The 257716-nt window shown below is 42.2% G+C and overlaps 15 protein-coding genes across 40 annotated transcripts; 8 read left to right on the forward strand and 7 right to left on the reverse strand.

The window, feature by feature from the left end:
• Window positions 1-22862: 22862 nt before the first annotated feature.
• On the forward strand, window positions 22863-36918 carry mtch2 (mitochondrial carrier homolog 2). The gene is made up of 13 exons (XM_029721968.1): window positions 22863-23017; window positions 24005-24089; window positions 31262-31368; window positions 31695-31721; window positions 31853-31909; window positions 32272-32329; window positions 32459-32510; window positions 32603-32662; window positions 32919-33012; window positions 33531-33578; window positions 34030-34097; window positions 35998-36073; window positions 36201-36918. Exons 1-13 carry the CDS (start codon window positions 22931-22933, stop codon window positions 36285-36287), a joined length of 906 nt encoding a protein of 301 aa, XP_029577828.1. The 5' UTR covers window positions 22863-22930; the 3' UTR covers window positions 36288-36918.
• Window positions 36919-37013: 95 nt separating this feature from the next.
• Window positions 37014-44409, reverse strand: psmc3 (proteasome 26S subunit, ATPase 3). 2 transcript variants are annotated; one of them, XM_029721965.1, is made up of 12 exons: window positions 44279-44409; window positions 43691-43771; window positions 43374-43499; window positions 43070-43174; window positions 41678-41740; window positions 41412-41549; window positions 41171-41314; window positions 40881-41029; window positions 40650-40746; window positions 37669-37814; window positions 37449-37530; window positions 37014-37302 (listed from the first exon to the last, which is right to left on the reverse strand). In XM_029721965.1, the coding sequence occupies exons 1-12, from the start codon at window positions 44318-44320 to the stop codon at window positions 37192-37194; spliced, it is 1284 nt and encodes a 427-aa protein (XP_029577825.1). In that variant the 5' UTR covers window positions 44321-44409; the 3' UTR covers window positions 37014-37191. The 2 variants fall into 2 exon arrangements, with proteins under 2 accessions (XP_029577825.1, XP_029577827.1); XM_029721967.1 differs by having other exon boundaries at window positions 44285-44381.
• Window positions 44410-47498: 3089 nt separating this feature from the next.
• Window positions 47499-49243, reverse strand: aplnr2 (apelin receptor 2). The gene is made up of 2 exons (XM_029722362.1): window positions 49158-49243; window positions 47499-48975 (listed from the first exon to the last, which is right to left on the reverse strand). The coding sequence occupies exon 2, from the start codon at window positions 48813-48815 to the stop codon at window positions 47499-47501; it is 1317 nt and encodes a 438-aa protein (XP_029578222.1). The 5' UTR covers window positions 48816-48975; window positions 49158-49243.
• Window positions 49244-51503: 2260 nt separating this feature from the next.
• On the reverse strand, window positions 51504-54937 carry cd59a (CD59 molecule (CD59 blood group) a). Its single transcript, XM_029721969.1, has 4 exons — window positions 54810-54937; window positions 53202-53283; window positions 52579-52680; window positions 51504-52490 (listed from the first exon to the last, which is right to left on the reverse strand). The coding sequence occupies exons 2-4, from the start codon at window positions 53254-53256 to the stop codon at window positions 52291-52293; spliced, it is 357 nt and encodes a 118-aa protein (XP_029577829.1). The 5' UTR covers window positions 53257-53283; window positions 54810-54937; the 3' UTR covers window positions 51504-52290.
• Window positions 54938-59848: 4911 nt separating this feature from the next.
• Window positions 59849-70807, reverse strand: fbxo3 (F-box protein 3). 3 transcript variants are annotated; one of them, XM_029721971.1, is made up of 11 exons: window positions 70675-70807; window positions 66441-66530; window positions 65962-66125; window positions 65423-65537; window positions 65075-65279; window positions 64045-64090; window positions 63448-63532; window positions 61448-61570; window positions 61211-61326; window positions 60803-60993; window positions 59849-60587 (listed from the first exon to the last, which is right to left on the reverse strand). In XM_029721971.1, exons 1-11 carry the CDS (start codon window positions 70764-70766, stop codon window positions 60456-60458), a joined length of 1359 nt encoding a protein of 452 aa, XP_029577831.1. In that variant the 5' UTR covers window positions 70767-70807; the 3' UTR covers window positions 59849-60455. The 3 variants fall into 3 exon arrangements, with proteins under 3 accessions (XP_029577831.1, XP_029577830.1, XP_029577832.1); XM_029721970.1 differs by having other exon boundaries at window positions 59849-60590; window positions 70675-70804; XM_029721972.1 differs by lacking the exon at window positions 70675-70807 and adding an exon at window positions 69488-70018 and having other exon boundaries at window positions 59849-60590.
• A 2264-nt stretch (window positions 70808-73071) lies between these two features.
• syt13 (synaptotagmin XIII) lies at window positions 73072-94667 on the forward strand. 2 transcript variants are annotated; one of them, XM_029721974.1, is made up of 6 exons: window positions 73072-73627; window positions 75953-76175; window positions 78499-78636; window positions 82714-83015; window positions 92009-92129; window positions 92313-94667. In XM_029721974.1, exons 1-6 carry the CDS (start codon window positions 73454-73456, stop codon window positions 92615-92617), a joined length of 1263 nt encoding a protein of 420 aa, XP_029577834.1. In that variant the 5' UTR covers window positions 73072-73453; the 3' UTR covers window positions 92618-94667. The 2 variants fall into 2 exon arrangements, with proteins under 2 accessions (XP_029577834.1, XP_029577833.1); XM_029721973.1 differs by having other exon boundaries at window positions 73075-73627; window positions 92006-92129.
• Window positions 94668-98561: 3894 nt separating this feature from the next.
• On the reverse strand, window positions 98562-104428 carry LOC115167516 (uncharacterized). 3 transcript variants are annotated; one of them, XM_029721980.1, is made up of 7 exons: window positions 104156-104428; window positions 103194-103295; window positions 101626-101732; window positions 101046-101305; window positions 100667-100922; window positions 99524-100198; window positions 98562-99396 (listed from the first exon to the last, which is right to left on the reverse strand). In XM_029721980.1, the coding sequence occupies exons 2-7, from the start codon at window positions 103247-103249 to the stop codon at window positions 98636-98638; spliced, it is 2115 nt and encodes a 704-aa protein (XP_029577840.1). In that variant the 5' UTR covers window positions 103250-103295; window positions 104156-104428; the 3' UTR covers window positions 98562-98635. The 3 variants fall into 3 exon arrangements, with proteins under 3 accessions (XP_029577840.1, XP_029577838.1, XP_029577837.1); XM_029721978.1 differs by having other exon boundaries at window positions 104152-104428; XM_029721977.1 differs by having other exon boundaries at window positions 103613-104428.
• A 312-nt stretch (window positions 104429-104740) lies between these two features.
• On the forward strand, window positions 104741-107773 carry znf408 (zinc finger protein 408). 2 transcript variants are annotated; one of them, XM_029721975.1, is made up of 4 exons: window positions 104741-105057; window positions 105155-105222; window positions 105361-105593; window positions 105746-107773. In XM_029721975.1, exons 1-4 carry the CDS (start codon window positions 104983-104985, stop codon window positions 107692-107694), a joined length of 2325 nt encoding a protein of 774 aa, XP_029577835.1. In that variant the 5' UTR covers window positions 104741-104982; the 3' UTR covers window positions 107695-107773. The 2 variants fall into 2 exon arrangements, with proteins under 2 accessions (XP_029577835.1, XP_029577836.1); XM_029721976.1 differs by lacking the exon at window positions 104741-105057 and having other exon boundaries at window positions 105181-105236.
• Window positions 107774-110407: 2634 nt separating this feature from the next.
• Window positions 110408-115272, forward strand: f2 (coagulation factor II (thrombin)). Its single transcript, XM_029721981.1, is given in 15 exon segments — window positions 110408-110572; window positions 110750-110910; window positions 111096-111120; window positions 111417-111488; window positions 111680-111785; window positions 111879-112012; window positions 112192-112500; window positions 112638-112748; window positions 112847-112973; window positions 113915-114082; window positions 114252-114425; window positions 114532-114643; window positions 114645-114711; window positions 114871-114941; window positions 115043-115272. Coding segments are annotated over 15 exon segments (1869 nt in total). The 5' UTR covers window positions 110408-110496; the 3' UTR covers window positions 115199-115272.
• A 281-nt stretch (window positions 115273-115553) lies between these two features.
• On the forward strand, window positions 115554-122970 carry arhgap1 (Rho GTPase activating protein 1). 3 transcript variants are annotated; one of them, XM_029721991.1, is made up of 14 exons: window positions 115554-115695; window positions 117052-117249; window positions 117563-117628; window positions 118321-118416; window positions 118517-118604; window positions 118779-118910; window positions 119169-119255; window positions 119339-119437; window positions 119583-119690; window positions 119814-119890; window positions 120122-120199; window positions 120360-120488; window positions 120680-120783; window positions 121012-122970. In XM_029721991.1, exons 2-14 carry the CDS (start codon window positions 117111-117113, stop codon window positions 121180-121182), a joined length of 1374 nt encoding a protein of 457 aa, XP_029577851.1. In that variant the 5' UTR covers window positions 115554-115695; window positions 117052-117110; the 3' UTR covers window positions 121183-122970. The 3 variants fall into 3 exon arrangements, with proteins under 3 accessions (XP_029577851.1, XP_029577853.1, XP_029577852.1); XM_029721992.1 differs by lacking the exon at window positions 115554-115695 and adding an exon at window positions 115999-116485; XM_029721993.1 differs by lacking the exon at window positions 117563-117628 and having other exon boundaries at window positions 115555-115695.
• Window positions 122971-123080: 110 nt separating this feature from the next.
• Window positions 123081-133064, reverse strand: atg13 (ATG13 autophagy related 13 homolog (S. cerevisiae)). Of its 9 annotated transcripts, none has more exons than XM_029721985.1 (18): window positions 132836-133064; window positions 132278-132358; window positions 132078-132158; window positions 131850-131969; window positions 131668-131714; window positions 131423-131563; window positions 131265-131305; window positions 129552-129648; window positions 129268-129366; window positions 129033-129123; window positions 128456-128554; window positions 127110-127178; window positions 126288-126421; window positions 126038-126158; window positions 125814-125891; window positions 125585-125698; window positions 124322-124450; window positions 123081-124056 (listed from the first exon to the last, which is right to left on the reverse strand). In XM_029721985.1, exons 2-18 carry the CDS (start codon window positions 132347-132349, stop codon window positions 123979-123981), a joined length of 1611 nt encoding a protein of 536 aa, XP_029577845.1. In that variant the 5' UTR covers window positions 132350-132358; window positions 132836-133064; the 3' UTR covers window positions 123081-123978. The 9 variants fall into 9 exon arrangements, with proteins under 9 accessions (XP_029577845.1, XP_029577844.1, XP_029577843.1 ...); XM_029721984.1 differs by having other exon boundaries at window positions 127098-127178; XM_029721983.1 differs by having other exon boundaries at window positions 127110-127205.
• A 196-nt stretch (window positions 133065-133260) lies between these two features.
• harbi1 (harbinger transposase derived 1) lies at window positions 133261-135367 on the forward strand. 2 transcript variants are annotated; one of them, XM_029721995.1, is made up of 3 exons: window positions 133261-133318; window positions 133610-134296; window positions 134425-135367. In XM_029721995.1, exons 2-3 carry the CDS (start codon window positions 133627-133629, stop codon window positions 134799-134801), a joined length of 1047 nt encoding a protein of 348 aa, XP_029577855.1. In that variant the 5' UTR covers window positions 133261-133318; window positions 133610-133626; the 3' UTR covers window positions 134802-135367. The 2 variants fall into 2 exon arrangements, with proteins under 2 accessions (XP_029577855.1, XP_029577856.1); XM_029721996.1 differs by lacking the exon at window positions 133261-133318 and having other exon boundaries at window positions 133512-134296.
• A 608-nt stretch (window positions 135368-135975) lies between these two features.
• On the forward strand, window positions 135976-141053 carry LOC115167523 (ras-related and estrogen-regulated growth inhibitor). Of its 2 annotated transcripts, none has more exons than XM_029722004.1 (7): window positions 135976-136563; window positions 136963-137084; window positions 137371-137427; window positions 137525-137598; window positions 138254-138401; window positions 139245-139338; window positions 139612-141053. In XM_029722004.1, the coding sequence occupies exons 2-7, from the start codon at window positions 137006-137008 to the stop codon at window positions 139799-139801; spliced, it is 642 nt and encodes a 213-aa protein (XP_029577864.1). In that variant the 5' UTR covers window positions 135976-136563; window positions 136963-137005; the 3' UTR covers window positions 139802-141053. The 2 variants fall into 2 exon arrangements, with proteins under 2 accessions (XP_029577864.1, XP_029577865.1); XM_029722005.1 differs by having other exon boundaries at window positions 137004-137084.
• Window positions 140349-187596, reverse strand: LOC115167522 (PHD finger protein 21A). 6 transcript variants are annotated; one of them, XM_029721998.1, is made up of 18 exons: window positions 187309-187596; window positions 181457-181512; window positions 178186-178284; window positions 176930-176962; window positions 176108-176173; window positions 152561-152734; window positions 152203-152457; window positions 151754-151837; window positions 150780-151100; window positions 150115-150237; window positions 149935-149986; window positions 149698-149777; window positions 149368-149428; window positions 147983-148149; window positions 147276-147431; window positions 145348-145423; window positions 145136-145239; window positions 140349-145016 (listed from the first exon to the last, which is right to left on the reverse strand). In XM_029721998.1, the coding sequence occupies exons 2-18, from the start codon at window positions 181496-181498 to the stop codon at window positions 144618-144620; spliced, it is 2292 nt and encodes a 763-aa protein (XP_029577858.1). In that variant the 5' UTR covers window positions 181499-181512; window positions 187309-187596; the 3' UTR covers window positions 140349-144617. The 6 variants fall into 6 exon arrangements, with proteins under 6 accessions (XP_029577858.1, XP_029577857.1, XP_029577860.1 ...); XM_029721997.1 differs by having other exon boundaries at window positions 187292-187596; XM_029722000.1 differs by lacking the exon at window positions 181457-181512 and having other exon boundaries at window positions 187292-187596.
• A 37913-nt stretch (window positions 187597-225509) lies between these two features.
• Window positions 225510-250910, forward strand: LOC115167525 (cyclic AMP-responsive element-binding protein 3-like protein 1). 2 transcript variants are annotated; one of them, XM_029722007.1, is made up of 12 exons: window positions 225510-225900; window positions 239159-239363; window positions 241721-241887; window positions 242701-242785; window positions 244707-244864; window positions 245489-245638; window positions 246053-246111; window positions 246670-246738; window positions 248789-248888; window positions 249260-249389; window positions 250195-250444; window positions 250663-250910. In XM_029722007.1, the coding sequence occupies exons 1-12, from the start codon at window positions 225799-225801 to the stop codon at window positions 250697-250699; spliced, it is 1512 nt and encodes a 503-aa protein (XP_029577867.1). In that variant the 5' UTR covers window positions 225510-225798; the 3' UTR covers window positions 250700-250910. The 2 variants fall into 2 exon arrangements, with proteins under 2 accessions (XP_029577867.1, XP_029577869.1); XM_029722009.1 differs by having other exon boundaries at window positions 250195-250463; window positions 250663-250750.
• Window positions 250911-257716: the final 6806 nt, after the last annotated feature.

Genomic DNA, 257716 nt, shown 5'->3' on the forward strand with positions numbered 1-257716 from the left:
GGTGTAGCACGGGAACCGTCGGTGACGGCAGCCACCTTCCCTCCCTTTAGTTTGGGGGGTTTATTTTGTGTGAAGTGCATCCGGGGTCTGCACCTTTGGGGGAGGGGGGGGGGGGGTACTGTCACGTCCTGACCAGTATAAGGGGTTATTGGTTATTGTAGTTTGGTCAGGACGTGGCAGGGGGTATTGGTTTTATGTGGTTCGGGGTTTAATGGGATATGTATTTATGTAAGAGGGGTGTTTGATTTGTGTTCCAGGGTTTTTGAATAATGTTCTTGTTTTGTATTTCTATGGTTTTCTATGTTGTGTATTTCTTTGTGTTGGCCTGGTATGGCTCTCAATCAGGAACAGCTGTACATCATTGTTGCTGATTGAGAGTCATACTTAGGTAGCCCTGTTTCCACCTGTCCCTTTGTGGGAAGTTGTATTCGTGCACTGCTATGTTTAGCCTGCAGAACTGTTGGCTGTCAATCGTGTTTTCGTTTAGTTGTTTTTGTGTGGTGTTCGTAATAAAGTAAATATGAGCATTCACGTACCCGCTGCATTTTGGTCCACTTCCTACGACGGCCGTTACACTAATCAAATCACAGGGCTTTTATTCATTGTTTTCAATCAATCATCCACTGGAAGTAAATAGTTGTACATTTGACCCCTTCACAAAATCCCGCCCCAACTCCAACCTACATTCCCAAACACACACAAAAAAAAACATTTAATTGTGATCAGTTCGTTTCGAGTGTCTGAGCAAAACAAATTGAAACGTGTTACCTTCCTGCTTGTTGATGTCTAACTAACAGTCCATGTGTCTTCTCCATTGTCTTGTGTTTCTGAGACATTTATTAATGTTTTATTTATAACCACAAGCCCATCAAAGCCACAATTAGAATGCCCTTCTTATTAATTTTTTATTTGATTAATTAGCATCCCCATTAGCCGACGCCAATGGCAACAGCTAGTCTTACTGGGGTCCGACATGTAACAAAAATACATTACAGACAAAAGACTTTACAATTTACATACATTTAAACACATGAACATGCAGTGTGTGGGCATCTATCAGTTACACATTCATGTCAGTAAATACACACAAGTAGGTCACATGGGGGAGAGGCGTTGTGCCGTGAGGTGTTGATTTATATATATATTTTTTAAAACAAGTTTGCGGTTCACCTGCGCTATATAAGAAGGAAGGGAGTTCCATGCACTCATGACTCTGTATAGTATTATACGTTTCCTTTCATTTGTTCTGGACCTGGGGGCTGTGAAAAGACCCCTGGTGGCATGTATGGTGTACGTGTCAGTGCTTTGTGTCAGTGCTGTGTGTAAGTTGACTATGCAAACAATTTGGAATTTCCAACACATTCATGTTTCTTATAAAAAAAACAAGAAGTGACCCGGTCAGTCTTTCCTCAACTCTTAGTCAAGAGAGACTGGCATGAATAGTATAAATATTAGCCCTCTGACTACAATCAGATGTGCCGCTCTGTTCTGGGCAGGCTGTATCTTAACTAGGTCTTTCTTTGCAGCACTTGACCTTAATGAGTGGACAATAATCAAGATAAGATAAAACTAGAGCCGACAGAACTTGCATTGTGTGGTGTCAAAAAAATAGAGCATCTCTTTATCACGGACAGACTTCTCCCTATCTTTACAACCATTGAATCAATGTTTTCACCGTGACAGTCTACAATCTAAGGTAACACCAAGTAATTCAGTCTCCTTTACTTTTTCTGTTAATGAAGTGTTTACGGTGCTTGCTGAGACTACTGTCCGGATTGGATTATGGGACATATGATGTGTGGAGTCATTGTAGCCTACAAATTAAATGTAGCCTACAGTGTAGAAGCAGAACATCTAGAATAGAGCACAGTATAATAATAACTATTGAGGATTAAGAAAAAATCCCCATAGAGAAAATCCTGTCTCCCAACTGGGGATCCCACCTGTAGACTAATGAGCAACCATTGTCATCTGTTAGGTCCAACACTACCACCTACTGGACCAATTGAGAACAGAGTTGTGTTCAGTATTGACGAAAGTTTGAAACTGTGTGAAACGGGGGGATACTGAATTTGTCCAAATAACTATTGCTTTTGTACTTACTTTTGTACTCTGCAGAGATGGCCCTCAAATAACATTAGCCCAGTGTTTCCCACACTAATCTCAGACATCACAAATGTACATTTTCTTCCGCATTCGGCCCCATAGCTGGTAACCATATGAGGCACTATACTGTATGAAAGTGGCGCTTCGATTTTCAGGAAGTAGCCTTTAAAAAAAAGTAGGGGCGTGGATCAGAAAACCAGTCAGTATCTGGTGTAACCAACATTTGCCTCATGCAGAGCGACACATCTCCTTTGCATAGAGTTGACTGTTGTTGATTGTGGCCTGTTGATTGTGGCCTGTGGAATATTGTCCCACTCATCTTCAATGGCTGTGTGAAGTTGCTGGATAGGTTTTAACCGGTTGCATCTAGGCGTTCCGCCAGCGGAAGCCCTAGCCAATATCCAATGGAACAGCGTGGCGCAAAATACAAAAACCTCAAAAATGCAATAATTTCCATTTTTCAAACATATGACTATTTTACACCATTTTAAAGATAAGACTCTTGTTAATCTAAGCACAATGTCCGATTTCAAAAAGGCTTTACAGTGAAAGCAAAACATTAGATTATGTTAGGAGAGTACATAGACCAAAATAATCACACAGCCATTTTCCAAGCAAGCATATATGTCACAAAAACCCAAACACAGCTAAATGAAGCACTAACATTTGATGATCTTCATCAGATGACACTCCTAGGACATTATGTTATACAATACATGTATGTTTTGTTCAATCAAGTTCATATTTATATCCAAAAACAGCTTTTTACATTGGCGTGTGATGTTCAGAACATGTATTCCCACCAAAAACTTCCGGTGAATTTACAAAATTACTCATCATAAACGTTGACAAAATACACAACAATTATTTTATGAATTATAGATACAGAACTCCTTTATGCAATCGCTACGTCAGATTTTAAAATAGCTTTTCGGCGAAAGCACATTTTTCAACATTCTGAGTACATAGCTCAGCCATCACGGCTAGCTATTTTGACACCCGCCAAGTTCGGGGCAAACTAAACTCAGAATTAGTATTAGAAATATTGTATTATCTTTGCTGATCTTCGTCAGAATGCACTCCCAGGACTGCTACTTCCACAAGAAATGTTGTTTTTGTTCCAAATAATCCATAGTTATGTCCAAATACCTCAGTTTTCTTTGTGCATTATGGTCACTATCCAAAGGGTAACGCGCGAGCACATTTCGAGACAAAAAATTCAAAATGTTCCATTACCGTACTTAGAAGCATGTCAAACGCTGTTTAAAATCAATTTTTATGGTATTTTTCTCGTAAAATAGCGATAATATTCCAACCGGACTGTAGTGTATTCATTCAAGGAGGAAAAGAAAAAAACAGTATGCTCGCGGGAATGCGCATATCCAATCTCTTTGTCCCCAGGCAGACCACTGAGAAACTGAGCTACTATACTCTGCCCAGAGACAGGAGACGGCTCAATCCGCTTTCTGAAGGCTTTAGACAGCCAATGGAAGCCTTAGAAAGTGCAACGTAACCCCACAGATACTGTAGTTTCGATAGAGAATCAAAAGAAGAACTACAATTCTCAGACAGTCCACTTCCTGCTTGGAATTGTCTCAGGTTTTTGCCTGCCACGTGAGTTCTGTTATACTCACAGACACCATTCAAACAGTTTTAGAAACTTTCGATTGTTTTCTATCCAAATCTACTAATAATATGCATATTCTCGTTTCTGGGCAAGAGTACTAACCAGTTTAAATCGGGTACGTTTTTTCATCCGGCCGTGAAAATACTGCCCCCTATCCTAAACAGGTTTTAATGTCACATGTACAAGTACAGTAAAATGATTTCCTTGCAAACTGAAAACCCAACAACGCAGTCAATAACACTGTATTATTAGAAAAAAAACACACAAGGAAATATGAAATACACAATAAAGTAAGTAAGCAAATATACAATATACAGGAAATATTTAAGTCAGTTCCAATACCAAATTTACATGTGCAGGGATACTGGAGTGATGGAGGTAGATACAGTATGTATGGGGGTTAGAGGACGAGGCAACGAGATTTAAGATAAACAGAGTAGAAGCAGCTTGCCTGTGAATGGGTGTGCGGGTCTGTAGAGTCAGTATAAATTGTATGTGCATATTATGTGTGAGTGAGCAAGTGATGGAGTGGGTGTTTGTATGTGTTGGAGTGACAGTGTGTGTGAGTATGTACTGTAGAGCCCTGTGAGTTTGCATAAAGACTGCAAATATTTAAATATAATATCAATAAAGCTGCAAGTCCGTGTAGCAATTTTGTTATCTATTTATTAGTCGTATTGCTTGGGGATAGAAGCCGTTCAAGAGCCTGTTGGTGTAGAAATTGATGCACCTGTACCTGTTGCCGTTCTGTAGCAGAGAAAACAGTCTATGGCTTGGGTGGTTGGGGTGTTTGACGATTATCTGGGCCTTCTTTTCCACCGTTTGATATAGAGGGCCTGCTCTCCTCCCTGTAGGCTGACTCATTTCCGCCGGTAATCAGGCCTACCACCGTTGCATCGTCAGCGAACTTGATAATGGTGTTGGAGATGTGCGTGGCCACACAGTTGTGGTTGAATAGGGAGTACAGGAGGGGACTAAGCACACACCCCTGTGGAGCCCCTGTGTTACGGGTCAGCGGTGTGGACGTGATGTTCCCTACCCTCACCACCTGGGGTTGGCCTGTCAAGAAACTAGGATTCAGTTGCAGAGGGAGGTGTTCAGACCCAGTGTCCTAAGTTTGGTGACGAGCTTGGAGGGGATAAAGTTGTTGAACACTGAGCTGTAGTCAATGAACAGCGTACTCACATAGATATTCCTCTTATCTAGGTGGGTGAGAGCAGTGTGGAGAGCAATTGAGATCGTGTCGTCTAGGGATCTGTTGAAGGAGCATGCAAATGGGAGAGGGTATAGTGCGGCTGGGATTGTCGCGTTAAGGCCTGCACACTTTTAAAGCTCGCAATTCACCATTTTAATGAAAACATTTAGATCAGAAACTGATCTGCGTCAGGTCAAACAAACAAACTGAGTGCTCACATCCCAAAATATTACAGATTGGGACAAGGAGAGATTGAAAATTACCGTGAATATGCCTGCAAGGTGTTTCCCCACAAGCTCTGAGAACGTGCCCTGGAGTACTGTCAGGGAACTGCGGCCTTCTGCAGGAACAGAAATGGTTGGTTTTCAGACCAATGGTCAACTCCCATGATGTGCCTTGCTCCACGTTTGAAACTCTGATGTTGCATTGGTACACTTATTTATTCCAGGAATGAAGACTTCATCTGAAGATTTCAAGCCATATTATTGGTATTTGCGGATTTCCCCTGAATCTGTGTGATCTGCCCATCTGTGAAACAAACTTGAAAAAAAGACGGCCTGGAACGTGCCGAGTATTTTCTTGACACTGACATGAAGTGACAGTGTGTCGTAAAAGGATGGACAGAAGTGTGTAAAGGTCAGACAGAAGAGATTGTGCAAAAGAAACTACCTAGCTAGCTAGGAATCGTTAGCTAGCTAGCTAGCATTAGGTGAAAACCTAAAAAGTTGTTGCTAGACGATTTAGCATGAGATAATCTTTTGCATTATATAGTTATCTAGCTAAGAATATCATGTTTGCTGGTTAGGTAGCTTTGCTAGATAACATCAACATGCTAGAATTTCCATGCAATTCGTTTCGCTAGCTTCTTGGATTAGCACTCTTGCTAACTAGTTATCTAACCTTTGAACGTAGGGTTAATTTTTTTTTTTACTTTAAATGTACTATGCATTAAATCAAATCAAATGTTATTGGTCACATACACATGGTTAGCAGATGTTAATGCGAGTGTAGTGAAATGCTTGTGCCTGGACAAGAGGAATACCTATGTAAGAATGGCGTTCATTGACTATAGCTCAAACTTCAACACCATAGTACCTCCAAGCTCATCAACAAGCTTGGGGCCCTGGGTCTGAACCCCGCCCTGTGCAACTGGGTCCTAGACTTCCTGACAGGCTGCCCCCAGGTGTTGAATGGAGGTAACAACACCTCCACTTCACTGATCCTCAACACAAGGCCCCCACAAGGGTGCACACTCAGCCCCCTCCTGTACTCCCTATTCAGCTATGACTGCGTGGCCACACACGCCTCCAACTCAATCAAGTTTGTAGACCACACAACCATTACCAACAATGACGAGAGACTACAGGGAGGAGGTGAGGGCCCTGGTGGAGTGGTGCCAGGAAATAACCTCTCCCCCAACGTCACAAAAATGAAGGAGCTGATGGTGGACTTCAGGAAAAAGCAGAGGGAGCAAACCCCTATCCACATTGACGGGACCGCAGTGGAGAAGGTGGAAAACTTCAAGTTCCTCTGCGTACACATTACTGACAATCTGAAATGGTCCACCCACACAGACAGTGTGGTGAAGAAGACCCTCACAAACGTTTATAGATGCACAATTCAGAGCATCCTGTCGGGCTGAATGACCGCCTGGTATGGCAACTGCACCGCCCGCAACCGAAGGGCTCTCCAGAGGGTGGTGCGGTCTGCCCAACGCATCACAGGGGGCACACTGCCTGCCCTCCAGGACATCTACAGCCCCGATGTCACAGGAAGGCCAAACAGATAATCAAGGACATCAACCACCCGAGCCACGGCCTGTTCACCCCGATATCGTCCAGAAGGCAAGGTCAATGTCAGTCAATGTGTTTGTAGAACTTCGGTAGCGTTTTCCTCAAATTTGCTTTGTTAAAATCCCCAGCTACAATAAATGCGGCCTCAGGATATGTGGCTTCCAGTTTGCATGAAATCCAGTGTAGTTCTTTGAGGGCCGTCGTGGTATCGGCCCTCAACGCAACCTCTGGAATAAGTTAAATTGCCCTGGGGGATACGAACAAAAGATCCAATTCGGGAAATTCGTATTCCTGGTTGAAATGCTGGTTATTTACCGCCACTCTGATATCTAAAAGTTTTTTCCGGCTGTATGTAATCACACAAAAAAGGTTCTGGGATAATAATATAAGAAACAAAATACTGCAAAGTTGCTTAGGAGCTAGAAGCGGAGCTGCCACATCTGTTGGCACCATCTTATTTGTGTGTATTGTTGTGAATTGTTAGATAGTAATGCACTCTTGGAGCTAGGAACACAAGCATTTTGCTACAACCACAATAACATCTGTTAAATATGTGTATGTGACCAATACAATTTTATTTGATTTATCACTTATTAAAACATAATTTATTCACATTTGTTTTATTTGATGACTTTATTAAATTCTAAGTCATCTCTACACAACTAGTGCCTATGCTTTCTGACAAAATCACAATTTGAGTAGTTCTTCAAAGCAAGTAAGCATACTTATATGACTGCGGAATACCAACTTTCAATCACACGGATCAGGCATTTTCAGGCTCAGGAAGCAACTGCTTTCTAAGCCTCTCCATCTATTGTTCTTTCTTCTCTCAGTCTCCGAGTCTGCTCCTCAAAGACCAAACAAGTTTAAGCGGGCACGCAATGGATTTTGGTCATTGTAGTTAATTACCACATTTTATGTGCTAAAATATGTCGAATTTTGGCCTGTTGGAAACTACAACTCCCTACTACATCGCACAGTTCAGGCTTCATCTGATTTATCTCTAAAGAAACTGCACATCAAGCTCACAGAAAACAATGTCACCTACAGTTGAAGTCGGAAGTTTACATACACCTTAGCCAAATACATTTAAACTCAGGTTTTCACAATTCCTGACATTTAGCCCTAGTAAAAATTCCCTGTCTTAGGTCAGTTAGGATTTCCACTTTATTTTAAGAATGTGAAATGTCAGAATAACAGAAGAGAGAATGATTTATTTCAGCTTTATTTCTTTCATCACATTCCCAGTGGATCAGAAGTTACACTCAATTAGTATTTGGTAGCATTGCCTTTAAATTGTTTAACTTGGGTCAAACGTTTCAGGTAGCCTTCCACAAGCTTCCCACAATAAGTTGGGTTTTGGCCCATTCCTCCTGACAGCTGGTGTAACTGATTCAGTTTTGTAGGCCTCCTTGCTCACACACACATTTTTTCAGTTCTGCCCACAAATTTTCTATGGGATTGAGGTCAGGGCTTTGTGATGGCCACTCCAATAGCTTGACTTTGTTGGCCTTTAGCCATTTTGCACCAGTGCACCAGTCCCTCCTGTAGCAAAGCACCCCCACAACATGATGCTGCACCCCAATGCTTCACGGTTGGGGGTGTGTTCTTCGGCATGCAAGCCTCCAACTTTTCCCTCCAAACATAACGATGGTCATTATGGCCAAACAGTTCTATTTTTGTTTCATCAGACCAGAGGACATTTCTCCAAAAAGTACAATCTTTGTCCCCATGTGCAGATGCAAATCGTATTCTGGCTTTTTAATGGCGGTTTTGGAGCAGTGGCTTCTTCCTTGTTGAGCGGCCTTTCAGGTTATGTCAATATAGGACTTGTTTAACTGTGGATATAGATACTTTTGTACCTGTTTCCTCCAGCATCTTTACAAGGTCCTTTGCTGTTGTTCTGGGATTGATTTGCACTTTTCACACCAAAGTACGTTCAACTCTAGGAGACAGAACACTTCTCCTTCCTGAGCGGTATGACGGCTGCGTGGTCCCATGGTGTTTATACTTGCGTACTATTGTTTGTACAGATGAACGTGGTACCTTCAGGCGTTTGGAAATTGCTCCCAATGATGAATCAGACTTGTGGAGGTCTACAATTCTTTTTCTGAGGTCTTGGCTGATTTCCCCATGATGTCAAGCAAAGAGGCACTGAGTTTGAAGGTAGGTCTTGAAATACATTCACAGGTACACCTCCAATTGACTCAAATGATGTCACTTAGCCTATCAGAAGCTTCTAAAGCCATGACATCATTTTTGGGAATTTTCCAAGCTGTTTAAAGGCACAGTCAACTTAATGTAGAGAAACTTCTGACCCACTGGAATTGTGATACGGTATAAGTGAAATAATCTGTCTGTAAACAATTGTTGGAAAAATGACTTGTGTCATACACAAAGTAGATGTCCTAACCAACTTGCCAAAACTATAGTTTGTTAACAAGAAATTTGTGGAGTGGTTGAAAAACGAGTTTTAATGACTCCAACCTAAGTGTATGTAAACTTCTGACTTCAACTGTATGCTTTCTGGAGAACAGGTCCAAATCCCCATCATTCGCGTGAAGAAAAGGCAGAGATATCGAGGGAGAAGGTTGGGATGCCTTGTTATGATTCGTAGGCGAGTGAGTAAATCACCATTACCATCGGTTTTATTGGCCAACATGCAATCACTGGAAAACAAACTCGATGATCTACACTCCAGACTATCCTACCAACGGGACATTAAAAACTGTAATATCTTATGTTCACCAAGTCGTAGCTGAACGATGACACAGATAATGTAGAGCTGGCTGTTTTTTCTGAGTATCGCCAGGACAGAGTAGCTACATCTGGTAAGACGAGGGGTGGGGGTGTGTGTCTATTTGTCATTAACTGCTGGTGCGCGATATCTAATATTAAAGAAGTCTGGTTATCATCTATGCCTAGTCAATCGCACTCCATACTGCCTTTTCCCACCAGGACAAAAGGAACACCTACGTGAGAATTCTGTTTATTGACTACAGCACAGCGTTCAACACCATAGTGCCCACAAAGCTCATCACTAAGATAAGGACCCTGGGACTAAACACCTCCCTCTGCAACTGGATCCTGTACTTCCTGACGGGCCGCCCTCAGGTGGTAAGGGTAGGCAACAACACATCTGCCACGCTGATCCTCAACACCGGTTCCCCTCAGGGGAGCATGCTTAGTCCTCTCCTGAATTCCCTGTTCACCTACAACTGCGTGGCCAAGCATGACTCCAACACCATCATTAAGTTTGTTGATGACACAACAGTGGTAGGCCTGATCACCGGCAACGATGAGACAGCCTGTAGGGAGGAGGTCAAAGACCTGTCAGTGTGGTGCCAGGCCAACAACCTCTCCCTCAATGTGAGCAAGACAAAGGAGATGATCGTGGACTACAGGGAAAGGAGGGCTGAACAGGCCCCCATTTAAATCGACGGGGCTGAAGTGGAGCAGGTCGAGAGTTTCAAGTTCCTCGGTATCCACATCACCAGCAAACTATCATGTTCCAAACACACCAAGACAGTCGTACAGAGGGCACGACAACACCTTTTCCCCCTCAGGAGACTGAGAAGATTTGGCATGGGTCCCCAGATCATCAAAAGGTTCAACAGCTGCACCATCGAGAGCATCCTGACTGATTGCATCACCGCCTGGCATGGCAACTGCTCGGTATCTGACCGTAAGGCGCTACCGAGGGTAGTGCGTACGCCCCAATACATCACTGGGACCAAGCTTCCTGCCATCCTAGATCTCTATACCAGGTGGTGTCAGAGGAAGGCCCAAAAAATTGTCAAAGACTCCAGTCATCCAAGTCATAGACAGTTCTCTCTGCTACAGCACGGCAAGTGGTACAGAGTGCCAAGTCAAGGTGAAAAAGGCTCCTTAACAGTTTCTACTCCCAAGCTATAAGACCGCTGAACAATTAATCAAATGGTCACCCAGGCTATTTACATTGACCCCCCCCTTTGTTTTTACACTGCTGCTATTCACTGTTTATCATCTATGCATAGTCACTTTACCCCTAACTTCATGTACAAATTACCTCGACTAACCTGTACCCCCGCACATTTACTCGGTACCGGGCCCCCTGTATATACCCTAGTTATTGTTATGTTATTTGTCATGACGTTGGCCTGTTGGTGAGGTTTATGACTCCCATAAATACCTTTCCCCCTTTCCTCTCTCTCTCTCTCTAATCTACAGAGTGACTCTTGGAAAGCCCTTTGTTAACATAGACAGTCTGAAAACATCAAAAGGGTGGGGACCAGAACCATATTTAGGTAATCCAACTAGTTGAAAATATGAGTTTGTACTTAAAGAATATGATATCAGATCAGTTGTCATCTGAGACATTATTACTGATGATAGGATGACATAAACTGTATCTTGGAAAGTCTACACATTCTAGTTATCAGATTCACATGGAATTGTTGTGCAATTTAAATGTTTAAATATGAAACTATTTGTGAAAAGATGAAATTTAATTTTAGCTTCTAAATGAGAGAATTTGTTTTCATAAGTGAACTAGGCTCAACTCAGTGCCCCCGCCCATGTGAACAGACATTGGTTGTAAACTATGAAACACGTCCTTCTCTCCACCACTATATACAGTGAGGGGAAAAAAGTATTTGATCCCCTGCTGATTTTGTACGTTTGCCCACTGACAAAGAAATGATCAGTCTATAATTTTAATGGTAGGTTTATTTGAACAGTGAGAGACAGAATCCAGAATCCAGAACAACGCATGTCAAAAATGTTATAAATTGATTTGCATTTTAAAGAGGGAATTAAGTATTTGACCCCCTCTCAATCAGAAAGATTTCTGGCTCCCAGGTGTCTTTTATACAGGTAACGAGCTGAGATTAGGAGCACACTCTTAAAGGGAGTGCTCCTAATCTCAGTTTGTTACCTGTATAAAAGACACCTGTCCACAGAAGCAATCAATCAGATTCCAAACTCTCCACCATGGCCAAGACCAAACAGCTCTCCAAGGATGTCAGGGACAAGATTGTAGACCTACACAAGGCTGGAATGGGCTACAAGACCATCGCCAATCAGGATGGTGAGAAGGTGACAACAGTTGGTGCGATTATTCGCAAATGGAAGAAACACAAAAGAACTGTTAATCTCCCTCGGCCTGGGGCTCCATGCAAGATCTCACCTCGTGGAGTTGCAATGATCATGAGAACGGTGAGGAATCAGCCCAGAACTACACGGGAGGATCTTGTCAATGATCTCGAGGCAGCTGGGACCATAGTCACCAAGAAAACAATTGGTAACACACTACGCTGTGAAGGATTTAAATCCTGCAGCGCCCGCAAGGTCCCCCTGCTCAAGAAAGCACATACACATGCCCGTCTGAAGTTTGCCAATGAACATCTGAATGATTCAGAGGACAACTGGGTGAAAGTGTTGTGCTCAGATGAGACCAAAATGGAGCTCTTTGGCATCAACTCAACTCGCCGTGTTTGGAGGAGGAGGAATGCTGCCTATGACCCCAAGAACACCATCCCCACCGTCAAACATGGAGGTGGAAACATTATGCTTTGGGGGTGTTTTCTGCTAAGGGGACAGGACAACTTCACCACATCAAAGGGACGATGGACGGGGCCATGTACCGTCAAATCTTGGGTGAAAACCTCCTTCCCTCAGCCAGGGCATTGAAAATGGGTCGTGGATAGGTATTCCAGCATGACAATGACCCAAAACACACGGCCAAGGCAACAAAGGAGTGGCTCAAGAGGAAGCACATTAAGGTCCTGGAGTGGCCTAGCCAGTCTCCAGACCTTAATCCCATAGAAAATCTGTGGAGTTGCCAAACGTCAGCCTGGAAACCTTAATGACTTGGAGAAGATCTGCAAAGAGGAGTGGGACAAAATCCCTCCTGAGATTTGTGCAAACCTGGTGGCCAACTACAAGAAACGTCTGACCTCTGTGATTGCCAACAAGGGTTTTGTCACCAAGTACTAAGTCATGTTTTGCAGAGGGGGTCAAATACTTATTTCCCTCATTAAAATGCTAATCAATTTATAGCATTTGCTGACATGCGTTTTTCTGGATTTTTTTGTTGTTATTCTGTCTCTCACTGTTCAAATAAACCTACCATTAAAATTATAGACTGATAATTTCTGTGTTAGTGGGCAAATGTACAAAATCAGCAGGGGATCAAATACTTTTTTCCCTCACTGTAAGCCTTTTACGAAAATGTAACATTTCTGTTCCCGAGGACGTGAGGACAACGTTCCATACGTTAAAAGGGCTAATATCAAACTACAGAACTAAGCCAACTTCAGCGTGAGCTTAAAGTATGGCAACTTGGTATGAACTTTGAACTCTTATTCACTAAAGAAGTGATACCTCCTAGCCGTTGAGTGAGCAGCAGCAGCTGTAAACGTGGGCTAGGGAAGGACGGACAAAGTGTCTCTTCTACCAAACACACGACGGTACTACAACACATCCGTTCTACCAGACATTCTTCAGAGGACAGGAAGATCTCTGTTGGGCAACACGGCCTTCCATCTACGACCAACCTATTGAAGCTCTGCTCAGAGTAAATATTCCTTGCATTTTCCTTTTCCAAATGGGCGGTTATTTAAAATGCATAAGATTCTGTATTTTCGATAGCATAGCTTTACAAGGTCCAATCAGAGCACTTATTCCTTTGTTCCTCGGTCTTCCCGCGCTTTCATTCAAAACCCAACCCCCTTTCTTAGTGTAACCAATTGTCATATTTGTTCCGTCCGCTAGGGATATTTTATTTTATGACATAATTAGTAATCAATGTATGACCCATCCTGGGTATGTGTAATTCTGTGTGATTGTTTAGGTATTTAGTAAATAAAGAATTAAACCAAATTTTGTATTGCTGATTCAACTTGTTATCCAGGGTCCGTGAAGATAACCAAGAATTATACGACTTGAGATGAGACTGAATAAGGTGACGATTAAGAATTGACTGCTATTGATATAAAAGATTACCAGGTCTTCAAGAGTTTTTTCGGAACATAACAGCTCTATAAAGATTATTTCGTGGTGCCCCGACTTTCTAGTTAATTACATTTACATGATTAGTTTAATCAGGTAATATTAATTACAGAGAAATTATTTTATAGAATAGCATGTCATATCACTTAATACGGCATAGCAAAGACACGACATATTCTACTGTGTCACATTTTATTTGAACTTTATTTAGTAAATATTTTCTTAACTCTATTTCTTGAACTGCACTCTTGGTTACGGGCTTGTAAGTAAGCATTTCACGGTAAGGTCTACACCTGTTGTATTCGGCGCATGTGACAAATACAATTTGATTTGATGATTACAGAAGTGAGTGCTACAGGGCGGTAATCATTATGGCATGAAGCCTTAGAGTTCTTAAGAACAGGGATGATTGTGGTCATCTTAAAACACGTAGGGATTACAGACTGGGACAAGGAGAGGTAGAAAATTACAGTGAATATGCCTGCCAGCTGTTCTGTGTACACTCTGAGAACGCGCCCTGGAATACCGTCAGGGGCCACAGAATTGCAGGTGTTGACCTGATTAAAGACCCTTCTCACATCGGCCTAGAAGAGCGAGAACACCCAGTCCTCTGGGTTGGCGACGGACTTCACACCCAGCTCGATGTTGTTGTTGTCAAAGCGATATAGGCAGGAACTGGAACATGGTGTTGCACATGTCGATTCAGAGCCTCGCAAACATGCGCAATGGGTGACATGTCTGGTGAGTATGCAGGTCATGGAAGAACTGGGACATTTTCAGCTTCCAGGATTTGTGCACAGATCCTTGCGACATGGGGCTGTGCATTATCATGCTGAAACATGAGGTGATGGTGGTGAATGAATGGCACAACAATGAGCTTTAGGATCTTGTCACGGTATCTCTGTGCATTCAAATTGCCATCGATAAAATGCAATTGTGTTTGATGTCCGTAGCTTATGCCTGCCCATACCATAACCCCATCAGCAAACCGCTCGCCCACACGAAGCCATCTGCCGGTACAGTTGAAACCGGGATTCATCTGTAAAGAGCACACTTCTCCAGCGTTTCAGTGGCCATCAAAGGTGAGTATTTGCCCACTGAAGTGGGTTACGACTAGGGTTGCAAAGGGTTGGAAAATTTCTGGTATATTTCCATGGGAAGTTAAGCCCAGGAATTTGGTGAATTTTGCTTACATTCATCAAAAAAGTTAGCTTATAACAGTGAACTTTTTTTGTGGGATACACATAAGGCAATTCTAGATCTTGTGGCATATTTTGGTTAAACTATCCCCAATTCAATGGAATTGCAACCCTTTGCATGCACAGTGCACTCTTCCATCACACTAATGATATGCTATTGAGCCCACACTACTACACTATCTGAGCCAAGGACTACATGCTTTCTAGTAAGTTTTGATTAAAATACTGGGTGGGGTGAATATATTTTATATGACCTACATGATTTTTTGTTAACTCGTAAATAGTAACCTACAGCAAAGTGTGTTTAAATCATTTCTAACTTGTTAGCAATTTCTGCTAGTTAGTTTTTGCTACCTTGCGGGTTTTAGCTTGCTTGAGCCTGCTAACTGAGGAGTGTTAATTCACCTGTTTCCATACATGTTTCATTTTAAAACATTTTAAATGAAACATGATTAAACAAATGAGTTGTTTAATCAAACTGCTTAACAATTTATCTGTACATGGAATTATATTTGAGTTTTTTTACTCATTTTTTTCTAATGTTTACAGGAAAATTCCACGCGCTCTATCTTATGTGTTGAGACATTTCACTGCAGCTAACGTGGAAGGAAAAGCTGTGTACATTTGCAAATACTGTTCCAAATCATACGTGTAGAATGCAACAAAGATGCAGAATCATCTGGCCAAGTGCATAAAGTTCCCTCAGTGCTCACAAAAAGCCACCTCTGACAAAAGTCCCTCTTCTTCTATTCGAGGTGAAAATGATGAATCAGACACCTTATCGATAGCAACAGCTCATGGTCCTCCTGGAACCAGAAGTTTTTACAATGGAGGAATGTAGTCAGAGAAATGCTGATGAATATCTTGCTCGAGCTGGGTATGCAACTGGTTCACCTCTGATGCTCACAGGCAATGTGTATTGGAAGAGATTTCTGAATGTTCTTCGCCCAGCATATACCCCTCCAACCAGACATGTTTTATCTACTAATTTGCTGGGTACAGAGTTCAACAGAGTTTAAGTGAAGGTCAAGCAAATCATAGAGAAAGCAGACTGTATTGCAATCATCTCTGATGGGTGGTCGAATGTTTGTGTGCAAGGAATAATTAACTACATCATCTCCACCCCTCAACCAGTATTCTACAAGAGCACCGACATAAGGGACAACAGACACACCAGTCTCTACATTGCAGATGAACTGAAGGCAGTCATCAATGACCTTGGACCACAGAAGGTATTTGCACTGGTGACAGACAATGCTGCGAACATGAAGGCTGCTTGCTCTAAAGTGGAGGAGTCCTACCCTCACATCACACCCATTGGCTGTGCTGCTCATCCATTGAATCTGCTCCTCAAGGACATCATGGCACTGAAAACAATGGATACACTCCACATGGTTAGGTATGTGAAGGGTCATCAAGTTATAGCAGCAATCTACCTCACCAAGCAAAGTGAGAAGAATAAGAGCACCACATTGAAGCTGCCCAGCAACAACCTTTGGGGTGGTGTTGTCATTATGTTTGACAGTGTTCTGGAGGGGAAGGTGTCTCCAAGAAATGGCCATATCACAGTCTGCCGATATGGACAGTCCCATCAAGAGAATCCTCCTGATTATGTATTTTGGGAGAGAGTGGTAAGCAGTCTGAAACTCCTGAAACCTATAGCAGTAGCCATTGCACGGATTGAGGGAGACAATGCCATCCTGTCTGATGTTCAGACTCTGCTTGCAGATGTAAGAGAAGAAATCCGTACTGCCCTGCCCACTTCACTGTTGCTCCAAGCAGAGGAAACTGCAGTTCTGAAATACATCAAAAAGCGTGAAGACTTCTCCCTGAAGCCCATACATGCTGCAGCATACATGTTGGACCCCAAGTTTGCTGGTAAGATCATCCTGTCTGGTGCAGAGATCAACAAGGCCTATGGTGTCATCACTGCCATGTCTTGCCACCTTGGCCTGGATGAGGGCAAGGTTCTTGGCAGTCTGGTGAAGTACACTTCCAAGCAAGGGCTTTGGGATGTAGATGCAATATGGCAGTCGTGCCAACATACAGTGCCTTGCGAAAGTATTCGGCCCCCTTGAACTTTTCGACCTTTTGCCACATTTCAGGCTTCAAACATAAAGATATAAAACTGTATTTTTTTGTGAAGAATCAACAACAAGTGGGACACAATCATGAAGTGGAACAAAATTTATTGGATATTTCAAACTTTTCTAACAAATAAAAAACGGAAAAATAGGAGTGCAAAATTATTCAGCCCCCTTAAGTTAATACTTTGTAGCGCCACCTTTTGCTGCGATTACAGCTGTAAGTCGCCTGGGGTATGTCTCTATCAGTTTTGCACATCGAGAGACTGAAATTTTTGCCCATTCCTCCTTGCAAAACAGCTCGAGCTCAGTGAGGTTGGATGGAGAGCGTTTGTGAACAGCAGTTTTCAGTTCTTTCCACAGATTCTCGATTGGATTCAGGTCTGGACTTTGACTTGGCCATTCTAACACCTGGATATGTTTATTTGTGAACCATTCCATTGTAGATTTTGCTTTATGTTTTGGATCATTGTCTTGTTGGAAGACAAATCTCCGTCCCAGTCTCAGGTCTTTTGCAGACTCCATCAGGTTTTCTTCCACAATGGTCCTGTATTTGGCTCCATCCATCTTCCCATCAATTTTAACCATCTTCCCTGCCCCTGCTGAAGAAAAGCAGGTCCAAACAATGATGCTGCCACCATCATGTTTGACAGTGGCGATGGTGTGTTCAGGGTGATGAGCTGTGTTGCTTATACGCCAAACATAACGTTTTGCATTGTTGCCAAAAAGTTCGGTTTTGGTTTCATCTGACCAGAGCACCTTCTTCCACATGTTTGGTGTGTCTCCCAGGTGGCTAGTGGCAAACTTTAAACGACACTTTTTATGGATATCTTTAAGAAATGGCTTTCTTCTTGCCACTCTTCCATAAAGGCCAGATTTGTGCAGTATACGACTGATTGTTGTCTAATGGACAGAGTCTCCCACCTCAGCTGTAGATCTCTGCAGTTCATCCAGAGTGATCATGGGCCTCTTGGCTGCATCTCTGATCAGTCTTCTCCTTGTATGAGCTGAAAGTTTAGAGGGACGGCCGGGTCTTCCTAGATTTGCAGTGGTCTGATACTCCTTCCATTTCAATATTATCGCTTGCACAGTGCTCCTTGGGATGTTTAAAGCTTGGGAAATCTTTTTGTATCCAAATCCGGCTTTAAACTTCTCCACAACAGTATCTCGGACCTGCCTGGTGTGTTCCTTGTTCTTCATGATGCTCTCTGCGCTTTAAACGGACCTCTGAGACTATCACAGAGCAGGTGCATTTATACGGAGAATTGATTACACACAGGTGGATTCTATTTATCATCATTAGTCATTTAGGTCAACATTGGATCATTCAGAGATCCTCACTGAACTTCTGGAGAGAGTTTGCTGCACTGAAAATAAAGGGGCTGAATAATTTTGCACGGCCAATTTTTCAGGTTTTTATTTGTTAAAAAAGTTTGAAATATCCAATAAATTTCGTCCCACTTCATAATTGTGTCCCACTTGTTGTTGATTCTTCACAAAAAAATACGGTTTTATATCTTTATGTTTGAAGCCTGAAATGTGGCAAAAGGTCGAAAAGTTCAAGGGGGCCGAATACTTTCGCAAGGCACTGTATCTCACCAGCCACCTGGTGGAAGGGACTTTGTGGATCTGAGGCTCTTTCCCCTGTTGCCTTCATCATCCTCCAAATCTCACCAACATCAGCCTCCTCAGAGCGCAACTGGTCCTTGTTTGGGAGCACACACACCAAAGCACGCAACAGGCTGACCAATACAAGCGTCGAAAACTTGATGGCCATCCGGGCAAATTTTTGGCTTTTTGAGCCTGACAACGAGCCATCCTCAACAAGGTTGGAAAGTGACAGTGAAGATGAGACCTCAGAGTCGGATGTTCAAGAGGTGGACATTGAGGAGGTCCAGGGAGAAGACATGGAAGCCTGAGAGGAAGACAACCAAAGCTTTAGTTTCTAGACCATCATTTTACAGATGTATGTTTAAAACGTTTTTGGGAGATGCGATGGATCATTCAATATTCCCTTTCTTTTGTTGTTCAGTGAAATCATCCCATGTGAAGAGTCAACTCATTTGATTAAGTTCAATTCATACCTAAATAGTTTTTTTATTTCTATTGGAAGGATTTAATCATTTGCAATTATGTCTACTTATGATAAGGTAAAAGGTTTATGTCTCCACCTAATATGGAAAATATATCCAATAGAAAAAACATCTACATTTAAATGGTATTAATATTAATTTGCATATACTTCCGTTAATTCCCATATATTCCCGTTAATTCCCACGGAAAATTTCCACCTCTGAATATTCCCCAAAATGTGCAACCCAAGTTACGACGCCGAACTGCAGTCAGGTCAAGACCCTGGTGAAGACAACGTGCACGCATCTGAGGTTCCCCGAGAAGGTTTCTGACAGTTTTTCAGAAATTCTTCGGTTGTGCAAACCCTCAGTTTCATCAGCTGTCCGGGTGGTTGGTCTCAGACGATCCCGCAGGTTAAGAAGCCAGATGTCGAGGTCCTGGGTTGAGGCCAGTTGGACGTACTGCCAAATTCTCTATAACGACGTTGGAGGTGACTTACGGTAGAGAAATTAACATTAATTTATCTGGCTCCCTCAAAACTTGAGACATCTGTGGCATTGTGTTGTGTGACTAAACTGCACATTTTAGAGTGGACTTTTGGTGTCCCCAGCACAAGGTGCCCCTGTGTAATGATCATGCTATTTAGTCAGATGGATGGATGGATGGATTATCTTGGCAAAGGGGAAAAACTCATTAAGAGGGATGTAAACAAATTTGTGCACCAAATTTGAGAGAAATAAGCCTTTTGTGCATATGAAAAATTGCTGCAATCTTTTATTTCAGCTCATGAAACATGGGACCAACACTAGACATGTTGTGTTTATATTTTTGTTCAGTGTAATTGTATATATATCTTAATGAGAACCAATTTATCGAGTAAATTGCGACCTTTCCTATACACAATAAGTGGTGGATTCTCCCACTTTTCGCAAGTTCAAAGTATATGTGGGTTTAGCTCTAGTGGGTATTTTTTGTAGTAGTTCATCTCGTGTTTTCCCCAGTGCCAAATTAAGAGCTTCATCCAGCTTCATCCACATATCCACCTATTGCGCATCGATGCGTGGAACGGGTGTGGGTGGAGCAAGGTCTACAAAAGGGTGCTAATTGAAAAAACTCACAAAAGCTCTGACGAAGGCCGTGAGGCCGATACGTAAAGCTTATTAAAGAGCAGTGATACTATCAAGAACAGTGTGTGGGTTCCGTCTTTTTTCTCATTTTATTCAACTGTTACCATGCACCTGCAAAAAAGATAGCTCAGATGTGCGAGTGCCTTTTGAATACACACACACACACACACAGTTGAAGTCATAAGTTTACATACACTTAGGTTGGAGTCATTAAAACTTGTTTTTCAACCACTCTACAAATTTCTTGTTAACTATAGTTTTGGCAAGTCGGTTAGGACATCTACTTTGTGCATGACAAGTAATTTCTCCAACAATTGTTGACAGACAGATTATTTCATTTATAATGCACTGTATCACAATTCCAGTGTGTCAGAAGTTTACATATACAAAGTTGACTGTGCCTTTAAACAGCTTGGAAAATTCCAGAAAATGATGTCATGGCTTTAGAAGCTTCTGACAGGCTAATTGACACCATTTGAGTCAATTGCAGGTGTACCTGTGGATGTATTTCAAGGGCTACCTTCAAACGCAGTGCCCCTTTGCTTGACATCAGGGGAAAATCAAAAGAAATCAGCCAAGATCTCAGAAAAAAAATTGGAGACCTCCACATGTCTGGTTCATCATTGGAAGCAATTTCCAAACGCCTGAAGGTACCACGCTCATCTGTACAAACAGTAGTACACAAGTATAAACACCATGGGACCACGCAGCCATCATACCGCTCCTAGAGATGAACGTACTTTGGTGAGAAAAGTGCAAATCAATCCCAGAACAACAGCAAAGGACCTTGTGAAAATGCTGGAGGAAACATGTACAAAAGTATCTATATCCACAGTAAAACGAGTCCTATATCGACATAACCTGAAAGGCCGCTCAGCAAGGAAGAAGCCACTGCTCCAAAACTGCCATAAAAAAGCCAGACTACGGTTTGCAACTGCACATGGGGACAAATATCGTACTTTTTGGAGAAATGTCCTCTGGTCTGATGAAACAAAAATAGAACTGTTTGGCCATAATGACCATCGTTATGTATGGAAGAAAAAGGGGGAGGCTTGCAAGCCGAAGAACACCATCCCAACCGTGAAGAACAGGGATGGCAGCATCATGTTGTGGGGGTGTCTTGCTGCAGGAGGGACTGGTGCACTTCACAAAATAGATGGCGTCAAGACAATTATGTGGATATATTGAAACAACATCTCAAGACATCAGACAGGTAGTTAAAGCTTGGTCGCAAATGGGTCTTCAAAATGGACAATGGCCCCAAGCATACTTCCAAAGTTGTGGCAAAATGGCTTAAGGACAACAAAGTCAAGGTACTGGAGTGGCCATCACAAAGCCCTGACCTCAATCCTATAGAAAATTTGTGGGCAGAACTGAAAAAGCGTGTGCGAGCAAGGAGGCCTACAAACCTGGTCAGTTACACCAGCTTTGTCAGGAGGAATGGGCCAGAATTCACCCAATTTATTGTGGGAAGCTTGTGGAAGGCGACCTGAAACATTTGACCCAAGTTAAACAATTTAAAGGCAATGCTATCAAATATTGAGTGTATGTAAACTTCTGACCCACTGGGAATGTGATGAAAGAAATACAAGCTGAAATAAATCATTCTCTCTACTATTATTCTGATATTTCACATTCTTAAAATAAAGTGGTGATCCTAACTGACCTAAAACAGGGAATTTTTACTCGGATTAAATGTCAGGAATTGTGAAAATCTGAGTTTAAATGTATTTGGCAAAGGTGTATGTAAACTTCCAACTTCAACTGTATATATCTTAATAAATTACAGTGTTTTCAAAAATATTATGATATAATCATCAAGCCTATTCAAAATATTAAGGGACAGGACCCGGAAGTATGACGTAGGATGACGTCACTTGCACATCGTATTGAAGCCAAATTCACCCATCTATGCTGGCAAAGATTGCTCGCTACTTCAATGAAGAAGACAAATCAATGGAGGCTTCTTTATCACTGTGAGAAGGTCAATGCTGGTCAGCACTGGTCTGGTCAACAGGTGGTTAATGCTGGTCTGGTCCAGGCTGGTCTGGTCAGGTGGTTCAGCTCTGGTCTTGTCGGGTGGCGCAGCGCTAGTTTGGTCAACGGTCAGCAGGTCAACGCTGGTCTGGTTGGGTGGCTTTGCGCTGGTCTTGTCAGGTGTCTCAGCGCTGGTCTGGTCGACAGGTCAACCGCTGGTCTGGTCGCCTGGTCAACGCTGGATATCATAAGGTGAATGCACCAATTTGTAAGTCGCTCTGGATAAGAGCCTGTGCTAAATGACGTAAATGTAAATGGTCTGGTCGACGGTCAGCTGGTCAGTCAATTGGTCTGGTCGATGGTCGGCTGGTCAACACTGGTCTGGTTGGGTGGCTCAGTGCTGGTCTGGTCAATGGTCGAAGGTCGGCTGGTCTGGTCGAAGGTGGGTGGGCTTACTTTTATCTTCATGGTCTTCTTTTCACCTCAAGATGCTAAGAGCATAACACTATTCCTGCAAGTGTCTAGGCCTACTTAAACACTAATCTTTCAGAGAGGATGAAAACAAATTATTTCAAACGTCTATACTCTAGCACAGTAGGGTCCTATGAAGTCTTGGCCAAAGGCATCTGAAGAACCTGCGGCCTGTCCGGTACGGGCGGTCCCTCCTGTGTCATGTGAGTAGAGTGGCTAACCTACTGAAGCTTCCTTCTTCTCTTTCCGGCTGGTGGGAGGAGAAGAATCCTGTCAGTTTGCTCCATAATGGCGGACACGTGTGGCCAAGTACTTCTGGGGTCTGGATTAACGGTCCTTTCCCACCCCCTCATGTACATCAAAGTTCTAGTTCAGGTAAGATATATATTGAGATTAAACAAACATAACTGACCAGAATGTTTTGATCCAGCTATCTTTACTCCGAGGCCGGTTCTGTAACCGACAGGCTACTGTAGCTAGCTGCCACAACAGCCGTAACGACTAGCTAGCTAAATAGAACTCACGTTACATTCCGGTGTTGAACTTTCCATACTCCACACAGCCGATAAATTCAAGCTGATCTCATTAAAATATTACCTAAACAGCAGTTCACTTATCGTTTCAATCAGTATGTTTCTATAACTAGTTAAAATGAGTAGCTAGGGGGTAGACATCACGAAAAGGTCAAAGAGCTAAGCTAGCTTGTTAGCTGACTAAGGAAGTGGGTTTCGACATTTTGCCGCAGATAAACAATTACCTTGTTATACAATTATTTCTATCTAGCGGTTATGTCTGAAAGGGATACAGCTTTTGTCAAAATGTACTTAAAGTATCAGGTTATGAGAATCAAAGTAACAGGTTGGGAGAATTAGGTTAGGGTTAGCTAAAATGCAACACAAAAAATCTACCTTTTACCTACATTTGACAAACTGTTCCAAATTAGACATGCCCCTATTTAGCCAGCTATCATGTTCATTTGTGCGACATTATAAATACCATGAGAATAACGACTGGCTAACGTAACTAGCTACGTCTCGTTCAGGACACAATGGGCGCCCTTTGGCCCACTCACCCGTGTAACGCTAACTAAGGTTATAAAACGAAAGGGTATTTCGCTGGATCGTAATGCATTACTGTGTGCGCTGTTATCATAAGCTGGATGATAATTGTACTGTGTCAATTGTCTGCAAAGAAAGTAAAACAAATTTTGCATATTGTTAATCTAGCTGGCTAGCGTGGGAAATGGTACTAGCCCTAACTATAACTGACTAGCACTTGGCCTTATCTGGCGTTCACTTCAATGTATTATGTGATTACCCAGATAGCCTAATAAGTGGCAATTGCTCATGTACTCCTTTTCAGGTTGGCCATGAACCTCTCCCTCCCTCCCTTGGAAGAAACCTGTTTGGTAGACAAGTGTACCAGCTGCCTGGATTGTTTGCCTATGGTGAGACCTAAATTGCAGTCTACCCACTTGCAAAATGGTTAGCTAGTTTTCAATTAGCATCGGGCTGGTTGCACCAGTTAGTTGTAAGTGGGTCGTAACTTCGGGCTACCCCACCTGGGCGTAAGCCCTTCTATGAGCTACGCCTGGGCGTAGTTTCTATGCCTAGTAGGGTGTTATATTGCGACTATATTTCATGATATGCACAGAAAATAATATACTTTTTTTTTCAATAGGATGTGAGTGTTAATATTTCACAAGGTGCCTATGCGCGATTCAATAGCAAAATAATACCAAAGACAGTACAGTATTAAGATTATGCTGGGCCATATGGCCAAAATATCATATAATGGTATTTAAATGTTTGTGAATAATAAAAGTTCAACATTTGCTTTGAGTAGTGTGTGACCGACCCTACGGTGGCAACACATACATTCTAATTGATTTCAATGGGTCAAACGACATACCGAAATCTAACTGCCTGAAGCCCAGGACCTGAAGCAAGGATATGCATATTCTTGATACTATTTGAAAGGAAACAATTTGAAGTTTGTGGAAATGTGAAATTAATGTAGGTGAATATAACACATTAGATCTGGTAAAAGATAATACAAAGAAAAAAACATGCGTCTTTGAAATGCAAGAGAAAGGACAAAATGTAATATTCCAGGTTAGGCGCAATTTAGATTTTGTCCATTAGATGGCAGCAATGTATGTGCTAAGTATTAGGCTGATTCAATGAACCATTGCATTTCTGTTCAAAATGTTATATCAAGATTGCCCAAATGTGCCTAATTGGTTTATTAATACATTTTCAAGTTCATAACTGTGCACTCTCCTCAAACAATAGCATGGTATTTCACTGTAATAGCTACCGTAAATTGGACAGTGCAGTTAGATTAACAAGAATTTAAGCTTTCTGCCCATATCAGATACGTCTCTGTCCTGGGAAATGTTCTTGTTACTTACAACCTCTTGCTAATCGCATTAGCCTACGTTAGCTCAACTACGTTAGCTCAACCGTCCCGGTGGAGGGACACCGATCACGTAGAGGTTCTGCATTTCCTGCACTCATTTGAGATCATTTCCACAGTGCCACGTAGGGCTGCACTATATGTGCAAACAATTTAGGCCTTATTTTTAACCAAATGTTGCAATTTGACTTGTGATTTAGAGTAAAACAGTTCAGTGAACTGTTGGAATCATGGAAATGTTATGATTATTAAAATTCTATACTTAGAATATAATAGTGGGCACTTTGAATACAGTGTTTGATATGACAACAAATTACAATGCCATGGAGGTGTTATTGTGACAGGGTACAAACACTCAAACCGGACAGTTTTATCTCAATCTCTTCATTCAAAGACTCAATCATGGACACTTACTGACAGTTGTGGCTGCTTTGTGTGATGTATTGTTGTCTCTACCTTCTTGCCCTTTGTGCTGTTGTCTGTTCCCAATAATGTTTGTACCATGTTGTGTTGCTACCATGCTGTGTTGTCATGTGTTGCTGCCTTGCTATGTTGTTGTCTTAGGTCTCTCTTTATGTAGTGTTGTCTCTTGTCGCTGTGTGTTTTGTCCTATATTTCTTTTTTTATTTTTAATCCTAGCCCCTGTCCCCGCAGGAGGCCGTTTGCCTTTTGGTAGGCCGTCACAGTAAATAAGAATTTGTTCTTAACTGACTTACCTAGTTAAATGAAGGTAAAAAAGGAACCGAAGTGTTGACAAGTGTTTCCTAGGGGACACTATAATCTTTGGCTACATTGAATGTTTTCTCTTAACTACTTAATTTTGCTAACATATTGTTGCTTTGCATATTCCTCTTTGATTTAGAAGCTACTGCTTCACAAAAAACATGCAGATGTACAGTACCAGTCAAAAGTTTGGACACACCTACTCATTCAAGGGTTTTTCTTTGTTTTTACTATTTTCTACATTGTAGAATAATTGTGAAGAAATAGCACATATGGAAATATAAAATATATTTTGAAATATAAAATATATTTTGATTTGTTTAATTTTACTACATGATTCCATATGTGTTATTACATAGTTTTGATGTCTTCACTATTTTTCTACAATGTAGAAAATGGTAAAAATAAAAACCCTTAAATGAGTAGGTGTCCAAACTTTTGACTGGTACTGTAGGTCTACACCATCACTGGTATTATTAGGCTGTATAGCTAGTTACGGTTGCCCTGACTCAGTACATTTTATTAGCTAGCTAGCGATTAGCATTAGCGGCTAATGAGATTTAGGCCCAATATACTAAGAAAATACAAACTAGCTGTTTGCAGATGTAAGAAACACAAACTAATAGTGTAATTAGATAACGCTAGTGGATTTATATTAAGAACAACATTGTTTCATGTGCTGCATTGACCATGCAGAGACTGAACACAAGTGTCATGGTAGAGGAACACCAAATGTGCTCCTTGATTGACATCGGTCGGGGCTAGGTCTGTGTGGAAAGAAGGCATAGAAAGAGGGTAGAGGGTAGCGAAGTAAACTGTAAAAATGGACGTTACACACAGCGTATCACATTTTAACAAACCAAACATTCAAATACCCTTAGAAGGTAAAGTAAAACCCAAGCCATGCATCAATACCGGTATATCGTAAAACATGGTATACCGCCCAGCCCTAGGCTAAAACTGCTTCTCCAATAGAAATCCTTGACCACACTTGTAGGCGATGTTGGCTAGCTAAGCTTATGCATAGAAACACGTAATCAGGTCTAAAGGTCGTCTCGATCCGAAATGCGCATGTGTAAGCCGTCAAATCAAAGGCACTCCTTCTATATGAAGTTGTTTTTGACGAAAATGATAACGTGTCAGTTTGTCACTTTCACAAGGTTGAAGTAATAACATGTTCAACTACCTAAGACATTTTCTCGAATCTAGGTTGTCTTTTAGATTTTGAGAAAATTAACTACTAAGGAAGAATTTTTCACTTCTCTCTGACCTCTTAAACCCGGAACACTGGCCTGGTCTGTTCCGCAAACGTTCCCAGAAGTCTCGCAATGATGAGCCTCTGCGTTTAGAAACTCTGTGATGATACACTTGATTTATGCCACATTATAGCATGCTAAATGTTTCTGAGCAGATATTAGCAAACTAATAGATGAGCTGCTACCTCCCACTTATTTGCCCAGCCAGAGATCAAATAACAAAATATACAGACTGAGATTCAGTTACATGATAATCAATGTGATTCTGTCCAGGGCTTTTAGTTGGGATATAGCCTCGGCTACTACTTGAGTGAAGAGGAAATTACTGGCATTAGCCTACTTTATTCCAGTGTTTTCATCATTCAGTGATATTCATTTCCGAGGTAATTATTGATTGATCCTTCCAGTTGTGGTTAAGAAAACCTGCATGCATACTGGTGGGCTTTGCGAAGTGATGGGACATGCCATGAGGATGATAACAAAGTAAATAGAATATAGCAAGTAAAACACCGGAATGGTAGATTTGTAGTAGAAGAAAGTGCAAAGTAGAAATAAATAATGGGGTGCAAAGGAGCAAAATAAATACAGTATGGGAAGAGGTAGTTGTTTGGGCTAAATTATAGATGGGCTATGTACAGGTGCAGTGATCTGTGAGCTGCTCTGACAGCTGGTGCTTAAAGCTAGTGAGGGAGATAAGTGTTTCCAGTTTCAGCGATTTTTGTAGTTCGTTCCAGTCATTGGCAGCGGAGAACTCGAAGGAGAGATGGCCAAAGGAGGAATTGGCTTTGGGGGTGACCAGAGAGATATACCTGCTGGAGCGTGTGCTACAGGTGGGTGCTGCTATGGTGACCAGTGAGCGGAGATAAGGGGGGGACTTTACCTAGCAGGGTCTTGTTGATGACCTGGAGCCAGTGGGTTTGGCGACGATTATGAAGTGAAGGCCAGCCAACGAGAGCGTACAGGTCGCAGTGGTGGGTAGTATATGGGGCTTTGGTGACAAAACGGATGGCACTGTGATAGACTGCATCCAGTTTGTTGAGTAGGGTATTGGAGGCTATTTTGTAAATTACATCGCCGAAATCGAGGATTGGTAGGATGGTCAGTTTTACGAGGGTATGTTTGGCAGCATGAGTGAAGGATGCTTTGTCGCGAAATAGGAAGCCAATTCTAGATTTAACTTTGGATTAAAGATGTTTGATGTGAGTCTGGAAGGAGAGTTTAGTCTAACCAGACACCTAGGTATTTGTAGTTGTCCACATATTCTAAGTCAGAACCGTCCGTTGCTGACAGGTGTATAAAATCGAGCACACAGCCATGCAATCTCCATAGACAAACATTGGCAGTAGAATGGCCTTACTCAGTGACTCTCAACGTGGTACCGTCATAGGATGCCACCTTTCCAACAATTCAGTTAATCAAATTTCTGCCCTACTAGAGCTGCCCCGGTCAACTGTAAGTGCTGTTATAGTGAAGTGGAAACTTCTAGGTTGCAACATCGGCTCAGCTGCGAAGTGGTAGGCCACACAAGCTCACAGAACGGGACCACCCTAGTGCTGAAGAGCGTAAAAATCGTCTTTCCTTGGTTGCAACACCCACTACCGAGTTTCAAACCGCGTCTGGAAGCGATGTCAGAACAATAACTATTTGTTCGGAGCTTCATGAAATGGGTTGCCATGGCCGAGCAACCGCTCATAAGCTTAAGATCACCATGCGTCTGCTGGAGTGGTGTAAATCTCGCCGCCATTGGAGTCTGGAGCAGTGGAAACGCGTTCTCTGGAGTGATGATTCACACTTCACCATTTGGCAGTCTGACGGACAAATCTGGGTTTGGCGGATGCCAGGACAAGGCTACCTGCCCCAATGCATAGTGCCAACTGTAAAGTTTGTTAGAGGAATGATGGTGTGGGCCTGTGTTTCATTGTTTGGGCTAGGCCCCTTAGTTCCTTCCAGTGAAGGGATATCTTAACGCTACAGCATACAATGACATTTTAGATGAAGCCGTGCTTCCAACTTTGTGGCAACAGTTTGGAGGTTGCCCTTTTCTTTTTCAGCGTGACAATGCCCCCATGCACAAAGTGAGGTCCATACAGAAATGGTTTGTCGAGATTGTTGTGAAGGAGCTTGTCTGGAGTGCACAGAGCCCTGACCTCAACCCCATCGAACACCTTTGGGATGATTTGGAACGCCGACTACGAGCCAGTTCTAATCGCCCCACATCAATACTCGACTTCACTAATGCGCTTGTGGCTGAATGAATGCAAGTCCCCGCTGCAATGTTCTAATATCTAGTGAAAAGCCTTCCCGGAAGAGTGGAGGCTGTTATAGCAGAAAAGGGGGGACTAACTCCATATTAATGCCCATAATTTTGCGGTGAGATGTTGGCCGAGCAGGTGTCTACATACTTTTGGTCATGTAGTGTACTTGCACTTCATGGAGCAGCGCAGAGCTGTTGTCAAGGAAGTGAGTTTCTGTTTATACAGGACCTCCCACCCCCCCACCTACCGTCAACCAATCATGTCAATCCAGAGCTATACAGAGCCCTCCGCGTTTTTACAACATTTGGTACGGATCTCAATTTCGCCTCTGCATGCCTCCGGAGGCTCCGCAATTGCGTCACACCCTACATACGGAACCCCTGAACACACTTTCGGATCAAGCATAATATATAAAATGCGCTGTAGACTACAGTCAGGCGGCAAACAATTTTTTGACATGGGGTGCAGGATTTATTTTGCCTGATTTTTAAGATGTTGATGCTTATAATTAAGATGCATGCAGCTTATCTTCTGTCATTTATATTGTCCTAGAAGACTACATAAGCCCTAATCGATCGAATGAATGCAGTCTTGTTGACATCTACATTTTTCTGTCATCCCTGCTTCTTTTGTGGAGCAGACATTTAAGGACTGGGAAGAAAATGCAATAAATTCCAAACAAAAAGGAAAGATTTAGCCAAATGTCCAAATTACATTTGTTTGACCGGTTGTAAAGAAATAGAAAGATCTGAAAATGACCCTACATGTTTCTAATAAGATTTCGTATATTTTTTTTTTTTACCTTTATTTAACTAGGCAAGTCAGTTAAGAACAAATTCTTATTTACAATGACGGTCTAGGAACAGTGGGTTAACTGCCTTGTTCAGGGGCAGAACAACAGATTTTTACCTTGTCAGCTCGGGGATTTGATCTAGCAACCTTTCGGTTACTGGACCAACGCTCTAACCGCTAGGCTACCTGCTGCCCCAATGGATGCATATTTTATGTGGTTGAAATAGTATCAGCTTTTATGACGCTGATAACGATAGCATCTCTACAGACGGCATCTAAATGCACTTTCGCATGCTCTCAAAATGCTGAAAGAAATAAATCATATTTCTCCACTCCTATTTCAGAGTCAAAATGTGTCCTACGTTTGGTGTGTTTTACTGCAAGAAATGCTTAATTCTGCAGGAGTTAATATTAAGGCTATGTGAGAGGTTATAGACCTATAGTCATGTCCAGATTTCAGTTTTCATTTAACCCATCAGAACAGTAGGCTACAGTTCCCTTGACGTGACATAGGTCTATGTGAAGTCCCTGTCTTGACTGTCCAATTTGTATAACGCCTCACAATCATATCACACAACATATCATCCTCTTTTACCACTTCACCAAATCTTTCCCGAACATTTACTTTTCTGGCCTTCGATTCTCTTTTATTTTCAACTCTCCATTTCGCATCTTTTCTCTTATTGAATTAAACTCCGACATTGTCCTTTTTGCCTCCGTGGATCGACGTTAACTCTTTCTGCCCGTTCGCAAAAGCATTTGACAATTGGCGTGTAGGCCCTAAAGCTTATAGGCTTACAAGCTAATGCCAGATAGCCTAAAATAATGAAAGAAAACAAATATTTTTTTGCCTATAGATATTATTGCTCAAGCATTATACTTTTTATATATTTTTTTAAGTATTGTTTAGTCTTTATTCAACCTGGACTTCATCCAGACTATTTAATTACCCTAAACCAGCCCGCCCCGCAAATATAACTGCTGGGACTGCGGGTATTAAGTCAACCTGCGCGTCACTAATAGTGATGGATTTAAACTTGACTTATCTTGATGTTAAACTCCAACTAGTAGGCAACTGGAAATAAGACTTGTCAGACTGTATGGTACGGACAGGCCAACAAGCGTGTTGATTTTCTATGCGTCTGTTCTTTGATCCTGTAATTTCTGTGTTTTAGCAAAGCACATCATCAAGATTGATGGCAAGGCAGGTCTCTTTAATGGCCTAGCCCCCAGGCTCTGTGCAGGGACCATCGGCACCCTTGTACACAGCAGAGTCTTGCAGGTGGGTCTAACTAACACGCTGGCTTAATGTAGCTTCCTGAATAAATGTTACCTGATGTTTTCAGCAGTAGTCTAGCCTCAATCCCTAAATGTGATCACATTCTGAATGGAAAGTCGTGCTAGTCAGAGAATAAGCTATATACTGGCTTGGGAATTGACTCTGTGTGACTTGAACCGGATTGGCCTTTCACTGTTTTTTAGGATGGTGAGTTTGACAAATGCTATTTGTTTCTAAATTCATGAACTGACAAACGCTCTGGATGGCAAAGTGTCGACACCATTATGAGAATGGATCTCTGTTGAACTAATCACTGCTGTCTTTTACAGAGATGCCAGGATGCAGGCAAATATGAGGTAAATATTTTTGGCCTGGTTATGAATTAATTGTATAATTGACTCTTATTTATTTTATTAAATTTAAAGTTAACTTTATCTTTTTAAATGCAGGCTGTGGATATTTATGGTCGGTTTTCAATCCTTTTTAGGTCTCTGGACCCAGTCAGAAAGCTGAAGAGGGATCCTTACAGCATGTTGTGAATGAGGTATGTATTAATTTATCCAGTAAAGCAGATGGCTTGACAGATGTTTGTTTTTTAGCATGTTATTGCCGTTCCAATCAAAATATTCCGATTTGTTTCACAGTTCTGTTAGACGTGGTTTGAACAGACCGTAATCTATAAATTGAGTTGTGGCTTATTGCCGTGGACATCATCTGAGCATGTCTAATCGCTTGGCTGTGTTTGTTTTTTTTGTTTTTTTCACCGTACGCAAGTAAGTTAATATCTGGGGCGCAGATGGTTCTTGGTGTAAGGGGAATTATCCCCAGCTAAATCTGTCTAAACTGGATTTTTGTTTCCTCCCAAATTCTGCATCACCATTCTTTCTGTTTTTTCTTTTACCACAGACAACCAAAGAGATGATAGCCCGCTCCTGTGCCACGATCGTCACGCACCCCTTCCATGGTAATTGTACTGTTTGTGTCGAGCAACTTTTTGTCTTGTCGCCCTTTGCCCTGAATGCGTGTTCTCATAGGATAACGACTACTGCATGGATGCTGGGCTCTTAATGGTTATTTTCTGTTTGTACCAAAGTGATCACCTTGAGATGCATGGTCCAGTTTATCGGGAGAGAAACCAAGTACAGGTGAGTTTCTCTTAACCTAAATTCATTGTGTGTTTATACGATTTATAGCCATCTAATACTGAATATTACAAGTGTTTCTTGTTGTCTTGCAGTGGAGTGTTTGATTCCATCGTCACTGTCTACAAGAATGAAGGAGTTCTGGGATTCTTTGCGTAAGTATGATCTGCCTTTGGCTACATGACCAATGTCTCAAGGGCATCCTTTACTCTTGACTTGCTAAATTACTAGAATACATTTGACCTCAGTAAATTCAGTCAATCCTTTTGAAGTTATTTTTAATAGGTTTATGCTTGCTCCTGAATCTTGCAAATGTTTTGTTGTTTTTTGAATGACGTTTCCTCTGGATGTCTGTACCATGAACTCTCTTTCCTTGTCGTCTTAACCTCTAATAGCTGTGCTCTCATGCAGGGGCCTTATTCCTCGTCTGCTGGGTGACGTGCTCTCTCTGTGGATCTGCAACATGCTTGCCCACCTCATCAACACATACGCCATTGATGACTCAGTAAGTCAGATGGATTTGGGATTTTGCCACTTGTTTAAAGGTCCAATGCAGCCGTCTTTATCGCCATCTCAAATCACTTCTGGGTAACAATTAAGTACCTAAGCTTCTTAGCAAAGAGCATTTTCTCAAGCAACAGTTTTGCTAGGACTGTCTGGGAGTGGTCTGAGTGGGAAACTGAAAACTATCCGTTATTGGCAGAAAGGTTTGGAACTCGTTTATTGGTCTAACTAATGTACCACCTGGTGACATCACCAGGCAGGCCAAAACACCATCCCACCAAAAGAGCATTCAGGTGGCCTTTTCAAATTGCTCTTACACTAAAATAAACGGGCATCATAATGTTCACAGTATTATTCCAACCTCATAGTGTGGTATTCTATGTATATTTTTTAGCGTAGGAAAATCAAGTTTTTGACTGCGCTGGGCCTTTAAAGTAAAAAAATACCCTGTACGTCAGTGTAGAATGCATGGGTAAGTGAATTATGACGTTTGCATTTTTTTCCATCCTTTCTTCACAGATGAGTCACACAGGAGAAATAAAGAACTGCTCTCAGGCTGTGACTGGGGTAAGTGTAAAACATGTGTTTTTAAATAATGAACAGTTGATGGGATTTTTATTGGGTTCCAGTGTGGCTGTTGGTGGAGAATGGCGATTGCAACGCCAGGGTTGTGAGTTCAATTCCCACGGGGGACCAGTGTTAAGTATCCCTATATTTCTGTTATTACGGGGCTATCACTCAGTCAAGAGTGCGCCGGCGCGGGAAGCCTTGTGGTTGATGGACCTAGCCTTGAGTGGAATGGCTACCTTGTAGTGTGTTCATACGGTATAGTAAACTTTGTTAAACTGGAACCTTGTCGTTGTCATTTCGAGTTAACAACCAGTACATAATAAAATAAATGTATGCACTCGCTACTGTAAGTTGTTATTTATAAGAGCGTCTGCTAAATGACAAATGTTAATGTATTGCTTTGGTTGCTCATGTTCTGTCAATTTAGTATCTCCCTCTTGTGTTCCAGTTTTTTGCCAGTATGCTCACATACCCCTTTGTTTTGGTGTCAAACCTCATGGCTGTCAATGACTGCGGGTAAGTAGCTATGTTTGGATGTCTTTTTTTAATCTTTCTGTTTATTTACAAAATGAAGAAAGCTTTGAAAGATGTCAAGTTGCAATGCGTGCATTGGCATTACCGGTTTTCATGACATTTGAGGAAGCCTTTATTTCCTAATTGTTTTTCCTGGAATAACTAGTTCTGTGCAGGTACACATTTGGATCTTAACCTGCCTTAAACAAAACATTTCTGGTTTAAAGGCCCAGTGTTTGATATATATTTCCACATTGAGGTTGGAATAATACTGTGAAACATTATGCCATTGTAGTGTAAGGGCTGTTTGAAAAGAACACCTGACATTTCGGCCTACCTGGCGAAATCACCAGGTGGTGTAAGTTAATAGACCAATAACACAAAGCATCTGGGCGATTTCTATATTGAATTTGTTTGTCCGATTTGTTCTCGTTTTGGTCTCGTCTCCTTCGATACTTCTGTGCTTTGTACACCTTCCCATTTACACCATATATATATATATATATATATATATATATATATATATATATATATATATATATATATATATATATATATATATATAAATAATGACGATGTTCATGCCAAAGGCAGGTGACAAGCTAAACCCATGGGTTTATTTTATTTTGGACAGATTTTGCAAGTAAAACCTCATGCTTTGCATTCCTCTCTGTTTACATACACACCAAGCCACTCACAACAAAGATGAGATCACTTCCTCTCTGACAAGCGGATTCAACTCGCTATTTGCATTTGAGGTTTGGTCCAACATAATTAGTCGTATGGACACCGAAACATTATTTTACTGTAATAGAGAAGTTAACCTTCTCTAACAATACCCTTTGTCTCCACTACTCAAATTGCGGGCAGAGCAGACTACTAAAATGGGAATATCAATGAACATCGATTCTGGAAAATTAAGGATCAGTTTACCGCCAGCAGCATTTTAGCAAAAGACTGTTATACTATCTGCCTAGTAGTCTGTTCTGTAAATGTGCAATAAGTGTAAGGTAGGTCACTTGATTTCAACATCTGAACAAAGTGTACAGGCTAGCATTCTGTTCAAACAGTTGAAGGACAGAAGTGTGTTCATAACAATTTGACTGTTCTGCCTTGTTAGCTAGAAAATAAATCCAAAATGGCTAAACTGGAAATACTGAATGAAGATTAGCTGGCTACTCATAGTACGTGGGCTTGAGATATTGAGATCTGTGTTAATTGTCTAGCAAGCCGTTAAGACGTTAGTCATTATTAGTGAATGTGCATTATGTGTGGTTCTGGTTAAATTAACAAAAAGGGCATTTTAATACGCAGTTGAACACCAGATCAGTAATTATTTATAAAAAGGTTGAACTATATTATGAGTGGGTCTATGGTTGTGGAAGGCTTATTTAGCCTAGGTGTAATTTCACAAGCCCTGAATTCATGTAATTGCTGACTGTTTGAAATGCAGTGTATGACATTTAATTGTACATCAAAGCTTATTTAGAAAATCGTGAAACAGGCATAAGTAAAAATAAAGACTTTTAGGTCATATTTTCAACCCTCTCTGCCAATGACAGTTAGTGTTCAGGTTACATATCCCTCACATTTTTTATTTATTTTACCTTTTATTTAACATGGCTAATCAGTTAACAAATTCTTATTTTCAATGACGGCCTAGGAACAGTGGGTTCAGGGGCAGAACGACAGATTCTTTTACCTTGTCAGCTTGGGGATTTGATCTTGCAACCTTTCGGTTACAAGTCCAACGCTCTAACCACTAGTCTACCCCAAATAAGTCCTCATTCAGACCATCCTAACAAAATTCTTGCTGGAGACCGTTAACCTTTTTTAAAGGTTCCCTGTATTGAGTGGTTTGTCTTAGGCTGGCTTTCCACATAAGCACTCCTGTCTTTTACAGGCTGGCTGGCGGCCTCCCTCCCTATGCTTCAATATATCCAACCTGGGTGGACTGCTGGAGGCACCTGAGCCTAGAGGTAGGTTGATGCTTTCAAAATGTTAATGCTACACAAAAACAAGATCCTTGGTTAAGTATTATGGATAATAAATTCGTGCCATTTAAGATGTTCCTATTTTGTCTTTGTATTCCCTCTCTATTTATAGGGAAACATGAGCAGAGGCAACAGTTTATTTTTCCGGAAGCTGCCTGTGGGGAAGACATATGCAATCGACCAGAAGAGATTTTTTTAAGTCTTGAACTACCTGCATAGAATCTAATTGTAATTATATAAATTGACATTGCCTGAATGGGGGTGGATCGCTGGCATCTAATCCTTTGTATGCACTTGTTTACTATACTTTTTTTTTTTAACAACCTATCATCAAGTAAAGATAAAACTGCTTTGATTGGAAATGTGAAGAACTTCCTTCTAAGACATTTGTAAAACTGTACTGCAGGTTAATTAAATGGAGTCGTTTCACCTAAATCCAGGAACAAACAAGATCGCAATAGTGCCCAGTTCACCTCTTTCTGTGATGGGAGACTGAATCTTGTCACCTATTACCAATATATACAAACTTTCAGAATACCCTGTATGTGTGGAATGGAGGCTCTCCCCGTAATCCCCTTGTTGACGAGTTTAAGATGGAAGTTTTATTGAAAATTTGCATGTAATGTTTAATTCAAAGGGAATTGGGACCTTGTTATTGATGTGATCATGCTACAACTTCAAAGGGTCCATGTGAAATGGATGTGGGGTGTTAAGGTAACTTTGGGCCACACTGATCTATGGAGAGTTGACATGTCTATCGCCTTGTCGAAGCAGTCAGGTGCTTGTATTAACTCATTGACTGATCCAAATAAAGATGCTTTTTTGACTTAGAAAACCCAATAAGCTTTTGATTTCCCCAAATGGGAACATCTGAAATACAATGCAGAGATATCTTTGCCAGAACTTCTTTCCATCCAGCCAAAGGGCAAATGTAAAACGCCTTTATTCTTTCATGGACCATAAACAAGCCAAAACATGTCTCACACCAAAGAGAGAAAAGTGACAATTAGTGTTAATGTTGCACACTAACAGTAGAGATTGGTTCATGTTTTGGACACAACTGGAGAGTATCACATGCACCCTTCCCCTGAAGCTCCAGGGCCTTAGGCATAGTACTGCAGGTTGGCCTTCTTCTTGGCCTGTACTTCTAAGATGCCTTCCATGTAGTCCTCATGATTGAGCTCAGTTGCCCCCCTGCGAAGGGCGATCATACCCTGGAAGAGGAAAAAGTTAAATCCATGTTTGTCACTGGCTTTTAAAAGAAGAAAATGGGCAAATTAAGTCAGTGAACACCGTAACTAATTTCATTATTGGGCTGGTATGTTCTTTCACAAATTTGTGCATGTTTAGTATAACTCACCGCCTCCACACACACTGCTTTGCACTGGGCGCCATTGAAATCATCAGTGCACCTGGCCAGCTCCTCGTAGTTGACATCAGGGCTGTGGGAACACCAATCAGATTCTGAATAATACATGACAAACACTTCTGAGGAACCAGTGTAGAGCTTGAGCATATTTAATTATAAATCATAACATCAATTTGGCTAATGTAGGATGAAGCAGTGGATTGGTCCGAACCTGACGTTCATCTTGCGTGAGTGAATCTGCATGATGCGGGCTCGTGCTTCCTCATTGGGCATTGGGAACTCAATCTTACGGTCCAGACGTCCAGAACGCAGCAGTGCGGGATCTAGGATATCCACCCTGTTAGTGGCAGCGATAACCTGGCAGAAGAGGATCAGAAAGTCAAGGTGTCAGCGTACAATATAGTCTGGCTAACACCTAACTCGAAGTCCTCCTGACCTCAGTCTGGAAAGACTTGATGTTGTCGGCGCGATACGTCGATAATGAAGGGGGCTGTGCTTTTTTTAACCAATCATGCCTTTCTCACTCAAACACAGCCCCTGATCGCCACCCCCTTCCATTACAACTGTTGGATTTTCAAATCCAAACAATGAGAAGTCTCAACCCCTGAGGAAAAATAAAACATTTGAGGGTGTTTAAAATAACCAATCTCAGTCCTCTTTAACATGAACTCTGTGGTAAAATAAACTTTGTATTCACACTGCCCTTGCCTTTGAATGAGGACTCAACTCTTTTGCCAGTTCACTTCACCTACTTTGTGGTCCCACTCAATGCACTCTAGGTTTTTACAAAGTGCAGGACCAGCCATTCCATCAGAACTTTATCGTACATCTAGATATACCTACTCACATTTTGGAAGCTAGAAGAGAATTATAAATCATAATATTGACATGTTAATATAATATTATTGGTAACAGAATAAAAACTGCAGATTAAATATCGCTGTAATTCAAAATTGTACACCCAATGTAGGCTACTGCCCCTTTATTAACTAGCATTGACTTTGTACCATATGTTAGGACCAAATGTGGTTGTCTTCTCACTATTCAAACCCCACAATCGAATAAACAGCTTATGAAACTCAGTCTAAAGTAGGTCTTCACGGGTACAAAAAACTGAACCCGTTCCGAAATGGATCTGTGGCTTTCCCACCTGACCCGATATGCATTAAAAATGTATTTTTAAACGGAGACCTGTTCCGAATGGACCCAAGGACAGTCTGACCCGTTCCGAAAAGGACCATGGCAAACAGACCAGTGCTGGTTTGGATCTGAGAGACCGTTCAGATCCGAGAGTATAAAGAGAAAGAAACCTCCAACTGGTCGCTGCCAGCGCCATCAACAAACAAGTGGTATTGGCCAAATGATCCAGTTAGGTGTCCTTTTAAACCTCCGATAACAAATGACTATGAAAACTATTGATTGTGTTTCGATGTTACGCATATTAAAAACTGTATTTTTTCCTAAAACAATAATTGTCTACCTCACGGTTTAGCTGTTGGATATTTGAGTGCCAAATGCATCAGGGCATTGCATGCATATAGGCATAGGCGTCCATTGTATGATAATTATATATATTAATTAATTAATTAATTAAGGGAGCCAAGCTTAGGCCTAGCCCTAGAGAAAGATGGGAACATGGCACCGGCATAGTTCTGACACCGACTTCTTTACACTAGTCAGATAGGCTACTACTGCTAAATAGATATGGTGTACAGGAGGAGGCTAATTCATTACGTTTCGATCTGAATATTCTAAATGAAGATAAGCATTATATTGTTAGTAACTCTCTGGTAGGCATAAAACATTCTCACCTCAACTGTTGGGAGTGCCAGCGCGCACTGCCTTCAGAGGCCTGCAGTAGCTAAGCCAAATAATAACCATACCTTCACAAGAAGTTGCTTAGGTTTATTAGGGTAATAAAAAGTCAAGTCATTGTTTATAGGGAAAACACGAACAGGTTCTTATATTGCAGCATTAAATTACATTTTGCCCTTTTTGGTTTATCCTTTTCATGGTTTTAGTGCGAAACGCATATTAGGCCTACCGGTAATTATATTATGGCAAACATAGCTGGAATTTAATTTGGCTAATGAAAATGGCTCAACAGAAGAAAAAAAAGAAAGAAAAGTTTGACAGGCTCGGCCTATATTGCAACTATTATCAACAAAGGCAATACCTAATGTCGGCCTACCAAACGACAGCAATAGGCTAATGCTATTTATTTTACAACAAGCTTATAATAATTATTGATGACTAAACAATTTATAATAAATTCAGAAATACATAAATGACAGGTATAAAATTGTATCAAACTTGAATAGTGAGTCGCACACAGTCCATTTGGCCCCGCCAACTTTCTTCTCATCTTTGTCCACTACAACATTAAAACTTGTCAGCTTCTTTTCACTGTACTCTTTTTTCCTCCAACTTCCATTTTACTTCAATGAAAAAGAACTCCCATCTTCACAATCAACAGTAGCCTAGTCCAAGGCTCCTTTTACGCTCTCTCCTCAGCAGCAGGAGCCTGTGAGGTGAGCAGCTGGAACCAGTTTCAGCTGGACATAAGCTATACAGTTATTGAGTTGCAATTGGTTGACTGATCCGAGACAAAAGTCTGAATTTAGGACCCAGACCCTCTCTGGGTTTCGGGTCTGTTGGACCTGTGAAGACCTCTAGTCTAACGAGAACATATTGCAAACAAACAATCTGAACATATTTTGTCATGTCTATGCATCCATAACAATCGCTAATCAATATCCAAAAACAGCTAACTTTTTTCCCACAAACCTGCACATCATCTTTTGTGGTTATGGCACAGGAAATGGTGCTTTGTGTTCACATTGCCCTAAAAAAAAGGAACCCGGACTGCGGAATTCAAGCAAACTGAACTCAGACCACCTCTCGAGATGAGTTCGGTTCGCTTCGGGGGCTCTTGAGGGGTCTGAGTTCCTTTGGAGTGTTCGCGCTGCACAAATTCAGCGAAGAGAACCAATCGATAATGCATTTACAACGGTCTCCTATCCAGACCAGTACGTCACAGCTCTCCCTGCGCTCTGAGTCACGTCAGCCAGGCTAACAATATAGGGCCTCCTCATAGCATAGTGAAACAGCCAGTTCTCCTTAGGTACCAGGTCTCTTGGGTACCTCAAGTACAGCTGATTAAGAAAAAAAATGTAAAGAGCTGAGTAATACCTTAACTTGCATGTTGGGCTGGAACCCATCCAGCTGGTTGAGGAGCTCAAGCATAGTTCTCTGAACCTCCCTGTCACCTGCTTTCTCACTGTCAAACCTGGAGAAATCAAAAGGGATCAGAGGCTTGTGTCGACGCTATTAAAACAGCTATGGAAAGCAACTGTGAAACTTCTCGTGTCGGTAGCTGGTTTACAGTGTGTAGGACTCATACAGTTTAACTGCACCACTCACCGTTTGGTTCCAATGGCGTCCAGCTCATCTATGAAGATGATAGAGGGGGCCTTCTCCTTGGCCAGGGCAAAGGCATCTCGGACCAGCTTGGCACCATCACCAATGAACATCTGGACTAGCTGTGGGCCAGCCAGCTTGAGAAATGTGGCCTGTAGTAGGATGAAAGATAAATAAATCAAACTCTGCCTGTCTACACAATTTTACCTAAAGCAGAAAAGGAGTTTGCACTCCTGCACAAACAAATAACCCCTTGCTAAAATGCAAGCCATAAGGTCGAGGCTTTGTTTTACCTTGGTCTGGGCAGCACAGGCCCTAGCCAGTAGGGTTTTCCCTGTGCCTGGGGGGCCATACATCAATACCCCCTTAGGTGGCTGAATACCCAGGTTCTCAAACTTCTCCTTGTGGTTCATGGGCAGAACGATTGCTTCCACCAGCTGAAAGTCAAAAGAATAGCATCACATGTTGTTAAAACTGCAATTACATTCACATATGAGTGTCTAAAGAGATTAGATACAAATGATAATATCGGACCTCCTGGATCTGTTTGTCTAATCCACCAATGTCACTGTACTGTTCAGTGGGGCGCTCGTCCACCTCCATGGCTTTGACTCTGGAGTCATACTCCGTGGGCAGGGTTTCCAGGATCAAGTATGAGTCCTTGTTTACCCCCTGGTCATCACCACAGGGAAAGAGAAAAAGCGACACTCAAGCACAAACAAAAAATAAATCCATAGCTTGTTGAGCAGAGGGAGCTGCTATTCAAGGACACTCAAGTGAACATATAAAAAGGGGCTTACCACGAGATCTCCCGGCTTCAGTTTCTCTGCATCCACCAAGCCAATGACCGGGAGGAAGTATGTCTGCAAGAGCACAAAAGGGGCAACAGCTGTCAACTACAACTGCTGAATAACTCCTATTAAAAACTGTTTTAATTTACTAAGAATGAATTCAGGAAAAGTACTGATCAAAATGCAGTTGAACTTGGGAGGAGATCAGACCGGTGTTTCCTCTGGGAAAATTGTTAGCAGTGTGGGGAAAATGTCACAGAGGGGCTGATTTATTTTATTTTGTTCTGGTGACTTAAAAAAAAAATACATTTTAGTCTAAAAGGAATGAAAAGAAAATTATGCTGATACCATCTAAAATATAATTTAAACCTCCAGAAAAGACAAAAATAACATATTGGTAAAATTACAATTATTTTTACATATTGCTAATAGCATATTATCACCTGTAGCGCAACTGATGCAGCTTAGTGGCTATAAATAAATAGGCTGAAGAACGGGGTTTCCTATCTGCATTTACCCTATTGGGCTAATCATTAGTAGAGTCAAGCATCAGGTCGGATACCCACATTCTTTCAACCCCGTGGGTCGTCTCACAGTTCAGAACAATTACATGATGGTCGGAAACATTTTAAATCAAGATAATACACATTTTAAAAACCCAGGGGTTTGTTGTGTTGCGAATTCCATTCTGTGAGCGGCGAGCCAGACATTGAGAGTGTGGAGCCGGGAACTGTCCCTTATTTGTGTGGTGCTATAACATTCCCTCTCTCCACGTGATAATACACAACTTTGCCAAGTGAACAGGCTACGATAAGTGAACAGGCTACAAAAATAGTGGAAACGGTGCTGCACGAGTGAAATCCCCAGTTTGGAAGGACAACACAGTAGATGGATACACAGCCCGTAAGCAGGTAGGCCTATTGGTTTTAGATAATTCAGTTCATTATTACATTAATTCAGGCATTAGTTCATTATACCATACGCAGGCCATATAATGTATAAACTGGTGTGGCTGGTAAAAGTTTTATTAGCCTACTAAATAAATAGCCTATTTTCACAGCCTATATTCAATTTTGGGAATTCCCTCCCTATGGCACTCGTAATTTGAAAGCACATCAAAATGATTATTAATCTCGCATAGAACACAAAACAAGCCAACTAGGTAAATGGATAAACTATTCCATTATGGGGTTGTCAGACATTTCTATTCATTACTTGTTTTGTTTGCAGAGGAAAAGTAAATGTGAACTGTTCCAGCATCTTCAAAGTGCTCCTTGAAATATTTTTTAATGTTCCATATTTTGTTGGTGTGGCGGCAATGATTTTGTCGGTGCGCAGCGCCACAGCTAAACGACTGCTGCAGAAAACACTGGATCGGACATATTTCTAGTTGTTACTTACCTGTCTTGTAGATGTTTTGATGACGGCACATTTGCCCTTCCTCTGGGAATCTAGATCAATGTTTGCTCCATCCTCCTCCTGGTCATTTGGGTCCACATCCAGAAGCTGCAAGACAGTTTTAAGACATCTCAAACCTAACCTGTGATGATCCAGACACTGTTGTATGGTCATAAACAGACAATTAGCTCAACACCCATCACAAAAGTGAGTTTCACGAGAATTGCGCTTTTGATACTAAACTGTTCAATACAATAAAACAATGTGGCATTGAGACGAAAGTGTACATATTTCTTCATGCTCCTACCTCGATAACATTGGAGACCAGGTATGGCAGGGTCTTGTTCACTTTGATCTTCTCTGTGTTCTCTTTTATTTTGTCCTTCATGGCCTGCAGCTCATGGGTTACCCTTAATACCTCACTCTTCATGATCTACAACATAAGAGTCCAACTGAATGTATAGACCTAGGCACAACTTATTCATCATTTTCATATCATCATTTAAAAAAATGGAAGGGTAAAGTATATGGTGGAGACAACAGATAAGAAGCTGAAAAAAAATAAGAATAGTGAGGGCCATCTGATACACCAATTGCAGCTAAAATGACTAGCTAGCTATCTACCTTTATTTCACTGTCCAGAAGACGTGTCCGCTGAACGATCTCTTCAGTGGACATTTTGAGGACTTCTTCGCCGATCCCATCCTATTGTTGATAAACAAAATTGTAATGTTATGATACAACGTAGCTATTTAGCTACTACCGCTAACGGTATACAGTAATCATGACTCCTAGCTATACGCTAACTAGCTAGCGGCTAATAACACAAGCAAAATAGCCAGGCTAACGTTAGCTAACAACTTGCAGATAGATTTACGAATCTCAGTGTGTGTAACGTTAGTTACTAGCTAACAACGTTAAGTGACCAGACAGTTGATAACAGTTCGTTAACAGGCTAAATACCAAGATAAACATTTGTTTTATGTGACCAAGCTAACGTTAAGAAAACGTGCAAATTTCCTGTGTCACTCTCCCATCAATTTAACAGGCTAGCTAACGTTAGCTTGTAGCTATGCTAGCTGACGTCAGGATAAGCCCTTTCGTTTATTGGATACGTGTTAACTTCATAATTACGATCATATTCAAATAATAGATGTTGTAATCAAATTAAAATGATGAACACATTAAAATCTGTTAATTCAAGGAACAAACCTCCACCTCATCCCAAACTGATCTGTCATTCAGCGACGCCATCTTTTCTCGTGTCTTCTTGGTAGGCGCTTCTACTTCTTCTTTGAGGTTAAATGCGCAGACTACAACCGATGAGGTGTATTGCCGCCACCTACTGTACGGGGAGTGACTGAGATAAATGTTTTCCATTGCAGGAAAGGGGAAAAAACCCATCAGATACAATACAACAATGAAATACATGTAAAACAGCATCCCACTCCTATAGTCATAGTTCAAATCACAGCCTTAAGGCTTAAGGGCCTGAGAGGACGAAACATTAGTCGACAGGATTCAGGTTAACATTTGCAAGGCTGCAGGGCCAGACTCAGAGTCCCCGTGTCCAAGAACGCCAAGTTAACCTGCCTAAATGACTATTACCCCAGAGCACTTACATCTATAGCCATGAAAACCTTTGAAAGCCTGGTCATGGCTCACATCAACACCATCATCCTGTCTGGGATGATGGTGTTGATGTGAGCCCTGGATCCACTACAATTCGCATACCGCCCCAATAAATCCACAGATGACGCAATCTCTATTGCACTGTACACTTCCCTCACCCACCTGGACAAAAGGAATAACTATGTAAGTATGCTGTTCATTGGCTACAACTCAACATTCAACACCCCCATCCACATCGATGGGTCGAGAGCTTCAAGTTCCTCTGTGTCCACTTCACTAAGGAATTAACATGGTCCTCACACACCCACACAGTTGTGAAGTAGGCATGACAGTGCCTCTTCCCCCTCAAGAGGCTGAAAAGATTTGACATGGGCCCTCAGATCCTTAAAAAAATTCTACAGCTTCACCATTGAAAGCATCTTGACTGGTTGCATCACCGTTTGGTATGGCAACTACAAGGCACCCGACCGCAAGGCGCCACAGAGGGTGGTGAGTAAGGCCAGTACATCACCGCATTGTCCCTTTTTTGCACTAACTCTCTCGCACTGACTCCATGAAAACACTGGACTCTACTTGCACACTCATACATACTTACACTGAAACCCAACTCACACATACACTTTTTTTTGCACCAACTCTCCTGCACTGACTCTATGTGCACACTAGACTCTACCCACACACTCCACATACCTGTACTTAGACTGGCACCCCAACACACACACACACACTGCAGATACTTTCACACACACATAACACACGCACACATGCATACTGACACTACACACACACACACACACACACACACACACACACACACACACACACACACACACACACACACACACACACACACACACACACACACACACACACACACACACACACACACACACACAGTATGCTGCTGCTACTGTCTATTATCTATCCTGTTGCCTAGTCACTTTACCCATGCCATATGTACATCGCTACCTCAATTACCTCGTACTACTGCACATCAACTCTGTACCGGTTCTCCCTGTGTATAGACATGTTATTTTTATGCCTACTCGTTATTGTTATTTATTCCTCCTATTTTTAACTCTGCATTGTTGGAAAAGGATCCGTAAGTAAGCATTTCACTGTTAATCTACACCTGTTGTTTACAAAGCCTGTGACAAATAACATTTTATTTTAATTTATTTGATGGTAATGCCTCTGCTGTAAAATCCCTGAGTCCCCAAAAATGTTCAGCCAGAATCACTATGATGCCTATTTTCTCAGATTTCCTCTTTGTTTGTGCTGTGCAGTTTATAACCAATAAAATAAACGATACAAAGTGCAACTTTTTAACATACAACATGTCAGGATCCTGGGTGAGGAACATTTAATGGTGTCTCTAATCCACCTACCATGGTTTATTCAAAATTGTTCCCTTCTTCCAGTCTTCTCACCACCTCTGGCAGCCTGGTCTCATAGACTAGATATGATATGTTATGTTTTGCATGGTTACACCAGACAGGTTACTTCTGTCTGGTGGTGGTTGGATGGGTGGATGTATAACGCGTGTTCAAATCTCATCACGGGCAACTTTAGCCTTTTAGCTAATTAGCAACTTTTCAACTACTTACTTCTTTTTAACTACTTAGTATGTTAGCTAACCCTTCAACCTTACCCTAACCTTAACCCTTTTAGCTAACCCTTCCCGTAACCCTAACCTTAACCCTTTAACCTAACTCCTAACCCTAACCCCTAACCCCTAGCCTAGCTAACGTTAGCCAGCTAGCTAACGTTAGCATCAATCACCTAGCCACCTAGCTAACATCAGCCACAACAAATTGGAATTCGTAACATATCATTAGTTTTGCAAATTCATAACATATTATACGAATTGTAATTCGTAAAATATCAAAATGTATACATAACATATGAAATGTAACGCATACTAAATGGAGTGTTTTGGTTTACATACAGAATAATACGAAATGCTCTGAAACCAGGCGGCCTCCAATGCCACATCTAGTCAAGCTTCCTCAATGAAAGTTTGGCCCTAAAGATTCTGCATTAATACAGTCTTATGAGTCACAAAGGAACACATCATTCACATCCTTATAAACTGAAAAGCTCCTTCTGGCTCTGTGTGTGTGTGTGTGTGTGTGTGTGTGTGTGTGCGTGTGTGTGCGTGTGTGTGTGTGTGTGTGTGTGTGTGTGTGTGTGTGTGTGTGTGTGCCCGTGTCAGGGAGAGTGCCATGTGTCTCCGTGAGAAACTATGAGCTGTACCAATTCCATGGCTAAAGGATTTCATTTGGTAACAACATTTCTGCCGCCTCCACCTCAGCGGGACACATGATTCTCATGGACTGGAGAAAGCTTGTGTGAACATCACTGTCCTTAACAGAGAAGCATTCATTTTATTGCACTACACTTAGAAAAAATGGGATACTACATTCACAATTCTTAGTATTCAAATGTAATGTGTATTTCATAATTATTGTTATGCAGCTATAGTACCAGTCACATTCGTCCAAACTTTTGACTGGTACTGTATATCAAAAAATATATACAGAAAACCCATCTGTTGGCTTGATAGCACATAATATACATTTTCTTTATTGCCAGTGTCTTTCTAGAAGGTTTCCTTTCTATCTCCTTGGAAGAAATGACAGTTTTTCAATCAAACACATTCCCAGTGGAATTTATTGAGTTTATGTATCTCCTGAGGGGTTACGTGAATACAGTAAGGGTTGCACATTTCCCAGGATATCCGTCTCTGTTTATTGGTATCCTCTTCCAACTGAGGTTCCACAGCACTCCTACCCTCCTCTCAGTCTCTGCCATGCCTCACGTCATCCTTCCCCTCAATTCCTGTTTCCTTGCGTGTTCCAGAAGGAATTGCAGAACTCCGGCTGGCCTGTTCCCTATTGTCATCATCATCTACTGTCATTGGACTCCCACACCTACCCCTGCACCACAACCATTGCAGTAAGGCCCGGCAGCGCTTCTGAAAGGCCACATCACAACAAGCATATAGAAGGGGGTTGAGGCAACTATTGACATACCCTAGACAGGTAGCATAGGGGTGAGCTGCAACCAGAGTCCGGTCAAATGGGCAGGAGTAGGGCAGCAGCTCTAAATCCATGAGCATGGAAAGTGTTTTGTTGGCATGAAAGGGAAGCCAGCAGAGGAAGAAGGCTAGCACTAAGGTGACAATAACTCGCAAAAGACGGCGTTGGCGTCGGCGGTCGGGGCGAGGACCCTGTCCAAAATGGCGGCTGAGGAGGCGGCCTAGGGAGCAGTAACATATCAATAAGATGATCAGAGGCAACAGAAAGCCAACCAAGGTGGATTTAAGTCCTAGAGCCGCCGTCCACAGTAGCTCTGCCTGCTCCCTGTCATCTTCCTCCAGCTCTGCTGAGATCAGACCAGAGTAGTCCATCATACAGGAAGATATGAACATGGGCATGTGATCATGATCTGAGTGTTCCTCTTCCTCAGCTTTCTGCCAGTCTTCTTCATACTCAACCCCTACATCCACCTCCCTTACAGTCCTCAGTAGCAGCGCAGGAAGAGCAAGGATACCTGCCACCACCCAAACGCTCCCCACTACCCAAGCAGCTCGGCAGACTCCACTCCCCTGGGCCCTACTAGACCGCCGTCGGCCAGCAATAACCCAGTAACGCTCCATGCTCAGGACCGTGAGGGAGAACACACTGGCATACATGTTGAGGGCCACTAAATAGCTGCTGACTTGGCAAAGAGACTTGCCAAAGGGCCAGTGGTAGTCTAGCGCTGTGTGTGCTGCCCATAAGGGCAGGGTTACCACAAAAGCCAGGTCTGCTGCTGCCAGGCTGGCAATGAGTGAGTCAGTAAGGGAACGAGAGGAGTCAGACAACTTGGGGGTAGAACTCCTTCCAGATTGCTGAAGACGCCGCTTGGTGCAGGTCCCCACGCCGGCTGGTTTACCCTCTGGTCGATCCAGGTATGACCAGAGGACAAGCCCATTTCCCAGGCAGCCCAAAACAAATACCAGGAGATAGACTGAGGGTATGATTACCCATGTGGGTCTCCATTCTCTGTAGTCGCACTGGTGAAATGGGGGCGGAGAGGGGGATGCCGAGGGCAGCAGCTCAGAGTCCGACATAAATGGAATGGGCAGAGTGGATAAATGTGAGAGTCTATGAACAGCCACTGTCTCCTGTTGCAGGGTTAAGAAAATTATATTCTTTCTCTTGTTTTCAATGTTTCCAGGTCAATGTCTCTGCTTTTATGACAACTTCTGTATTGAGTCTTGTACACAGCATCTGAAGAACAAAATAGATTTTTTTAAAGTATATATATATATATATATGCGCCATATAACAGAAACCTAGAACTCCGAGGGTTGACAGAATTGCCATTAGTCAAGCAAATAAGAATCTAGTGTTTGACAAGAAGACTATGTACATCAAATAACAATATGTACGTAAATGTTTACAAGGCTTACCTCAACACCTGAAGATCAGGGTTTTCTTCTTCTGAACTTGTTGAAAATGGACTTTAGTGATGATAGCCTGTTCCCATATTCCACTGAAACCCCTCTTCTCTTGTCTCAGGTCCTTTTTGTCCAGGCTTGGAGGTGTGTCTCGCTAGTGCTCTGTGAATCCCCCTGCTCCAGATATAGTAGATCTCCCTGTCCCTCAGCCCCTCCCACTCCCCTGCTCTCCCCTTCTCGGACCACCCCAGAGAAGCTTTGTGAGACCTGCAAACAGACCTCATTATCCCTGTCCCACAGTACACACTAACTGTGCACAAATATAACAAAATATACACAATGTATACCTACCAAGACTCTCCTTTGCACAATGTCTGAACAATGCCAGTCACATTGAAGCCTAAAAGACAATAAGAGTTGCAAACATTAAACCGTCTGTTAATAGATGCTCAGACAACAGTCTGTGCTGTTGTCTTGATGATACTCAGGGGAGTACTAACATTTGAATTTCTGAGAATGGATGGCTGTGTATCCGGTTTTAGACTAGTGACTTACTATGCCAGCAAACTTTTGGGGCATTTTAATAAAGAAATAGATCCAATAAGTGCTTCAGCAGAAAACAAAGAAATGTTAATAACAGGTTAATAACACTAGGTTAACACATAAATCCTACTATTGTTACTACTGGCAATATGGACATACACATAATTGTGTCATACTGTACAGCCTTCAGTTGTTCCTATGTCCTGGAAACTGACTAACAGTTCATTCCTGTAATAATGTGTCTCTACAGGCTTGGTCAGCATCATGATTTGACCCGAAGGGTTACAATTTTATTTGCTAGTTGTGATGGCACACATCTGTTGCCAGAGCATCCCACATTCTTTTCATTTAACAGTAAATAGCACAAACATTGAGGCATCTTACACAACACTGGGCCCTATTTCTGTGGTCTGGAGAGTGAAAAGACCACGTCAACAGAGGATGAGTACCTTTGAGTTAAGACTGTGGCATGTCGTTAGCATAACCAATGGGCCAATGGTTTATAGGATGTCACTGTGACACTGTGTAAATATTGAAACACCACTTTCTCCTCTCAAATGTGTGAAAGAACAACATGGGGCCACATCTTGTCCCCAGAATGGTTTATCTCAGCAACTTTTTCTGAAACACTGATTTAGGCTTATTCTGGCAAATTAGGTTGCTCAGATTGATACACAGCATTTATATGAAGGAATATTTCAAATCTCACATCCAAGTTTTGAAAATCGCATTTGACAAATTCTACTTGACACAGGCCCATGGCCATAATGCATTTTGTTGCTGTGCTCTGTATCATGGGTTACTTTATTAATAGCTGTTGATCATGCTATATAGAAAAGTATCAAGTATCAGGCGTCAAGCCACCAAGTAAAAGCTGTTTGATAGTGCCCACTCAAGCCATACTAACTTGTAACCTCTTAACAATGCACCAAAACCAAGTTCCTACCACTGTGTGTCCTTTTTACTCTATTTGCTATTGCTCTCTGCTTTCTCACTTACTTCCTTTCTTGTTCTCTGCTATTTGGCTCATCCAGCTGTCCAAACAGGATGACGTTTATGAAGGGCATGGGGGTCGAACAGTAGGGTATGGGGGAATATGGCCTCTGGCATCTCTCTACTAGGTAAATGATAAGCCATGGATGTTGTCATAGTTAAGGACCTTGGATTTGGCTGTAGTACTGATAAGTAAAGCCAACTCTGTGACAAACTCCCGCACAACAGAACATATCAGTAGGAGTGTAAAAGGAAATGGGGAAATAAAACTGAATGGATTACATGCACTAATTTCAAAGTCAGACTTCTCTGACTGCCATCCAGGTAGGCATTTCGGGAGATCAAATTCACCGGATAACATTAAACCACTCCGCAAATGTTCTGTATGATGCATTTCTCAATGCTTGCTCAGTTTAACTCTTAATTAACATACTGAAAGTAATGGAGTATTCAACACATTTTGAGATCCTGCCTTGTTCATAAAAGTTTATAATCAACAATTTGAGATATTAGCATACATTATGAAACAAACTTCAGAAACATATATCGAATCACATTCAAGAACATGCCATTTTCACTTATAAGATACCCCATTAGTTCACCACTACAGGGACTCCTTGGGTTATGCTGTAGATTAGGAAAATGAATAATTATGCCAGTCTGCACCACTCTTCTAGCTCCTTTCTAACCGAAGATGCTGAGAACATTACAAAACAAACTCCATTCGTCAATACTAAGATTGTTGTAGTCCACTGTCAAACGATGCTCTACATTCCTCTGAATCAAAACATGAGGGTAAACAGAATAAACATGAAGGCAGCCTTCTGACAAATAAATATGGTTTATTTGGCACTCTTTTTTTTTTTTATTGGCCAGAGATTAAAATAAAAAGAGAACACCATCCACGTGAAATATTTAATCCAAAAAGGTCTTTACTGTGCCCTTTAAAGGAGACAGGTTGGTTTAATAGATTCCTATTAAACAGGAAAAGCAATGTTATGTAACAGGGTATGCCGCTAGGCAGTAAAAAAGCAGTGAAGGCATTGCGTGTGAACAAACGTCTCTCCCAAATGGATCAACCTTCAGTTCTAAATTCCACATCATGAATTCTACAGTATTTGCATTTTCAATTATATAATACTTTGTCCACTCAATCACAGACATACAAAAACTCAACAATTTTCTCAAATTATTTCTTACATTTAAGCACATTACAGTAACTTTGGTCGGCAAACTATAAACAACCTATAGATGGAAATTGTTAAGTGCCAAAGCCTATTTTACTAGCCTCAAAAGAGGATTGTTTGAATGATATACCTTCTTCAAACTCATGAGCTGTGAGCACATTTCATATTTTCAGCCTTTGGGCTGAAGCACAAAGCATTGGTAATCAACAAATGGGTTATCATAGAAAGCATTACAAATCCTATTAGTGCAAAGAGTCAAATTCAATATTAGAAATGTGCAGCAGTAAACCAGGCAAATACTAATACGGCAGAATTTCAGCATGAGCCATTAACCCATATCTTCCTGCTTGCCGTTCCATCAGTGGCTTCTGTTCAGTCGAATGGCAGCATTAGAGCTTCTAAGGTGGAAGTGTGAGGAGCGGTTAGTGCATACACCACCACATCACTGCCAATGAGGCAAGAAGGCCCAGCAAGGGCTTGCCAGTGCCAATGGACGTGGCTCCGTTGCATAGATCACCGGTGCAACAGTTGAAGTAGAAGTTTGGTACAGCTGGGAACATCTGGGCCAGTCGATTGTAGTCGCAGTCAGAGTACTTGATGCACTGCCGAAACGTCTGTCCCCCTGTGCCAAAGAACATAGGAGTTACAGGGTAACGCAGAGACATGGGAGGATTTTCATCATTCGTTTCAGATTACACATTTTACTGCACCTCTCTCAGTCAGTGTCAGGCAGGCATCATCATAACTGCAGTCCTGTGTTTTTGTGCAGCTCCCTGTGTAATCCTTGCATTTGACACAGCGGATGGCAGATCCTGAGAAAACAAGGGGAGACACTTAGCCCTTCTCATGACTCGGAGCATTTCACATTTGACCAAATCCCAGCAGCTAATCAAAAGGGAAGCGGAGTGATTCATCTAGAAAAACATGCATCCTTGATTGCGATACAGTTTTGGAAAACTTAAACACTCAACTTGATCATCATCCAAAAATAACTTCAAATACAAAACAGAAACTTACTGTTTTAACACATTTCCACAGATGTGTTTGTATTGCACTTCCTGGGCTAGTCAAAAAACTTCTGTGTGAATCTTAAAACGGCACACAGTAAATGCATCTTTTGTATTTGTAAAATGATTTTCGGGTGCTATAAAAGTACAGTTTGAGGTTTCCAAAACCATATTGCATGCAGTGATTATTAACGGTTGGACAGGGCATTGTAAATGCTAACCCTATGGCTATACGGCCTTCAGTTCGAGAACTAGGCGAGACGCAACAGTATCAAAAGAACCAACTTCAATGGCAGAGTGTGAAGACAACAAAAATGATTGCTTACCCAATCCAAATATTGCAAAACAGAACACTAAGCATATCCCAGAATAATTGTTCATGATTTTGATTTCTGCTGACTGTCACACCTGGAGAAAAAAAAAAGAGACAAGAATCATTTAAAGCTGGAATCCTTAGTTGCTACATCATTTTTTGGATTTATAAATTAATGATATACCAATTAATTATTGAAGAATAACATAAATGCCTCATAAGCTTAGTTCAACTGCTGTACACCATCAGAGCCCAAAAGATAAAATTGTTTTAATCTGTTTGTAAACAATGTAAATTGGTTCCATTTCTCCAGGCCCCACCCCTCATCGTGTTACCAAAACTGGGGTGTGGTGACTGCTTCGTCATAGTCTCGATTAAGGACTGGCTTAACTAGTGATGGGAGTAAAAATCTATTAAGTTACATATCGGGATATTATGTTTGACGATATATCATAAAATTTTGACAATGTCGCAATATACATTTTGCGCTAGTTTTCTGTACCTTCACCAAAACCTCAGTATGTGTCACAGGGGTCGTAAAATGGAGACCGAGACGCAGCATGGATAGTGCTCATTCTTAATCTTTTAATGAAAACACTACAACAAGAAAACGACCAACAGTCACGTACTAAGACTAAACGGAAAACAACTACCCACAACCCCAAAGGAAAAACAGGCTGCCTAAGTATGGTTTCTAATCAGTGACAACGAAAGACACCTGCCTCTGATTGGAAACCATACCCGGCCGAACATGAAAACCAACACATAGAAAATGATAACTAGAACAAACCCACATAGAAACAGAAAACCCCAAATATCTACAAAACAAACCCACCTGCCACGCCCTGACCACTCTACTATGGCAAATGACCTCTTTCACTGGTCAGGACGTGACAGTATGTTTCCTTCATAGTTTGTTCACCATCTTTTTAAATAGGCAGCTAATTTGTTTTCAACACTTTAATTTCCCTGACTGATCAAAAATAGTTATCATGGCTTTCTCTTGTCCCTCGGCAGCAGCCATATGGCAGTAGACATATGGTGAGATAAATTTGGAACATCGACTCGCATGTTCGTAAATTCAATCTGGAGTGCCAGTGTGCGCTCATATTGTCCGTTCGTAAATTCAGAGCCCACATTCCTGGAAGATCTCGCCGAGGAGTAGGTGTGCCACTCCAGATCGAATTTACGAACACACATAATATCGTACCATGAAGTCACTGGCAATTCCTATGTCTAGCTAAATTGCGATTACGAATTACACACAAATGTATTGCCTAATGGAATTGCCTATGGCCCATGCCTTGTTAAAACACTGCAGAGATGAGACAGCTTTATATTTCTATATGCATATGATATGGTTTACAGTAACCTGACCAACAGAGTAGCCAGTGATGGCCAAACAACTTGATCAACTGACCGTACTAAAGTTAAACTAACTACAGTAGCAAACATTAGTTGTGTAATGTTAGCTCAAATCTATGCATGCTAGATAGCCAGCCACATCACATTAACTCTCAAATAGCTACGTTAGTCCATACATTGTTCATATTTTTGGTTCAAATACACCAAGTAATTATTATGAAGCTGGACATTTTTAACGAAAGAGGTATTTACTTACCCTGCTTCATCGAACAACGAAAGCAAAATGACAAGCAAGCGCTTCGGAACCCAAAATAACTATGGCCCCTCCCCTTTATAAAATAAACTGACCGCTACTGGGGAGCGTGGTTCGGCGGTGACCTTATTTTATCCTGATTGGTGGTGACACACCAACCTATTAAATTAATTCAGTATTATTCAAGGTGTGATGTTATATTCAGGGTACAACAATTTCCATTTCCTAATACTGTATGAGGAAGCATTAGTAATTGAATGACTGATTCATGATTTATTCATCTACATATGACATGAACCATACCAAGCTGGAGGTTGAAATGCATTTCAAAATGGCCAACTATTTGGGCCGAAACTCCTATCTTCAGGTAGACTAACTGATTACCCCACAACTGTCAACACGGGTCTGTTTCAGAAAATGAATATCAGGGCAAAATGAACAGCTGGGTTGTACAATGCATCCTTGGAATGTGCTATATTCATTGGAATAGAAGACAAAATAAACTGAAACATATCAGACTGAATGCTAGTCATAAGACCAACTTATTGCACCCTACTTTACATTAGTTATCATGGCACGAATGGGTGAAATGAGGCTATTGGTTTACACCAGTAGGCCAACCAAACAGCTGAACAAAGGAACATTGGTCGGGCCACAACAGAGACCACTTGAAGAATATCTGGCACCATCAAGACACATTCCAAAACAAACAATAGACAATTGTGAGCTTGTCTCTGTATGCCATTTGTGTGGGATCACCCTTGTTATTTTAATGAAACAATTTGATGAATTTCTTTGTGAATTGTGCTTTCAACCTGACACAATCTCTGCAGAAGTGAAAGTTTAATTATTATCGGCCTATTAAGAAACGTTTTGTACAATGTTCTTCAATAGGCATCTTGGTTCAACGTTTACTTCTGTAGAGATTGTATAATGTACTGTATGCACAATTGTTCTCTATCAAAGATAGTCTTAAAAACACTGATCGCATCCAATTTCTAACTGATTCTTATGAATCTATTTCTCAGTAGCCGCAGGTAATAGAATATAAAAACACCAATGATATCGATGAAATGAATCCATCACAACAATTTATGAACAAAAATCAATGTGCTTACAAATTCAGCATTTAGTGTTTATTTACCCCAAACATAGAAAAACAAAAGCACACTTTTATGAAGTAAAAAACAGTGATACTGAACAAATACCTAAATGCAAATCAAATGAGGTTTGAAATTATCATAGAGAATAGCCAGACACTATTGCACAGCTTAGCTAAGTACAAGAGGAAAACAGGATTAAAATAATCAGTTATTACCCACAAAATATGTTTTGCCATTCATAGACAAAAAGAACAGAAGGCAAACGCCTTAATTCCATATTTAGTGGAAATTATTTTCAAATAATACATAACAGCACACATCTTCCTGGCAACAATGTCAAAGCTAAAACATCTCCTTGGAAAAACTGAATTTGCTCAGCTGAGCCAGGGTATTTTCATGTCCAGTTAAGTACGTGCTGAGATGAGTGATACACGTGTGCTCAAAGCTGAGATAATGTCCCTCTAATGACCTGAAATTGCACCAGAAAGCAATATAAACCAGACAATATACACTTTCTGATGTATTTTACTTGGACAGTCAAGCAAAATGTTTTAAATGTGGCTCGGTACTCCAGCATTTCATTATTTAAGATCAAACGTTTCATATGAGGCGACAGCACATAATGTCTCCTTTTATTTGAGGGTATTTTCAAACATACCTGTTTTACCGTTTAGAAATGAAAGAACTTTAGGTATATTATATTGTATTAAAGTAGTCAATAGTTTAGTATTTGGCCCCATATTCCTAGCATGCAATGAATACATCAAGCTTGTGACTACATACTTGTTGGATGTATTTGCAGTTTGTTTTGGTTGTGTTTCAGATTATGTTTCACCCAATAGGAACTGAATAGTGAATAATGTAGTGTCATTTTAGAGTCACTTTTATTGTAAATAAGAATAGATGTTTCAGAATACTTCTACATTAATGCTTATGGATCATCATGAATGAATAGTGAATAATAAAGACTGCGAAAGTTACAGAAGAACAAAGATCATACCCCCGCAAAAAATGCGAACCGCCTCTGTTAATGGTAATTGTGAGAGGGGAGCATTTTGCGGGGGTATGATCTTTGTTCCTCTGTAACTTACGCAGTCTTTATTATTCACTATTCATTCATGATGATCCATAAGCATTCTTGTTCTTCTGTAAATTCTTTGAATTTGTCCAAAGACTTGAGGGGAAAAAACAAATGAGACTAGATACAACGCATTCAGAAAGTATTCATACCCCTTGACTTATTCCACATTTTGTTGTGTTACAGCCTGAATTCAAAATGGATTAAATAAATATATTTGTATCACCCATCTACACACAATAACCCATAATGAGAAAGTGAAAAGATGTTTTTAGACATTTTTGCAAATGTATTGAAAAAGAAAAACATTTACATAAGTATTCACACGCCTGAGTCAATACATGTTAAAATCACCTTTGGGAGTGATTACAGCTGTGAGTCTTTCTGGGTAAGTCTCTAAGCTTTGCACACCTGGATTGTACAATATTTGCACATTATTTTTGCACGGTCAAATTGGTTGTTGATCATTGCTAGACAGCCATTTCCAAGTCTTGCCATAGATTTTCAAGGCTAAAGCAGTAACTAGGCCACTCAGGAACATTCAATGTCATCTTGGTAACCAACTCCAGTGTAGATTTGGCCTTGTGTTTTAGGTTATTGTCCTGTTGAAAGGTGAATTTGTCTCTCAGTGTCTGTTGGAAAGCAGACTGTACCAGATTTTCCTCTAGGATTTTGCCTGTGCTTAGCTCTATGCCGTTTCTTTTTATCCTAAAAAAAACTCCCTAGTCCTTGCCGATGACAAGCACACCCAAAACATGATGCAGCCACCACCTACTTGAAAATATGAAAGTGGTACTCAGTGATGTGTTTGCCCCAAACATAACTCTTTGTATTCAGGACATAAAGTTCATTTCTTTGACACATTTTTTGCAGTTTTACTTTAGTGCCTTATTGCAAACAGGATGCATGTTTTGGAATATTTGTTATTCTGTACAAGCTTCCTTCTTTTCACTCTGTCAATTAGGTTAGTATTGTGGAGTAACTATACTGAACAAAAATATAAAAGCAGCATGTAAAGAGTTGGTCCCATGTTTCATGAGCTGAAATAAAATATCCCAGAAATGTTCCATACGCACAAAAAGCTTCTCTCTTGAAATGTGTGCACATATTTGTTTACCTCCCTTTTAGTGAGCATTTCTCCTTTACCAAGATAATCCATCCAACTGACAGGTGTAGCATGTCAAGAAGCTGATCAAACAGCATGATCATTACACAGGGGCACCTTGTGATAGGGACAATAAAAGGCCACTCTAAAATGTGCAGTTTTGTCACACAACACAGAAGTTGAGGGAGCGTGCTATTGTCATGCTGACTGCAAGAATGTCCACTAGAGCTGATGCCAGATAAATGAACATTCAATTATCTACCATCATTTTAGAGAATTTGGCAGTACGTCCAACCGGGCCTCACAACCGCAGATCTGTCTGTAATAAAGCCCTTTTGTGGGGAAAAACTAATACTTATTGGCTGGGTCTGGCTCCCTAGTGGGTGGACTTATGCCCTCCCAGGCCCACCCATTGCTGCGCCCCTGCCCAGTCAAGTGAAACCCATAGATTAGGGCCTAATGAGATTTCCTTATAAGAACTATAACGCAGTACAATTGCTTAAATTGTTGCATGTTGGGTTAATATTTTTGTTCAGTATACTATCTTGTTGATTCATCCTTAGTGTTCTCCTATCACAGCCATTAAACTCTAACTGTTTTAAAGTCACCATTGGCCTCATGGTGTAATCCCTGAGCGGTTTCCTTCCTCTCCGGCAACTGAGTAAGGAAGGACACCTGTATATTTGTAGTGACTGGTTGAATTGATACACCATCCAAAGTGTAATTAATAACTTGACCATGCTCAAAGGGATATTAAATGTCTACTTTTTTATTTTTACCCATCTACCAACAGGTGCCCTTCTTTGCGAGGCATTGGAAAACCTCCCTGGTCTTTGTGGTTGAATAGGTGTGGCTTTCACTGCTCAACCGAGGGACCTTACAAATAATTGTATGTGTGGGGTACAGAGATGAGGTAGTTATTCAAAAATCATGTTAAACACTATTATTGCACAGAGTGATTCCATGCAACTTATGTGACTTGTTAAGCAAATCACTTACAAATTTACACCTGAACCTATTTAGTCTTGCCATAACAAAAGGGGTTGAATACTTATTGACTCAAGACATTTCAGCTTTTCATTTTTAATTAACTTGTAAACATTTCTAAAAACATAATTCAACTTTGACATTGTGGTATTATGTGTAGGCCAAGGACACAAAATCTCAAATTAATCAATTTTAAAATTCAGGCTGTAACACAAAATGTGGAAAAAGTAAATGGGTGGGAATACTTTCTGAAGGCACTGTACATAAAGTGCATTCATTTGTAAACGGCAAAACAGATACGTATAGAAATACTCTCAAATAAAAGGTGACATTCTGTACTGTCGCCTCATATAAAACACTTGATCTCAAATTGAAAATGCTGGAGTATAGAGCCAAATTTGACTAACTTTAGCTTCACTGTTCAAATAAATACAGAGGGGTGTGATGCTGTAGCTCATTGTTCAAACATTCAGATTTCTATGAGAAACTGCACACTGATTGGCTGCTTTACTAAACAGTTGTTTGTTTCTGCAGACTTTCAAAGGATCATAGTCATAATCACATTGCAATTAATAAGATATGATATGCATTAATGCATGACAGAGTTAATGCATGACAGAGTCAAGCCCACATTAACATGTTGCTGAATATCTATTAGATATACAGACAGCATCCAATGTAGCTCAACAGCTTTGATGTGGGCTTCTCTTTGTCATTAGCATATGCAAACATCCCAGCTTTTATGAGTTGTGTGTTTCCATATAATTCCTTTTTTTGGGGGGGTTTGAAAACCACTGGCAGTGACCATCTCTGATTAAGATCGTCATAGTTAAACATGTTTAACACTGCTGCAAAAACAGCTGCAATGTAAAATAAATGTCATTTTTGATGATGCATCGCCAATACACCTACAGTGGACCTGTAGAGATGCTGTGGCTTTTTATATAAGGAATATGACTACACACACACACACACTACATATGCCAAGGAAAAAAGGGAATACTCAGGATTTAAATAGAGCACCAATCTGCACTTTAGCTCTATGCACTAGGCAGCCAGCTAGAGAATGAACAATGCTACTATTGAAAAAGAGGTGACAACCCTGCTCTCAATAGACAATGTCCAGTTCCAGATCGCTCCATTGTTGAAAAAAAAGAAAACAAACAATGGAGCGATCTTGGATTTACATGGGAGGGCATATTGCAGAGGCTGTGGTTGTATCTCATCGAGCTGGGGTGGAAAAGTTCACACAGGGCAATGACTATCAGCCAATGGTAAATACAGCTTTACAAACAAAAACAAACTTTACTCTTATGTAATTGTGAAAGTCCTTCCTAGCCCCTTTCCTAATTGAGTCCTGTGGTGAGAAAAGTGTGTCAGATGTGGCGTGGGCATCTTCCCCCTGGGGCTGCCATGTTAATGCCTCGAAGCTCACCCTCATTATGATCATCGGTGTCTGACGAGTTGTCTTCGTTAAAAGATGCACTTGAAACATCCCTTGCCGATCCCTGCTGATGGGGGGGAAGCAAATATTAAACCAAGTTCTTGTTTCAAAACTTTACCATTTATTGTATTACCAAAAATGGACAAATAAAAAGACCAACAAAACATTTTAATATAATAACCCTGACCGAAAAGGTGGCCCTGATCATTGATTTACCAAGTTCCTTAAAACTGAATCCAATTGTTACTCATCGCCATCTCATAAACCATAAACACTTACCGACCGTACAATTGACTCACGAAACGGAGGGCAAACCATGTGAAAGCGGGGGATGCAGACGTCGAAGATCTCCTCTTTGTTCTTGAGGCGGTGGAAGGTGTAGTGGCCTTCCATGTACTCTGAGGTAGTAGAGAAGGTCGTGCAGCTTGCGTACTCATGTACTTTACCCGGAGTCATCACCGGGAACTCTCCTGCAGACAATGTCATGTGGTTAAGTATATCTCATACATAAGTTACTCATGAAATGTTAACTTATTTAATTAGTATATAACATGACAATTACATTAGTAATCTGTTAGCTGTAAATCATTCTTAGATCGTAACAGGTTTTTCCACACTGTTCCCAAATGGAGACAATTAAGAATGAAACATTATGGTAAGTCCACAGAATCCTCTCTAGTCACCTACCAACAACGCCTGGCCCACGGACCTCCTCCACGTTGCCATTAGCATTGGTGATCTTCCAATAACGACTATCCAGTTGGCAAGCATTCTCAGGGAGGGCATCCTTTGCCATTTCAATCCTGAGGGTAGAATTTAATGCATAAGGTTAGGAAAGTTACGACAGCTGTATTATGATCCATTTACACATTTATATTTTTAATCATTATCAGGAAGTGAAATCAGTAGGGGAAATAGTGGTACCTGATCCGATAGGTGAAGAAGAAATGTGGAGGATGCACTGAGCTAAGCTCCGGTAAGAATGAGGTAGACACTGAAACAGTAATATCCCCCGTGGTGGCAACACACTGCTTATCATGGACGTACCTGTGAATAGTGACAAAGCTTATTAAACCTTCAAAATCCGTTGGAAGCCTTGCTTTAAATGTTTGTTAACTACATATTAGGGTTGTCCCGACCCAACAAAAACCTTGGTCGACCAAGTGTTGTCTGTTCATTCGACCAATCGATTGGTCAACATTTTTTAAACGTGTATTTTTCCATATATAGACACATCCTATGTGTTTTAATCGAATCAACTACAGTGCATTCGGGGCTCCCGAGTGGCGCAGCGGTCTAAGGCACTGCATCTCAGTGCTAGAGGCGTCACTACAGACCTGTTTCGATTCCAGGCTGTATCACAACCGGCCAGGATTGGGAGTCCCATAGGGCGGCACACAATTGGCCCAGCGTCGGCCGTCATTGTAAATAAGAATTTGTTCTTAACTGACTTGCCTAGTTAAATAAAAGGTTAAAGAAATAAAAATTTCAGACCCCTTGACTTTTTCCACATTTTGTTACATTGCAGACTTATTCTAAAATGGATTACATACATTTTCCCCTCACCAATCTACACACAATACCCCATAATGACAAAGCAATAACAGGTTTGACATTTCTGAAAATGTATTCAAAAATAAAACAGAAACCCGGAAGTTTACATACACCTTAGTCAAATACATTTAAACTCCGTTTTTCAAGAACAGCTCAAATAAGCAAAGAGAAACGACAGTCCATCATTACTTTAAAGAAAATGTCAAGAACTTTGAACGTTTCTTCAAGTGCAGCTGCAAAAACCATCAAGCGCTATGATGAATCTGGCTCTCATGAGGACCGCCACAGGAATGGAAGACCCAGAGTTACCTCTGCTGCAGAGGATAAGTTCAGTAGAGTTACAAGCCTCAGAAATTAGAGCCCAAATAAAAGCCAGAGTTCAAGTAACAGACATCTCAACATCAACTGTTCAGAGGAGACTGTGTGAATCAGGCGTTCATGGTCAAATTGTGGCAAAGAAAACACTACTAAAGAACACCAATAAGAAGAAGGGACTTGCTTGGGCCAAGAAACACAAGCAATTGACATTAGACCAGTGGAAATCTGTCCTTTGGTCTGAAGAGTGCAAATGTTTTGATTTTTGGTTCCAACCGCTGTGTCTGTGAGATGCAGAGTAGGTGAACGGATGATGTTCGCATGTGTGGTTCCCACCATGAAGCATTCTTTTTCATTTCAACAGGACAATGACCCAAAACACACCTCCAGCCTGTGTAAGGGCTATTTGACCAAGAAGGAGAGTGATGGAGTGCTGCATCAGATGACCTGGCCTCCACAATCACCCGACCATAACCCAATTGAGATGTTTGAGATGAGTTGGACCGCAGAGTGAAGGAAAAGCAGCCAACAAGTGCTCAGCATATGTGGGAACTCCTTCAAGACTGTTGGAAAAGCATTCCAGGTGAAGCTGTTGCGAGAATGCCAAGAGTCTGCAAAGCTGTCATCAAGGCAAAGGGTGGTTAGTTTGAAGATTCTCAAATATAAAATATATTTATTTGTTAAACACTTTTTTGGTCACTACATGATTCCATGTGTTATTTCATAGTTTGTCTTCACTATTATTCTACAATGTAGAAAATAGTAAAAATAAAGAAAAACCCTTGAATGAGTAGGTGTGTCCAAACCTTTGACTGGTACTGTATATATTTTTTTGCTACTGCTCGACTAAAGAAATCTTGGTGGACCAACAGCCTATCGACCAAAAATAAAAATAAAAAAAAATAAAAAAAAAAATAAAAAAAAAATCGACCAGTCGACTACATGGGGTCAGCCTTACTACATATTGTTGAGTATTGCCATAATGACACAGAAACTACGACCTTCCTGCATGTGCCTGTTAGGTATTCCAGAAAGGGAAACTTAATTGAGGTTACCTGAAGATCTGATCCCGGATGATGGGGTATTCTCCTGTTACCACGTTATGGACATATGAGGTAAACCACTCAGTAAAGCTGGACCCTAAGGTGAGAAATTAGAGTGAGAGGAAGCAAAATAATGACAAAGTGTGAGACACTGCATTAGAAGTTCAAACCCATATGTTGAGGAACTAACACATTGAATATCAAGAAATATTAAATTTAGCAAATAATCCAGAGTTCCATTTTTTTATTCATTGTAAATAAGAATTTGTTCTTAACTGACTTGCCTAGTTAACCTTTATTTAATTAAATTAATCCATTCATGGAGTGCTATGTTGCAATACAACAGTTTATTTATTTATTTATTTATTTATATTTGAAGAATGGGAGCAGTGCCTTCCTGTTTAAGTCTGATTGGGGAGAGATTAACCGGGCACTGCATCCTCTGTACCTTGATCAATTCCAAGAAGTGCATAATAACCTAGTTGTTAAGCATCCATATAAAAGTTTACAATTGCTCAACTTGCAGTGAGATGTTGCAATAAAACATTTTTACACAACCTAACTGAAATATTTGTATAATATATGTAACAAAATAATAGCTCATCATACCTGTGATGAACATGTCAATTGCAGATGGATCTTGTGCCATTTGATCCTATAATAGAAAAATGTAGAACAATCCTATTAGTCATCCATTAGTCAGTGATGTAAAGTACTTAAGTAAAAATTCTTTCAAGTACTACTTAAGTCGTTTTGGGCTAATCTGTACTTAAATATAAATAGTGTTGACAACTTTTACTCCACTACGTTCCTTAAGAAAATAATGAACTTTTTACTCCATACATTTTTCCTGACACCCAAAAGTACTCGTGACATTTCAAATGCTTAGCAGGACAGGAAAATTGTCAAATTCACACACTTATCAAGAGAACATCCCTGGTCATCCCTACTGCCTCTGATCTGGCGGACTCACTAAACACAAATGCTTTGTTTGTAAATTATGTCTGAGTGTTGGAGTGTGTCCCAGGCTATCCTTAAATTTAAAAATAAAAATTGTGCTGTCTGGTTTGCTTAATATATGGAATGTGAAATGATTTATACTTTTATTTTTGATACTTAAGTATATTTTAAGCCAAAGACTTTTATACTTTTACTCAAGTATTATTTTACCGGGTGACTTTTACTCGAGTCATTTTCTATTAAGATATCTTTACTTTTACTCAAGTATGACAATTGGGTACTTTTTCCACCACTGCCATTAGTTAATTTCCATTATTCAACATTATCTCCTGCCTGTGGTGAGATACCATAGCTAGAAAAGGGCTACCCCCAGTGGCAAAGAGTTGTCCTTGCCCCAGACAAGTTATGAAACGTAAACACTGGAAGCTGTTTGCAACTGACGTGGTGAGATAGCTAGAAAATGGCTCCCCCCAGTTGCAATGAGTTATATCTGTCCTAAATAACTTAGGAAACATAAATACTAAAAGTTATATAAAGCTCAAATTAAGGAGTGGTTTATTATTACTAAGCGATGCTACCCACTTCCTTATTCTTTTCATCCTTAACCTGTGTGTGAGAATGAAAGGCTGTCTCCCAGTTGTAATTGGGGAGGGGGCCGGGGTCTCATATGAAAACTGACCGGGCAGTGGTAGAAGATCTCGCTGCGGCTGCGGCCCTCAGTGCCCTCAAGGGCCATGTATTGGCTGAGGCCTGTGTGGAAGCAGAAGGTGAGGGGCAAACACTGCCTCATGCCCTTGCGCTGCTGAAAGCCACCTGCTGCCGTTTCAATATCTAGCAGGTCCTCTGAGCGGTAGTGGTTAGACAGGGCCATGCTTCCCATTAACCTGGAAGAAAATAGGGGTAAATCATTTTTACCATAAGTATACTTGTATGTCAATTTGTTCATGTAAATTCATCTTATTCAGCTCAGCAGCACAAAAAATATATATATAGACAAACAATTATTTGAATTGATGAATTCTCATACCCAGGAACGACCAGCTTCTGCCCATTGTGTATCCGGTATGAGCACCGGTAGTCATCTGAAAGCTTGCAACAAATCTGGGCCTCAATGCCATCCAGCTCTTCTTCCTTTGCTCCCTCTGCTCAGGGGAAATCATCAAATGACTTAGGCAAACAAACTACAATAAATAAATCATTTTAAAAAAGGTAAGGATTTTCTATCCAATACATTTGGAAATCCATCAGCATATTGGTTGAAGGTTTTAAGATAAAGGTTAAATAAAAAAAGGAAAAAATTATTTAACTAGGCAAGTCAGTTAAGAACAAAATCGTATTTACAATGAAGGCCTAGGAACAGTGGGTTAACTGCCTTGTTCAGAGGCCGAACAACAGATTTTTACCTTGACAGCTCGGGGATTCGATCTAGCAACCTTTCAGTTAGTGGCCCAACTCTCTAACCACTAGGCTACCTGCCGCCCCAATAAGGCCTAATGGTTCCATTGAACCATCCCACAGCGATCAAATCCCCTAAAGTGGTGATGTGTATTCCTTGTGGAGGTTTACCTTTGAGAGAGGCGATCATCCTGGGGCACTGCTGGTCAAGGTATCTCTTCAGGTCATCCCAGGCTTTCTTCAGGGTGCCATAGTGATCAATGTAACGACCCAAGTCAGTATAGAACTCTCGGAAGAGTTCCTTCCAGGTTTGAACCTTCTGAATTTTGTCTGACCTGCTCAACAACAACAAAATATTTAGCTAAGTAAAACATATCAGTACTATTCCGTTTGCAAAATAAACACATTCAGTACAAACATTCCTGATTATTACAGCAAATAAGAGATCAAAAGAATGTTGGTATAAGCCATTTTGAATCCTTTTCAATTTGAAACGTTTTTATGTGAATGTTTTGCTGTTACTCTTCACCACAAATCAGAGGAAGTTAACTCCAACTCTACTCTTTGCTACAGACAAGATTCTCATACACAGGCTTTACACTGTCCATAGGCTGATGAAATCCATGTTTTTTGCTGTTGATCAGACTTACTCAGTTAAGAGCCAATGTTTCAAACAGAGGCCTTTCCATAATGGGTTGTGGCCGGAAAGCTCGTTGAGTCGTCTACTCACAAAACTGCAACTATGGATAGAAAATAAAAAAGTTATTGCTAGTTAGCAGGTTCTTTGCATGAATTTCAGTATATCAGGATGTGATGGTGCGATACCTGTAGAAATTCAATTATCTGGCAGCTAGCTAGCTCAAATGAGCTGTTACAGTTGAAGTCGGAAGTTTGCATACACCTTAGACAAATATATTTAAAAACTCAGTATTTCACAATACCTGACATTTAATCCTTGTAAAAATGTCCTGTCTTAGGTCAGTTAGGATCACTATTTTATTTTAAGAATGTAAAATGTCAGAATAATAGCAGAGAGAATGATTTATTTCAGCTTTTATTTCTTTCATCACATTCCCAGTGGGTCAGAAGTTTACATACTCATTTAGTACTTGGTAGTATTGCCTTTAAATTGTTTAACTTGGGTCAAACGTTTCAGGTAGCCTTCCACAAGCTTCCCACAATAAGTCGGGTGAATTTTGGCCCATTCCTCCTGACAGAGCTGGTGTAACTGAGTCAGGTTTGTAGGCCTCCTTGCTCGCACACACTTTTTCAGTTCTGCCCACAAATTTTCTATGGGATTGAGGTCAGGGCTTTGTGATGGCCACTCCAATACCTTGACTTTGTTGTCCTTAAGCCATTTTGCCACAACTTTGGAAGTATGCTTGGGGTCATTGTCCATTTGGAAGACCCATTTGCGACCAAGCTTTAAGTTCCTGACTGATGTCTTGAGATGTTGTTTCAATATATCCACATAATTGTCCTTCCTCATGATGCCATTTATTTTGTGAAGTGCACCAATCCCTCCTGCAGCAAAGCACCCCCACAACATGATGCTGCCACCCCCGTGCTTCACAGTTGGGATGGTGTTCTTCGGCTTGCCACCTTCCCCCTTTTTCCTCCAAACATAACGATGGTTATGGCCAAACAGCTCTATTTTTGTTTCATCACACCAGAGGACATTTCTCCAAAAAGCACGATCTTTGTCCCCGTGTGCAGTTGCAAACTGTAGTCTGACTTTTTTATGGTGGTTTTGGAGCAGTGGCTTCTTCCTTGCTGAGCGACCTTTCAGGTTATGTTGATATAGGACTCATTTTACTGTGGATATAGATACTTTTGTACCTTTTTCCTTCAGCATCTTCACAAGGTCCTTTGCTGTTGTTCTGGGATTGATTTACACTTTTCGCACCAAAGTACGTTAATCTCTAGGAGACAGAACATTTCTCCTTCCTGAGCGGTATGACGGCTGCGTGGTCCCATGGTGTTTATACTTGCGTACTATTGTTTGTACAGATAAACATGGTACCTTCAGGCGTTTGGAAATTGCTCCCAAGGATGAACCAGACTTGTGGAGGTCTACCATTTGTTTTCTGAGGTCTTAGCTGATTTCTTTTGATTTTCCCATGATGTCAAGCAAAGAGGCACTGAGTTTGAAGGTAGGCCTTGAAATACATCCACAGGTACACCTCCAACTGACTCAAATGATGTCAATTAGCCAATCAGAAGCTTCTAAAGCCATGACATCATTTTCTGGAATTTTCCAAGCTGTTTAAAGGCACAGTCAACTAAGTGTATGTAAACTTCTGACCCACTGGAATTGTGATACAGTGAATTATAAATGAAATAATCTGTCTGTAAACAATTGTTGGAAAAATGACTTGTGTCATGCACAAAGTAGATGTCCTAACCGACTTGCCAAAACTATAGTTTGTTCACAAGAAATGTGTGGAGTGGTTGAAAAGAGTTTTAATGACTCCAACCTAAGTGTATGTAAACTTCCGACTTCAACTGTATAAGACGGCAAAGCTAGCTTGCTATTTATACTTGCTAGCCAATTTCTCTTGAAATCACACTTCATACAGGGGAGAATCATTTGAGGCTTATAAAATCAACAGACCCAGGTTAGCATTAGCTAGCTCGGACGCTAATAGTCTGGCAAATAAGTAGCTCTCAAGAACCCAAGGTGTATACCAAAGATTATCGATATACTGTAAAGATACATCTCTTCGCCCTAACCTTCTTGCCCTTTGTGCTGTTGTCTGTGCCCAATAATGTTTGTACCATGTTGTGCTGCTGCCATGTTGTGTTGGTACCATGTGTTGCTGCCTTGCTATGTTGTTGTCTTAGGTCTCTCTTTATGTAGTGTTGCGTTGTCTCTTGTCGTGATGTGTGTTTTGTCCTGATAAATAAATAAATATATTTTTTTAACACAACCCCCGTCCCCGCAGGAGGTCTTTTGGTAGGCCGTCATTGTAAATAAGAATGTGTTCTTAACTGACTTGCCTAGTTAAATAAAAATAAAAAACAATGTCCACAAAGCGGCACTGTGGGCTGTCAAGTTCGAGCCTATCGTTTCCGCCTGTTTTCAATGGAGAGAGATGCTGTTCTACTAGCCTCATGTCATGAATATGCATTGCCATTCCGATATAAAGTGTTCTCAAAGTTGCCAGGATGTAAATGTCTTACTTATATCAATACACTCCGTAACATAAGCATTGCCAAACTTCTATTCGATCAAATAAATCTCGCAGAACAAATAAACCATACATTTTTTTGACGACCAAATTTGACACTCTCTCATTGACCTCCATACAAAAACTTCTTGCTTGGTGGGCGAAACAACACCACCCGCTGGAGGGACAAAGATTTTCAGCCGAGTTGGGCCTCTCTTCGTCTTTGGGCATACCCAGCTTTCCCCCCTTGGGTTCTCAGCTCATGGTACTGATCACAGTTGACTCCCTCATGAACTATAATTCCTGCTCTCCATTTAATACCGACGCTCTGTCTAAAAGCAAATACACCTCACCAGCGATAAGGTTTTGTAAACTTCTGGAACTTAACTTTCATACTAGGGAGAAAGAATCTTTCAAATATAAAATATACATTTAAGGTCTGCAGTTTTTCATGTAAATTCATCTTATTCAGCAGCACAAAAAACAAATATAGACAAATAATTATTTAGATTCAAGTATTCTCATACCCAGGAACGACCAGCTTCTGCCCATTGTGGCTGTTATCTGTCATGCTGTCTTTAAAGCAAGTACAAGAAGCGATAGATATGTTCTGTGTGCTATTTCTATGATTCCTCTTCCTAAATTTCGTTTTTAGTCTTTTACTTTCGGTTTTGTACACAAGGTTCAAACAGCTGAAAAAACAATATTGTTCGGTTATTGAAAATATATTTCACAGCGGTTTAAACAAAACAATTTGCAACCAGGAAATGGCGGAGCGATTTCTGCATATTGCACCTTTAAGTTCCAAATGTTTCGAAAATTGTATCTCGTGCTGGGCTCTTTTTGTCTATACAGAGCATTTTTGTACACCGTCGGAGCGTCTACAGGCGGCAGACAGCTTTGTGAATAGACGCGGTATAATGTCTAATAACATTTACCGTCTAATTTGAATGGGATAGCGGAGAAGTAACATTAGCTAGCTACAACAACAAGGCATCTGAAACCAAAACAAACCATTATGCTGCTTTAATATCAAAGTGGGAAGAAGGTAATTATCAGCTGTGAAGTCGTAAATACAAGTTGGCTGCGTTCAAGTGCTTTGAACTCGTTGAGAAACACTGATTGGCTGATGGCCAACAAGCTCAATCAACTTAAAGTAGAGCTATCATGCTTGTAAACAAATTAGTGTTAAAAAAACATAGCTATTTATTTTTTTATAAATAATGTGTTACTGCCGAAAATGCTGTTATCTAGGTCATTTCTTAGTAGATGACGTCAGGGGTCAGCACATGGATGATAGACACATTCCCCACTAGTGGTTGGAGGGGCGTTAAAGTGGATTCTTTATGTAACTACTAAATACCACCTTCCCACTTGGTTAGAAACGCAGCATTAGCCTAGCTACTAGCCAACCCTAGCTAGCGACGGCAAATTAGCTCACGGCTAATTGAAAGTTACATTTTTATGCAATAAATTTACCTGCAACTGTCATATTGAATAAGACTAGTGACCAAACAATCAGGAAAGACAACACACTGGCATGCAATAGCAAGCTAGCTAGTAAACAAAAGTGAATTATTTGCTTAGCTAACAACATCTTGAGAACGTTAACTATATCCAGCTTTTGTAGCTAAGCATAGCTCTATTACACAACATAAACTCGTATGGTATTTTGTGCACAGGCCTTTATCCCTCTGAAGCGTGTTATACATACCTTATCAAATCTCTAAAGTCAAGAAAGGATAACATTAAGAGCAAAGGATCGGAGGGTAAATTGTTCAAGCTTAGCTCCATGGACGCTGCCATTTTGGAACCTGGAGTTTCGCTTCAAGTCCCGCCCCATCTATTGTGACAGCGTTTCCGCATGCTTTCTTGTTATCAAATAGTTCGCACATGGGGAGTGGGGCTAGGGAGAAGTTGATATGAAAAATGTGATCAGGTTGTTCTCATCTATCTCAGCTTCCTGTGTAAACATTTACACATATTAGTAATGGATTACTTCAAACTAGTAGGATGCTTACGTAGGTGGTTGATATGAATCATCATAAAATACTTTCACCAACTGTATGCCCTATTCAGGGAAATTCCTATTATAGGCATTGTGTGCACCTACGGTTATGGTGTACACTCTGGATTGTACTAACATACTGTGTAGTAGCTTCCCTGTATTTGAGACCGGTCTTCTGGCCAAGCTTGGTTGATAGATCTGTGTGGCACATAAAATGATCTGGACGTTATATCCTTGTGTATAGTACCAAAGATTATTATAGCTGGTAGTGCAGTGTTCCTGCTATGTATGATTGCTTGTTCAAGCCACCTGTTAAAGCAGGAATCAGCCGTTGCATCCATAGACTGAGCTATGGATGCAAGGACTGCCAATCCATGATATCAATTATCATTTTTACCATGAGGCTATATAGTGTTTTTTTAATATATATATATTGTATTTATTTAACCTGTATTTAACTAGGCAAGTCAGTTAAGAACAAAATCTTATTTACAATGACGGCCTACCCCGGCCAAACCCTAACCCGGACGACGCTGAGCCAATTGTGCACCGCCCTATGGGACTCCCAATCACAGCCGGTTGTAATACAGCCGGGAATCAAACCAGGGTCTGTAATGACACCACTAGCACTGAGATGCAGAGCCTTAGACCGCTGCGGCACTCGGGAGCCTCCGATGTTTACATTTACTTTCTTTACGAACATTGGAGTAAAACAATCTTATATTTTGGGTTCTGATGGGGTATTACAGTTGAACTAAGCTCATGCTGTGTTAATAAATTGCATTCTTCAAGAATCAATGGCTACATATCATTAAGTTATATGTTCAAAAATGAATGAAGCAACTGCAGATTTTACTTTCTCTTACATCCTCAAGATGGCATCAAAGATTAGGCCTATTTTCTACATTGGGTAATCCTTCAATTCACATATTGTGCTCTGCATATTCATTTCAAATCCATGAATGAGTATTGTCTAAAAGGGACTTCCCTCACTGTCTGAAATGATAATATTGTATTTATTTATTTTATTTATTTAACCTTTATTTAACTAGGTCAGTTAAGAACAAATTCTTATACAATGACGGCCTCCTGCGGGTGTAACACTGGACGTAGATTGCTGGATACATGTAAACCTATAGAATGCTATCTTTTTGTTTAAAATGTATAGATAAGCTGTGTTAAAAACGAGAGTTATGAACCAGTATTGCCTTCTGAATGAAAGCGGTCAGGAAAACCAAACTGAGGCATCATACGTCATACCTCATCACACAGTTTGGAGAGATGGCCAGTGCCCTGGGGGGAATTTCAGGATGTGATTAATCTAGACAAGGGGATAGAATGTAAAAGAAGACAGAAGTGTTATTAAGTTATCCAGACAGCCATGATGATGGCTTTCATTATGCAGCATGTTTCCAGAAGAGCTTGCAAAGTGAAACTACTTGCAGTCAGCTACTGTTGTTATGAATGAGCCTTTGAGCCTTTTAATTTGTCATGTTCAAGTACTATACTTTTGGTTACGGCAGTGCTAAAAACAGTGCTTTGCCCCAAGATGTTCACAGATTTTGAGGGTCTGTTTGTAGTGTGGGTTATGTTGTTTCCATGGAAACTGCATATTAATGCAAAAGTTGGGGGACCAAATATAGAATTTGACGGGAGATTTTCCCCCTCAGCGAGAATAGATTTGTTTTTGACTGTTCATGTGGCTAAATGAAATGTCTTCTTACTCTAGCAATTTTAGATTCAGAGAGATGTTTTATTCAGAGAGGTATCCTTTGCTTAGCCATGAGGAATAAACAGCAATATTGTGGTGGTGCGCATTCTCCTGGCTGAACAGCATAATGGGGATAGTGCGTTGAGAGAAGGGGAATGAGATCAGCCTATTTTTTTTAACTTTCTGTTGGTGTGTAAAAAAAAAAGGTTATTCTGGGGAGTAGGATTTTTACCTCTGACGTCATTCAGATGCCAGACATGGATGTGTCTGAGGGCAACAGGAAAGTGGTAGTGGGGAAGAGAAGGAAGGAAGAGAAAGAAACGTAGAGCTAAAGAGCAAAAGAGACAGAGAAGGGAAGCATCAATGAAACATACATATTCTGTCCTAACCAGCTAGCAGCCAGCCAGCCTCTACCCTCCCACTCCTTTCTCTCCCTTTGTCTTTTCTCATCCCTCCTCTCACTGAATATATGCAAGTAGACAAGGCGGGCTTCCTCTCTCACGCTGTTCTCTTCTGCAGACAGGAACATTATCCCTCTGTCTCTGGATGAGGGAACTGCATACTGAAAGTGCTTGCATCCAACTGCTGGTACCCGAATGAAGTGCAGCCTGTCTCCTGAAAAATCGCCCTATTTTTGTGGGACATTTGCTGCAGACTAACCAATCAGCATCTCCACATCTTTATTTGTAATGCTGCCTGAAGAGTAACTTGGACATTTTTAGCTTCCTTTCTTCTTCCTCTTTATTTTTTCTTGTGTTGCCCTTGTTGACCAGCATGATTTTCACCACAGCTGCTGTCCTTGGTGCCACGCTGGGCACTGCGTCAGGCATCCTCACTCTCTGTGGGCTCTCACTGATCTGCAGGTCCTGTAAGAAAGGCAAGCTGGAAAGTGGTGAAGATGCAGACCCAGAGAAGGCTAAACCTAGTGTTCTGCACTCCTCAGAGCAGGTGAGCTGCCCTTCTACAGTACTTGCACATGGACTCAGATATTGGAGAACTTACTTTCCTGGGAGGGTAATTACCAGCACCGCATGTGACTTGGTGAATCTGTGTGACTAGGTTTATGTGACGTGGGACTGGAGTGAATGCCATGGTTATTGAGTGATAACATTGACTAAATGTCATATCACGTGTAGAGCTATCTCATAGGTGATCTATAATTGTAGTGCAGAAAGCTTTGTCCTGTATGTTTGATTTGAGTAACTACAGTTACTCTGAGTGGCATGACATCCTGGTAAATAACATAGCTAACTACAGTTGGTTAATACACTGACATAACAACTAGTCTGTAGATTTTTGAACAGGGAAGTTGGTGAGCTAAGACGATTCGCCATATCTGCTTATGACAACCTTTGATGTCGCCCTTAACTGATATATAGATTGTAACACAGGAAATGCAGCAGTAAAACATCAGATAGGGGTTACATTACAATAATGGACTGCGGTAAGATAGAGCCCTCCAATTGGCTCCTCTGATGATAATTTGTTGTAGTCTTTTTTTTACTGTTATGGGCACTGGAGTACAGTTAGTAGAGCACTGTATTCATGTTCCAATGGGCTGCAGGAGTCTTAACCTGTGACTCGACTTGTGGCATTGTATCAAAGTTCTGCTCACCAACCGTGTCCTTTCTGTGGGAAAGGTTGACTGTCTGTTGCAGTCCACTTTAGAGTGAACCCACCCATCCTCTCTCTGAGCCAAGCAAAAGGTGTCGCACGTATGTCCACATTTGACCTTGACTGATTAGTCATGGAGTGAGATTCCACAGCTTTGAAGCAGACTTAACACCACCAGACTTAACCACTTTGAAGAACTACAGTGTGTTTAATTGAAATTCCTATTTCCTTATGGGCTGTGTAGTGTTCCTGCATATGGGTCTCATTTGAAGATGGCTAAATAATGGTGTTAGAAGCAGATACCCATCCGATGAGTTTGTGACGAGATGATGAGTGATTCAGAATCTTTCAGAGCGGAAAAAAACTGCTAGAACTAGCCTAATAATGAATGCATAGGTTCCCTGCACATCTGTGTCAGTGTAATTTGGGGAGGAGGGAGGAGCAGGGTACCCGTGCAGCTCACGCTACAACCTGGACTCAGGGGTAGACCTTATATAGTAAATGTAAATCCGGGACACTCCAATTAGTATGATATGTTAAGTTTTGTTTGGTATTTATTCATTTGTGGATGTCCATCATCCATTTTGTATGATATGTTATGAATTACAATTCTTATGAAATGTTATGATTTGCAATTTGTACAATATTTGACCAATTTGTAATGCTATGTTATGAATTCTAATTTGTTGTGGCTAACGTTAGCGAGGTGGCTAATGCTAATATTAGCTAGGCGGCTAACAATAGCTAGGCTAGGGGTTAGGGTTAGGGTTAGGAGTTAAGTTAAAGGATTGTTTGCGTTAAGGTTAGGGTTAGGAGTTAGGTTAAAGGGTTAAGGTTAAGCTAACATGCTAAGTAGTTGCTAATTAGCTAAAATGTTAAAGTTGTCCGTGCAGTTTGCGTTAACCCTTTAACCTAACTCCTAACCTTCTGTCTTATGTAACCATACCAAATGTAATATATCATACCAGATGTACATTTACTATGTTAAGTCTAGTCTATGAGACCAGGCTGCACACAGTCTTCCTTTCCTCAGCTTACACAAGCCATCACACATGATGCATGCTCCAGGTAGACACCATGTTCCAGTCAGCTTGCTTTTTGCAGTACTTTAAATGTGCTGCTAAGGAGGTGAAAGAACACTTGCTGGTTGGAGAGATAACAACCTTACTCTTTAGTCCTCCTCTGAAATGTTTATATCCCATTATGGAATGTAACATAACAATGTGCAATTTATTCCACAAGCATGAATAAAGTTCTATACTTTAACATAATGGCTACCAGTTACCAGTTTTAGAGTTTGATTTGGGAGAGTAATGATGCAAGCCCAGGAGAATGGATGGAAATTCTTATCAGTATAACCATAACTCACTCATATGAATGGACCACACTTAGCTGACTGTCAGAGAGGTGCATTCACTGTAAATTGATGTTCCATGTTTTCGTGTGAATTGCCAGACTGCAGTGATAATGGACTGTTATGGCCGCAATGAACCCCTCTGGGATTGGTTGCATACAGCAGGCTTGCTGTCTTTGAACTGCACGACCAACACTAAATGTTCATGAAAGCAGTCTACAAACTAGCTGTGATTTATCACCACACCTTGTTTCATAGTACAGTTTTATGAGCCTTTCTTTAACCAACTCTTCATCCTCCTCTAGTTCAGTGTGGAAAAATCCACAGAGCCCATCCAACCAAGGACATTGTTGAAATTTCCCAAAATATACAAGCCCAAACCGTCTGTGACCTCATCTGAGGTCATCAGCTACCCTGATCATGCTTCAGAGAAGGGGGGCGAACCCTCTCCCGAGGGACCCTCGACTGAGCCTGATGCTGGTAACCAAGCAACGGACAGCTCTGACACGTTCACGATCCTCAGACAAGGTAAACCCCAACCAATAACAAACACCCTGAATTAAACAAAATAAATCCTTTTATAATTTCCTGTTCTTTTCATAGCTACTTTGCCTTCATCATGTTATACAATGTGTAATACTATTCAGTTATTTAGATTCAACATTTTTCAGGTGAAATTTTACATTTAAATGGATTTTTTGATTGCATCCACTTTTTCTCTGTAAATCGGAAAAACAATTCTTGGCAGAAACACATTTTGTTGGTAATTACTGTAATGAATCACTTCCTACTACTGTATTAGAGTTACCACTCACTCAGTCTAGATAATTGTATGTGTTACTTAACGCACCTCTCCTTCTGCCAGAGCATTGTGATCAAAGGCTTTGCCCCGCTCTCCCTCCTTCCCTCCCTAGTCCCTACACTCATCCACTCAGTGTTATTGATGTGTCCAGTCAATGGAACCTAATGCATGATGGATAGGACTGGTCCCAGAGGGGTAAGAGCTCATACTGCTATTCTTGGTGCTTTCTTACACCTGAATGCAGTTGCCTTACAGTAACAGACAGTTTGGCTATACTTGGCTATACATGGATACTTGGATTTATTATTTGAAAAAATATATATATTAGCACACACCCTTGACTATTGTGTGTTAATTATTTATCAAATAATTGTTTCTAAAAAAAATTTTTTTTAGAAAGTAAGATACACTGATTTTCATGGTTTAGTTGATGCACACATTTACCATTCAATGTCCCTAGGAAGAAAAACAGCCGGACATTTCCATATAAAAGGACCCATGGGCACCAACATATTAGGTTCATATGAGCATATCACATTGGGTGTCAAATGAAAGCTAAGAGTCTATATTTTTGAGAAAGTAAGGCATATATAAATTTTTCAAACATTTTCCTTCCTAACAATTTGGAATAAGCAAAGGCTTTGATTTCTGGTCAAACAGATGGAAAAGGGGTCTTAGAAAACATCTAACAGAAAAAGTCTAAAAATGTATCAGAAATACATCAAAACACAATAATGTTGAAGTATAGACCCCTACCAACTAATACCAACAGTTATATTTCGTTTTGGAGAAATCTTTCTTCCTTCTGTAAGTTTAAGAAAAATTGCCTTGTGCCTTGAAATTACGTTACCAAAAACCCACATATCTTTAAGATATTTTCTAATTTCTCTCCTTCATGAGGGAGGATAATGAAAGTTCACAGAAGTAACAAGTAAAGGTAGACCTATCAATTAGTTATAGTATTTTTACTGATACCAATTTTGTTTATGAATTATTAAGTGATTAAAACTCGAAATTCCATTACCAAATCGGTAATGGAATTTCAAAAACATTGGTAACGGAATTTCTGCAATTGAATTGGCTACAATGGGAAATCATAGTAGTCACAAACCACAGTTGGGTTCACAAGTTTGGACAGCACAGTACATTACAGTAGAGTACAGTACAGCAAGGAAAAGTAGAGTATAGTTCAGTACAGTACAGTACTGGGGTAGAGTTCAGGACAGTACACAGTAGAGCACACTAGAGTTGAGTACACTAATGTACTATACTGAACTCTACTGTACTGTACTGTACTGAACTCTACTGTACTGAACTCTACTCTACTGTGTTGTGCTGTGCTGTACTGAACTCTACTGCACTCTACTGTGCTGTACTTCGATGTCAAAACTTGTGAAACATAGTCGTCTACGATTGGTTCAGATTTGGTCTGGTCTGGACCAACCAAATTTGGTCTTGTTTGGGGGCAGAGCTCATTAAAATAATAGCCAGTGTATAGAATAATACCCAAATATGCAAAGGAGTATATTGCGTATTTCTACCTTTGTATACCTATTTAGGATACGTCACCATGAAGAGAATGACATTCATATCCAGAATTATGCATTCCTGTGTAGTACAGATCACGGACCCATGAATAAATTCCGTTACCGGGTGTAAATCCACTTCACTTACAGTTCAATAACCAAAATGTATTTTTTCAAAGTCAATGTGTCATGTCATAGCTTTCATTATATCTGCAGACACCGTTAAATCTTAATTCAGAGCACATATTTAAGAGTTTTTAACGTGGACACATAAAAAAACTGGATATTTTCCCGAAATTCTGTTTCCAAACTTTGCATCTGCATATTTCTTCCAATAAATGTGTTTTTGTAAAATGTTCAGTGTTAATTGTTAAAATTAGTCCTCGTGGATGGAGTTGTATGGTTTGTAAAACTTTGAAATCAATGTTTTTTATTTGGCATACATTTTTTTTTTTAAATCTGAGACTCAACGCAAATCTGTAACCGTAGAATTTCCCTGCCCTAACGCCGCCTCTTTTCCCAGACTCAAAGGACGAAACCCCCTGTGCCAGGGATCTTACCAATGGGATGACAACAAGCAGCTCCATCCTCCACCCGAAGCTGCATTTCTCTCTCACCTATTATACCGACCAGAACGAGCTACACATCACCGTGATAGAAGGTAAGGCAACGATCTCAACAGTATCATCTGCCAGTATGTCCACTTCATGTAAATTATGAAGGGTAGGTATCACTAAACATGACGTTGACCCTAGTTCACCTATTAAACATAAACTCAGCAAAAAAAGAAACGTCCTCTCACTGTCAACTGCATTGATTTTCATCAAACTTAACATGTGTAAATATTTGTATGAACATAACAAGATTCAACAACTGAGACATAAACTGAACAAGTTCCACAGACATGTAACTAACAGAAATGGAATAATGTGTCCCTGAACAAAGGAGGGGTCAAAATCCAAAGTAACAGTCAGTATCTGGTGTGGCTACCAGCTGCATTAAGTACTGCAGTGCATCTCTTCCTCTTGGACTGCACCAGATTTGCCAGTTATTGCTGTGAGATGTTACCCCACTCTTTCACCAAGGCACCTGCAAGTTCTCAGATATTTCTGTGGAGAATGGCCCTAGCCCTCACCCTAGCCCTCACCCTCCGATCCAACATGTCCCAGACGTGCTCAATGGAATTGAGATCCGGGCTCTTCGCTGGCCATGGCAGAACACTGACATTCCTGTCTTGCAGGAAATCACGCACAGAACGAGCAGTATGGCTGGTGGCATTGTCATGCTGGAGGATCATGTCAGGATGAGCCTGCAGGAAGGGTACCACATGAGGGAGGAGGATGTCTTCCCTGTAACACACAGCATTGAGATTTCCTGCAATGACAACAAGCTCAGTCTGATGATGCTGTGACACAGCGCCCCAGACCATGACAGACCCTCCACCTCCAAATCGATCTTGCTTCAGAGTACAGGCCTCGGTGTAACGCTCATTCCTTCAACGATAAACGCGAATCCGACCATCACCCCTGGTGAGACAAAACCGCGACTCATCAGTGAAGAGCACCTTTTACCAGTCCTGTTTGGTCCAGCGATGGTGGGTTTGTGCCCATAGGTGACGTTGTTGTCAGTGATGTCTGGTGAGGACCTGCCTTGCAACAAGCTTACAAGCCCTCAGTCCAGCCTCTCTCAGCCTATTGTGGACAGTCTGAGCACTGATGGAGGGATTGCGCGTTCCTGGTGTAACTCGGGCAGTTGTTGTTACCATCCTGTACCTGTCCCGCAGGTGTGATGTTCAGATGTACCGATCCTGTGCAGGTGTTGTTGCACTTGGTCTGCCACTGCGAGGATGATCAGCTGTCCGTCCTGTAGCGCTGTCTTAGGCGTCTCACAGTACGGACATTGCAATTTATTGCCCTGGCCACATCTGCAGTCCTCATGCCTCCTTGCAGCATGCCTAAGGCACATTCACACAGATGAGCAGGGACCATGGGCATCTTTCTTTTGGTGTTTTTCAGAGTCAGTAGAAATGCCTCTTTAGTCTACTAAGTTTTCATAACTGTGACCTTAATTGCCTACCGTAAGCTGTTAGTGTCTTAACGACCGTTCCACAGGTGCATGTTCATTAATTGTTTATGGTTCATTGAACAAGCATGGGAAACAGTGTTTAAACCCTTCACAATGAAGATCTGTGAAGTTATTTGGATATTTACTAATTATCTTTGAAAGACAGGGTCCAGAAAGAGGGACATTTATTTTTTTGCTGAGTTTATTTAAGTACTTCCATGACAGTGCATTTCTTTGTCAAACCTAATTTATTAACATTATCAAAAGAGGTAAACAAGCAGATGTCTTCTGCAAATGAAAACAAAGTTACAAGAAAAAACAAATTGGCAGTTGTCTGCAAATATAATAAATGAATGTGAGGCAACAGTCAATCAAGAGTAACAAATAGATGGAAATTGTCAAGGCTCAGGAGAAGACCCGGATGCAGATGTTTCGAAGTAACAAAAGTTTATTACAGAAACAGGGGCAGGCAAACGATAGGTCAAGAGCAGGCAGAGGTCAGTAATCTGGAGTCCAAAAGGTAGAGAAGGGCAGGCAGGCTCAGGGCAGGCAGAGGTCAGTAATCCAGGGTGGTGTGACAAGGTACAGAACGGCAGGCAGGGTCAGGGCAGGCAGAATGGTCGGAAACGGGAACTAGAGCAAGCTAGGCGCACGGGAAAACCGCTGGTAGGCTTGACGAAACAAAACGAGCTGGCAACAGACAGAGTACACCGGTATAAATGCACTGGGGATAATGGGGAAGATAGGCGACACCTGGAGGGGGGTGGAGACAAGCACAAAGACAGGTGAAACAGATCAAGGTGTGACAGGAAATTGTAAATGGAGACCTCACAACCCAATCCCATCAGTGCATCGTGTCTTGTGGAGCAATATTCCGAAGCCAATAAAGTGGCAAAGTGATGACGCACAAAAACTGCCATACTGGCTTCATCTATTTCAATATTCTGCCTTGCTTCTTTTATATCCTCCATCTACAAAATAATTGATTTCATTTGTGGTGAGACAAAGCAATCCTCCGGTCTCCCCTCTTCATAAGAGTGTTGGTAATTTTGATAAGGGTTTGAGTAACTCGGACGCCTTTGCGTTGGCACTCTGTTGGCTGGTCCCCGTATGTGGATGCTTATCGACTGTAGATGCTGATGCGTCGCCCAATGAAAAGGTCAGCAATGCATCTACTTTGCCTTGCGGGTGGGTGGGTGTTAGTTGGTGTGGGGGTAGGCTTGCAAGCTGTCACTCTGTTCACACCAGCATCATACGTTTGTTGACATATGCTAACGGAGGGCACAGGTTCAAATCAAATCAAATGTTATAAGTCATATGCGCCGAATACAACAGGTGTACAGTCGTGGCGAAAAAGTTTTGAGAATGACACAAATATTAATTTTCACAAAGTCTGCTGCCTCAGTGTCTTTAGATATTTTTGTTTGTCCACCCGTCTCTTGAGGATTGACCACAAGTTCTCAATGGGATTAAGGTCTGGGGAGTTAGGGCCTTCCTCTGACAACGCCTGGTATAGAGGTCCTGGGTGGCAGGAAGCTTGGCCCGGTGATGTACTGAGCCGTTCACACTACCCACTGTAGTGCCTTGCGGTCGGAGGCCGAGCAGTTGCCATACCAGGCAGTGATGCAACCAGTCAGGATGCTCTCGATGGTGCAGCTGTAGAACCTTTGAGGATCTGAGGACCCATGCCAAATCTTTTCAGTCTCCTGAGGGGGGAATAGGTTTTGTCGTGCCCTCTTCTCTGCAGGCCAGCTGTCTGTGAGTCCTGCCTCTTTGGTTTGTTTATCACCTGCCGTGTGCTCAATTATATCTCATTATAACAAAGCCCTTAGCTTCACTAATTACTATTTTTATTTGCTGTTAGAGAAACTGTTGGAGAGACCTATGCCGGGTCTGCATAGTGCTTCTGCATTGTTTGTCATAAACACATCTACTAGGCATACGCATACTCTCCTTATTAATACATAGCCTATACAGTTCTAGCATCAGTGTATTTTACATAATAAGGTATTTGGCAGACCTTGTCATATATGCTTATTTCAGAAATAGGGAATTGGGAACAGCTAATGAGATTCTCTCTTCCACTAGCTTCGAGTCGAAGCTCGCATCCACTACAAGACCATGGTACTTGCCTACAGAGCAGCAAGACGAACTGCCCCTATCTACCTTCAAGCTATGCTCAAACCCTACACCCCAACCCAAATACTTCGTTGTGCCACCTCTGGTCTCTTAGCCCTCCCACCCCTAAAGCTCTTCTTTGTCCTGGCATCCCAATGGTGGAAGAAGCTAGGACAGTGGAGTCCCTGCCCATCTTCCGAAAACATTTGAAACCCTACCTCTTCAAAGAGTATCTTAAATAATCCCCCCCTTAAAGAATGCCTTTTGTGAAAAAAACCACTCACACTTTACTCCTCCCCTTACTAGCTCTGACTTTGCTAATAGCTACTTTACTGAGGAAAAAATGTACTTACTATGACTGTGATATGTGGTTGTCCTACCTAGCTACTGTATCTTAAGATGAATGCACTAACTGTAAGTCTCTCTGGATAAGATCATCTGCTAAATTACTAAAATGTAAAATGTAAAAATGTAATTAAAACTACATCAATAGACTGCTATTCTCAGGGTTTGCTCCCCTCTCTCTGTTGCCTCCCATCTCTGTCTTTCTCTGTAGCGGAGCATTTGTGTGTGGGGTCGGGCTGTGAGGGTTATGTGGCCGGAGTCCTGACCTTTGCAGCAGGACAGAGGGAGGCCCAGACCTCGTCGCGACGCCTGACCAGCCACACCCGCTGGGAGGAAGGATTGGTGTTCTCCCTGCCAGGAGGGTATGAGGTGGAGGGCGAAGTGGCTCTCTCCCTGCACAGTTGTGACCGCTTCTCCCAGAACACCAACCTCGGCGTTATGAGGTTCAAGCTGGTTGATGTGGGCATGATGTCCAACGCAGACTGCTGGGTCGACCTTCAACCACCAAAACAGGTAGGCTACCCTGTTCTTACCGTTGATATATAGTAGATGGCATTGGCTGCAAAGTTAAAGAGTGACTGCCACTACAAAACAACGAATCCTTCTGAAAATGGCCTATGTGGCATCGATATCAAATCAAATCAAATGTATTTATAAAGCCCTTCCTACATCAGCTGATATCTCAAAGTGCTGTACAGAAACCCAGCCTAAAACCCAAAACAGCAAGCAATGCAGGTGTAGAAGCACGGTGGCTAGGAAAAACTCCCTAGAAAGGCCAGAACTTTGGAAGAAGCCTAGAGAGGAACCAGGCTATGAGGGGTGGCCAGTCCTCTTCTGGCTGTGCCGGGTGGAGATTATAACAGAACATGGCCAAGATGTTCAAATGTTCATAGATGACCAGCAGGGTCAAATAATAATAATCACAGTGGTTGTCGAGGGTGCAACAGGTGAGCACCTCAGGAGTAAATGTCAGTTGGCTTTTCATTGCCGATCATTTAGAGTATCTCTACCGCTCCTTCTGTCTCTAGAGTTGAAAACAGCAGGTCTGGGACAGGTAGCACGTCCGGTGAACAGGTCAGGGTTCCATAGCCGCAGGCACAACTGTTGAAACTGGAGCAGCAGCACGGCCAGGTGGACTGGGGACAGCAAGGAGTCATCAGGCCAGGTAGTCCTGAGGCATGGTCCTCGGGACTATGAGTCAGAAACATTTATTCTAGTATCAAAATTGACTACAAAGTGTAAATAGGGTCATTTTGGTCATGAAGTCAGTCTCGTCTAAAATAGAGTTTGGAACCTCAGTGAATCACAACGAGTAAATGAAGGTCGGGTTTGGATTACAAATATATCAACAAATCATGCCCCCTTTTGCCAAGCTCCACGCGCAAATCGCCACTCTGCCCACTTCACTTACCTTCATTGAATGGGGCTCTGTTGTTACATCGCCCCCAACCAACATGTTCAAAGGATCACGGCCGTTTGAGACTGAAAAGACTTATACGGATTAACCACGCAATGCATGCTTCCAGCAAGATGCACAGCCAGCAACTATGGTTTGCATGCCCTGCCGAAGGACTCTATCTTGCAGAATAGGTGGTTGGAGTTTGTTGGTCCCCAGTGGTGGTGAGAATACTGATAGCTAGACCATATGGTTATGTATCTGGTTATGTATATTGATATTCAATATCACCATCATCGCTAGCATAGCTGATGTTATTTGACGACATCATACTATGGCAAAGGTTTTTCCTACAAATTATTTGGCTAGCGATGTAATCTTATTTCCATGCCTAAGTTATGTCTAGGGCACAATATAAATATTGTTATTCGAGAGATGTCCTATTTGCAACCAAACATGCAGTATAGAGACCAGCAAGGGGGCCCTCGATGTGAACATTCCAATTGCAAGTATCCGGCCAGCAATCTTCACCTGTCTGCGGCAACAGCTTTCACAGGCTCATCATTTGTAAAAATACAGAAGGTAACCCACTTCATTACTTTGATACATTTGATAACCCAATTGTGAAACATAATTGATGTAAACTGACATTACTTGTTGCTTATTTTCTACTTTTTAGATGCATATAATGTCCAGGGCATCACCTAACTTGGTGGAACAAGCTTGATCTGAAGTGATAATAGAAAGATGAATGCAGCGATCAGGTTGGTTTCACTAGGCTAATCATAATCAGTGCTCTGTGTGTGTGTGTGTGTGTGTGCGTGCGTGCGTGCGTGCGTGCGACCGACCGACCGACCAGTATCTTTGATGAGGGGCCAGTAGCTGATCTACGCTGCTATGCCCATCAAAGGGGCTCTGGCAAATACCTCACTTCCAGCCTCACCTCTTACCTGCTCACCAACGGTCATTGATGGGGAGAACAGCATTAGATAGGTTTAGTCTGACTTGTTAAAACGTCAACATAGTACCTGTTTGTGCATCAGATATTACCTATCCTAACTGCCATTGGTAATAGAACAGTGACTATGTGCATATGTGTTCACAGAAACATGTATGGAGCCAGTACATGGAGACTTGCAAGATGATGTGATGAAGTCCAGACTAACAGATGGGCTTGATACTAATGTATCTGAATGGAGAGAGATCTTTCACTCTGCATAAACATTTTACTAGAAACAACTTTTACTTGTATTGTCTTTTTTTATGTATTTATTTATTTAAAAAAATAATAATTTGTGAATTGAATGGTATCAGTCAACATGGGGAGGGAGAAACCATGTGTATTCTGCATCTGATCAGGGAACTCCTTTTGTATACGGGATACCACACAGGAATTGTATGACCACTCTGACATGTTTGCCAAGGTAGCCCCTTTACCACCAGACAAAAATGTTGATAGTCACAGTGTCTGTATCGGCTGGGAATGACAATGAAAGGTGTTCATTGTTATGTTAGCAGAACACTGCTTCTATGGTATTATGTAAAGGGTTGTTTATTCTACATGGACCTGCTACTACATTTAAAGGTTATCAAAACACTTAGTTTAAAATGTCTACAAGAATGCAATATCAATTGCATTCTTCTCATATTACTCTGTAGGCTACTGACCTATTCAAAGTTTCCTCCGGCATCTCATCATACATCTGTAGTTGTTGAACTCACCCTCTAGGAGGTTTGTTGCGATTGAGTGGGGGGGGAACACAGCTGCTGGCAAGGTTCTGACAGATGGGTGTGTCTTGGTGGTGGCAAGGACACACCTAAGATACACCCACGTCAAACCACACCCCCAAGCCAACTTGAATTTGTTTTTTGTCATAGCCGCCGGCATTTCTTGAGGAGTGTCACGTATACGCCGGGACTCAGGAAGCAGGTGCAGAAGGTGAGTTTAATAATGATGAATGCAGATAAGTAAAACACGAGAAGCGTACAGAACATGAATCAAAACAAACAAATACTGCCTGATGACTGAGGCTACTGAGGACTAAATAAAGGGAAGGTAATCAAGGTGATGATGACGTTCAGGTGTGCGTAATGATGGGAAGCAAGTGTGCGTAATGATGGGGAGCAGGTGTACTTAATGATGGTTGTAGGGCCGGTGGTTAGTAGACCAGCGACGTCGAGCACTGGAGAGGGGCAGCAACAACCATAACAGTGGTGAAACCATCAGAAAGGGGGGAGATCAGTAACAAAGTCTATGGACAGATGGGACCAAGGCTGCTGAGGCACGGGAAGGGGAAGTAGTTTCCCTGCTGGAGTGTGCCAGGGAGATTTGGTTTGTGCACATACAGAGCAGGAGTTGACATAGCGGGCGAAGTCCTGCGCCAAGGTGGGCCACCAGTATTTATCGGAGAGGGATTGGATGGTGCAGGTGATACCTGGGTGTCCAGGTCAACAGCCGATCTCTTACCCCCGTGGGGATGGAGATGCGCTCTGGAGGTGTTTGGTATGCGCAACTGGCTGTAACGGAGTCAGGCGCAGGAGAGCAGAAGTTGGGTAGCCAAAGGAGCCTTTTATTTTGGCGAACAAAACACACTGCACTAAGAACACTAAACACAATATGGGTTGACATAACCCAGCACAAACCAGTTTAGCGTGTACATACCCAAATCAACAAACAATTCCACACACAGACATGGGGCGGAACAGAGGGTTATATACACATCTAATACTGAGGGAATTGAAACCAGGTGTGTCAGAAAACAAGACAAGACAAATGGAAAAATGAAAGGTGGATCGGTGATGGCTAGAAAACCGGTGACGTCGACCGCCGAACGCCGCCCGAAGAAGGAGAGGAACCGACTTCGGCGGAAGTTGTGACAGAAGGACAGGTAGCCGGAGCGGATTCCCTTTACAGAGCCTGGCGGATGTCCATATCTACATCCCAAAACAAGGGGCCAACAATACAGGAGGACAGATTGATGGGCTGAAGATCATTCACAGAACTCTCAACCAACGTAGAACCACAGGGTATGGGATAGCAGGTCCTCCTGCATCCTGTTCCCCAGGCGGTGATATTCATCCTCAACCAGGAGATGGTGGGGTTATGACGTTGAAGCCACGGGAGGCCGAGGATGACTTTGTGTACAGGAGCGGTGATGATGAGGAAGGGAAGGCCTTCCTGGTGCATGGGTGCCACGGTGAGGGTGAGTGGTGCTGTGATGTGCGTGATAGTGCCAGATCCCAATGGTCGATTATCCAGGGCTTGGACCGGAAAAGGAGAGGAGAACAGGTACAAGGTTAGGTTCAGGGAGGAGGCGAGGGCCTGGTCGATTAAATTCCCTGCAGCACTGGAGTCCACTAGTGCTGTAGAGACAACCCCTGAGGGACAGCCAGCCAGTGAAATGGAAACCAGAAAGGGTTTGGTTGGAAACGGTGATGATTGGATACTCAAAGCCTACCTTGGGAGGCGGAAGATCACAGGGTTGCCCTTCTGCCATAGTGGACCCCAGGTTAGGACACACCGGACACCACTGAAGCTGGTGCCCCTCCAGGCCGCAATAGGGACAGAGCCCCAGCTGTCTCCGGCGACGCCGCTCTGCCGTGGAGAAGTGTGTGGCCCCTACCTCCATGGATTCAGGCTCTGCCTCACAACAGCCAAAGGAGGAGGGCGAGGAGAGAGGTAGGTGCCCGGCGCTCCCAAACAAGGTTATCCAGACGGATGGCCATCGCGATGAGTGCGTCGAAGGATAAGTTGCCATCCCAACACACCAACTCCGCTTGGACCTCTTTGCGCAGTCCTCACCGGCTCATTCCATCTGCTGGAGGCTGCCACAGTCTGAAATCTGAGGGCGTACTTCGCAGCGGTCTGGGCACCCTATTGGAGTTGGAGAAGTCGCTCCCCTCCCTCTCTGCCCTCTGAAGGATGGTCGAAGACCGCCTTGAACAGACCCATGAACCTCTCATAGGATCCCAGCTCCTCCTCTCCTCTCTCCCAGACGGACGTGGCAAGCCAAAAAACGAGGCCAAATCACCGGGTGCAGTTCCCCTTTAATATTATTATATTTTTTGTCAATTGAATTGTGTAGGACTGTGTTCCTCTTCAAGACCATCATATATATCATTTTTAGTAATGAGGAGTACTATAACTTTATTTTCTTTTGAAGACTGGGTGGAATCATGAGTGATTCTGAATTGGGGTGAGATGCGTCACTATGTATTTAGTGTGTTTCCACGAACTATCTCGAACCTGTGCTAATTGTGTGTCCTCTGCTTCTCTGAGCTGTCAGAAGGTGTTCATTATAAAAAGTAGGCGTTGCCATGGCATCCTTCGAGAGACCCTACCCCTCTGTGATCTGATAGTGACTTGAGCCATCCCAGCTCTCAAACAAGACAACTGTTCTGTAGATCTGGTGAAACTGAATACTAGGCACTGTGATCAAAATATTGTTTTGTTCAAGGCCAAACTAATTTAGCTCAATGGCTAGGTTTGGTCTGCCTGTCTGTATGGCTACCCTGTAACAAGCACTGTTAAGCCTGCTCAAGATACAGTTATAACCATCCGCCTTTATGTTAACCTAAAGATGATTTAGTAAAAAGGACAGCAACTCAAGCTGCTATAGAAAAATGCAATCCATTTCACGCCTCAGTCTCAGTGACACAGGGACGATTTGTATATAGAGTTGAAAGGGACATTGTTGTTGGTCGTTTTGATTGAAATCTCTGAAAGGATTGATTACATACAGGGAGAGAAAATGTATACTGCAAGTCCTTTTCAGTTTATTCAGCTTCTGATCCATTTGCAAGGCTGGGAAGCCTTAAAAAAAAGGGGTTTGTAAGAAACCCAATTTGATCTTGTTTCTCTTTTCTGTCAGAACAGCTCATTCTGTCCACCCACAAGCTGTTCTTCAATTAAAACTTCAGCTACAGGGACACCTGTGTGAAAATAAAGATTTAATAAAAAACAGCCAGCTCTCCAGTCTTTCATGGCTGCTGCATCGTGAGCCTCCAAGCTAGGCAGCAGATCAGAATCTACGTCATCACAAACCCTGGGGATTTTTTTTGTTTGTTCAGGGATGCGCAAGAGAGCATGAAGTCCTGCCAGGAATCACAAATAGGGATGATGGAGGGCTGGAGAGGGAGTGGGAGATGACGGAGAGAGATACGAGGATGACATGAGATAAATAAGTCATGCCAAAGATAAAAAGGAAGAGCAGATAGAGGAGACAGAGGACAGGAGGAGGCTGAGAGATGTAGGGAGGGGAAGGCGGGAGTTTGTATGATGTAGGTTGTGACGCAAGTGATACACCCCTGCGGAAAAAAAACTATGAATTATTTCCTAATTGAACACAGTGAGAAGTTTCTCAGCTCTTTATTTAATGGTCATAGCTGCATAGAGAGAACACAGGAGCAGATGGGGCTGACAGAAGCCAGGGATGACACACACAGCAGTAGACTGCGCTATAGCTCCTCAGGAAATCACACACTATGATACTACACTGAAGAAAGATAGGAGATATTTGATTTATTAGATATCCACTGAAAGAGATTAAAACATTTTCATGAAACCGTTGATTTGGTTGTAAACTCAGCAAAAAAAGAAACGCCCTCTGACTGTCAACTGCGTTTATTTTCTGCAAAATTCACATGTGTAAATATTTGTATGAACATAACAAGATTCAACAACTGAGACATAAACTGAACAAGTTCCACAGACATGCGACTCACAGAAATGGAAAAATGTGTCCCTGAACAAAGGTGGGTCAAAATCAAAAGTAACAGTCAGTATCTGGTGTGGCCACCAGCTGCATTAAGTACTGCAGTGCATCTCCTCCTCATGGACTGCACCAGATTTTTGCCAGGTCTTGCTGTGAGATGTTACCCCACTCTTCCACCAAGGCACCTGCAAGTTCCCAAACATTTCTGTGGAGAATGGCCCTAGACCTCACCCTCCGATCCAACATGTCCCAGACATGCTCAATAGGATTGAGATCCGGGCTCTTCACTGGCCATGGCAGAACACTGACATTCCTGTCTTGCAGGAAATCACGCACAGACGAGCAGTATGGGTGGTGGCATTGTCATGCTGGAGGGTCATGTCAGGATGAGCCTGCAGGAAGGGTACCACATGAGAGAGGAGGATGTCTTCCCTGTAACGCACAGCGTTGAGATTTCCTGCAATGACAACAAGCTCAGTCCGATGATGCTGTGACACACCGCCCCAGACCATGACAGACCATCTACCTCCAAATCAATCCCGCTTCAGAGTCCAGGCCTCGGTGTAACGCTCATTCCATCGACAATAAACGCGAATCCGACCATCACCCCTGCTGAGACAAAACCGCGACTCATCAGTGAAGAGCACTTTTTGCCAGTCCTGTCTGGTCCAACGACGGTGGGTTTGTGCCCATAGACGACGTTGTTGTCAGTGGTGTCTGGTGAGGACCTGCCTTACAACAGGCCTACAAGCCCTCAGTACAGCCTCTCTCAGCCTATTTTGGACAGTCTGAGCACTGATGGAGAGATTGTGCGTTCCTGGTGTAACTCGGGCAGTTGTTGTTGCCATTCTGTACCTGTCCCGCAGGTGTGATGTTCGGATGTACCGATCCTGTGCAGGTGTTGTTATACGTGGTTTGCCACTGCGAGGACAATCAGCTGTCCGTCCTGTCTCCCTGTAGCGTTGTCTTAGGCATCTCAGTACGGACATTGCAATTTATTGCCCTGGCCACATCTGCAGTCCTTATGCCTCCTTGCAGCATGCCTAAGGCACATTCACGCAGATGAGCAGGAACCCTGGGCATCTTTCTTTTTGTGTTTTTCAGAGTCAGTAGAAATGCCTCTTTAGTGTCCTAAGTTTTCACAACTGTGACCTTAATTGCCTACCGTCTGTAAGCTGTTAGTGTCTTAACGACCGTTCCACAAGTGCATGTTCATTCATTGTTTATGGTTCATTGAACAAGCATGAGAAACAGTGTTTAAACCCTTCACAATGAAGATCTGTGAAGTTATTTGGATTTTCACAAATTATCTTTGAAAGACAGGGTCCTGAAAAGGGAACGGTTATTTTTTTGCTGAGTTTAGTTGTATAGGGTTATGACTCAGAGAAGAACACTATTCAAAGAACAAGACTACCCCATTCCCTTTGCATCGATTACTTAACACTTCTTTGATATATTGCTCACAGCAAATCCAAGAGTGAAGTCAGGCTGCTACTTTAGTGTTTACTTTCCATGGATCGCAGATTATAAAGGGACACTCAAGCGGTAAAATTGTACTGTGCTCTTTGGTGCTGTTAAAATGATGTAGTTAAGATGTCATTTTCAAGCACCCCCTAAAAAAGCAAATTATGCCTTGTCTATGCTGCATATTGACTAATGCATAATCCTTGACTTTTTGTCCATTAGTGGGCTCCCTATTTTTTGTGTGGCCTGTTTGGACATAATACGAACCACTTCCTCTTATGTGCACTACCGGAAGACCAAAGATCCTAGATATCAATCACTTTCACTAATCAACCCTCCGCAAAGTTGGCTATGCATGATAACAGTTTGACAAAAGGTGGAGTGTTGACTGTAAAGCCTCTCCGTCACACACGTTATGTTCAAATGATATTACTTTTACAACAGACTCTTTCCTGGTTGTAAGAGTCTCTGATATTCCACTTAGTAAAGTGACATATTGGTGCATATTGCAGTATGGGCGTGGGCACGAAGACCATTTACGAAAGTGGCACGATTTCAGATCAATATGAGATTCACCAGTAGCATCAGAAGAATAATAGCAGTGATTATAATGATTTTGTGCCTAATGAATCCTAATCTTCCTGAGGCACAGAGGTGACTCACACAGCCATTCATCCAGTCCATTTGATTACTAGTGAATCGCACCTTTGTGTCCGTTAATGATGGCGTCAAGGTAACAGGCACGTGTACACACCTTATTGTCATAAATGGACATTGCTTGTTTTGATATTTGTTCTAACCTATGTATACCAAAGTCTGTTTGTGTGTTGAAGTTTTCTGCGCGGTGTTTTTTGATATTATTTGCAGAGTAAAGGTTTTCGTGTGACCTGTTCTAATCACAGTGAATTGGTGTGATTGACTATAATCAGCAGGATGTCCAGTCAGCTGGAGAGCTCCTGCTGTCCATAAGTTATCTGCCTGCAGCCAACCGGCTGGGAGTAGTGGTGATGAAGGCTAGAGGACTACAGTCAGACAAGCTGAAGGACTCCATAGGTACACCCTGTTTATTAATATAACCCATTGCAGCTCATATTGTATGATGCCTACAACTGCTCATCAAATCATACAACCATGAACGGATAATTCATCCACAGGTTGACGACAGAGTATACTAAGATAGAAAAAATATTTGTTGGTGGATTTCACTGTAGCGAAAGCCTTGTTCCTTGTTCCTAGACCTGTCTGTGAAACTGGCCCTGAAGCACCAGACCACCAAGCTGAAGAAGAAGCAGACGCGACGGGTCAAGCACAAGATGAACCCAGTGTGGAATGAGATGATGATGCTGGAGGTTCCCCGGGAGCTGCTGTCTAAATCCAGTCTGGACTTGGAGGTGTTGAACCAGGCAGGTCCTGGTGAGCAGGAGTCCCTGGGCCGCTGTCAGTTGGGTTTACAGGCCTCTAATACCGGCCTCCAACACTGGCAGCAGATGCTAGACAACCCCCGTAAGCAGATCGCCATGTGGCACCCACTGTATGACTAAGATAACCACCTGTCCACTTTGCCATTCCAAATACCCAAATAGTATACCACACATAAAAATTTAACCGTACAAGGCTGGACTGAGTAATTCCGGATTGGGGGGGGGGCAAGTCAACTGCCTTCCTGGATCAGGATTTAAGAGCCTAAATCTATGTATCCACTTATATGGAAATTATCCCATTGCCTGCAATTATTTATCCCACAGCATCCTATAACATATCAACAATAGCATACACCGAACTGACATAACACTGGATATCACAGAATTTCCCAAGATTTCCAAATATGAACACATTTTATATATTCAATGAAACTCATCAATGCAATGTAATACTTGTAGTACCTATATTTAACCACCTCTTTGATCTGTTTTTTATAGCTGAACAGAATGAATATGATAAGTAATGTCTGTGTTTCTGTGGTATACTGGATTATGTATATGGTATGTAATGGTATGATAAATATAAGTGAATTATTCTACAGTAGAGCTGTCATTTTATTTGTAAAGTGATGTATTCACACACTTGGAAAGCAATCGAGAAAATGCACCTAGCGGAAAGTAAAAGGCCTGCCAATATTGAACGGATAGGAGATTCAAAAGCCCTGTGATGGAATTACAGTGGACTAAATGTTTAAAGTTGATCTCATTACCCAGGGTCTAAAAACGGCAGCTAAAGTTATACAAATGATGTATGAAAAAAAAAAAATCATGCAGTGTTTAATCAGGTAATATACGGTATTTGTCATATTTATGAATATGTGCAGCTGTATTTTATCTTTGGAGAATACGAGAGTTGTTACACATGTTCCATTTAAAGTAGTTCAATACAACTATCAACTTATCACATTTCACACCTGGTTCCATTCAACCTGCTTTGCTTCAGTTATTATATACAAAAAGGTATTTTTCTCCAATGTAGTTTTACTTTTACATAGCTTTTGTCAAGTGAACTGCTATAGACTGCGCCAGTGAGAAACATACTGTGTAATTTGAAACTTTACATACTGACACACAAAATGTGTGATATTAAAAACCTACCGCCATGATCTTCAAAATCTGTAATGCCAAAATCTGTTTCTAGTCGAATTAAACTGAGGATGTGCAAATACCCAGGCATCCAGAGAGCATTATGTACAGTATCAGCCCATAACACCACATCCGGGCAGACATTGATGTAATATATATATATTTATTGATACTTCCTATACTCAGAGCTCCTTATGCGTAACTGATATAACCTTGGACCTGGCCTGCTATACAGTAGCTAGCTTTTCATAGCTAGCTGAATGAGCACTGCCATTATCATGTTGAGATGAAGTTACACATTAATATCACCCATCCAAGCCATTTCACAAAAAAAACAAGATTTACTGTAACAGACCGGAATATAATCAACCTATTAAATGATAACTATGTCTAGTTCACATGCACGTATTGTATTTACAAGAACACTGGTAATACTTTATGCTGAGTTTTTTGTTGTTGTTGTAAATCATGTCACTCTTAAAAGTGCAACAAGGGATTAATCTCTGTCAATACACCTACGTAAATCCTACTCAATGTGCGTAGCCTACTCCTTGACTCACAATCGCAGGCTTATATTTTCTGCTGAAAAAAAAGTGTTGCAGTTTCCATTTTAAAACAAATGTCTATTTTTTTCGATGAAATTATTTCAACAAATGTCTTATTTTGAGTGCTTATTGTACTTAGGCCTTAGGTCATCATTTGTAGATATTGAAAGTTAGTCATTTTTTTAAGACCTATCTTCATGAGACTCTGATTGATCATTTGCCAGATTGTTTTAGGATGCCATGGCCATTATATTCCTGCCTATTTGTTAAGATATGAGCAATCTACTGTGTAAGTAATGCAACCATAAGTAAGTAAGTAGTGCAACCATTATGCATGCGATGGTGTGCAAAGCGCATACACTTACTAGCCCTAAAGAACAGCACTTCCAACTAATGATGTAGCTACATTGTTATGTAAAATAACTGGTGCAGATGCAGTGGTTGGATAAAAAGCAACAATAAATCATCCAGCATTTCCAGGCAGTTGTCTTCTGTGGACTATCCATTACAATCTCCCTGCAGCTGCAGACATGGCCAGAATGAATAATGAATGTTGTTTCCAATGTGCCGATTATATAACATAACCGATATTACAGTTCACAGTTCATCAACCTCAATATCCATCATGGCCCCTAAACGAAAAGAGAGAAAAACGACGGGACATTTTTTATCCATCGCCTGACAAGGACAACATGAACCTGGAAGAATAATTGCAATAATGAGAACCAAGAAATAAACCCACTGATTCATTAATAAGTGAACCGTACTGACTAGATCAGCCTGTCCCATGGGTCTGATACTTCTCTTTTCAGTTTAAAATGGAAAAAAGTGCCTGTTGCTGCCTAGTTCTGTTTCAGCCATTGTCTTGGCCAGAGACAAATCTGATGTAGGACAATGTGATGAGGCTTAACAGTTGTGACATCATTGTGTAATGAATAAATAAAATTACCAAAATCAAGTATTGTCTAGCTCGAACCAAGAGGTTTATTTTGACTAATAAGCCACAGTTTCAAATGTTCTAGCTCAATACAGACTGGGTTAGACTTAAAGCACCTATAAATAATCAGTTGGCATTAAAAAATAATGGCACTTGCAGGAAGTGAGAGAGTATATTTTCCAAATGAAATGTAGAAAAGTGGTCTGTGGATGCCAAAGACACAACCCTTATTATATAAACATTTATGTGACTTTCTATAGTCTTCAACAATACATAAGACTTTAACAATACATAATACAAATAACAGGGCAGATAGCAAATGCAAATAATAGAAAGAAGATATATATATATACATACATACACACAGTACCAGTCAAAAGTTTGGATACACCTAATCATTCATGAGCTTTTTTTTTATATATACTATTTTCTACATTGTAGAATAATAGTGAAGACATCACAACTATTAAATAACACATATGGAATCATGTAGTAACCAAAAAAGTATTAAACAAATAAAAAATAGATTTGAAATTTTAGAATTTACAAATAGCCACCCTTTGCCTTGACAGTTTTGCACACTCTTGGCAGTCTGTCAACCAGCTTCACCTGGAATGCTTTTCCAACAGTTTTGAAGGAGTTCACACATATGCTGAGCACTTGTTGGCTGCTTTTCATTCACTCTGCCGTCCGACTCATCCCAAACATCTCAATTAGGTTGAGGTCGTGGGATTGTGGAGGCCAGGTCATCTGATGCAGCATTCCATCACTCTCCTTCTTGGTCAAATAGCCCTTACACAGCCTGGAGGTGTGTTGGGTCATTGTCCTATTGAAAAACAAATGATAGTCCAACTAAGCGCAGAATGCTGTGGTAGCCATGCTGGTTAAGTGTGCCTTGAATTCTAAATAAATCACAGACAGTGTCACCAGCAAAGCACCACACCATAACACCTCCTCCTCCATGCTTTCCAGTGGGAAATACACATGCGGAGATCATCCGTTCACCCACACCGCCTCTCACAAAGACACGGTGGTTGGAACCAAAAATGTCCAATTTGGACTCCAGACCAAAGGACACATTTCCACCGGTCTAATGTCCATTGCTCGTGTTTCTTGGCACAAGCAAGTCTCTTCTTCTTATTGGTGTCCTTTAGTAGTGGTTTCTTTGCAAAAATTCGACCATGAAAGCCTGATTCACACAGTCTCCTCTGAACAGTTGATGTTGAGAAGTCTCTGTAACTTGAAATCTGTGAAGCATTTATTTGGGCTGCAATTTCTGAGGCTGGTAACTAATGAACTTATCCTCTACAGCAGAGGTAACTCTGGGTCTTCCATTCCTGTGGCGGTTCTCATGAGAGCCAGATTCATCATAGCGCTTGATGGTTTTTGTGACTGCACTTGAAGAAACTTTCTTGAAAGTTCTTGAAATTTTCCATTTTGACTGACCTTCATGTCTTAAAGTGATGAAGGATTGTTTCTCTTTGCTTATTTGAGCTGTTCTTGCCATAATATGGACTTGGTATTTCACCAAATAGGGCTATCTTCTGTATACCCCCCTACCTTGTCACAACACAACTGATTGGCTCAAACGCATTAAGGAACGACATTCCACAAATTAACTTTTAAGAAGGCACACCTGTAAATTGAAATGTATTCCAGGTGACTACCTCATGAAACTGGTTGAGAGAATGCCAAGAGTTTCCAAGGCTGTCATCAAGGCAAAGGGTGGCAATTTGAAGAATCTCAAATATAAAATGTATTTTGATTTGTTTAACACTTTTTTGGTTACTACATAATTCCATGTGTTATTTCATAATTTTGATGTCTTCACTATTATTCTCAATGTAGAAAATTGTGAAAATAAAGAAAAACCCTTGAATGAGTAGGTATTCTAAAACTTTTGACCGGTAGTGTTTATACAGTTGAAGTCAAAAGTTTACATACACTCGTTTTTCAACCACTCCACAAATGTCTTGTTAACAAACTATAGTTTTGGCTAGTTGGTTAGGACATCTACTTTGTGCATGACACAAGTAATTTTTCCAACAATTGTTTACAGACAGATTATTTCACTTATAATTCACTGTATCACAATTCCAGTGTCAGAAGTTTACATACACTAAGTTGACTGTGCCTTTAAACAGCTTGGAAAATTCCAGAAAATTATGTCATGGCTTTAGAAGCTTCTGATAGGCTAATTGACATAATTTGAGTCAATTGGAGGTGTACCTGTGGATGTATTTCAAGGCCTACCTTCAAACTCAGTGCCTCTTTGCTTGACATCATGGGAAAATCAAAAGAAATCAGCCAAAACCTCAGAAAAATTGTAGACCTCCACAAGTCTGGTTCATCCTTGGGAGCAATTTCCAAACGCCTGAAGGTACAACGTTCATCTGTACAAACAATAGTACGCAAGTATTAACACTGTGGGACCACGCAGCCGTCATACCGCTCAGGAAGGAGACGCGTTCTGTCTCCTATAGATGAACGTACTTTGGTGAGAAAAGTGCAAATCAATCCCAGAACAACAGCAAAAGGCCTTGTGAAGATGCTGGAGGAAACGGACACAAAAGTATCTATATCCACTGTAAAACGAGTCCTATATCGACATAACCTGAAAGGCCGCTCAGCAAGGATGAAACTGCTCCAAAACCGCCATAAAAAAGCCAGACTACGGTTTGCAACTGCACATGGGGACAAATATCTTACTTTTTGGAGAAATGTCCTCTGGTCTGATGAAAGAAAAATAGAACTGTTTGAACATAATGACCATGGTTATGTTTTGAGGAAAAAGGGGGAGGCTTGCAACCCGAAGAACACCATCCCAACCATGAAGCATGGGGGTGGCAGCATCATGTTGTGGGGGTGCTTTGCTGCAGGAGGGACTGGTGCACTTCACAAAATAGATGGCATCATGAGGAAGGACATCAGTCAAGAAGTTAAAGCTTGGTCGCAAATGGGTCTTCCAAATGGACATTGACCCCAAGCATACTTCCAAAGTTGTGGAAAAATGGCTTAAGGACAACAAAGTCAAGGTATTGGAGTGGCCATCACAAAGCTCTGACCTCAATCCTATAGAAAATGTGTGGGCAGAACTGAAAAAGCGTGTGCGAGCAAGGAGGCCTACAAACATGACTCAGTTACACCAGTTCTGTCAGGAGGAATGGGCCAAAATTCACCAAACTTATTGTGGGAAGCTTGTGGAAGGCTACCTGAAACGTTTGACCCAAGTTAAACAACTTAAAGGCAATGCTACCAAATACTAATTGAGTGTATGCAAACTTCTGACCCACTGGGAATGTGATGAAAGAAATAAAAGCTGAAATAAATCATTCCTTCTACTATTATTCTGACATTTCACATTCTTAAAATAAAAGTGGTGATCCTAACTGACCTAAGACAGGGAATTTCTACTAGGATTAAATGTCAGGAAATGTGAAAAACTGAGTTTAAATGTATTTGGCTAAGGTGTATGTAAACTTCCGACTTCAACTGTATTCACAGTATATCTCATTGTTTTTTCATCTTCATGGAATTGATCAGTTCTCTCATCACTGCCATAGTCTCTGTGTGCTGTTGCTGCAGAAGGCTTCGCAGCTGATTAAAGCGCTCCTCTGCCCTCCTTTCCCTCTCCTCTTGCAATCGTTTGTCCTCCTCCCTGTAACCCTGAAAGACATCCAATATGTGTGCCATCCTCCTTCTCTTCCGCCCACTGGGTCCAACATGGAGGGGGTTTCCTGTATGTGAAGAGGAGAAGGAGGCAGAAGTGGAGGGGGGACTGACAATGTCAATGGGGCTCGCCGGCACCTCCACAATGTGTAACAGATTCTGGCTTATGTCCTCAACCCCTGCATCTGCCTCAGCATCACCCATGCTGCCATCAGGCTCGGGGGAGTCTTCAGATAGTTGAAGGCTGAGCCGGTGGCCTATGAGGTTCTGGAGCCTGTTGAAGTAGGCCGGAAGCTTCCGCTTTGCCATGTCAGCCTTCTCTGGGTGGAGGATGTACTCCTTGTACGCCCTCGATAGGTTCCGCCATTTCTGGAAGCATCGCTCCCCCGCCTGCTCAGGCACATCACTGATGGGGAAGCCTTGCTCCTTTAGCCTGCTAGCTATGATCTCAAAGATCCTCTTGGTTCGGGTCTTGTTCTCCCTGATTAGTCCCTGGATCTCTGGAGAGCTGTACAGCTCTACTAAAGCCTCTGTTGCCTCAATGTCCTGACTGATCATTTTCCGCTCCGACCACACAGGCAGGGACCCACCGTTCTCAGCAGCTGGAGACATGGATAGGAAGACAAAAATAAAGACTTGTTACGTAAATACTGTCAATGATTTTGAAAATGGCAGCGTCCTTTTCAGTTATAGGCCAACTGCTAAGATTCAACATCATAACAAATTTACCTCTGTCATCCCCAAGCCATGACCTCCTCCTCCCCTTTTGGAGTTGATTCTCTGCCCTCTCCTCCTCTGCATTTGACTGGAGTATCTTGGGATATGGGACCCATTCGCTCCTGGACTTCCTGGCTAGCGGTTCAGGCTCAGTGGTGCCTGCATGGACTCCAATCTCTGCCTTTGAGCTGCAGGTGGAGGGTATACCGAGGTTGACTGGATGGCCTGATGGGACTACAATAGCGTAGAGGGGCAAGCTTGGAGTTGGTGCTACAGCTTTAGGCTTTAGCTTGGCCAACGCCCTGGCTGGGGTGTCAGCAGCAGCCAGCTTGGAGCTCAGCCTCTGGCCCATGAGTGCATGGAACTGGTCATAGAACTCGGGCTGTTTCCTGCGTCCCGCGTCAGTCCTCTTGGACGCCAGCACATAGTCTTTGTACGTGCGCTCCATGTTGCGCCACTTTTGGAAGCATCGCTTGCCAGCCTGCCAGGAGTTCTCACTGATCAGGAAGCCCTGTGCCTCCATCCGACTGCCGATGATCTCAAAGATCTGCTTGGTTCTGGTTGTCCGGTCGTTCAGTAGGCTCTGGATTTCTAGGGACCCGTAGTGCTCGATGAGGGTCTGGGTGGCCTCCCGGTCCCGGGCTGTAACATTCCAGGGGCTTGACCACACTCGTGAGTCCTTTTCAACTGTTGTGGAGGGAGACAAGATGATCATTCAAAACCCCAAGTTCAACTTGATCAGCCTCTGACGGGTAAGCACCTTAAAACTGCTTCTAACAATATAAACAAACGTTCTTACATAATAAAATGACAACATCCTCTTCATTAACTATATTTGTGCATAAAACGACATGTTGATATATGAAGTATTCATTTCAAAAAGGTGACAACGGGTTTGATATTGCAATTCATTGTTTTGAGCTTCTCCATGTATTATGCAACATGGCTCCCCCTGGTGGTCAACATTTATTTCAACGATCTTCATCTTTCCTTCAAAGTCACTCATACTAATGAATTTCTTAGAATAACTATTTAGGAGATCTTAGATCAGTGATATGGGTAGAACAGTACACACATTGTAGCACTCTGGAAAGCAATAAAATACGTTTGGTAGTTAACTAGAGGGCTGGCAAAGGGATGAGGTAGGAGTGTTACCTGTGGTCAAGTTGCTGTCGATGGTGTCCTGGGACATGCGGTGTAATCGGTCCATGTAGTCATCACTGTACCATACCCGCAGCCTCTCTCCCACTGACAGGTCACGGCACACCTGGAAGTAGATGTGCTCGCCATGCTGGAAGGCTGTCAGGTTTCGCTCAATGTACTCTGAAGAATTTCGGACATACCTCATCCAGTTGGCTTTGGTTTCATCGCTAACATCAATGGATTTGTATGAGTTGTTTTTGTCCACCAACTAGGGGTAAAAATCGTTGGCATAAATACATAGATGCGAGAGCCTTAAATGTTACACATGGTGAATGAAGTTAGGAAGACAATTTCATTGGAGAACATAGTAAGGTTTGTGGATTCAACTCACCATCCCGGGGAAGAAAGCAGAGGACTTGTCCTGTGACACCACTTCACCCTGGTAAGGACCGAATAGTGCCCCCCTGGGAATGTCTTTGTCTACGCAGCACACGTCCACCTCGCTGCCTTCCTGAATGACCTCAATGCCATTAGGGGTAGTAAGGGCGGCACGGTTTGGGACGCCCACTGGCACAGGGGTGTCAGGCACAAAAACTGGAGGGCCATGTGTGGGGCATTCATCAATAAAATATTCTTTGCACTCTTCACAAACTGTAAGGCATGACAAGGGTACATTTTAGGCAATATAATTTTAAGGTAAAATGTTAAATAAATAAAACAATTACAGCAATGTTGCATGAATGAGAAAATAATACCACAGCAACAATAGAAGTTGTAGAGTACATTTCATTAGCAATAAAAAAAATCTATATTCACATAAAAAATGATAGGCCTAGTGGCACTGGGAAATGTATCAAAGTATCAGAACAAATTAAACAGTTAAACACAGTTTCGCTGCTCTTAGTCATAGTCTAAGGCTCTTAGTACAAGTCTGTGTGTAAAGGCACTGGAAAGAAATAGCTAATACTCACACCAGAAGTAACATTTTTGGTGTCTCTCGATGGTGAAAAGCAAGTGGTCGACTTTCAACCTCTGGTTGGCTCCTTCAGTCTCAAAGGACTCAATGTCTTTTACTTCACTATAAGATATAGCATATCAAAATACAATCTCTGAGTGTCAAATGTTTTATTTTATTTGTATAACTGCACCTGATTAGCATCCATTTAATTCAACTAATCTGCCAAGATGGGCTATCAATGCAGCAGATATTAAAACAGACTCGGCTACATGAAAACCAGTGGAGGCTGCAGAGGGGAGGATGACTCATAATAATGGCAAGAATGGAATGGTATCAAACACCTGGTTTTCATGTGTATAATTACTTTTACTCCATTCCAGCCATTATTATGAGCCGTCCTTCCCTCAGCAGCCTCCACTGGTCAAAACAGCAGATCATTGATTAGTAGAGGATAGAACACATAGCTACAACTAGGCTATCCAGCAGATCCAACCCGCTTGCTTACAGCTGCACTAGGGTCAGACAGGCTTTCTGTGTAGATTAAGACACATCAGAGCCGGTGTGAGATATGGCTCGCAAAACGTACCTCAATCCAGGGATGAGAAATGCTTTGTACTCCGAATTGTCCCATTATCCCAACTGTTACACCGAGAAGATTGAACAACTGCTATTTCAAATAACAGCGGAGCTGGCGCAAGATATGGCTCGCAAAACGCAGTGGTGGAAAAAGTACCCAATTGTCATACTTGAGTAAAAGTAGATACCTTAAAAGAAAATTACTCAAGTAAAAGTCACCCACTAAAATACTACTTGAGTAAAAGTATTTGATTTTAAATATGCTTAAGTATCAGAAGTAAATGTAATTGGTAAAATATACTTAAGTGTTAAAAGTAATTTCAAATTCCCTATATTAAGCAAACCAGACAGCACAATTTTCTTGTTCTTTATTTAAGGATAGTCAGGGGCACACTCCAGCACGCAGACAAAATTTACAAACGAAGCATTTGTGTTTAGTGAGTCCGCCAGATCAGAGGCAATAGTGATGACCAGGTATGTTCTCTTGATAAGTGCATGAATTTGACAATTTTCCTGTCCTGCTAAGCATTCAAAATGTAATGAGTACCTTTATGTGTTCAGGAGAAATATATGGAGTAAAAAGTACATTATTTTCTTTAGGAATGTAGTAAAAGTAAAAAGTTGTCAAAAATAGTAAAGTACAGATACCCCCAAAAACGACTTAAGAAATACTTTAAAGCAATTTTACTTAAGTACTTTACCCCACTGGCAAAACATACCTCAATACAGGGATGAGAAATGCGTTGTACTCCGAATTGTCCTATTATCATAACTGTTACACAGAGAATATTGAACGACTGATCTAGGAGCAGTCGTTCAATCTTCTCTGTGTAACAGTTGGGATAATGGGACAATTCGGAGTACAACGCATTTGTCATCCCTGGATTGAGGTACTTTTTCCATATTCATTTACACAGGAAGCCTGACCGACCCTAGCCTGTCTGCAGCTGTAAGCAAGCGGGTCGGATCTGCTGGCTACTAGGCCAAATTGATTCATATTACTACTTGGTGCATAGTTCTGCTTCTGTTGAATGGTCCTGGATGGCAAGTGACTCTGCCATAGTGCATAGGTCCCCAGACTCCCCACCTCAGCATACCATGGCAAGTCTGTTGGTAGAAAAAAACATAATATAATGGCAGTCAATGAATACAGGTGGCTCAGGTAATAAAATTAGGCCTAGTATTTAAAATAAACGCGACATTCAATTTCAGTCTGGCAGTGGCAAAACCATAAACGGGACTACGTTACTTGCTCTATGAGATAGCTGCAAGAGGAACTCATGTATGTTGACAAATTAACTGTTGTAAATTAGCTAGTTGGGAAATAACAAAAACAGCAAAGTACGGTAGCTAATGATCCATGCCTATATCATGTAATCATGTGACTTTCTAACCATTCGAATTAGGATAAATATAGCATTTACGATGTACGAGAAAGGACACGTTTCCTGTCGGAATATTTAGAAAGACAGGAACTTGAGGACTTCCGGATTCTGTCCTTGGCTGGAGAACGATGATTTTCCCGGAGTTTTCAAATGGAAAAAAAATATGCTACAAGTTGGCCGAGACCCTGTGGAAATCCTGAGTTAATTGAAATAATATTTGCGAGTTATTGCCGCGAATCGAACGTCTACTTGAAAGATGTTTGATATCCTAACCGGCGTAGTCGTCGTCGACTGGTTAGCCAGACAAAAATGTTGCATGCATGGAGGCAAAGACAGTATCTTGAGTTTGTTAGCATCATCAGTGCCACGATTATAAATAAAAAGGCGTTGATAACGTTCATTAATAGCTAACTACCAAGTTAAATAACTACTGTTACTAGATTTCTAACATATACTCAAGCCTGTCCCAGCGATCTACTGAAATCATAGCTAGTTCGCTTGCTAACTCGCCAGTTAATAGTTGACTTGTGCTTCATAATAATTTACTGCCTGTGTTACGAAGTCATTGACAAACTTACTCACGGTCCCTTGTCGACGTGTACTATTTCCAGTTAAGCAGGCCAACTTTTATTAGTGAGCAAACTCGTTTTCATTAGCTAATTGTTTTGTCAGGGGCTTACATTAGCGCTGAAATGTGTCGCCTTGTCCGCGCATGCTCATGCATACATACATTGTCACGACGAAGCTTGCCACCCGCCGGGGGACTTTGTTTGGCAGCTCCAAGCAATCACCTATTCATGTCACACACAATTATTGATAAAGGATGGACATAAATCTCAGCTAGCTATATTCCTATGGTATATACGTTGTGTATGTGGCTGCCGTTGCTTATACAGTACTGTATTATATTGACAATGACAGCTTGAAACACAAGTCAAGGAGATTCCTATGTAGCTAGTCATTGTAAATGACATCCAAAACGTGCATTTTTGTGTCATTGTAAATGACATTCAAAGCATTTGCATTTTTGTGAGTCTACATTTTGTGAGAGAGTTTAACATTTTATTTAACATTTTATTTAACCTTTAACTAGACAAGTCAGTTAAGAACAAATTCTTATTTACAATGACAGCCTAGGAACAGTGGGTTAACTGCCTTGTTCAGGGGCAGAACGACAGATTTTTACCTTGTCAGTTTGGGGATTCAATCTAGCAATCTTTCAGTTACTGGCCCAATGCTCTAACCACTAGGCTACCTGCCACCTGATAGGATGGACTCTGGGCATGAGGGGCCCATCCCTAAACCAGGACTCACTACACAGTGTGCTGGATGCTGTTCCTCGTGGACTGACAGTGGGCCCGGCCCCTCTCTAGCAAATGATGGCCAGTTGGGGCTCTGGTGTGTAGGACATGCTCTGCAGAAAGGGATGCTTCTGGGCGTGGAAGACCAAAGCAACACCTTTGACCAAAGTGAAGACTACAGAGGTATGTATCAGAGTGGTTGTGATGGCGGAGGCACACACTTGCTCAAGTTTCTATAACATTGCAAATGTATTGAATGTAACACATTTGTTGTCGTCAGAGCTTGATGGAAGAAGTGTATCAGATGATAATCAAGGGGCATCTTTGGGACAGGTCCTATTGGATTAGGTAGGTGTCTCTAGGTAAAGAAGAATAACCCAATGGTTATTTATTTGTAGTGCTCAGCTGTATCAAACACATTAACATTACTGTCACAATTCATTTGGTAATTGGTAGTGAGAAACCCGCTTTCTTTGTTTTATGCAGATTTGCCTGTAATGCAAGGAGGAAAGATGAACAGAATGTTACTGTTCATGAGGTGGATGGAAGTCTCTGTCTAAGGGCCTGCAAAGACATCAACCCAGGGACAGAACTTCTGCTTTGGAGTTCCCTAGCTGATCCTATGGAACACGATGGAAGCAAAGGAGGGTCACTAACAAGACTAGGAAAAACTCGCAAACAAGTTGCACCTCGCAAGTCCAGAGAGCTCAAGCTTATAGGTAGCCTGACACCCACATTCAGTAGCATTCTTAATACACACTAACTAATAAATATTGTACAAATAAGGATTTTATGTTATGAAATGATGACATTTTATATTTGGATAGTTGTTTCTGAAATGTTACGTGGAAGATATTTGTATGTCTTACAGAGCCCGAGGAGCACACTGAAGATTCAGACATGTCAACTTCTCCACTGGGGTCTACAGAGTCTATGGTGGTGGAGGAGGAGAAAAGCCAGACTGGAATCATAAGGAGAAAACCTCTTATCAACAAAATGAGAAAGAGATGTGTGAGAGACTCTCATTCCAGTGGTGAGAAAACAATGGAACAGAATAGAGAAGTTCACTCTTGCAAAATAATAAAAACAGAAAGTTTCATTCCAGAAATAACCAATGTGCCATGCTCTGAGGACAAACTTGTGAGTCCTGCAGACGAGCCTCCAAAGAGTAGTGAAGAACCAGATAATGTGCTAAGAAAACCCCAGGAGGTGCAGGGGCCACAGGTTATCAGGGCCAGTTGCAGACTGGCTGCTAAACCCAGGAAGGTGCATTCATTAGTCAGCTGCATCCACAAGCGTCTTCAAGGGTGCAAAAATGGGTATCTGGATTGTCAAGTGACATTGGAGATTACGTCCAGAGTTGGTGATGAAAATGGACAAGCTTGCCAAGAAACAGATATAAAAGACAGAGAAAATATAAGCTCAGATGAAATCCCAAAGGATCGTGACAAAGGGGGGAAGCAAGACACAGGGGAGCTTATGACAGCTCCAGACCTCTTTAACACCAGGGAAAGGAGATATACATGTGACCAGTGTGACAAGAGTTTCTTTCAGCTATGTCACCTGAAGAAGCACAAATTCACCCACACGGACCTAAAGCCTTACTTATGCACAGAGTGTGGTAAGAATTACAGCTCCCAAGAGAACTTCAGGGCCCACCTTCTGATGCATAAGGGAGAGAGGCCATTCAAGTGCCAGCAGTGTGACAAGAACTATGGCCTGAAACGGGACCTGAAGAAGCATGAAGTTCTCCATACAGGAGAGAGGCCTTTTGTCTGCGATATCTGTGGGAAGGCTTTTGCCCGCCGGCCTTCATTACGTATTCATAGGGAGGCCCACCGCGCTAAGGAAGAAAATGACCATGCTCCTAAGCTCAAGTGCCCTGTCTGCGGTAAAGAACTGGCCAATTCAGGCTCCCTTAGGAATCACATGCGCATGCACACAGGAGAACAACCTTATGCCTGTCCCCACTGCAATAAGACATTCCGACAGTGGGGGAACCTTTTGGGGCGTCTACGCATCCACACAGGGGAAAAGCCTTACAAGTGCAACCATTGCAATCAGTACTTCTCACAGGTGCCTGAACTCCGCAGACACCTCATATCACACACAGGGGAAGTCTACCTCTGCCCTATATGTGGCAAAGCCTTGCGGGACCCCCACACTTTGCAGGCCCACGAACGTTTACACACAGGGGAGAGACCTCACAACTGTGAGCTGTGTGGGAAGGCCTACACCATGGCCACCAAGCTATGCCGCCACATGAAGTCCCACCTTGAGGAGAAGTCCTACAAATGTCAGACATGTGGTGCTGGCTACACGCTAATGCAGAGCCTGGTTCGCCACCAGTTCTCCCATCAAAAGAGAGAAGATAGGACATCTGGGGAGCTAGCTAACGCTCTAGCAGCTCTGGAGTCTAGCCACTCTGCCCCTGCTAGAGGCAGACCTAGAAAGACCCCTCGCAAGACAGAGGTCAAGCCATGGTTCGATGTCCCTGAAGAGAACATGGAGAGTCAGACAGTAGTGCATGTTCAGGCCATCGAAGACTTAGCCATGCCTAATTCAGGGGAGGTTATTGTCAGCACCTGTGACTCATATCATGATAGTGACATATCTTCTGTGGTAATAGAGGAAGGGTTGGAACAGGATGTGGGCCAGTTCCAGCTAAATGAGAATATCATTGAGATAATTGTCTCAGACTGTAATGATAAGTGCATTGTGGTAAGGGAGCACAAAACACACAGCAACCTGGTGATTCTACAGGGAAAGGATGGACTGAGCTTTGTGGCAGAGACAATAGAGATCAAAACGGGAGTTTAAAACTGCAATTCACACCATTTTGCTTTCTATTGCTGTTTTTTTAAATCTTCAAATAAACCAAGAATGTGAATAAAAACTATTTTTGCCTGCTAGATGTACTTTACCTAAAAGAAGACAATAAGCAGTACTTACAGTGAGGGAAAAAAAGTATTTGATCCCCTGCTGATTTTGTACGTTTGCCCACTGACAAAGAAATGATCCGTCTATAATTTTAATGGTAGGTTTATTTGAACAGTGAGAAACAGAATAACAACCAAAAAATCCAGAAAAACGCATGTCAAAAATGTTATAAATTGATTTGCATTTTAATGAGGGAAATAAGTATTTGACCCCCTCTCAATCAGAAAGATTTCTGGTTCCCAGGTGTCTTTTATACAGGTAACGAGCTGAGATTAGGAGCACACTCTTAAAGGGAGTGCTCCTAATCTCAGCTTGTTACCTGTATAAAAGACACCTGTCCACAGAAGCAATCAATCAATCAGATTCCAAACTCTCCACAATGGCCAAGACCAAAGAGCTCTCCAAGGATGTCAGGGACAAGATTGTAGACCTACACAAGGCTGGAATGGGCTACAAGACCATCACCAAGCAGCTTGGTGAGAAGGTGACAACAGTTGGTGCGATTATTTGCAAATGGAAGAAACACAAGAACTGTCAATCTCCCTCGGCCTGGGGCTCCATGCAAGATCTCACCTCGTGGAGTTGCAATGATAATGAGAACGGTGAGGAATCAGCCCAGAACTACACAGGATGATCTTGTCAATGATCTCAAGGCAACTGGGACCATAGTCACCAAGAAAACAATTGGTAACACACTACGCCGTGAAGGACTGAAATCCTGCAGCACCCGCAAGGTCCCCCTGCTCAAGAAAGCACATATACATGCCCGTCTGAAGTTTGCCAATGAACATTGAATGATTCAGAGGACAACTGGGTGAAAGTGTTGTGGTCAGATGAGACCAAAATGGAGCTCTTTGGCATCAACTCAACTCGCCGTGTTTGGAGGAGGAGGAATGCTGCCTATGAACCCAAGAACGCCATACCCACCGTCAAACATGGAGGTGGAAACATTATGCTTTGGGGGTGTTTTTCTGCTAAGGGGACAGGACAACTTCACTGCATCAAAGGGACGATGGACAGGGCCATGTACCGTCAAATCTTGGGTGAGAACCTCCTTCCCTCAGCCAGGGCATTTAAAAGGGGTCGTGGATGGATATTCCAGCATGACAATGACTCAAAACCACGGCCAAGGCAACAAAGGAGTGGCTCAAGAAGAAGCACATTAAGGTCCTGGAGTGGCCTAGCCAGTCTCCAGACCTTAATCCCATAGAAAATCTGTGGAGGGAGCTGAAGGTTCGAGTTGCCAAACGTCAGCCTCGAAACCTTAATGACTTGGAGAAGATCTGCAAAGAGGAGTGGGACAAAATCCCTCCTGAGATGTGTGCAAACCTGGTGGCCAACTACAAGAAATGTCTGACCTCTGTGATTGCCAACAAGGGTTTTTCCACCAAGTACTAAGTCATGTTTTGCAGAGGGGTCAAATACTTATTTCCCTCATGCAAATCAATTTATAACATTTTTGACATGCGTTTTTCTGGATTTTTTGGTTGTTATTCTGTCTCTCACTGTTCAAATAAACCTTCCATTAAAATTATAGACTGATCATTTCTTTGTCAGTGGGCAAGCGTACAAAATCAGCAGGGGATCAAATACTTTTTTCCCTCACTGTATTTGGAAAATACCTTTACCATGAATATAAAATATGTTATGATATCATCAGGATACTCCATTTAGATTACTGGAGAAGGGAGACCGCTGTGAGCGAGTTAAAGATATAAGCAAATATTGACTCACATCTGTGGTGGACCTTATCTAGCCACTATCTGCAGCAAATGTTATTTTCAAGGACTGTAATAAAATAACCTGCCCCTGTATTTTAGGAAATGTCTTAATGGTTACAAAGAGAAATTCTCATGAATAGTTTTCTGACTAAAAATATATTTGATCTCTGGAGAATGTTTATGAAGGCTTTTTAAATAGCTTTACTGTATTTTAGCACACTTTTGTAAATATTGGCCATCAACAATATTATCATTATTGTTGAAAGACTCCAATTAAAAGAGAGAAAATAAGTACCTCTGTGGTGGCTTTAATACTTGTATGTGTTTTTGAACACAACTTTCACTTTTCACTCTTTCTGCAATGCATCATTCAATATTTGGGTGCAAATATTTCAATGGTTGGGACAGCCCGAGACTGAATCAGCAAACATTCTGGTTCGGAGCAACTTTAGTGTGTGTTTGCTATGCCTGTCTATGCAGCTTAGCGGCACACACTATCATAGTCTAAATGAGCAGATAGCGATGTTTTAAAAGGTTGATTTATTGTGTATTTGTTTTTGACATTGCCTTTAAGTCTTTATCATTTGATATCCTGCTTGTAATTACTGAATATCATTTCTTATATATATATATATATATATATATATATATATATATTGGCCCTGACAGAAAATAAACAATGGAGAAAGCAATTCTTGACACATTGTGTGGAAAGCTTATCCATGGTCATATGTAGTAGTTTAAACTTTAATGGAAATATTGAATGCAACATTGCATGTGACATGGCCCAGATGGGAGGCGCAGCCCAGAGTCAGTCTTAGTATAGTGGTTCAATATTAACCAGGTGGATTCAGTGAAACAGAAAGTGGGGGGTTTCAATGAGTACTGGATTTTGAGGGGGTGAGAGGGTTTGGTGATGTCCTAGGTTTTACAAGGAGTTCTGTCTTAACTATCCATAAGAATGGATCGAATACCCGCAACTCTCATTTTCACTCTACTATTTTCTTCTACTCTTCAGATCACCCTTTGTGAAAATGGTAAGATACCAGCTTATATTTACCAACCCTGAAAGCTCAAAAGCAAGAAAGTTTAAAAAATATCGATATTCTGAAAATGTATACCCCTTAAACTGTTACTCCTTGATGTGAATTAGGCTATTTGTCAGTTCTAATATCACTAAACGATGGGTTGCGTTATCAAATATTTGTTTATAGTATTTCTTAATAGCAAGGAGGCCTCACAGGTTTTTATCCGTGCTAAACGGGCAAATTCCTTCCTTGAGGAGTTGAAACCTGGGAACTTGGAACGGGAGTGCATGGAGGAGATCTGTGACCATGAAGAAGCCCGTGAAGTCTTTGAAAAGCCTGACAAGACGGTGAGAATGTCTGTCTTGTTAGATTGAAGTATCATGCAAAGCAAATTCATATTCACCTTGGTATACTAGTAACTAAAACATGAGCTTCCTGTTTACCTGGGTAACACTATGTTAATTTGCATAATAAAGTATGATTATAGTATTTCTCCCCAAATAACTGTCTAAATTGATCTTTCTCAATTTAGAAGGCCTTTTGGGGCAACTATTTGGGTAAGTATTTGTGTTTTCTATCAAAACCTTATCCATGGAATATGTGCCGTCATCAGTCACAACACCAATGTAAATATATGGCATTGAACCAGAACAAAGTGCAACTGAGATGTGAGTCGACTTGGTTGAGGAATAGGCTTTAGCCCCAGTGTTGGTGACCCAACATGTTTTGTTCTTCCCACACATGCTGTGCTCTTTATACTTAAAAAACAAACATTAATATCGACTTTGGCAGTGATAAGCAACTAGACAAGTATTTCCTCATGTTTTCTAATTCTTGTTTGTCTCCTTCACAGCTTGCAAAGGCACTTCACTGCTGAGAACCAAGGACAATATAAATACATTGAGGGGGTGTATTCATCTCGATGGTAATACTTATGGCCTGATTACACTGTACATTTCAAATATGTCAATGATTTCTTGACAAAAATCTTAATGTTTGTGTTGAAACCAGCTAAAAAGTATGAGGAATCTACCAGGAAAATTGTATAATGTAAAGATAATTTTTTGGAGCTTAACATCCTGTTTCTCAAGTATTATGTGGGCCTGCATCTTACAGGATGGTGCTCAGTGGGCATTGGTGAGAACTACAACGGTACCATCTTCACTACTTCCTCAGGAAAAACATGCCAGTACTGGTCCAGTAACTTCCCACACAGAATTACGTATGTATTATTGACCCCATAACCTGAGGGATGTCATTTCAAAGTTGTCCCATTCTTGCTGTGTTGTTGCTAAGGGGTAATATCTCTTCTTAGGGAGTTCAATACTTTGCTGGATGAGACCCTGTATGAGAACTATTGCAGGAACCCAGACAAAACTCCTGAAGGACCTTGGTGCTTCACCAGGGATCCCACAGTCAGGAGAGAGCAATGTATCGTTCCAAAATGTGGTATGATTTCACTACTGCATAATAATCAACATTTGGCTGCATGTTGTTGCTTAGCTGGGTGTACTTTTACACTGACAATACGGTAGTTTATATGCCTCCTTGCTCAACAACAAAGTGCAGAGCATGTTGCTTGTTGCAATATGTCTTAGCAGTCCTCTATTGTGATTGTTCTCTTACAGGTGAGCCTTGGGTACCCCCAAAAGTACCCGCTGCAGTGGATGGGAAAGCCACGTACACCAAGAAGGACTGCATGGCCAACAATGGCTTGGATTATACTGGGGATCTCTCAGTTACCATGAACGGCCAAAAGTGTCTGCCTTGGGCCTCCAGAAAGGCATTGGCACTCAGCAAAGGAAAGGATTTCATCCCAGAGGTCAAACTTGTGTGGAACCACTGTAGAAACCCTGACGGAGATATGGAGGGACCTTGGTGCTATGTGGACCAGCATGGAAATACCACTGTGGACTACTGTGACCTTGAGATGTGTGGTGAGCTGTTTCACTGAGCTGAACACTTTTTCCTGTTGTAAACGATTCACTTAAAATATTAGGACTCTGAAGAAAAATATCTGACAGGTATCATAAATGCTCTTTACTGTGAGTGCTGGACTGTTGTTCTCGTTCAGATGACCCAATAGATAACTATGAGGAGGCGGCCGGCGGAAGGGAAAGGACAACACTCTCTGGGCCCAGAAAAACCTTCTTCAGCCCTCGGAGCTTTGGCAGTGGAGAGATGGGTAAGTACTATAATTTTGGACATAAAGTGTAAGGTACGGCAGACAGAGGAGGAAAGAGTCTATTTTCATGACTTTGAATTCAACTCTGCTTTATTTAGTGTGCGGAGAGCGACCCATGTTTGAGAAGATAAGCAAGAAGGACGGTAGAGAGCAAGAACTGATTGACTCCTACCAAGGAGGCCGTATTGTTAAAGGGATTGATGCAGAAGTGGCCAGTGCACCATGGTAATGAAATGAATAGATATTCAAAGCACCACATTTATTCTATTGCATTACGTAGGACTACTACTTAGGATCATGGTGGGAGCGGGAAAGGAAGTTATCTGTGTGTCTATCATTTAGAGGATGTGTTTTGGGGTTGTCAATACATTGCCCAATTAAAATAATGGAGTGGCTGCCGATCTGACTTTTCTACACCTTCTTCCAGACAGCTAAAGGCCCGAAGCTTTTGCACATGAGAGATTCTCTGCTTTATACACAGTCTCTGTTCTACTCATAGAGAACAGGGCTACTCTGGCGAATGGTGCCCGTCTAATAATGTTAGATCAATGCTGAATCAATGTCTGCAAGAACACATAATGATATGAGCCTATTCTACATAACATACCCAAATATAATAGCAATAACAATAATATAATATAATAGCAATAACGTTACTGTAAGACAAAAAAAGACCACCTAACTCCTTATGAGATTTTAGGATGATTGCGATCAAAGGGTCATTTTTTTTCTCATGTGTCCAAAACTCAAAAGTACGCCAGTAGGCAAAATATGTGCTTCGATTGAAACTAAACACAGGTAGGCTACGCTACAGTTTGTTAACACAATCTGCTCTAAAATACACTCACTCACAATACATTCATTCAAAACAAAACTGTAGGCTACTTTAAACGGTAGCCTATAACTCAAGAAGACCTAAATGCATATCCCCATGGAACTCAATGAGATCAAATGGTTGGTATGCAGATGCTGCATAGATGTTTCACCTGTAAAACAGGAATAATTATAATTTTATGAATAACAGTGAGAAATGCACAAAGCCGGAAAAGTCAGATCCGCAGCCTCGATAAATACATTGAGGGGGTGTAGATCCCCTTAAAAGACACAGATGTAATTTGGCAGAAGAAAATGATGATGCCTGTTACTCACGGATGCTTTGATGTCAGGCAGGTGATGCTGTACAAGAAAAGCCCCCAGGAGCTGCTGTGTGGGGCCAGTCTAATCAGTGACGAGTGGATCCTCACTGCAGCCCACTGCATCCTCTACCCGCCATGGAACAAAAACTTCACCATCAATGACATCCTGGTCCGCCTTGGCAAACATAACAGAGCTAAGTGAGTGGTTATCTCCTATTTTCCCATTTCATCTGTATTAAACAAACGATACACATTGACTTTTGCACAGTGCAACAGTGAACCATGACATGCCATAAGACTTGACGAAACAATAATATAGACATACCAAAACGTTCTTGGCTCATACCCTATTTCAACCTAATCCCAGGTTTGAGAAGGGCACAGAGAAGATTGTGGCCATTGATGAGATAATTGTCCACCCCAAGTACAACTGGAAGGAGAACCTGAACCGGGACATCGCTCTGCTGCACATGAGGAGGCCCGTTACTTTCACTGATGAGATTCATCCTGTCTGTCTACCAACCAAGCAGGTTGCTAAGACGTAAGAGAGTGTAATGTAGCTAGCAGTAATGATTAAACATGAACTAACATTTCTGAGCTTTTTCCCATACTAGCAATGGTAGCATCCTTTTTTCTATTTCTCCTAGACTGATGTTTGCTGGCTATAAAGGCCGTGTGACAGGCTGGGGGAACCTTTATGAGACATGGAGTTCCTCCCCCAAGTCTCTACCCACAGTTCTCCAGCAGATCCATCTACAACATCGTTGAACAGGATATCTGCAGAGCCTCTACCTCTATCCGCATCACTGACAACATGTTCTGTGCTGGTGAGTGGCAGTTCTCATCTCAGAATGGTAATTGTTGTATACTGCAGCTCAAGCCCATCCAATATGTTAACCAAAAGTGAATTGGTGCAGTGTGGCTTGGTGAACCACAAGTGTTACAATTAGTGTGACGCTTCCTCATAATGCCCATGTACTTTTCAGGCTTCAAACCAGAGGAACAGAAAACTGGCGACGCTTGTGAAGGGGACAGCGGTGGTCCCTTTGTCATGAAGGTATACAACTAGAGAAACACGAACTTCACTCATTAGACATCTAGCAAATCCCCCTTTATATTTGATATACTCATGAGAATGACTTATATCCTCATTCACAGAGCCCAGATGACAACCGTTGGTACCAGATCGGCATTGTGTCCTGGGGAGAAGGATGTGACAGGGATGGGAAATATGGATTCTACACCCATCTTTTCCGTATGAGAAGGTGGATGAAGAAAGTTATTGACAAAACGGGCGGTGATGATGATGATTGATTGTTATTTCTTCTCATTTTCTCTACTTGCAAACGGATGTAATATTGGAAATAAACCTGTGTTCCTGATCATGATCTGCTTGTTGTTACTCAGCAATATTACTTTTTACAGAAATGAATAAAAACTCAATTCAGATCTGAGACTGCCACTATAATTCTGCATGTTGTTTTTGTGCACAAGGTTGATGAAGAAAAAAAATGTTGATACAGATCTAATGATGAAGTAAAAGCAAGCAGGTTTGAAACTATTTCTATCATAATCAAAGATAGGCCTAGATCACACAGCTGCACGTCTCCACCTATGCCTCTGTCTCGTTTTCAGTCAGAAGTATAGTAGTGTGTTTGCCAAGAAAGAGATCTCTCCACCCGCCCGAACGACAACCGGATGTTTGTGACTAGTGAAGCAAGCAGCTGTCACTGACATAGCTAACGTTAGTAGCCTAGCCAGCTAACAACTTAGAAAGCCTTTCAGCGGGGATCAATTTCACAGACTGTACGGTAAATCCGCCAATTTAATTTGTTTGAATCAATCAATGTATTTTGCGGGTTCTTGCAGCTAGCTAGGACAAACGTTAGACGAGCTAATTTGGATTATCCCCATATAACCAGAAGGTTAGCCTTAACAGCCGAGGAAAATAATGGTAACAACATACTGTGCCTTGTTAGCTAGCTACTCAACAATAATTTAGCTAACTATAGTCTACACTATAGGTTAGCTAGTTAACGTTTATTTTAATCTATCGACATGTGTAAAACATTGTAGAGTCGTTAGGTGAACTACTGCTGTACTGTCAGTAGCTGACGTTGGCTAACGCAACGTTTTTTTGTTGTTAATCTATCGACATCGCAGCGTAATGGTGCATACGTGAAATAGCTAACGTTAGTTCGCTAGAAGAGTCGGGACAAATTGCAGGCTTGTTTTGCGTAACGATAGATAGCTGTTTCTCTAAGACGCGAATCACCTTATTTTGGTTGCTGACGTTATATGGCAGTTGCAGTGTTTCGTAACATACCGTATGGCTAATTTAGCTAGATGTGTAAAATTATTGCACTTTGCCTGAATGCATTTCTCCTCCCGTGGACTGCGCATACAGGAATGTGTTTCTGACTTCAGTCGTGATATTTAAAGAACCAACATATCAGAACGGATTGCATCTCATAGATGGGGAGGACTGTATTTGAGCCTTGCAGCCAAATGAAGAACGTCGGGTAGCACAACAACGCTGCTTCTTCCATCACAACCCCTGTGGTGTTGTAAAATAGATTGGGTCATTCCATGCGAAAATCGGTGTGTGTGTGTGTGAAATGTTGTGTAGGCCTTCCACAAACAAACCATCCATGCAATTGTTGCTGCATTTGACAGACAAGTATTCAAATTATACAAAATGCTAACCTGGTTGAAGATGTGAAATAGGCCTAGTCTAAAGGACAATGGCTTATTGACCTATTTGTTTACTCCGTCCATGTTTCATGCATTGTCCTTTCTGGCCCCATTGGAGTGGCTCTTCTGCAGTTATGACGTATCAGTACAGCTTTAAAAAAAAATGGTAGCTTAGTTGCATGGATTTCGCACAGGGTCCATTACAGCAGTGATAAATTACCACAAAGCACAAGAGAAAATGCATCTTTAAAAAATGTGCCTGTTAACAAATGTTTAGCAGTTTTATTTGTCTAAATTAGGAGGGAATCGACACAGAAGAATGCTTTTCTTTTAGTCAAAAGAATGCTTTTCTTTTGAGGAAGACTCTAAAAAAACAAGATCTTGAAAGTGATCCCACTGCTGAGATAAGGTGCTATCTCATTGCATTTGATAATCAACATCCATCCAGAACTTAACACTTGTTTCTGTGACAGGAGGCTGGCTGAGCACCTGACCAGACTTTATTCCGTGTGGAGTCCCATAGTACACCACCATGTCTTCAGACCTTCTGGTTGACCTCAATGATGACCTTGGAGTAGATGATCCCCCCAGCAATGCCCTGGACCAGCTCAAATTGTCTCCAATGGGGGACAAGCTGTGGCCCCCAGATGACTCCAGTATGAGCAAGTCCGGTAAGAACCTAAAGGCAGTTAAAAGGAACGCTGGACCTCTCTGTGCTGTCAGAAATCAAATAAAATAACTTCCTGAAATGTAAAAATTGCTTAAAGAATTTCTAGTGTTCTGAAAGCCAACTAATCCCTTGAGTAAAACAAAATCATGAGATCACTGTTTTAAAAAGCCACATTCCTGGCAAAATAATGTTTGCCCTTGTAATATGATACCAATCAGCCTGTTGTAAGATCAGCTGAGTTTTTAGAAATGAAACGTTGTTGTAGGACCATTACTATTGCTGTTATTTCCCTAAACATCTTTACCGTCTTATAGTTTTACGTCAATCTGTCTTTAGTCCAAGGGAAGAGTCAAAAAGAGCCTTCTTCACAGCCCAATGCGGTGAGCCATTTGTTATTCATGTGTCATATTATCGCAACTTCATTGCATATTGCCCTCTGATGCAGTGTGCACTCATTAGTTATGCATTCTATTTGTAGGCACAGTCAAATTTCTGTTTCACAGCAGATCTCCAGCCCCTGTCTGATTGGAGTTAGAGGGGTGGGGAGGTTGAAGACGATGCCATTATTTGTGGCTAATAGATGCATCTACAGCACCGTGATTTAGAGTTTGAGTTATTCTCAGAATCATTACTAATTATTCAGGAACAGATGATGAAAGAGAAGGGAACAAGGGTTCATCTTATGAGATACCAAATGAAGCGCACACTGTCTCACCCCGCCTCGGGCAACTGCATGTTAATGACTAACTCTGTGAGAAGGGCATTGGTTTAGTCAGTGTGGCCTGCAGATTGCTGCTGACAGAAGTACACAATGCAGATGTCGAGGTCGTGTGTGTGGGTTAGCCCGTGAAATGCAATGTCTCACCCATCTACTTGTTTCAGTATGCATCGAGAAGAGGCTCAAAGGGTGTTTGCAAACTCATTCTAAGAGTGCCTGAGCAGTGAGCACATACTGTCCGTGACGGGGCAGATCCAAAACGTTGAGTTGTGACATTTTTTTTGAGCGATCTGCCCCCAAAGATATGAGCTAGCGTGAGATGGTTGAATGTGTCCCTTTCCTGTCTCTCAACAGAGACGGACATATCCAAGCAATTGGGGGAGGGGTCACACCTGACCTGGGACCACCCATACTATGATATTGCCAGGCATCAGATTGTAGAAGTAGCAGGTAAGCTACACATGTAGAGACAAAGTTCTTATCTGTGCCGAATATCATGTTCAGTCTTGAATCCAGTTGACGTTGTTTCCTCTCTCACTCTGCTGTCAAGGTGACGATAACTTTGGCAGGAAGGTGATTGTCTTCAACGCCTGTCGAATGCCCCCTCACCACGAACTGGACCACCACAAGCTACTGATGTGGGTGTTATTGTTTGAGATTATTGAGACATTTTCATCCTGCCAAATTTGTAATAGATTGCCTCTTGTTTGTGCTTTGATTCCCCCCCACTGCTAGTCAAGTTAGTAGTCGTTGTGTTTTGTGTTTTCATAAGTGATGAGAATTGACTTCTCAACTATCATACTATTATCCAGGTATCTGAAGGCCACCCTAGACCAGTATGTTGAGAGCGACTACACCCTCATCTACTTCCATAATGGCCTCACCAGTGAGAACAAGCCATCTCTCAGCTGGCTGAGAGACGCCTACAGAGAATTTGACCGGAAGTGAGTCCCAGCCTACCTCCAGCCAGACACTGGGGACCATAGTCGCAAAGCACATTTGATAGTTTTTCACCTATGAATGATGAGATGCACTCCATTTCACCAGAGATCTTAATCGGAAAACTAAAGCCAAAGAGGAAGTGGACTTTGCCCTCACCCATATTTAAGTCTATAAAAAAAGGAGGGTGCTTTATTTGCACTTATGGCTTGACTTCTCTAACAACAAAAGTTTACGTTTGCTGACTGCTCTGTTTTCTTCAGGTACAAGAAGAACATCAAGGCACTGTACATTGTCCACCCCACCATGTTCATCAAGACTCTTCTCATCCTCTTCAAGCCTCTCATCAGGTTAGCATTCCAGCACCAGAGATGCTGTTTATTCCTTTAACTGTAACGTGTTTGCCTTGTGTGATGAATCTTTTCTTTTTTAGCTTCAAGTTTGGACGAAAGATCAACTACATCAACTACCTGAGTGAACTGGAGGACATTGTTAAGTGTGAGCAGCTAGTGATACCCACCCGGGTGCGAGAGTAAGAACATTTCTCACACGTTACGTGTAACTACTGTGTCTCAACATTGGCAATGAATTATTCCCTCTTGCGTAATGGATGTCTATTTGTGATGTCTGACTATATTAAGTGCGTTACTCTGCTTTCTCACACCCAAAATCGTTAGCTATGATGAAAAAATCAGAGCCTCACTGAAAGCGTCAGTTCAGGCCCAGATGTCCCCCCCTCGCAGTCCACCACTGCCCAATCAACAGTTTGGAGTCCCCTTGCCAACGTAGGTAGCTGGATGAGGCCTGTTGTATTTCACTCCCTCAATATCCGACCTTAACGTTACGTATGTAAGATATTCTCCTGTGTACGTTTCAACGGTTTTTAAGGGTTTTGTTGATTTGTCAAGGCTAAGAGCGAGAAGTTCTGACAACGAAGCAGTCCCATTAGTGATGCGAGACACAGTGGCCTTCTTAATGGAACAAGGTAAGCACCATTTTTGCATGTTTTACCAGTGGTAATTTTGCTTGATGATGATGGGTTCAACTTTTGAGTCTTTGTTCTGATGATCATCTTTTGGACAATTCCGTTCTAATTTCATGGATACTGTACCTAGATTAGTATTTGACTTGCAAAACAAGGCTAATTCTACTATTTGATTCTGTTTTACAAAAGGTTTTGTTTCGATGGTTTCCCCCATTTTCTGTCCTGTCTTAGGTCTTGAAATTGAGGGGATATTCCGGCGGTCAGCCAACGTGACCCTCGTTAAGGATGTTCAGCACAGATATAACTCGGGTGAATGATTTTCACTCATTGTTACTCTTAAATGAATATCTAAAAATAATATCTGTTCTTGAAATCCCTGGGTAGACCTATTTTTCTCTTTGGCTGTAGCTGTGGGATTTGTACGACTGTGATTGTATGTGTCTGTAATTGTGTCTGTCTGTGGCTCCAGGTGAGGAGGTGAGTTTTTCCCAGATGGAGGACGTTCACCTGGCAGCAGTCATCCTCAAGACATTCCTCAGAGAACTACCAGAACCCCTCCTCACCTACCAGCTCTACAACGACATTGTCAACTTCCACAGTAAGTCTGGGGAAGACTCTCTTATCCTCCGCACAGTAGATGATGGGGATATATTTTTACGTTTGTTACTATAGCTATTCAAAATATCACTATAGCTGTCAATTTGTTTTGTAGGTCGTAATCCTTAGAGGATAGTTCTAAGTCATAGCAGTATAACCATAAAGGGTCTGTTTGTTATGCTCATTCCTCAGATGTTGACAGCAGTTCCCAAGTGACTGCGATCCGGAACATGCTGGTAATGCTCCCTGAGGAGAACTATGCCTCCCTGAAGTTCCTCATTGAGTTCCTGGTACAGGTATGTTTTCTGTCATATCATATCCCCAGCTGAATACTTCTCAGAAGCTCTGCGAACACTCCATTTTGTCTTTGGAGGCCTGTTATTCTACGGTTCTGTCTAAATAGTCTACGATCTTGGCATTTAGTACTGCCTGGTGACACTGGCCCTCACCAGTTTGTGTAAATAAACCAGTGAGTAGTTTTGTTCTTATTGATATTCTACAAACATGCACGCTTGCCCATGTAGGTGTCTGCACAGAGTGAGATCAACAAGATGAACAACGCCAACCTGGCAGTGGTGTTCGGACCCAACCTGCTATGGGGACAAGACGCTGCCATGACACTCAGTGCCATCGGCCCCATCAATAACTTCACCAGAACTCTGTTGGACCAACACTACAAGGTCTTTTCCCCTTAAGACGTCTCCTGTACAGCTATCTCTAACCACGACCCATTCATTCGGTGTTTAAATCCCCATCTCTGACCCTGTCTCTGTATTGGTCTAGTACAGTGTAACTGTGTCTCTCCCAGTGCCCCTAGTAGTGTTGCCAAATGCATGAGTGTATTGTGACTGAGGACACAGAGAGAAAAAAAGACAGGGGAGACGAACCATTGAAGATGCCAAAATAGGCCAAAAGTCAGGTTAGAAGTCAGGTATGAAGAAGGCTTTAATGTCTCCGCCAGATATCTATCACTCAGGAAAAGTTCAACACAGTGTACACGATTTGGTACTTTAAAACAATTGGAATAACCGAAACCAGTTCACATCTGTTCTGGTTTGAATCATATCAAGTATTTATTTTGATGGTACAGATTTCCGAGAACATTTTATGCAATGTTTTGTATCTGGGGAGCAAGATATATTTCATATTAATTTACTTGGCATGCCTAGTCCTATTTGCGTTGGAACAAATCATTTTAGAATTTCATAAATGATCGGTCGCTATAGTCAATGTGCCAGTGTACTCCAATATTCAATGTAGTCTAAATTCTATCTGGAGTTTATATTTTGGCACACCTTATTTAAGTATCATGGCTATGTGTAAAGCTACAGTCTATAGCTAAATAAAACCATAAGTGTGTATTTACGTTTTTTTATTTTTTTGTTTGTCACATATCGCCTTACTTTTTAAATGTTTACTCATCTGAAAAAACATACTGGTATACCCTTTTAAATATTTCCAGCGAGCCTTCGTTTGTTTCTTTCTGCTGCATTACAGTTGCCAAGTCTTCATTTTTGATCATTTGTACAGGTCAACTATAAAAACTCTATTAGTCTTAATCATGTAACTTCTACATTTCATGTTATGCCTGATTAGCTTTCTCAATGCAGGACAGTGTTCATGATACATATTCTACTTTTGTGTGCATTATTACTCTACCTATGGCAGTTAGCAGTTTATTCCTTGAAAATCACTATCCAGATGTAAAGGCTTTGATGGCGAAAGATCTTTATGAAGCCTTAAAGTCAATAGGGGGAATAGAAGGGCTCCTAATCATGGATAGACTGAAATGCTGTGAAATACTTACAGACCCATTGGGCTCTCAGGCCATACTGTATTTCAGTTTTTTCCTGTATGTTAACTGTTAGATGAGTTGTTTCTGAGCCTTATTTTGTCAATTTTGACATCCGTTGCTTTTCAATTCCAAATTCAACTCAACCAAAGAATTATGGTTGCGTTGGAGAACACTAACCTTAAAACATACATTTTTTTCCTATTTGCAGTGGCCAAACTTTTGGGGGTACAACTCCTGTGTTTGTTATCCTGAATGACTTTGTAATGAACATATCCTGAACAAGAACAGTGCTAATGTTAAGACTGAATAAGTAAGAGTTCTGTTGTGCTTCTATGTTTTGTTTATGAAAACTTCCTAATCATGTCAATGAAACAATTGCATTGACATACGGATCAGTGGCTTAGTAGAACCTTTGACCCCATTTGCGTCTGTGTGCCTTAAGGAAACAGGCGAGTAACTACCACTTGTCATATCTCGTGAACATTGTGCCCGTTTGTCTACCTTTATTGTACTGTTTATCTACCTTTATTGTACTGTTTATCTGTATTGTCAAATAAGTATTTCCTGGTTGCTACAGTGAAAATGAAATTTCTCTTTAAGAGTATTTTCCTCAGTTCTAGGTATCTTACTTTCAAGATCTTTTTTTATGTTGTGAATATAAAGTATAAATAAAAGGTGATGGTTAAAAGTGCCTTCGTTGGATTTATTCAGTTGTGTGGAGGGGCGTACTCATTTGACAAGAGTATTGATGCTCTATTGTATTTAAGCTTCAAGAGGGACGACAAATACAATCACTCGTGCTGGTATAAATCACAAACGACCACAATCAGAAATGTATAGGGCCTCTGGCTTATTCCTTTCTGATAATACAAAATAGGCCATTTGAAATAACTTTTATTACGAATGACCATGCTACTGTATATTAACAAAGCGTTGGGAAAATCAAGAGGACTTAAGATTGATACATTGAACGTGCAAATAATGTTTAGCCTTTTTACAGATAGGGGAAAAAGTAAACTTCCTTTATATGGTGATTCAGAGGAGGTGAGCAGTGACAGTGATTCTTGTTCTAAAGTTGGTAAGAGGACATTTCTTCCAATTTACAAAAAAAATTAACTACAGGAACTTCTTTCAATTTACAGATTCAGCTACAGAGTATGTTTGTTGGGTATAGATTGACTACTACTGATCATTTTCCATAAATAGCTTGGCTTCTTCACATCTACTAAAACATAGCCATGTCTGACTCCATAGGCGCTATGAACGTTCTCCGTGTCACACGGGACAATACAATGCCTCCTGACATTATTTAGACAAAATCGCTTTCATGAACTGAACGTCTTTGTTATTGTGTGTTAAGTTCTATAACAGCAAGGTGAGAGGGGATTTGGTATTTACACTATGACAGTCTGCTCAACACTAGAGCAAATGCTGCAGTTATTCACATCAGAGAAAAAAAACGGTCACTTTTTTTTTTTAAGATGTCTTCTGTTGGGTACAGGCTCTCTTACTCTACATCAACCAGTGAGGTTTGAAGAGAAATGTTCTGATTACAAATCAATGTGGAATTTCAATTAAGAGAAGAAAGAAGAGGCATACACAGACTGAATGCAAACAAGCTCGAAAGACAACAGGACCTTGCAGATGGACTAAATGGGATAATTTGTCATTGCAGCCAGTGGATCTATTTCTATCCCTACTGCAATGTGTCCACAAATGCATCAAATTCATCAATGTTCTTCTCGTATACTGCCAGTTTTTCGGGAAGAGAGTCCTGTAGGGAAAATGAACAACATCATTACAAACACAGGATGACTAAGATATTGATTTATTAGACTAAAAAGCACCACAGAAAAGATACATTCAAACACAAAGTAAATTGTATAAATGGTAACTATGTTCCCCTCTCACTACTATCTGTCAGTCATTTAAATTCCAACAGGACCACTTCATACACAAGGAGACTCCAACCCCCCCCCCACCTGGCAACAAAACAGAAACCATCTCTCTTTGGAAGTCAGAAGTGTGTCTCATCTCACCAGGTCTTCTGCCATGGACTGAGAACTGACATCAATAGTGAGGCTGGCGAGCTGTGGGGGGTTCTGGAACTCTCTGTAGAATGTGCCAAGGTCCATGGGAAGGAGGTCATCCTTAGAGAAGGCAGGCTTCTGAATAACAGAGCACACAGAACACAATCAGATGTGCAGGGCAACAACTGTAACAGGCCCTTCCTTAATAATAGACATCCTACGATTTTGTTGTCAGCAGCACATATTATTCCCAAAGAGGTTCCGTTTTTAGCATTTTCCTGCCAGCAACAGTCCTAATTAATTCTCAACTGTTAACCACGAGAGAACAGGTCCGAGGTCCGAGATTTTAAATTACAAACCCTCATTCCCATAAGCTTCATTTTCTCTTCATCAGAAGCATTTATCTTAAATATTCAAAGCTGACATCTCTCCCTCTGTTGCTTTAAAAGCCTGTTCCTTTCATAGACTTTCATTAGGTCTTGCTATGTGCTTTGTCGCATTCGCCTTTGACTGTTTTGGATTTCCTTTCTCATGGTCACTCTCTACAGCCCAGAGACAAGTCAGAAAGAAATACTGTCTAAAGGCGTCTGCACGCTTTCCATCCGAAACAGTTTTTTCGTCTGTTCATGCACACTATTTTTTTCCTGAGGCAAGCAGAAGTTCGGTAGCCGAAGTCTACACCCCTTTGTAGGTGACTGGTCAACAGTAGGGATTCTTCAATGAAGTGTTTGATGTCATTCAACGAGAGATGACTCGTTGTCATGCAAATTGTTTCAGTTGAGAAATACTGTACCAAACATCTTAGTTAGTTGTAAAATTGCGTGACTAAGACCTCCTCCGCAAAAACTTCGGAATTTATTACAGATTTCTTGAGTTATCTTAGTGTATACTGCTACGGCATCTAAAGAAGGACAAACAGTACTATTGCTGCTTTTTTCTCATTTTTCAAGCGAAGGTCTTTGAAGGGAGTATTAAGAGGCACAGACATTCACTTCGTCTAGCCGAGTTATGCTAGGAGCAAATCGAACCTAGTATGCAGGTGCCTTAAAATGACCACTGCTAAGTGACGTAAGTAATGCTCATTTCTATATGAAGAAAATTCATGTTTTCTTCCTCTGCAGATAACATCCACAATTGAGACATAAACAGACATTTGTTCGTAGCGGCATTTGATACGACATAGAAATTAGGTATAGATTGATCGAATTACTATTATCCTTGACTAAAATGTAGTCTGTGTTTTCCTCTTGTTACCGAAGGCAGGGTACTTACAAAGTCCACCATAACAAAGTCGTCCTGTGCCGGGCCACCACTCTCACCAGAGCCCTGGGAGTGTAAACTGCCCTGCAGGGGAGAGGACGTGGCTGGGGACTCCGGCGGCTGAACCTTGGATAAAGGAGAAGTAATATCATTACCATGTCTGCACTAAAATGACTCCTAATCATAACCCAGAAAATAGTTATTTAAGGGTGACAATTATTTCTGTGAATAATTGATTTACCATAGGGTCATTTTCCTCGAGGTCATAGGCTCTGGGAGCAAACGCTGCAAATGGTAAGTCCAGGCTTGCTGTGGTTACCTGCAATGGACAAAGAGTAATACTGCAGTAATTACAAGGGTATAATACTCATTGGTATTTTGTACTTTACTCGTAAAAATGGGTACTTCCAGAAAAAAATATCAAAGGTGTGTACTTAAACAAGGACATAATAAGGCTGTCCCTACCTGTGTGCCTGGCTTGTTGACAAAGGCACCCACTTTCCTGGTGAAGGTGGTCTCCAGTACATCACAGGGAGAGACACTCTTCACCTCAATGCTCCTCGACGAGGTCTCTGCATCCTCACCACTTTGAAAGATAACATGGCAAAGTTGTAACCGACAGGTTTCTCCCAAGCAAGTATAATCTCAGGTGATCCTCAGTCCCAGAGGGTGCTTCGTTCTTGTTACATGGGGGTCATGGCAGACTGGGGCTTACCTGCTGGAGGGCGTGGCGAGAACATGATCAGCAGGGGGGCATGAGGACACTCGTCCATGCTCTGCCTGGGCACCATGATAAGGCTGCACAGGCACCTGCTGGGGTACGCCCCCCTCCTTCCCTGGAATTCCCATCTACACAGGATGTGTGAAAGGCCATAGTTAGCACTGGTTGAGTCATGTTGAAACACCTATGCAAAGCTTGGTTTCCCAGTCAAGATGCATATAGAGCATCTTGACTGGCTGCGTCGCCGCTTGGTATGGCAACTGCTTGGCATCCAACCGCCAAGGCGTCATCCATGACCTCTATACCAGGCGGTGTCGGAGGAAGGCCCTAAAAATGATCAAGACTCCAGCCACCTAAGTCATAGACTGTACCGATGCACCAAGTCTGGAACCAACAGGACCCTGAACCGCTTCTACCCCAAGCCATGAGACTGCTAAATAGTTTGTTAAATAGGTACCTGGACTATCTGCATGGACCCTTTTTGCACTAACTTTGACTCATCACATACGGTGCTGCTACTTATTTGTTATTGATCCTGTTGCCTAGTCACTTTATTCCTAGTTATACAGTAGGTACATATTTACCTCGTAGCCCTGCACATCGACTCTGTACTGGTACCCCGTGTATATAGCCAAGTTATTGTTACTCATTGTGTATTTATTATTAGTTTTCTATTATTTCTCTATTTTTTTTTCTCCCTCTGCATTGTTGGGAAGGGCCCGTAAGTAAGCGTTTCACTGTTAGTCTACACCTGCTGTTTACAAAGCATGTGACAAATAAAATGTGATTTGACTAGCTCAATACCTGGGTGGTTACCTGGTGTAGGTTGGCAGCATTTAAGGTGGAGGGGTGGCAGAAGTCAGCAGCTCCAACAAGAACAGGAGGCTGATAAGAAAGACGAGAGCAGTAGAGCTGAGAGAGAGTGAGAGAGCAAGAGAGCAAAAGTAAGAAAGAGAGAGCAAGCTAAAACATGAATTAATCCACAGAGGAGAAACGGGGTGATGGGAGCAGGCAGCAGGAGGTAGAAAGTATAGCATTAGAGAGGACAGGGTAAAGATTTTAAGCATAGCTCTTCTAGGCAGATTTGACTTACCCTGACAATGAACGTGATAATATCTGCATATATTTAAGTGATGACTAACTATTTGTTAAGGAATCATTATCAGCAAACCAATGTGGAAAGGATTTAGGTTAGGAATTCTAGGGCAGTCAGTAGATAATGACATAGGTACTTCCTTATGTTATAAAATACCCTTTACCAAGACAAAAATGGATTATTAATGATCTAGACTCTCTCTAACATATCATTAACATTACATACAAAAAGTCGGATTTCGTAACGTAATACATCCGATAATAAGCACCGAGCTCTGTTGGCCTAGCGGTGCACGTTTCTCGTGACAACTTTTGAGCATTTTACATTTTGTGGTCATCGTCTTCAAAGTTGTTTCCGCGGGTCGCAAAAAGCGCAATTAGCATGACACGAGCTGAATGAAATAATGTAAAAAAGGCTTTGAAAATAAAAAGCTTGGTAAAACGCTTGGTGCGCCGTTGACATTTAACAGAGACACGCCTGTTTTTGTGAGAAATCTTCTAAAAAGAACAGGAATTTCAGGTGAATATGAAAAGCGTATACTAAAATATGAAAATAATACATGTCACGTCTCGAAACAGATATCCATCTTACATCTATTGTTTTATGTCCTGCCGATTTGAAAAGAAAGATGACGAGTTCAATAGGAAAGTGAGCCTGTCAGGTAGTAAGTAACCTTATTTCTTGCACAATTTTCCTCCATTTTTAGCACTTTTTATCTCTCTGGACTCCATTGATTTAGTCACCCTAATTCTGTAAGGGTTAACAACTCCAATAACTTTTCAACTGATTATTATAGAGATACGAGGTTAGGACCATTGGTTTTCTTAGAGGAATATCTACACAGAAAAACATTATTTTACCCATTGGTCAAAAGATGCGTTTTTGATTGGACACCCTAATGTAAGGGATACAGAACTGTCCCATTTCATTGCTTCCATTGATTAGCTTTTAAGCGCACTATACTTCTATTACTTTTAAACAGGTAATAGAAGACAGGCCAAAAAGTCCTGGAACACCTCAGGCATTGTGAGTGAGTGAGATACATGCCCACACACGCAAGACTCACTTGCTGTGAGAAGGCCAGGCCCATCATGGGGACTTTCAGAGTGTCCATCACTGCAGGTTTAGGGGTCTTTAAATGTGCCTTACTTACAGTGAACACACACTACACAGACAGCACAGAAAGAGAGAGAGAAAAAGGGGCTAAGAGATGAAAGCACTTATACAGAAAACGGAAAGGAGAAAATATGGTATGGGGGCTTGGTAATGTCTCCAACACAAAACATCTACTTTTCCCACTGCCAGGCTTGTGAAATGAGCTTTGGGTATGAGAATACCAAACCACCAGATACACAAACAAGCCACCAGATCCACAAATGCACACAACAGTTGGATGCATGATCATCAATATGGGTCAAATGTTTGAATATGTATATCTATTTGAATCCGGTGCAAGACAAAATCATTTAGGAAAACACCTGACCCATTTGGAAGTGAATTATGACATGAGAGGGAATCTTTACATATGGGTGTGTCTAAGTCACTCTAAGTCACATTCACAAATCTCAAACCTCACCATGGACACCACCTCTGAAGTTGCACATGTTGCAAAGATCGACTTTGCTAAGGAGTGACATACGTACTTGTGAGGGTGGAGAAGTGGAGAAGGACGTGGTGCACACTTCCTGAGAATCCTCCACCCCATTGTATGCTCCTTCATCTTCCCCGGGTGCTCTGGAGTATAGGGAAGGCAAACAAACATGACCAGATTATTATGCAATCCTTTATTTTATAACGTCACTCACAATGATAATAAATAATAGGCATGCACAAGTCTGTATTGGGTCAGTATAGGTGTTTAGGCTAGGGCTAACCCACCTGTAGTTACATGGACGCATGTGTCCTATGTTGCCAAAGGGGCGCTCAACGAAGTGGTCAATAATTATGCCCATAATCGGAGCCGTCCTCTCAAACTGCCTGTGAGATTATGGATATAGAATTAGGAATACGGGAAGTGTATAGCTAAAACCAGTGGAGAACAAGGAGAGGACATGGAAGAAAAGGGGAAAACATAGTGGCAGGTTTTACAGGCAGTGCATTTTTGACCACTGAGGAGTGAGCCCATGCAGTGCTGTGAACAAGAACAGCTTCTGTTCATGTACCTGGTGGACATGAAGGCCAGGTTTGTCCTGTAAGCACAAGACAAGGTGATTGTTCCAATGGGAGTTCCCACAACTCCTACACGCACTGTCTGGAACCCTGAAAAACAGCATTCAGAAAAAACGAACGTCAGAATCTTCACAGCCCTATACAACACTTCCAAAGACCCAGAAAACCAACAAAATGTATACAGTGCATTCGGAAAGTATTCAGACCCCTTGACTTTTTCCACATTTTGTTACGTTACAGCCTTATTCCAAAATGGATACAATTATTTTTTTCCTCATCAATCTACACACATTACCCAATAATGGCAAAACGAAAACAGGTTTTTAGACATTTTACATAAGTATTCAGACCCTTTGCTATGCGACTCGAAATTGAGCTCAGGTGCATCCTGTTTCCATTGATCATCCTTGAGATGTTTTATACAACTTGGAGTGCACCGGTGGTAAATTCAATTGATTGGACATGATTTGGAAAGGCACACACCTGTCTATATAAGGTCCCACAGTTGACAGTGCATGTCAGAACAAAAACCATGTCATGAGGTCGAAGGAATTGTCCGTAGAGCTCCAAGACAGGATTGTGTCGAGGCACAGATCTGTGGAAGGGTAGCAAAAAAATGTCTGCAGCATTGAAGGTCCCCAATAATACAATGGCCTCCATCATTCTTAAATGAAAGAAGTTTAGAAGCACCAAGACTCTTCCTTTAGCTGGCCGCCCGGCCAAACTGAGCAATCGGGGGAGAAGGGCTTTCGTCAGGGAGGTGATCAAGAAGCCGATGGTCACACTGACAGAGCTCCAGAGTTCCTCTGTAGAGATGGGAGAACTTTCCAAAAGGCCAACCATCTCTGCAGCACTCCATAAATCAGGCCTTTATGGTATAGAGTGGCCAGATGGAAGTCACTCCTCAGTAAATAGCATCTGGTCTGATTAAACTAAGATTGAACTCTTTGGCCTTCATGGACAAGTGTCACATCTGGAGGAAACCTGGCACCATCCCTATGGTGAAGCATGGTGGTGGCAGCATCATGTTGTGGGGATGTTTTTCAGCGGCAGGGACTGGGAGACTAGTCAGGATCAAGGGAAAGATGAATGGAGCAAAGTACAAACAGATCCTTGATGAAAACCTCCTCCAGAGCGTTCAGGATCTCAGACTGGGCTGAAGGTTCACCTTCTAATAGGACAACAACCCTAAGCACACAGCCAAGAAAATGCAGGAGTGGCTTCGGGACAAGTCTCTGAATGTCCTTGAGTGGCCCAGCCAAAACCCAATCTAACATCTCTGGAGAGACCTGAAAATAGCTTTGCAGCAACGGTCCCCATCCAACCTGACAGAGCTTGAGAGGATCTGCAGAGAAGAATGGGAGAAACTCCCCAAATATAGGTGTGCCAAGCTTGTAGCGTCATTCCCAAGAAGACTCGAGGCTGTAATCGTTGCCAAAGGTGCTTCAACAAAGTGCTGAGTAAATGGTCAGAATACTTATGAACATGTAATAGTTTATTTTTTATTTTTAATACATTTGCAAAATAAAAAAAATAAAAACAGTTTTTACTTTGACATTATTGGGTAATGTGTGTAGATTGATGAGGGGGAAAAAAACTATTTAATCCATTTTAGAATAAGGCTGTAACGTAACAAAATGTGAAAGAGTCAAGGGGTCTGAATACTTTCCGAATGCACTGTAAATAATATAAACGGGCATGGTTACCTTCTCCCAATCCTGTGAGTTGAACCTCTCCAAAATATATCCTGCAAAATAATGTATCTATTAGTCAGATTGTTTACTAACATGATAAAACTCCATTATTAGCAATACCAGTCAAAAATAATGGTAACACGTATCTGTATACCAGAAAACAAACAAACCTGTACAGGATGACATAGTCATGGCCTTGCTTTCGTGAGAGTTTGTAGGCTGGGGTTACCCTTGTAATGGCCAGCAGTGACTTGAGCAGTAACGACAGGCGGTTATAGACGGTGTAGGACACCTTAATATCTTTGTCACATCTGCAAAAAAAAAGAATCATACATTTTACAATGAGTGTTACGGTCCAACTACAAAAACTGAAGCACAAAAAGAAGAACACACAAAACTACTTATCATTACTTACTTCTCGTTCATTTCGAGACACCATGTCTCCAATTCCATTGAGTCTCCCTGGAAAACATGACAAAAACATGTTCATGTTTTTCTAGCCTTTACAGTCACTTGGATTTATTGATGAACAAATGCCCAATGATCCTGACCACTGGTCTCAAGAACTGTCTGTGACACCAGTCAGTGCTATCTTACCTCTGAGGTTTTGAGGGAGATCTCAACACACATGGATCGTCCGATGCCAGGAAGCTGCCCGGACAGAGCTTTCTTTGCCTCATGTGTAACTTCTGGGATATCTTTGATTGCCAGATTGAACTGGTGAAAATAATTGAGTTTAATGAGACTTGAATCCACAACCCTTTCAGGACAAAATTGGCACAGGTAAATGAATGAGTTGACAGGCAAGAATTAATTGTGACTTACCCAATCAGAGCCAGTAGGTGAAGACAAGGAGCGTGTGCATACTTTTTCCCCAAGTCGTGCTTGGACTATCACTTGCACTGTCTGATGACAGAGAGAAATTAGGGAATTATCAACCTCAGTGAATTAATCAGCTCAGGAATACTGTAGAAAGTGCTTGATAATCTAAGTGTGGCAATGTTGTGTATAATTAAAGGCAGTACCTTCAAAGCAAAAAACTTTATGAACTTGTCCAAGTCTTTTCTATCCTGAGGACTTAGATCACTGTCCATCATGGAATGCCCCTGTAATGTAAAAACACATTCTGGTGAACAAGGACAGAAATTAATCGTACAATTGTTGGCAGGCTATATCGACGGCTTGCCAGTCTAAACAATTCTGGATTTTGTCTAGCACCATTAAAATCAAATGTTATTTGTCACATGCGCCGAATACAACAGGTGTAGACCGTACAGTGAAATGCTGACTTACAAGCACTTAACCAACAATGAAAGAACCCCCCCAAAAAAGCAAGATGTACTATAGTCATATTAGCTAAGAACTCTAGTGTGTCCATATTAAGCTTGTGTGTGTTGACAAAAAACAGCTAACTAACTCGGACTCTAACTAGGTAATATTTTAGTAAAAACATATTGGCTGTCAACGACAAGAAAACATTCAATATTGGTGGTAGGTATCTATCTAGCTAATTCATTTGATAGCATGGCTAGCTAGTACCTAGCTAGCGAGCTTAGCAAAACAGCTAGCTAGCATACACGTACTTAACGTTAACTCATCACATCCGAAAACCACAACTTGTACTTGAATGTTGCGCTGATAGCGTACTGGACAGCGTAGTTCTGGTTACCTATATGCCTAAATTTGACATATTCTTATATTGGCTAAATTACACCGTCGCATTATGTTATTGGGACACAAGCCTTGACCAGCTGGCCCATTTGTTGTTTATTTTCTTTGGGGGTATGGCGTGTTTCGAAGGAGTTGTATTTTGAGAAGCACATTCATCTCCAACACTGTGGTCTATAAAATCTGCAAAATTACATATAACGTTATCGATATGTCAGTGTTTTATTATCAATAAAAACATATTACACGTTGTTTTGGAAACAATAATTACGTTCATTTGTTTGTTTATTTTAAAATAAAATCGAAACTGCGTCTCATATATTTTTGCTAGTTATCAGAAAAGTGACATGCGCAATGTACTTTGCGCAGACGAGTCACAACAACAACAACAAACGCCGGTAGGATTCAAATTCGACGTGTTTTTACAAATGCATGATATTTATAGTTCGTATTCTTCTAAGTTTGCACCATCTCGGGTTCACTGTTCCTAAAGAAATGTCTGATAAGGAGATTGCTAGGCTAGCTGGTTAGCTAGCTAGTAACGTTTGTATGGAAAACCAATCATTTTTATATCTAGTAGAGAAGCATATCATACCAGAACATAATATTGAAATAAATAGACCGTGCTGAAAAGACAAGGCTCTTTTTTGATGCATTCAACAATGCATTTCTCTTTTTGCCCCCTACAGAATATACATCAGTAGAAATGGCTATACAAATAGCCATCCTGGATTGTGATCTGCTGCTCCATGGTCGTGGACATAAAACTCTCGACAGGTTTGATATAGAGACCGTTTCAGACGAGTTCCTATTAACAACATTTGGATTCCCTCGAGATTTCATCTACTACCTGGTGGAGCTACTGCGTGACACTTTATCACGACGTACGCAACGCTCTCGAGCAATAAGCCCAGAAGTTCAGATTCTTGCTGCTTTAGGATTCTATACCTCAGGATCCTTCCAGACGAGGATGGGAGATGCCATTGGCATTAGCCAGGCTTCCATGAGTCGCTGTGTGACAAATGTAACCAAGGCACTGGTTGAGAAAGCTCCAGAGTGCATAGGATTCATGAGAGACGAAGCTACAAAACAGCAGTCCAAAGAGGAGTTTTTCAGGGTAGCGGGAATACCAAACGTCATTGGTGTTGTAGACTGTGCCCATATAGCCATTAAGGCACCCAATGCAGAGGATTCTTCATATGTCAATAAGAAAGGCTTCCATTCAATTAACTGCCAACTTGTGTGTGATGCCAGGGGACTTTTGCTCAGTGCAGAGACTAACTGGCCTGGCAGCTTACAGGATAATTGCATATTTAAGCAATCTTCAGTGTACAAGGAATTGGAAGAACAGGAAAATCATGAAGGCTGGTTTTTAGGTAATATAGCTCATAATCCTCCATTTAAACTTTCATTGTTGAAAATACAATTTTTAAAAAACTAATTATTTTGCTCTTCAAGCCTCCCTCTTTCATAATGTCTAACCTAGCCAAGTCTTGTCTTGTAGGAGACTGCCGCTATCCTTTAAAGAAATGGCTGATGACACCTGTCCAGTACCCAGAAACTTCAGCAGACTTTCAATACAACCTGGCTCACACTGCCACTCATGAGATTGTGGACCGCACGTTCAGGGCCATTCAAACCCGTTTCCGTTGCCTGGATGGGTCCAAAGGCTACCTTCAGTACTCACCTGAGAAGTGCTCTCACATCATTCTGGCCTGCTGTGTCTTGCACAACGTGTCATTGCAATCAGGCTTGGATGCCTGGACGTTTGAGAGGACTGATATACCAGACCAGTCGGAGGAGGGCAGTTGTAAGCCAGAGGCTATGGACTCAGAGGCAGTCCGAATCCGCCAGGAGCTCATTCTTAGTCACTTCAGCTAGGTCTGCATGCTCAGAATCAACGTGGGAAACACTGTATGGTTCACAGAGACACTGCCTGCAATAGAGAAGTGGTTGACACCAGATTCTGTATAAGCAGAATAATGGAGGTGTATATGTACAGTGCCTTCAGAAAGTATTCATACCCCTTGACTTATTCCACATTTTGTTGGGTTAAATTGATAATTTTTCTCACACGTCTACACACAATACCCCATAATGAGAAAGTGAAAACATGTTTTTAGAAATGTTTGCGAATTTATTTAAAATGAAATTTGTTTCCAAAAAAACTCCTTATTCCTTTCCGAAGACAAGCATACCCATAACATGATGCAGCCACCACCGTGCTTGAAAATATGGTGGTACTCAGTGATGTGTTGTGTTGGTTTTCCCCCAACATAATGCTTTGTACTCAGGACATAGTCTATTTCTTTGACACATAGTTTGTAGTTTTATGTTAGTGCATTATTGCAAACAGGATGCATGTTTTTGGAATATTTGTATTCTGTACAGGCTTCCTTCTTTTCACTCTCATTTATCTTAGTATTGTGGAGTAACTACATTGTGTTTGATCCATCCTCAGTTTTCTTCAATCACAGCAATTAAACTCTGTAACTGTTTTAAAGTCACTATTGGCCTCATGGTGAAATTCCTGAGCGGTTTCCTTCCTCTCCGGCAACTGAGTTAGGAAGGACGCCTGTATCTTTGTAGTGACTGGGTGTATTGATATACCATCCAAAGTGTAATTAAAAACTTCACCATGCTCAAAGGGATATTCAATGTCTATTTTTTTTTTTTTTATACCCATCTACCAACAGGTGCCCTTCTTTGCGAGGCATTGGAAAACCTCCCTGGTCTTTGTGGTAGAATCTCTGTTTGAAATTAACTGCTCAACTGAGGGACCTTACAGATAATTATATGTAAAGAGATTAAGTAGTCATTCAAACGTCATGTTAACCACTATTATTGCACACAGAGTGAATCCAGCAACTTATTATGTGGCTTGTTAAGCAAATGTTTACTCCTGAACTTATTTAGGCTTTCCATAACAAACAGGTTGAACACTTATTGACTCAAGACATTTCAGATTTTCATTTTTAATGAATGTGTAAAAAATTCTAAAAACATAATTCCACTTCGACATTATGGGGTATTGTGTGTAGGCCAGTGACACAAAATGTCGATTTAATCAATTTGAAATTCAAGCAGTAACACAGCAAAATGTGGAAAAAATCAAGGGGTGTGAATACTTTCTGAAGGCACTATGTATTTGCAGACACGTGAATTGTCTGCAAGAGTGCGTGGTGTGGTGTGCAAGATTTATATGCTCCAAATAATACATGTGTACATGCCTGTTTAATTTATTTTACTCTTTATAACCAACATTTTCTTCAAATCGGATCAGAGATACGCATAACTATGCACAACTATGTAAATAACGAAACAGTTTAAAGTTAATTCCAAAAACGGTTTGATAGGAAGTTCATTAGCCATTTCAAAGGTTTGTTTGAGTTAACGGTGTAAAGACCAAGATGTCTCCGTCGCATAGCATGCTTAACCATCAACAGCAATAAATCCAATACATTTAATGAGACTTGGAAGGGGCACGCCTTAAAAAATAAGAAATTGTTTCATTTTGAAAAGGGAAACTAAAGGCAATGGATGGACTGAACTGTGAGCTGAAAACCTGAGCAAGTGATGGAGAACAAACATATTTTTGTCTCCCAACATCTTATTGAGTAATTGGAGAACCAGACATAGCGAAGTGAGTGAGTAAGGATATACAATATTTCATATACTCGTAAAATGACATCCAGTGTTTGTTGCACGGTTTTAAAAATGAAACAATATGCATGAACAGACGTAGTAGGAGTTCTCAGAACTGTACTGAATCCTGGTTTTGAACTAATTCTTGTTGACTAAAGAAAACCGTTGTCAACAAATTTAGACGAGCTGTGATTATTTGTAAAGTAAATTCATACATGTTTTAGTATTTATAAAGAACGAATCAACATAACTCATTGGTTGAAATTGTCGATGGGGCATGCAATTGATTTGTATTGTTATAACGATGTAGCCAACCACACAATTTAACTTTTTCGCAAGCACCAACAGATGACCACACAATTTGAAATAGAGAGCAATAACTTGTTGTATGTTTTAGATATTGATACAATGCAGCCTGTTTTTAATACACCATCCAAGCCATGACCGATTCTGGACAGTCAAGAAAAATGTCACGGGCAAAGTTGGTGATACTTGGACGAGACAACTGTGGAAAGACAGGTATTGAAACAAATGTTTAAGTGGAGACTGATGGCTTAAATTGAGTGTGAAATTGTATGGCACATCCAGGGCTGACTTAAAAAAAAACATATCTGCAATACAAAAATTAATGTAAAATAATAATACTATAAATTGTTGATACTATGTTAATTTACTATGATGTTTACTATGCTATTTACTAATTTTTACTATCAGTAGCCTAGGCTTAACTAACGTGGGGAGGTATATGCAAGGGGAAATATTTAAAATACCTGAGTGCTCATGGTCTGCTTTGTTTTAACTGCAGCCCTGTGTGTTAGATTCATCACCAAGCGGTTCATAGGAGAGTATGACCATAAAAAGGGTAAAGACATACTGCATCTAATTTTACTGTCCCGTATTGAAGTTGCCACTTGACTATATTAGGCTGACAGCATTCTGTCTGTGGTGTTCTCATACAGAAGTAACTTACAGGTGTCGGAAAACTGTCGACAAGGAAACCATCGATTTGGAGATATTGGACACAGCCAACAAGGTACTATCCACAGACTGAGGTCATCATGCCCTCTGCTTTAATTTGACCTCAGAATTCAGTCTATATTTTACTGTTTTGGGGGATTTGTTTCTCTTTGCCCTTGTGTCAGACCTCTATAAACCCAAAGAGGAAGATGACTCTCAGGCTCAGACAACAACCAGACCCCCATACCATTCCTTTCAAGTCTGTTTTCTTGAATCATGGTGTCTTGGACATAATATCAACAATGTTGACGTTGATCAAATATAATGGTACTGAGGACAAGAAACATCTGATGCGACAATGAAAATAACAGGCAAGGCCATTTGAGTGGATTAAATATCCCATCTACTGTCAGTAGTTTTGAATGAAGATTAAACAAAGGAGTAAACAGCCATCTCATCACTTAACAAGGTCAAGGACATGGTATGTGCACATCCTGCAAAAAAATGTTCCAGGTGCTTGATTTAAACAAACAATTGTAGAGAACGAAACAAACTGGCATATGTTCCCAAAAGTGCTATGTCCCTGCTAGAGTCTAAATGTTGCCATGAACAGACCACTTTTGAGAGCATGAAACCAGTGTACAGATGTATTTTGTTCTTTATTAAATGAAAACTCAACCTTTGTGGTCCCACCCATATCTATTGCTATCTCTCTCTCTCTCTCTCTGCAGGAGTGTTTGGGTTCTGCAGCACCTTCTCTGGAGAGTTCCATTAAATGGGGCGATGGTTTCCTTATTATGTATTCCATTACAGACCGGAGCAGCTTTGAGTCTGTCTCACACTTAAAGAGGCTTATTGATCATGTCAAGCAGACCCTAGGTGAGACAGCCATTTTGACCAGTGGAAACACCAGGAAAGGGCAATCAAATAGAGTCTGGGTGGAGGGCATCTCATTATTGTAGAGGTTGCATCTAAGAGGCTATAGGCTAGTCCAGCTATCCTTTCATTGAAGGGTATTCTGCTTTTGTATAATGTTTGTCAAATTTATCATAATGATTCCATTAAATCACTCACGACCAGGGGAACTGGTTTAATCAAGGCTGTGTTAAGCTGAGTTTGACTGCTTACCAGTGGCGGTTCTAGACCATTTCAACTGGGGGGGCCAAGCTAGGGCCAGTTGTACTGTTAGAGGGGCCAGTTACATTAGACATTATTGTTGTCATATCGTTTTCTTCACTGCATTGCAGGTATTAGCAGGCAAAAGACCATGTTCCGCGTTGCCACTATCTAATAACGGATGTAAAAAAAGAACGATAGCAAAAATTAGTTATGTAAACATTATTTCATACTCCACATTTAGGGGGGCCACAAGGGGGTCCAAAATTGTTGTCACAGGGGCACTGGCCCCCCTGGCCCTCCCCCAGGACAGCTAGTGCTGCTTACTGCTTTTGCTGTAATAAAAGACTGAATCCACTGTTAAACACCAGTACAGTGAATCCACGAGGCAAGGTTTATAAAACAGTAGGTCTGCTTATTGTAACTGCAAACGTTATGTGGTGGTTGTCTTTTCTCAGTTGTCACTTTTACGACAGCGCATAGCCTCAAATTCCTTACAAGATATACAATCTTAAACAAGATCATCTCTGTCTGTTTTGTGTATTTTGTGTGAGTTTTGTATCCCTTTAATAGGTTTCTAATCTCTGTTTTATGCTCTTTCATCAGGCATACCTACTGTAATAGTAGCGAATAAATGTGACATGGAGAATGGAAGGGTGGTGCGGACAGAAGAAGGAAAGGCCCTTGCCAGTGATCTGAGGTGACATTCCATTTGGTTATATTCTAAATAATCTTGGAACCCTGAATCATATTACATTCTGAAGATGCGTGAAGTAAGATGTAGTAAAAGTTTTTGCCAACACAAGTGAATTAAAATATTATTCAGCCAGAGGTGAATGATCCATGCTGGAAAACCATTTATTTGTCCCTCAACCATATCCATACATTAAATTGACCAGTTGCCAATGTCCAATTGTTTCCAGTGGGTGATGAGGAATGGAGAACTTATCTTTAGCCTCTTGTGTATGTTCAGGTGCAGCTTCTTTGAGTTGTCTGTGGCGGAGTGTTCTGTGGCTGTGGAGTTAGCGGTTGAGAAGTTGGTACGAGAGGTGCGTCTGGAGTACCAGCGCCACCTACTGGCCATGGACAAACGCTCACGCATGCTCCAGATGAGGCATGCACTGAGCCGCAAGCTTACCCGCAGCAAGACCATGCAGTGGTGACCAAGGCAGTTCAGTCTGGCCCCCTGAGCACAGGCCTGAAGATCTACTTAGCCAACGCTGTTATCTTCATCTGCGTTATGCTTTAAGTTGACAGCGAGAGGTCAGTGGCTAGTTTCCTTATAAAAAGCACACAGAAGTTGGAGAAGAACACATAATGGACAGCATTACACAGAAATGATATATATATATACACATTGTGTGTCTATGGCTACATATTTGGTTAATGCACAATTGCATAAGGGTTCACACAGCTTTGATATGGCATTTGACAACATCAATGGGAGTTTGAAAGAAAGCAGCTGAAAATGGATCGGAAGTTGCACTTTGACCAGGAGGTATTATCTCTTACTACCACCTGTTTGACATTGAATTATGGGTAACTCCATTATTAAAAACATTAGACATCCTTGAGTGTAAACTGAAATGTTATTTTGTTAGACATTTTGGTGTCTACGGTGTTTATAAGGAGAACTGTCACACACTAAATCTTGATGGCTGTTTATAAAATCAGGATATATTTTTTCAGAGAGAAGAGAAGTCACAATTACAACTTTGTAATTTTATTTAAAAATGGTCAAATAAATAAATACAAATTGATCGAATGCTCCAAAAATCTTGACTTACTCTGACACCGCAATGGAATTTGCCAAACACTGCATACAAATAGCTACATAAAATAACTAAAGTACAGGAAAGAGGTAAAGGAAATCAGTGGATCACAGGCAACAAAAAGAATTGGTAACAAAACCGTAGTCAAAAATAAAGAAATACTTCTTTAAAAAAACGGTGAAAAAATACAACTGACAAATATTACAAGAGAGTATGCAGTTTGTGTAATAAACCATTTACACTATATTCGGCACAGTAGTGCCTTTGACTTGCTTGATTTGCTACAATGCATCTTAACAAAAAGAGGAAGAATACTTTACGTTGAGAAAAAGCCTTCTAAATGAATGAAATGATATGAGTGCATGAAGTTAGAGGTGGGACAGTGGTTACAAGAAAGGGGGGGTCTCCATAGTGATTGCAATGAAATGCAACTAGAATACTTGAAGGCCACAGATGTGACATGATATAGCATGAGAACAGCTGTTTTCAGAACTAATCAAGATATGCAGAGAATCGAAGGTAATACACTGGTATGGATGAAGAATCTACTCAATATTGGCTTCCTAATTGGTTGCTCTCGTTGTGAATATTATTTAGCTGGTGTACATCATAAATGGGAAATTAAAAAAAGGCTTTAAAATCATTCTTTGGATATTAATGTTGTTTCCATTTTTTTTTTTTTACCACAACATGACAACATGACATTTCTTTCACAGCACAAAGCACTACACAATATTTGAGTTGGCCATACCACATCCTCCCCTATTTCCCTTCCTAAATCAGAAAATAAAAACAATTACGCCCATAATATTCAGCACTTTGCCTTCAAAGTTATGATCCAATAAAAGTCACTAATTGATAGGAATATTTCATTTCCTACACGAGTAATTGGGGTACGTATACAGTACACAAAACATTTAATTGTACAGCTGTAGTTTTCAATATGCTGCTGTAACACTCTACATTAAGGTAGCCTATACCCTTCATCACTGGTCTATAAAGTGTTACTTATTAGTTATAATGGGTTATAAACTAAAATCGATAAACTACTAAATAAAAGTCTATAAACTACTTATACATATTTTATGAAAGGCACCTTAAAGTAAAGTGTTACCGAGGTTGGAAAGGGCGAAATTCTGTTCTAAATATATGAAAAGTAGGAATGGTTTTTATAAGTATAATCATGTCCATACAATCTATTTGCATATGTAGGCATAGATTTGTTGAGGTTTTGACAGCTGTAGTTTTGTTGTTGGGATCACCATGCTGAGCACAGATAGGGGAGTGTATTTGCTGAGAGCCTTATTGTTTCTATTGCGTTATTGAGGCACTGAGAGCCACATTGTCTAAGCTTCTGCACCAAAAGGTCCAATGAAATACATAACAAAAAAAGGATTATAAAAATACGATGAAGAATAAAATGTAAATGATTTAACAATATTCTGGAAATATTTCAAAAGCTTGGAAATCAGGCCCTAATTATACATATTCATGGTTAAGTGTGTGTCATCACTGCTGTCACTTTTATCATTTGCATCTTGCCCTGTGAAGATGGCAAATGTACAGCCAGGAGAGACCTAAAGGATATAACGCTGTTGAGTGTTCAACCAAAGGTGTATTATAATATTTGCTAATTGCTTGTATTTGAGGGACTTGGTAGAGGGAAAACTCAAATAGTAGTTCAAATCACAATCCTTATTTTTCATACACTGGCAAGTCAAGTCAAAACTAAATCAGAACTCTCTTATATGATGGCTCAGAGCAACTGAGCCCTTGTGAAAACAATAGATTCCAATTTTAGCCTATCATTTCAGTTCTGTGCAAAGAGAAGTAGATTTCCTGAAGTGGTTCATCACAAATAGACAATATTTCCATAATTCACAGAATTTTTGTTGTGACACTCAAACGAGACCAACAATACACCAAACACAGTTTCTTCACAAGGAGCAAGAATTTCTTAAGGCAATTGCTATACGATGACAAGTACTGCAGGCCAAAAGGAAGAGTGGCCTCAACACAAGACATTGGACTGGGCCATCACTTATTCTTTAACTAATGCTTTCCTTTCGATCTGGCTACAGATTCAAATCGCTTTGCATCTTCTCTTGTGCTTTCCAGTTAATTGCATTATTATGCAGATTTTTTATTTTTATTTTTTCAAACTTAATCTGTCTAAAACACGGTTGGTCATTTCATGTCAGAGAAAATATGAAAGCCTTCAAACTCTCTAGAAAAAGGCACCCCGGGGGAACCCGTACCGTATGGTGTAGTACAGCAAGTAGGCTGTGATGAAAGGATATGTTTACTGGCAACCTATTCCTTCATTTCCATTTAAATGTCCCTACTTTCTCAAGTGTTTCACAACTAATATATCTACATATCATTGCAACTAAGGACTTAAACATGTAAAATGGCAGGTTCTAAACAAAAGCTACACATACTGTACAAAAGTGTAAAATGAAAAGTGACTTGTGAGTGTTGTGGTGTAAAATATAAAGAATGAAAATGTTCATATTTACTTTAGACATGTTTATGGCAGGATGAGGGTGTGTGGTTTGGTTCCAGTTTATTTTGCCAACAAGTTTGTGCTTTTCCTACAGGGTTCCTGACAGTTTCTCCAAACAGCATTCGGAACAATGTCATTGCCACACTCTCTTTTGTATGCATGTAACGGCCATGCAAAATTTGTGCCTATCTATGGGGACTCCTAATTGAAACCTTAAAAAAATTATATAAGAAAATAGGACTGTTTCCCTGCTGTATTTGGATACAATAGCATTTGGCAGTTATGAATTCAGCATATTGAATGATAATTCAATTGCAAGGAACATCAAAAAAGAAAGAAAGCTATTTACAAAGTATTTTCCAGTTCTAATATATCTCATAAGAAACCAAAGTAATGCGAAACAGAAAAGCACTTTTGAAGAAGCATATCTCAATGTTTGAAAACTAGGAAGAACTGAATATAAACAGATTCCCCCAGAATAAATTGTTAGTTTCCTTCAGCAACAGATCCCAGGGGCATAACAAACGGACACAAAAAAACCTCTCAGACAATATCTGAACTGATAGTTGCTAAATCCCCATGCATGCCTAGAGCTGCATTCACATGGCCTCTATCATTCAAATGGAATATTGATGCAGCCGCTTTCGTGCCATGTCTCTGAATGTATCACTCAACAAATTGGTCAATCATATTCTCAACAAGCAAAAAGGAATGCTAGGTTCAGCCACAATGGAAAATGGACAACGCAACACAAGTCATGATAAGGTGACCTTGAAAAGAAAAACACCTCCAATGTCAATGAAGCATGCAATGAGTCCATGTGATGCAGCTGAAGACCACAGATCTTAAGCCGAATGCTGGGCTCCTCCCACTGTAGCCGGTCTGTCTGGCTGTCTGTTGGGCAGCACTGAGGTGACAGTGGATACAACTTGAACGCGAGGCTAACCCCTATGCTGATCCATCATCGGTCCTGTGATGTTACTTTAAGCTGTATTGTCAGTGTTTTTGGTGGTTGTAATGGGGCAGGTGGGATAGATGGATGGAGGTGAGCTGGAGCTCCTGTAAGACAAAAAGTGTGATTTGGGACTAATCATATCCCTCAGGCAATACTTTATAGTGATTTTCAAAACTCTTGACAAATACTGCAGCAAACAAAAACCTCGTCCCCTGGTAGTTTTTAAATTCCAAATGGCTGTTATGGTGTTTTGGTTGATCCAATTGTTTCTGGTGTGGTGTAGGTGGTGGATCTTCAGGCGAGCGGGCAGGTCTTGTCTTTGGACATCTCGGATCCATCTCCCCTGAAGCTGCAGACTAAGACACCCTAAGAAACCATCCCCACAAAGTGACGCCATGGCGACTATTGGAGGCACACATTGGTGTGATGTTTATTACTATTAACAATATCCTTATTAGTAAGAGCGTCAATATCATCAGACTTGAATAATAATCTTTGACCTCGATTGGCATCCCACTGGTACATAAGTCACCCTCCTTCGTCCCTTTCCATTTCTCGTTCCGATACTCATAACGCATGTCCTCTCAGACAATCCGATAATACACAACTACAATAACAACGACCCAAAAAATATATATGTTGGTGTGTGTTAATCGATTGGCAACTTCATGGGGTGCTTTATCTTTTTCTTTCCCTCTCTTTGGGGGTTCCTGTTCCTGTCCCTGGACTTGGTGGGTGGGTGGGTGTTATTTGGCCCCCTCTGCTACATCCACAAGGGCCGGTGCTATAGTCTGGGGAGGCTCTAAGGTTTTGCCAAGGCTGCTGCTGTTGAGGTTGTCAATCTCTTTAACGTCCTCTTTCTTCTCTTCCTCCTCTGTCGCCCCGTCCGTGTTGTTGTTCAGGTCGTCACCGCTATTGTTAGTCATGTTCTTGTGATCCTCAGGACTTGTGTCGTCCGTGTGGTCAGCACTGGCACAGTCTGTTCCTCCATTTGTCATGCTGGTCTGGACCGCTGGCGGCGAGACCTCGGGGGATGGGCAGAAGTTGATGCCCTGAATGAGACGCACCAGGCCCTTGACCTTCTCCAGGGAGTTGTGCATGTCCCTCTGACGGGCCAGGATAGTGTTCTTGTTCTCCATGCATTTCTTTAGAGGGAAATAGGGACAGACTCATTAGTAATTAACCGTCCAGTTCATGTACTGTTTCTGAGATGACTTCACATGCCTTCAGGGTTAGCCTCAGTGCCATGCAGTGTGATGCTTACTGTTATGGATTGGCTCAGCTGTTTGACCCTTTGTTCTAGCTGTTCTCTGTCCTGCTTCAGTTCCACGCTCCACTTCACCAGTTTCTGCTTCTCCTCCTCTTTAGCTGTCAGCCAGAAGACAGAGAAACCATTACAGTCAACACTAAGTGTTCATTATATTAACACAAATTCATTTGGAGGTAGCTCTTTTTAAGATCTGGCTTCTTCTATACCTGCTTTATATGCAATGTAGGAATGAACGATAGCAAGGGTTCCAGGCCATGGGATTGCCTCATCTTTCATCAAAATCTAAAGAAGAAAAAGAACAACATTTGAATCCATGTCAACAATAGGCTTAGTTCTGCTTCTTTTTTATAATGTTGTAATATCCATTCAACCATCAATTGTGTTTCAATAGTTTTTGGTGGATACAGGTGAGTGGAAATATACAGTATTATTCAAATACTGTGCTATATAATGTATGCTCCTCCCCAAAAATTGGGAAATTATATTATTTTATCAGAATAAAATTGCTCAGAGAAAGAGATTTTGTTTAACAAGTAATACTTTTCTTTCCTTTCAAAAAAGGTGTCGGTCAATATTATTGACACTCCTAAAGATTCTTAGAAATAAAGTAGTCAAAGCTTTGGTATTTTTTCCCATATTACTATTACTATATTACATGTGATTCTACAAACTTGTTGGATGCATTTGCAGTTAGTTTTGGTTGTTTCAGATTATTTTGTGCCCAATAGAAATTAATGGTAAATAATGTGTCATTTTGGAGTCACTTTTATTGTAAATAAGAATATAATGTTTCTAAACACTTCTACATTCATGTGGATGCTACCATGATTACGGATAATCCTGAATGAAATCGTCAATAATGATGAGTGAGAAAGTTACAGAGGGTCAAAGGTTATACATCCAACACATGCTAACCTTCCCTGTTATTGGTAATGGTGAGAGCATGTCTTTCAGGGTATGATCTCTGACCTTCTGAAACTTTATCACACATCATTATTCCCAGTAGCATCCACATTCATGTAAAAGTGTTTAGATATTCTATTGTTATTTTCAATAAAAGTGACTCCAAAATGACACAATACATCAATTACCATTCATTTGTATTTGGCACAAAATCATCTGAAACACAACCAAATGAACTGCAAATGCATCCAACAAGTTTGTAGTCACAAGCTTGATGTAGTCATTGCGTGCTATGAATATGGGACCAAATAATAACCTTTTGACCACGTTAATTCTACGAGAATTTATGGGTGTCAATCATTTTGACAACTACCTTTTTGAGAAAAAACATTATTACTTGGTGAACAACATTTTTCTCTAAACAATTGTGTTAGTATAAAAGAATATACTTTCCTTTTTTTTTTTTGCATAAAATATAGGTCAGTATTAGAATTATTTATTTTATACAGTCATTACTGCTCATCTTTATCAAGGCTGTCAACAATTTTGGACCGCACTGTATATACTTTAGTTGAAGTTGCCTGATATCTTCACCAACTTTCAGATGTTTATACAATCATGGCTCTGAACGCTGTTGTCAGGGATTTTAGGACAGAGAGACAAGGCCATGAATCAAATGATTATTGGTTACTGTAGGTTATCATACTGTATGTTATGGAAACATTGCACAGAGGGATATCAACGTAACACGTCCTCCCTTTCAACCAAGCTACCAAAAGCCCAGGGACACATATAGGGCCCCTGTGGAGCACTTCCACATCACACAAATCTTTCAGAGACCAGACGGGAAAAAACAACAACAAAAAAACAAGATGACAGCGCAAGAAGCATTTTGTACAAATAATGAAGTGAAATGCATGGTGGCTTTCTCATGCCTGTTGAAAACATTTGCTGGAGAACTCACAAAGCTAGGAACAGTCTTATTGCTCCGACACCCTACAATAAGACACGCTCTTGAGATTCCTGAGAGCACTAGGACAAGGTGGCATGAGTGGTTCACACTGAGGTTTTCACCTTCTAATATCTCACTCTTACAAACTGGCTTGGATAAACAGGGGTGGCTGTGGCTCAGCTGGAGCTTGTATTAGCTGCATTTAGTTTACAACTGGCCTGGGAACTGCTGGGGGAGCTTCTAAGTGGCTGAGACTGCAGGGACAGATGCTGCTGTTACCTGGTCGTGACATTTGGGGCAGATCCACATGCCCCTGGGAATGGTTTTCAAAGGTGGAGCGAGGCAGTCCAGATGGTAAACACGTGCACATGTGTCACACATGAGCAACTGACCACTGCGCCTGCACACAGTGCAGAAGTCCTCATGGATGTCTCCCTGTCAGGAAGAATTGCATCAATCAGTATTGTGGCCACTACGCCCAACCGATCATACCTGGATATGTGGGACTAGAGGAGAGGGAGTGGAACTTCACTGAATGACACCTGTCCAATCTGACTGTGCTTTCAAACTGTCCACATTGTAATTGTGTTTGTGGGCGCTGGGTGTTGTTCACACTCTCCAGTTTTCACTGGATGACCGCGAGTAATGTTGCTGGTCAAGGTACCCTACCAAACCCCAAACACCACTGTCAACAGCACTGATGTGTGATGCGTTGATCCAAACATCCTCAGCCAAAGTAGGGAGGGACTTTTCGCTTTGTAAGCTTATGGACACCAGGACACACATAGATTGTCACACATGAATGAATGATGGATGTAATGGCATGTAGGGTGTAAAAGTGAATGGATGTGGAAGGTTTCATGTTGTAAGGAGGGGTGGTCTGTCCTGAAACCATAGGGCCTCAGGGAGATACCACTGAGGGGGGATTTGGGGGGAGGCTTCCTCTAGTCCTGGTAGGTGCGGTGGGCTCTTCATCAGCTACTTACATCCCCGGAGCTGGGTCTAGGCAGAGGGAGGGTGTGGGGGTGGACGGGGAAGTGAGAGCCCCCCCTCTCTGGCCGGTGGTGGGCCGGGGAGGCGGAATGACTGCTGGTGGGGGATGTTGGGGTGTGAAGACCCAGCTCAGGAACACTGCTGTATTTGGGTGGGCGACCTGGGTGAGATGAGACACGACAAAACAAAACAAAAACAAAAGAAAGGAAAATGGGAGAACAAAATAAAAAAAAACATTCTCAGGACATACCTGTGACAAGGGGTCCTCATTGGCTAGCGCATAAGGAAGAGGAAGAGGAGGAGCACAGACAGAAGCGTTAGTACACAGCGAGGGGGAACAGCATGAAGTCGGGTAAAGAGGAAGGGTGAGCTGGGCAAAGCTGACAGTTAATTAGACAGTAGTTTCGGAGAACAAAGCGGGTCAAAGCAAGATATAAGCCACATTGTATCGACCCGCAGAGCAGAACTTTGTTGAAACAAATGTCAAATCTAATTATGTCAGCTATTATCGACATTATTTCAATGTACTATTTGAAACAATAGGTCAAATACAGCTACATTCAACATTGTCAGTCAGAACGTGGGAAGCAAATGCTTGGCTCATACGAGGATTAACTCTCCTACATCTTCTACTCACAAAACCGCAATGTACCACTAAACCTGTCACATAACAGGCCTCTTAAGTCTGTTACAAACAAACTAGCAGTGAGATCTGACTTGGCGTGCCATACTAGCCTGAAATCCTTAACCTGTTTTTGTTAACATTCCCCTCCATATACTCCGTGTCATGCTAAACACGACAAGGAGTGGCAAGGACTGGAATGATAACTGAAACAGACTGGTATCCAGGCTAATGCCATACCCATAGCATTCAGACAGAGACATGGCTCAAATCCACATGGGGTTTTGCTTGGTGGAGTCCTGGGGTGAGCACATACAGTATAGGCAGAGCAGAGCTGTGAGGCCATCCTCAACAATACATTCAGAGCAGGGTGGGTTGGGAAGGCATCTTAATGAGAGGGCAAAGAGAGCTGGTTAAGTAGCATGAATTACTGACAGGGCAAAAAGCACAGAGTCAAGTGGCATTAAAGCAGGAAATGCAAGGCAAAGAAAGAGCCAGCTACATTGCATTAGCATGACAGCGCAACCAAAATAGCTACCACAGTAAGTCTGTGATGGGACAGTATCACAGTACAACACAATGCTGTAAACTAGTCTCCACAGTTATGAGATATGACAGCAAAGCCTTCCTCCTGGTATTTGGGAGGCAGGCGTGCGGTCCAATTGACATGACGTTAACAAGGTTACAAGGTGGGACACTCCACACAACCCTGAGTAGCTAGGTGTTTCCATAACCTGACAAGAGATTCCTACTGACCTCTCTTCCTGGTGCCTTGGTGTAGAGGAGTGTTCAGGTATGTGACGCCGTTCTTCTTACGCTGTAAATATAGGTTGCGATTTACTACTTGGGTAGGGTTCTCTCACAGCAGAGCTAGAACGGGTACAGTATGGGGTCGGTTCCATTTCAATTCCAGTCAATTCAGAAAGTAAACCAAATTCCCATTCCAAATTCTCCCCATGGAAGAGAATTTGAATCGGAATATCAATGCACTTCCTGAATTGACTGGAATTTAAATGGAATTGAGCCCAACCCTGACAGTATCATCGTAATGCCATAATAATACGCTGAGTGGTCTATATACTGTACCTCCGGCTCAAACACTGCTCCACTGTATACTGGGTTTGCTGTCGTTCTCCGCTTACGTTCCTGCCTCCGACTCTGGATCTCTGCACAGGTATAGAATAGACCAGGTCTGTATGGACTATGGCCATATCTAATGTTACATTGTCCTCATGCAAGTTCAGACATTATTGTAAAAAAACATATACAGAACAGGGTGGGGGGGTGCTATGAAAAAGCAAAGCTCCATTTGGGTCTCCCAACCTTCCAGATGGTCATATGTCACAAGTCCCAAGGACACCATGAAGGCAAGTTTCTGTGGGAGAGAACAAGAAATCAAATGTTCATTCAAACGTGCCAGAAAACAAGATTGGCCCACAAAAGCTGACCGTATACTTTTATTTTCTTGTTTTCATTGCGTCTGGGTATAGAGTTTAGGCCCACCTGGGGGTTGTCCTCTCTTTTGTTCCTCAGCAGGGGTGGAGGGGTGCCTCTAGCGGTGTGTGAGGGGGAGGGGGGCGCACTGGCCGAGGTCTTCGGCTCTGTAACACCCCGAGCTTTAACAGTCTGGAGGACGGAAGTAACAGAGTTAGCCGCAGTCCCTCCACGGTGGGTGCTACGCCCCTTCGTGAGAGACCTCTCTCTCTCTCTCGACGAGAAAAACACACATTTTAAAACACACGGCAAACCAGGACAGAGGGATGTGATAACCTGGCTTATGGAGGTGGAGGACTCTCTATTCATTAATGTTATTGAGAGGTTATTGGGACGTCTTCCAATATTTCACCGTATGAATTCACTCTCTGGAAGAGAGTTGTGGCAGCCGCTCAAGTACCTATCCATGCACATCAACAATGCAGGGTGCCTATGCAGACCAAATTGAGTTAAGTAAGAAGCCTGTGATGAACACAAAATAGCAAGGCTAACAGCTGTGTGCTTCTTGGTTAAACAGCAATGAAAATGGTAATCCTACTACCGAAGGCCCTACTCAAAATATTACCTGGAAGCTAATAAGATTTCATTTGATTGGATCCTTTGAGATGAATGTAATTAAGACAAATCAAGTTCGCCCGCCCCCTCTTCGTCAGTCCCCCCGTCCCCGCTCTCACCTTGGTGTCAGGGCCGAGGCTTCTGATCTGAAGGGTCTGATGTGTTGCCAGGGGGGTGGTGGCCGTAATGGTGGCTGGCGAGGTGATGACGATGCCAGTCAGCTGGGCAGAGGGCAGGGTCTTGGTGATGCTGGCGCAGGGCTGGCCGTTTACAATGCGTACCTGGTGGATGGGCCCGGTGGTGGAGGCCAGTGAGGTGGAGGTCAGCTTGGTGGTCAACATGACAGGCCGCTGGAGGAGCTGAGGGGCAGCCAGCATGGGAGGAGGGGGCGCAGGGGCGATGGGCACCGTGGAAGTGGGTGTGGCTGGGTTTGGTCGGACCTGGTCCGCAATATAGACAGGAGGATAGTGAGTATACAGTATGTAAGGGCCAATGCCTTTTAAACAGAAAGAAAAAGTGCATATCCATTACCAGCATTGTCATTAACCCTCTGTAATCAACACACAAAGCAGCAACAACAGAGGGCATGCCACATTCACAACAAAGGTTAGCAGGAAGTGGGCTGGCCCTGGGCAGGTAGATTGAAGGAACAGCCAAAGCACGTGGTAAGGAACAACACTGCTGACATAGATAGTGAAGCCAGGTAGTTAGCAAGGGGTTACGAAAATGCCACTGAAACAGGTCTTGGGCCAAGCCTTCGGTCCTGAACAAAAAGCATATGAATGCAGGAACACACATCACAAAAGGACACAAGACAAACACAACAAATGTAAAAGAACTTGCTCCACCAGTCCCCTCCAGTAGAATCCCTATTCAGACCTCTGAATAGAAAACCATTGTAGCCTGGCAGGCGATGCAATCAAACTGCCTCAAATTGAGTACATTTGATGTTACATGATGTCAGATGACACCTAATGAATTGCACGCTTAGAAGCTGGTCATTCTAGGACTGATATCCAGTCTAAACGCCCCCTGTTAGTGTTACTGGAGAGAGGCTGCGGGGTGAGGGGAGGGGAGATCCATGTAGACGAACCTGTGGTACAAAGGTAGGTCGAGGCATCAGTCTAGGTGGAGGGATAAACTGAGGAACTTTGATAGGCTGGGCAGTGGCCTGCACCTGTGACGAAACCATCCGTTTACACACGTTAGAGAATGTGAAGACGCACAGCTGTGCCGTCTCAACAAGATAGACCATGAGAGCCCACTCATAAACGTACGATTCACACAGTGAAGAGAAATAGGTTCTTATTGAAATCTGCATTTACAGACACCCCTGCAACGACGCAGAAAAGGGCGACACATTATCCTTGTGTAAAGAAGACAGCAACCCCATCTGTGCCCTGTGATTTAAAATGTTTGTTTACAAAATCAGACATATACCATTAACACAATCAGGACTTCAGGGACAGTTTAGTGTAAATTCATTTTATGTGCAGACAATGAAGCTGAGTGAGTGACATGTGGCACATACAGTATACTTACAACAATAGTGTTCTTGGAGACTATCCGAACTGGCTCCATTCCCTGATTGGTCAACTTGCTGGATGTCTGAAGGTTGATAGGTGCACTCAGTGAGTCAGGGTGACCTATGCTGGCCTTGGGCGTGTTGCTGATGGCTGTGACCTTGGTGACGGAGGGTCGCGGCGTCACGGCGGAAGCAGGCATGGTAGCGGTGGCAGCTTTCAGTACCAGAGGTAGAGTCTTAGTGGCGATGACCGGGGTGATCGGCATCGTGTTCTGTCCAGGAGAGAAGCTAAGTTGAATATGGGGCTACCCTTCAACAACACATACCAACAGATTACTATTACAGCAGTGTGTGCGTGTGTGTGTGAGAAAGTACCTGTGGCGTGCTCAGTTTGTCAGGCGAGGGCAGGGAGGGTGGGGTGTGGAGGTTAGGCAGGGCAGAGGCCTTCCCATCAGGCTGCACTGGGTGCTGGGGCTGCTGATGGGCCTGGACCTCCGGATGATCCTGTTTAACCAGCAGCTCTTTCCTCAGCTGCTCCACCACCTTCTTCTGGAAGACAGAGGAGGAGACAGACAGATTTAAGTCGACAGAAGGAATTCAGAGTTTTCATACGGATTGCGCTGTGCTAGAGAGGTACATACATAATGATGACTCGAACAAAACTGTCCAGTGCTAGACTATCAAAAGCACAAAACAAAGGAAAAAGAGTCAAGCAACTGTCCTTGACAAATGTTATTCTTTACCTCATACAAACCCAATTCCCTCTGTTGCCGACTCAGTCATTTTAAAAATGTTTTTATCTTCATAGGCAATAAAGGCACTGTTTGCTTAAACGTAACAGAAATGCTTTCTGCTTAAGGCAGAGGGAGGTGGTGAGGTAAATGAGAACAGAAAGAGTGAGAAGAGAGAGGAACAGCATCTGCCTCAGGTCAAATTCACACCGAAAATAGATCAGATGACAAAAAAAATGTCCACATCGCACACTGAACTAAAGCAATGGTGGAATCCAAACTGTGTACATTATCCAGTTGATTGTTGAACAGAAAAAAAACGATGTTCCATGTATCCACATTTTTATTCTGACGAGACCTTATTCAAATGACATGAGGATTCGTTTCACAGGCATGGAGGCCTACATCCTGTTAGATATAAATGCAAGAGTAGCCCTCACTGGGGAATACCAGGAAGTGCCCTGGATACTTCTAGCTATCCCTTTGCTATTGCAAAAAAAGGCTGATTTAGTGTTATATGTTTCTATAGTAACCAACTAACACAGCTAAACATTATCAGGAAAGTCAATGAGGATGAACAATCATTTTAGCATCCTGCAGAACCAGTGCTGAAATTCAGTTTGGAATTTGGTCCAATAAAACACAGCCTGAAACTGTTATACTCACACTGTGACAAAGACACACAAGGCTCACCCCCCACATGCTTCCAGTTTGACAGCAAGCAAAGTGGCAGGTGTCCCAGATTCCCCCTGGCTACGGCACATAGGACACCTATCCCAGTCATAAGCAGCCTGCTTCTAGGCAAATCATCTGTTCCATCCCCCAACAACAGGTTTATACTGGTTCTGACACAGCAAGTCACAAACATTCTCAATTATCTGCAACCTTACCCACCCAGTGAGCATCAATCTTTGTCTGGTAGGCTCATAGAATGCTTTACGGTTAATAATTATTTCCTGCTTTCCTTTACGCCCAGAGAGCTAATTGCGGAACCTTGCACACGCACACACTCACTCCCTCAGATGAACACGCATGCATAAACACACATTCACAAACAGTTTCCAGTTGTCAATTGGCCTGGCTTCAGACTAGTTTGCATTGACTCTGGCACTGCCACTGCCTCTCAAGGGCCAGCCAGGAGATAGGAGAGGACACGCGTGATGAAGGCAGCACAATGAGACGCAGTTCATTCTCCCCTCGCATTCACTCCGTTGACGTATGCAGCGAAAGCGCTCCCCCTCTCTGCTGCCTGCGTCTGATAAGACGGAGCAGAGTCTGACCGCTCCAGTTCACCTCTTGTCCATTCACTCACACTCACTGCGGGGAAAAGTGAGCCAATGTCCTCTCGGGAAAGCCATGGGCAGGCTGAGCCAAACTTCTCGGGAGGGTGCTGCATCTGAACAAAGGGTAACTGACTGTCTATGTAAATTCTGTCAGAGCAAGCAAAAACACCCAACTGTAGCTTCGCAAGGAAAATATAACCGTTAATGAATAAATATAAATCCCAATCATGTATATTATTTTTGACCTTTTATCTGACTTCGTACAGTATTGATCATTCTCTCTTTAAAAAAAGATATATTACTGGCATTGACAATTGTTATATTAATACTGCACTGTTGAGGAAAGAGCTTGCAAGTAAGCATTTCACTGTAATTCAATTAAAAGTTCATTTCATCCCCCATAGGAAAACAACCTTTAAGTTTCTTTCGATTCATTGAAATCAAATCTTTTTTTGTTGTTGATCAAATCAAGCAGTAGTACAATATGGAACAGCCTATTTGGAAACAGATCTGACGGACACCCACAGAACGCTCTCTGAGACCACATGAGAACGGCACACATCAATTAAAAACCAAAAACACAGGCGTGTCTGAGCAAAAAAAAAAAGCCAACCTGTGCACATGAAATACACAGCTCCAGGGAAGAGCAATAAGCATGAGGTTTTTAGAAGTGCTGTTGTGAATGACTGCTGTGTTTGTGTGTTAGTTGAACAAGCGTGGCTGTATCAGTAGTAGCCAGTGACTTCCCCCCTGCATCCATGCAGTACATCTACCCTCGGATCTACAATCCCACCACTGCACACCTCTAATTTAATCTTTCATTGGGTTTGAGGTGAGGGTCCTGTCAGCTCTACAAGGTGATGCTGCTCCCATTCCCTTATCTCCTCTGCATCAGGCCTATTTAACGGTTTGCTACAGGCACTGCAGCTTTCCACCCCAAAATGAATCAAAAGATAGAGAAATATGTATGACGGACTAATAAGTACTGTTGTCACAATACCAGAATTTTGACTTCAATACCGATACCAGGTTTAGTATTACTGACAGTTGTGGCTGATTCGCGTGATGTATTGTTGCCCTTTGTGCTGTTGTCTGTGCCCAACGATGTTTGTACCATGTTGTGCTGCTACCATGTTGTGCTGCTGCCATGTTGTGCTGCTACCATGTTGTGCTGCTACCATGTTGTGCTGCTGCCATGTTGTGCTGCTACCATGTTGTGCTTCTACCACGTTGTGCTGCTGCCATGTTGTGCTGCTGCCATGTTGTTCTGCTACCATGTTGTGCTTCTACCACGTTGTGCTGCTACCATGTTGCGTTCCTACCATGTTGTTGTCATGTTGTGTTGCTAGCATGCTGTGTTGTCTTGCCCTTTGTGCTACCTTCTTGCCCTTTGTGCTGTTGTCTGTGCCCAACGATGTTTGTACCATGTTGTGCTGCTGCCATGTTGTGCTGCTGCCATGTTGTGCTGCTGCCATGTTGTGCTGCTACCACGTTGTGCTGCTACCATGTTGTGCTGCTGCCATGTTGTGCTGCTACCATGTTGTGCTTCTACCACGTTGTGCTGCTACCATGTTGCGTTCCTACCATGTTGTTGTCATGTTGTGTTGCTAGCATGCTGTGTTGTCTTGCCCTTTGTGCTGTTGTCTGTGCCCAACGATGTTTGTACCATGTTGTGCTGCTACCATGTTGTGCTGCTGCCATGTTGTGCTGCTACCATGTTGTGCTGCTGCCATGATGTGCTGCTACCACGTTGTGCTTCTACCACGTTGTGCTGCTACCATGTTGCGCTGCTGCCATGTTGTGCTGCTACCTTGTTGTGCTTCTACCACGTTGTGCTGCTACCATGTTGCGTTCCTACCATGTTGTTGTCATGTTGTGTTGCTAGCATGCTGTGTTGTCATGTGTTGCTGCTATGCTATGTTATCGTCTTAGGTTGAGGTATCTCTCTTGTCGTGTTGTGTGTTTTGCCTCCCCGCTGGAGGCCTTTTGCCTTTTGATAGGTATATTAGCCAGTCAAAGAATGGCACTTGAACCATACAGATAAACTCAGCTACTGCTCTGCTCAATTGTTTGGCATTTTTGTTTATAATTTTGTATTTTATTTGAACCTTTATTTAATTAGGCAAGTCAGTTAAGAACAAATTATTATTTACAATGACGGCCTAGGAACAGTGTGTTAACTGCCTTGTTCAGGGGCAGAACGATAGATTTTTACCTTGTCAGCTCGGGGATTCAATCTTGCAACCTTTCGGTTACTGGCTCAACGCTCTAACCACTAGGCTACCTGGCGCATCTTTCAAGTTCAATATTATAATTTATTTATTTACAAAATATATTACATTTACAAAAAAATTCTGAGACATCCATGTGTGCATTAATGAATCAACTATACAGTCAATTTGACCTTGTTTTTACCAGTCTAATTACAGAATGGCAATCATTTATTTCAATGGTACATTTCTATTGATAAACTGGGTAAATCAAATGTAGCTTAGGCCTATCCACAATACAGGTGAATGCATATTCAATAGGAGTTTGTGCATGCATTGAGTTATTGAGCTTGTTTTGACTGATTTCATGGGGCTACAGATGACAACAACAACAAAAAATCAGTGTCCCTTCCATGAGATAATAACAGTCATTTAATGACCTTTATGAATTACGAAGCCTTTTTGTGCTTTATTACAGCAATTCTTCAAAATCTACAAAAAGTGACGTTAGCGGATGAAGATGATCTCATAGAACAAGACGTGTAAGATCTCCTAAGCCTGCTTTTACCACAGACCTTTTCTGCGTTTATCCAAAACCCCTCGAAAAAACGCATTCATTTTCCCCATAGGCTCTGTCCAACGAACCATGGTGGAGATAATAGATCATCTTCGGGAGAGACGTGAGTGAGCGACCAAATAAGTGAATGAATCATGTTTCTGGTGGCAATCAGCTTGGAAAAACTGCATATTTTGCCTTATAGTTGCATATTATCACAAACAAAGTACTAGGGTAGTGAATTGATTTTAGCTTTAGCTGTTAGCTAGCAAGGAAATTTTGCTTACAAAGCTGGAAGCTACCAGTATCTTCTTCCATTGTAAAGTGTTCTAGCCTGTAATGGACTAGCCTGTTTTGCAAACAGTAATGAACAGTTTCAACATCTCCACATGCCGTGTCGCATTATTCAAGTCTGTTAACTTCTGCGCAGCATGAGTGGGAGCTAACATGAGGCAGCCCAGACTCCCAGTACAGGCTAATGAGTAAGTGGAGAAGGCAGGGTGCGTGCTATAATACAGGGTCGGCTACGCTGATAAGACAGGCTTGATTCGTGAGACACATTTGACAGAAGTAACTGAAAAGAACACAAATTCTAGTACCGAACCGTTCTTAATGTTACAGTATCGGAAAAAGTACAGACGTTTAGGTATACCGTGCAACACTACTAATAAGCACTAAAGGGTCAACATTGGAATTTCATAATCTGCTCAGTGTACTCCTGTTAAGCCTTGAGGACTGATGCGGTGATTGTGCTTATTCTTTGTGGTTTAACTAATGATTTTGTTTTAAAATCTGCCTTTTACAGTCCGCTTATTATGGGAATTCTAATTAGATGATCGTGTAAAAGGACTCTACATTAATTGCATTCTATTTAAAAGTCAGTGTAATGCTTTAGCTTTGATTTGGCAAGGTCAGTGATGCATATGCATGAGCTGCCCTTTAGTGCTCCACAAAGAAGAATTGGGTACAAGCTTTCTCTGCTGTTATTGCCATCAGCTACATTGAGTTGATGGACAAATAACTTTCTATGCCACACATGCACGCACGCACGCACACATGCAAGCACACACAAATAAAAAAACAAACAAGCAAGCAAGCACGCACACACGCATAAACAAGCGAGCACACACACACACACACACACACACACACACACACACACACACACACACACACACACACACACACACACACACACACACAAAAAGCAGGACAGCTGCCATGGTGAGACAGGTTTCATCAGAGACTAACCTCATGATTCTGACAGTTGTCCTTCTCAGACAACAGCTATCAGCCGCTAAGGTCTTGGGACATCTTGGGCTAATGCAAGACATCTTGTATCATCTTCAAATGTTCCACATCTCTTACTCCACATACAGCTACAGTATGTGAACTATTGTCCTGTAACTACTGTAATTGTAACGTACCTCATCTTTTAGCATCACCATTCAGTATTCTCTGATGCTCAGTAATAGCTAGACAAAGCTGACAGCTTTTCAGAGACCATTTTCACACCTTGATAAGTTTCATTATGCAGAAGTCCTTGGGCATATGGTAGGTCGGCCAGTTGCATTTCATTTTGGGGTCTCCCTAGTGATGGAATGCTTTTTGTTGAGAGAACCCAGCACAGCCCAGTAGGATACGGTAAGAAACCTGCACAGGCAGAGATGACCTCCAGAGGGCACAATATGGTCACAGGTGTTACTGAACAGTGTCTTACAGCCTCTAAAGACTGAAATCAAAGTGTTTACTTCTTTGACAGGGGACACTGTTTATCAGTTGTACGTACAGAAAACGTGGTCAAGGCTTAAATGATCAATTCTGAATAAATGAGAAGTCAAAAAACCTGAACCTCTCAAAAACCAAAACAAGAATGGACAATTACATACAGCTAAATATTACACACAATGAGTCTGATGCACTTTCTTAAAATAATTTGTTGAGACCATAGCAACAATTCCTTTCCAGTTATAGATTTAAACCACAAGCGAGTCATCTCCAGATGCTTGTTGGGGTGTGCGGAGGCCTTGGAGAAAGCCCTGTGTGTCTGCTGAAGTGCTGACTTGGCTGCTGAACATACGGCGCAAAGCAGTGGTTGGCTAATCAAAGGCCCAGTGCTCACTCAGCAGGCACAGCAGGGCGCCCTATAACTGTCCCACCTCCCACATTCTCTGGGAGGGTCTGTAGTTCACAAATTATACATAGTGGAAAGTCCAAAGGCTGCCTGCCGGGAGAAAAAAAATCTAAACCAATGCTCTGCTAAAATGATCTTCAGTCTCTGGCTTCACAGCATCAGCTGTTTCCTCGGCTAGCTTTCCTCGGGGAGTGTCAAAACCCGTAGCGCAGGTTTTCTTTGCTTCATCTGCATTGCCGTAATTCAGGCATTTATTTGGTGACATTGTCAGACCTCTTTGTCATAAGTCCCCTACTACACGTGGATCACTCACTGGGATCTCTACTGTGCGTGTGACAGGAAAGGGTAAATGACACGTCATCACACGGCCTTCGATGGCCATCCCCCTGTCAATGAGGACAGAATGCTGTCATTTCAAATGGCATACAAATGGGAGGGGAAGCAGTGACTCACAGATGAGGTTGACTTTATAAAAGCACAAGCTCCACTATTTCCCCCATCTCATCTCAGGGGAGAGATATAACAGATGGAATGAAGGGGTACACTGTTCAGACCCACTCCTCCTCCTCATCATGTCATGCTGTACCATGGAAACCATGTACAGCAGACCTGGGCCAAATACTGTACATATGGCATATACAGTGGCAAGAAAAAGTATGTGAACCCTTTAGAAATATCTGTATTTCTGCATAAATTGGGCATAGAATTTGATCTGATCTTCACCTAGGTCACAACAATAGACAAACACAGTCTGCTTAAACTAATAACACACAAGCAATTATACGTTTTCATGTCTTTATTTTTACTTTATTTAATTAGGCAAGTCAGTTAAGAACACATTTTTATTTTCAATGACGGCCTAGGAACAGTGGGTTAACCTGTTGAGGACAGACATTCTGCGAGCGGAACCCCGTTCCGCCAGCGGAACCCCTAGCCAACAGCCAATGGCATCGCACGGCGCGAAATACAAAACCAACTAAAATACCACAATTCAATTTTCTCAAACAATCAACTATTTTACACCATTTTAAAGATAAGACTCTCGTTAATCTAACCACATTGTCCGATTTCAAAAAGGCTTTACAGCGAAAGCAAAACATTCGATTATGTCAGGAGAGTACATAGCCACAAATAATCACACAGCCATTTTCAAAGCAAGCATATATGTCACAAAAACACAAACCACAGCTAAATGCAGCACTAACCTTTGATGATCTTCCTCAGATGACACTCCTAGGACATTATGTTATACAATACATGCATGTTTTGTTCAATCAAGTTCATATTTATATCAAAAACCAGCTTTTTACATTAGCATGTGATGTTCAGAACTAGCATACCCACCGAAAACGTCCTGTGAATTTACTAAATTACTCATGATAAACGTTGACAAAATACATAATTATTTTAAGAATTATAGATACAGAACTCCTTTATGCAATTGCTATGTCCGATTTTAAAAATAGCTTTTCGGCGAAAGCACATTTTACAATATTCTGAGTACATAGCTCGGCCATCAAGTCTAGCTATTCAGACCCGCCAACGTCGGGGCAGCCTAAACTCAGAATTACTATTAGAAAAATTGGATTACCTTTGCTGTTCTTCGTCAGAATGCACTCCCAGGACTTCTACTTCAACAACAAAATGTTGTTTTGGTTCCAAATAATCCATAGTTATATCCAAATACCTCTGTTTTGTTCGTGCGTTCAGGTCACTATCCGAAGGGTAACGCGCGAGCGCATTTCGTGACAAAAAAAATTGAAAATATTCCATTACCGTACTTAGAAGCATGTCAAACGCTGTTTAAAATCAATTTTTATGCTATTTTTCTCGTAAAATAGCGATAATATTCCAACCGGGCAACGTTGTATTCATTCAAAGAGAGAAAGAAAAAAATGGCGAGTTCTCGTGACCGTGCATCTCCAGTCTCACTGTCCCCAGGCTGACCACTTACAAACTCTGCTCCTATACTTTGCCCAGAGACACCCCATTCCACTTTCTGGCGGCTTTAGAGAGCCAATGGAAGCCTTAGAAAGTGTCACGTAACAGCTCAGATGCTGTAATTTTGATAGAGATGGAACAGAAGGACAAAAAATTGTCAGACAGGGCACTTCCTGCATGGAATCTTCTCAAGTTTTTGCCTGCCATATGAGTTCTGTTATACTCACAGACACCATTCAAACAGTTTTAGAAACTTTAGAGTGTTTTCTATCCAAATCTACTAATTATATGCATATTCTAGTTTCTGGGCAGGAGTAGTAACCAGATTAAATCGGGCACGTTTTTTTATCCGGCCGTGAAAATACTGCCCCCAATCCCAAACAGGTTAACTGCCTTGTTCAGGGGCAGAACAACAGATTTGTACCTTGGCAGCTCGGGGATTCGATCTTGCAACCTTTCGGTTACTAGTCCAATGCTCTAACCAGTAGGCTACGCTGCCGCCATATTGAACACACGGTGTAAACATTCACAGTGCAGGGTGGGAAAAGTATGTGAACCCTTGGATTTAATAACCGGTTGACCCTCCTTTGGCAGCAATAACCTCAACCAAACGTTTTCTGTAGTTGCGGATCAGACCTGCACAACGTTCAGGAGGAATTTTGGACCATTGTTCTTTACAAAACTGTTTCAGTTCAGCAATATTCTTGGGATGTCTGGTGTGAACTGCTCTCTTGAGGTCATGCCACAGCATCTCAATCGGGGTTGAGGTCAGGACTCTGACTGGGCCACTCCAGAAGGCGTATTTAGTTCTGTTGAAGCAATTCTGTTGTTGATTTACTTCTGTGTTTTGGGTCGTTGTCCTGTTGCATCACCCAACTTCTGTTGAGCTTCAATTGGCGGACAGATAGCCAAACATTCTCCTTCAAAATGCCTTGATAAACTGGGGAATTCATTTTTCCGTCGATGATAGCAAGCTGTCCAGGCCCCAAGGCAGCAAAGCAGCCTTAAACCATGATGCTCCCTCCACCATACTTTACAGTTGGGATGAGGTTTTGATGTTGGTGTGCTGTGCCTTTTTTTCTCCACACATAGTGTTGTGTGTTCCTTCCAAACAACTCAAATGTAGTTTCATCTGTCCACAGAATATTTTGCCAGTAGCGCTGTGGAACATCCAGGTGCACTGTTGCAAACTTCAGACGTGCAGTCGTGGACAGCAGTGGCTTCTTCCGTGGTGTCCTCCCATGAACACCTTTCTTGTTTAGTGTTTTGCGTATCGTAGACTCATCAACAGAGATGTTAGCTTGTTTAAGAGATTTTGTAAGTCTTTAGCTGACACTCTAGGATTCTTCTTAACCTCATTGAGCAATCTGTGCTGTGCTCTTGTAGTCATCTTTGCAGGACAGCCACTCCTAGGGAGATTAGCAACACTGCTGAACTTTCTCCATTTATAGACAACTTCTTTTACCGTGGACTGATGAACATCGCTTTTAGAGATACTTTTGCAAGTCAACAATTCTTAATCTTAGGTCTTCTGAGATCTCTTTTGTCCAAGGCATGGTTCACATCAGGCAATGTTTCTTGTGAATAGCAAACTCAAATTTTGTGAGTGTTTTTTTTATATGGAAAGGCAGCTCTATACAACATCTCCAATCTCGTCTCATTCATTGGACTCCAGGTTAGTTGACTCCTGGCTCCAATTAGCTTTTGGAGAAGTCATTAGCCTAGGGGTTCACATACTTTTTCCAACCTACACTGTGAATGTTTAAATTATGTATTCAATATAGACAAGAAAAATACAATAATTTGTGTGTTATTAGTTTAAGCACACTATGTTTGTCTGTTGTTGTGACTTAGATGAAGATCAGATCAAATTTGATGACCAATTTATGCAGAAATCCAGGTAATTCCAAAAGGTTTATTTACTTTTTCTTGCCACTGTATAATGAACAAAAATATAAACGAGCCAGGCCCAGCCAATCACACTGAGTTGTACCCCACAAAAGGGCTTTATTACAGACAGAAATAGTCCTCAGTTTAATCAGCTGTCCAGGTGGCAGGTCTCAGACGATCTCCTGGGCTGGAGTGGTTACACGTGGTCTGCGGTTGTGAGACCGGTTGGACATACTGCCATATTCTCTACAATGACGTTGGAGTCGGTTTATGGTAGAGAAATTAACCTTAAATTCTCTGGCAACAGCTCTACTGGACATTCCTGCAGTCAGCATGCCAACTGCACGCTCCCTCAAAATTGAGACATATGCGGAATTGTGTTGTGTGAGTTTCTTGGCAAAGGAGAAACACTCACTCACAGGGATGTAAACAAATGTGTGCACAACATTTGAGAGAAATAAGCTTTGTGTGTATAGAACATTTCTGGGATATTTTATTTCAGCTCAGGAAACATGGGACCAACACTTTACATGTTGCGTTTATATTTCTGTTCAGTATACTTTTAAAATGACTAACCTGCGCTTTATTGAATTTTTCCGCTACAAAGGAAAACCAATGGAATACTTAAAGTGCAAACACTTGATTTACCTTACATTGACAATGACCCTGGAACTGACCCTGTACATAGCTTACTTACATTCTTAATTCTATTTTATTGGTGTGTTTTTTGTTCTACTTACTTTTTTATAGTACTACTGATATTAACTACTGCATCGTTGGGAAAGAGAAGGCAAGAAAAGCATTTCACTGTTCTTGGGCATGTGACAAAAACTAGGAACTTGAGTTTCTCAAGATAAACAGACTTATAAGTGATGGCATCCAGTATCAATCATCAACATTCCCTAAGATGTATCTTCTCCCATAAAAGCCAGATCCTGTGCATCGTCATTGGCTTAAGGCCTGCTGACTCTGGCTTTCCTCTACCTCCATAATCTCTTCCTCATTTTTATATAAAATGTTTTATCTTCCTCTGAAACAGGATGAAATGTAAATGGCACATCTGGCGCTTCCCAGCCATGTGGAGGGAGGTCTGGTTGGGTTGGGGCCTGCCTGCCTCCGTCCAGCCTGCCTGCCTCCTCTCAGCCTCTCAGGTGTGAGGATTTATCCCCTTGACAGTCTCCCCTCCCCTTTTGTGCTGATGGTATTTAAACAGCATGTTGAGCCCTTGATTGAAATTCCTCTCACACTACCTCTTGCCTCACAGTCCTCCCGCTCTCTCTTCTTTCTCGCTATCTCTCTGAGCTAGAACTAAACCCATCACAGACACACATTAACACTCTCCTCTCGCTCCATCTGGGCAGATCCATATGACACATACAAAGCCTCCCTACTGCAGCCAGTGTGTGTAATTGTAACACATACTGGCATGTTTGCACATGCACGCACGCACACAAAGAACTACAGATTACATTGGGCTATCTGTACACACAGTAGCAAGGGTAGGCAACCCTGTTCCCAGAGTGCAGCAGGTATTGCAGGATTTTGTTCCAACTAGGCAACTGAACTAATTGATTATCTCAGTGATTGCCTAAATTCAACACACCTGGTCTTCCAGGTCGGTTCAATCAAAACCATGAAGTGCATGAGGAAGTCCCGGTGCCTGCGGAACTGTCTACCCCCGCTGTAGACTTCTGTTGCCTTTCTCAGTTAGACGCAGGGTTTCCCAACCCTCTCCTCGACCCCACCCGACATTTCACATTTTTGTTTTAACTCCTACTGGCACACCTGATTCAATTAGTCAACTAATAATCAAGCCTTTGACTAATTGAATCAGGTGTGCCAGTTTAGGGTTAAAACTCAAATGTAAAACATCTGGGGGGGGGGGGGGGGGGCTGGGGAGAGGGTTGGGGAACCATGAGTTAGGGGGCTATTTCTGCTATGTCCTTTTGTTTCGCAACAAAGAATAGTGAGGAAGTAATAAACACCAGAGGATGCAATGCGTCAGCAACAACTATTCACTGCTCAAAAGACCCTAACACCACACGTACACATACGCAGTTACACACACAGTCAATTCAAAAGTACCAAATGTCAGGTAGAGCTGTATTGTTTTGAGATTATTTTCACACCACAGCTGTCTAATGAAGTCAAGGTCATATTTTCACCCTCTTTCACGTCGCAACAAACCGACAAGAGACTGTGCGCAAAATACTGAGAGCGTGAACGAGTGAAAGATGACGACACTTGATATTGATGAGACATTGAGTGTGACAGGAAAGGAAGAGCGGTGATCCTGTCCTAGCCTGACATCACGTAGCTCCTCTACACAACCCTTTTTTTCCCCTGTGCCTTTCATTATCACCCGTTACAGTTATAGTCAATTTCCCCTAACTGTCAAACCCTCCGCTGCCAAGACAACGCTCTTCACGGAGACAGAGTGACGAATGCATATTACAGTAAGTATGAGTGTGATTTAAAACAAAACGCCAGGCCACCTCAGTGATTTCATACCGCATCGATATCCATCTGCCCTGTTACATTGTTACTTGACATTATCACATGACATTATTAGTTACATTATGAAACGGTAGACATTTCTTACAGAGAGTAAATCAAATGAATAAAGCGGTGGTCATCCCGTCAGCTTCATCTTCCTCTCACGAGAGCCTGAAGCCGAGGTTAAAGTCAGAGCTACCGTGAGATGGCATCATGGGCGGACAACAGGCGAATTGTGAAGGATCTGGGATCCTGGGATATTTACTATGCCGTTGTACGTTAAAGGGTAGTAATTCATATCAATTAGCTGGGGAGCGTTAAAGACAACGCAGCTTCTTTTTTTGTATTTCAGATAGGAGTGGAGACAAAGAGAGGTTGAACAAGAGGGCGGTAAGGGAATGAACCATAAGTCCTCTAAAAGCATACACAAGCATAGGAGTAAAAAACATAGAAATTGATCAATTACATCCGATAAAAGTGCATAGTAGTAGCTAGTAGCGGTTTTAGGCGACATTCTGCCTTACTTAAACCTCTGGCGAAGCAGATCTACAGACGAACCTGCACATTTCTGTTTAGTGTCAAACAGGATACGTGTCACTACTATTAATGGAATCATGGCTGGCCACAGTACACAGCACTTTCACATGTTGTCAACCTTATAGCTAAACATAACCTAGCTCTACCCCCCCATCATGACCACAATACCATGAGCTAAAAACCAGGGAGGAAATACAGTCTCCTCATGAACACACACACACACACACACACACACAGCCCCTGGCACAGTGCACATCACTGCCAGAATTAAGTATTTACTCAGCAACTACATGCATCATGGGGTAGGCGCTGCTCTCTTTTACTCAGTCAGTCTCTCAGTCAGCCACAGAGCACTGTGAAAGTGGGTTAAGCAGGTATAAAACCTCTTCTCTATCCAGACAGCACTGCTCCCTGCAGATACGCTCTAGTGGGGTGGGAGGAAGTGCAGGGCACTGAATACGAATCTACTTTCAAAGTACAATGTGCTGAACAATGTAAACTGCCCCCTGAGCAGGAAAAGGATTAGCATTTCCATGAATGTGTGTTTAATCTGGTTCATACTTAATTTCTCAAATCTATTTACTGAGTCCACCAGGAGCAGTGCTTTATCTGCTTTGATATAGATAAAGCAACTAATAGTATTAACAATTGGGTGATTTGTTTATTTTCTTCTAATATTTACAAAATAATTTAGAAATTTTATTTGACCTTTTATTTAACTAGGCAAGTCAGTTAAGAACAAATTCTTATTTACAATGACGGCCGACCCCGGTCAAACCCTAACCCGGACGATGCTGGGCCAATTGTACGCCACCCTATGGGACTCCCAATCACAGCCGGTTGTGATAGAGCAATCGAACCAGGGTCTGTAGTGACTCCTCTAGCACTGAGCTGCAGTGTGATTCATAATCTTTCGTAATTACCTCCAGCATTTCTTGTATGACACATTCTGCAAATCCTTCTTAGTACAGAATAGGAAACTATAGAGCGGAAACAGAAAACAGCATCCATCTACCCACTTACTCAACAAGCTCATTGTCTTTTAGTCACCTTCAAAGCTTCTATAAAGCACATGGCACACAAATGTGTTTTTGGAGGAACTTTAAATTGAGTCAAAGACTTTGGCCTGGTCGCTTATTCGGCCTGAGCAAATGTTAATCTACCGAGAGAACGGTGACGGCAATTTTAAGTATCAGTGAACTAGCAGGTGGGGTCATTGGTTTTAAGAACACGCCAAGGAAAGCACACCCCAGGAGGTAGTATATGAGGCTCATTTCTGATTTTCACTGTATTAGTCAGACATCAAGGAGATTATCCCGGATTGTAGTTTAAGGTTTCCGTGGGCGGACAGAACAGGCCTGCAGTGGAACGGTGCGGGGGCATGTCTCCTCCCCACACAGCCCCCAGAGAGCATGGTAGTTGGCCCCACTCTCCCAGTAACAGCCAGCCAGGCTGCACCCTTTCTCCTGCTCTCCTCCGGCCTGCCACAGTCTCCTCTCCAGACCACACAGCAGGGAGCATCTGTGTGGAAGAGTGGAGCTGACATTCTAACACAGAGAGGCACCGTGCTGCTGGATTATAGCACGTCCTCCTGTCACACACACACACACACACACACTCCCTCCCTCTGCTTTCAAAACAGTGACTTAGCAACGTGCTGCCGCAGCACTTCTCAGGGATAGGGATTTTCTTTTCAGGCTTTGATAGACGCATTCTTCCCCCGTTAGCTTCTAAAGTGTTGAGGATGTCCTTAAAACGGGCTGTAGGGTAGAATGGAGGTGTAGCTCCTTCAACCTTTGAACTGTAAGTGGGAAGTGGGAGAAGTCAATGAGGGGGCTGGCTCTTTACTCTCCTCTCTGAGACGGAGCTAGATGTCCATGGAAGATGTGTCATCACTCCCTGGGAGGTGACCGGGAGGTCACTGACATACAGTACACCTGTACCGGCCACAAGTGCAACTGTAATCGCCCTACAAGTGCCAACAGAACAAAAAACGAAAAGTTCTAGCCAGCTGCTCACAAAAGGACTGACTCTTGTGCCAGAAATGACCATATGGCTCACCTGTTGCTAAGGAACAGTGATCACTGAACCCTGTGTAGACTGACTCCGACGCAGGTACCTAACACAGAGAAGAGATAGGAGTCTACCTGGTGGGCTGAATGTAATGTGAATGCTTCTACTGTGTGTGTTTTCAAGGTGTGAGGAGGGGAAAGTACCACTTGATGTGTGGTACAGCCTCAGAGTGTGGTAATAATTAAAAAGTATATTAAAAAGAGTCAGAATACTTCATTTGATGTATATTCAATTGGACATTACGTGAAACAATGCTTGTCTGCATGTTTTGCATTTAGAAGAGAGCAGCGGAGGACAACCATATATTGTATGCAGGAATTGTTTTGGTTCATTTCAGGGCAACATTGTGAGTCATCCCTCAACAACACTAAAGCACTTTTAGTTTTCAGCTCTTTTTATGCCCACCCTTCTCTCTCCTCCCTACCTCCTTCTCTTTCCTGGGCACACAGCAGAGACACACACATCCAGACTCCACGCATGGAGGAGCAGCGGTGATAATAACTGGGCCTCGCAGCAGGGACTCTCGTTAGAGGCTGCAAATACAGCTCAGACTGAGTGCCAGATTATCCCTGCTGTACCAAGCCCAAACCAAACTTGCACCAGCCTAAGAACCAGCCCCAAGTAGTCCTCAACCATCACTGAAGTAGCCATAAAAACAGCCCTGCCCAAAAATGCCCCACCAGCAAATCTGTGTCCCCAGAACAATAGAAGGGCATAGCAAGTCTGTAAATCCTTTTACAACATCTGGATAATGTATGTAACTTAAGAATAACAGCATTGACAATAGATTCTTTCCTTGGCATCAATGGTTCAGTCCTTCCATTATCCTGCATATTATCATACGGTCTTTCTAATCCTCATGTTTTCACAAATGGCACAAGTGCATCTAGCTGATCAACAGCTGTGAGAATTTTACAGTGAGCCATAACGTCACATGTCACAGCCAGTCTGTCTGATTCCCCTGTATTCAGTCCTGGGCAGGCCAGTTGAGACCTGCCCAAGCATTCATCGCAGTGCCATTTCTCTGGATCCACAGGGCTCCTCTCCTCATAAAAATGCCCCGTACTATTCAAACCATTGAGGCAGTCAAAGAAAGGACAGACTGCAGCTAAATCGATTCAATTGTGCCTCGTTTCAGTGCCATGGGTCATTATTTCTACAGTGGAGGAGCTCAAGGTGTTTTATTATCTCTGGGTGGGAGCTAGGGAGCCACACAGGCAGACAGGTATTCCGAGACAATAGAGCTTCCTCATTTAAAAGGAGAGCCAGCAGCCTTTTCTTCTGAATTCTGCAGGGCAAGTTGAATAGCACACCTCTTAAAAGAGGAAGGGAACCACCACATAGTACCATAAATACAGAATGCTGCAACTTTACTCCACTGCTTGAAACCTGCTTGAAAATATGGATAAATCCTGTGCCAACCCACAAAGAGACATAAGACACCAGCTCACTGACACACACAGCCTCCCTGGAGTACATTATTAGAGAAGGTAGGTTCAGCACTTTCTGCCCCCATGTGTCCCAAGTTTATCAGGTTCAGGTCTGACCAGAGGTTGAACCCCTTTTATTCTCACAGCCATCCTCAGCAGTATGCCTCTCAAAAGCCAATAAAATGTCCTCTGTGGGAAAATGAGACAACTCTCCGACATCAGAGCTACCATAACGCTCAGAAACACAAGACAAGCTCCTGAGTCTCTACAAATCACAACGAAAAGCGACTTCCCTCTTCCAGAGTAAAAAGGATTTTCAGAGAAATATTCCGATTATTTACCTTTATTTCAACGGGGAAGTCATATTGAGACTAACGTCTATTTCACAAATGAGCCCTGTACTATACAAAAACAAGCACATACAACAGGGAAGTACAGATAAACATAACATATAGACAATATACACATTTACTTTTTAGTGACAGGGGGCAGTATTCGGAAATTCAGACGAATGACGTGCCCAAATTAAACTGCCTGCTACTCGGGCCCAGACGGTAGGATATGCATATTATTAGATTTGGATAGAAGACACTCTGAAGTTTCTCAAACTGTTTGAATGATGTCTGTGAGTATAACAGAACTCATATGGCAGGCAAAAACCTGAGAAAAATCCAACAAAGGAAGTGTGGGAATCTGAGGTTTGTAGTTTTTCAAGTGATTCCCTATCCAGTATACAGTGTCTGTGGGGTCATTTTGCACTTCCTAAGGCTTCCACTAGACGTCTTTAGAACGTTGTTTCATGCTTCTACTGTGAATAGAGAGAGAATAAGAAGTCCTGGAAGTAGATGAGTGAGAAAATGACATGAGTTCAGTGGCGCGCGCCCGCTCACGTGACAGTTAGCTGTGTTCCTTTTATTTTTTGAAAACAAAGGAAACGTCCGGTTGGAATATTATGGAATATTTATGATAAAAACATCCTAAAAATGTATTCTATACATCGTTTGACATGTTTCTATGAACTGTAATATAAACATTTCTGAACATTACACGCCAATGTAAAAATGGGGTTTTTGGATATAAATATGAACTTTATCGAGCAAAACATACATGTATTGTGTAACATGAAGTCCTATGAGTGCCATCTGATGAAGTTCAAAGGTTAGTGACTTATTTGAGCTGTGTTTCTGTTTTTTGTGACGCCTCTCCTTGCTTGGAAAATGGCTGTATGGTTTTTCTTGTCTCGGCACTGTCCTAACATAATCTAATGTTATGCTTTCGTAAAGCCTTTTTGAAATTGGACAATGTGGTTGGATAAACGAGAAGTGTATCTTTAAAATGGGATATAATAGTTGTATATTTGAGAAATTTGAATGATGAGATTTTTATTGATTTGAATTTGCCGCCCTGCTATTTCACTGGCTGTGAAATAGCAGTAGTAGTGAAATAGTGTGTCCCGCGGGTGGGACGCTAGCATCCCACATTTCCCAGAGAAGTTAAGATACAAAACACATTCATTTAAAACTAACACATTCTTCATGATCAAAATCAGCTGTCTGAATTGTCCTAGGGACTTCAAAGCATCCAATCGAAACATCTTTTGGAGATTATTTGGAGGGCTTCCTGCACAACTGCAAAAATCAGACTGTAGCCTTGTCACAGCCCGGTCAGTAGTTGGGGCAATTGCATACGTAACAGTATCATCCGCATATCGATTAAAAATGTCAACATTTTAACAGATTGACCAATAGCCTTTGTATAAATAGTGAAAAGAACAGGTCCTAGTATCGACCCCTTCGAAATGCAGGGCAGTTTATTTGAAATCCAAGAAGTGATGTTGAAAGAACTGCGAGGGTAAATCCAGATTATAACCCATCACACCGACACATAGACACAGTACTGAGAGACGAGTGACGAAAAAGCCTGTATATATATATACACACACACACAGTAAATGGGGGACAGGGGGGAGTTAGGAAACAAATACAGGAATCAATAAAATAATTGACATTTTTAAGGGTTTTCAACTGTGCTAAAGACAACCCCAGTTCGAAATCGATGGCTGGATCATTGCAGCATGATTTATAGAAGCACAGCCTGGCTGCTTCCATAGCCGCTGTGGGGTGACATCCCCAGAGTTGAGCCTTTTCATTAAGTGAGAGAGAGTTTTCTACATCTTTTTAGTCCACACAATGAAAACTGCTGATGTGTGGAACTGTAATAGTCTCTTTCAGGACATTGTTAACTAAACGGTTTCTGAAAAAGTTTCTCCACTCATAAAATAAGTCATCGGTGCATTATAGGGGCCAAGCGAAGGTCCTAACAAGAACGAATGGCATATAATGACCTTTTTCAAAAGCTTGTTAACAAAACAATGAAATAATGATTTATACGTTTATAAGCAGAACGTCAAATGCTGTGTTACACAGCTTATCTGTCAAGATTGACAATTATATTCCTCACGAGCTTTGCAGTATCTAACTCCCAATCAAGACAGTCCAGCAAATAAGTCAGCTAGAATCCTCTCGAACAACGTGAAACACTAGATGAAAACAGCTCAGGTCCATGAAATGGCTTCCAGGTTTCTCCACACACAACCAACCTGACCTTCAGTCAGCGCTTTAATATTTCATTCCTTCTGGTTATAATGCAGTGGTGGAGGTTGTGTGGCCAAAAGCACACTGGTGTGACTAATTTCAGCGGAAAATCCTCAGATTGAGTATTTGTCTTTCACATAGTACTAGAATGAAGTGACCCTCTCAATTTACCTTTCCCCACTCCTACCTCTATTCATACAGACAACGAATAGTTTAGTATGATAAAAAAAATGTAAATGCTCTATGGATATAATCATCTAATCGTTCCGGTCATATATGCTACACTCATCTGACATCGACTCAGTGGAGGCCCCACACCTCATAGAATATAAATCATCTGCTAGTGTGAATTTACAAAAAAACACTTTTAAAAATTCATAGCTGAGCTGCTGAAATACTTGGCCTGAGCAGCCTGCCACCCTTGTTAAATGAACCTGGTATTATTCACATTCCGTCAGCAGGTGTTCCTTTCAGCACCGGGCAAGAGACAGTACTGAGAGTGTTATGCCTGAAATGCCCAAACTGTGCGATGTAGTAGGGAGTTGTAGAATATTGGACTTGTTGAAACTACCGAGTTGGGACCCATTTCAAAATCGACCTGGGGCTTTCCCAACTGGACCCAATACGCATAAGATAACTTTTACGATATAGAGACCAGTTCCAAACGGACCTGAGGAACAGCTAGACTCGTTCCGTATAGGCCTGGTTGGATCCAGACCCGGTTCGACCTGAGTGAGGGAAGCAGCAGAAAAATAACATTTTAAGCTACTTTATTAACCGGAGCTGATAAAGCGCAAGGGAGAGGAGGTAGAGAGAAGTGACGCTCTAGCAGAGGCCAGTGCTGTGTGTGTTGGCTACTATGAGTGTGAGCGAGTGACCGGGGAACAGGGAGAAGGAAGGGAGAGATGAGAAACTGCAACCAACCAAGCCGGCTCACACTATTGTAGACTAATAGCTGCCATAGCTAGGTTATTTATATGATTACGTAGTACTTGTCTTCAAAACGGGAGAAGCTAGTTAAGCTAGCTAGCTAGGCTAATTGAGGCTGCACATGCGCTTTCCCGTCCTATACAGTTACTAACAACAACAGCAACTCCATTCATAATATAGTAGTAGCAGCCTACCTGTTGGCTATAGGTCGTTGTAGCCTATCCTTCTCCTTAAACTTTTAATGAATCTTCCAATGAATAGATATCTCCTAACCTTTTCCCCCACACAGAGGCTTAATGACTAGCCTATTGCTGCTTTGATGGCTTATGATTGGCCAACAACAACAAGCTACACGTGCCACGTACGTGAAAAGCAAAGAGCAGCAGCATAAATTATAACATTTCTCTCTCACTCTCTCTACTGCAGCAGTTGCGTTCAAAACTACATGGGTCCTTCTGGAAAAGTCAGTTAAAATTACACATACCCGAGACCCGTGACAATCATATCATATCTGACCCGTGACATTATTTCGAATTCTGGATCTGGACCCGCTTGTGTATTTGGGTACAGGCCCATCCCTGATCAGTTACCCATCCCTGATCGAAGTAGTTGATAATTGGTATTCAACAGTCATAAAAGTATGCCTTATTTACTTTTATAAACTACTAAAAATAGTGATTTTGTCATAGTATAGGCAGCTCTATAGCGATGACTTGGAATGAAATAATAAAGTCAAAAAATAAAACCAATGTAATATACACAACAAATATTTTGAAGTAATATAAGGTGAATAAACGATGGGTAATAACTGATAAGTAGTAATGGACAGTCACTACCATCATGGGCCTTTTATTCATTGTTTTATTCTGTGTTGTTAAAGGATTCAACCCACATAATGCATGTGCATAAATAAATAATGCATAAATAATTCAATCGAAACCGAAAACCGTAATTTTTTATTTTTATTTTTAATAATAGAACCGAAACCGAACCGACCTCATAAATCAAAAAGCACTAAGCGCTTAGCACTAATGCACACACACACACACACACACACACACACACACACACACACACACACACACACACACACACACACACACACACACACACACACACACACACACACACACACACACACGACACCACACACACAATCCAGTAACAAATATATGTCAAACATGTTTCCCTTAAGGAGCCTCAAGGTGTTGAGCAACTTCATGTAAGTTAAATAATGAAGACATCGACTCCATGTAAAGTGAATACAGGAGAGACTGCAACAGCAGCGTTGTATTAATAAGCATATCTTGAGGGGGTAATAAGAATAGACTGAGAAAGTGCACTGCCACAAGCAGTGTCTGGATGGGACTATGGGGATGCAGGTTTGATGCTAATTCCAGTAAAATACTCCCCTTGATTCTCAAAGAACAACTCTCAAATCAGTGTTAAACTTCTTTTCAGATCAGATACCCATGCATCCACTGCGAGTATGTGACCAAATATTCTCATAGCATAACCATTAAACAAACATAAAGCTTAAGGGTTCTCAAAACTAATACAGTAACACGGACTCAATTAAGGGACAACAAAAGCTTCGGCCTCTGCACAAATACCACGGCAATTATTTTTCTTTTGAAAGTGAATCCAGGCCCTTCCCAAACAGCATTTAAATTTGACGTTTTAAAAACCTCTTTGGTTGAGCCGACAGAGGGCCTAGACTAGAGAAAGGACGATCGATAAGTGACAGGTGGAAAGAAATGGGACACTTCTATAGAAATCACACCCCTTCATTTAGTCTGTAAAGAAAATGAGACACCAGGGACATTGTAAACAGAGCTCAATAGAAACCTCTATCGTTCCCAAGACTTCATTAAACCACAATAACAGGGTAAGTATATATGCAGCAAAGTGGTTAAGAGGAAAAACAACATATCTCCAAAAGTTTAGTTTGACTCAGTTCAAATCACCAAACCAAAGCCTCTTACAATAATATGTTAATGGTTGGTTGAGGGGCAAATTCACTAACACTAGCCTGCATGCATGCCAGTTGTACTTGTAAGTCAATAACAAATATACTGTATATACTGTACATCAGTGGTGGGAAAAGTACTCAATTGTCATACTTGAGTAAAAGTAAAGATACCTTAATAGAAAATGACTCAAGTAAAAGTAAAAATGTATTAGTATCAGTAAAATACTATTTGGGTAAAAGTTTTAAATATACTTAAGTGTCAAAAAGTAAATGGAATTGCTAAAATGTACTTAACTTTTAAAAGTATAAACCATCTCAAATTCCTTATATTAAGCAAACCAGATGTCACAATCAATTTTATTGACGGATAGCCAGGGGCACACTCCAATGCTCGGACATAATTTACAAATTAAGCATTTGTGTTTATCCGCCAGATCAGAGGCAGTAGGATGACCAGGGATGTTCTCTTGATAAGTGTGTGAATTGGACCATTTTCCTGTCAAAATGTAACAAGTACTTTTGGGTGTCAGAGAAAATGTATGGAGTAAAATGTATATCATTTTCTTTAGTATTGTAGTGAAGTAAAAGTTAGCAAAAATATAAATAGTAAAGTACAGAAAAACAACTTAAGTAGTACTTTAAAGTATTTTTACTTAAGTACTTCGCACCACTTCTGTACATAGGTCCTATAAACTGTTAAAAGTCTCAAATGACTCTTATCTCTACCTATCCCATGGTTGTCAATGGATGTGAATGTTAACAGCTTCACAAAGAGTGGTGCTTTTTAGCACCATGAAACTGGATCAGTCAGACACCTGCTCTAAGCCCCTAGCCTGAAGAAGGAGACAAAACCCAACTCAAAGTGATCCTAGGCTCACACCCTCAACTCTACAGAAATCATCAATCACACTCTTAGATCTGCCACATTGACTTGTCTAGGCCTACTCTCCAGAAAAAGGACAGAGAAGAAGAAAAGAAAGAAAGGATAACTCTGACAGGAAGTGAAAGTAGGCCCTGTCATGTAGAGAACCTCTAGCATTTTAATACACCGTGCAGTAATGTAAAACTGGTAAAGACCTTGGTGTGTGCCAGTGTGGTGGTGTATGAAATCCCAGAGCCCCCCCCCTCCCGTTTCAGTTGCCTACCTGCTGCTCACTTAACGCTGTGATCTTGGCTTGAAGTTCATGGAGCTGCTTCTTCAAATCAGCATTCTGCAAAAAAAAATGAAAAGAGAGCAACAAGCCTGTTATAGCTCACTTACACATAGCTGTGAAGAATTGTTCATTCGTGATGGCTGAGTTGGGGTTTGCGTGTTATGTGGGGAGTGTGCCAAGCTCTGGGTGCTGTATTTGTGTATGTGTGTGTGTGTGTGTGTGTGTAGGTGTGGTGTAAAGATCTGAGACAGCAGCTTTAACTAGCATGAAGTCCAAGTTAAAATGACTGAAAGAGTAATCCACTCCCCTCACGTCACTGGGCTGCCACGGTTGTCAACCACATGAGGGGGAACTCAGAGTTGGGATGTAGGGACACCACTGAAATGTGGGACGGGCTGCTGCTGCTACAGCACTGAGTCCTCATAAAAGGGCTGCAGGATGATAAAGTACGGTGGGCGGATACTACAGAGAGAGAAGAGCTCTGGGGAGTTTTCAAGGCCGTTCTCAAAATTGACAGAGTAAAGTAAAAAAGAGGTGGAATTTGGAACAAATCAAAAATCTCTGAGCCCCAGTGACAAGGACGTCATATCTTAACTTGTCTTTTTTCTGGTTTTCCTCTTAGGCTGTTTTAAATCATATCTTTCAACGGTGTAGATTTTGAGTAATAGGGATACTACATTCTTTCAAAAGCTTGAAAACCTTTGAAGAGACGGAACTGTTCTGTACTAATGAAACTAACGTCAACCCCAAAACATATTGTGTATTTGGGCCTAGCTATCTGGTACAACCACCTTGGTGACAGGAGGGGCTTACCTGTGGATCCTGTTTCATCTGGGACACGAGTTTCTGCGAGAGAGAAATCATAGAAAGACACACAAGTTATTAACAACCACATAACAAATGCATTGATACACCTAATATATTACAATGAGAGAGGCTGTGTCACTTGTTCCTAACGTCATATGTTTCTTAAATGATTTGAGGAAAAAGGTTTCGCAATAGGTTTTTACGTTTCTTGAGCGAATGTTCCTTTTGCTCACCCCACTTTTAACGTTGCAGTACCCAATGCATTCTTGTTGTCACAGCCATACAAACTGTAGACACAGTGGCCCCCAGAGGCACCTTCCAATACTGCAACCTTAGAGCACATTCGTGGCTCCCCACTGTACAAAACATTCCAGACAAACACAAGGAGGTTCATGCTCAACTGAATGGGCCACACTGGGAGGTACATTCAGTGGATGCGAATAGGAGCATCATACTGACTACACTGAACATGTGGGTCTCTCTAATGTGATCGCTCTCATAGTAATCAACACATGCCCTGTTTGCATTTTGCTATAAGGAGCACATCTGGCTGGTGATAGTTGTGCAACGATAAGCTTTCCTCATGTTTCTGGTTTCCGTATTTGGGTTGAACCAAATGGAGGGTATCATGCACCAAACCTCAAAACAGAAACATTATGGATGGCACAAAAATACAACTAAAAAAAGACTACAGAGTACATATAAACTTTTAGAAAAAAAAGGGTTCCAAAAGGGTTCTTTGGCTATCCCCAAAGGAGAAGCCTTTTTGGGTTCCACGTAGAACCCTCTTTGGAAAGGGTTCTGCATTGAACCCAAAAGGGTTCTACCTGGAACCAAAAAGGGTTCTTCAAAGGGTTCTCCTATGGGGACAGCCGAATAACCCTTTTAGGTTCTAGATAGCACTTATTTTTCTAAGAGTGTAGAGCATACAGGATGAAGTATATTTTTCTGACCCAAACCCGACACTAAACCATACTTAAAGGACAATCACTGAAGGGAGAGGCAGGGGGAAGCAGAGTAGAGAAGGAGGTGGATAAGCTGACAGATAGGATGAGTCCAAGGAGGAAGTATTCATGGAGCAGCCCGAGGGCAAGAATCTGATGGAGGGTATGAACAAAATCCCAACCACATTCTGTCGCACAGTTGAATGTGCTACCAACTTTCCTCCCGAAACACTTCTGATGATAATTTCCAGGTTAATCGAGTAAACGAATGGTGGTTAAAACGGCAGAAAAGCAGAGAGATGCATAGTCCATAGTTACCTGGTGAACTTGTATATCCGCTTTCAGGGCCTCTTGGAGGGTCTGTAATTCCATCATTGATCCCTTCTGTCGGAAGCTCAGTCCTGGACAGCTTTCAGCCTGTTCAGCCAGGAAGAAGGATATTTATCCCTTCATTCAACAGGAATACTAATATGTCAACATAAAGACTTGTGACAGTGAAATCAAGTTGTGCTTATAACAAAGCAATGGCATGGCATCAGGCCATAGAACACTGTAAAAATGTTGTTGTTATCCATGCTATCTTTTATCTACTTTTTAGGTGGACGTTAATGTAGACATTTCCAAAACACTTCACACTGAAGTACACTTAATAGGATTTACAACATGTTTGTAAGTAGTTTATAAGCATTTAATTCTTTGTTTATTAAACCTGTACACACACACACACACACACACACACATTTTTAAAGTTTAAAACAGACCATTTTTTTTCGGTTTCCCATTAAAACGATACGAAAATTCACTACAATTTCATGTGAATTCACAATGCAGCTGTGCTGCTGCCAGCAAAGGTTTGGGTCTCACGGTGCGTCCCTTTCAGATGCTTAAGCGTTGCACCTGTGAACTACCATTACTTTACCTCAATTCCACCTCGCAAAGTTTGCATTTCACCACCTTCTCATTTAACTGCTCAAAGTATTGCCACACAGGACTTCGCTGCTGTCGCTTGCCATTCTCTGCCATTTTTCCAACTGTTAACGACGATGACGTAGTGGTGGAGAGTTGACTCCAAAATAATTGATTCCTCGACTCCTTGCATGTCGACTCCCGGTGTTGACTGCCATTTCCGAGTGTCAAGATTGTGACCGCTGAATTGGGGTTTGCGTGTGCCAAGCTCGGAGTGCTGTGTGTGTGTGTGTGTGTGTGAGTGTGTGTAGGTGTGGTGTAAAGATCCAAGACAGCAGCTTTAACTAGCATGAAGTCCAAGCTAAAATGACTGTGCACGCCGTTTTCCGCGGGACGAGTGTTTTTTTTGGAATGGAGGAGACTGATTAGTTGCCGTACTTCCGAGAACAAAAACGCTTGCAACTTTCAAAGCGACCTAGAGAGGGACAGTGTGAGAGGGGAGGGGCACAGTATAGGCAGGTCGGACACCAAGCAGACAAAGTCAGTGCACTAGGCAAACTAGTGCACTAGGCAATCAAAAGCTGCATCTTGTAATGGTATGCTGTAACTCGCCATTTCTTGGGTTGCAATGTCTCGCAACTTCAGAAAAGCAGGGCCTATCATCAATGAATAGGCTAGGATATTCTACACACACTTGCATCATTAGCAGAGAGAAAGAGCAGGCAAGCCAGCGCGAGAGAAAGAGAGAAGGTGTGCATACAGTGCCTTCGGAAAGTATTCAGACCCCTCAACTTTTTTCACATTTTGTTACATTACAGCCTTATTCTAAAATGTATTTTTTTTAATGTTTCTTACCAATTTACACACAATAGCCCATTATGACAAATCAATTAAGGTTTTTTAGAAATTTCTGCAAATGTATAAAAAAAAAGAATGGAATGGAAATAATTACATTTATATTTACAAATATTTACAAAAGTTACACAAGTATTCCGACCCCTTACTCAGTACTTTTTTGAAGCACCTTTGGTAGCGATTACAGCCTCGAGTCTTCTTGGGTATGACGCTACAAGCTTGGCTCACCTGTATTTGGGGAGTTTCTCCCATTCCTCTCTGCAGATCCTCTCAAACTCTGTCAGGTTGGATGGGGAGCGTTGCTGCACAGTTATTTTCAGGTCTCTCCAGAGATGTTCGATTGGGTTCAAGTCCAGGCTCTGGCTGGGCCACTCAAGGACATTCAGAGACTTGTCCCGAAGCCACTCCTGCGTTGTCTTGGCTGTGTGCTTAGGCTCGTTGACCTGTTGGAAGGTGAACCTTCGCCCCAGTCTGAGGTCCTGAGCACTCTGGAGCAGGTTTTCATCAAGGATCTCTCTGTACTTTGCTCTGTTTATCTTTCCCCTGATCCTGACGAGTCTCCCAGTCCCTGCCGCTGAAAAACGTCCCCACAGCATGATGCTGCCACCACCATGCTTCGCCGTAGGAATGGTGCCAGGTTTCCTCCAGACGTGACATTTGGCATTCAAGCCAGAGATTTCAATCTTAGTTTCATCAGACCATAGAATATTGAGTCTTCAGATGCCTTTTGGCAAACTCCAAGCGGGCTGTCATGTGCCTTTTACTGAGGAGTGGCTTCCATCTGGCAACTCTATCATAAAGGCCTGGTTGGTGGAGTGCTGCAGAGATGGCTGCCCTTCTGGAAGGTTCTCCCATCTCCACAAAGGAACTCTAGAGCTCTGTCAGAGTGACCATCAGGTTCTTGGTTACCTCCCTAATGAAAGCCCCTTCTCCCCCGATTGCTCAGTTACGCAGGGCAGACAGCTCTAGGAAGAGTCTTGGTGGTTCCAAACGTCTTCCATTGAAGAGTGATGGAGGCCACTGTATCTTGGGGACCTTCAATGCTGCAGAAATATGTTGGTACCCTTCCCAAGATCCGTGCCTTGACACAATCCTGTCTCGGAGCTCTACGGACAATTCCTTCGACCTCATGGCTTGGTTTTTGCTCTGACATGCACTGCCAACCGTAGGACCTTATATAGACAGGTGTGTGCCTTTCTAAATCATGCCCAATCAATTGAATTTACCACAGGTGGACTCCAATCAAGTTGTAGAAACATCTCAAGGATGATCAATGGAAACAGGATGCACCAGAGCTAAATTTCAAGTCTCATAGCAAAGGGTCTGAATACTTACGTAAATAAGGTATTTGTTTAATATTTTTAATACATTTGCAAAAAGTTCTAAAAACCTGTTTTCACTTTGTCATTATGGGGTATTGTGTGTAGATTGCTGAAAAAAATATAATATTTAATCCATTTTAGAATAAGGCTGTAACGTAACAAAATGTGGAAAAAGTCAAGGGGCCTGAATACGCACTGTGTCTTGGTTATCTCTATCTTTCAATATTTTGTCTTGCATGCCTCGCAAATTCACCAAAGCAGCCTAAAGTTCACCTCTTCCTCTCTGGTTTTATTTAAATGACACAACTTTCGAGGCCTTTTTCCTGCCTATTGTCTAGTTAGGCTATAAAATGTATAAGAATATGTTGTTTTGTGATAACTGCACTGTGATTTACATTTTTCAGTTATTGGTTTTTCTTAATGTTAAGGATCCCAATTGCATTTAAATGTTCACACCCCTAACACACACACACACATCCACACACCATAAATGTTCATAGCTTTACCTTCACACAGTCTTCAGTTTTGAACACCATCCAATTTTGCATTGAGGGGGTGGCAGCTGTGACACAAAAAACAGGCAATCAGATAAGCCACTCCACTTAAATAATGTTGCAGTGCGACGTCCAGCAGCATGTCAGTGTGGGCTTTCCTAACCCACAGCAGGGGCCCAAAACACTTGCTGTCCACTTTCTCTCCTTTCTCTGTAGAGCCCATTCAAAGACTTCAGGGCCCAAGGCTACTCCACGAAGTCATTCGATTGTGATATGCCAGGAAGATTCAGCATAATGTTTTGGAATAGTATTTTTCTGTTTTTGTTTTACATCATCTACCCTCTGCTCTCTAGGCCTGGTTGGGCCTTTAAAGTATTAATAGTACATTAGACCATTTTCTAGTCTAGAGTAAAATGGTTAAAACAAATGGAGTATTTTTTTTATAAAGACAGTTTGATAATCGTTGGCATTTAAATCCAGATCTTGATGTTCTGTACAACTTATTTAAAAGTAACCTACTGCTTTCTGATGATGAACTATAATGCTGAGAAAATAAAAAGAGATGAATGTGCAAACTCCCCAAAACATCCTACTAGTTTTGTACACTGTGTGTAAGCAATTCATAGAGAGTGAAAACTGGGAAAGAGAGCGAGTCAAATCACAGCAGTGTTACAGCCTCCCAGCCGGCGGATTGATTTCCGGCCAGGGCCTTTTGCCAAGAGAACAATAATAACATTGGGGCCATTACATGGGCTTACCACCTGGCTGAGTGGACTGGTTTCCTCCCTCTCCCATTCTCTCACTATCTCTCTCTCCAGTTCTCCTCATATCCTTCCCTCACTATCCTTGAGAACATGCCAATTTCAGGGGAAGGGGGTATATAGGTAAAACACAATCCAGGTGTACATTAGTGATGGGGGAATACGATACAGTTACATATCACTAGGCCACATTTATTCGGGGGAAATAACTGTATACTGAAGCCTGCAAATTAGTTTCATTTTGTTCAGTAGGTAAATATTTCTGACTTTTTTTGGTGCTGCTATACAGTGGCTTCGGAAAGTATTCAGACACCTTGACTTTTCCCACATTTTGTTACGTTACCATCAAAGATTGGGCCACGAACAAAAACATAAACAACGGTGCAAATGCATTTAATGCATGACATTTTTATGTGCAAATAGCACTTTTATTTCCATGGCTGATCAAAACTCATTTTCTCATGCTCTGTCCTGTCTCTCGGCCGCAGACAAATAGTGAGCAATATGTTTGGAACATCAAATCGCAATGTCGAATTGCAATACATATAGAATTGTGAGAGTCGCAATACATATCATATCGGGTCCTAAGTATTGTGAGAATATCGGAAGGTCCCTGGCAATTCCCAGCCTTAGTGTACACATCAGGAAGCTGAGCTACTACCTATTCAAATAATCTAGCAGAAGTACACTGCTTTTTCATACTGTAGGTTACTAACAGTCTGTAAGGGTTCTAGTCATTTCAATTATGGAAATAGTCTATATCCCTTGATTTAGAAGAATATGACTTGTTAATACATGATTAAAACCACCTAGTCCATTGTTTTTGATATCATAGAAAACTTTGTCAACTATTTTGTATAGCTTCAAACTTATGTTTCAAAAAACGTTACAGTATGTCGCTCTCATGGAATGTCATTGCTTGAACATCATAGCCTACAGACATATAATAAAAAACGAGTGCTATTTGCACGTAAAAATGTAATGCATTAAATGCATTTGCACCGTTGTTTATGTTTTTGTTCGTGGCCCATTCTTTGATGGTATGCACAATTATTAGAGTGAGGGTTCAGACAAAAATCAAAATCATCAACAGTTAGTTACTTTATTTTCTAAAACCTGTACTTTTTTGCAAAAATCCTTGAAATTGTGCATGATACTCATACTAATGTTAATACTATAGGTATAACAGTTGTAGGCCTACCAACCTGGACTCAGGGGTATACGTAACATAGTAAATGTAAATCCATAACACTCCAATTAGCATGATATGTTTCATTTCATATGGTACGTATTCATTTGTGGATGTCCATCATCCATTTCATATGATATGTTACGAATTACAATTTGTACGATATGTTACGAATTGCAATTTGTACAATACATGTTACAGATTGCAATTCGTGCAATCAGGGGTTGGAACCTAAAAAAAATAGAATTGTTTCGTTCTGAGCAGAACCATTATTTAATCTGTATAGGAAAGTTGTTAAGAACAAATTGTATTTTTCCATAACATCATGGTTTAATCATACCGAAAGACAAGCACAAACACGGTGCTGCCAGTCACTACAGACAGACCAGTGTAGAGCAAGAGGGTGAAGGAAGCTTGCCTTTAAGCGCTAGGCATCTTGTTGTTATGACATGCATTATCTGAATTAGGCCCACAGAATTATACCTACAGAGGAGCGGCTTCTATGGAGGAACTTTGAATGTCTTTGAACTTCCGATTTGGTTTAATGTTGGACCAGAGCAAACGTTAGCTAGCTAGCTAACAAGCTTGTGTGTGCAGAACAGCACTAGAATTAAAACCTCATCTTACCTTTTTGTAGTTAGTTAAATCCAATCTGAAACTTGATAACTAACTCCTTAACTAGCATTGAAAAAGTTAATCCATTCTTCTATAATTAAACATCTCTCCATCCTTTCTGAATCACGCTTGTAACGTCGTCAGTAGGCTACAGTAACCTATGCTTCTGAGGGGGAGGGGGAGGTAGTCTACACACACACCCACTGGCAGACAGAGTGACGGCTTTGCATAGACACTTAGTTGCGATTTTTGGGGGACTGGAAAAAAATGTCAGGGACGTAAAATAAATGTTATTAACCGGGTCCCAGGCTTTTAAAATAATGGTTCTGTTCCGGAACAGTATAGATCACTTTCATTTTTGGTTATGTTCATCAAATAATTTCATTATTTTATGGTTTTCGGTTCTGTTCCCTGAACTGGTTCCAACTCATGCGTACAATATGTTACGAATTTGCAATATGTATGCTATGTTACTAATTCCAATTTGTTGTGGCTAACATTAGCTAGGTGGCTAAAGCTAACATTAGCTAGGCTAAGGGTTAAGGTTACCCATACGGAAAACTAATGTATTATAATATACATACACTCAGCGGCAAGTTTAGGTAAACCACCTCGTTCACGAAATTTAGGTAAACCACCCCATTCACGAAAATGGTTTGCTCCTACAAACAGTGAGTCACGTGGCCGTGGCTTGCTATATAAAGCAGGCACACAGGCATCGAAGCATTCAGTTACTGTTCGATTGAAGGTTAGAATGGGCAAAACGACTTAATGACTTAAGCAACTTTGAGCATGGTATGATCGTCTGTGCCAGGCGTGCCGGTTGCAGTATCTCAGAAATGGTGGGCCTCCTGGACTTTTCAAGCACAATAGTGTTCAAGGTGTTATTTGAAAATGGTGCGACAAACAAAAAAAATCCAGTCAGTGGCAGTCCTGTTGGCGAAAACAGCTCGTTGAGAGCGGTTGAAGGAGAATGGCAAGAATCGCGCAAGCTAACAACGCACAACTCGTCAGTCCTTGGCACGGATGGGCTACTACAGCAGACGACCACACCGGGATCCACTCCTATCAGCTAAAAACAGGAAGTAGCAGCTCCAGTGGGCATGTGGTCACCAATACTAGACAATTGAGGAGTTGAAAAAATTGCCTGGTCCGAGGAATCCCGGTTCCTGTTGCGTCATACTGATGGCAGAGTCAGGATTTGGCATAAGCAATATGAATCCATGGCCCCATCCTGGTTGGTGTCAACAGTACAGGCTGGTGGCGGGGGTGTAATGGTGTGGGGAATGTTTTCCTGGCAAACGTTAGCTCCCTTGACACCAATTGAGCAACGTTTGAACACCACAGCATCTCTGAGCATACCAGGTACTAGATGGGTGCTAATTAGCTAAAATGCTAATGCTGTCCATGATGAGATTCGAACATGCAACCATTGGGTTGCTCGACATTCGCGTTATACGCACACCCTACTTTTGTTTTTGCCTTCAGTAACCTTCTATCTTTATTAACAATACCAAACGTGGGGCGGCGCACAAATGACCCAGCATCGTCCGGGTTAGGGCATGGTTTTGTTGGCAGGGATGTCCTTGTCCCATCGCGCTCTAGCGACTCCTGTGGCGGGCCGGGCGCATGCACGCTGGCACGGTCGCCAGGTGTACGGTGTTTCCTCCGACACATTGGTGTGGCTGGCTTCCGGGTTAAGCAGGCATTGTGTCAAGAAGCAGTGTGGCTTGGTTGGGTTGTGTTTCGGAGGACGCACGGCTCTTGACCTTTGCCTCTCCTGAGTCCGTACGGGAGTTGCAGCGACGAGACAAGACTGTAACTACCAATTGGATACCACGAAATTGGGGAGAAAAAAAAAGGTAAAAAATTAAACAATACCAAACGTAACATATCATATTAATTTGGATTTCTCGTATTTACATTTACTATGTTACGTCTAGTCTATGAGACCAGGCTGGGCCTACATACTATTAGATCAAATGTTATTGTCACATACAAATATTTAGCAGATGTTATTGCGGGTGTAGCAAAATGCTTGTGTTCCTAGCTCCAACAGTGCAGTAAGTGAGTACAACAGTGCAGTAAGTGAGTACAACAATGAGTACACTTCCTACACTGTAATTCCACTGCACCTGTCTAAATACATGATGTAAAGTGGGGCCAAACATGAACGTGATGCAAAACTGGAAATATAAACTACAGATGGTTCGACTTATACGTCCTACTCCTAAAGTGGCCTACTGGACACGTCACTGCACCTGTCTGCCACTCAATCAAACTAAGAATAAGGGCCTCGATTAAGAAAAACTGATACAATATCAAACGTTCCAATCTCAGCCGTTCGAGTGGAATCGGGCCTACAACTGCCCCCACTCTTTCACCAGCTAGGCCACATTTATTTGGGGGAAATAACTGTATAGCGAATCCTGAGAATTAGTTATATCTTGTTCAGTAGGTAAATATTCTTATTCTTTCTCGTAGTACGCTAGTATGTAGGGCACCAGGAGAAACTATCGAAGTCCACTTGATGCAAGCATAACTAAATTAGCTAAAGATCATTACGAGCTGGAGTTCTTCCTCCAAATAGCAAGTTGGTTGTCCAATGAGAATCCGCTTAGTTATTTTATACTATTAACTCAAATATCACATGGTATGAACTTGAAACATAAATGAACTACGCAAGAACAGGAGATGCGTATGTTATACCTCTTTTGGAATAAAATACAAGAACTTGTGTGATACGTTTTTTCTTTTACGTGAAATGGTAACCTACTCAATAGCATTCACTAACGCTTTTGTGGCGCTATTACGTGTTACTCGTCGCGAGACAGCGTTCCTTTACGAAAAAGAAACAGAGGGCAAGCAACAAAGCATTCGTTCAACTAAAAAGCAGACACATTGACTTAATAACATAGACATCTGAAATGGATGACTGTCCGGTAGTTCGTTACACAACAAAATACATTATAATTGTGCTTTGAAATTCTTTGCAAACGGTGTTTTTATTGTATAACAGAGGCGTAAAGCTTAGCGCAAGTTAGAATCAGCCCCTTTACGCACTACGTTCAATGCCCTCCAATAGCAAGGCACTTATAAAATATCACCCAACTCCTAGAATATGGATATATGAACAAAACGATTGCTCAGCGACTGCTTTCCTTCGACTAAAATGCGAATACACTTGATCTAAAACAACAATATTAATCAAATAATAAAGAGAGTAGCAGAGATGAAAATGAAAGTTCTTATAATAATAGAACGATCCCGAGATGTTCTTACCCTCCTCTTTTACTCACTTGAGCAGCAGCCAACCCTGCTCTTCTCACACAAATTATTTAAATAAATATTTACAAACACCGTAGTACTTCTTCACCGAAAAACGCCCAGAGCGTGTATTTATCCACTTAATATCCAAATACACTCCATTGCATATGATGTGATTTTCCCGATAATTTTTCCCACTATTTAATTTGAGTATAAAGAGAAAAACTGAGATACAGAACAAGAACTCTTCGTCAATCTCATTCACCCCCCTATCCTGAGCACATTGCACATCAATGCGCGTAGGAAGAGTGAGCGAGAACGGGGCAGGGAAAACTAAGGGGCACTTAGCACAAAACAAGTCACCAATGGCTCTGATTGATTCAATAATAAAATTAAAGTATTAAATCGTTTCAGTATATTGTGATTATATGCATAAATACAGATTAAATCGCATTTGGTAGAGGAACTACTTTATGTGACGGTGCGGCGAATTTATTTCACTTTGCCTAAGGAACGGAGGTGATATGCCTCCATTGCCTAGGAAAAAAACCCGGATGTAGACTTGATGAAACGCTTCGTATGTAAAGTAACAGACCACTTTCACGAATTGTCGGACACAATTACCCCAACTCTTTGCAATGATATACCACATTCAGGAGCTTTGATCATAGTCAGACAAACAAAGACGTACAAATCAGACATTGTTACTTACAAATGTGAATAAATGTACAGTTAGAATAATTGAGGTTGATAATGATGTAACACTTGACCAAACTATCTGACACCAATAGGCGCGGATCGGGTGCGTGGCCTATTGCTGTCAGTAGTATAGTATGGTCAAATACATGTATATAGCAAAAGCCTTCAGAAAGTATTCACACCCCTTGACTTTTACCGTATATTATTGGGTTACTGATTTAATTTAAAATGATTACATTTACACACAATACCCCATATTGCCAAAGTGGAATTATGTTTCTGAAATGAGGAGTCAACTCCTTTGTTATGGCAAGCCTAAATACGTTTAGGAGTAAAAATGTGCTTCACAAGTCACATAATAAGTTGCATGGATTCACTCTGTGTGTAATAATAGTGGTTAACATGATTTTTGAATGACTACCCCATCGCTGTACCCCACACACATATTATTATCTGTAAGGTCCCTCAGTCGAGTAGTGAACTTCAAGCACAGATTCAACCACAAAGACCAGGGAGGTTTTCCAATGCCTCGCCAAAAAGGTCACCAATTGGTAGATTAAAACTTTTTCAAATTGATTCACATCAAAAATAATTGATTAAAACACACTGTTTTGCAATGAAGGTCTACAGTAGCCTCAACAGCACTCTGTAGGGTAGCACCATGGTGTAGCCGAAGGACAGCTAGTTTCCGTCCTCCTCTGCATACATTAACTTCAATACAAAACCTAGGAGGCTCACGGTTCTCACCCCTTCCATAGACTTACACAGTAATTATGACAACTTCTGGAGGAAGTCCTCCAACCTATCAGAGCTCTTGCAGCATGAACTGACGTGTTGTCCACCTAATCAAAGGATCAGATAATTAATCTAGTACTGAGAGCATAAGCTACAGCTAGCTAGCACTGCAGTGCATACAATGTGGTGAGTAGTTGACTCAAAGAGAGAGAAAGACGATAGTTGAACAGTTTGGAACAAATTCATGTATTTAAAAATGGAAGGAGAAGCAAGAGAGAGAGAGAGAGAGAGAGAGAGAGAGAGGTATACTTCGTACTATTTTCTTTTTCACTTTCACTTAGCTAGTGAAAGCAGCTAGCTAGTTTAGCCTACTCAAACACCCATCTCAAACAGAGAGGGATGCTACAATATGTTAGCTAGCTATTTATGGCTATCCAACACTGGAACACTATCAAGTCAAGGTAAGTTTTGGTTTTATACATTTATTGCCACCTGGGCTCGTTGATGTAACTGCAAAATTTTAGCGGGTTTACTGACGCGTTATTTCATTTTCTTCTTATTTTAAATGATTTTTTTCGTCATATCCAATTACGATCTTGTCTCATTGCTGCAACTCCCCAATGGGCTCGGGCGGGGCGAAGGTCGAGTCATGCATCCTCCAAAACATGACCCGCCAAACCGCACTCCTTAACACCTGCTCGCTTACCCCTGAAGCCAGCCGCATCAATGTGTCGGAGGAAACACCATTCAACTGACGACCGAAGTCAGCCTGCAGGCGCCCAGCCCACCACAAAGAGTCGCTAGAGCGCTATGAGCCAAGTAAAGCCCCGCCTGGCCAAACTCTCCCCTAACCCGGATGACGCTGGGCCAATTGTGCTCAGCCCTATGGGTTTCCTGGTCATGGAGGTTGTGACACAGCCTGGGATCGAATCTGGGTCTGTAGTGATGCCTCAAGCACTGCAATGAAGTGCCATAGACCACTGTGCCACTTCTAGTAGCTATGTTGACTTTGACGGTAGTTATTTTTGCCTGGTCACAGACAGCTGATGAGTTGTGCACTAAAGTCCTGTGGAATGCTTTCAACACCTTGTAGAGTCCATGTCCTGACGAATTTAGGCTATTCTGAGGGCAAAAGATGGGGGTGCAACTCAATATTAGGAAGGTGTTTTGAACCAAAATTCATATACTATCTTAATCTATCAGGCAGATGGAGTTTTGTGACCAAGGTGATTCCAATATTGTTTGTTTAAATCTAGTAAAAGTAGAGAACTTTACAGACCATGAGGGGTCTTGTTACACTACATGTAATTACGAAATGAATAAGTGGTCCTTATGGTACAGTATAGCTGACCCTGCTCATTCCTGATTGATTTAGGATTTTATACAAATCTCCAGACACATTTTTTAGGAATCACATTTTCGAGAGAAATATTAAAGTCACAGAGGACTATTGCAAGAAACTATATACATAAGATAATTTTTCAGTTAATAATCATTATTGCCAGTTTTTAGAATTTTAAACAGTCTGAAATTGGGATCCTTTGCTCCGGACAAGGGCATTTCCAGGCATAGAGCCAACATGAATAATATTGAAAGTATTTTGAAAATTCCCAAAACAAATATTTTCCATGATCAAATTCCCCTAAATGTACATTTTAAGCTCAAATAATGCAACAAAATCAATCATTTTCAACTATAAAAATACATTTTCCCTGCTGGAGAAGGATTTCCCCGACTTTCAAGAATCTCTGAACAAATGTTATGCTTTTCTACAAATTTTGCCATGAGGCTGAGAGAAAAGGTTGCAGTTTTAAAGCAAATTCATTTTTGGGGGTTGGGGGCCCCAAAGCTCATGGGCACCCCCAACTTGCAGGAATTGAATGCCAGAACAGGCCCTGTCCTACAGCCTAGATTAAACTACACAGTAACCCCTATCACACAATTAGACAGAAAACATGCCTACAAAAGAAAATATGCCAATTTTTTTGAAAGCAAAGGATTAAGGCATATTAATCATATCCACAAAACATGTGGATATTATCATATTCAACATCTGCAAATTCTAGAGTGAAATACTTTGAATTCCAGATCCATTGTATTTTGTTGGAACACCTTGAAAATAATCGATCCATTCTTCTCAAAATGTCAATGTTTGTATGCTAAAATGGTGTGTATATTTTCCCATAGGCTAACATGCAAGTTGGGTATTCTAGTTTTATTTTTAAAAATCCTGTTCACACAATATGGAAATTACTATTGTGATTAAGTAATATATGATGTTTGAACATTATGAATGAGACAAGTTTGTATTTGAAAGATGTACCATACTTTTAGAGATATATTAATACTCTTTCATAAGGACAATAAGCAAACAATTACCTGATCAGAATGTTCTATTTTGTTGTCCACAAATGGCAATTATTTTTACTCTGTTGTCTTGTTCAAGAAAGGTTAGCCTCGGACTTTAGTCAACAAGATGGGATTGGAAGGATTGCAACAAAAGACTTATGCAGTCTTATAAGATATTGACCTGTTGAAATTATCAATCATATGCGTTATGTTGGATATTGGATTGTCCACAGTGAGTGCCTGCAGCATGGTCATTGTGTACACCCGCAGTAGTTCTCTTTTTCTTTGACCTCCGAATTGGCACAGAGCACTCTAAATGCACAACATCTCATGGCTGTAGACTAAAGTCTGTTCGCTCTTTGGGTTTGAGATTGATCTTGCAGCCATTTCAGCAGTGCTCATCAAAAGTGCTACTGTGACCCTGACATCTCTTTTGTGAGCCACTGTATCCACCACTGTAACAACCAGAGAGTGGTGATGATTAGTGCAGACACAGCATGCCTATGGACAGAATCTGCACAAGTAGAACCTATAGGCCACAGGTGTCAAACTCATTCCACGGAGGGCCAAGAAGTGTCTGCCGGGTTTCACTCCTCCCTTGTACTTTATTGATGAATTAAGGTCACTAATTAGTAAGGAACCCCACACCTGGTTGTCTAGGGTTTAATTCAAAGGAAGAAACAAAAACCTGCAGACACTCAGCCCTCCATGGAATGAGTTTGACACCCCTGCTATAGGGATCACTGGAGACAGTCTTGTGTAGCCTACTGATGCAAGAGCAGGGTGCTCAGTTGGTATAAAATCACATCAGATCTTGACCCTGGCCTGTGGCATAGTAGGGTTTATGAAGAAAGTTAAAATGTCCTCAATGTACTCCGAAACTACAATTTAGGACACTAACATGTATTATATGTCATGTACGAATGGCTTAAAATACAGTATGATGCAAAATAGTGGCACACAATATGACAGGGTTAGGCAACTACATTTAGCCGTGGGCCGATTTATGTCAGAGCCGATGTTCGGGGGCGGGTGGCGGGTGGTTTGATATTGAAATAAAAACAGCTGCATTGGGCCTTTAATAATTTATAGATGCAGTGCATCACATAATATAATAGAAGTGGACCTATTGCAAAAGTTATTGTGTGGTAAACATGCATAGAGGCAACTCTTTCACAAAAGCAGCAGTTTTGGGATCTCAGCAAGGTCACAGCAACAATCAGGTGAGTGAGTCACAGAGTATAGTACAGCCCTCAGCTCAGCTCTATGTCACTCTAATGACATAGACTGTTTCAAATAGTGCCTTCAGAAAGTATTCAAACCACTTGACTTTTTCCACATTTTGTTGTTTTACAGCCTGAATTTAAAATGGATTAAAATTAGATTTTTTTTGGTCACTGATCTATGCACAATACCCCATAGTGTCAACGTGGAATTTTGTTTGCAGAACAGTTTAGAAATTAATTGTAAAAAATTAAGCTGAAATGTCAACAAGTATAAATAAATCAATAAGTATTCAACCTATTTGTCATGGCAAGCCTAAATAAAGTTAGGAATATTAGTATGCTTAACAAATCGCATAATAAGTTGCATGGACTCATTCTGTGTTTAATAACAATGGTCAACATGATTTTTGAATAACTACCCCATCTCTGTACCCCACACATACAATTATCTGTGAGGTTCCTCAATCGAGTAATGAATTTCAAGCACAGATTCAACCAGGGAGGTTTTTCAATGCCTCGCAAAGAAGGGCACCAATTGTAGATGCGCAAAAAAAAGCAGACACTGAATATCCCTTTGAGCAAGTTATTAATTAGGCTTTGGATAGTGTATCAATACACCCAATCACTACAAAGATCCTTCCTAACTCAGGTGCAAGAGAGTAAGGAAACTGCTCAGGGATTTCACCATGAAGTCAATGGTGATTTTATAATGGTTACAGAGTTTAATGGTTGTGATAGGAAACTGAGGATGGATCAACAACGTTGTCGTTACTCCACAATACTAACCTAAATGACAGAGTGAAAAGAAGGAAGCCTGTTTGCAACAAGACACTTAAGTAATACTGCAAAGACATTTGGCAAAGAAATGTACTTTTTATTCTGAATACAAAGAATTATGTTTGGGGCTAATCCAACACAACACATCACAGAGTACCACTCTTCATATTTTCAATAATGGTGGTGGCTGCATCATGTTATAGGTATCCCTGTCATCGGCAAGATCTTTCAGGATAAAAAGAAACGGAATACAGCAATGAGCATAGGCAAAATCCTAGAGGACAACCTGGGAGACTAATTCACCTTTCAGCAGAATAACCTAAAACACAAGGCCAAATCTACAGTAGAGTTGCTTACCAAGACGACATTGAATGATCCCGAGTGGCCTAGTTACAGTTTTGACTTAAATCGGTTTGAAAATCTATGGCAAGACTTGAAAATGACTGCCTAACACAATGTTCAACAATCAGCTTGACCAAGGGCGGAAATTTCAGTCCGGGAATTTGACCCCATCCCAGGCCACCCTGTTCACGCAAACCACCAGACCGCAAATTTTGCAGGCCAACCCTATTTGTTGATGTAACGGGTACAAAACTAATTATACACTTGGCCACTATGTTCATCTGGGAATAAAGTTATCCACATTACAAAATTCAAACATTTGGGACTGAACAACAAGTAGCCTATCTGAACACTGAGTTTTCATGCTATGGGTGCACCCTCAAAAACTCACTAGGAATACACCAATCATAGCACATACAAATGTACAAGGCTAGACACACAAAACAATTAGCCTACACTTTTTAAAAAGAGAAGGAGATATACAGAGTTAGCTCAAATGTTCAAATGATTATCTTTATACTCAAGCATATCAAAAGTATAAAAAAACTTCACACACACACATTCACTGAACTTGAACATAAGCTACAACAATGTAGGTAAGTATAATACAAAAGTCGAAAAAGCACTCCTCTACAAAAAAATGTAGATTACATAGTTCACGCATTGATGTCCATAAAGCGTGGTCTCTTAATTTGGAGTGGTCTCTTAATTTTTGCCCCAGAGCTGTATATTATTGTAGTAACTTGTAATACTGGTACTAATGGCGCTAACGATCTTTGTCATTGCCTGTGCTGTGTCACACAGGCTACTGTGTTACGGTCATGGAGGTATTATGGTTCTGTTACTGTTTCGCTGTACAGTGCATGTGCACTTTCCCTAGCTTATGTGGCATGAGTCACGACCAAATGCTGGCAAGTCCATACTCTAGGTTTACTACTTTTTACTATGTTTCACTAGTTGAAACATATTGCATTCAAAGTCATATTATGATCATAGCGATCATAATATGACTTTGAAGGCAATATGTTTCAACTAGTGAAACATAGTAAAAAATAGTAAACCTAGACTATGGACTTGCCAGCATTCGGTGAGGCGCTATGATATAATTCCTCCACGAAGGCATAAGATGTGCAAACTGTTTAGCCTACCAGCCGTTGTGTCACTATTATTAGCTAGGCTACTTAGCTAGCCATGCTGGGTGTCGTGTGTGTGTGTCGGTGTGTGTTTTAGCTAGTGTTTTTGACTGACCTGGTCCCTTACTAGCGAACATGTTGCTTATTTTGCAGCATTTAGCCGCGTCTGTGGCAAGGGCCTTTCTCTTTTTTATTCTCTCCCCCTCTGCTCCACCTTTCCCTTTCTGACTGTCCATTTCGCCGTAAGACTTGTCTAAAATGTTATTCGTAGAGAAGCAGGTAGATAGTTGCTATGTGCGTCCCGGAGAGACCTGATGTCATTTTTGGGGCGTGGACACCTACAGCGAGAGAGTGAGAGTCGCGTCTGATACGTGGATTCTCCCTCAACTCATTCCTGCTTGCTATATTATCGCTGGTCAAGTTGACTACTCATGGCAGGCCAAAATGACCCTCAGGCCACCGGGAACTGTCCCGGTGCTCCCGACGGCCAGTCCGCCATTGAGCTTGACAGAGCTTGAGGAATTTAAAAACAAAACTCCCTAGTCCTTGCCGATGACAAGCATACCCATAACATGATGCAGCCACCAACCATGCACAAACATATGAAGAGTGTTACTTTGTCATTATGGGGTTTTGTGTGTAAATGGGTAAGAAAAAAAATCTATTTAATCCATTTTGAATTAAGACTGTAACGCAACAAAATGTGGAATAAGTCAAGGGGTATGAATGCTTTCTGAAGGCACAAATTTCACACCCATTTACACACAATACGCCATAATGACAAATTGAAAACATGTTTTTAGAAATGTTTACAAATTTATTGAAAATGAAATACAGAAATATCTCATTTACATAAGTATTCACACCCATAAGTCAATACATTTTAGAATCAACTTTGGCAGCGATTACAGCTGTGAGAACTTTAAGAGCTTTGAACACCTGGATTGTAGAATATTTGTACATTATTCTATTAAAAAATATTAAAGTCTTGCTATAGATTTTCAAGTGGATTTAAGTCAAAACTCAGGAACATTCAATGTCTTGGTATGCAACTGTAGTGTATATTTGGCCTTGTCTTTCAGGTTATTGTCCTGCTGAAAGGTGAATTTGTCTCCCAGTGTCTGTTGGAAAGTAGACTGAACCAGGTTTTCCTCTAGGATTTTGCCTGTACTTACCTTTATTCCATTTATTTTGATCCTTAAAAACTCCCTAGTCCTTGCCAATGACAAGCATACCTGATACATGATGCAGCCACCACCATGCTTGAAAATATGAAGAGTGGTACTCAGTGATTTCTTTACCACATTTTTTTGCAATTTTTCTTCAGGATGCATGTTTTGGAATATTTGTATCTGTACAGGCTTCCTTCTTTTCACTCTGTCATTTAGTTAGTATTGTGGAGCAACTACAATGTTGTTGATCCATCCTCAGTTTTTTTCCTATCACAGCCATTAAACTCTGTAACTGTTTTAAAGTCACCATAGGCCTCATGGTGAAATCCCTGAGCAGTTTTCTTCTTCTCCGGCAACTGAGTTTGGAAGGTCGCCTGTATCTTTCTAGTGACTGGGTGTATTGACGCACCATCCAAAGTGTAATTAATAACTTCACCATGCTTAAATTGATATTCAATGTATGCTTTTTTTTACCCATCTACCAATATGTGTCGTTCTTTGCAAGACACTGGAAAACCTCCCTGGTCTTTGTGGTTGAATCTGCATTTGAAATTCACTACTCGACTGAGGGACCTTACAGATAAATTTTATGTGTGGTGTATAGAGATGAGGTCGTCATTAAAAAATCATGTTCAAAAACTATTATTGCACACAGACTGAGTCCACGCAACTAATTATGTGATTGTTAAGCACATTTTTATTCCTGATTTTAGGTTTGCCATAACAAAGGAGTTGAATACTTGTTGACTCAAAGACATATCAGCTTAATTTTTTTTATTAATTTGTAAACATTTAAAAAAATATATATATATTTTGACATTATGGGGTACTGTGTGTAGGTACTGTAAAGCATTAGAAACTTTGTTAATATATTTCATTTGTATTTCATAGTCAAACATATCAGAGAACAATGGCTTCAGACTTTCATAGATACATGCCCTCACTAATGAAAAGACACTTCAGTGTTCTAATGAAGCTGTTTATATACAGAAGATCCCCTATTATGTGCTTTAATGATGGAGAAAGGAAGTGAGAGGCCAATCCACAGCTCTGGGTCCCATCAAATCGCTCATGCCCTATTCTCTCCTGCACAGATTCCTATCTACACAGCAGAGAGTAGTTCAAATCTCAGTCACGGCAAAATGCACACCTGAGAGAAATGACAGGTCTCTCACAGCTATATCAGTAATCTCACAGGAGCTCAGCTGCTGCCTTCTTTTCTCTGTCCTTTAACCATGTTATCACCAAGTTATTAAACCATTATTTCTACTCTTACAGTTGAGGGTGGTTTTAAATGTTTGTTCTGTAGATAAAGCAACGGAGTTACATTTTCTGCTCAGCTCAGTTTTCACACTGAGAAATGTCTCTACTAGTAATTAGAATAATTCAGTGACATGTTTTGAGACTATGTGTGGGTACGTGAGCGCATCCACTGTCAGTCCGGGGATGCTGTATCTTTGTGGTTGTGTGATTGAGGATGAAGATGTGATAAACGTTAGGATATGCATTGTTGAGTTGCAAAGGAAATGTCAATCAGTCAATCAGATATACTGTAAGTCAGCGAGACTTTGAAACATTGCTGTTGATTGATTGTTTTGTGCTACAGAATATTCACTTCTAAGTGCAGCTCATCATTGCAGAGCATTGAAAAGGCCACTAGTGGGTAGTAATGCAAAGGCTTTTCCTTAGAAGAGTATAAGTCAAGGGCCCAGTTTAGAGCAATGATTTCTTTTAAGTTTTCAAAGTATGGCTTTGGCATTACTTCCAGTAACTTTTTTCAATCAGTCAACCAATCAAATGTATTTATAAAGCCCTTTTTTACATTAGCAGGTGTCACAAAGTGCTATACAGAAACCCAGCCAAAAACCCCACATAGCAAGCAATGCAGATGTAGAAACACGGTGGCTAGGAAAAACTCCCTAGAAAGGCAGGAGCCTAGGAAGAAACATAGAGAGGAACCAGCCTCTGAGGGGTGTCCAATCCTCTTCTGGCTGTGCCAGGTGGAGATAGAATATGGCCATTAAGGCCAGATTGTTCTTCAAGATGTTCAAACATTCATAGATGACCAGCAGGGTAATTCAGAGGTCGAGAGTCAAAAACAGCAGGTCCGAGTAGCAAGTCCGGTGAGCAGGTCAGAGTTCCATAGCCGCAGGTAGAACAGTTGAAACTGGAGCAGCAGCACGACCAGGTGGACTGAATTAAAGGGAGCACACTTAAATTCACACAGGACACCAGATAAGACAGGAGAGTTACACCAGATATAACAGACTGACCCTAGCCCCCCGGCACATAGACTATTGCAGCATAGATACTGGAGGCTGAGACAGGGGAGGGGGGGGGGGGATGACACACACTGTGGCCCCATCCGACGATTCCCCCGGACAGGGCCAACCAGGCAGGATATAACCCCACCCACTTTGCCACGAGAGGGATATCAACAGACCACCAACTTACTACCCTGAGACAAGACTGAGTATAGCCCACAAAGATCTCCTCCACTGCATGAGCCCGAGGGGACGCAAAACCGGACAGGAAGATCACGTTTGTGACTCAACCCACTCAAGTGATGCACCCTTCCTAGGGACGGCACGGAAGAGCACTAGTAAGCCAGTGACTCAGCCCCTGTAATAGGGTCAGAGGCAGAGAATCCCAGTGGAGAGAGGGGAGCCGGCCAGGCAGAGACAGCAAGGGCGTTTCGTCACTCCAGTGTCTTGCTGTTCATCTTCGCCACCCTGGGCCAGACTACACTCAATCTTAGGACCTACTGAAGAGATGAGTCTTCAGTAAAGACTTAAAGGTCAAGACCGAGTCTGCGTCTCTCACATTGATTAGGCAGACCATTCCATAAAAATGGAGCTCAATCATATTTAATGTATGGTCCCTATATTATTTGTTATTCCAGTTTCAGTTCTTTTGTAGTCCTGGCTTCACTTATATTTTAATATTTTGTATTACTACTTATGTATGTTGTAGCCTATGTCTATGCCGTCGTACAGTACACCCCATTATAACTGACCCACAGAATTGATTTTACATGTTCATGAATGAGTTCAATAAGTCCTTTCAATCAATAACCTCTGCCGCTGGTTTCCATTCTTCATCTGTTATAACTTTGATGATATGCCTATTGATTTTCAGGCCAAGTGCTTGTTTTCGTTCATTGGATCTCTAAGTTATTGATGTAATCTTTCAAGTAGCAGCACACAAATACCCACCTCTCAAGTTGTATTCATAGTCCTGTGAACTTGCTGGTTGTGAAGATGCAGTACTGTACATTCACTGTGGATGGAGCCATACTCCTATCTACATGGTCTTGGCTCAATGAACTTGTTTTCACATCTTCTTTTTTTACCAGACTGAGCAGAGGTGAATGAAAAGTCATGAAAAGTAATTCCTTTGGCTTAATCCTTTCTTTGGCTGAGCAGTTAAACAAACATCCAAATAGTCAAGCCAATGTTCAACTTGATGTTTGAATTAATATCTCTGCGTCTTCATCCAGTTTCAATAAGATTGAAACATGAATTGAACAAGCCGATGGGCTCGCAAACCTTTTCTTCAGCCATTCTTCAACATGTCAACATTCAACTGTAATCAGGGTATTTCCTTCATAATGAGATATTCCAAGAAAAGCACATGTTCAAACTAAGTACTATGTTTTTATGAACTTTGCAAGAAATGGTAACACACGGTCACCAAGTTGTATATCTGGCAGGTTTTATAACATCTTCTTGTATGTCAGGCCTTCAGAAAACGCTAGTCGTTACAATGCTTATAATCTCTTCTTGGTCTTTTGAAGGGGATTTAAACTGAAAGAGTGTAGCTGTGAATGGAAGGGAGTATCCTTCAACTCTTCAATAAACTGAATTACATCTGGCTGGATTGGTATGACCACACAATGAGGATGGAGAGCTTCAATTCCCAGACCCAAGGCCCCCTGCTTGCATTTGATCCGTAGCTCACCCTGGGATACAGCTTGCCTTTGTCCCTTTGCAAACATCACTGACTTCCACACACTTTCAACTTCCAAACACTATCATCCAAACAAACATAATCATATATTTGACTTGCCTGTAGTGTAAGCTTACGGTGTGACTCATCTTTGTGGTCACAAAAGACGGAGATGCCTATCACTCATGCTGCAGTATTCTCCATGGTATGGTCTTATGAGCAGAATGAGACAATTTGGTCTCTGAGACAGGTTGAGATGGAGAGACATTAGGAGAAAATCTTCTATATTGGATTAGACTATTCTTCAGAGTATGGCATATTAAACTGCTGGAGATTTTCAGGTAAAAATAATACACGTTTTCTGTATAAAATATTAGACAATTCAAAGCACTCATACAATTTGCACAACCTGGTGTGATTTTTGCCCGACTCATCGTGAAGCATACTTTTAAGTGATGTAAGTCTCAAGATTTAATAGTCTCAACATTCAGCAAATTTAAGCACGCAATTCAAAGCTTGTACTTCCTCTTTTATGTTTAGAACAAAAAAAGTGGGCTTGTTAAAAAGAGACCTCAATAAAAATACTCTTTTACAAGTTTTCTTTTTAAACTTCACATGGGAAGCCCTGGTGTGTAGTGGGTTTGTGGGCGGTCCTCAGTAACGCTTTCGAGTCAGAAGCTCAGCATGTCATACACACAAACATATTATAGTGGATGTCAGATATATTGTGGAAATTCTGTGAAACTCTTAATAACAAATATTTCTACGCAACTCCTGTAGACTGTGTATGATGCAACAGCGAGTACGGATATCTCTCCCCTTCCATTCTCTGATACTTTCTTTAACTTGACGCCATGTTAAGTCAAAGAAACCCAGCCTCGAGGTGCCCAGTGACGCGAGCCTACCATACGAGCTAAATGCCTTCTCTGCTAGCTTTGAGGCTAGCAACACTGAACCATGCATGAGAGCACCAGCTGTTCCAGACGACTGTGTGATCACGCTCTCCGTAGTCAATGTGAGTAAGACCTTTAAACAGGTTAACATTCACAAGGCAGGGCCAGACCGATTACCAGGACGCGTACTCAGAGCATGCGCAGACCAGCTGGCTAGTGTCTTCAATTACATTTTCAACCTCTCACTGACCCAGTCCCTATGCCCAAGAATGCAAAGGTAATGCAGCTTGTCTAAATAACTATCGCCCCATAGCACTCACATCTGCAGCCATGAAATGCTTCGAAAGGCTGGTCATGGCTCACATCAACACCATCATCCCAGACACTCTGGACTGACACCAATTTGCATACCGCCCCAACAGATCCACAGATGATGCAATCTATATTGCACTCCACACTGCCCTTTCCCACCAGGACAAAATGAATCTACGTGGGGACACTGTTCATTTACTACAGCTCAGCGTTCAACACCATAATACCCACAATGCTCATCACTAAGCTAAGGACCCTGGGACTGAACACCTCCCTCTGCAGCTGGATCCTGGACTTCCTGACGGGCCGCCCCCAGGTGGGGAGGGTAGGCAACAACACATCCGCCACGCTGACCCTCAACACGAGGGCCACTCAGGGGTGTGTGCTTAGTCCTCTCCTGTACTCCCTGTTCACCCACGACTGTGTGGCCATGCATGACTCCAACACCATCATTAAGTTTACAGACGACACAACGGTGGTGTAGGCCTGATCACCGACGACGATGCGACAGCCGATAGGGAGGAGGTCAGAGACCTACTCATAGTGTAGTGCCAGGAAAACAACCTCTCCGTCAACGTCAGCAAGACAAAGAAGCTGATCGTGCACTATAGGAAACAGAGGGCCGAGCACGCCCCAATTCACATCTACGGGGCTGTATTGGAGCGGGTCGAGAGCGTCAAGTTCCTCGGTGTCCACATTATTATGGACCTATCATGGTCCAAACACACCAATACAGTTGTGAAGAGGGCACGACAACACCTCTTCCTCCTCAGGAGAAAGGATTTGGCATGGGTCCTCAGAACCTCAAAAAGTTCTACAGCTGCACCCTTGAGAGCATCTTAACTGGCTGCATCACCGCTTCATATGGCAACTGGCATCCGACCATAATGCGCTACAGAGGGTAGTGAGTATGGCCCAGTACATCAATGGGGCCGAGCTCCCTGCCATCCACGACCTATATACCAGGCGGTGTCAAAGGAAGTCCCTAAAAATTGTCATAGACTCCAGCCACCCAAGTCATAGACTGTTCTCTCTGCTACCGCACTGCAACTGGTACAGGAGCGCCAAGTCTGGGACCAAAAGGCTCCTGAACAGCTTCTACCCCCAAGCCATACGACTGCTGAACAGTTAATAAAATGGGTACCCTGACTATTTACATTGAACCCATTTTTATTTGCACTGACTCTCTTGCACCAGCTCTATGCACACTCACTGGACTCTATCCACACACTCACACATACTACACTGACACATACACACACTATATACGTTCACACACACACAAAAAACACACACACATGCATATTGACACCACACACGCGCACACACACACACACACACACACACACACACACACACACACACACACACACACACACACACACACACACACACACACACACACACACACACACACACACACACATTTCCTTGTCCCTTTTACCCCTACCTACATGTACATACTGTATTACCTCAATTACCTCATCTCGTACCCCCTGACTCGGTACCAGTACTCTAGTATATAGTCTCGTTGTTTAATTGCAAAACAAAAATGTACTTTTTAACTCTGCGTTGTTGGGAAAGGGCTCGTATGTAAGCATTTCACGATAAAGTATACACCTGTTGTATTTGGCGCATGTAACAAATACAATTTGATTAGATTTTTCATTGTATGTCTCTATTGCCGTTGTCCATCTAAATTGTCTATCCTTTCCCTCACTAGCGTTCTCTCCATCAGGCTGTATTGCTCTCTCCAGATGTAGCCCAGACATGCTGCTCTGGAGGTCTTGGTCTGGAGTTCACTGAGAGAGAAAGAGGGAGAGAGAGAGCGAGAGAGAGACAGTAGCTGGCTGGCTGCCTAGTGGAGCTGGTACTGTGGGGGAGGGACAGACTGCATCCACAGGAATGACAGCATATGGAACCTCCTCGTCAATCACGCTCTATCCCTGATGTTGTTTCCCATCTCATCTCCACTGAAAGCATATACATATGAATAGGTTGGATATACACTGAGTGTAGAAAACATTAATATTGAGTTGCACCCCATTTTTCCCTCAGAACACCCTCAATTCGTCGGAGCATGGATTCTACAAGGTGTTGAAAGCGTTCCACATCAATCCTGCCCCTGTTGACTCCAATGCTTTCCACAGTTGTGTCAAGTTGGCTGGATGTCCTTTGGGTGGTGGACCATTCTTGATACACACGGAAAACCGTTGAGCGTGAAAAACCCAGCAGCGTTACAGTTCTTGACACAAACCGGAGCTTTCACCTCGATTCACCAGGTCATTCTATGTCATGGAAAGAGCAGGTCTTCATAATAGTTTGTACACTCAGTGTATAATACTTCAGAAGTATACATTTTCTTTAGGCATAGGTCCTCATAATACACTGTCAGTCACAGCATCGAAACAAAAAAAACACAATGCATGACATGCCTTACTCTTCTCTGCTTTTGTTGTGGTTGTCAGTCATGAGTCAGCCCCGTCTAAATGTTAGAATCATCAAACCCTTACCTCATCCACCAGTGAGATCAATGTGAAGTTGAACCACTGGCTCATCAGGGAGAGAAGTTGGACCAACCACAAAGCACCACGCCCCGGCCAGTCTCTGGGATGGATATAATTATTGATACACCGGGGGAGGAGAGGATGGATGGTTGGATGGAATCTACAGCCTCGCCCTTTGCCTCAGCCTCCCCAGACAGGCAGACAGAGTGACCCTGAGGCTTGCTATAAATACCCCACTTATTACTGGGTGGCGATGGGGCTATGGCCAGAAGGCTCTCATTTAGGCTTTTCCGAGACCAAAATAAAAAGAAACACTTGAGGAGAGAACCTCTGAACCTAAGTCTGGGAATAACTTCAGCGGGGGATGGACTACCAAACCGAACGTTCCCCTCAAACAATGGGATAAAGGAGCTACCTGGATGCCTTCCAGACAGTGGTTTGATTCGTGGTTTGTCAGTCTTCTCTGTGTTAGGGTTCCAAGCTACACAAACCATGTCATTTTTTCCTCTGTTCCCAGTGCTGTCGTTGTTGAAGTCAACTAAAGGGAATGGAAGAGTTCTGAATGCAATACTCTCAAACTGCCACCAGCAGTTACTTTCTCCTGGAATTCTATCTTTCTTTGGTCTGTATAACTAATAGAAATAGTCAAGCAGTGCCAGGCTTTCAACAATGACAGAGATCAAAGTTGTGCCTCTCACTAAACAATATGATATGGACATGCAGACTACATAAAGGAATAGATTTTTGTAAAAAATATGTTTCAAATCCCAGCTCTAATAGGGCACGGAGGAGAAGCGCTTTGTTATTGAAAAAGGCTTGGTTAATAAGCGTCTCTCTGACCACAGCATGTCCAAGTCAACGTGACGTCAGTCTGGTGAGTCATCTCTTGTCAAGAGTGTGAGAGCAGGTCTCTTACTAACAAGATATGCTATTAAAATGAATAGGCTGCAGGTGATTCAGGGGACTATAATCAGCCTCAATGTGGACACACTCTGCTAAGAGGAATCAAATGGGTTTGAAATAAACTCACAAAACCTCACACCCCTGCTTTATAGAGTTGATCTGTGAGGCAGAAGGCTATTGACATGCTCAAAAATAACAAGCAACAACAAAACAAAATACACTACATGACCAAAAGTATGTGGACACCTGCTCATTGAACATCTCATTCCAAAATCATGGGCATTAGTATGGAGTTGGTCCCCCATTTGCTGCTATAACAGCCTCCACTCTTCTGGGAAGGCTTCCATTCAGCCACAAGAGCATTAGTGAGACTGGGCACTGATTTTGGCCGATTAGGCGTGGCTCGCAGTCGGCGTGCCAATTCATCCCAAAGGTGTTCGATGGGGTTGAGGTCAGGGCTTTGTGCAGGCCAGTCAAGTTCTTCCACACCGATCTCTACAAACCATTTCTGTGTGGACCTTGCTTTGTGTACAGGGGCATTCTCATGCTGAAACAGGAAAGGGCCTTCCCCAAACTGTTGCCACAAAGTTGAAAGCACAGAATCATCTAGAATGTCATTGTATGCTGTAGTGTTAAGATTTCCATTCACTGGAACTAAGGGGCCTAGCCCAAACCATGAAAAACATCCTCAGACCATTTTTCCTTCTTCCCTAAACTTTACAGTTGGCACTATGTATTCGGGCAGGTAGTGTTCTCCTGGCATTCTCCAAACCCAGATTGTCCCGTCAGACTGGCAGATGGTGAAACATGATTCATCACTCCAGAGAACGCGTTTCCACTGCTCCAGAGTCCAATGGCAGCGAGCTTTACACCACTCCAGCCGACGCTTGGCATTGCGCATTGCCCTTGGTGATCTTAAGCATGAAAACCCATTTCATGAAGCTCCAGATGAACAGTTCTTGCGCTGACATTGCTTCCAGAGGCAGTTTGGAACTCAGTAGTGAGTGTTGCAACCTAGGACAGATTATTTTTATGGTCTACCTTGTGTGTTCTACCATTTTGTGGCTGAGCCGTTGTTGCTCCTAGAGGTTTCTACTTCACAATAACAGCACTTACAGTTGACTTGGGCAACTCCAGCAGGGCAGAAATTTGACAAACTGACTTGGAATGGTGGCATCCTATGAAGGTACAACAGTGAAAGTCACTGAGCTCTTCAGTAAGGCCATTCTGCTGCCTATGTTTGTCTATGGAGATTGCATGGCTGTGTGCTCGACTTTATACGCCTGTCAGCAATGGGTGTGGCTGAAATAGACAAATCCACTAATTTGAAGGGGTGTCCACATACCTTTGTATATACTGTATAGTGTATCTTTATATCTAGTTTAAAAGTTATATTTAGCTCGTCTCCCTCTACACTGTATATGATTTTATTGGCAACTGCTTAGCTCACTGCTGACAAGCTTGGTGGTGTAAAGTGTATTTCCAATGCAGCATTTACTGGCAAGCCACAGACATACAGTTGTTCTGTCCATAAACATTTGCTTGCATTACATATTTATTATATTTCCATTGGTTTAACTCTGTGCTATATATATATATATCCTCAGTAGAAATTTGGGCAATATAACACATCATATGGTCCTAGCTACAATAGTTATATTATCACCAACATAAATGCCCAGCCTCTGACGTACATGATAAGTACATTGATTCAACGTTCGTTGTCCATAAACATCAAGTCTCAGTGAGTTAGCTGTATTGACTCAACTAAAGGGTTCAGAGCGGGGAGGCAGAGGCAACATTTCCCGATCTGATCACCATAATGCGTCTCTGTTCTATCACACAGGAAACAGGAAAGGAAAGGTCACTGCTTCACAACGTGTGTGATGAGATGGGTGACTCATCCGCCCCTAGTATCCCTGTGAATATAGAAACAGGGGTTTGCTATGGTCCGTTTTTGAATGAAAACGATGCAGGATGTGACAGCGTCATAGACTAAGGCTTGCAACCTCACATCACCTCCAAAACAATGTTCAGAAACATGACACAAATGCTGATGAATATCTTGGGCATTACCTGGTATTAAATGTGATACACCTTGCAAAATACCTGTACCAAAACAGTTCTGAGGATCTATTCAGCCCTGGGTGAACTAAGAAGATCTGGGTTTAGGCTATGAAGATGTGCAGTACTGTATGTGTGCATTGTCTTGGTGAGAGGAAAAATGATGTCCATGCTTACAGTACTGATGAAAGCTTGCTTGGGGGGTTTGGGTGGTGGTTAGGTTATCGTCTTGCCTCTGGCCCCCTCACTGGTCTGGTCTATATCCTGAGCAACACGATGCTGTGCTGAGGATCAGTCAAATCCAGCTAAAAATAAGAACAAGTTATTACTACTAAGCTTTCACAGGAACAAGAACAAAAGCTGAGATCAGACTCAGAGCAGGTCCCTGAACAGAGATAAAAACTGTTCGATACAGACCCTTCAGCTTGCCCAAAGGGTGTAGTGTATTACTTCTATGAGCAATGGAGATGGACAGACTACAGGGCTCTGTGATTGATTAGACACAGTACGTTAGCCCAGGCAGGGCGCCTGGAAGGAAAGAGCCAAACATTTAGCCTGGAGTCAGGCTGTGTGACATGGCCTCATGAACAAGGTGTTGTCCAGGTGCTATGACCTCTTGTGTTGTTCTCCCCGACCACGCACAACTTCCTCACCACTGTGCTCCTGTAGTAACTACAAAAAGTGGGTAAGGTGGCGGGAGTGGTTTTCTCATGTATGCTCCTTACATAACCTGACCTTGGTGCAGACTGCAGACGATTTGTTGGCAATGGTTTTGAAGGAGCTCTTTTGAGGCCTATTCCAGCTGGCCTGTGCAGTGAGCACCCATCCAAGACCTTGATTGCCATAGGATGCATCCAGTCAATCACACATCGCCTTGCTTCATCTGGCAGTTTCACTCTGGTGCTCAGTTTCCTTTAGAGGACAGGTCATGGATCTCTGGATCCGGACCATCTTCTTTTACTGTCTGTGCTCACACACCATAAGCCCCTTATCTCAAACAAAAGCTTTTCTTTAAATGACAATGTTGCATTTCTTGGACACAGATGTTGCTACCAAACAAATTGTTTTGTTTGTCCCCATGTTGCCCTAAATCCGGAACACATTTTCTAAACCTTTTTATGTCCATTTCATCAATTCAGGACAGCACATGGGGAAACGGAATTGCAGTCTGTGAGTTTTTTATTGAGGTTAAATACTGTTTGAGAATATTTGTTTGGTGCAATATTCAAGAGATGGAAAAATGTCCTTTATGACATAAAGACAAGTAGAGAGTAGTCAGGGCAGTGGTGCAATCCAATGCCAATCTGATATAGAATAGACCTGAAGCTTTCCCTTGTGTATTCAAACAGACAAAAAATGTATATCTCAGTATTGTTTTCAAAATCTGACATTTAAGAAAATGTCACTGGATATGTCACATCCAATACAGGAAAAAAATGGAGTAAATCACTATTTCTAGATAAAAATATGTGTAATTCATAGTAAAATGGAATATGGAGGAAAACACCAAATCTGGCAACTTTTGCTGAGTGGGAAGTAGAAACCGTGAGGGGAATAAACCTCAAGCTACTGTAACAAATGAGATTATACGCACATTACCTTCCAAGTGGTAAAAATATTGTTCAGGAAAATAAGAATAAAATGTTGACTCACTTCTCAGAGACATACAGTACACAATAGTCTGGGAGTATGTTATGTTCTCGAAAACAGGATTTTACAAGAAACAAACATTGAATCTCATTCCGTGTTTGTGTGTAATTTGAAGTGGTTCCATATACTATTGGTGTCACACCCTGATCTGTTTCACCTGTCTTTGTGCTTGTCGCCACCCGACTCGAGGTGTCGCTCATCTTCCCTATTATCCCCTGTGTATTTATACCTGTGTTCTCTGATTGTCTCTTCCAGTTTTGTTCATGAAACCTACTGTACCAGCGTTTGTTCCCCTGCTCCTGTCTGTTTCTTGCCCCTGTTTCCTAGTCCTTCCCGGGTTTTGACCCTACTGCCTGACCTGACCCTGAGCCAGCCTGCTATTCTATACCTTGCCCCACCGCACTGGATTATTGACCCCTGCCTGCCCTGACCCTGAGACTACCTGCCGTTTTGGACCCTCCGCACCTTCTCTGGATTACTGACCCCTGCCTGCCTTTGACCTGCAGTTTGCCTGCCCCTTTATTAGAAATAAACTTTTGTTTCTTCGACACATTTTGCATCTGGATCATACCTGAAACGTGATAGTACGAACTGGCACTGACTGATCCAGTAGACTCGGACCAGCTTCGCAATGCCCTTTCCTCCCAAGGAGCCACCATTGGAAGGCAGGAGGAGTTGCTTCGTGGTCTTATGGAAGGGTTCCAGACCTTGGCCGAACGCCACGACCAAGCATTGAACATATTGCTGGAGCAATTCTGTGGGTTTTCTACTATGCAGCTTACCACGATGTTAACCTCCCAGCCCTTCAGTAACCCGGCTGTTAGCAGCGCCGCCTCCCCGGTCACCCCGGTTTCCCGGGAACCCCACTTCCCTCCCCCGGAGCACTTCGATGGAGAGTCGGGCACCTGTCGGGCGTTTCTCGCTCAGTGTTCACTCATCATTGAGCTGCAGCCCTCGTCCTTCCCCTCGGACCACTCTAAGATAGCGTACCTCATCACGCTGCTGTCCGGGAGGGCTATCGCCTGGGCTACGGAAGTATGGGAACAACAGTCTGCCGTATGCTTCAGTCTGGAGGAGTTTGTGGCAGAGGTAACGTAGGTTTTCGATGCTCCATTGTCCGGGAGAGAGGCTGCCCGGAAGTTACTCCAGCTTTAGCATGGCTCCCGCAGCGTGGCAGACTACACAGTGGATTTCTGCACGTTGGCAGCTAAGAGTGCCTGGAACCCGGAAGCATTGTTCAGCATCTTCTTCCACATAAAGGATGAGCTTGCTGCCTGGGAACTACCAACGGATCTCGACTCGCTCATCGCCTTGACCATTTGGATCGATGGGCGACTACGGGAACGAAGGAAGGAGAGGAGATTCAATTTCACTCGCCCGTCCAAGAACTCCATCTCACCTCCGAGGTATCCCGGAAGTCCCCAGTTGCTGGGAGAACCTGAGGCTGCCCGAGTTCCCCCAGGAGCCTCCGAAGATTGCTCAGCCACCTCTTCCCGAATCCATGCAACTAGGCAGAGCTAGGCTGTCTCCAGCTGAACGGCTATACAGGATTCACACTAAGAGCTGCCTATATTGCGGGACTACTGGTCATTTCGTCTCCACCTGTTCACTAAAATACCAGGCTCACTGGTAGGAGCGAGTACTCTGGTGGGCCATACGGAGAATTTTTACTCTCCTCTTACTCGCATCCCTTTTCATGCAATGTTGCTGTGGTGGAACAAGTCAAAATCTCTGGGGCTGATGAGAGATTATGGACGCTACCCTGGCTTCGAAGCTGGATATCCCCCCTCTATCCATTCCCATGGATGTTAGAGCACTGGACGAGCACTCTATGGGCCGGGTCACCCACAATACCACCCCTATCAACCACAGCAAGATGATCCAGTTCCTGCTCATTAAGTCTCCTCAGGTTCCCGTGGTATTGGGATTCTCCTGGCTCCAGCAACACAATCCCCTCATTGACTGCTCTGCTGGTGCCATCATGGGCTGGAGCCCATTCTGCCACGCCCATTGCATGAAGTCAGCGCAGCCTGCCCCGGGACATCTTCCTGGGGCCTCGGAAGTTGCCCCGGACCTCTCCGCCATTCCCGCGGCGTACCAGGACCTCTGGGAGGTGTTCAGTAAGGCCCGGGCCACGTTGCTGCTGCCGCACCGACATTATGACCGCGGGATTGACCTTCTCCCAAGCACCATTCCGCCCCGGGGATGACTATACTCTCTGTCTGGACCAGAGACCAAGGCTATGGAGACCTACATTGAGTACTCCCTAGCTGCAGGGTTCATCTGTCCTTCTGCCTCCCCTGCCATTCCCGCGGAGCACCAGGACCTACGGAGGTGTTCAGTAAGGCCCGGGCCACTTCGCTGCCGCCGCACCAACCTTATGACTGCGGGATTGACCTTTTCCCAGGCCCCACTCTGCCTCGGGTCCGGAGACCAAGACCTACATTGAGGACTCCCTAGCTGCAGGGGTCATCCGTCATTCTGCCTCCCCCGCCGGTGCAGGGTTCTTCGTTGTGGAGAAGAAGGACCTAACCTTGCACCCGTTCATCAACTTCCAGGGTCTCAAGGACATCACGGTGAAGAACCGCTACCCGCTACCTCTCATCTTCTCGGCCTTTCAGCTGCTCCAGGGGGCCACCGTGTTCTCCAAGCTGGACCTACAGAACGCCTACCACCTGGTGCGATACAGGAAGGGGATGAGGGGAAGACTGCCTTCAACACGGCCAGCTGCCACTACGAGTACCTGGTCATGCCCTTTGGCCTTACCAACGCCCCTGATGTGTTCCAGGCTCTGGTTAATGATGTTCTCCGTGACATGTTGAACCGGTTCATCTTCGTCTACCTTGATGACATCCTCGTCTTCTCCCGCTCCACCCAAGAACACGTGCTCTACATCCGACAGATTCTCCAATGCCTCCTGGAGAACCAGCTTTTTGTAAAGGCAGAGAAGTGCGAATTCCATTGCTCCAAAGTCCCCATTCTGGGTTACATCATCGCTGCAGGGAGCGTACAGATGGATCCCGTGAAGGTGAGAGTGGTGATGGATTGGCCCCAGCCTATGTCCAGAGTACAGCTGGAGCGTTTCATAGGTTTCCCCAACTTTTATCGCTGCTTTATCCGGGGCTACAGCACCCTGGCCTCCCCCCTGTCTGCACTCACCTCTGCTGACCAGGCGTTCCAGGATCTCAAACATCACTTCACCACAGCTCCCATCTTGGTTCATCCTGACCTGTCCTGCCAGTTCGTGTTGGAAGCCGATGCTTCAGATGCCGGAGTGGGGGCTGTCCTGTCCCGGCGGTCTTCCCTGGATCTCAAGTTGCATCCCTGCGCCTTCTTCTCCCATTGCCTCAACACCACGGAGAGGAACTCCGATGTGGGGAATCGTGAGCTTCTCGCGTGAAGATGGCATTGGAGGAGTGGAGGCACTGGCTGGAGGGGACGGAACATCCATTCATTGTGTGGACTGACCACAAGAAACTGGAATATCTCCGCACCGCCAAGGGCCTCAATTTCAGGCAGGCTAGGTGGGCCCTACTGTTCACCCGGTTCATCTTCTCACTCTCCTACCGGCCGGGATCCAAGAATGTCAAGCCGGATGCGCTATAGCCCCACGACTACTACCCTGGATCCTGAGACCATCCTTCCCACCTCGTGCATGGCAACGGCACACAGCTGGGGAATAGGGAAGCAGGTTTGGGAGGCGCAGCCTGACGCGGCACGCTCCGCGGTCCTGGAGTGGGGCCACAACTCCAGGCTTGCCTGCCAACCGGGCTCCCGTCGGACCCTGGCTTTTGTGGGTCAATGCTTTTGGTGACCTACCATGGTTCCTGACGTCTCCGCATTCATCGCCGCTTGCACGGTCTGTGCACAGAACAAGACTCCTTGGCAAGCTCTGACTGGTCTCCTCCAACCTCTGCCTGTCCCTCACTGTCCCTGGTCTCACATGTCCCTGTACTTTGTCACGGGTCTCCCCCCGTCTGATGGCAACACTGCCATCCTGACCATTGTGGATCAGTTTTCCAAAGCCCCCCCTTCATTCCTCTCCCCAAGCTACCCTCTGCCAAAGAGACGTCCCAGCTCATGGTGCAGCACGTCTTCCGGATCCATGGACTGCCAGTTGAAATGGTCTACAACCGGGATCCTCAGTTCTCGTCCCGGTTCTGGAAGGCGTTCTGCACCCTCATTGGGTTGTCGGCCAGCCTGTCCTCCGGGTTCCACCCCCCATCCAACGGCCAATCAGACCGAGCCAAACAGGAACTTGAGACTACTCTGCTCTGCCTGGTCTACGCCAACCCCACCACCTGGAGCCAGCAGCTGGTGGGTCGAATACACCTGCAACACCCTTCCCTGCCTATCACCTTTTGAGTGTTCCCTGGGGTATCAGCCCCCACTCTTCCCTGAGCAGGAAGAAGAGGTCGGCATACCTGCCCAGATGTTTGTCCGCCACTGTCGTGGTACCTGGAGGAGAGCCCGGTCGGCCCTTCTCAAGACCACCTCCGGGTATCGACGACAAGCAGATCGCCATGGGGACCCCGGCTCCCCGGTATCATCTCGGGCAGAAGGTATGGCTGTCCACCCAGGATCTGCCCCTCTGGGTGGAATCCCGCAAACTCTCCCCTGTGGCTGGGATTGCGGATTGTCCCAGGTTTGTGGCTGTCTAGATCCCTGCTGTTTGTTGTTTTAATTTTTCCCGTGACCTGCTCTGTCTGGATCTGCGAGTAGTAACAGCGTAACCTACGTTGCTAGCTACCATGACAAAGACCAAAGCCAGCGGGAGTACCGTTGAGGAAAGTAGTGTCTCTATCACACATGAAGGATCTTTTAAACGAACAAAAAGAGACCTACAAGCAGTTGTTAAAATAACAAGAAAATAGCTTCAAGTGTTTTGTCCAAAGCACAAAAATTCTACTTAAAAGAATGGATGACCTGACCAGAGAGGTCCAGGACCTGAAGAACAGTTCGCAGTTCTCCCAGGGTCAGCTCGATGAGTTGAAACAGAAGAACGGCAAGATGACAGCAATCTGTAAGTCATTGAGAGAGGACATCAGTTCTGTGTGTGAATCCATGATAACAATGATGGATAAATCTCGAGGGACAATCAAGGCAGAACAACATGGTTGTGGACGGAATTGCAGAATCTCCACATGAAACCTGGATGGAGTCTGAGGACACAGTGAGGGAAATTATCTCCGATAAATGGAAGATGGACCACAGGAAGATTGAGGTGGAGCGCACCCACAGGACTGGAAAACCCACCACCGACCCAGGTGAAAGGCCCAGGCCGATAGTGGTCAAGTTCCTGAGGTTCAAGGACAAGGTAGCTGTTCTGGAAAGAGCCAAGAACTTGAGAGGAACGTATATCTTCCTCAACGAGGACTATCCTTAAGCTGTGCGCCAGAAGAGGAAAGAACTGATCCCAGCCATGAAAGCTGCCAGAGCGAGTGTGGACATTGCTTACATCTGCTGTGACAGGTTCATTGTTCACCCTCCCTCCCAGAAGCTTGGAAGGGATGAGAGAGCCAAGCCTATGGGTTTGTAGCTTCAACCTCGCAGCGCACACAAACACACCAATTGATTAATGGACTGCTGAATGTATATTATTTTATCTTGCTTTGTTTGCTCTTTTCAATATAAGCTACCCATGAAAGGGCTGAAAATAGCCCATATTAATATATGTAGCCTTAGAAATAAGGTTAATGAAATCAATAACTTGCTAACATCACATAACATTCATATATTAACCATTTCTGAGTCTCACTTAGTGTCACGCCCTGACCTGAGAGAGACGGTTTATTTCTCTATTTTTCTAGGTCAGGGTGTGGGGTGGGCATTCTATGTTTTGTAATTCATTGTATGGTTCCTAATCAGAGGCAGCTGTCTATCGTTGTCTCTGACTAGGATTCATACTTAGGCAGCCTTTTCCCACCTGTGTTTGTGGGTAGTTATTTTCTGTTTTGTTATCTGTTACCTGACAGAATTGTTGGCTGTTTGTTTGTTATTTTTTCTTTAGTGTTCTGAGTTAAAATAAATATTAATTATGAACACTCAACACGCTGCACCTTGGTCCCCTCTCTACGACGGTCGTTACACTTAGATAATTAACTTGATGATACATCAGTAGTAATACAAGGATATAACATCTATAGAAGAGACAGAAATGCTTATGGGGGAGGTGTTGCTGTATATATTCAGAGCCATATCCCTGTAATGCTTGGAGAAGATCTTGTGTCAAGTGTTATTGAAGTGTTGTGGTTGCAGGTTCACTTGGCACATCTAAAGCCTTTTCTTTTGGGGTGATGCTATAGGCCACCAAGTTCTAACAGTCATTATCTAAATCATGTGTGAAATGCTTGATAGTGTATGTGATGTAAACAGAGAGGTAAACTTTCTTGGAGACATGAATATTGACTGGTTTTCATCAAGCTGTCCGCTCAAGAGGAAGCTTCTTACTGTAACCAGTGCCTGTAATCTGGTTCAGGTTATTAATCAACCTACCAGGGTGTTTACAAACACTACAAGAACAAGATCCTCCACATGTAGCGATCACATTTTACTAGTGCTGTAGAACTTTGTTCTAAAGCTGTATCCGTACCCATTGGATGCAGTGATCACAATATAGTGGCTATATCCAGGAAAGCCAAAGTTCCAACAGCTGGGCCTAAAATAGTGTATAAAAGATCATACAAAAGATTTTGCTGTGACTCTTATGTGGATGATGCTAAAAATATTTGTTGGACTGATGTGATGAATGAGGAGCATCCAGACGCTGCACTTGATGAATTTATGAAATTGCTTCTTCAGATTATTGATAAACGTGCACCTGTTAAGAAACTGACTGTTAAGGCTCCATGTATTGATGAGGAATTGGAAAAACTGTATTGTTGAAAGAGATGGGCAAAAGGAGTGGCTAATAAGTCTGGCTGCACATCTGACTGGCTTACTTACTGCAAATTGAGAAATTATGTGACTAAACTCAACCAAAAGTCCTAATAAAATACTAAATACCAAAATACCCAGTTTATCGGCCCGTTTCCCATCTCCAAAGTCATTAGCCCCTCTGCTGTTCATCTTCTGTTGCCCCGTACCCTTCGTATACACCCCACCTTTCATGTGTCCAGAGTTAAACTCATGTCTCACAGCCCTTTGTCTCCTGTGCCCTGACCCTGAGACTTCCTGCCATTCTGGGCCCTTTGCACCTTCTCTGGATTACTAACCCCTGCCTGCCTTTGAACTGTCGTTTGCCTGCCCCTGTATTAGAAATAAATGTTTGTTTCTTCGACACTGTCTGCATCTGGGTCATACCTAAAATGTGATAATTGGGTCATTGAAAGCCTATTCAATGCATGTCGTCTTGTAAAACAACATAACCCCGATTTGACATAAATTCTTAAATCATGACGTATCAGAAATGATTACTCCAATTATCTCAAGAAAACAGACTGAAAATGGACACAATAACGGTTCGCCATTATGATATGATTGTTTACTGAAAGTATACACCTCAGTTGGTGTTGTTTTTTCATTAAAAAAAGACAATATATTTTGCTATATAAAGATATATTTACAGTTATTTCACACCTGACAACAAAAGCATATGGCAAATATTGTCCGTCATTCACTAGATTCACTCTATGTTCATTCATCCACCATGCTAAATCTGTTACCATGGCATCCGAAAGGCTGGTGTCTGGAAAGCAGTGTAGTGTTCCTGTAATGACAGCGGAGCCATAGGTGCCTCAGTCAGAACTGGATGCTACCAGAGTAAGTGGTGAGTCATTCAGGGTCGTCGTTTTATCAGGAGTCCATCCCCTTGAAAACAAAAAAGGTAAAGCAATGACTTTGATAATAGTGCCAGTTCTTATGCAGTCAAAAGGTGCCTGCAAACTTCAAAGTTCTAGTTAGACCCTTGGTTGATATGACGTCATCGTTTTGTACTTTGGTTATGTACATCACGCCAAAAAATCGGAGCAAATGACGGTCAAACAGGAGTGTGGGGATAGATACCTTACGGGACTTATGGATCCATGCGAATGGTCAGACGTTCTGACCTTCAAAAATGTACATTGGCCTAGTAAAGCTACCATTGTAAATAGGCTACCAGGATCATAGGATCTACCTAGGATCTACCTCTCAGATAAACCTGTCAAATCAGACTGTTTCTGTGCATACCTGACAGTATACAGTAGAAGCAATTTCTCCTTATCTTGTGTTTCAAAATGATAATAATTACAACAGATACAGAGGCACAGTATCAGTAAAGGTTATGTAATATAATGTATCACAATCTAAGGTGTCAACCCAGCTTCATCACATTTCCCCTGCTACGAAAATATCAGGTAACTTCATGATGAAATCAGCTCTGTGTCACGACCTCCACCGAAGTCGTCTCCTCTCCTTGTTCGGGCGGCGTTCGGCGTCACCGGCTTTCTAGCCATCGCCGCTCCATTTCTCATATGTCCATTTGTTTTGTCTTGTTCCATTACACACCTGGTTGTCATTCCATAATCACACTGCATGTATTTAGTCCTCTGTTCCCCTCCATGTCTTTGTGTATAATTGTTTATTGTTATGTGGATATTGTCAGGTGCCATACTTTTGCTATGTTCCGTGTTTTTGGCACGTTATTGTTTTTATGTGCTGTTATTTTTGGACCGGAATTAAAGTGCGCCTGTTTACTACACTCTGCTCTCCTGCACCTGACTTCGCCTCCCGTACACACCCCTAACACTCTGCCTCAAATTATTCATTTTGGAAGTGTTTCTTGGTAAGCCCTTTTGTTGGATTTTTGCCGTTGTTGTAGAAAACCTGTCCTACTTTTGTCTGTTTTCTGCAGCGTGGAGGCCTACCTGAACTGAAATCAGCTCTCTGTTGTTGCTCAGCCTCTGGGTAGCTTCAGAGACATAAAGGTCAACGTGTTCAGAGCTGAGGGGCACATTATTTGGAGGGGTGGGATACGCCTGTCCTCTCCGGTGACCCTCTTTCACTGTGATAATGATAATAGGATGGGTGTAGTTGACAGGCTCTTCTCCTCTCTTACTGGGATTAGAGGAGAATGCGGGACAGGCAGCCTATTGAAATATTGGACTACATTGATCAGTATCAGGACTCCTGAGGTTTTAGCTGTAGAGGGCGTGTTACACAGGTGTGCTTTGTCTACCAGAATCCATGACAGTACAGGGATACTGTTACTTTCCTCCTGCACATAACTATATTTTGTGACTCCTCTAGTTTCTTTCAACCAGGCCCTGTCACCATGTTCCAGAGAGTTCTTACTGGTAAGTACTCTCTCACCCTGTATATATACAGGTTATTGTTCTATACATGTTCTTCAGTATGCAAGAAAGAGGCTTAATGGTCTGCTCATTGGAAGTATAAGAACAAGTCACTGTACAGTACACAATGGCATACATGTTGCATAAGGGGTTTTCTCCCCAGAGTAAACTACATAGATGTGTCATTGAGAAGAGGCAACCGAATGTGTTGTACTTTTGCTCTAGACGGCTGGTTTTGGGTGTCAGTATATTATAATGGAGTAATTCATATTTTATTGTATTTTATTCTTCAGTCCTTTCGGGTTTCATGTTTTCATTTAACGGCAATTTCGGAAACCTCTGAAACAATGGGCACAATAAAAGGACTTCTGTACAGTATGAGCATTTGATTTACAACTTTCTGACGCGCATGTGTGTGCGCTGACAGGATGGGTGCAACTGAAAATAATCTTTAGCTTGCTTGAACCCAATTGGGAAGCCAAGTTGTACCCGGTTACACCACATAGGACAGTATAATCACAACCCACTCTCTGTGCAGCCCTGTCATTACGGGCCAGAGAGCGACATCAAGTGCTACTCTCTTTTGAAAGGCGGTGATCATACGCTGTCTCTACATGAGTAACTGCTCTCCACACTCTACGTCACTAAATCACTGTCTTTGAGTCCCACTTTTTACTATACCGGTGCTTCTCGAGTTGAAATCCTTGTAAATGTCTCAGTTGGACAATACTCCTCTGAATCCGTCACCGATACCCTCTAGAGATAGGACCTCTAATTGGACATACATATTAAAGACCACCACGACAGGGACAGGTAATGAGTGTTGTTAATGGAGAGGATGTCACACACTGATGCCATCTGTTTTGTCACGTACATGGGTGTCATGCACCCTCTCAATCATGCATTGCTCTTTTGTCTTTCTCAATAAGGTAGGGATTAATCTTTCGTGGACGTGACAAACTTTTACGCAAATTTTACTTCTGGGCAACCGAGATTAGGTAGGGATATACTTAGTGGCCAGGCTAACAGAGTTGGCAGATGATACCGCCACAAAAGGGACATAAATTGAATAATATTGGATGGCAATCCCTAAACAATATTCCGCATGGCTCTAGCTTTGGTTGATTTACCATTCATTCTGTGATATAAGAAGAACACAGAGGATCTTTGAGGCCAGTCAGTTATCTTTGGTAGGAGTCAAAGTACTGGCAGCAATCAGCGACGTAAAAATGCGCTCCATGGCAGCAACGCAGTTTATTAAGCTCTTTTGTCAATAGTAGAATAAGTAGTATCTATTGCTCATCCTTTCACAGTCCAACCTCTCTGTGCCTCTCTTTCTTTCAATCCTCCTTTATAATAATACATTATATGTGACAATCACAGGTGTCTGTTTCACAGAGTTAAGTTTCCACCCGCAGTTACGTAAGAGGCCGTTTGTAATTACATAATGCTTTGTCTGAGGTGGAGACAAAAGGGGAAAAGCTGAGGGAGATGCACTGTGGGTATGAAGAGGTGAGACCTTTGGTCTTCTTGGTCTTAGTATTCAAGCCACACTGTGAACAAAGCAGTGAGGTGTGTGGACAAATAGTCATGTTTTATGCTTCGTTCCACTATTCACCTCGTATTTGCATTTTACCAAGGTAGCGCTTGGTGAAATTCTAACTACATAATAATGACATAACAATTAAGCTTTTGTTTGTCTGGGGTACACAAAAACCAGCACTGTTTAGTACCATTGTGCACCAGCTACTGTAGTTGATTGCAATTGAATTCCTCATAGTCCAGACCTGGGGATTCCATCCTTGCCGTAGCCTGCAATAGCATCATCAGCATTGGACGTCATTGGCATTATGTAGCATGACCATGGTTCCACCTTCCTGATGCTCAGTCTATAAACCACCACGATTACATGACGTTGTACATTCAGTCACACAGTACCAAACTCTTTCATCTTACAGTAAACCAGTGTTGACAACTTTGCATTTGACGTCATACGTCACCTTTGCATTTGATGGTAATGGGGCAAAATCTGGTCAAGGAAACTTCAGGGGATTTACGGTACATTTCCAACCAGCCATCATCTGCATCAGCCGTACAGGGCGGACGTAAGAGCTGTGGAGAGGCTTCAGAGAGGCAGTAAAAAGGCCTGAGGCAGCCATTTGAAGCAGCGTTAACAGCCCTCTCCAGCCAGGTGTTTTCGTTGCTATGGCATTATGTTTTAACTATCATTAGCTACAAGAGTGAGAGGAAGCCATGGTATACCTGAAGTATTTAATGTATGGCCTGACACATGAAAGGACTGGGAATAGGATATACGACACATGAAGCCCAGTGCACGTTGGTGAAATTTGGGTTCAATTTCGATCCTGTTTAAGCCATGTTCCATCATCTTGTCTTGTTGCTGCTTTCATCTTGTCCTGTTTTAGTCACACTTTCATCTTGTCTTGTTGCGACAAAGAGCAGTTGGTGAGAATATATGGCAGTGAGAGTCGTGCTGTCCTGTATAATGACAAAATAGCTATGTTCCTAGACAAAGACAAAATGAATAAATCTAACAGTGTCCTCATCTCATCTCTGGTCCTGCTGCTTTTCATCAAATGTTGCCCCTGTCTGTATTCTAATTGACCAGGGAATTATAGGTAATCACTGAGCTACTTGAAGCCACTCTTACTCTCGACAAGCGATGGCTTCATCAGACCAGGGTGAGGAGTCATTTCCAGTTAGAATGGGCTCCTAATTAGGGATAATAAGCTCACTTCAAGAAATACAGAACGTTCAGCTTTAACTGTTCCTGTCCCTCCTCATCTCATTGACTTCTTTAAGAGAGGCGCTTGCATAAATACCAGGCGAGTCTTGAAGAAGATCACTGCTTTTTAAACAGCCACTGTTACAGCTGCCAGTCTGGAGCATAAAAATAAACAAATGGTCAAATGACAGAAAGTGAGCGGTGCATAAGTGATTACTAATTATTTCCCCCTGTTAGCATGTCAAAAAGGTAAGGAGAGACAGGTAAACATGAAGCAGAAATTCAATGTGACCTGCCTTAGGCCACACATCACAGGATTTTGAGACATTTCTGAGGATTTAACCCAGGAATGAATTATATCAGTGGGTGTTAAACAGTACTCATTACAATGTAAGCATACTAACAAATATACACTGAAAACCTGGGGGATAGTCTACTTGACAAAACAAGGGTTCAGAAATACATCTGCAGGTTGCATTCTGTTCATATGCTGGTTTGAAATGACATAATAACCCACCACATGCAGTTAACAACACCTTCACACAAAATAATGACTGTGATGTATCATGGGGCAGGTTTTTACAAATTAGGGCACATTAAACAGTCCCTGAAGGAGGGGACAGAGAGTGGAATGGTAACATTAGCTGAGGATCTGGAGGAAATGGTGGAGAGAAAGAAGCACAACAATGGGAATATTTTCCCGGATCAGGTGGCCTCTGTCCACCTGAAGTGCTGTTAAAGACCATTGCATAAACATCTTCATTATTGCTCTCTCTTGAAAACCACCAGAGCTGCATAAAGAACCAGATCATCTGTTTACAGTGACACTGTGATTTGTTTGACTGAGTAATAACAGGCTTAGTAATCCATCCCCTCAGCGGAGGTGGTACAATCAGGTAACCAGGTGTGAACTGAATCCGGCCCAGGGATCAGAGACTACAATCAGCTCGCTGCAAAAAGTGAGAAGTGTCATTGTCAATCGGCTCTCAAGATAAATGTGTTCTTCAATTCATGTTTTTAAGTCCGTCAAAATAAAGTAATTATCACACAACTAGGCAACTCGTTTAAGTGATCAGTCAAGGATGTTATCCAACTCAATCAAACTAGCTCTCACACTTTCGGATTATGGTAGTGGATCTGACGCCCTGCTGCGTAAATTAAGCCTGGCTGTGAGCTGAGACAGCTCGGTTCACCACAGCACTATACCAGAGTAGCATCCTCTGGCTGACACACTCAGCCAGCCAGCCACACTACACCACTCCTCTCATCACACACACACACACACACACACACACACACACACACTGAACCTGACGCCCTGCTGCGTAAATTAAGCCTGGCTGTGAGCTGAGACAGCTTGGTTCACCACAGCACTATACCAGAGTAGCATCCTCTGGCTGACACACTCAGCCAGCCACACTACACCACTCCTCTCATCACACACACACACACACACACACACACACACACACACACACACACACACACACACACACACACACACACACACACACACACACACACACACACACACACACACACACACTCAGTCAGTATATCACTGCAGTCAAGAACACCCTGCTGCATCAGGCCAGACAAGGACAGCAGGCCTTCCAAAACCTAAAATCCACACTCTCGGTCAGTTAAGATGTCTCTATCATTCTGATGTATTTACTGTATACAGAGTACCGTATACTGTAAGAAAGTGCACATAAGAGACATTAGAATAAGTATGCTCTTTATTAAATGTATGAATCACCTCACTGCATATTTCATGATAAAAGGAAATATTAGGGAATGAACATTATGTATAATAAGGGTTACATGGAGAAAATCAGACTTCTCTGAAATGAAAATGGATGGCACTCCATTCAACAAAATATATTTGTGTCACAGGCATCAAAGTGAGTAGACCAAGGTGCAGCGTGGAATATGTTCATCTTGAGTTTAATGAAGCAAAATGAACACTTTACAAATTAAACAAAAAATGACAGCAGACAGTTCCGTCAGGTACTTACAACGAAACGGAAAATAACTAACCACAAAAAACAAGGGAAAAACAGGCCGCCTAAGTATGGCTTCCAATCAGAGACAACGATAGACTCCTGCCTCTGATTGGAAACCATACCCGGCGAAATCATAGAAAACAAAACATAGAATGCCAACCCACCTATCACACCCTGGCCTAGCTAAACAGAGAAAACACAGCTCTCCTAGGTCAGAGCATGACAATTTGACCTAAACCATCCCTGAAAGCTTGAAAAAAAACAAGTGACCCTCCCCTATACAGCCCCACATTGGAGGTGTCACAATACACATAAAACCTAGCAGTCAAACAGGGAAATGGTTCCAATCGTTTTTCCACCAATCATTTTTCCCATAGGGAATTTTCAAAATACTTAAAATAAGGGCTGTGTTTCGTGTAGGCTTACTCTGGCGTGACATTTCGATAAGCATGTAAATCTCTCTCGGACAAGGTGACTTTTACCAATATATTCAGCTCTATTTACTCTCAGATTCAAAAATGCTAATTCACATCAAAATAGACATCATGCAAGACTACAAATCCCTGCAAGCTCCTGCACGTCATCTCGAGCTAACACCTTTGCTAACAGGTATTATGACAACTTAAAACTTGCACAAGACAGTTCACAGAATTGTCAATTGAAAGAAATTTAGCCAATTTATTCATTACAACATTTTGCTAACATCAGAGAGTTGATCCAGAGATTCTTACCTTTGCTTCGATTTGGCAGTCTCATCCAGATCATCATGGCATTTGTAGTTTTTTATGATAGCCACATTAGCAGCTAATTAACATACAGGCGAATATATTTATAGTCACCAGATTTACACGGTTATCAGAAAAATGAATGATGGAAAAATGATTGGAACCATTTATTGTCAGACTGCTAGGTTTTATGGGTATTTTGACTCATACTGTGGTACTCTATACCCAAAATAATAATTAAAACCAAGCGGATAGCAGAGAACATGTCTTCCTTTTGCCCACACTTCTTGGACAGGCAACAGGGCTGCGGGCCAGAAGGTTTTGGGTTCACAGACCACCGTGGACAAGAGTAGGGGTGGAAAGAGCCCCTTTATAGTAAAAACATTGCATGAATATATCATTGTATTTGCAGGTGCGAGAAAAAAATGGCTTTTATAAACATTTCTTGCAATTCTACATAATATTACATATTAGCGGACATTACAGGCTAAGAATGGACAAAGAGATAGGAGAGATAGGCCTATGTGTTCATCTTATCATCTTTCTCCAATGCAAAATCAGTGTGTCTTTTTTGCAATGAAACTGTCCCTGTTTGCAAATATTTAAATCTGAGACTTCATTTAGGAATCTGAGCATGGTACCCTAGACAGAGTAGGCCTACCATTTAGAAAAATGTAAGCTTTAACTGCTGGCTTCTCTTCTTCACTGGCTTAACCCAACGAGAGAAGGTCACAAGTGTGTCCCTAAAAGCTGTCTGGGTTTAAACATCTTCTATTGTGAAGGAAGTGAATAGCTTTAATCAATTGATAGTGACATAATTAGATTACCTCACAAGCAAAGTTAGCCTCTGAATGTCAAAGAAACAAAACAATGATATCCCCATATGCATCAGTGTCACCACTTTGCCAGGTATTTTACAGCTTGTTTCTAGCATAAGCATTGCAGACCAAAGCACTGTTATTGATCAATTTATATAATCGGATCCGTTTTATTTTCTTCCAATTGTTCTTAAATCTTTAACTGTCGTATTCTCGAATTAAAGGTATGCCTATTCGGCCTCCTGAGTGGCGCAGCGGTCTAAGGCACTGCATCACAGTTTTGCAGCATCTCCACAGCCTGGGGTTCGATCCCAGGCTGTGTCATAACTGGCTGTGACCGGGAGTCCCATAGGGCAGCGCATAATTGGACCAGCGTCGGGAAGGTTTGGCTGGTGGTGGAGGAGGGGGGAGGGGGGGCTTTACTTGACTCATTGCACTCTAGCAACTCCTTGTGGCCGGGAGGGCGCCTGCAGGCTGACTTAAGTTGAACGGTGTTTCCTCCGACACATTGGTGCAGATGGTTAAGCAAGCGGGTGTTAAGAAGCGTGGTATGGCAGGTCATATTTCGGAGGATGCATGACTTGACCTTCACCTCTCCCGAGCCCGTTGGGGAGCTGAAGCAATGAGACAAGATCGTAATCATGAAATTGGGGACAAAAACAGGGGTAAAAATGAAAAGGAAGGCCTATGGCATACCATCTCATAACCCCTCAATTCAAGTCTTGGTTTTAACTTAACAGCCCTTCACTGACATCAAGGTAGGCTATTTAAAGAGTGCATGGTGGGTGGAGGAATTGACCAATAATTCTATGGATATAGCAGTCCATTGCCTAATTTTGTCTGTCAAACAGGTAGGCCTACCTAATTTCTTAAATAGGAAGAAATAGGCTGTTGTTAGTAAAGTCTAATTAAATGAGGATGGTTGAAATGAATTATGCCTACTCAAATGTATCTACTTTCAGCCCCATGAGCTGTCCATTTCCAATTGATTGTTTTTCAGCACCACAATGTACGTTACTCGAATCTGGCTTATTGTGGGGTCAATAACGCTGATAAATTCATCATGAGAAAGAAACATATTGTTTTTAATAAATGAATTATAGTTGTAGCAATTTATCAAAGTTAGTACTCCTCATCTTTGCGTTCTCCTCAAACTGAACAGAACATAGACTATAGGCCAGTCCGTGCAAAATATAGGCTAGGCCTAATCAAAAATTATTTTCCTTCAGGTAATCATTCTGTAAATATCGATCTGTCCCTTTTTTTATCCAGCAGCATACCACCCTGCATCCCATGCTAGCTTTCCCCTGAAGCTAAGCAGGGTTGGTCCTTGTTGGTCTCTGGATGGGAGACCAGATGCTGCTGGAAGTGGTGTTGGGGGGTCTCAAGGAGGCACTCTTTCCTCTGGTCTAAAAAAAAATATCAAAATTCCCAGGGCAGTGATTAGGGACATTTCCATGTGTAGGGTGCTGTCTTTCAGATGGGATGTTAAACAGGTGTCCTGACTCTCTGTAGTCACTAAATATCCCATGGCACTTATTGTAAGAGTAGGGGTGTCAACCCTGGTGTCCTGGCTAAATTCCCAATCTGGCCCTCATACCTTCATGGCCACCTAATCACCCCCAGCTTCCAATTGGCTTATTCATCCCCCTGTAACTCTTCCCCAGGTCATTGCTCTGAATGTGTTCTCAGTCAACTTATCTGATTTTTTTTACATTTTGGGGTCATTATTGTCATACATGTGTTATAACTGCTAATGCTGTGAGATGACCTTCACAGAGATACACCTGAAGTTTTTTAATTGGCGATTTGCACTTTCTACATGCCACTCAAAATACCCCAAAAGCCATGAGAAGAGTCAGAGAATACCGAGGCTACTGCTTCTTTAAAAATAAAAAAGAGGCGGGGATGAGTGCAGAGTAAGTGGGATGGTACCATCATGAATATTAATCAAGGGATTTGTTCCTTAGAGACAGAGCGCAGCTGGATGTCACTGATTTGATTGAACTAGAGGACACCTCGCATCATAACAACGCATATAAAATCTAAAATCATATCTTAATAAGCACAACAACCTATTGAGTCGTGGGATGCATAACAAAATTATAGTTGTATAAGAGACAGCTCAGAACAGAGTAGCCTAAAACAGCTGTTGTCATCGGTTTTTAACATTTTTAACTATTTACCTTCTATTGCTTTTGTGAAAAATATTTTATCATAGAGTTTAATTATAGCAATTGCACTTATGGACACCATTCTGGACAATTTCGCCCCGGATAAACTTTTCCCCAGTGCCAACCTGTTGGACCTTGAGGATTTGAATGAAGGGGATTTTCTCAACAATGTGGTACGTGCAGATGTTATTTTTATTCTACATATTATCAACACTTATCTTTACGCACAGTGATTGACAAACTGTAATGCAGCATAAATTGTGTGTCGCTGTTATTCCCAAGATTTTAAAAATATATTATTCGGCTTGTATGCCCATAACCTATGCAATTAATGCTTCAATGTCTACAGTGTCAGCAGTGTTCTTCTGTCTCGACTGTGATAGATGTGTTAATTGCGCTGTAATAAACTGCTTTATGGATGAATTAAGCTGTGAGACTACACTGCAAATATCTAAATGCACGTCAGAGAAAGTTGCTGGGTTCGTCACATGCGTGTCTGCAACGATTACGAAAGATAAACAGCCGGCATGTAGGCTATTGCTGTTTAATTTGCTCAGCTGTGTAATTCAGCAAATTCTCTTTCCCAATCGTGCCGGACCTAAAGTGGGCGTGTAAACTGGAGTTGATCCTGCTCATGCATCCGGCTTCAGTGCATTTGTAAAGACTGTTGTGACGTATGTGAAAACTATCACATTTTTATGATGGCCCTCAATAAATGACTCTGATCCAATTGAAGAGAATATTCCTCATTTATTAGTTCAGTTAAATATTCAGCACATTACACACAGGGATCAAGAGTAAATGTCACTGGAAAATGACAAACTACACCAAGACTAAACAACCCCACCACAAAGAGATAAAGTACATAATTGTTACTAGGTGGTGGAAAACTGGACCAACCAGTGGGCTATTGGAGAAATGGTGAGCAATCTGGAAAGGATCCAATTAGGCTTTGAATGTTCCATGATTATTCTTGTGAGAAGAGAGTGGTGGTGGTTTGTATCTTTAACTACTCCCCAATGGGTCAACATTTAATCTAATCCAAACACCCTTTGGACATATGGAAGTGTATCTGGGAATGCGTCACACAGATGAATGGGAAATCATGTGACATAATGGGAATTCACACTGAATCAGCACATTAGCTCAGCTAGTCATGCACTTGGTACACTTGAGGATGAGGGTATTCTCAATGGGGATTTGACAGACTTATAATAGACCCAGATGTCCCTCCACATTCTCCCAGCTGTGAGGGTATGTATCAAGCCTGGCCCCTGGCCCTCAATGGCTTGATTGTGGTTGGGGGATTTCTAGGAGACAGAGACAGGGAGGAGAGGACCAGTCTGTCTTTAGTGTGAATACGTTCAGATTCTAGCAACTGACTGCTGTCTCAGTGCTGTGTGAGAGTGAATGAGGGCCTGTGTGTGTGCTGCGTGCACCCCTCACCGGTCTGCCACTGCTTCCCCCTGCACAGCCCTCTGTTGAAGCCCCTCTGTAGGCAGAAGTGATGAGGCTCAGGCCGGGGGCCTCTTCAGTGAAAGAACCCTTTTATGCCTTTTAAAAATGACAACAAAATTACACACTGACAGCCTTGGAGGAAGGGTGGGGGGAGGCAAGTAATAGGCGGTGTTTGTTTTACCAACTATTATGGGGGTTTAAATATAGGTGGGTCATTTAAGGATTTCAACTGTTTAGGTTTCTGTGTGCTACTTTTTTTTATTTATAGCGTGGAGTTAGAATTTCAATGGCTGCCTTGGGGTTTTCGTATGCTGCCTTTGATGACCCTCTTGCCAAGCACTTACCCTACATTTTAGGTAATTGCATGGGTGGGTAAATCAGATAAGCTCCAGGCTATTGTGTAGCTTTTAAGATCAGAGTGTGACCACATTAACTAGGATGCCCATGGGTGGAGATTTGCATATTCTTATGATACGACTTTTAGAAATGTGGCAGAGGGTGTTCATTCCTTTAAAATGGATCACAGACTAATGAGTTCGCAGGTTACCTTCATATTTGGCTGGTCTGGTCAATCCCACTTTTTTTCGAATGATAAGAGAAATTCCTATCGGATAAAAGGTCCGTAGCATACTGTAGAAGTTAAATATTCACTTATATGGATGCACAGAATAGAACTGCACCTGCAAGTGCTGCATTGCAAGTGTGTGTCTGTGAGGAAGAGGGGGGATCCCAGCTGGCAGGTGACTGGCCGACACGCCTGCGTCCCACACAAGCCAGCAGCTAGTTCTGCTCGTAGGTGATGGAGCGTGACTGGGCATGCCATAAAACTCCAGCAAGTCGGGGCCTTGCAGTCGAGACACACTAATGTAGAGTGGGGGTGGAAAGGAGTTTTTGGCAGGGGGAGGAGGTAACGGGACCAGCTAGCTGCATTCCTTCCCACTAGGTTCCTACAGGGACTCATTGCGCTGAGCTTTCTACTGCTGTTTTTGGAGCCAGTCCATAATGGATGGCTATGACAAAGTTATGTAATATTTTGAAAATTCATGTACGCATGCAAAATAAACCAGTCTACCAAAATGGCAGGCCATTGGCTCTTAGTTCTTCACAATCATTTACACTTTCTGCTACATGTGTTCTCCGCTAAGGAGCTTAAACCCCTGCTACAAACGTCCACTTTCAAGTGGTCAATAAGGTGATTCTACTCTATAACTTGATCAGGTGTGAGGTGAGGTAGTTTGATCAATCAAACATTGAACGAATTCAGACGAAATGCTAGTATATAATAGTGTATCCATCAGTGATTAGCTTTATTGCAGTCTAAGTTGCTTAAATCAAGAGGACATTGAGTGGCCTAGTTACAGTTTTGACTTAAATCGGCTTAAAATCTATGGCAAGACTTGAAAATGGCTGTCTAGCAATGATCAACAACCAAGTTGACAGAGCTTGAAAAAAATATATAAGAATAATGGACAAATATTGTACAATCGAGGTTTGCAAAGCTCTTAGAGACTTACCCAGAAAGACTCTGTAACGATTGGCGTCGGGTGATGAGGAAGCGGACCAGAACGCAGCTGGGAGCGAACACGTTTACTCTTACAGACTGAAATAACACGGTCAAAACAGAGAATAAAACGTATCGTTACTGCTCAAAGACCAGGAGACAACAACCCACAAACATCGTGGGGGGAAAGGAACTTAAATATGATTCCCCAATCAGAGGCAACTAGCGACAGCTGTCTCTGATTGGGAATCGACAGAACCCAACATAGAAATACGCCCCAAAGCAAGGCTATACCAAAAACATAGAAAATAAACTATAGAAATGCCACACCCTGACCAAAATAGAAGAGTTCACCTGGTCAGGGCGTGACAGTACCCCCCCTCCAACGGTGCGTACTCCCGGCGCACCAACCTAAAGTCTATTAGGGGGGGGACCCGGGTGGGCGCCTCACCCTCGGTGGAGGCTCTGGCCCCGGGCGTGTTTCTCCCCCTGCCTCCACCCTAGCCCTACTCCTCTGGCCCGGACTGGACCACGGTGGAGCGGCATGCTCAGGCTCCGGAGCGGAGCCGCCGACCGGAACAGGACTGGTCACCGGTGGACCGGACACAGGCCGTGCCGGACTGTGGACACGCGCCGTGGGCCTGGTGCGGGGAACAGGGACGGGCCGGACAGGACCGGGGACACGCACCACCAACCTGGTGCGGGGAGCAGGGACGGGCCGGACTGGCCTGGGGACACGCACCACCAACCTGGTGCGGGGAGCAGGGACGGGCCGGACTGGACTGGGGACACGCACCACCGGCTTGGTGCGGGGAGCCGGGATGGGCCGGACAGGACTGTGGACACGCACCACTAACCTGGTGCGGGGAGCAGGAATGGGCCGGACAGGACTGGGGACACGCACCACTAACCTGGTGCGGGGAGCAGGGACGGGCCGGACTGGACTGGGGACACGCACCACTGGCTTGGTGCGGGGAGCAGGGACGGGCCGGACTGGACTGGGGACACGCACCACTGGCTTGGTGCGGGGAGCAGGAATGGGCCGGACAGGACTGGGGACGTCTGGCAGCTCGGGACAGTCTGGGCAGTCTGGCCACTCCGGCAGTTCAGCGCAGTCTGGCCCCTCCGGCAGTTCAGCGCAGTCTGGCCACTCCGGCAGTTCAGCGCAGTCTGGCCACTCCGGCGACTGTTGACTGGCGGGCAGCTCCGATGACTGTTGACTGGCGGGCAGCTCCGACGACTGTTGACTGGCGGGCAGCTCCGACGACTGTTGACTGGTGGGCAGCTCCGACGACTGTTGACTGGCGGGCAGCTCCGACGACTGTTGACTGGCGGGCAGCTCTGACGACTGTTGACTGGCGAGGCTGGGTTCACGCACTTGAAGCCTGGTGCGTGGTGCTGGTACCGGATATATAGGACCATGGAGGCTTACTGGCGGTCTCGAGCTTAACCCTGGCATCGCCCTTTCTGGCTGAATGCCTACTACCCCCTGGTAACTGCGGGGCGCTGCTATAGCGCGTACTGGCCTAAAAACACTTGGCCTCGCCATAACACCCATTACCCCGAAGCATAAGCCCTGTCCATTAACTGGCCTCCGAAAAACAGTCCGGGGATTTGGCCTGGGGCTCCAAACTTGCCCCGCAAAACTCCCCTTGTGCCCCCCCCCAAAAAAATTCTTGGGGAGGCCTCTCGAGTTTCCTCAACTCCTCGTTCCTCTGCTGCTTGGTCCTGGTTTGGTGGGTTGTTCTGTAACGATTGGCGTCGGGTGATGAGGAAGCGGACCAAAACGCAGCTGGGAGCGAACACATGTTTATTCTTACAGACTGAAATAACACGGTCAAAACAGAGAATAAAACGTATCGTTACTGCTCAAAGACCAGGAGACAACAACCCACAAACATCGTGGGGGGAAAGGAACTTAAATATGATTCCCCAATCAGAGGCAACTAGCGACAGCTGTCTCTGATTGGGAATCGACAGAACCCAACATAGAAATACGCCCCAAAGCAAGGCTATACCAAAAACATAGAAAATAAACTATAGAAATGCCACACCCTGACCAAAATAGAAGAGTTCACCTGGTCAGGGCGTGACAGACTCACAGCTGTAATCGCTGCCAAAGATGATTCTAACATGTATTGACTCAAGGGGTTGAATACTTATCTAATCAAAATATGTTCATATTTTATTTTCTATGAATACAATTTTTGGGGGAATTTTTCTTCCACTTTGACATTGCAGAGACATTGCAGAGACATTGTGTAGATCTTGGACAAAAAATGACAATTAAATCCATTTTAATCCCACTTTTTAAAAAAATCTGGGGGTATGAATAATTTTTGAAGGCACTGTACTGTATATACCAGGGCTGCCCAACCCTCTTCCTGGAGATCTACCGTCCTGTGGCTTTTCAGTCCAACCCTAATTTAACATACCTGATTCTACTAATTAGCTGCTCAACAAGACCTTAACTAGCCGAATCAGAACTGTTAAATTAGGGTTGGACTGAAAACCTACAGAACAGTAGATCTCCAGGTAGAGGGTTGGGCAAGCCCTGGTATATACACTGATGTGTGTCTGTCATGGAATGATCAACAAAGAGATACGTGACAAACTAAGATGTCATGAGAAAGATTAAGCATTCAAGGCGCTAGTATCAGCCCTTCAACTTTGTCTCTGAGGTGAATATCAAAGGCGTGGTGGTGCCTTTCAGTCAAGTGCGGAGCACACACCCTGGAAATAAGCTCTAACCTGTGGTAGTTGCAGGCTGTGATCAATTTAGAAAGTATGTGCTGTCAAACCAGTCAGTGTTTTATCTTTGGTGATGGTGCGTGTCTCTTATATTGTCCTCACTGAATTGTTAAAAATGCCGGTCATTCTTGTTTTAAAAAAAAAAGTGTGCACATGTCTATTGCTCTTAGAAGAAAAACATCTGTAGGCCCATGAACATGTGGATTATAGAACACCTTAGAACTAGAAATGATGTGTTTTCTGTCAATATACATTTGAAATGGATTACATAATAGAGCCTCCAGCTATATAATGGGTTTTTCTGAAATACTATATTGATTTAAACATCTGAGTAATAGGAGCTTCCACAAACTTTGAACTGGACCAAGTTCCGGTGAACCTATAGCCTATTTTCAGGGAAGTTCTCATGTACTTTATCTTATATTGACATGAGTATTTCCTTCACCCATTTCCTTCTCATCACATCCTTGAAGGTATCACTTTGTTTATCATCTTGTAATAAGAGGATAATGCCCATTGTAGTTGAAGTACCCACCCATCCTCCAAGCTTCCAAAGAGTCATATATCTGCAGCATTGTATCAATCTGTTGCAGGTTATTTTCACACTGGTATGACATTTTAATTCACATTATAAATGTTATCCTTGTGGTTTCCGACTAGCCTATATGGTACTAAATGGAACTGTGAGTTGTTTGGCTTATTGAGTGTCCAGAGACAAGTAGATATGTCTATTTAATCTATTTTGTTTTGTATGAAAGGCTGGTGGGCAGTTTTCTCAGTCTGTAAATCAGTCCTCTGTTGTAGTCTCTGGCAATCAGCTCTGTAAATGAAACAGCAGAACAGAAGAAGCCAGACTTAATCTGGAACACATTGTTAGGATGGAGCTTTCAGGGATAGATTTCAGGGAGAGGCTTTCAGGAGACATAGCAGGGACAGTTCTAGGCAAGTCTTTTTTCATATCCACCTACACATCTCTATTGGAGCAGTAGGACTGGCTGTACCTGTCAGACAAAACCTATCTGAAAATCCACTTTCCATATAAGTAACCAAATTAATTCAATTAGCTATGTGTAGACCTTACCGTGAAATACTTACTTACAAGCCCTTAACAAACAGTGCAGTTCAAGAAATTAAGAAAATATTTACCAAATAAACAAAAGTAAAAAATAATAAAAAGTAACACAATAAATCTCAATAACAAGGCTATATACAGGGTTACTGTTACTGAGTCAATGTGCGGGGATACAGGTTAGTTACAGGTTAGTTACAATGTGACAGGTTAGTCACAATGTTCGGGGATACAGGTTAGTCACAGGTTAGTCACCTTTGAATGACTGTCATACTGATATGAATTGGATTCAAATATAACAGTTGGAATCCTGTTCCCTGACCCATTTCAACCACAGTTCATTCATACATTGCCTCGCTGGTTCTCTCAGACTGAGTCAACATTGTAGACTGGTGTTAACCTTTGCTGGAACAAGGCTGTAAATTCTTTCAAAGCTTCCAATGGTTCCTCTTAAGGATCCGCCTAAAATGACATACCCAAATCTAACTGCCTGTAGCTTAGGTCCTGAAGCAAGGATATGCATATTCTTGGTACCATTTGAAAGGAAACACTTTGAAGTTTGTGGAAATGTGAAAGTAATGTAGGAGAATATAAGATAATATAATAAATCTGGTAAAAGCTAATACAAAGAAAAAAACAACCGTTCTTTTGTATTTTATTTGTAACATCATCTTTGAAACGCAAGAGAAAGGCCATAATGTATTATTCCAGCCCAGGTGCAATTTAGATTGTGGCCACTAGATGGCAGCAGTGTATGAGCACATTTTAGACTGATCCAATGAACCATTGCATTTCTGTTCCAAATTTTGCATCAAGACTGCCCAAATGTGCCTAATTTGTTTATTAATAACTTTTCATGTTCAAAATTGTGCAGGCTCCTCAAACAATAGCATGGTATTCTTTCACTGTAATAGCTACTGTAAATTGGACAGTGCAGTTAGATTAACAAGAATTTAAGATTTCTGCCTATATCAGATATGTCTATGTCCTGGGAAATTTTCTTGATACTTACAACCTCATGCTAATCGCATTAGCCTATGTTAGCTCAACCGTCCCGTGGACGGACACCGATCCCGAAGAAGATTTATTTTTAAGAAGATAGTACTTGAAGTTCAGACTAGCCAATTAAGTGTACTAAGGTCCATTATTAGTCTCAGGAAGTGCAACCGGCTGTGAGAAATTGTCATTGTCTTGAGTGGGAGTCAATGGGAAAAGCAGCAACTAAATTACAGACTGCAGACCAAGCTGAGCACAGGAAATTGGGGACAAACAGTCAGAGAGAGAATGGTTGGGACTGTGAGGTTGCAAGCTGGAGATAATATTGAGAAGTGATTAAAGTGACTTTAGTTTTGCAGTCCATTTGGTTGGCCACAGATGCCACAGCAAAGTAGAACTCCAGACTCTCAGGACCCTGGAGCTTCAGTGAGAAGGTGATTCCCCCCCTCAACAATAATATTTTCTGGGCTTCCTCTAATCTATCACAGACTCTAAATGGATCCAAACAATCCCTTAAAGGTCAGGAAACCAGTCAGAGTGACACACAGAAGCCTGTCTCTAGTGGTTGTGGTTTTCAAACCCCTCTGCTTGCTAAAGAAAGCATCTGCACTGGAATTAAGAAACCAGGCCTTTCCACTCAGGGAAAGTGGGGGATGGGAGCTCATGGGTCTACTCTATACTTTAGGGTGCTCCCTCGCTGCTCATGCAGAGGGAAGTTCAGGCCATGGGACTGCTGACTGCTGCCTCAACACTAGATGAATACATTAAATGTTGGACTCAGTGAGGAGCAGGAGTCAGTGAGTGTCAAGTCTGGTTGATTTGAGAGCTTTGGAAATAACAGTAATTACATGCGTAATGCAGTAAACACACATACGTCGTTTCGTTGGACATCATTGTAATTCTGATTTAAATGGAAGCGCTACTTCCAAATGTCTTCCTCAAACAGCAGGTAGTAGGTGAGAATCAGGGGATACATTCAAAACCTCCCTGTACCTTTATCCTAAGGGCTTCAGGTGTGTACACTTTAGCATTATGCACATCAATTGTAAATCGTTAAAAGCATCAGACGCATATCAGGCTCATCTTGTAGCATCTGGTCCAATTTGGGAGCCAGCGGCAATGTGACAAGCGAGGACATGTGACCGGGCCCTTAAAGTTGCAGATGTGAACATTTGGATGCAGCAGTCTCAAGTCCAAATGTTTGCACGCAACTTAAGAGGTTTCAATGGAGGTCAGATTAGGTCAAGCTGTCAACTTTATGGATCACAGCTGATTTGAATGTGTATGCTTTTCGCTTGGAATTTCCTCCTCTCTTGTACTAATGTAGCGTGTGTCCTCTAGATATTCTTCCTGTATGTCAAACTTAAGTCCAGATCATAACAGTCATATTGTGCTCATCTTTTCTGTTGATTTTCTGTATTTTAACTGCATCCTTAAGCACAATTCTTCAAATAATAATTGTTCTTATAAGAACAAACTGTACTAACTGCTGCTTCTATTCTTTATCTTCTCACAGCAACGAGGGTAAATCTCCACAGAGCAGCCACATTTGAACTGCATAACAGCCATTCCTGCAGATCTGAGAGTCTAGCAGCTTTCTTGGCTTGGGTCCCCAGCCCAAACTTTTATTGGCCGATTTATTTTTCCTTTTACAAACGCACATTTTCTCCTGCTGCTGAGCTTCTCCATGCGAACCTTGCACTCCAGTTTTCCTTCTTGCAAGCGCCTGGCTAATTTACATGCGTTGCTCTGATTGGTCACAGAGCTGACATAGTTTTTGTATCACCACAAGCAATGCTGAGAAGCACATTGGTATTACTATGAGCTGCTTGACTTCAGTGCAGCGTTTACTATGTCTACTGCATAGACATTTATTTATGCTTTCTTTTCACCAAATGTGATACTGTGTGCCAGGAGAGAGTGCAATACTTGATATGATTATGCCTCGCTAGAAATACTAGCACCACTTCAATGACAAGGCTTATAGGGCTTATTTAGTGTGTGGTAGAATGTCTAGATTGTTTCAGATAGATATGGTAATGTTCCACCCCTTCTGAACAAGCCAAACAAAACACTTTCCTTGTTTCCAATCACAGTCAGTACAATACTCCCAAGAATTCTGTACATTTATCCCTGTGCCTGTGGTTTCTAAAAATACAATATTTGGTTTCCAAATCCATAACTGCAGTGGCGCTAACATATTTGGCATCTATTATCATAGTTTGCTTTAAAGGGCAAAGCATTTAAACGGGCTGCTAGGTATCTGCACAGACAATGCTCCGGAGCCTGATTGCTCAGGCATTGATGTAGAGTAGGGAATCGAGTTGCTCTGGAACATTTTAACCTCTTCGGTTCCCTATAGCATTGTGGTCTATCTTTCTCTCTCTCAGCCGCAGAGAGTTTTAATGAGAGGTCTTCCAGAAAGAGTAACACCCAGCAGCCCTTCCCCCTCTATGGGGCTTCCTGTCTGTCCAGACCTGTACCAGCTGCCCCAGCTGGAGAGATGGGCCGGCGAGGGCTGAGGGAACATCTGGGGCAGCAGAAAGGGTCTTTTCTCCACCCCAGACAGGGAAGATATGTTTCCCTCAAGGTGCTTAAGTGTGTTTCTCTTCCCATCCCATTCTGACAGACCTCTGTAATTATTGTCTGCCATCGTCACCACTAAAATGATAGACGAGAGAAGAACTTGAGTGCCAAAACTATAATGAATTCTCATTACCTGTTTGCTGTTCAAAAAGCAAGCTTTCTCTGTCTCATTCTAAGCGGAGAATTAAAATATTCCCTCAGTCATTATGCATGCAAGTACCGTCCTGGTATGACTTGGTGTACTTCAAAGCCTGTTGTCTGGTGCTCTAGCCAAAACATAATTAGCAATCTAGAGAAAATGTCATATGAGGGGCAACTCCCAAAGAATCTGTGATCTTTTTGGCTTTCCGGCTTACATTTCTAGTGGGTTCATGTGCAAACAATCGTCATAGTAACTCCACCAAGAAAAGTGTAGTGTTATTTTTACTCCGTCCCAAGTATGACCCAAATTCAGTAATTGGGTCTCTTTAAAAGACTATTTAAGTGCCATGAGGGAGAAAAGGCCCCTCTGTCTGCCTCTGAAATCCTACATCTTGGTCTCTGGGGTGCTGAGGAGAAGACCATATGTGAAACTTTTGAGGGATTGCATCATCATCACCATCATCACCATCACAGACTGAACCAGAGTACAGAGAAACTCTACCACGGGAACATGCGTTTAAATGATATCGTGTGAACTTTATTCAATCATTTTCAATTTGTTTGTGCATTTGTTCGTTTTTTAAACGGCGTGTTCATTTTCAAAAGGCGCTAACTCCCCAAACCAAATCTCAAATTTGCTTGGGAAATTCTGCCGGTGTTCAAACCGAATGAGGCGACAGCCTGCTGCCTGCATAAACCGACCATTTATCTGTGTAATATACACATTGTGATTGTGTTTGTCTTTTCCAACCACCATAATGGCCACCTTCTTCTTGGCTTGGCAGTGAAACATATCACTCAGTTCAGTCTGGATTATCTCGGGCCGCAAGCACATCCGCCGCACACGGTGCACAACAGGAACCTCCTGCTGTAGATGAAAGGGTCTGGGTGGGACTGTTTATCCTGTTGCGCACTCAGCCATAGTGGTTAGTGTGCCTGCTGACGCCAATGGTGTTGCATCAAGTAAATAAGCCGGATCATCTAGTATTGCCAGTGTGCCTTTCTTTATTAAGCATACACTGCTCTCGACCGACATCAGCTCTATTTAATGGTGTTTGATATCCGGTTAAGTTTTGTGTACATAGATAATGTAGGAGCAAACTAAGGAGAGTGAGCCTTTTATAGACTCACTTGCACTTTATCCAAATCCTTATCATGAGAACGTGACAAGTAGGGTGAATGTGTAGTACTGTTTGGAATTGATTCACCTCCACTAGCAAGATCATTTCATCTGTTAGGCCTAAAGACTATCAGCAAATGTAGATATTTTGTCTGTATGATGATACAGCCTTCTATGGGAACACACAGATGGCCAGGGCTTGATCTATGTTGGTTTTCCTGTCACAGAATTCACAATGTTTAGTCGTGTGAGAGGCCCAGCAGATAGCGAAATGGGGATGTCTTTGGTGCTGTGGGCGGCATACATGGTGTTTTGTTTGACAGCTGTGCAGCTCTCATGCCTGGGTTACAGGTCACACCTAAGACACTCCCCTCTACAGCAAACAAACTGCCCCACAGGTCGCTGTACTGTGAATAGTTGCGTGTGTCTCATACTTGTAAAGGTATACAACTCACGTACATTGGTGAGGGACATGAAAAACGTTCATCACTTTGGTAAGAGATGGAGTGATGGTGCCTCTGGAATTCTCTTCACTGTGATTAATGTCAACCTACCTTCAAAGCCATACCCAGAAGCAAGCATTGATGTACAATTGATGTAATTAAAGATGTAGATATGTTCAAATGAAACCCAAATCTCCACAAGTTTTCTTATTTCCAGGATGATTCAACATGTCTCAACATGTCTGCGATAGTGATGTCCTTCAATGCAAGTCATATAGCCGTTCGGGCTCTGGATTGACTAATACAGTCCTTGTATTGCTTCCACAGTGCCGCTGCCATCTATGGGGTTTTCGATTATTTCTGATCTGTAATTAAATGCATTTTTTCCCCCCAACCAGATAATGGGCCTGAAATAATCTGCGTTCTTCACATTACGTTTACTGTTGTAACAATGCATTTTATAACAGCTCTAGCTGTTATAAACTCCCTTGATTGTATTTCCCCTCTGCATATCATGGACGATATCAAGTCTTGAGAGCATAGCTGTTACACATCTGGGGAAAACGAGTGGAGCCTGTTGGCCTGTTTTTAATTACAGCTAGTCATGTTGATCATTGTGAATGACATGCAATTAGTGGTATGTGTTGATGGGATTCATTAGGCATAGCTGGTTTGAGTGGAGGTGGAGTGTAGAGAAAGTGAATGTGAACTGGTCTGTGATGTGGAATACAGGGATTATCTAGAACACAGAGTACCAGACTGTGTCCCTACACTAGTGGTTCTGGGGGGGTGGGGGGGGGGGGCAGTGCCCTGTGACAACAATTTTGGACCCCCTTGTGGCCCCCCTAAATGTGGAGTATGAAATAATTTTTACATAACTAATTTTTGCTATCGTTCTTTTTTTTACATCAGTTATTAGACAGTGGCAACGATGAGGATTATGAACATGGTCTTTTGCCTGCTAATGCCTGCAATGCAGTGAAGAAAATGATATGACAACAATAACGTCTGTAACTGGCCCCTCTAACAGTACAACTGGCCCCAGCTTGCCCCCCCCCCCCAGTTGAAATAGTCTAGAACCGCCACTGTGTCCCTAGGGATTTTAATAGAGCTGTTCTGATTCTGCACACCAGCAGTGACTCACTGTCTGCTAGCTAAACTAAAGTAGTGGAAAAACTGAGGCATACACCTTGGGTTCTATGCCCTAAAGCATAGAACCCAAGGACTGCATGTGCGAAATGGTACGACTCATACTTCCAAGAGCAGGTCTACATTTGTATATTTTGGTATGGGTTTCGATTACATGATTTTCTGATTAAAGGCGATCCGATGTGATGAATGTTTGTTGGTGATGTTGTTTTTGCAGCACTTCTCGGAGCAGATGGAGGACTTCTCCAACGAGCTGTTCAGCAGCTTCTTTGATGACCACCTCCTGGCCGACAGGGACCCACTGCTGGACATGGAGATGGACCCACCCAACCCTGACATCCAGCAAGAACACAGCTACTCCCTGAGCGGAGACTCTGCCCCCCAGAGCCCCTCCATGTCCATCAAAATGGATGAGGAAGCAGGTATGAAAAGCATTATTTTTGGTCCTTCTTCTTTGATCTTGTTCATCATAGGTTATCCTCCTCCCAGACCCCCCCCCCCCCCCCCCCCCAAATTAACAAGAAGAAATACATCTATAGCACAATGCCTTGGTTAAATATTACTTCAGGACAAAAAAAAGAGATCCACCAACACGACTGCTAGGTGTACAAGGTCTATAGTTTGATAGTAGTGTAAGTCCTACGTCACTAGAATAGCTGTATCAGATCTGTATCCGCGCTCTCCGCTCCTGCCCTATCTCCTGACGCTCCCGTGCCGCGCAGAGAACCCATCCAAGGAGTCGAGCTCGCATAGTACACTCCCAGCCAAGCCCTGCCCACCCTGGAGGAATCAAGGAAGCAAGTCAGGGAATTCCAGGCAGTCAGCCAACACACACACAAACACACACACATCATGTGGCTTCTGCAGCCCTTGCAATGACTCCAAGCTGCAAATGTTTCTCCTTTATTTCCCTTGTGCTTGGGGCCAGGGAAAAGAAGAGCCATAAATAAATAATAAAAAAGGGGATGCTGGGGGGGGCAACCCTTTCTGAGAGCCAAGGCAGACGGACAACTGCCTTGGCTCTCAGAAACGGTTGCATCACAAGGCTTAGGGTAGACTGAATGCATAACATTGGACTAAACAGTGTGTTAAAAACCACAGTCTCACACATGGAAATCACTGTTAAATCACTGGCCCAAAAAAGTATACAGGGATCCCCAGTAAGATGTATGGAACAATGGATGGAATCCACAAATGGATGGAATCTAATGAAATCGATTCATATGGGATCATGGCCACACACATTCCTTCCACTGAATGTCAATATGAAAATGTGTAGATGTAGATGCACAGCACTACCATAGCAGTCAAGTTCACAAACTGTCGACAGAGTAGAGGCACCCACAGAGCACTGCTGCCAACGCAGACTTGATTCCCCCATCCCCTTTGCCCAAATCACTGTAAAACGCCCATTTTTAAAGAGGTTGGCTGTTAAAAAGGGGGTGTCTAGCTGCTTTACTGATCTCCACCTAGGTGTAATGTGTGGAGATCAAACTGCCATCCCCTCTCCTAGCCTGGCTAATGAGCTCCCAGGCCTTGCCCCAATCCACTCAGATGCTGAATGAGGGGAGTACGACTAACTGTACTGACCTGCCTGTAAACTTCAAAGGTAACCCTGATGCTTCCTCAGGGCCACAACACATGGCCTCATGGGTATGGGCAGGCTGTCGCCATGACATCCCATGAGATGTGAGCTACTGTCTAGATACTGTACATAAAATGACCTGGATGTTCTGTTGGTTTGCATTAATTATTTGTGATGACATGCCAGTTACAGTTAGTGGTGTCCTTGGTCGCATTCATTCAGTGCATCCTGTTGCTTCCCTGATGGGATCTTCCCATAGAAAAGCCAAGGCCTCATCATAATATATTGCAAGGCATGACTTGTTGATGTAGAATCCAAGGGAAAGTTGTTACTACTGTAAAATAAGTATTTGCAATATTTCACTCATCTTACAGTGCATTATTTATTGTGTTTGGCAAAGTAAAAATGTAATCTATTCCTTGTGGATAATTTAGGATGTTGCCAAGGTTGCCAATACAGTAGACTTTGCTGAGTGGATTGAAGATTTTGACGCCACTTCGGGTTTCCCCCATGGGGTAAAGTCTGTGGACATAAAACCCCAGTGGGGGAGGGATTTACACCCTCCCCGTAATCAGTCTCCCACTGCTCCCTTTCCCCTCCTCGCCATGGGAATCTCGCCCACACCCCAACCTGTCTTCTGTTAAGGAGCACAACTTGAAAGCTTGCTTACTACCTTTTTATAAGCCTCTGTAATGTTTTATCGATCCAATCGGGGTGCCAGCAAACAAATGAGGGAAAAACCAGGCTGCTAACGAGGACCACTGGTTGTGAGTGTTTTTACTCCTGACTTTGAAACTGCAGGACGGCCCCTCTTCAGGAGAGGCTTTGTACTCGCTGGCCTCTCACCGTTTGCCATCTTCACAGAGGTTATTAACGGAGGAGGAAACTCATTTCGGAGGCAGAAAGTCCTCGAAGTTTAAGCTGTTGGCTTTCACAATCAGCTGCTACGCGTTAGCCCTGGACCATAAAGACGATCCATTCTGTAGATGTGCGTCACACCTGCTGCTTCAATGCACACTGATCTGTCACCCAATCTTGCTCGCCTCTAGTAGTATCCCAAGGTGTCCCTTTGAAACACACAGGGGCGCTTCCTGGTTTGATACTCTACTTCACGTAGTGTACTAGTTATGTAATGATATCCCTTGAGACGTTACAACTAATTCGTTTACCATGTCTTCTTTTTCTTCTCCCCAGAGTTTGAAGGAATGTGGTCCTTCAGCCAGGACCTGACGGCCATCTTGGTAAAGCAGGAGCCTGATCAGCAGGCAGAGCCTTCCTCTACAGTCCCCTCCATGGAGAACTCCTGCTTCCAGCCTCTCAACCTCGCCCCACCACCTCACAGGAGCTCATCGGGGGACACAGTAAGAAACCGCAGCCATAGAAACGATCACCTAGAACCTATTCTGATCCGTTACCAGGGAAAGCATTTTTCCTGCGTGTGTCAAGCGCTACGGAAGACTAAGCCTCTTTATAAGCCATAGGGATCTCTCCTGGCTTTCTCCTCTTCGACTAAAACTTGAGCTGTTTGAAGGACATCTATGAATTTGGAATTTTGAGTCTAGTGTCTTGCTGGAACGGCAATCTAAAATCCCATTTTTGACACAAAATGTAGGTCAAAATGTGATTTTTAAAAGGAAAAGAAACTGAGTTTGTAAGTGGAGGAAATAAACCATTCACACAGTGCACCCCTACAGGACCAGCACTGTGACTCATGCATCATTGTCCATGGAAGTAATTCATGGTTTGTGGGGCTGAGGTGGGGCTTAGCAGTCAGATGTGAACCCCAGCACAGCTATTACCAGTTATCACTGGTTACCAGGCCTGTAGCCCTGCACACATTACTACAATACCGTTTCTTTTCACAATAGTTATTTCAGTTTGAACATCTTCAAATTCATAGGATATTTAAAGTTCTGTGTATATTTAGGATTAGGGCATGGTCATCCGATTTGTTCCAGCTCTAAGAATGAACTATATAAGTCTCAAATGGTGAGTGTCCTGGCTACATGGTCCTCAGTTGGATCCCTTCCAAAAACCATTGGTGGAGATGGATTCCCTTTCTTCAGTTATATAAATAGTTTTGAACTGTCTTCAGCTGTGTTTACTGTCAGAACCACTTGGAATGTCTCTTGTCCTATACAAATACTAGGCTGTTAATAATACTCTTATTCCAGGGCTCCAAAGAGTTGAACCTCAACCCCACACCTGCTATCAAAGATGAACCCAGAGAGGTCAACCAATTCCTCAACATCCCTTCAGGTGAGAACCATGACAATAAGCAAGATTACATTAAGGCATTCAAACATCCTTAAGGGCTAATGTATCCAGCTGTTCTACGAAAGGTTGGATTTTAAGTTACCATTCATTCAATTATTTAGATGCCTCAGTTTCTTTTGAGACCTTTACGCACTCAAAGACCCACCTCTCATCTTAAAGGTTATGTGCAGGTGTCAAAAGGCGCTTACCTCCAGTTGATTCCGCCATAGTGCCTTTCTACGAGTGTGTTATTTACACGGGGGGGGTAGAAAAACCTGTTGTGAAGCGTGCGTCACAGTGACTCACTACAGTGTAATCCCGATGACACACCAGTCTTCCAGACAGTGGTCGGCATGTTCTTTCTCCTGCATGTTCTATCTCTCTCTTATTCAGCTGAATTAGTCCATCTTTGTTAAAGTGAGTGGCTAGGCTGCGGTAGATAGGAAGAACAATTACTGCAAGCAAGTGTGACACATAATGATGTATAATGTGTTCTTTTCCTAATAGGTATTTCACTATGAAACACTATTAGTGATGGCTCATTTCAGATATGAAGTGTTCCAATTATAACCTGCAAGCTTTTCTTTTTCCATTTTTCGCTTACACACACGAGACGAGACTGCCTCTGTTCATTCGTGTAGTGTTTCTCTGATCTAATTGCTAATGAAGTCAGACGGAAAAAGCCAATTGAGACGTAAATCTGCAAGTATATTATTAGACTAGTGGTGCTGGTGATTGAGTGCTCTCTTTTTTTTTGGTGTTGATCTAACCAGCTAAGTCAGATTCTGTTCCCCCTCTTTTTCTATCCCTTCCTTAAGAATGGTAATATTTTTTGTTCTGCACACTAATGCCTTTTTTTTGATGTACCAAGATACTATCTGGCGTTTGCATCTTCAATATTTCTGTCCGGAGCACCAGATTGCCGAATCCTTTTGAAGAGTGTATCAGAAAGACAGGGAAGGGCTACCCTCAGCTACAGAGGGATTCAACTGGAGTAGAAGCTAGAACTGACCAGATACACCTGTAGAGATACAGCTGGACCTGTTCAGCCACCAGCCTGCAGATTACAGTATCCCGGTTAAAGAGACACTTTTACTGGTTCAGGGGTTGCAGAGATGGCCTTCATGGTGCAGAGGAATATATATATAAGACTGAATCCCATCTGGTTGACCATAAATCTTATATTCAGTAACCACAGGCCAGCAGCACCACATGTCCAGTCTAGCCCTGCCTCCCTTCGCAGAGCGCAGTCTGAACAATAACGTCTGCATTGTGTCTGCCTCTGCCTTTAACAAAGTCCATTTTCTCCCATTCTTCACCTCCCTTTCCAGTAATAACAGAATAAAACCTGGGTCCTGTGTACTCTGGACTCACACCAAACTAAATCCATGGGTCATACCAGCATGGGTCTGGCCTGGTGTTTGGGAACTATGTTGGGGGAAATTCTGCCTGGCACAGATATCTTAAGAAAACACAGTCCTCACTCCATCCCTGTCTGAGCTCAGTTCAGATACTCACACAGAGGCTACTGCTGACAAGTGGATGGGAGGATGGGATCAAGCAATAAAAATAAGAGCAGGCACTGGCTGCCTTACTTACTGGAATTAAGCTGTCTCTCTGTTTGAACTGACTCTGTCCAGGAAGTCATTTGCCATTTTAATTATGGATGTCTTGGCAAAACTGACCGTTTTATGAGGTCTGGATTTGCACCGCTGCTTTCCACTGTTTAAGTTAAATGAACTATTTTCAGCTCGATCCCACACGACAGATGAAGTCAGACTTTTGTCCCCTCTGTCTCATTATACAGTGACTGTATATCATCATGAGGTTAGATGGACAAAGGCTTTGAGCATATGGGTCATGTCGCAAGTGATGCATTTCATAACCATTGGAACACTATTTTCTGCCCCCCCCACACACACAGATGATCAGCTTCAGCTCCCCCCCACCCCTCCCAGCAGCCATGGCAGTGACAGTGATGGATCCCAGAGCCCCCACTCCATGCCCCCTTCCAGCCCAGCCCGCCTACAGGCCCGCTCCTCCGCTGCCATATCCTCCTCACCCCTCCTTACCGCCCCACACGTAAGTACTGAGGCCGTCCCACTCGCCACACCCCCCAGCAGCGTACCGTTTGTCTTTTGGTAATTACATTTACATTTACATTTAAGTCATTTAGCAGACGCTCTTATCCAGAGCGACTTAGAAATTGGATGGTGCCAATCAGAGCGAAAGTTTATTTTTTTGGTACATCAAGTTGTTTGTAAGTAACAGGAACTATGTTTATGTTAATCCTGAGTCTGTGAGTGTGTGTGAGTGAGAGTGAATGTCAGTGAGTGCATGTGAGTCAGTGTCTGTGCGTGCATATGCAGTGTTACAGTATCTAAGCCCATGGCTGGTCTATGGTTTGCCTTTCCTGATGATTTTGGGCTGTGCTGTGGATGGTTCCCTATCAGTGAAGGAGGTTCCCCCGGCCTAGCTCCAAGCCCTTCCCGGCAGTAGAGTCAGAGCCACCCACGATGAGCTGGGCTGCAGACAAACCCAGCTGCTGGACATATTAGGAGTTCATATCCTCACACTAACCCTGACCGCCACCCTAGTCTAGTCTCTTCATTAGGAGCTGCCCCGGTGTACAGATATAATACACACAGTACCACAGATTCCCCAGTTCATAACCAATTCATAAATTGTATCCTTATTTCTCCACAGAAGCTACAGGGCACTTCAGGGCCCCTGATGCTGACAGAGGAGGAGAAACGCACCCTGATCGCTGAAGGTTACCCCGTACCCAACAAGCTGCCCCTCACCAAGACCGAGGAGAAGGCACTGAAGAGGGTTCGCAGGAAAATAAAAAATAAGGTACCCACTCTTACATCCTGGAAAGTAAAATGTAGATTCAGTCAAAAAGAACTGTACGATTTGCTTCCAGAAAATGTGTAAACCTATTTGTAACCGCAATCATTTTTTAAACCTGTAATCTCAAAGTAGTGTTTCAGCAATATTCATATTTTAATATCCTCCCTTTTATCATATGAGCTGTTATTGGGGTGGCAGGGTAGCCTAGTGGTTAGAGCATTGGGCTAGTAACTGAAAGGTTGCAAGTTCAAATCCCCCAGCTGACAAGGTACACATCTGTTGTTCTGCCCCTGAACAAGGCAGTTAACCCACTGTTCCTAGGCTGTCATTGAAAATAAGAATTTGTTCTTAACTGACTTACCTAGTTAAATAAAGGTAAAAATGATTTGGGGATCCCTCTCTCCCTTCTCTGTCTAGATATCTGCCCAGGAGAGTCGCAGGAAGAAGAAGGAGTACGTGGAGTGCCTGGAGAAAAAGTAAAAGCAGGACACTCTCCCCTTTCCTGTCTGCTAACTTTTTTCCTCCTCTCTCATCGTCATTCCTGTTCTCCAATTTCTTTCATTTCTCCACTCCTTCATTGTTTGATTGTTCCTTAGCTAATGCCAATGGCGTTTGTCCATTAAAGCATGCGGTCACACAGGGCCATCTGAGTCACACAGAATCACTTAATCCACTCCAGCAAAGGCCTCTGTAGACCACTGTTACTTACCAGCAAAATCCCTTACTTTCCATCCATGGTCATTGTTGTTTTTTTAGTTAATATTTAAGACCTAAATACATTACAGAGGTACAGAGGTTACTATAGCATTACCATTATGCCTCCTATGACCGCAGACTGTGTTGTGTTAGCATCCAATATTCAAGCACTGTATTTCAGTAGCCCATGTTGTCTGTGATTATCAAGAATGTGTATTCCAAATTGTCAGATAGCCAGTCAAACAGCCTAATTCTCCAGCACAGCAAGCATTTGTGTCACTCCTCTATTTTGTTCCATGTGCAGATCGAATGTATGGATGTGACTTTGTGTCTTACAGGGTGGAGAACTACACGTCTGAGAACAGTGACCTGTGGAAGAAGGTGGAAACACTGGAGAGTGCTAACAGGTGAGCCATGACTTTGAGTGACAGACTTTATGTGTGTGAGTGTGTGCATGTGTGAGCATGCTCTGAGTGACGCTAGACACATCCCTGAACCACCAGTTTCAAGCTAGCCTTGGATAACGTTTTCTATTCATGATAGCTGTCTGTGATTTGACTGCTACTCAGCAGTGACTACGACAGCCTTCATTAGGTGGGGACATTTTCACAGTGTTGACCATTGTGCAAGTGCAAGTGATTGGGCTCAATTAAAGGCATCACAGACTACACAGACTCTAAAGGCATCACAGACTGTGCCAGCCTCTAATTTACAATAATAAAAAAAAAAGCATTTAAAGTTGCTTGGATCAAAGTAACAGCGTGACAGTATACCTCTCCCTAATTACAGCACAGAGTGAACCATCTCAAAAAGTGCTCACTCAAATCTGCCTCATAATAATTTGAGGCCCGAGAAGGAAACCACAGGCTGACTCAGCTCCTAGCAGGCAGTCCAAATGGAACACACAGGAGCCAGCTAGCAACAACGTGTGGGGCGCGTGTTCCAGCAGCATATGCCTTGCCTTGGCTGGTAAAGAGGGGACAAAATGGGCTTATCTGTCAATGCGAGATGGCAGCCCAACAAGCAATCTGTTGTCCTAATGTACTCGAGTAAAAAAATGTTTTTACTAGTGATGAATGCATCTCTCATACAGTTAGCTGGATGCTAGGTGCTTGCTGCACTTTAAATTATAACGTCTGAAAAGGTTTGGTTCATGAGGAGGGCCAAGGTTGCTCTTGAGGAGTTGAAGGAGTCACAGAGTCACATGTTTCCCAGTCAAGATCTACTCGTGTTTTTTCTTTTTCTTTTACACAGTCTATTTTAGTCCCTTGGGAGCAATATGGTTTATAGATCACAACTGTGCAAGCACTGACCAACCATGATTCAATTCAAACGTGATGATGCAATGGACATTCCTCACATGGGACGTTAATGTTCCGTTTCCAGAGTTTCCATGAGAATTTTCCTGTTAAGATTTGACCCAAAAATTATAATCACCTTCATATCCAAACGGACCATTACATGAAGCTCTTCTTCTATCAGAATTTACTGTATTTTCAATCTCTGGTATTAACAGCATGCAAATCGTTATTGTGCATCTGGGGTATCCCAAAGGACCAATATAAAGTCAGTATAGCTTTTTTGCATGTATTTGAACTTTATACTACTGTTATAGTCACATATTGTGGTTATGACAAATTGTTTCATGGTGTTTGGGTTATGTGAAGGCTAACACTGGAAATGTCTTTTCTACCATTAGTGGAAAACAGGCTCCCTCTCGTGGTGAAAATATGAAAGCTCACCTGGTTTAATTTCTTATTGCAGGCCGACCCAACACTCATGCCTGTCTAACATGTGAGTGAGTGAGTGAGTGAGTGAGTGAGTGAGTGAGTGAGTGAGTGAGTGAGAGAGAGAGAGAGAGAGAGAGAGAGAGAGAGAGAGAGAGAGAGAGAGATGTATGTATGGAGGAGGTAGAGTCCGAGTGGGCGTCTGTATTGCTTGTGGTTTTGAATTGCTTTCTATTTGGGCAAAGCTTGTATTTCGTGGTGAGAGGGAGGGACTGTGGGAGCATGGTTCACACACTAGAAATACAGACGTCTTATATGATTTCCAGCTCTAATTCCTCAGTGTTATCCTCACATTATCCTTTTTCTCAGAGATGAACTTCAATGTCCTGGATGCTCAGAAGAGCCAGACAATTATGATTTTTTTTGTACTTCTTTATTTTATGTTCAATCTTAGTTGACTTTGTACTCACTCTAAAGTCACGGAAATAGCCAGATGGAGAGGGATTATTTTTGTGATTTACTATACATTTCTGTGAAATGTCACTGTCAGTCATCTGTGTGTGTTTGTGTGTGTAATAGTGCTTGCTTTGTATTATCCGACAGCTGGAGCTAAACTGGATCATTGTAATGACTGACAGCCACTAGAGTCTGCTCTTCTGGAGAACGTTTTAAGTTCACATGAGGATCATTATTGAATCTGAAACATGTATTCTCTGCCTCCTCTCTCCAGAACTCTACTCCAGCAGCTCCAGAAACTCCAGGCCCTGGTCACAGGAAAAGTGCCCCAATCCTACAAAATGGCCTCAACACAAACAGGAACATGCCTTATGGTACTTTGCATACTATTTATTCTCATACACACACATGCACCGGACATGCAAAATCCCATAAAAAAAAGTGGGGTTTTTCTGTGCTTCCCACTGACCTAAGATACTGTGCATTTAGTGTTCCTTGGACTGGATAGTCATGCCTGTTAAAAAGGGGAAATGACTGCTTTGCTTGTGAAAAGACTCACAGCAATGGACAGGGACACTGGCTTGTGGCCTGGCCTACTCTACTATAACACACTGAGGCGACCCCATGAACTCAAACTGGCAAAAGCCTTCTCAGCTGGAGAACAGAACCTCACTAGCACACTGTGCTCATGTCGCTCATGTTGACCATGTGCTTTTGTTGACGGTTTCTGGTTCCCTCCCGCCAGGTGGTGGCGCTGTGCTTTTTCCTGGTGCTGGGCTCCCTTGTGCCTTGTCTGCCTGAGCTCTCCTCCCTGTCCCATACTGTGAAGTCCTCCTCGCCCCTCCCCTCGGCTGATGTCTACACAGCCAGCCAGGGTATGTCCCCTACCCCTCACCTGTCACCTAGAACAGAGTATCAGGAAACTCGGTCCTGGGCCCCGTCATGGGTGCACGTTTTGGTTTTTGCCCTAGCACTACACAGCTGATTTAGAATAATCAAAGCTTGATGATGATGACTTGGTTATTTGAATCTGCTGTGTAATGCTAGGGGGGGAAAAACTAAACGTGCAGGACCACATTTGGGAAACCCTGACTTAGAATAGTCTACCATCTACAGCATGAGCAACACAAAGCCTTTAGTTTGTTGTCCCATACATATCACATATTTTCAGGTCGTATGTTGCTTGCCTACCAGCATTTCCAGAAATAATGTCAAAGGGTACATCGTGTAGTTGAATAACACGTCAATGTGGCATTACATCTTATCTTGTGGTATTTCTAAAGCGACAGACTGAGGCGAGTATGTTAGCTGAAATCACAATATCCTTCCTTCGATTATAATATTCAGCTTAATGACCACAAAATGGAAATTATACATGGACCTACTGGCTACTCAGAATTGGTTGGTGAGGGCTGGGTTGCTTTAGAAACCTGAAGTCAGCATGGCACAGGAAGCTGTAATGAGTTGCTCTCCCTATAGAACTCACATGATCGTCACACACCTGCTGAATAAAGATGACCGTCCTGCTCAAAACCATTCCATTCTTCAAAAGAAACCTACTTTTTACTGTTTGTTTTTCATTTTTTACAATATAGGAATGGTTCTATGTTCCTTTGTAGTGTTTGGAGGATCAAGGCTGTGATTAACATCCTCTATTTATCTCTGTCTGTGTTTGTTTAGTCCGCTCCCGCAGCCTACTCTTCTACGACGAGAGCTCCTCGTTGGAGGACGGTCACGGGGGCTTCCTGAAGATGGAGGGGGACGGCTCGGAGGGGGCGCCCCTCGACTACACCGAGGACCGGTCGGCACATGACAGCCACGGAGGCGAACACGAGAACACCAAGTACCTCAGCAAGGCTCACTCCGATCCGGTGGACTACAACAGGACCGGCGCCCAGTTCCTCCAAGAAGAGCCGCAGTACCACAAAATGTAAACTGAGGCCAGACAAGTAGGGCTGTAGACTCTGTCTTCATCTTTGTTAATGAGAAGATTCTCACAAATTGCTCTTCAGAACAAGGGACTCATTATTTTATCAGTGCTCCTTGTAATTACTCAAACATCAACAGGAAGAATGTATTTTAATTAATGTGATTGTTAGGTTACCAGAGTTTGTTGTGATACTGATGGACTATTTCTCCCCTCCACAGAGAGCCAAACCCAGAAGGAGGAGAGGAGTACTTTTAACCTTTAGGGGCGGAGCTGCCAAAAACACACGGCTCTCCAGACTCCTTACCCATGTGGATGTGTAGTGACACTACGGCGCCCCCTAGTGTGCCAGCCCCAACCCACCTCTCCCTGCACTCCCTGACCTCCTGCAGTAGCTCCCTGGCCTTCCTGTTCCATCCCATTCCCCGAAGTCCCACCTGACAGAGAGGATATGTGAAGAAGATAGAAATGACGGGCAACTCCAATCAAAGCTCCACAGCAACTTTCCATCTTTGACTGCTGTGTTTGACTGGAGGCAGAAGCAGGGAGTGAGAGGGGTTTGAATTGAGTAACTTGTTGAAACCTCTGTGTGCTACGTGTCTCTGTCTACACGTCCAACTGGGTGAGTGTGGTTGCAGTGCTTCTGTGCAGATGAAGTGCTCCTCAGATTCCATCACACTGTTGCTTTTTCAAGGACTTCTACAAATATTTAGAACACAGGGGGTACTTCAGGTGAAGGGTGATCTATAGCGGATCTATAGCAAATTGGATAGGAGGGTGAGGGGGATAGGGATGTGGGGGGGGGTATTTATAAATCCAGTTGTTCTGTTATAGAAATTCCCTCTCCTACTTCACAATTGGTCATGCAAATATTTGAATACATACGTTCCAAAGATTGTCCTCTATTACCTTTCGCTTAAAGCGCTTAAAATGCACTCTATTGCCTCATGCTAGAATTATATCTTTAAAAGGCATTTATTTTCCATTTTACCACATTTTGTCCCATAATGTTTTAGCTTGTATATGCGTTGCACTTTTTTTTCTTCAGGTCGACATTGCAAGCTAATGGGTATAAGTGCCTTCAAACTCTTTCAGTTTTTGTATTCTCACGCCATCCACATGGGGTTGTTCATTTTATTATTTTACTCTTTATGCAAACTAAATCATATGTAATATATACGTATTATTGGCATCAAAAAATAGCATATTTATTTTATGCAAAAAAATATTGTGACATTTTCTTTTTATGAATATCAATTATGATGTAATGTTTACATGATCTTGTTGTCTTAACTGTTACACAGTTTGTCTGTTTTTGTATTTATTTCTGTATCAAGAAAGTTTTGTATATATTGAAAAAACATGAACAGGGACAATCAGTGTAAATATATACCAAGGGTGTACAATACTTCCTCACTGGAGCAAAGCCTTCTCTAGTCCAAAAGACTCAAAACTGCCCATCTTTACCAAAATCTTAGTCAATACACTACCAAGAGGATACATTTTCTCCACAAAAAAATGAATGAATATCATAATTATGCCAAAAGTCCATTCAGCCCTAATGTGAATGTGAAAATAGAGTATATTTTAAATTGAATATCAAAGTTCAGAATCCACTGGGGGTAAATAAAATCGCATCACGATTTACAGTAGTGCCCAAAAAACTGTTCATTCTAAAGAAAACTCTTCTGTTAATAATGCTTCTAAAAAAACAATGGCTCCAGCAGCAAAATAATACAAAAAGCTTTTCATGCAGAGTTTTTTGTTGTGAAGAACCTTGTTACATTGAATATAATATATTCTGGTGTTCCCTCCTCTTCCTGCTGTGTTGTTTGAGGGCGAGAGAGGTAGAGAGAGATTGTGTAAGGAGTGCGTGGGGCGGCCCGCTGACGCTAAATGAGATTGCGTAATGCTAGGTAGGAGGGTTTGAGTAGACAGCCCAGGCTCTGTGGAGGAGGCATGGAGGATCTGGGTCAGCCAGTGGCCTTGGAGTCTTAGCTTAACGTTCAGTCTGTTGCTTTTCATAGATTTCACTTGCTTATTCACAACTGTGGCTTGTCTGTGTATAATCAGAGGCCAGACTCACAATCCTTCCATGTAAGTAATATGTATTTTACTCTAACATGTCATTAGATTTGCATTATTCATTTTCTGTCAAATGGTTTGTAAAATCACTACCTACCCTATTAATCAGATCCATATCATTTCTAAGTCGGTTTTGTTTCCTAGTTGTCACCTGTCTTATATCTTAGTGCACATTTACCTGACAAATGTAGAGTTGGTTAACTGAGTACACTGATAATGTGTGTGTATTGAAAATGTAGATTGCTTCCTGTCAAGATACTGTTTGTCTATGTTTGTCCTTTCGTTTGATTAATAGATGTGTAACTAAGGTTCAACCAGATGCTCCGGAAGCTGACCAGCCCTCACCCACTTGCCTTCTATTAAACACACCTTTTACTGATCAAATGGTTGCTTAGTTGTCCCAACCCACCCCAGCCCCCTCTACCCTACCTGCTCCACCCTCTTTAGCTTGTCTTAAAGCAGTACCTGGTATAAATGACTGCTACTCTATATTCTATAACCTGTCCGATGTGCTGATCTTGAACAGGCTCTCTGATGACTGTGTCAACACTAAACCATTGGGATCATGCATAGCACAGTAAATCAAGTCAGACTGAGTTATCTGGTTGAACCAGGGTCAATCTTTTGTCATTTGTCCCCCAAATGTGTGGTAGAAACCTGCTTCAAAACCTGTGTGAGGGATTTTACAAGGCTATTATAATTCAAAGTGAAATGATGCAAATCTTACCAAACATTCCATGTGTTTGTTGGCGTTCATAATGTGTGCCCTTTTTGTACATAAGACAAAGTGAATGCTTTTGCTGTAAATAAGGGGGATGTATTTTTGTATTTGAAATGTATTTTGGTATTCACCTGGCGCCTTTGGGAAGGAACTGGCCAGTTGCTGACCTTTCACACTGTGGCTGTACAAGTAAAATGCATGTATTTCTGGGTAAGCCACAGGAGCCTTTCTGTATTGCCTTTCTGTATCAGTCTCTTTAATAGTAGTGTTAGTAAGTAGAGTTAGTATCAAGCAAAATATAAAAAATTGCATCAGCATAACACCGTCTCCTTCGTTACTGTGTCTCTGTGCCCCGATATCATTGAGAAATGCATTCGGTGCAATCATTTGCATTCATTGCAATCATTTGCATTCATTGCAATCTAGTTTTTGTGCCTAGTGGTTGTTATATCATTGGGAAGTGCAGGCAAGCTTTATTCTCAGGATCGCCACAAGAGGTCGCTACTTTGTTAGCCCATCCATTTTGGCAAACCTGATTCTAACCCCATCATCCCTCAAAAAAGTAGACCACTGTTTGCCTTCTGAACTGAATCATAGAACACTAACACACAAGCCCTTACCCAATTGGCTGGCTCCTCTGTATTATATCAGAACCTAGCATAGGTGTTTGTTTGGTATCAATATAGAAATATGAATAGAAAATCAGGTCACTTAACATAATCACAGCTCTAAAACATATGAGAGCTTGGAACAAGCCACTAAATCCAGAGGTGGTGAGCCAGTTCAATCACAAGTATTCACTGCCAATCCAGTGGCAGAATATCATGTAAATGTGATAGAAACCTAAATGTTTATATACCCCCTTCAAATAAAGTGTTGGTGTAATTTAGGGACCACGGTACAGTATTGTGCATAGGACGGCTTGAAATGGCACCTTTGTCAGAGATAGCACACACATTTGGTTTGCTATATTTTTATTCCATAAACACATCGCTTCCACTGAGTAGGAAACAGAATGGCCTCTTTCCCCCTTGTTTAGCGCCTATATATCAACTACATGTCAGTGTAATAACACACTCTTTGGATTAGAAAGGGGGAAAAGGGCTTTGTCCCAATAGCATTTACCATGTAGTTTTATGTAATCCTCGTACAGTCCTTGCCTTAATCTCTGTATAAAGGCCAGAGAATGGTCTTTCGCTTCAGTTTTTGCATCCTCATGTTTAGGTGTTGCTCTCCTGTGTGAATCTTAATATAGCTGTTTGTTTTGCACATATAAAAAAAGCCTCCGATGCCTGATATGACAGTGATGTATTTAGATTGATCAGTTTGCTCTGTGCATTTGCTCTGTTTTACGGAGAAGAATATTTAATGTATTATTTGTTACCATGATAATGCAACAGCTTTGTCCTGTGATGGGGTATTCGATTCAGGACTCAAGACTGGGCTGCCATGGCAAAGAGCAGACAAGACTAGAAATCCCTGGCTGTCTGTTTCTCACTCATTGTGACCCTAGTGCGCGGTTGTAGGTGATGAGAGTTCCTAGTCTTCTCATTTCCATGGCAACGTCGATTCACAGTCTAACCTAGTTACCTCTTCATCCAGCACCAACCACCCGAGCACACTTCTCACCACAGTACAATACAATGATTCTTTGTAAAAACATGTTTTTTAAATTACTCTCTAGATTGAATATGCACTGCATGAAACGTCTAGTATGAATAATGGAAATTGTGGAGTGCATTCTTTGGACCAGACTAGCAGTGACACACTGAATAAATACATGTTCAGCTTCACTCCAGCTCCCAGTATATCACAAACCAAGGTAAGTAGTAGAGATTATTCCACTATCTTCGCATGCTGAAGCGTCTCTCGATAAACACCTTTCTCATATAGCTAAAACCTAATGTCTTGTCTAAATAAATGAAAACAGCGTTTGATCTGCTCCATTACATTTCCCACATTTCCAAGGAAGTCGATTCAAACTGTCACTAAATCGACTGTCACTAGTCATTTACATGCCCCAAATGCTTTGCATATACAGTATAATTATTTTTTTTATTTAGTCTGTTATTTCAGTCAGGGCTCTATACAGAGGTGTGGCTCCCTCCTATTGACTTTGGGCGGTGGAGCAACTGTTCCATCCAAACTGCAATGTAAATTAACTGTATGCATATGCATGCCTGATTACATGACTATATGTTTGGAGCGTTACATTGTCTATGGCAGGTACATGATACTTTATATACATGCATATTATTTATATGTTTTTATTTAACCTTCATTTAACTAGGCAAGTCAGTTAAGATGACGGCCTACCCAGGCCAAACCCTAACCCGGATGACGCTGGGCCAATTGTGCGTCGCCCTACAGGACTCCCAATCACAGCCGGTTGTGATACAGCCTGGAATCGAACCAGGGTCTGTAGTGACGCCTCTAGCGCTGAGATGCAGTGCCTTAGACCGCTGCGCCACTCGGGAGCCCAATGCAACAGAATAGAAAGCAAAGCATGTTGTATCCATGTTATAACATACACTTTGACTGGAACCCACTGTGGGAAATTGAGAGATTAAAGGACGTACATTCATGTAGTGTTTTCCACATACATACATACCTAACATGATATCTGCTTTAGTTCACTGTGATAATAGGATACGGGTGGTGCTCTCAGACCATTAGCCAGTGTCTTGGTCTGCCACCAGAAGATCACACAGTGAATTTAGAGTAATTCCCTTTTAACAACCTCCTATCCTTCATAAGATCCTTAGCTGGAGTAATCGACCGCAGCCTAACGCCCCATAAACTGACCTTACTGAAAAAACACCCGGATCCATATAGCTGTGCTCTGTGCCGCATGGACTGCTGGTATTACAACCAAGTTATCTGTTCCTGTCCACATTCAACTGTCCCCTTTTGATAAACTAAAACATGTTCTTGCCAACTTGTAAGTCATATTTGAACTCCCTGGTTAGGAAAAATGGCAGCATTTCCAACAATCATTCAGGCATATTTCATCTTGTGGCTGTGATGGTCTGACTCACTGGGTAACACCAGGTCACATACGGTATAACAAGAGGCCAGGAGAGGTCAGACATTGATTGCCCCAGTTCCAGTGTAACTGTTGTCATAACCATCATCGTTGTACTAATCATTCAAATAAAATGACCCAATCAACTGCAAAGGATCTCATGGCACTGTTTTGGTGTAGTTTTCCTTTTGATTCATTTGTGTAGGGCAGCTTCCTGTTTCCTAAGGAATTGCATTAACCAGTACAACCAGTTTTACAGCCCTTTGTAAGGACGATTTGATAAATGGCTTAAAGTAGGCTATATTGTGTGTAGCATACCATGGTTGACTAACATAAGGTTACACAGGTTAATCATCACTCAATGTATTGTTTGAGTTAGGTCACTACAGTGACGTAGTCTTCCTAGTAAAAAAGCAAACGGCCAACTGTGAACAATACAATGGATCAATGTGGTAACATACCCAATTGAAGAAGAGTACCGGTAGCCTATAGGCCTAATTGCATGTTTGGTTCACTAGAAAATAAAAAGTAGGTTGGAACAATTCCAGTTTAACCTCCAATCTTTTATTTGATTGGAAGTATTTTTATTTTCTCAGAAAGAGTTTACAGAGATACTGCCTGACGCCCGTGAATGCAGAAGCCAGGGGAGAGACCAGTGTGTTGTGAGCAACATAAGCATGAGCAACAATAGTGGAATCGGAGGTTTTCCTTCTAAGTACCCCATTGAAACTGATGCAAACTGATACAAATATTTAAACCGTGCCACAATTGTACTACATAATGCTAAGCAAGGTTGGAATGTTGTTATTTCATTTTAATGAAAGACAATAATTAATTAATTTGACACCAAAAAGTAAAACTCTGTTGAAATCGCACTGTGGATGTATAGACTCCAGAATTTCCTGGATGCAAAAATTCTAATAGTTTGACTAATTACAGTTTATGTGACAAAACAAGCATAGAAAATGTAGAGAATCTTGTACCATCTAAACTGCAGTGAAATATCTTTTCAATAGCCAAAAATATTGTATTGTCAGCTGTTTGAAGCTGGTGTACAAAACTGAAAGTAAAAGCGGGAAGCATAGAAATAGAGCACATAGAACATATCTACAGCTTCTTAGACTTGCTTTCAATGAGAATGGCAGATCTACCTACCCACATTTCTGTGTGAATTTGGTCATGTCCATTACGAAAAAAGATTGCAGTCAGAGTGCACTATAACTGTAATAGGCTGCAAAAACTGACAGTTTTTTTTACTGCAGTAATTTTGCAGTGTAACTGCAGTTACAGTGCAGTATAAGGCATTTCAACTGCAGTACACTGCAGTTATTCTGCAATTACTCCGTCCAAAATGCCACAGTCGACTGCTGTTACTGCACTTTTACTTGTATCTTTTTTTTGTAAGGGGTCGCTCAAAAAGTTACATATTGCAGCTTTAAATAGG

This window comes from Salmo trutta, chromosome 29 (assembly GCF_901001165.1).
Source record: "Salmo trutta chromosome 29, fSalTru1.1, whole genome shotgun sequence".
NCBI classification, from domain to species: Eukaryota; Metazoa; Chordata; class Actinopteri; order Salmoniformes; family Salmonidae; genus Salmo; species Salmo trutta.

Coding starts and splice junctions, on each gene's coding strand:
- znf408 (XM_029721975.1), top strand. CDS start 104,983: ATGCTCTGCAGAAAGGGATGCTTCTGGGCGTGGAAGACCAAAGCAACA. Junction 105,058..105,154: donor CCAAAGTGAAGACTACAGAG/GTATGTATCAGA, acceptor TGTTGTCGTCAG/AGCTTGATGGAAGAAGTGTA. Junction 105,594..105,745: donor CAGAGAGCTCAAGCTTATAG/GTAGCCTGACAC, acceptor TATGTCTTACAG/AGCCCGAGGAGCACACTGAA.
- arhgap1 (XM_029721991.1), top strand. CDS start 117,111: ATGTCTTCAGACCTTCTGGTTGACCTCAATGATGACCTTGGAGTAGAT. Junction 117,629..118,320: donor CTTCTTCACAGCCCAATGCG/GTGAGCCATTTG, acceptor GTCTCTCAACAG/AGACGGACATATCCAAGCAA. Junction 119,256..119,338: donor CTCTTCAAGCCTCTCATCAG/GTTAGCATTCCA, acceptor TTTCTTTTTTAG/CTTCAAGTTTGGACGAAAGA.
- aplnr2 (XM_029722362.1), bottom strand. CDS start 48,815: ATGTCGGACTCTGAGCTGCTGCCCTCGGCATCCCCCTCTCCGCCCCCA.
- LOC115167523 (XM_029722004.1), top strand. CDS start 137,006: ATGACCGATTCTGGACAGTCAAGAAAAATGTCACGGGCAAAGTTGGTG. Junction 137,085..137,370: donor AGACAACTGTGGAAAGACAG/GTATTGAAACAA, acceptor TTTTAACTGCAG/CCCTGTGTGTTAGATTCATC. Junction 137,428..137,524: donor AGAGTATGACCATAAAAAGG/GTAAAGACATAC, acceptor GTTCTCATACAG/AAGTAACTTACAGGTGTCGG.
- atg13 (XM_029721982.1), bottom strand. CDS start 132,349: ATGATGGACAGTGATCTAAGTCCTCAGGATAGAAAAGACTTGGACAAG. Junction 132,159..132,277: donor TAAAGTTTTTTGCTTTGAAG/GTACTGCCTTTA, acceptor CTCTGTCATCAG/ACAGTGCAAGTGATAGTCCA. Junction 124,057..124,321: donor AGTCCATGGCAGAAGACCTG/GTGAGATGAGAC, acceptor TTTTCCCTACAG/GACTCTCTTCCCGAAAAACT.
- LOC115167516 (XM_029721980.1), bottom strand. CDS start 103,249: ATGGCAGAGTCACTTGCCATCCAGGACCATTCAACAGAAGCAGAACTA. Junction 101,306..101,625: donor CCAAAAATGTTACTTCTGGT/GTGAGTATTAGC, acceptor CATGCCTTACAG/TTTGTGAAGAGTGCAAAGAA. Junction 99,397..99,523: donor ATGGCTTGGGGATGACAGAG/GTAAATTTGTTA, acceptor CCATGTCTCCAG/CTGCTGAGAACGGTGGGTCC.
- mtch2 (XM_029721968.1), top strand. CDS start 22,931: ATGGCGGACACGTGTGGCCAAGTACTTCTGGGGTCTGGATTAACGGTC. Junction 24,090..31,261: donor GCCTGGATTGTTTGCCTATG/GTGAGACCTAAA, acceptor TCTGTGTTTTAG/CAAAGCACATCATCAAGATT. Junction 32,663..32,918: donor GGAGTTCTGGGATTCTTTGC/GTAAGTATGATC, acceptor GCTCTCATGCAG/GGGCCTTATTCCTCGTCTGC.
- fbxo3 (XM_029721970.1), bottom strand. CDS start 70,766: ATGGCAGCGTCCATGGAGCTAAGCTTGAACAATTTACCCTCCGATCCT. Junction 64,091..65,074: donor AGATCTTCTACCACTGCCCG/GTCAGTTTTCAT, acceptor TTTCTATTATAG/GATCAAATGGCACAAGATCC. Junction 61,327..61,447: donor TTCTTCACCTATCGGATCAG/GTACCACTATTT, acceptor TTCTACCCTCAG/GATTGAAATGGCAAAGGATG.
- harbi1 (XM_029721995.1), top strand. CDS start 133,627: ATGGCTATACAAATAGCCATCCTGGATTGTGATCTGCTGCTCCATGGT. Junction 134,297..134,424: donor TCATGAAGGCTGGTTTTTAG/GTAATATAGCTC, acceptor CTTGTCTTGTAG/GAGACTGCCGCTATCCTTTA.
- LOC115167522 (XM_029721998.1), bottom strand. CDS start 181,498: ATGCAAAATTGGATGGTGTTCAAAACTGAAGACTGTGTGAAG. Junction 151,838..152,202: donor TCTCCAAGAACACTATTGTT/GTAAGTATACTG, acceptor GTTTCGTCACAG/GTGCAGGCCACTGCCCAGCC. Junction 151,101..151,753: donor GACCTACCTTTGTACCACAG/GTTCGTCTACAT, acceptor ATTGCGGACCAG/GTCCGACCAAACCCAGCCAC.
- syt13 (XM_029721973.1), top strand. CDS start 73,454: ATGATTTTCACCACAGCTGCTGTCCTTGGTGCCACGCTGGGCACTGCG. Junction 78,637..82,713: donor ACACATCACCGTGATAGAAG/GTAAGGCAACGA, acceptor CTTTCTCTGTAG/CGGAGCATTTGTGTGTGGGG. Junction 92,130..92,312: donor CAAGCTGAAGGACTCCATAG/GTACACCCTGTT, acceptor CCTTGTTCCTAG/ACCTGTCTGTGAAACTGGCC.
- LOC115167525 (XM_029722007.1), top strand. CDS start 225,799: ATGGACACCATTCTGGACAATTTCGCCCCGGATAAACTTTTCCCCAGT. Junction 245,639..246,052: donor GCAGGAAAATAAAAAATAAG/GTACCCACTCTT, acceptor TTCTCTGTCTAG/ATATCTGCCCAGGAGAGTCG. Junction 246,739..248,788: donor ACACTGGAGAGTGCTAACAG/GTGAGCCATGAC, acceptor TCCTCTCTCCAG/AACTCTACTCCAGCAGCTCC.
- psmc3 (XM_029721965.1), bottom strand. CDS start 44,320: ATGGCGTCGCTGAATGACAGATCAGTTTGGGATGAGGTGGAG. Junction 41,741..43,069: donor TCAAAACATCTACAAGACAG/GTAAGTAACAAC, acceptor GTGCTCTTGCAG/ACATACTTCCTCCCGGTCAT. Junction 37,303..37,448: donor AAGCAGTGTGTGTGGAGGCG/GTGAGTTATACT, acceptor TTCCTCTTCCAG/GGTATGATCGCCCTTCGCAG.
- cd59a (XM_029721969.1), bottom strand. CDS start 53,256: ATGAACAATTATTCTGGGATATGCTTAGTGTTCTGTTTTGCAATATTT. Junction 52,681..53,201: donor TTTTGCAATATTTGGATTGG/GTAAGCAATCAT, acceptor TTGTTTTCTCAG/GATCTGCCATCCGCTGTGTC. Junction 52,491..52,578: donor CCTGACACTGACTGAGAGAG/GTGCAGTAAAAT, acceptor TCTTTGGCACAG/GGGGACAGACGTTTCGGCAG.